Source organism: Coregonus lavaretus, assembly GCF_964263955.1.
Source record: "Coregonus lavaretus genome assembly, chromosome: 2".
NCBI classification, from domain to species: Eukaryota; Metazoa; Chordata; class Actinopteri; order Salmoniformes; family Salmonidae; genus Coregonus; species Coregonus lavaretus.
Window position 1 is genome coordinate 7,924,155 of NC_139989.1, and position 241,311 is coordinate 8,165,465.

Here is a 241,311-nt window from a genome sequence, read left to right on the forward strand (position 1 = left end):
GGCTGTGCTGTGTGCCTTGATCCGCCTGTAATGTAATAAAGTCATCTTTATTCACTCGCTGGTCCCAATTACTACCCTCGCCCCTGCGATGGGGATCATGTCACCTCCCCAGGGGATGCACCGGTCCCTCTTTACCCCCCTCTTCCTGATCTGCATAATGCAACACTGAAACCTTGCCAAGGGACAAGATACCCGTCGTCTCTGCAAACATTGTCAGAGCAATTAGTTGCCGTTCCCAGTGCGTCGGGGGGTTAGCGAGACTGCTGGGAATTTATTTGGGCTGGCAGAGAGGCCAGTAACTGGTAACAAGGCTTTTAGAACAGTTAGACAGGACACTGTGATATAGTTCAGAGGTCAGGCTAACAGTGACACACAGCAGCAGGTGGTGAAGTCATGCTGTGCCCACAGTTGTGGATGGTTCAACCGTCTGAACAAACTTCAGACAAAGTGAGGTGTTTGACATGGGATTGGATATCCAAGGCCTTTAAATACAGTTATGCACTGCTTTAATTTCAGCCCTGCAGCAAAAGGCTTAGCGCAATCTGTTGCATCTACACTGGTGAGTAGCTGTCCAATGAATGATCCCACAGACAGAATGCAGCTCTAAAACATTGGCAGTCATCGCCGACACGAAGGAGGCTGGGGTCCAGCATTTCCTTCCAAAGAGGGACTTTGTTTATTAGCCACTATTTGTTTCAAATCTTAACTTCCAGGGTGTTGGATACAAACAAGGGCTCTAGTTTCAGTTTCAGCACAAACAGGCAGCAGACGCTTCCGACTGTCTTACGGAGTCTGGGCCTTGCATATACAGTACAGAGGAGAGACTGCACAAGCAACAGAACCAGCCATTCTCAGAGGTTGGCAGCCATATTATTTCAATCACCGCTTTTGAAGGCGTACTGCTGTGTCTATGATATACGCTTAAAATACTACATGGAGGGAATGTGGTCGTGAGGTCGCTTTGACACGTAACAACTTGAAATGTGGGTCACATGAAAGCAGGTCTCTGTGCATAGATGAACTGCAAATTTGACTATCTGGGAGCAGCAGTGTCTGCCCTGATAACAAACAAAACATATTTAAAATATTAATAAGTTAAGACTCCCACAGGAGCACTACGCAGACTCTGGTCACCCCCTCGAATAATAGCGATTTATAATCATGTCTACTGGCCAGGTAGTTTGAATTTAAAACGGTCGATCTCGCTGTCGCCTTTCACCCTCTACTGTAATTAAGGGACAGTTCTGGTTGGAGCCAATCAATCTGTGGTGCGAGCCAGGACACTCCGTTGTGGTCGCCTTGGCAGCTCCCTTTTCTGCAACGAGTGTGACTGATAAGCGTCGCATCCCGCAGGCCTCGGCTGGTGGAACCCAAAGCAGATCATTGGGTATTCAGCAGTAAACATATTTTCATATTTATTCTCTGTCCCTCTTTACATGTATTGACGCCAGTGTGAGGCACAGTGGAGTGCAGCGAACACCATTTAAATGGGTTAACATTGAAGGTCAAACCATTACAGTGGTGAGAGGAAAAGGACTAATCTGAATATGTTAGGCTAAATCCATGTAAGGCCTATGTGTGGTATTAAAATAGAGTTAACTGAGATTACTGTGGAAAATATTTATTAAGAGACTGTTTCAGCACTAAGTGAAAATACTCAAGCCACATCAGAAAAGTACAGTACTTGTTCCAGCAGCGGCAACAAAACAGCACTTGTGTTCTGATGCGACTATAAGAGTCAGAGCATCAACTGAAAAAGAATCATACAAAAAGCCTGGAAAGAATGCCAAATATTCTTTGACTGTCTTTTTTCACATTTAATTTGGAGGTAGTGTTTATTGACAGTCCGCCCACAGTCAGAGCCAGTAATACTCTGCCAAAGCCCAGGCCTCTTTTCTGCTGAAAGGAGCGGTTATTTTCTCTGTCGCAGCGCAGGAAAAGGTATTAAACACAGATTATTGTTTTTCATGGGCTTAGCCGAGGAAACATGCTCCCTGCAATTAAATTGTAGTAATAACAGAATTGGGGAGTTTTGTAGCGGGGGGGGGGGTAAAAAACAAACAAACAATAGCTTCTTAGCTCTGTCGCAGCCAACCAATCACAGTGCGAGTCTCGACAGAGTCAGATTGGATATTTGCTGACCTGGACAGTTCATATCAGGTCATGAACATTGAGAGTAGAGTAGAGAGGCAGGATTGGGTCCAGAATGAGAAACATTAAAATGTTTATTTTGTTTCCCGTTCAATCGAAACCTTACTCAGGTCAATATAAATCTGGATTTGATTTATATATTATAAAGTCCTGTTGGAGCTGGCTGCAATAACACCTGTTCAAATATGCCTACATACAATTTGGCCTAGGTAAGAACAGTCAATTTCAAAACAAAAGGGGAGATGTTTAGAAATACACTGAAAAAAACATACAGTGGGGAGAACAAGTATTTGATACACTGCCGATTTTGCAGGTTTTCCTACTTACAAAGCATGTAGAGTTCTGTAATTTTTATCATAGGTACACTTCAACTGTGAGAGACGGAATCTACAACAAAAATCCAGAAAATCAGATTGTATGATTTTTAAGTAATTAATTTGCATTTTATTGCATGACATAAGTATTTGATCACCTACCAACCAGTAAGAATTCAAGCTCTCACAGACCTGTTAGTTTTTCTTTAAGAAGCCCTCCTGTTCTCCACTCATTACCTGTATTAACTGCACCTGTTTGAACTCGTTACCTGTATAAATGACACCTGTCCACACACTCAATCAAACAGACTCCAACCTCTCCACGATGGCCAAGACCAGAGAGCTGTGTAAGGACATCAGGGATAAAATTGTAGACCTGCACAAGGCTGGGATGGGCTACAGGACAATAGGCAAGCAGCTTGGTGAGAAGGCAACAACTGTTGGCGCAATTATTAGAAAATGGAAGAAGTTCAAGATGACGGTCAATCACCCTCGGTCTGGGGCTCCATGCAAGATCTCACCTCGTGGGGCATCAATGATCATGAGGAAGGTGAGGGATCAGCCCAGAACTACACGGCAGGACCTGGTCAATGACCTGAAGAGAGCTGGTACCACAGTCTCAAAGAAATCCATTAGTAACACACTACGCCGTCATAGATTAAAATCCTGCAGCACACGCAAGGTCCCCCTGCTCAAGCCAGCGCATGTCCAGGCCCATCTGAAGTTTGCCAATGACCATCTGGATGAATGGGAGAAGGTCATGTGGTCTGATGAGACAAAAATAGAGCTTTTTGGTCTAAACTCCACTCGCCGTGTTTGGAGGAAGAAGAAGGATGAGTACAACCCCAAGAACACCATCCCAACCGTGAAGCATGGCAGTGGAAACATCATTCTTTGGGGATGCTTTTCTGCAAAGGGGACAGGACGACTGCACCGTATTGAGGGGAGGATGGATGGGGCCATGTATCGCGAGATCTTGGCCAACAACCTCCTTCCCGCAGTAAGACCATTGAAGATGGGTCGTGGCTGGGTCTTCCAGCATGACAATGACCCGAAACACACAGCCAGGGCAACTAAGGAGTGGCTCCGTAAGAAGCATCTCAAGGTCCTGGAGTGGCCTAGCCAGTCTCCAGACCTGAACCCAAAAGAAAATCTTTGGAGGGAGCTGAAAGTCCGTATTGCCCAGCGACAGCCCCGAAACCTGAAGGATCTGGAGAAGGTCTGTATGGAGGAGTGGGCCAAAATCCCTGCTGCAGTGTGTGCAAACCTGGTCAAGACCTACAGGAAACGTATGATCTCTGTAATTGCAAACAAAGGTTTCTGTACCAAATATTAAGTTCTGCTTTTCTGATGTATCAAATACTTATGTCATGCAATAAAATGCAAATTAATTACTTAAAAATCATGCAATGTGATTTTCTGGATTTTTGTTTTAGATTCCGTCTCTCACTGTTGAAGTGTACATATGATAAAAATTACAGACCTCTACATGCTTTGTAAGTAGGAAAACCTGCAAAATCGGCAGTGTATCAAATACTTGTTCTCCCCACTGTAAATGCAACAATTTCAAAGATTTTACTGAGTTACAGTTCATATAAGGAAATCAGTCAGTTGAAAGAAATTAATTTGACTGGGAATACAGATATTTATCTGTTGGTCAAAGACACCTTAAAAAAAAAAGTAGGGGTGTGGATCAGAAAACCAGTCTTTGGGTGTTTCTCAATATGCATACTACCGTGCTCCACACTCTCCAAGTGCATTCTCCAAGGACGTTCTCTTGAGCACGTTCTTGTGAGGAGAAGAGTGTGGAGAACTCATAAAACATTACATTTGAGAAGCACACACACTCCCCCTACTGTATTACCTCATGTTGCATCTCCCCATTCACTGAACCTTCTTTCAGCCAGGACAATGGCAACAATAGAGATGAAACAAGATATACACAAAGCAAACGTTTTACTTCAAAACTATCAGCTAGCTATATGTTAATCGTAATAATGTAGCTAACAAGATAGTATAACAGGCAACAGTGACCTAAAAACAGTTATCCAAGGTAGATGTAAATTCTTCGTGGGAAGCTAGCTAACAATTATGTGTGGCTATCTGGCTAGTTAACAGTAGTACTAGCCAGTTAACTTTATTGACTTACTATGGGCTTGTGACCTACACACACACACTACAGTGGGTATTGTAGGCGGGTAACCATGCCAAAATTAACACAGCATGTATTTATTAACATATCAAGATAAAATATTGTAGTCAGGCAACATATGAGATGTGAATAGGCAACATTTCATTCCAAAGTCGGAGTGTATTTTCTCTCGCTTCAGCTCAAATAATGGCAGCCTTTCACTTTGCATACTTTCCGTTGAAGCTTGCAGTGTAATGCTTACTTACAAGCCTTTAACCAACAATGGCGTTCAAGATGAGCTTCCCTGAGATGGTTTCTGACTGTTTGTGCAGAAATTATTTGGTTGTGAAAACCCACAGTTTCATCAGCTGTCTGGGTGGCTGGTCTCAGAAGATCCCACAGGTGAAGAAGCCGGATGTGGAGGTCCTGGGCTGGCATGGTTACACGTGGTCTGCGGTTGTGAGGCCGGTTGGATGTCCTGCCAAATTCCCAAAAGAAATTGCAGGCGGTAGACAAATTAACATTCAATTCTCTGGCAACAGCTCTGGTGGACATTCCTGCATTCAGCATGCCAACTGCACAATTCCTCAAAACTTGAGACATCTGTGGCATTGTGTTGTGTGACAAAACCGCACATTTTAGAGTGGCCTCTTATTGTCCCCAGCACAAGGTGCACCTGTGTAATGATCATGCAGTTTAAATCAGCTTCTTGATATGCAACACCTGTCAGGTGGATGGATTATCTTGGCATAGGAGAAATGCTCACTAACAGGGATGTAAACAAACGTGTGCACAACATTTTTGAGAAATAAGCTTTTTGTGCGTATGGAACATTTCTGGGATCTTTTATTTCAGCTCATGAAACATGGGACCAACCCTTTACATGTTGCGTTTATATTTCTGTTCAGTATATACAGTGGGGAAAAAAGTATTTAGTCAGCCACCAATTGTGCAAGTTCTCCCACTTAAAAAGATGAGAGAGGCCTGTAATTTTCATCATAGGTACACGTCAACTATGACAGACAAAATGAGAAAAAATATTCCAGAAAATCACGTTGTAGGATTTTTTATGAATTTATTTGCAAATTATGGTGGAAAATAAGTATTTGGTCAATAACAAAAGTTTCTCAATACTTTGTTATATACACTTTGTTGGCAATGACACAGGTCAAACGTTTTCTGTAAGTCTTCACAAGGTTTTCACACACTGTTGCTGGTATTTTGGCCCATTCCTCCATGCAGATCTCCTCTAGAGCAGTGTTGTTTTGGGGCTGTCGCTGGGCAACACGGACTTTCAACTCCCTCCAAAGATTTTCTATGGGGTTGAGATCTGGAGACTGGCTAGGCCACTCCAGGACCTTGAAATGCTTCTTACGAAGCCACTCCTTCGTTGCCCGGGCGGTGTGTTTGGGATCATTGTCATGCTGAAAGACCCAGCCACGTTTCATCTTCAATGCCCTTGCTGATGGAAGGAGGTTTTCACTCAAAATCTCACGATACATGGCCCCATTCATTCTTTCCTTTACACGGATCAGTCGTCCTGGTCCCTTTGCAGAAAAACAGCCCCAAAGCATGATGTTTCCACTCCCATGCTTCACAGTAGGTATGGTGTTCTTTGGATGCAACTCAGCATTCTTTGTCCTCCAAACACGACGAGTTGAGTTTTTACCAAAAAGTAATCTGACCATATCACATTCTCCCAATCCTCTTCTGGATCATCCAAATGCACTCTAGCAAACTTCAGACGGGCCTGGACATGTACTGGCTTAAGCAGGGGGGCACGTCTGGCACTGCATGATTTGAGTCCCTGGCGGCGTAGTGTGTTACTGATGGTAGGCTTTGTTACTTTGGTCCCAGCTCTCTGCAGGTCATTCACTAGGTCCCCCCGTGTGGTTCTGGGATTTTTGCTCACCGTTCTTGTGATCATTTTGACCCCACGGGGTGAGATCTTGCGTGGAGCCCCAGATCGAGGGAGATTATCAGTGGTCTTGTATGTCTTCCATTTCCTAATAATTGCTCCCACAGTTGATTTCTTCAAACCAAGCTGCTTACCTATTGCAGATTCAGTCTTCCCAGCCTGGTGCAGGTCTACAATTTTGTTTCTGGTGTCCTTTGACAGCTCTTTGGTCTTGGCCATAGTGGAGTTTGGAGTGTGACTGTTTGAGGTTGTGGACAGGTGTCTTTTATACTGATAACAAGTTCAAACAGGTGCCATTAATATAGGTAACGAGTGGAGGACAGAGGAGCCTCTTAAAGAAGAAGTTACAGGTCTGTGAGAGCCAGAAATCTTGCTTGTTTGTAGGTGACCAAATACTTATTTTCCACCATAATTTGCAAATAAATTCATTAAAAATCCTACAATGTGATTTTCTGGAGAAAAAAAATCTCAATTTGTCTGTCATAGTTGATGTGTACCTATGATGGAATTTTCAGGCCTCTCTCATCTTTTTAAGTGGGAGAACTTGCACAATTGGTGGCTGACTAAATACTTTTTTTCCCCACTGTATAGTAGGGAGCATTACAACGACTATTTTAGAGTTACTGTACAAGGACCCACTGACACCGTCTGTGGATATACCAGCTGTTTATAATTACAAAATTACATTATGACATTTACCAGTTAAAGTGGAGTGTGTAAATCTAGCCATGGACTCTAGGTCAACCGCTAAGTAAGTAGTATGACACTTTTACTATATTAAACACAATATTATTGACATTCACCTCAGAACCAAAAAGTAAACAGTACTTGGGCTGTGCAAGGAAAGAGTGCAAATTGCACACAGCACAATTTATGCAAACTATGAATTTTATCTGGGTTTCGAAAGGGGGGAGGGAGAGAGAAAGCGAAAAAAAGAAATTTAAAAAAGCACACATCAACATCACATGCTCCCTGCTCCCAATCGCTGAAGGAAGCAGCAGCTCAGTACAGTACACCGAGCCCACATGATAGGCCAGCAGTTACACGGGTCATTCACTTTTAACCTTCTTTCCACGGTGGCGCTCACATTACACAATGCTGGAATAACACTTTAGTCACAGCAGGAAGATCGGATTCTTTCATTAGAGCAGAACAACACAGACGGCACGGTCATCTGACTTAGCCCTACCAAGCTCTCACAGGCTATTAACGTTTCTACAGTACAGCCAACTCTACTGGGGGTTTGGATACACTGGGAGTCTGTTTGCTGTCAGTGAGATCTCTCTGCGTCGACTGTTGATGGATGAGGAGAGTAGTGGCATGCTCATCGTGCTGATAATCACATTTTGGAATGAGTTCCCTCCGTCATGCTGCAAAGCGATACTTGTCGGTGTAATGCATGATGGGACTGTTACGGAAGGGAAATGTTAACGACTGTGTTTCCCACTCACCGTTGCCTCTCCCCAGACAGAGACATTATTATTCACCAGGTTGGGTTTCCCTAGATATGGGGGTGGGGGGGGCTGTACCTGAATATAGGTACCATCTTTTACACGTCATCTAAAAAGGCACGCCGGCAAATGCAGAGGTGGTTTGTCCATTAGTGAAGCCACTTTCCTCCCCTTTGGTCTTAAAGAGGATGTATTTTCTACTAGGGCTGGTTCTCTTTTACAGACGTGTTTACAACGTGGCCATCAGAAGGTTAAATTAGGAGAAAGGCAACGGTGCTCTTGCAAACCTTTAACTGTATCTCGCCAGCTCTGTTCTCCGTCTGAGACAAACAGTAACGTTTTGCCAAAGATTCATTGCCAACATAGAGACGTAATGGGTTCAGAATTGCGTTATCTACACAGGAGACAAAGTCGGACACTCTCCGGGGCAACTTGACCACATTACAACCTTGTTATGAACAGCTCTGAGTCAATTCCATCTCCATCCATTTGGTAATGGAGGAAGTCCGAAGTCGAGCATTTGGATTTACCACGCCATTAGCGCTAGTTGGATCTCAGAGAGATCTGGAGAGATACGCAGCAAGATAGATAAATCCTAAAAGCAACATAAAGTGGGACTGTGGGACTGTTCAAAGGCTGGACCGTTGGCTGGTGGGTTTACACCTGTTACGGCAGTAGATGGGGAATGCTTTTAAGCCTCAGCAGGACAGCAGGTCTGGTAACCAGATACAGACAACAGACTGGGAGACCGTGAGAGACTTTGAGACTCCGACTGACGGCCAGCCCCATCCAAGGAGCTGTGCTGTGTTGATGGGTTTGAGCTCCTGTTGGGCACTCTTCAGAAGCCTCAGAGCCAGAGGTCAGGATGATGGTCAGGATGATTGAGATACTATAACCTCTTTTTTTTAATACTTTATTTAACCAGGTAAGCCAGTTGAGAACAAGTTCTCATTTACAAATGCGACCTGGCCAAGATAAAGCAAAGCAGTGCGATAAAAACAACATGGAATAAACAAAACGTACAGTCAAAAACACAATAGAAAATCTATATACAGTGTGTGCAAATGTAGTAAGTTATTGAGGTAAGGCAATAAATAGGCCATAGTGCAAAATAATTACAATTTAGTATTAACACTGGAGTGATAGATGTGCAGAAGATGATGTGCAAATAGAGATACTGGGGTGCAAATGAGCAAAATAAATAACAATGTAAATAACAATATGGGGATGCGGTAGTTGGGTGGGCTAATTACAGATGGGCTGTGTACAGGTGCAGTGATCGGTAAGCTGCTCTGACAACGGAAGTTAGTGAGGGAGATAAGTGTCTCCAGCTTCAGAGATTTTTGCAGTTCGTTCCAGTCTGTTCTATTGTGACCATTCAGTGTGTCCCTCTGACATGTTATAAGACATCCTAGGGTGTAGCTACACCCACTTACAACCCTCCCCCTACCCCCTCTATCTCAGCAGGTGGCTATGGTGGGCCATCAGGGTCAGAGATCATTCAGACATAGGTTTCATGTCAGGCCAGTGGCCATCGTGTCCTTCTTGCCCTCAAGTGCCTTTCCCCAGACCTCGCCGTGCTTGGCCCACTTCCTCAAACAGGGGTCATAAGACTTCTTATGGTTCTTAATTAACACTAACTCCCAGAGCAGAGAACACAGCCACCCCCCTGTCCCCTCCTGGATGGAAGGCAGACATGATAGAAATAGAATTGCTTCTATGAGCAAGACATAACGTAATGTGGCCTGGTGGAAACATTTGGATATGGCACTTAGCTGTAAGACGAGAGAGGGGATATATAGTCCTACTACTACAACAGGCCACTCCTACAGGCCACTCCTTAATCATACACTGATTTGTAATCTTCTACCCCCCCCCTAAAAAAAAAAAAAAAAAAAAAAAATTGTGAAGTGGTTATCCCACTGGCTATAGGGTGAATGCACCAATTTGTAAGTCGTTCTGGATAAGAGCGTCTGCTAAATGACGTAAATGTAAATGTAAATGTAATACTGACTGGCACAGGCCCAACTGACCTGACCTGTTATACATAATAGAGAGAAATATAATCTCAACAGTTGTCAGTTGCGCTCAAATTCGCTTTGAGAATTTACTATACCAAAAAACATTCACATGACATTGCCCTAACTGGCCGCTGACACCAATGCAGCATTTGAGGGGTGAGTAAAGTTAAAAAGGTGGAGGCTTGATTTATTGCTATCCACCGCACCTACATACTCAGGTGCATAAATCACGGCAAAGGATATTGAGAGAAGGCAATAAGAGAAGGGGGAAGGTGGGGGCAGCAGCGGCGGCATGACTAATTGCCGCCAATTCCTGCAATCAGAGAGAAGCAGCTTCGCATCCCATCACGGATGCTCCTGAGAGAAAGCAATATGGCATATCTGATGCTAATGCGGCGGCCTCCGGACCGCCACAACCACTGAGTTCCTTCGCCAAAAGGTCCTGGAGTCAGAGCCTGATTGTGTATGTCACAGCCCTCTGCCGAGCCACGCTTTAAACTTCCGTCGCCTCCCCATTGTAGCCACATAAATCACCCGTCCAATGGCAAAGTAAACACCTCCCGTTATCCCTTCTTTCCTGGTCATTTCTCAGACAGAGGTCATTGTACGACGGACGTGGAGTAAGTGGGATGGGGGGGGGGGGAGATTAAATTAGCAAAAGTCCAGGTAATTCATTCTAGCCTGGCTGTCAGTTGGCGGGCCGGATGAGAGCGGAGAAAGTGAGAGCGAAGAGATGCGGATTTCATGTGATTGGGCCTCTGATTTATCAGATTTAAGTGGGAAAACAGGGGTCCATTTGTCCAAAGGCGTCACCTTTGTTATCGAGTGACTGAGTGGCCTCCTTTTCATCCTCAGTCAATTATCAAAGGGTGCAAGTCGATTCCCTTTGTGGCAATAACTCTTCCGTTTGAAATTGAGGAAGCGATCAATGCTGTGCCGGGGGAGCTCATTGCACAGCTAATGAAAGAGGCATTGAACATTTCTTAAATGTACTTCAATGTCATTGTGGAGGAGATTCAATTCATGTGAAATAATTGAAGAGCATCTGACAAGCGGGTCTTGTTTTGTTTTTTTTATCAGAAATGGTGACTGACTAAAACATGATATATGAAAAAGCATTTTAAAATTATCTTTTATCTATGAAATAGGCTTTCTGACAATAGCCAATTGCCCTACAAAATCATCAAACATTGAATTGTTGGTGTTTCAAGCCACATCTACATACGGACAAACTGCACAACAATTTATTCATCAGAATAAAAGGAAGCCGTTTGTTTACCCTGTATATGAAAAAAATATATAATAATTACCCTGGAGATCTAGTGTAACTAAATCTTCCTCTGGCAACTGTTGAGCTAGATTCTGCTCAATAACCAGAGGCATTGTTAACACATCAATCCTCCATGAATACCATAGATGAATTCACAATGGCTGTGCCGTCGTAGACTATTGACCGTTTCATCCTGTGCTCATTCTATCCACAGAAACCTCCGCTCACACAGAAGAGCCACTGTCTTGTAGACCCTATTAGAAGGGTCAAAGCGCGCGCCATCACCAAGCCCATTTCTCAACGTTGGCACAACGTTTCGCTGCGACTATCGCTGCTCCAGTGAGGTGATGAGTTGCGGGCCCAACAAAGGAGAGTAATGATGTTGAATACAGCCCAATGCTGAGCATAAATCTGCCGCGTTTTCTTTAAGAGAGTAAACATTAAAAAGGAACCACCTTATCTGTAGAAGAGATCACAGTCATTCCCAGTGGGGGGGATTTTCTCTCTGGGAGACGTTCCCATGATAATACAATAAGAGCAAATGCTTAGTGCTGAGTGAGTGGGTCATTGGGTTGAATGCGTTCTCTGTTTTTCAGGGGCTTTCTGTTTGGGGGAGGATGAAGACTGACTGACCTGTGGGCATCCAGGGGTTGGGCGACGGCCTCTCCTTGGTGTTGGCCTGCTCCCATTCAAAGTCATCGTCCTTATCCTGGCTGTAGCCGCATGCCGTGTAGGGCCCCTCAAAGTTACAGTCACCTGAGGAACACAACAAAATAGGATTTAGAACCAGTGCTTGAGTAATACAACACATTCAATAAGGCATACTGTGAAGTTCATGTAAGAGTGGGACAGAGGGAGAGAGAAATAGAAAAAAATGGTGAGACTGGTAGAAAGAGAGAGAAAATACAAGGAAGCATAATATAGAATATAACTCCTGTAGCTTTGTCTGCAGTAACACATACACTATACATACAAAAGTATGTGGACACATCCATTGCTGACAGGTGTATAAAATCGAGCACACAGCCAAGCAATCTCCATAGACAAACATTGGCAGTAGAATTGCCTTACTGATGAGCTCAGTGACTTTCAAAGTGGCACCGTCATAGGATGCCACCATTCCAACAAGTCAGTTCATCAAATTTCTGCCCTGCTAGATCTGCCCCGGTCAACTGTAAGTGCTGTTATACGTTCTGTGGTCCTCTGTAGCTCAATTGGTAGAGCATGGCGCTTGTAACGCCAGGGTAGTGGGTTCGATCCCCGGGACCACCCATACGTAAAAATGTATGCACACATGACTGTAATTAGCTTTGGATAAAAGCGTCTGCTAAATGGCATATTATTATATTATTATAAGTGGAAACGTCTAGGAGCAACAACGGCTCAGCTGTGAAGTGGTAGGCCACAGAAGCTCACAGAATTGGACCGCCGAGTGCTGAAGTGCATAGCGTGTAAAAATAGTCTGTCCTCCGTTGCAACACTCACTACAAAGTTCCAAACTGTCTTTGGAAGCAACATCAGCACAATAACTGTTCGTCGGGAGCTTCATGAAATGGGTTTCCATGGCCGAGCAGCCACACACAAGCCTAAGATCACCATGCGCAATGCCAAGCGTCGGCTGTAGTGGTGTAAAGCTCGGCACCATTGGACTCTGGAGCAGTGGAAATGCGTTCTCTGGAGTGATGAATCACGTTTCACCATCTGGCAGTCCAATGGACCAATCTGGATTTAGCGGATGCGCTACCTGCCCGAATGCATAGTGCCAACTCTAAAGTTTGCTGGAGGAGGAATGATGGTCTGGGGCTAGTTTTCATGGTTCGGCCTAGGCCTCTTAGTTCCAGTGAAGGGACAGCATGCAAAGACATTCTAGACGATTCTGTGCTTCCAACTTTGTGGCAACAGTTTGGGGTAGGCCCTTTCCTGTTTCAGCATGACAATGCCCCAGTGCACAAAGCGAGGTCCATACAGAAATGGTTTGTCGAGACACTGTGTGGAAGAACTTGACTGGCCTGCAGAGCCCTGACCTCAACCCCATCGAACAACTTTGGGATGAAGTGGAACGCCGACTGCGAGCCAGGCCTAATCGCCCAACATCAGTGCCCAACCTCACTAATGCTCTTGTAGCTGAATGGAAGCAAGTCCGCACAGCATTGTTCCAACATCTAGTGGAAATAGTCCGGGTAGCCATGATTAGCTGTTTAGGAGTCTTATGGCTTGGGGGTAGAAGCTGTTGAGAAGTCTTTTGGACCTAGACTTGGCACTCCTGTACCGCTTGCCGTGCGGTAGCAGAGAGAACAGTCTATGACTAGGGTGGCTGGAGTCTTTGACAATTTTGAGGGCCTTCCTCTGACACCGCCTGGTATAGAGGTCCTGGATGGCAGGAAGCTTGGCCCCAGTGATGTACTGGGCCGTACGCACTACCCTCTGTAGTGCCTTACGGTCGGAGGCCAAGCAGTTGCCATACCAGGCGGTGATGCAACCAGTCAGGATGCTCTCGATGGTGCAGCTGTAGAATTTTTTGAGGATCTGAGGACCCATGCCAAATCTTTTCAGTCTCCTGAGGGGGAATAGGCTTTGTCGTGCCCTCTTCACGACTGTCTTGGTGTGTTTGGACCATGATAGTTCGTTGGTGATGTGGACACCAAGGAACTTGAAGCTCTCAACCTGTTCCACTACAGCCCTGTCGATGAGAAAGGGGGCGTGCTCAGTCCTCTTTTTTTTCCTGTAGTCCACAATCATCTCCTTTGTCTTGGTCACGTTGAGGGAGAGGTTGTTATCCTGGCACCACATGGCCAGGTCTCTGACCTCCTCCCTATAGGCTGTCTCATCGTTGTCGGTGATCAGGCCTACCACTGCTGTGTCGTGGGCAAACTTAATGATGGTGTTGGAGTCGTGCCTGGCCATGCAGTCATGGGTGAACAGGGAGTACAGGAGGGGACTGAGCATGCACCCCTGAGGGGCCCCCGTTTTGAGGATCAGTGTGGCAGATGTGTTGTTACCTACCCTTACCACCTGGGGGCGTCCCGTCAGGAAGTCCAGGATCCAGTTGCAGAGGGAGGTGTTTAGTCCCAGGATCCTTAGCTTAGTGATGAGCTTTGAGGGCACTATGGTGTTGAATGCTGAGCTGTAGTCAATGAATAGCATTCTCACGTAGGTGTTCCTCTTGTCCAGGTGGGAAAGGGCAGTGTGGAGTGCAATAGAGATTGCATCATCTGTGGATCTGTTGGGGCGGTATGCAAATTGGAGTGGGTCTAGGGTTTCTGGGATAATGGTGTTGATGTGAGCCATGACCAGCCTTTCAAAGCACTTCATGGCTACAGACGTCAGTGCTACGGGTCGGTAGTCATTTAGCCAGGTTATCTTAGAGTCCTTGGGCACGGGGACTATGGTGGTCTGTTTGAAACATGTTGGTATTACAGACTCAGTCAGGGACATGTTGAAAATGTCAGTGAAGACACTTGCCAGTTGGTCAGCACATGCTCGGACTACACGTCCTGGTAATCCGTCTGGCCCTGCGGCCTTGTGAATGTTGACCTGCTTAAAAGTCTTACTCGCATCGGCTACGGAGAGCGTGATCACATAGTCATCCGGAACAGCTGGTGCTCTCATGCATGTTTCAGTGTTGCTTGCCTCGAAGCGAGCATAGAAGTGGTTTAGCTCGTCTGGAAGTCGTGTCACTGGGCAGCTCGCGGCTGTGCTTCCCTTTGTAGTCTGTAATAGTTTTCAAGCCCTGCCACATCCGACGAGTGTCAGAGCCGGTGTAGTACGATTCAATCTTAGTCCTGTATTGACTCTTTGCCTGTTTGATGGTTCGTCGGAGGGCATAGCGGGATTTCTTATAAGCGTCCGGGCTAGAGTCCCGCTCCTTGAAAGCGGCAGCTCTACCCTTTAGCTCAGTGCGGATGTTGCCTGTAATCCATGGCTTCTGGTTGGGGTATGTACGTACGGTCACTGTGGGGACGACATCATCGATGCACTTATTGATGAAGCCAGTGACTGATGTGGTGTACTCCTCAATGCTATCTGAAGAATCCCGGAACATGTTCCAGTCTGTGCTAGCAAAACAGTCCTGTAGCTTAGCATCTGCGTCATCTGACCACTTTTTTTTATTAACCGAGTCACTGGTGCTTCCTGCTTTAGTTTTTGCTTATAAGCAGGAATCAGGAGGATAGAGTTATGGTCAGATTTGCCAAATGGAGGGCGAGGGAGAGCTTTGTATGCGTCTCTGTGTGTGGAGTAAAGATGGTCTAGAGTTTTTTTTCCTCTGGTTGCACATTTCACATGCTGGTAGAAATTAGGTAGAACTGATTTAAGTTTCCCTGCATTAAAGTCCCCGGCCACTAGCAGCGCTGCCTCTGGATGAGCGTTTTCCTGTTGACTTATGGCCTTATACAGCTCATTCAGTGCAATCTTAATGCCAGCATTGATTTGTGGTGGTATATAGACAGCTATGAAAAATATAGATGAAAACTCTCTTGGTAAATAGTGTGGTCTCAGGCGAGCAAAACCTCGAGACTTCCTTAGTATTTGATTTTGTGCACCAGCTGTTGTTTACAAATATACACAGACCGCCACCCCTTGTCTTACAGTAATCATAATACTTATGCACCCTAATAACGCTCATTCGGATTAGAAATGCAACATGTATTTACGTATTGCTGTCCTCGATAGTTGAGTTGATGATGTAGGACTCTGGTTTGCCCACCAAAGATCTCAATGTCCTTCGTAGAGTTTCTGGTCGTAGTTGGTGGTTAGAATGGATACTTCAGATGTACCAGTGGTTGTCTGAGAGGGATTGTCCTCCATCTCGTGTCTTTAGTGAAAGTTCTCTAGATGACTATACATGCCAGCTGCAGACTGAAATGATAAGGTCTGGTGCATTGTCTTCTTCTTCACCTCGTGTAGAGGTTGAGAGTTTCTCCATTTCAAACGTGTGGACTAACGTCTCACGTTTTCTGATCTTTCTAGTCTAACCATTTTGTAACGTGTAGCTTCAGCTTCACGCTTCTTGGTCTTGTAGAGTGTCAACCATTTTAAGCCGTGGGGCTTACTGGTCTGGTAGAAACTCAACCATTTGCAACGTTTGGCTCACGTTGGTCTAAAGGTTGATTTGTTTTTCAAGGCTTTTTATGCACTTGGGGTAAAAGGGGCATTCCATCATGTTTGTGCTCATCTGGGCGAGGCCACTGACTGAAAACAAATCAATATGGAAATCAATCATCTCATCTAGAATGCTAAAATCACATTATCTTCACAAAAGTATTATATTACTTAATAATTTGTTTTATAAAACAAATAGATGCAAACCTCATAACTGGGAAGTGTACCCCCCCCCCCCCCAGAGTTATGTTGTTACAGTTATGTTGTTCCACCGTCTTTAATGACATCCCAACATAGTAACGAATTGGACATGGTTGTTCTTTAAGTCCCCACCAACCATTTCCCACATACTTTTAAGTAGGAATGTTGTTTCATTATCCACTTTTGGATGTTGGAGTTTTGGTGGGAAGACTTCCTTTGTTAACAAAGGGGTCCTTTCTCCCAATACTTCATGGCAAGGAAGAGAAAGTCTCTGCAAGGAATTTACGACCGGTCATAAAACTGGCCCCCAGGTAAGGGGGTGTTCAAACCTTTGCCTAGCAGGAATATTTGATCCTCAGCCAATGAGGGCAAGTCATGACAGTGGGGACCAACTCCATATTAATGCCCATGATTTTGGAATAAGATGTTCGAGGAGCAGGTGTCCACATACTTTTGGTCATGTAGTGTAGTACAGTAGCATCACAGCCAGTACATGTCAGGCTACCATCTGAACTCGATCCCTATGAGTCTGTCAAAAACCTCACCCCCCACCACCACCTGATCGGACTGCCTGCTCCTTATGGCAACAGGCAAACCCGACATTATGGCAACCACAGACACAGAGAAACACAACACCACTTCAGTTTCTACCACAACAGTCCTTGTTACAACGCTCAGAACACTCTCTCAGAGTTTCCTGTCACAACTGCTTCTAACTGATATCTGTATACCTGGCAGTGGCCAGGGAGGGAAGCCGGCTTTGATTGGATTCAACTTCCACTTACATCAATATAACAGGTCAGGTAGAATATAAATACGCTGCTATGTGCAATGTCCTCTGTGTATAAACAAGTTCTGAGGTGATTGAACAAAGGCATGCCTTCGTAATAAAAAAAGTACGGCTGAGAGCATTGCTCACATATTGTTCAGAACCTGGTGTGACATTCTGTGAATTGGACAGAGGATTTGCAAAAAGACATATCAACCACATATCGTGGAAGGAGTGAATAAATCAAAGCAAAAAGCTCAGTATTGACATATTCAAAGAGGAAGTGAGTAAATCCCCGCCTTTCCATGTGCTTACCCTTAAGCAGTGTTTCTTTGGCTGCACGGGTGTGATTCAATTCCTTGAAAAGACTAAATAAATATATTTAGTGACACCATGGGCTTTGACGCCTTGTCAAGGTTTAGATGTAATGACTCCGAGATGCATGTAATTTAAGCGCTTGTTGTGTACTGTGCGGGGGAAAAACTGATCGCCTACCAGCCAGCAACACTGACAAAATGTTTCGGAGCTGCTTTGCTCTGATTTTGACAGAACCGTGTATTATTTCTGCATTCTGATGCCATTTCGTTTCTACATGAACAACAACTAGTCATTTGGGCTTTCAGAGACAGAATGAAGTGATAAGCTTGTTCTCTTTGGTACCGAGAGAAACGTATTGTCATGTCTACTGTACACAACATATCCTAGAGCAGAGGTTCAAAGGGTCATATCAGAGACCATCAGAAAGTTGGCAAAGAGTGGAAACTATAGGGGGATTTCCAACAGGATCATAAGCCTCAATTTAAACATGGTCAGCAATCAAGTCCCATGTAGCACACTGCAACTAGACTACTAGGTCAAAGACCAAGCAAGCAATGCTAATCAGTTAGTGTACCGTGTCACACCTACATGTCGGTAATGTGAATAACACTGAGAACATTCAACTGATCCATTACACGGACCATGGCACACGAAACACAGATCGGTAGTCAGGAAGAGAGAGATGTTTAGGCCTATTCTGTTGTTTACACTGCTGCGTCCGCAGCACACACACGAAACACACACACACAGCTCCATATCAAAAGGGAGAGAAAGAAATAGCCAGTGAATGTGAGGTTGGTGTTCTCTATTGAAATGACTGAAAGCAGCGTGGTGCTAGTGGAGTCGGCGAGCGGGGAGAGCGACTTGCCGGGGAGAGCTCTTTCATTCATCGCCACTGATGGCCCGCCACTGTGTCCTTACCCCACGATGATAGAATCAATTTACTTGGACCCGCGTCGAGCCATTAAATGCACACGCACAGAATGCAGAGAGAGGAGGTGGAAACAGCATTCAGCAACAAAGATATATAGCCTATTCTATTCACCCCTCTGAAAAAAAGCTGCTCTTCCCTTCCCCATGGGGAAACTGTGGATAGTACTATTTTAATAATTACTCAGCGGTGAGGAGCAACAGTTTGTAAATCTCGCTCCTCCCGTTATCGGCAGACGCAGACGGAGGGTCGCTGGGCCTTTTCCCCGGATCACGCCATTTCGGGGGTTAAGATTACAGCGCTGTGATTACATCTTGACGAGGGGGAGGTAAACACACACAGACTCTTGGGGAGGTAAACACACATTTACTCTTGGGCAGTGTGGGCAGTTCGCCGGTTTAATAAGGACCCGCTGATACAAAGCGGACAGAGAGACTACAAATTGAAAGGCAATGTTCTCGCAGTTGCTTGATATCCTACCTGTGGCAGGGTTGTCTCTGACAGATTTATTACTATTTCCTTCTCCTACCGGAGATATTTTAGGGTCATTTTGCGCTACTGTGTTTTTAAACCTTTTCTATTCAATGCTGTCTGCTATTGATACTAGCCCTGTAATGTAATTCAATAGGGCCATGCTCTCTGGTCTCTCTTCTGGCAACAACTCAGGCCTGCTCTAATGTAGGAGGGGTAGTACTGTATGTGTCCAAGGCCCTGCTTTGAATGGGCTAGACTAAGACCAGACGTCCCTAGTGGATTATTCTTGGGTTCCTGCTATTTGCTTTGACACCATGACAATGAAATGAGGCCAAGAGGCATACATTCATTGGTCTCTCTCAGACTGTTGTTCTTGGCATTGTACTGCCAATAGCAACACTACTGAGGCACTGCTAACTTCAAGAGATGGAGCATACAGTACCTTCCCCTCTTACACAATTTAACTAAACATAGCTCAATCACATTTGGTGTAGCCAGCCACAGATGACAACACAACAATAGAACTTTAGAATACAGTGTCTTCAGAAAGTATTCACACCCCTTGACTTTTTCCACATTTTGTTGTGTTACAAGGTGGGATTAAATTGGATTTGTCATTTTTTTGTCAACGATATTCATAAATTACTCTGTAATGTCACAGTGGATGAAAAATGATACCATTTGTAAAAGATTAATGAAAAATAAAACACTAACATATTGATTACATAAATATTCAACACCCTGAGTCAATCCGTTACACCTTTGGCAGTGATTACAGCTGGGAGTCTTTCTGGTTAAGTCTAAGAGCTACACACATGGATTGTACAATATTTGCACATTCTTTTGAAAATTCTTCAAGCTCTCATGTCGTTTGTTGATCATTGCTAGACAGCCATTTTCAAGTCTTGCCATAGATCTTCAAGCCGATTTCAGTCAAAACTGTAACTAGGCCACTCAGGAACATTGAATGTATTTTGGTAAGCCCCTCCAGTGTATATATTGTCCCGCTGAAAGATGAATTTGTCTCCCAGTGTCTGTTGGAAAGCAGACCAGGTTTTTCTGTAGGATTTTGCCTGTGTTTAGCTCTATTCCACGTATTTTTTTCAGAAAAAACTCCCTAGTCCTTGCAGATGACAAGCATACATAACATGATGCAGCCACCACTATGCTTGAAAATATGAAGAGTGGTACTCAGTGATGTGTTGGATTTGCCCCAAAAATAACACTTTGTATTCAGGACAAAAAGTTTGTTGCTTTGCCACATTTTATTGCAGTTTTACTTTAGTGCATTATTGCAAACATGATGTATGTTTTGGAACATTTTGATTCTGTACAGGCTTCCTTCTTTTCACTCTGTCATTTAGGTTAGTATTGTGGAGTAACTACAATGTTGTTGATCCATCCTCAGTTTTCTCCCATCACAGCCATTAAACTCTGTAACTGTTTTAAAGTCACCATTGGTATCATGGTGAAATCCCTGAGCGGTTTCCTTCCTCTCCGGCTACTGAGTTAGGAAGGACACCTGTATCTATGTAGTGACAGTGTATTGATACACCATCCAAAGTGTAATTAATAACTTCACCATGCTAAAAGGGATATTCAATCTCAGCTTCTTTTTTTTTTTTTACCCATCTGCCAATAGGTGCCCTGCTTAGCGAGGCATTGGAAAACCTCCCTGGTCTTTGCGGTTGAATCTGTGTTTGAAATTCACTGCTCGACTGAGGGACCTTACAGATAATTGTATGTATTGGGTACAGAGATGAGGTAGTCATTCAAAAATCATGTTAAACACTACTATTACACACAGATTGAGTCCATGCAACTTATTATGTGACTTGTTAAGCAAATGTTTACTCCTGAACTTATTTAGGCTTGCCACTACAAATGTGTAAAAAATTCTAAAAACAATTCCACTTTGACATTATGGGGTATTGTTTGTAGGCCAGTGAGACAAAATCTCAATTTCATCCATTTTAAATTCAGGCTGTAACACAACAACAAAAAAGTAAAAGGGTGTGAATACTTTCTGAAGGCCAAGAGTGTGCAAAGCTGTCATCAAGGCAAAGGGTGGCTATTTGAAGAATCTCAAATATAAAATATATTTGATTTGTTTAATACTTTTTTGGTTACTACATGATTCCATATGTGTTATTTCATAGTTTTGATGTCTTCACTATTATTCTACAATGTAGAAAATAGTAAAAATAAAGAAAAACCCTTGAATGACTAGGTGTGTCCAAACTTGACTGGTACTGTATGTATAACTTTATGAGCTGGATTGCCGGTCTTTGCAATTTGTTTATTTTCGTTTGCGCTTGTTAGCATATTTAGCTAGCAGCCTTCATTGAAATTCACTATTACTTGTGCACATTATTAGCATTCTGGACTTTTTAGGGGAGCCTCCTTGTGTACTAAGCCGGTAATACCATAAATCCCGGGATGAGAGGAGGACGGTATGACTATATGAAAATCTGGATACCGCCCAACCCTTCTCTCCAGAGCCAGTGTCTGGCTAACAGTAAATCTAAACAGTGTGGACAGTCAGTTTAATTGATGCCTGGGCAAAGGAGTGAGCAATGCTTTAGCGAGACGTTGGGGTGTACATGAAAGGGTCTGACGGGGCCTCAGAGGACCCTATCTCCCTCATCCCTTCATCCTCCTCGATCGATAACGCTTCTTCCCGGTCATCTTCTCTGCCTTTCAAGAAAAAATAAAACAAGCAAACAGACCAAAGCTACACTAAAGCCGGTACAAGATTTATGTGATAAATATTTCAGATTTCTGTGTGAGAGGCGCTCCATTGGCCTTTATAGTCTGATATGCTGTGCAATTTTTTAACTCCATCAGTCTTTTCATAGCAATGAGCCACTGGCCACAATCAATAATCCTCCTCATGATGGAACCCATTCCTCCCCAATATTTTCACATTTTTCCTTAAAAGTGCTTTTATTGTTGGACCCGCTACCACTACAATAGTTATTCTTGAACAGAGGATATGTGCTGCACTTTGTTCTTTTTTATAACTCTGGAAAGTTGACATGCATGTGTCTGACTAAAACTGCCACTTTTGTTGCTAATAAATCTATGACACACCAACACTATTGAGAAAAACTGCCTAAATAAACTCAAAATGTGATGTCCATCACACACAAAAACATAAAATGCAATGGCGGTTCTTGATAAGGAGTCATACCCATAAACCTATCTGCTTGTGTCCTGATAAATTCAACAATGCAAGGCCTGAGCAGATGTGGTTTGCACCCATCCCCTATCCCAGCAGTGCCTGTTCCACCCGTAACAGCTTCCTATATAACAGGTAATTCCACAGAGATGGTAGAAATAATACCGTCCTCCTCCCCATCCCAGCTGGGCAATTACATGGCCCCTAACACCCGGTCCACTCTGGTGAGGGAAACCCCCGAGTGTGCATTTGGGCTTGGTGGTCCCTTGTGGCCTGTTCCTGGGTTTATGAGCGTCTTGTCTTCCCCTCAGTCCCCAGAGGACACCAGGCACAAAAGCAATCTCAGGTAATTTAAAACCAGATGCCTGCTATCTCTCCACTCTCTCTCCCCGGCTGTGCCACCGATACGAGCTGGAGCCCTGAGAATCCCGCTGTTAAACCCGTTTGGGACTGATGGGCCCATTCCATCCTTATTTTTTTTGCTTTTGTTTATCTGAGGGAGCTAGCCAGGTGTCGAGGACCCATCTTAGCTCTGTCAGAATAGGCTGCCTGAAGAGAATGCCCGTTTAGTTTGGGAGGCCTTTAGAAAGGCTTTTAAAATGCGGTCAATTTCCATGTCATCATCAGTTGGCGAATGCTATTCTCTCGCATTCTCCCAATGTCATCTCTCCTTCTAGAGGAAAACCAATGAGGCAGGGAGATTTCCCTGGTTAATGTCTTCCATTGGGGAGGAGAGATGCTGGTCAGGCTGTGTATTGCTCCAGCTTGCTCCAGATCCAGATAGCAGCCTGGTCTCAGAAATGAAAAAAAGAGTCTAGACACCTGCGGGGGGAATTAGATGTTTCAATCTCTGCATCGATGCGTTTATGACTCCTGAGCAACCGTGATAAACTGTCTCGTGCGTCGCCGCAGCAACTCAGCCTAAACAAAGTTATAACTCTCTGGGAAGACCAGACAAAAACATGACAAGAGCTTTACACCCTGTGCGTCGCACCACACATTTTCCCTTAACACCTTGTAATTATGTGCTCTGGCGTAGAATCAGAGCGTTACAAACGTTATTTGGGCCCCTCGGGCACTAAATAGCACTGAACTGCACTGGGCCCTGCGGAACAGCCAGGCTGTTTGCAGCGGCTCTGTTCAAAGAGAGGAAATCACAGATCAACAACTGAGGCTTTGGGAGGGAGGGGAAGGGGGGCATGTCACATGCTGCAATCTACAGTACCTTCATCAGCAGAGAGAGCTGAAACAGCCAGACCGGTAGGCTCTCACAGTTCGGGCCTCAACTCAAGTAAGACAGACCGCCTCCAGGTCAGGGAGATTAGGATAATCCCAAAATAATTTGGGAGAACAACAAGGGAGCGGGATCCCAGGGGGATAAAGGAATGGCCAGGCTCCGAGTCGACTGCATATTCCACTGGCCATCCAGGGACACATGCCATACAGGACCCGATCCTTTCCTTCTCAGTAGATAAGACTTTCTCTTCATTACAGTTTGAGGGGGAAAGTTTGTCAGTTGCATCACCCACTCTTTAAAATGTGTTTCATTAGAGAACATTGTAATAGTTGTGGATTTATGAAGTTACGGCACTCTTCAGTCACTTTCATTGACATCAACTTACTGGCTATTTTGAAAGGTGTAATTTTAGTGTTAATAATACCATCTGACATGGTTCACATTATGGCTGTTCTAAAGTACTGAGAGCTGACAGTTTTTGAGAGTTTAGTTGCATACGGAATCAGTGTCGCTGGCCTTAACAAATCTGGATTTGTATCAATGTTTTCCTCCAACACCTTTAAGTTTCTACTCTTGAAATTTAGAGACTGGTAACTGCCCATCGCTGTTCCACTACACTGCAGTTGTGGAATTTCAAAATCTATTCTAAAATAAATTCACGCATCATCTGCAAGCCGTTTTCTGTAAACCATGGGAGACTACCACTCAGACCATATAATCGTTGAAACATTGACGGGAGCGTTCGGCTATTCATGACTTCATTATTTCTCTATCAATAAGGGTGAGAATCTAAAATGCATTATGCTGAGAGGTGACCTGCGGTTTAAACGCAGCCCCATTGACCCAAACAGCAGAAGTAATTAATCATATTATGCTCATATCGAGCTTCTCGCAAACTCTGGCAGACCCCAGCCAACCATTCACTTTATGCACCAGGAGGCCACTCACTCGATACTACCCCCCCACCCCCCTTACCTCCCAGCTGGGAGATACACTTGATCAGCCAAGTGGACATCCTACTAATGGAAATGTAGCAGTGGTGTACACGACCCAGCAGAAATGGGAGAGAGTCTGAGGAACAGGGAGAAGAATAATCCCATTTCTCCACAGGTGGATGAGAGACATTGCAAATAGCAGTCTGGTTCTAGCAGCCTCAGCACACTGTCAATGGTTTTACCCTCTTCCAATGCCTTGTTTGGCTATCCCCAGCCACCGTCCATCCATCTACTGGGAGGGGGAAACCAATTTAATCAGGCTCTATCTTACCATTGTTTCAGCAGTCCCCTGTGATTACCTGGGTCCTCTCGGATCAAAGTGGCCATATAATTCATTAGCCGGGTTCAACGGGGCTAAACACAGAAATGTGGGAATCTAGATGGACCATGTACCCCGGGAGGACCAAAACAGTACTGTCAGGCTTTGGCTTAAATACAATGAAGCAATCAACGTAGGACTAGCAATAGAGGAAGCTAAGTGTTTGACATCTTGACTGTACCATTTGCTGCAACACGCGTAGAAGCTGTCATTAAAACAGATTCAAGAGGGGGTGAAACCAGACGTCCCTGTTGTTACAAAGCAACACCAGCAAACTTCCTCTTTGTCTCACTGAAGCTATTAAACAACACAGCGGCCGTGTGATAGCAGAAGGATGAAGGATGACCGGGAGACGCAAATAGCGGAGCGCCAGGTAAGGGGGATGTGAAATCAGATGGAATGGCCTCCTGAGTGGGCCGCTAAGGAGACGTGAGGGATGGCGGGCAGTCTCCCTCCTCTCACCGCCACCAAATGATGACGGATGAGACGTCCGAGCGACGGGGAGATTCGCCGCTACGAGATTCGCCGCTTCCTCGTTCACTGTGTCTTCCAAGCTTTCATAAACTAACTCACTTCCACTCCATAATTATACCACAGTCTCAGTCTAAGGCCACGATGTTGCTTTATTAGGACGAGTCTCGACTAGTAAGCCTCACTGAGACAACGATGATGATTGCAGACAGTGAGATGAGGGAGGTGGTAATTCGAGTATGTACTGTAGCACTGTGACAGAGTAGCTAATTTTGTCACATAACACAACTGTGCACAGCTGGCCAAGCGCACTGACAGTGAGTGATTGAGCTATGCAGTGAAACGTATTCTAAGCATGTTGTAAATTGGGGGAGCGTGGCGCTGAGGTACTGTATACCATGTGACGGCCAACAGCTGTGATCAGGCTTTGCACGGACAAGGTACAATATATCCAAGGTCCCGTTGCACTAAACATTCCTATGACATAAAGTCATTGTGAGACTGATCATTCGTGCATGCTAGCAGACAATGAGTATAATCCTGCTTTTACATGTCGCACTGTGCTGCAAAACTGTGCGTTCAACATCTGTTTTTAGAATCGACCCTACACCTCCTGTCAATAGACGCATTTGACACTGCGACACACCCAGTAACTGATAAGTGATCGGACAAAAATAAGGGATGCCAGTCAGTCAGTCGCCTCCCTTTCCATTGGGGGTAATTAGAGCTTGTGGTTTTACTAGTGTGGTGGTACTACACTGGAGTGGGGAGGGTGGCTACTAGCCTACATTTATAGCCCGGCCTGTGGAACTTCAGAGAGTGAATGAAAACCCTCTGGAGTCTCCGTTTGAGCCGTAAAAGCCATGCCATGAGCCAAATGTGACCTTTTGCACTCCCTGCGCTACGTGTGCAGTATTCCATGTGAGCCCAAGAGAGAGTGAGTGAATAAGCGCAGGAGTGATCGACGTAGATATTTTGACAATGACAGTTTGTCTGTGTAGGTGATAAACAGCTGAAGGCGGTTCAGGGAAGCTATAGCCTCCATCTGTTTGACTGAGTAGGGGAGAAAACGTTCCAGTATGACACAGGACCTCCACCCTCTGTATTTCAGGGTACTAGACAGGGAAGTCCAAGTCGTTATGTTGGAGAGTGAGAATGTTTGGTCTCCGCATAGCAGCTCGTAGGTCAAATGGGGACCACTTGGATGCAGCCCAGTTAGATAGGGCTCACATGCCTTACTTGGTGTGTCTTGCCGAGGCCCTGCGTAGCTCTGCAGATATAAATATTCAACAGGGGCCTGGCTTACACACACAGAGAGGGCAGGCTCCATAGAGCTGTTTTTAATGCTCTGCTACTGGCATAAAATTAGCGTAGGAAACGAGAAAAATATAAATTATATCAAATTCACAGACTTAGTATCTCTTGAATGGGTGGTTCGGTCTGTGATTCACATGGAAAAGGAGACTAATTATCTGATTTTTATTTATTTATGAAAAGAACAATAAATCCTGTTCCTAGCCATGGCTCATTCATCCCAGACTTCATCTGTTATCAGAGCCTGCAGATAAAAAAGACTAAGGGGACTCTCTTTCTCAGCTCCCCCCTCACATTCTGCCAAACCAGCGCACGTGGTGCCAGTTCAACGACCTCTTTAAATGGACAGATTCCTCAGCAGTGTGCTGAACTTGAGTTCTCTACTTGCTGAACCCCTCAGTATTTGTACAGCGACTCGAAGGGGAGAGAAACACAAATCCCACATGGTTCGCTCTACTCGCTGTCACCGAAAGAAGAGGAATGCCCAGCAAACAAAATGTCCACATTCCTGACAGATGCAGTTTACAGAGGAATCATAAAAAAACTCTCAGATGCATATTCGCAAGATGACAAGGGGATTTAATCATTCTGTGTAAATGAACGCCAAAAGTGGAAATGAGATAAACGCATGAAAGCTACTTCGTCTCCATTTGGGCCGAACATGTTTTCTAATTATGCACAGATCTACTGTCCGGCGGCAGGTAGCCTAGCGGTTAAGAGTGTTGGGCCAGTAACCGAAAGGTTGCTGATTCGAATACCCAAGCCGGCAATGTGGAAAAATCTGCCGTTTTATTCTCTTTAAAAAAGCATACCAAAAAAAATAACATTGATTTCAAAGTTTAACAAAACCATAAAACTATGCACAAAGATTTTTACAATTTCCACCAAACATTTTACAAAAAAACGTTTACAGGAAGAACTGTGCTGAGGGATATTTTATAGTAAATCTTTTTACCAAACATCACATCTGCACAGTTCTTCCAGTAAATGTAATTTTTGATCTTCTGTGTAAATTGTTCAAAGTAGTCATTGAGCATAGAGTTGTATGGTTTGTTGAATTTTGAAATCAATGTTTTTTTGTTTGGCATACATTTTAAAGTGAAAAATCTGAGTCTCAGCGTAATTCTATTACCGTGGAATTGCACTTCAACAAACCGTGGGTGTCAAAATGAAAGCAATTGGATTACTGTAGCCATGTAGCTATTTAGCAACTCCATTCACTTGGAGCATTACAGTTATTTTTCTATTAAAGAACATTTCTTAAGATACGGTTTCATTCTGACCTTTCCTTAACACACAGCCTTCAAATAAAAAAAATGGCTTTTTCAAAGAAATACCTATAATTTACATTCTAAGGGTAGATTCAACAGGTTCTATATTCAAAAGGGACATATGTAGGCTACAAAACATGTATTCAAAATAAACCCACTTTTATGTCAAACCCACACCGTAGAGTTTTGAATTGGATACATATTGGCACAATACAGGTCTCATTATTGATTGGATTCAGCTGCTACAAAGCAAAATATATTTCCACGAATGAATCATTCTAGTGGAGTGCACAGAAAAGGTGGGCTGAGTCAACTCGCCTTTTGTCCATGATTTTACTAAAGGTTCTGTAGGCTGTGTTTATAGACCCAGCCGAGGCCTCTAATAAAAACCCAACAACAAAATGGGGAAAACAGTGAATCAGCAGCAGATCCACGACTACAAACCGCAGGCTGAACAAGAGCTTGGCAGACACATCCACTGCACAGTTGTGTTCCAGATGCTTTGTCTGTTGCACTTAGAGGTCCAGGGGCCCTTTCCTCACTCCCGCTCGTTGTTTCTCTGCTACAAACGGGGCACAAACAAATCAACACGTACCACCAACGCCGCCCTGCTTCCCCTGCCGCCCCATAGCTCTGACAGCGAGAGACATGATGGATGTATATTTTTGTCTCAACTGATTCACTATGCCGCCACGGCTCAATATCGCAGAGGCTTGAAAGATGATTTATTCCTGGACCAGTTACCATTCGATTAGCCTGCGGGCGAACAAGGTGCGCCAGGGTGGGGGCCAGCCAGGGGCCTCTCCGTGTGATGTAGATGGAGGGGTGGGGTGGTTGGGACAGCACCTCACTGACCCCTCTCTTCAGCTTTCTGTTTTACAGAAAACTCAGCAGCAGGCCCTCGCCAGCTCCGGCAGGCCAAACAAGCCTTTTTTTAGTCAACAACCTAGGATCAAGCAAACCAGAGAGAGAGCGAGGGCCTCTCACTGAAGCCGCATTAAGACATCTCTCCATCTGCCTCGCCGCAGGTTCCGGAGGCCTAATTTGTCCAAACCTGGGAGGTTATCGTGCCAACATTTACTCCCAGGAATATGCCTCTCCAGAAGGGAAGAATATTGTGTTTGATCTCCCATCAGGGACGTAAACAACATTAAAAGGGCTTTGTTGTTGGGTTTGGAGAGAAAAAAATACAGAGCACACTTATGTAAGAGACTGAGAATACTTCAAGGTTGAGTACGTATGGAGGCCTGCTTTTAAGCCAGATAGTAAAAAGTAGGTACTATCATAGTAGTAAAATTGGCCCAAAGTACTTCCTGCAAATGGCAAAAACCTGGGTTCAGTTTGACACAGCACATTTTTGCATTGAACACTGAAAAAAGTCCAACAACAGGAATGTACCCCGAATTTTCTTAGAAGGAGCCCTCTGCAAGACCACTTCAGTGAAATCTCCCACAGTCAAATTTAGAAGGTGAAAAAAAAACTGTATGGATTGGCCAGAGATTCAGTCAATACTAAAACAAACACTGGAATCACAACATGTAGTGAGACCAATAGTACGGAGAGGCCGGATGTGAATGGCTTGAGGCATTTTGGCCATACCACACACACACACTAATCAATCAGGCCCAGTTATTCTGAATAAACAGGGACTTAACCTGACCCGACCTTCCAGTCATTCACTGGTGCCTCCATCTTCTACCAATGTTTTCACAAGGCATACCTTCAAAGGCCTCGTTCATATTCACAAAGTCAAAAATAGAGAAGAGAGAGGAAAGTAGAGCAAGATGAAGAGATACTTTTACATTTCTTTTTTCCAGTTGGATGCACGGACAGCTGTGGTCAGAGTGTCGGAGGTGAAATATTTCTGGGGTTCTAGTCAAATCTGTAGATCTGAGCGCTGCGGCCAAAACAGCTCCTCTTGGTCAGGGTCCATGCGGCTTGGCTGGGCCTGGACCTATCCTCTGTGTGTGGAGATCTGCACACAGTCCTGACCCTGTAGCTGCCTTCCAAATATGGACTCCATTAAAGCACTGGCAGATCGCCTGGGTATGGTCAGGCTTCTCCTCTCCCTCCCTTCCTCTATCCCTCTCCATTCACATGAATGAACAGGAATGCAATGCACACAAAAAGGAAAAAGCCCCCCATACAGTACATAAACAGTTTCTGGGGTTCAGCCACATCAGCTGTAGCAGTAAATAGTGTAAATCCCTAATATCCGGCATAATCCTAGCTGTGTGTTGAATTGGCAATAACTGTGACCTAGGCAGCCCGCTCTGCAGCTTGAGGAATCTGTCAAACCTGAGCTCGAGTCGTCAATGGCATTCATTAATTGCCACGTAGGAAGTTTGGAAGAAAAGCAGTAGGGGGGGAATTCATACGCTACACATCCACATAGCACGGATGAGGGTGAAAAAAAGGACATATTGCAAACAGAACAGCGCATCTGCTCGCCAATTTACACCTCAAGACTCATTTAGCTTGTAAAGCTGTTGCTAGGAGTGCTGTGTTCTGCTCTTAAGCCAATTTAAAATGGGAATTGCTTGATATCTGAGAGATGGCTAACTCTTTCAGAGTCGACCCATTTTCCTCTGATGAGCCTGAGTGATGTGCTAACAAACCGTTCTTTATTCTTAATAGACAACGGTGAGTAGCAGTCTAGTTTTACCCACTTCTGCATGTTAATAGATTCTCCCTGCGCTCAATCAGAGAGCTAAAGCTCAGGGCAACATTTTGCCTATCTAGGGGGGATTATATAGACGGATTTATGAAGGGAAAAGCAGCTTTCGGTAGAAATATCATTATGGCTTCGAGAGCTGTCTTGTAAATTGATAGATTGGTGAAGTTCAATGTCAGTCAGGCAGAGACAGTCATAGCGTTTTTTACCCTGACGGAAAATAACACCACAACTCATTCTAGTGAGAAATCCTTTTTAGGAGAGTCATGTTGGTCTTATATATTGTATACAGATTGGTTTAATGTACACAGCATAGTTTTCATACTGGTCTAATACACAGATTCAAGTAGGGTTGCACAGCGGGGTGGAGGTCACACACAGTTTATGTCTGTTATCCGAGCCATGATGGAAGGATGCTGGAACATTCCGGAGTCATTCTACAAGGCATTTACACAAAACTTAACATGGGCTAATGTTGCATTGTGACCATGTATTTGGGATACAGCTGTAAGGACAGTTGGTTGAGTAACTTGAAGAACGATCACAGTCTTGACTCTGCTGTGCTGTTAAAGAGTAGGCCTGTTTCCTACATCAAGACAGGCATTAACATAACATTATTCTCTTTGTTCATAACCAGAGACTGTGCATAACCATCTTAATACCCATCAAGTAATCTAACATTAGCATAAACTATGCAATCATTTATATGTGCAGAGGGCCAGAGGCCCATTAAAACAGTCTCCCACTGTCTCAGAGCAGTCTCTTTAATCAGTCTTTCTTTGTTCTTCCAATCTCTCTGATGTCACTACTCACTCCAGCTGATACACTCCCCCCCCCCACGTGCCCTAACCCCCTAGGGGTCACCAGGCAAGGGTCCTAAAGTCAGTCCACAGTTGGTCTGAGGTACACTGTCCAACCCCAACAGACACACCAGTCCCCCTTAACCAAAAGACTATCCCAAAATCTCTCCCCGCCCCTTCACGAATGTCCCGGCTCCACTCGTAGCCCACCTCCCAGTGACGGCCTGGGGATTCCTGAGGGTTATCCAGCCCTGTGGGAGTTTGGCCCCTACAAATGCTGGCCCCATAAATCGTGCCGCGGTGGGGGCCCCTGGTGGGAGGCTGCCTTTGGGCTTTTGGGAATGGCATGCCTGGGTGATTACTGGAAGGGCTGGGGGGAGACGCTGCACGGCAGGCTGTCTGTCTGGGTAGGAAGCATCACTTTCCCTCCATTTCTCCAGTCCCCTGGCCAAACTAATGACAGCTTCTGCCATACTGTCTCTTAACACTCATCAATTAACAGCTAGCTAGTCTCCCGAGTGGCGCAGTGGTCTAAGGCACTGCATCGCAGTGCTAGCTGTGCCACTAGAGATCCTGGTTCGAATCCAGGCTCTGTCGTAGCCGGCCGCGACCGGGAGACACATGGGGCAGCGCACAATTGGCCCAGCGTCGTCCAAGGTAGGGGAGGGAATGGCCGGCAGGGATGTAGCTCAGTTGGTAGAGCATGGCGTTTGCAACGCCAGGGTTGTGGGTTCGATTCCCATGGGGGGCCAGTATGATTTTTTTTTTTATAATACATTTTTTAATAATGTATGCACTAACTGTAAGTCGCTCTGGATAAGAGCGTCTGCTAAATGACTAAAATCTAAACCAAATTCACCATTCAGACCTGGGTGTTAAATGGGATTCTACGGTTGTGATGGCATTTAGTTTAGATTTCTGTCTGTTCCTAAGGAAATTCCTCCCTCAGCGATCAGAATAACTTGGATTTAGTATGCGAGTGGGAAAGCTAATAAACCAAGCTCTTTGCAATGTAACTAATTCAATCAGGTTGATGAATACAAAACCCTATAGATACCAGAACAGACTAGCTAAAACCTTGTGTGATGAAATTGCTAAATCAAATGATAAAGCAGTCTTCGTGTCACGATAGACTTGCTGCTTAACCAGTGAAAGAAAAACAGCAGTTACCAGATCTACAAGGATTCAAGCCCTGCACATTCAAGTGTGTCAATAACAGGAGAAAGCAGAAATTCAAAATAGAGAGTATTTTTTTTGTCTCGTAAAGAAGCTAACCAGTCAGACTCTTTTTTAAATGTCAACGGACAAAAGGTTATTTTGTTGCATTACCATGCACTTTATTCTCCTCTTGTTCCCTTGGATGCACTGAGGATGCTGCATTATTTTCATTAAAGGCAATCTAGAGGTAGGATCTGGAAAGATGCTTAGCAATAAATAAATACAAGTGTTGGGGCCACACAAAGGAGCCATTGTTCCATTGAGTCATCCCAGCGTACATCACCATGGCTTTCTGAGATAAAAGGAGACACACACAAAGAGAGAGAACATCTCTGTGTAGATTTCTATAAAGATCTTCAAATAGTCTGTCTGGAAGAGAAAACATGGTCTCATCATAAGCATGGTGCATCAAAGCCATCCAATTCAGTTGTTTCCTCTGGTTTCCGTGGTTTCAGATTGATGAAGTGTGTACACACCCATTGGACCAGGGGAGGGATAGGAGGTGTGTTTCTGTTTTGTGTCTCCCACAGCTGGTTAAGCGCTGATAGACTGGGGCTCTGCAGCTAGAGGAACATCCAGATCTCTACCCACACTCCCACAAATGTCTAAACCCAACCACACCCTCCTTCCTACTCTGGTTCTGGGCCGGCTGCTACAAGTGTCAGGACGCACAGATTTGTCCCTTGGATTTCACACACTCTGACACATACACTTACTGATAACTATTACACAACTAGGGTTGCAAAATGCCAGAAATTCCCAAAATTAGATTTTTTTTCATAAATCCCGTTTGGATGATTGGTGGATTCACTCCCCTTGGTGTATTTCCTCCCCCTGAAAAACCTGGGAACTTTTTTAAAGTTTCTGGAATTTTAAACCCTTAAGAAAACTCTTCACACACTAGTATACACATGCTATTGTGTTCCAGAGTCTCCCTATTCACACAGACATCATTAAGGCATCCCAGAGTCAACTCAACACCGCAGGGGCCTCTCACTGTGCAGATAGCCAGATGGTGCCCTGCTCCAGCGTAACGCTAGTTTCCTTGAACCGCTTTCCTCAGATCACCTCCCCAAACATGCATGCTAGTCATTTGGTCATTTCTGGTCTTTATTCCTGATGTTCCCTTAGGGACTGAAACCTCCCCTCCTTCTGCATCCCTCCTTCCTGTTTCCTGGTGATACTGGGCTGGGGGAGAGCGGGAATGAAGGGAGAGAGGAAAGGGGAAGCGCCAGGTGCAACGGAGCGGAAATCAGGGGCCACGTCTGGAGAGTTTATCCACCAAACCAGACAGGGAGGGAGCCACCAACCGTCCAACACTTAAACACAAAATAAAAAACAGTTTCATAATAAAATACTGATGAGTCAAGCTGGGTTGGGACTAAGGGTTTGTACAATGTCGGTCTATAATTGATGATGCATTAACATCCCCAATAAAAACTATTGAATTACAAAACAATAAAAACACTGATGTCACTAAATCATACGCTACTGCTGGAAAGCAAGTAAACATAAGGTCAATAAAACCTACAGACAAATTATGAAGACGTGATATCAACTGTAAATCATTGTAAACAGGACAAAGAGCAAATGCTATTACTTGAGGAATCCAGAAGTGCATTCCAAGACAGCAGGCCTGGGTAGCCTATGAAGTGGAGATAATAAAATTGAAGATATTCACAGCGGGGAGCGCGGGGGACACTTAAGAACATCCGACAAGGAAGCGAGCCAGGAGATGAATATGTACGAGGCATGTTTTCTGATTAAACGAGGCTCCGGCAGGAGTCATCGAGTCAGGATTAAATGTATCCTAATCCCGATGATCTTTAAGGAAAAGCATCAATTTGAATTTAAGATTTGTGTTTTCATTTGTGGGTCCATCTGTGGCGCCAGCCTGTTCAGAGGCACGGGAGGTCGCTCTGTAAAAAAGCTATTTATTTGCAAACCATGAACCTTAAATCCGGGTATTTACGTCAATCTTCATTATTACGATATTCCCTTTACAAGACAATCTCCTCATCGCAGGTCGTCTAGACTCTGGAGGCACAACAAGCAACGGTAGGAAAACAGTGTTTCCTGAAGCAAACCAAAACGGGCATACACAGACACACGATGACCCAGACTCACTCCACAACAGGGTCATTACCTGCTAGCTCAACCTCGATATCTTCTCTCTTGCCTATTTATTCCCTCCCTTGATTTGTTGACACTCCAAGTGTATTGCAACACAGTGACCAATTACAGTGCACCGCTCCAATCACCATTTGCTGATTTCTACGCCATGAGATCACCAGCCTCATGTCGGATAGCATTCTTTCCAGCGGGGGAGCGGCTCATGAGCCCAAGAGGGTGCTTGCGACTCATCTCCATAAGCATGGCACCAGTGAGACATAATTGCATTATTTCTGGAGGAGCGGGCATCAATAACAAGGGGCCCTTTTTCTAATTAGCAGAGGTCACGTAGGCGCGGCGCTAGCCGAGTGTCGACCGGTGCAGACAGATGATTGACTTTGACACAGCGATGGCCCCGTGACACGCGTCCCCACCGGCAGTGAGCGGGTCCTGGGGGAGATGGCTGCGAGACAGAGAGAGCAGCAGAGAGAGAGAGAGAGAGAGAGAGAGAGAGAGAGAGAGAGAGAGAGAGAGAGAGAGAGAGAGAGAGAGAGAGAGAGAGAGAGAGAGAGAGAGAGAGAGAGAGAGAGAGAGAGAGAGAGAGAGAGAGAGAGAGACAGAGAGAGACAGAGAGAGACAGAGAGAGACAGAGAGAGACAGAGAGAGACAGAGAGAGACAGAGAGAGACAGAGAGAGACAGAGAGAGAGACAGAGAGAGAGAGAGAGAGAGAGAGAGAGAGAGAGAGAGAGAGAGAGAGAGAGAGAGACAGAGACAGAGAGAGACAGACAGAGAGAGAGAGAGAGACAGACAGAGAGACAGACAGAGAGACAGAGAGAGAGACAGAGAGAGAGAGAGAGCTACAGGAAGCGGAGAGTGGATTGGAAGTGACAGCGAATGAGGGGGCAGAAGTGACGGACCGCCACATGCTCTTACAGTCACTTCTAGAAGGAGATGGACGGATGGACAGACTGTCAGACGTTTGCCAAGCCTTCAGACTTTTCCCTGGCATTTAGCTGGTATCCGTCAGAAAGACTCACTGACAATGAGTGGAGGTAAGAGAGAGGAGGGAAGACAGAAAAGTCAAATTCACTTAAAGTGGAAATGCCTCAGTCCCTGACAACACTGACCTACAGCCCCTTGCTATGAGAAAGAAGAAGGCTCTGCATTGAAAGCAGCAGAGACACATCAGTATTGACTGACAGGGCCAGTCTCAAGAGCCATAGTATGCCTCAGCCCTGCGTCTCAGCCCTCCTCTCTTCCCCCAACGTGACAGTCCGTCAGCTGGTCACTCTCTCCCACTCTCCCTCCTGTCCCCCCACACGCTTTCTCTCCCTCTTCCCCTTCTGCCCCCCCCCCCCTCTCTCTCTTTCACGCTGATGTCCTCTCGCTCTCTCTCGCTCCCCTGCACAAAGCCACACTCTGTACCCCAGTCACACAATCAGTCAGGAAGTCAAGACGAGACTTGGCTGCCACTCTGTCTCTCTTTTGGCCAGTGGATGCATTTGCTATATTTCAGCACAAAAAAGGTGTTATCAGTAGGGAGTGAAACGGTAGTAGGCGAGGGTGAGTTATTCAAACCATTTCATGCAGCGCTTTTTATAGTCCTGTCTATGTATTGTGACACACATAGGAAGATTGCCCACATATCCAACTCTTCTCCCTTTCATTTTGTTCTCCACAGCTTTCACCAGACTCATTTCCCTCCCTGCCAGCCGACACAGCTGAGAGGTACAGTATGCAGGCAGGGGGTTCATGTTTCACTGTGTAATGAATGTGGAATGAACACTAGTCTGATCCACTCCCACTACTGGAAGTTGGAACAGCCCTCCCCCCACCCACTCCTCTCTCCTAGCCCACGGCCCAGCCACCCTCCACATTGATTTCTATAAATGGAACATTGATTGTGGACAAGGTTCAGGAAATAGGGCCAGAACTCCACCCAGCCCAACTCACAAACTCACTCAAACACACACAGGAATAGATACTCTCTCCCCCCGATCCGAGTCTCAACACAGCTTGCAGGGTGTGTGTGTCACGATCTTTCCACAACACTACCTGTAGTCTGACCTCTCAAAATGAGCCACTTCAACAGCGGTCCACAGTCTGTGCACTACAGTATAAGTGAGGGGGTGGGGGTTGCATCTGTGTGTATGTGTGTTAGCTACTGGTGACCCCCAGATTGCCAGGCCTCTGCCCCTGGGACAGCCCATCCAGGTCCACTAAACCTGGGCACAGGTCAGCTGAGAGGGTGCGGCTTCCTGGAGGCATATGAGTCCTCAACTCCCACTCAATTCAATTCAATTCAATTCAATTTAAGGGCTTTATTGGCATGGGAAACATATGTTAACATTGCCAAAGCAAGTGAAGTAGATAGTAAACAAAAGTGAAAAAAACAAATATTAACAGTAAACATTACACTCAGAAGTTCCAAAAGAATAAAAGACATTTCAAATGTCATTTTGTACACTGCTCAAAAAAATAAAGGGAACACTTAAATAACACATCCTAGATCTGAATGAATGAAATAATCTTATTAAATACGTTTTTCTTTACATAGTTGAATGTGCTGACAACAAAATCACACACAAATTATCAATGGAAATCAAATGTATCAACCCATGGAGGTCTGGATTTGGAGTCACACTCAAAATTAAAGTGGAAAACCACACTACAGGCTGATCCAACTTTGATGTAATGTCCTTAAAACAAGTCAAAATGAGGCTCAGTAGTGTGTGTGGCCTCCATGTGCCTGTATGACCTCCCTACAACGCCTGGGCATGCTCCTGATGAGGTGGCGGATGGTCTCCTGAGGGATCTCCTCCCAGACCTGGACTAAAGCATCCGCCAACTCCTGGACAGTCTGTGGTGCAACGTGGCGTTGGTGGATGGAGCGAGACATGATGTCCCAGATGTGCTCAATTGGATTCAGGTCTGGGGAACGGGCGGGCCAGTCCATAGCATCAATGCCTTCCTCTTGCAGGAACTGCTGACACACTCCAGCCACATGAGGTCTAGCATTGTCTTGCATTAGGAGGAACCCAGGGCCAACCGCACCAGCATATGGTCTCACAAGGGGTCTGAGGATCTCATCTCGGTACCTAATGGCAGTCAGGCTACCTCTGGCAAGCACATGGAGGGCTGTGCGGCCCCCCAAAGAAATGCCACCCCACACCATGACTGACCCACCGCCAAACCGGTCATGCTGGAGGATGTTGCAGGCAGCAGAACATTCTCCACGGCGTCTCCAGACTCTGTCACGTCTGTCACATGTGCTCAGTGTGAACCTGCTTTCATCTGTGAAGAGCACAGGGCGCCAGTGGCGAATTTGCCAATCTTGGTGTTCTCACAGACACAGCAAACCTTCTTGCCACAGCTCGCATTGATGTGCCATCCTGGATGAGCTGCACTAACTGAGCCACTTGTGTGGGTTGTAGACTCCGTCTCATGCTACCACTAGAGTGAAAGCACCGCCAGCATTCAAAAGTGACCAAAACATCAGCCAGGAAGCATAGGAACTGAGAAGTGGTCTGTGGTCACCACCTGCAGAACCACTTCTTTATTGGGGGTGTCTCGCTAATTGCCTATAATTTCCACCTGTTGTCTATTCCATTTGCACAACAGCATGTGAAATGTATTGTCAATCAGTGTTGCTTCCTAAGTGGACAGTTTGATTTCACAGAAGTGTGATTGACTTGGAGTTACATTGTGTTGTTTAAGTGTTCCCTTTATTTTTTTGAGCAGTGTATATATATATATATATATATATATACAGTGTTGTAACAATGTGCAAATAGTTAAAGTACAAATGGGAAAATAAATAAACATAAATATGGGTTGTATTTACAATGGTGTTTGTTCTTCACTGGTTGCCCTTTTCTTGTGGCAACAGGTCACAAATCTTGCTGCTGTGATGGCACACTGGTTTTTCAGCCAGTAGATAAGGGAGTCCTCTCCTAGCTCCCCTCCAACACACAGACTAGACTCTATTTACCAAGGAATGATCACAGCTTTAGAAATAAAGAGAGGAACGTCCCAGATACGCATGATGAAGACTTCAATCCAATACACACAGGGAAGATATGCTATGATCTGCCTTTCCATGATATGGAGCACCCCCCCCCCCCAACACACACACCATTTCCATCCATCTCTCTGATCCCTTTTGCTTTCAAGGGCAAGAGAAAAGGGAGACAAGACAAAGTTCACTTGGCAGTTTCTTTTTTCCCCTCCTTTGGTATGAGTTGAAGGGGAAAAACATGATCACCATAAATACACACTAATTGGTGGCTAATTTTGTTAGTTCTTGCCTGGATGATTCACTGCCTCCGGGCAACTATGAATAATGTATTACAGTGGCATGCAACTGGATGTGGCGACTGGGGAGAGAGAGCTAGCTAGCTACCAGGAACTGGATTCATTCTTCTCTCATGCGAACCCAGTCATTTCTGACTGGTATTAGAATCATATGCAAACAACCTATTTTGGCCAAATTCCATGACCTCCTCTTTGTCCTCCTCATCCTCCCTTTTGGGTTTGGCAGGCGCTCCCCTGCTCTAGTTGGCAAGGATGAGATGGGACAGGACGGGTGGGAGGGAGGGATGAAGGGAGTAAAGGGGGACAGGACGGGTGGGAGGGAGGGATGAAGGGAGTAAAGGGGGACAGGACGGGTGGGAGGGAGGGATGAAGGGAGTAAAGGGGGACAGGACGGGTGGGAGGGAGGGATGAAGGGGACCTCAGAAGGCCGGGTGACATTTCACTGATACTTGTGTGGAGGAGATTAGGGAGGGAGTGCTCACAGTAGAGCTGGTGACTGGCTGGCTCAGACAGACTGCAGTCTCTCTCACAGGAGGACTTCACAGTGTGTGTTCTGTGCCAGAGAGGAGACCCTCTGTGTAGAGTACGGAGAATCAGAGTATACATTTACATTTGACTTGGCTACAGCACCCAAAGACTAATTCACACTACAGAACTCAGTAAGAGTTGAGCATCATTACTGGTGCTTTTTTAAATAATGACATACAGTGCATTCGGAAAGTATTCAGACCCCTTGATTTTTTCCACATTTTGTTACGTTACAGCCTTACTCTAAAATTGATAAAATTGTTTTTCCCCCACTCATCAATCTACACACAATACACCATAATGACAAAGCAAAAACAGGTTTCTATACATTTTTGGAAATTTACAAAACATTAAAACGGAAATATCACATTTACATAAGTATTCAGACCCTTTACTCAGTACTTTGTTGAAGCAACTTTGGCAGCGATTACAGCCTTGAGTCTTCTTGGGTATGATGCTACAATCTTGGCACACCTGTATTTGGGGAGTTTCTCCCATTCTTCTCTGCAGATCCTCTAAAGCGCTGTCAGATTGGATGGGGAGCTTCGCTGCACAGCTATTTTCAGGTCTCTCCAGCTCTGGCTGGGCCACTCAAGGAAGTTCTGAGACTTGTCCCAAAGCCACTCCTGCATTGTCTTGGCTGTGTGCTTAGGGTCATTGTCCTGTTGGAAGGTGAACCCTCTCCCCAGTCTGAAGTCCTAAGCGCGCTGGAGCAGGTTTCATCAAGGATTTCTCTGTACTTTGCTCCATTAATCTTTGCCTCGATCCTGACTAGTCTCCCAGTCCCTGCCGCTGAAAAACATCGCCACAGCATGATGCTGCCACCCCCATGCTTCACCGTAGGGGGATGGTGCCAGGTTTCCTCCATACTTGACGCATGGCATTCAGGCCAAATAGTTAAATCTTGGTTTCATCAGACCAGAGAATCTTGTTTCTCATGGTCTGAGAGTCCATTAGGTGCCTTTTGGCAAACTCCAAGCGGGCTGTCATGTGCCTTTTACTGAGGAGTGGCTTCCGGCTGGCCACTCTACCATAAAGGCCTGATTGGTGGAGTGCTGCAGAGATGGTTGTCCTTCTGGAAGGTTCTCCCATCTCCACAGAGGAACTCTGGAGCTCTGTCAGAGTGACCATCAGGTTCTTGGTCACCTCCCTGACCAAGGCCCTTCTCCCCCGATTGCTCAGTTTGGCCGGGAGGCCAGCTCTAGGAAGAGTCTTGTGTAGTTCCAAACCTCATCCATCATGATGGCCACTGTGTTCTTGGGGAACTTCAATGCTGCAGACATTTTTTGGTACCCTTCCCCAGATCTGTGCCTCGACACAATCCTGTCTCGGAGCTCTACGGACAATTACTTCGACCTCATGGCTTGGATGTTGCTCTGACATGCACTGTCAACTGTGGGACCTTATATAGACAGGTGTGTGCCTTTCCAAATCATGTCCAATCAATTGAATTTAGCACAGGTAGACTCCAATCAAGTTGTAGAAACATCAAGGATGATCAATGGAAACAGGATGCACCGGAGCTCAATTTCAAGTCTCATAGCAAAGGGTCTGAATACTTATGTAAATAAGGTATTTCTGTTTAGTTTTTTTTAAATAAATTTGCAAACATTTCTAAAAATCTGTTTTCGCTTTGTCATTATGTGTTTTTGTGTGTAGATTGATGAGTAAAAAATTTTATTTAATCCATTTTAGATTAAGGCTGTAACGTAACAAAACGTGGAAAAAGTAAATGGGTCTGAATACTTTCCGAATGCACTGTAGGTCTGACGTGTAATTTCTTTCTTCAAGCATTTAAGAAAAAAATTATAATGTGTCACCAACACAAAGTCAGCCTCGTGGGCTGTAAAGTAAACATAACCTGTGAACATTTTGACATGTTGAATATTACATGAAGAAAAATGGGGGGGGGAATGTGAACTCCCGGCTTAAAGGCCCAATGCAGTCAAGAACATGATTTTCCTGTGTTTTCTATATACAGTGCCTTCAGAAAGTATTCCTACCCCTTTAATTAAAGACTGAATTCTAAAAAATTAAATTTAAAAAACTCACCCATCTACACACAATATCCCATAATGACAAAGTGAAAACATGTTTTTAGAATTTATTGAAAAGGAAATACAGAAATCTCATTTACATAAGTATTCAAATCAAAATCAAATGTTATTGGTCACATACACGTGTTTAGCAGATAGTATTGTGGGTGTAGCAAAATGCTTGTAACTTAGGAAACAAAATACTTAAAAGTTTCCTAAGAGCTAGAAGCGAGGCAGCCCTCTCTGTCGGCACCATTTTCAACACCCCTGAGTCAATACTTTGTAAAAGCACCTTTGGCAGCGATTACATCTGTGAGTCTTTGTGGGTAAGTCTCTAAGAGCTTTCCACACCTGGATTTTTATTCTATATTTTTTACTCTTAAAACTGACGATTTTCATGTCCTGCCATAGATCTTCAAGCAGATTTATAATTAACTCGCCAACTCAGGACCAGTCCCTGTCTTCTTGGTAAGCAACTCGTGTGGATTTGGCCTTGTGTTTTAGGTTACTGGCCTGTTGGAAAACAGACAACCAGGTTTTCCTCTAGGAATTTGCCTGTGCTTAGCGCCATTCAGTTTATTTTTTATCCTGAAAAACCCAGTCCTTAACGGTTACAAGCATACCCATAACATGATGCAGCCACCACTATGGTTGAAATATGGAGAGTGGTACTCAGTAATGTGTTGTATTGGATTTGCCCCAAACATAACACTTTGTATTCAAGACAAAAAGTTAATTGCTTTGCCACATTTTTTTGCAGTAATATTTTAGTGCCTTGTTGCAAACAGGATGCATGTTTTGGAATATTTTTATTCTATGGTCAAATCTATGGTCAAATCCCTGAGCGGTTTCCTTCCTCTCTGGCAACTGAGTTAGGAAGGACGCCTGTATCTTTGTAGTGACTGGGTGTGTTGATACACCATCCAAAGTGTAATTAATAACTTCACCATGCTCAAAGGGATTTTCAGGTGCCCTTCTTTGCGAGGCATTGCGAAACCTCCCTGGTCTTTGTGGTTGAATCTTTGTTTGAAATTCACAACAAAATGTGGAAAAAGTCAAGGGGTGTGAATACTTTCTGATGGCTCTGTATTTCCACACTATGAGGTTGGAATAATACAGTGAAATTGTGAAAATTATCATGCATTTTTAAATGTAAAAACCTGTTTTGGTGGAATAGAGTTTTGGCCTGCCTGGTGACATCACCAGGAGGTAAATTAGTTAGTAGACCAATAAGAAAGAGAGTTCCAAATCTCTCTGCCAATAACAGCTCGTTTTCAGTTTACCCCTCCCCACTCAGACCACTCCAAGACAGTTTAGCAAAATTCTTGCTTGAGAAATTTTTCTTTGCTAAGAAGCCATGTTTATTTTTTTACCATTTTAATTTAAAACAATCACAGTAAGGTACCTAATTGTTACCCAGAACTGATTTCATATTGTGATAAAAACAGCTAGATTGGACCTTTAATATCTTATTCCGTCTGGCTGTGCCATACGCTCCTATGTTTATGTATGCCATGTTTGTCCTTAGCCGCTTATTAGAGCAGAAAATGGGTGGTTTTGAGTTTGGACGGTTAAGTGGCTCTCGCTGCGGTTTGGTACCAACACAACAGTCATGCCTAAAACAGGCCGCAGACCGGTCCTACCTCCCATCACGTACCCTGTCAGGAGGACCTGGGAGGATGAGGGACGGCGGGATAGAGAAAGAGCGAGGGATGAGGAGGCCGTTAAAAGGCCGGAGAAGGCAGGAGAATGCCGTTAAATGGCAGTAAGCACCCCCCCGGTCAAGGTGTTTCTGCCGCCGTGTGGCGCTTGTCTCTCCTGATCTGTCAGTGTGGGCCGACATGCAGCACCTTTGGGAGGACACCAGCGGCGTGGTTGCTGGTCCTTCTCACCCCCCGCATTTGGCAACAGGCCTCCGGGCCACGCTGTCTGTCCTCACCCATCAGCTCCGCTCCTCCACACGCAAACACACACACTCACTCCTCTGCTGCTCTTATCGCACAGTATCGCTGAAAGAAGAGGAGGGAGGGAGACAGGAAGGGTGTGTTGGTGGCCTTCTGCCTGCCCTGCCCTGACGGTTGCCTGGAGAGACAGAACCATCACAGAGAAACAGAATCCCTCCATCTGACAGGCCCCAGCCTGGTTTGGGGTGTTTTGGGTCATCACAGCGTTCCATATCGTTTTCCTTAACCGGGGCCCTTTTGTGTTTTAAGTTTTAGGAGCAACACCAGTGGTGCTGACGCAGAAAGGTGTTGAGAAGATGCCAGGGGAGATGTTACATCTTATCATTATTAGAAGGATTTGTTTAAAATCGCCTGTCTTGACAAGGAACAATTGTTGGCAGAATGTGTGCAATTAGGATTAATCAATTAGTGTGTGTACGTGTGTTTTAACCAATTATATATATATATATATATATATATATAGAGAGAAGCCACCGCGCAGCCATTATGGCACTCCTCCTCCACTAAAAAAGATTTTGGAAGCTATAGAAATGCATATATTAATGTCTACATTCGTTTTTGTCAAGTATATTCTATTACAGACACTTTAATGCAGATAATAAAAAACATAAAAACATGTTCCTTCAAGTATTTAAAAAAAAAAAAAAAAAAAGAGTACTAATGTTACTGTCCCCAACAACAAATACATGCTTAAATACAGTGGCTTGCGAAAGTATTCACCCCCCTTGGCATTTTTCCTATTTTGTTGGCTTACAAACTGGAATTAAAATGGATCTTGGGTGGGTTTGTATCATTTGATTTACACAACATGCCTACCACTTTGAAGATGCAAAATATATTTTTTTGTGAAACAAACAAGAAATCAGACAAAAAAACAGAACTTGAGCGTGCATAACTATTCACCCCTCCAAAGTCAATACTTTGTAGAGCCACCTTTTGCAGCAATTACAGCTGCAAGTCTCTTGGGGTGTGTTCGTATAAGCTTGGCACATCTAGCCACTGGGATTTCTGCCCATTCTTCAAGGCAAAACTGCTCCAGCTCCTTCAAGTTGGATGGGTTCCACTGGTGTACAGCAATCTTTAAGTCATACCACAGATTCTCAATTGGATTGAGGTCTGGGCTTTGACTAGGCCATTCCAAGACATTTAAATGTTTCCCCTTAAACCACTCGAGTGTTGATTTAGCAGAATGCTTAGGGTCATTGTCCTGCTGGAAGGTGAACCTCTGTCCCAGTCTCAAATCTCTGGAAGACTGAAACAGGTTTCCCTCAAGAATTTCCCTGTATTTAGCGCCATCCATCATTCCTTCAATTCTGACCAGTTTCCCAGTCCCTGTCAATGAAAAACATCCCCACAGCATGATGCTGCCACCACCATGCTTCACTGTGGGGATGGTGTTCTCGGGGTGATGAGAGGTGTTGGGTGCGCCAGACATAGCATTTTCCTTGATGACCAAAAAGCTAAATTTTTGTCTCTTCTGACCAAAGTACCTTCTTCCATATGTTTGGGGAGTCTCCCACATGCCTTTTGGCGAACACCAAACGTGTTTGCTTATTTCTTTCTTTAAGCAATGGCTTTTCTCTGGCCACTCTGCAATAAAATGCAAATGAATTACTTAAAAATCATACAAATGTGATTTTCTGGATTTTTGTTTTAGATTCCATCTCTCACAGTTGAAGTGTACCTATGATAAAAATTACAGACCTCTACATGCTTTGTAAGTAGGAAAACCTGCAAAATCGGCAGTGTATCAAATACTTGTTCTCCCCACTGTATGCACGCAGCATTTTTCCGTTATTTATTTTTTGAATTTATTGAAACAAGTTGTTTTTTTCACTTCACCAATTTGGACTATTTTGTGTATGTCCATTACATGAAATCCAAATAAAAATCAATTTAAATTACAGGTTGTAATGCAACAAAATTGGAAAAACGCCAAGGGTGATGAATACTTTTGCAAGGCCCTGAACATGTAATTTTGTCCTTGAAACCGTTTATTGAAATACTGTAGAATTCCATTCATTCCTATGGAGGACTGCTCCTTCTGGGGAGTACCAATATGTCGGCATGTGGCTTCAAAGCCTCTCATTGGCCATTACATAGCATCAGCAATGCAGGGTTGATATAAATATCATTGGTTTTTAACTCTTCACAACTCACACCTGCATATAAAAATTCACAACATTCTAAAAGTAAACCCTAGATCTCAATGACAAAATGCCAAAATAAAGGAAACACCAACATAAATTGTCTTAATAGAGCATTGGGCCACCACGAGCCAGAATAGCTTCAATGCACCTTGGCATAGATTCTACAAGTGTCTGGAACTCTATTGGAGGGATGCAACACCATTGTTCCACGAGAAACTCCATAATTTGGTGTTTTGTTGATGGTGGTGGAAAACACTCAGGCACCGCTCCAGAATCTCCCATAAGTGTTCAATTGGGTTAGTCATCCTATGGGGGCATAGATATGGTAGCCAAAAGAATGGCCTCCCCAGCATGTTTACACATGACCCTAAGCATGATGGGATGTTAATTGCTTAATTAACTCAGTAACCACACCTGTGTGGAAGCACCTGCTTTTAATATACTTTGTGTCCCTCATTTACTCAAGTGTTTCCATAATTTGGGCAGTTACCTGTACTCCTAGATGGGAGGTAGGAACACCGACTGACGCATATCACTGGTGACAAGATACATAAATGTAGGCTTGGTGAAATCGTATTCAATCAGAGGAATTGTCTTTTCTAATCCTCACTTTCACAGATGGCTCCTTATCCCTTACTAGGACCAACCTGAAGAGCCCCCCCCACCCCACCCCCCTTTACTCCCACCTCCAAACCTCACCCCTAGCCCCATGCTTGGTTTGGGTACATCTGTCCCGCTTGCATGTAGCAATCACTTTCTACCGGAGTAGAAGAGAGAGAGAGAGGGGGGGGGGGGGGTAGACATAAATTGCAGGACTGGGGAGGTAGAATTAGAGTTAGAGTGTAAGAGGATCAGGCCGTGTGGCGGGCCATTGTAGCAGGGCTCCTCTGAGCGTGTCTTAAAGGGACATAAGGAGGTGAGGGGCCTCCCATGTGTTTTTCTCTTAATCTCCCCAAACGAAAAGTGGACCACCCCTCTAAGAATATTTATGATAAACTTTAAATCTGGCCCGGGCTTCTTAAGAATTTCAAAATTGTTTTTTTCCTCTCTGTTGATAGGAGATAATACTTGGGCGAAGCAGACTAAATCTAGAAGGTTTAATCCTGACCTGCTTTGTGAATGGACTTTATGCTACACACCCAGAAGGATCAAGAGAAAATAGCAAACAATTATATATATATTTTTTTTAAACGTTTTAATACACATCCTTTCCCCACCACTCAAATCCCTTTTTTTCGGGGGGGGTTCTTAATCTTGACGTTTCCAAAGATGTGGGAAGACACGACGGCATATAAATGTTAGAAACAAGAAAGATACAAAAACATTTATTTATATTAGAGCTGGCAATTCAACCTAGTGACGGATGTGACTATTTTGCTGATTCAGGGTTTTTCCATACCTCACACACCTCTAGGTGGAGAACGGTTGGTCTATTAAAAAGTGATATGCAGTTTATAGGGAGCAGTCTGCTGGGACTACCTGACTCATTGGCATACTTTGTCATTAACGCCAGGAGAACCTCCTCCCACGGGGAGATGTTCCCACCCCCTCCCTGCGCGTACCAAACACTAGGTCCCTGCAGCTTCAAGTACACTAGCGGCCCGGCGAGGGTTAATCAATACGGGAAACAAATGAAGCCGAAGCTCCATAATTGACTCCAACATTGTGTTCATTCATTATTTAAAGCCTTTTGTGAAAGAAAATAAACTAAATTAAAACAACTGGGCCTTGGACAGTGTTTAAGCCCCTTCTGGTTTAACGGCCTGCAGCAAATCTTGCAGTGGGATGGAGGGAGGGACGCTGAGATTTTAAATGGGATTTTCAGGAATACTTTCATACAGGATGGAATAGTCATGCTCTCTCCATTGAAATAGTGTTGTTTCTCTAAATGTTTCCTCTGCACATTATTCACTGGTCAAACCACACGCTTTGCCATTCGGCCATCTTGCTACATTTACATTTTTAGTCATTTAGCAGACGCTCTTATCCAGAGCGACTTACAGGAGCAATTAGGGTTAAGTGCCTTGCTCAAGGGCACATCGACAGATTTTTCACCTAGTCGGCTCGGGGATTAGAACCAGCGACCAAACATGGACACTTTTTCTATGCTCAGGAGTTGCTAGAGCACTGGGGGGGGGGGGGGGGGGGGGGGGAGGAACAAGAGAGAACGAGGAGAAAGAGATTGAGAGAGACAAAACAAGAGACAGGAAGACACTTTCTCTCCTGGCTCCTCTAAAGTCTTGAACTGCAACAGCACAGCACTGAATCATCATAAATCCTGGATTTGACCAGCTGAGGACTGCGGCAGGTCCTAATCGATATGAAATAAGATTCAGTGGGACTTGGGTGTCATGTTTTAGTGCCTCACTAGATTGTCACTAAATCTCCCCACAGCCTTTCCTTTCCTTCAAAGCTTTTTTCCCCCTTTCGTCTCTCTCTCTCCCTCTTGCTCTCTTTCTGAAGTTCAGCAGTGCTTCACCGAATTAAGGTCACAAAGCAGAAAAATGTACAATCACATAAAACAATATTTTCCAATATTTCTGATGTAAGCCTAATTGGAGGTATCGCCAGCTGCCACACGTAAAACATCTAACTCCCAGCAGGCATTGCACGGTGGCGACCGACAGTAGCGACGGACACCAATAAAACCTTAAGTTTAACTAGTCTTAGACAGTTAACTCAATTCTACTGCGCCTCTACGAACAGTCAATGTTGTCATTCTATCAAATGGAAAAGCAGATATGACACAATAGGGAGTGGAATCAGGACACCAAATGTGATTGTTAACCCCTCTACTCTCCCACCCGATGAGCTCATGGCTCATGGGCCGATGTGATCTCCGTTGCTGTTTGCCCTGACTGTTTCCTTTGGCCCGACTTCCTGTGTCTCTCCCTGCCCTCAACCAGATCACACTGATCTCACCAGGGAACGCAGGATGGGCCAATCAGCAGGTGCACCTGCCCTCTCTCCCTGTCACTTCCTGTGTGGCTGGAAACAATGACAAGAGGAGCCAGAGATGTCGCAAGTACTGTTTCACACACACACACACACCCTCCCGCAGGAAAAAAAATATTTTAGCATAGCCACGCAGCGACTGCTGTAAAATGGGTCTAACCAGCTGTGCTTTAATAGTCATGTACATATTCACACCGCTCAACAGGGGAATGCTGGCTGACTGAATGTGTCACTCAGCGTGGCGCGTCAATACATATCCACTATGATGCCAGAAGATGGATCTGAATGCCCCCCGCTCTAAAGATCAAAGGTGTGTGTGTGTGTGTGGGGCATCTGACCCTGCCAGGCACACACCAGGTGCGAAAGCGCTACATGAATGTGCTCTCACACATCTCACACACACACACCCCATCCAGAAAAGGTCATGCCTGACACCTCTGGCTCCCCTGAAGAAGACTGGGGTGCGGTGTGGAGTCTACAATCTCCTGCTTTGTTTGGAGGGGGAGAAAGCAGTGATATTCCCCTGGTGTAGCAGCTAGAAGGTCATCACTAGCCTCCAGCAGGCAAAGGGAATGGGAGGGAACAGACGCACTAAAGACCTCTGTCTCTATACCCTGGCAGCACCGCAGCCCAAAGGTCTCCTCCCCCGTGGATCCACTGAGAGCATGCCTGGTATCGCGAATATCGTTGGACTGGGGTTGGCCGGGGGTAAACAATGTTGTTGGACGACGGAGGCCACGTTGTGACAACCTCTGGGCCTTACGGGAGGTAAAGAGAGGGGGGTAAATGAGAGAGACAGAGAGAGACAGAGAGGGGTAAATGAGAGAGAGAGAGGGGTAAATGAGAGAGAGAGAGGGGGAAATGAGAGGGGGAAAGGAGAGAGAGAGAGAGGGAAAGGAGAGAGAGAGAGAGAAAGGAGAGAGAGAGAAAGGAGAGAGAGAGAGAGAGAGAGTGGGGGGAAAGGTCTGTGCTCTTTGTGCCAGGGAAGAAAGGTTAAAGATCTAAAGAAGGAAAGAGAAAGAGTGTGGGAGGAGTGGTTGTGAAGTCGGAGTCGCTGACTGACATGAAGGCTCTGGGAGTTAGAAGATAAAGAGAACGGAGGCCTGTGATTGGGGAGTTGAGTCAGACAGAAGCAGTCGAGAAGCCAGGAGAGGAGAAATGTGCTCTTTGAGATTACCGCTCCCTAATGGATCATTTTGTTTCTCAGAGTCAGATCGCTTTTGCCCCCACATACACAATTTATTTTTTTGCATTTACGTCATTTAACAGACGCTCTTATCCAGAGTGACTCACAGTAGTGAATGCATACATTTTCGTACTGGTCCCCCGTGGGAAACGAACCCACAACACTGGCGTTGCAAACGCCATGCTCTACCAACTGAGCCACACACACACACACACCAACTTGTCTGTGCTACTAGGCCTACATAGCAGACCCTTCCAGATCTCAGGTTTCAATGAAATGCAGAACATCTATCTAACCGCCCAGAAATTAGGCTTCTCAGTGAGTGAATGCTCTCTGTAGCATAGCGCTCCAAACACAGGCCAATATGTTGGGAGCTTGTACTCAGCGGGGATAAATCATTCAAACAAAGCACGCTAATCAATAGGTATGTAGAGAGAGTATTGACTCGGGGGAAGGGGGCACCTGTATGACCTCTCTTGCTCAAGCAGATAGGTAGAACAGAACAGCACCAGTTTCCAGCCTCAATATCTTCTAGTGTTGCAGCACTCTGTTCATACTGCGGCAGTAATAACAGACCTGTCCGTTATTATATTCCCACAAACGGAAGGGCAAAATGAACTCTCAAAACACTGCTCTTCTCTTTCAGAGCTCTTTCTTTCCCATGTGTGCAGCGGGCAGCATAAGTGCCGTACTGTCATTCTCTCTATGCTTGACGCCACGCGTCCCCATGACACACTGTGTGGCATGATGACAGCCTCTCCCAGGGTATCCGCTGGCCCCGTAGCAGCAATTAGCCATGGCACAGTTTCATTAAGGCGTCAGAGAATTCTCCCCGACGACTCGCGCATCCGTTTTAAAAGCTACAGTCAGTGTAGTAGATAATAGGACAGCCATCTGTGGCTGGGAGATCTCAATCACAGCAGAGGAGAGCTGAGTGGGAGAAGGAGTGTTGAGCTGCCTGCATCTAGACAGGGAGGAAAAGTTAAGGAAACTCACCAAAGTGATTGCATTTTCTGAGACACAGACAGCATATCAGCGGCTTTCAATAGGTTATTTCAGGATACAGATTCAGGGATGACATGATCTCCAATTGCTCACTGTCTAATTGTATGCCAAACAAGCTTATAAAAGCATATAGAATGTCTGTCTACCGCCATAAACATTTATTATATAATCAAATTCTGAAGGATTATTTTCCCTCATACTCAACATTCCACAAAGTGTCAGGAGAGTGGGAAGATTACTATGTTTACACTGAAAAAGTGAGACATCAAGAAACATCCATAGTCCTAATGCCACTCGGATCACATCAAGCCTATGGTCTGTAGGAAAACACTCCCATCTCCCTGTGAGAAGGGGGTGGGGGGGGGGGGGGTGTTCTAAGGTCTCATGATATTTAGGTGAAAGGGAGAGCAGGCCGCCTGGGCTTTTTTTCGCCACCCAGGAGCTTAAGAGCAGGATTTAGATGGGGGGGGGGGGGGGGGGGGTGAATGAAAGGCAAAAGGAGAAGAAAAAAAGAGGATTTCGATTCCTCCTCTCCTTTACTAGAGCAGGAAGAAAGGGCCAGGTGGGGAGAGGAGAGCCTATCAGTGTCTAAGCCTTTGCACCTCGCTAAGAGCTTTAAAGCTGAAATACTGGATGTAACTTTCTGGGCAACCCGACCAAATTCACAGAAAAGTGAGTTGAAAGCAAGTCTAAGAAGCAGTAGATCTGTTCTATGTGCACTATCTAGATCCAAGAGGCTTCTAAACAGCTTCTACCCCCAAGCCATAAGACTCCTTAACATCTAATCAAATGGCTACCCAGACTATTTGCATTGCCCCCCCTCCCCCCTTTTACGCTGCTGCTACTGTTTATTATCTATGCATAGTCACTTTAATAACTCTACAGTGGGGGAAAAAAGTCTTTAGTCAGCCACCAATTGTGCAAGTTCTCCCACTTAAAAAGATGAGAGAGGCCTGTAATTTTCATCATAGGTACACGTCAACTATGACAGACAAAATGAGAAAAAAAAAATCAAGAAAATCACATTGTAGAATTTTTTATGAATTTATTTGCAAATTATGGTGGAAAATAAGTATTTGGTCAATAACAAAAGTTTCTCAATACTTTGTTATATACCCTTTGTTGGCAATGACACAGGTCAAACGTTTCCTGTAAGTCTTCACAAGGTTTTCACACACTGTTGCTGGTATTTTGGCCCATTCCTCCATGCAGATCTCCTCTAGAGCAGTGATGTTTTGGGGCTGTCGCTGGGCAACACAGACTTTCAACTCCCTCCAAAGATTTTCTATGAGGTTGAGATCTGGAGACTGGCTAGGCCACTCCAGGACCTTGACATGCTTCTTACGAAGCCACTCCTTCGTTGCCCGGGCGGTGTGTTTGGGATCATTGTCATGCTGAAAGACCCAGCCACGTTTCATCTTCAATGCCCTTGCTGATGGAAGGAGGTTTTCACTCAAAATCTCACGATACATGGCCCCATTCATTCTTTCCTTTACACGGATCAGTCGTCCTGGTCCCTTTGCAGAAAAACAGCCCCAAAGCATGATGTTTCCACCCCCATGCTTCACAGTAGGTATGGTGTTCTTTGGATGCAACTCAGCATTCTTTGTCCTCCAAACACGACGAGTTGAGTTTTTACCAAAAAGTTATATTTTGGTTTCATCTGACCATATGACATTCTCCCAATCCTCTTCTGGATCATCCAAATGCACTCTAGCAAACTTCAGACGGGCCTGGACATGTACTGGCTTAAGCAGGGGGACACGTCTGGCACAGCAAGATTTGAGTCCCTGGCGGCGTAGTGTGTTAATGATGGTAGGCTTTGTTACTTTGGTCCCAGCTCTCTGCAGGTCATTCACTAGGTCCCCCCGTGTGGTTCCGGGATTTTTGCTCACCGTTCTTGTGATCATTTTGACCCCACGGGGTGAGATCTTGCGTGGAGCCCCAGATCGAGGGAGATTATCAGTGGTCTTGTATGTCTTCCATTTCCTAATAATTGCTCCCACAGTTGATTTCTTCAAACCAAGCTGCTTACCTATTGCAGATTCAGTCTTCCCAGCCTGGTGCAGGTCTACAATTTTGTTTCTGGTGTCCTTTGACAGCTCTTTGGTCTTGGCCATAGTGGAGTTTGGAGTGTGACTGTTTGAGGTTGTGGACAGGTGTCTTTTATACTGATAACAAGTTCAAACGGGTGCCATTAATACAGGTAACGAGTGGAGGACAGAGGAGCCTCTTAAAGAAGAAGTTACAGGTCTGTGAGAGCCAGAAATCTTGCTTGTTTGTAGGTGACCAAATACTTATTTTCCACCATAATTTGCAAATAAATTCATTAAAAATCCTACAATGTGATTTTCTGGATTTATTTCTCTCAATTTGTCTGTCATAGTTGACGTGTACCTATGATGAAAATTACAGGCCTCTCTCATCTTTTTAAGTGGGAGAACTTGCACAATTGGTGGCTGACTAAATACTTTTTTTCCCCCACTGTACATATCTCAATTACCTCGACTAACCGGTGCCCCCACACATTGACTCTGTGCCGGTACCCCCTGTATACCTGGGGCGGCAGGTAGCTTAGTGGTTAAGAGTGTTGTGCCAGTAACCGAAAGGTTGCTGGTTCTAATCCCCGAGACGACTAGGTGAAGAATCTGTCAATGTGCCCTTGAGCAAGGCACTTAACCCTAATTGCTCCTGTAAGTCGCTCTGGATAAGAGTGTCTGCTAAATGATAAAAATGTAAATGTATAGCCTAGCTATTGTTATTTTACTGCTGCTCTTAAAACATTTGTTATTTGTTATTTTTTGGGGGGGGGGGGGGTGTATTCTTTCTTAAAGTGGCGCAGTGGTCTAAGGCACTGCATCTCAGTGCTTGATGCGTCACTACAGACCCCCTGGTTCGATTCCAGGCTGTATCACAACCGGCCGTGATTGGGAGTCCCATAGGGCGGCGCACAATTGGCCCAGCGTCATCTGGGTTTGGAGGGTGTAGGCCGTCATTGTAAATAAGATTTTTTTCTTAACTGACTTGCCTAGTTAAATAAAGGTAAAATAAATTAAAATTAAAACTGCATTGTTGGTTAGGGGTTTGTAAATAAGCATTTCACTGTAAGGTCTACACCGGTTGTATTTGGCGCATGTGACAAATAACATTTGATTTGATTTTTATTTCTATGCTTCCCGTTCTTAAGTCTTTTACTTTCAGTTTTGTACACCAGCTTCAAATAGCTTTAAAAAAATACTTTTGGTTATTGAAAATATATTTCACAGCGGTTTAGATGGTACAATGATTATCTACACTATACATTGCTTGTTTTGTCATATCAACTGAAATTAGGCAAACTATTCGAATTTTAGCAACCAGGTCCCGGTTTCCCGATAGCGATGGAATTTAGGCTTACAAGTGTTTTAACAATGCATCTTCTCTACAACGACCAAAGACGTAACATGTGTTTCCCAAAACATTACGCAGAAAGAACAGTTGCCAAGTGCATCGTTGGAGCATGTGTTGATACTGATAGGGTCGAAAGAAAGGGAGTGCTGCTCTCAAATCAGCTTTCTCAATTCAAATATTTCCTTAACATTATAAATATTTTACAATACTGATGACTGATCAGCTCCTAGAGAGATATTAATACCACCTACGGCTGCAAATATTGAGGGGCTTATTCTAATGCTTACCCAATAAAAATGCAGTAAATCACAGATTTGGCACATCATTGCAAATTACAGACAGTAGCCTACAAGTAGTAAAACAGAACTTGATTGAACATGAAACGTATTTCATATGATTGAAATAGGCCTAAGGCCTACTGTTTATATTGTAATGCACTCATCTCGGTTTTCATTTGAAGCATATTTTTATACATTGCTTGTTTGTATCAATTGCAAAGACATTGGCAACTTTGTATTTGTCGTTAACTTTGTTCTCAAGTTATCAGCGGTCACAGAGAGACAGAATACCATGTGATTCTATGGCCGTGTCTAGACTTGACAGTTCACGCAGCTTTATTATTCTGATCATAGAGTTCTGATCATGGAATTCCAAATGCGTCATGTGTCTACACCTACATTTAAAATGTGTCTACCGTGTCCTCAGTGTGTCCAGATTCCCTTTTCCAGCGCTATATTCAAATACCAGTATGTATTCTACAAACGGTGGAATAGGTCAAATATGATAATAACACATCTGATGGCAGTAGCTAACTACTGTAGCTAACCTCTGTAGCTAGCCTGCAAGCAACGTTAAAAGGGATTGCAAACGAGTTAGCATAACTACTTTTTTTTATATTAGCTAGCTGGCTACCATTTATGAGGCCAGCAAACACGTTCCTCACACGCTTGGAATGCAGTTCGGTGCTTTTCGGTCCCAAAACACACGTTTTCTGGAGACTTGTAGGAGGAGTGCTGATGACATTGCATGCTGTATGCGCTTTCGGTAGCCTTGACTGAGGAGTAATCTGCACACAATGTGTTCCTGACCACCTCCTGACGTGGTCAGCCAGATCTGAACACAATCAGACCACAAAGCATCTTTTCAATGCGCTCTTCGTATTCTGATAGCAGAAGTTGTATGTAAGTGTGGACACGACCTATGTTTAGCGGAGATCTTGTGTATAAAGTGACGCGGGAGGGCAAAAAAGCATCGAACAATGCACTTAGCTGTTCTAAAAGTGGTCTGAGGCAGGCGTTAGATTATGAGGATTTTCGAGTGCAACGTTATAAACGATGGTTTTGGGAAACAGCTCGGAGATTTAACGATCCTCCTACGAAGGTTCTAACGAACGTAGCCTTAAGATGCTTTTGATAAACGGGCCCAGGAAATGGTGGAGCAATTTTTCCATATTGCACCTTTAACAGGAGCCGCGGCTATGAGGGAGGGAGAGACCTCCACACACACAATTTCACTGGAGGTAGCGAGCCTGCAGGTGGATGGAGGGGGCACAGGGTTATGGGGGAGTAAATGGTCCTGGGTGGAATGTGTTGTACTGCTATATCCTGGTGATAGAGGGGTGGGGGTGAGAATGAGGAGTGAGGGGGCAGTGGGTTGGAGCAGAGGGTGGTTGAAATGTTTGTCACATTCCGGCAGAGTACCCTGAATAATTTATCAATCAGAGCAGATTGTGTTGGAGTGTGCAGTGCATCGATATGTGCCTGCCTGTGTTTAGTATAAGTGTTAACGTGTGCCTATTTGTCTGTTGGATCATTTCCATACAGGATTTACCACAGTGTTTTACCCAAAAGGTATTTTCTGTTTCCATCTACACGGGCTGGCACCCATGTCTCACCGGGCCATGGCTCCAGCGGACCTACTCTCACTTGGGGCCAAAGCTAGGCCACTGGTACTTTCAGCTGGCATTTACATAGCAATGGCTAACTGTGAACTTTAACACCTTCTCACAAAGCAACTTTTGATTATGCAGAGGTTGTTGATTCTGCTCTTCACAAGTGGGGCAATTTTGTCAGCCGGTAAATGTCATGCAAATAACTGCCGGTCTCACTGTAATTTACTGTTAATTAGCATACACGTTTAGCATCTCCGGGCTTCCACGCCTAGCCTACAAGCCACTGATACCTTTGGAACATCACATTTTTTAAAGTCGAATAAATCCATTAACTATAGCCTACATCATCACAATAAATCCATTATTTATTTTAGGCAGTTCTAAAGAAACATGACATTAAGAAAATGTGGCCTATTTCAGAAGAACAGAAAAGCATATTCTGAGTCGTCCTCATGTCAGGCCCTTATAGGGCTTTGCCATATGGCTGTGGGCTACACTAGTTAATTTAGCAGACAGTATTTGCTTATAATTCCCGTGGCATTATTTTACAGTAAGAAGAATACAATGGAACATATTTCCCCCCCCCCAAACGATTTCCGAGGCCGTGTGCACAATGGGTTATTCTTTGTTGAGCGGTTAACAAATGTCCTCTAATATGCTTAACTTAGAGAGTTATTTACAGAACTTTCCAAACGATAGGCTATATGTTTTGATTTCTAAGCTGCATGATGCGACTAATGATGATTAGAAAAAAGTTGCATGAAAGGCATGTACTTTGCTCTGTTTCTTGCGCAGGCTGCACACACTTCATCAGTCTCACATTCACAATTTGACAACACTTGGTAATAGGCAAAAATATAGCATCGTGAGAAAGCTGGGATCCTCGTTTAAATAGTGGCCAGTCAAAACTCAGTTTTCACACGCGATTGCGCAATGACTGGGCTTATAAGAACACGTTTCATTAGGCTCTGAGCTCGCCAACCCTGTTCCAGGGGCTTAGGCCTATAGGCTATGCTTAGGGCTGGGCGATATACCATATTTTACTATATACCGGTATTGATGCACGGACCGGTTTGGGTTTTTACTTTACCTTCTAAAACAGTATTTGAATGTTTGGTTTGTAAAATGTGATATGCCATGTGTAACGTCCATTTTTATAGTTTACACGATACTTGAGTTGTCCCTCTCCGCTCTCTCCATGCCGCTTTCAAATCAAATCAATTTTTATTGGCCACATGCACCGAATACAACAGGTGCAGACATTACAGTGAAATGCTTACTTACAGCCCTTAACCAACAGTGCATTTATTTTTAATAAAAAAGTAAAATAAAACAACAACAAAAAAGAGCAGAAGTAAAATAAAATAACAGTAGGGAGGCTATATATACAGGGGGGTACCGGTGCAGAGTCAATGTGAGGGGGCATCGGCTAGTTGAGGTAGTTGAAGTAATATGTACATGTGGGTAGAGTTAAAGTGACTATGCATAAATAATTAACAGAGTAGCAGCAGCGTAAAAAGATGGGGTGGGGGGGGGGGGGCAGTGCAAATAGTCCGGGTAGCCATGATTAGCTGTTCAGGAGTCTTATGGCTTGGGGGTAGAAGCTGTTGAGAAGTCTTTTGGACCTAGACTTGGCACTCCGGTACTGCTTGCCATGCGGTAGCAGAGAGAACAGTCCATGACTAGGGTGGCTGGAGTCTTTGACAATTTTGAGGGCCTTCCTCTGACACCGCCTTGTATAGAGGTCCTGGATTGCAGGAAGCTTGGCCCCAGTGATGTACTGGGCCGTACGCACTACCCTCTGTAGTGCCTTGCGGTCGGAGGCCAAGCAGTTGCCATACCAGGCGGTGATGCAACCAGTCAGGATGCTCTCGATGATGCAGCTGTAGAATTTGAGGATCTGAGGACCCATGCCGAATCTTTTCAGTCTCCTGAGGGGGAATAGGCTTTGTCATGCCCTCTTCACGACTGTCTTGGTGTGTTTGGACCATGATAGTTCGTTGGTGATGTGGACACCAAGGAACTTGAAGCTCTCAACCTGTTCCACTACAGCCCCGTCGATGAGAAAGGGGGCGTGCTCAGTCCTCTTTTTTTTTCCTGTAGTCCACAATCATCTCCTTTGTCTGTCACGTTGAGGGAGAGGTTGTTATCCTGGCACCACACAGCCAGGTCTCTGACCTCCTCCCTATAGGCTGTCTCATCGTTGTCGGTGATCAGGCCTACCACTGTTGTGTCGTCGGCAAACTTAATGGTGATGTTGGAGTCGTGCCTGGCCATGCAGTCATGGGTGAACAGGGAGTACAGGAGGGGACTGAGCACGCACCCCTGAGGGGCCCCCGTGTTGAGGATCAGTGTGGCAGATTTGTTGTTACCTACCCTTACCACCTGGGGGCAGCCCGTCAGGAAGTCCAGGATCCAGTTGCAGAGGGAGGTGTTTAGTCCCAGGATCCTTAGCTTAGTGATGAGCTTTGAGGGGACTATGGTGTTAAATGCTGAGCTGTAGTCAATGAATAGCATTCTCACATAGGTGTTCCTCTTGTCCAGGTGGGAAAGGGCAGTGTGGAGTGCAATAGAGATTGCATCATCTGTGGATCTGTTGGGGCGGTATGTAAAATTGGAGTGGGTCTAGGGTTTCTGGGATAATGGTGTTGATATGAGCCATGACCAGCCTTTCAAAGCACTTCATGGCTACAGACGTCAGTGCTACGGGTCGGTAGTCATTTAGGCAGGTTATCTTAGTGTCCTTGGGCACGGGGACTATGGTGGTCTGCTTGACACATGTTGGTATTACAGACTCAGTCAGGGACATGTTGAAAATGTCAGTGAAGACACTTGCCAGTTGGTCAGCACATGCTCGGAGTACACGTCCTGGTAATCCGTCTGGCCCTGCGGCCTTGTGAATGTTGACCTGCTTAAAAGTCTTACTCACATCGGCTACGGAGAGCGTGATCACATAGTCATCCGGAACAGCTGGTGCGCTCATGCATGCTTCAGTGTTGCTTGCCTCGAAGCGAGCATAGAAGTGGTTTAGCTCGTCTGATAGGCTTGTGTCACTGGGAAGCTCGCGGCTGTGCTTCCCTTTGTAGTCTGTAATAGTTTTCAAGCCCTGCCACATCCGACGAGCGTCAGAGCCGGTGTAGTATGATTCAATCTTAGTCCTGTATTGACTCTTTGCCTGTTTGATGGTTCGTCGGAGGGCATAGCGGGATTTCTTATAAGCGTCCGGGTTAGAGTCCCGCTCCTTGAAAGCAGCAGCTCTACCCTTTAGCTCAGTGCGGATGTTTCCTGTAATCCATGGCTTCTGGTTGGGGTATGTACGTACGGTCACTGTGGGGACGACATCATCGATGCACTTATTGATGAAGCCAGTGACTGATGTGGTGTACTCCTCAATGCTATCTGAAGAATCCCGGAACATGTTCCAGTCTGTGCTAGCAAAACAGTCCTGTAGCTTAGCATCTGCGTCATCTGACCACTTTTTTATTAACCGAGTCACTGGTGCTTCCTGCTTTAGTTTTTGCTTATAAGCAGGAATCAGGAGGATAGAGTTATGGTCAGATTTGCCAAATGGAGGGCGAGGGAGAGCTTTGTATGCGTCTCTGTGTGGGAGTAAAGGTGGTCTAGAGTTTTTTCCCTCTGGTTGCACATTTAACATGCTGGTAGAAATTAGGTAGAACGGATTTAAGTTTTCCTGCATTAAAGTCCCTGGCCACTAGGAGCGCTGCCTCTGGATGAGCGTTTTCCTGTTGACCTATGGCCTTATACAGCTCATTCAGTGCAATCTTAATGCCAGCATTGGTTTGTGGTGGTAAATAGACAGCTATGAAAAAGATAGATGAAAACTCTCTTGGTAAATAGTGTGGTCTCAGGCAAGCAAAACCTTGAGACTTCCTTAGTATTTGATTTTGTGCACCAGCTGTTGTTTACAAATATACACAGACCGCCACCCCTTGTCTTACCGGAGTCAGCCGTTCTATCCTGCCGATGTAGCGTATAGCCCACTAGCTGTATGTTATCCATGTCGTCGTTCAGCCACGACTCGGTGAAACATAAGATATTACAGTTTTTAATGTCCCTTTGGTAGGATAACCGTAATCTTAGGTCATCCAATTTATTTTCCAATGATTGAAGATTGGCTAATAGGATTGATGGGAGCGGCAGTTTACTCGCTCGCCGTCGGATCCTTACAAGGCACCCCGACCTACGTCCACGATATCTCCGTCTCTTCCTCATGCGAATGACGGGGATTTGGGCCTTGTCGGGTGTCTGTAGGATATCCTTCGCGGCCGCCTCGTTGAAGAAAAATTATTCGTCCAATACGAGGTGAGTAATCGCTGTCCTGATATCCAGAAGCTCTTTTTGGTTATAAGAGACGATGGTAGAAACATTATGTACAAAATAAATTACAAATAACGCGGAAAAACACACATAATAGTACAATTGGTTAGAGGGCTGTAAATCTTCTCCGGCGCCATTTCGTTTCCACACAGACCTAGTCCTGCCTTTTGTCATTTGCTGTTGCTTGACCACGAGACACTTGCCTCTCAGTCTGCATGGTCAATGCAGCACATACAACAATGTTGATGACAACGATGTTGTTTCCACTTTGCTTCTTAATATAAATCCACAAGCGTTCTATAATTACACAATTAGTTTATGTTTCTTACATCTGCAAACAGCTAGTTTGTCTTTTCTTAGCAAGTTATAGCTAAATCATGTTAGCCGCTAATCGCTAGTTAGCTGGATAGCTAGCTAACTAATAAATGTACTGAGTCAGAGCAAACGTAGCTAGCTAATACAGCCTGATACCAGTGCTGGTGTAGACCTAGATTAGCATGTCATTTGTGCAACAGTATCTTCTAAATCAAAGAGGAATAGGCAAAGCATGAATTTGTTGGCTACATGAAGAAACATTTAATGTAGCCAAAGATTACAGGGTCCCCTAGGAAACACTGACCCTCACTTTGGTTCCTACCCTGTCATAATAACTCCTCCCTGGCACTTTCATTCGTTGTCATGTCAAACAACACTGTATTCAAAGTGCCCACTATTATAAATCAAATCAAATCAAATTTTATTGGTCACATGCGCCGAATACAACAGGTGCAGACATTACAGTGAAATGCTTACTTACAGCCCTTAACCAACAGTGCATTTATTTTAAACAAAAAAAGTAAGAATAAAACAATAAAAAAAGTGTTGAGAAAAAAAGAGTAGAAGTAAAATAAAGTGACAGTAGGGAGGCTATATATACAGGGGGGTACCGTTGCAGAGTCAATGTGCGGGGGCACCGGCTAGTTGAGGTAGTTGAGGTAATATGTACATGTGGGTAGAGTTAAAGTGACTATGCATAAATACTTAACAGAGTAGCAGCAGCGTGAAAAGGATGGGGTGGGGGGTCAGTGCAAATAGTCCGGGAAGCCATGATTAGCTGTTCAGGAGTCTTATGGCTTGGGGGTAGAAGCTGTTGAGAAGTCTTTTGGACCTAGACTTGGCACTCCGGTACCGCTTGCCGTGCGGTAGCAGAGAGAACAGTCTATGACTAGGGTGGCTGGAGTCTTTGACAATTTTGAGGGCCTTCCTCTGACACCGCCTGGTATAGAGGTCCTGGATGGCAGGAAGCTTTGCCCCAGTGATGTACTGGGCCGTACGCACTACCCTCTGTAGTGCCTTGCGGTCGGAGGCCAAGCAGTTGCCATACCAGGCGGTGATGCAACCAGTCAGGATGCTCTCGATGGTGCAGCTGTAGAATTTTTTGAGGATCTGAGGACCCATGCCAAATCTTTTTAGTCTCCTGAGGGGGAATAGGCTTTGTCGTGCCCTCTTCACGACTGTCTTGGTGTGTTTGGACCATGATAGTTCGTTGGTGATGTGGACACCAAGGAACTTGAAGCTCTCAACCTGTTAAACATTCTATTTCCATGATTCCAACAGTTCACACAAGTGTTTTGATCTAAATCTCAATTGCAACTTTTGGTTAAAAACAAGGCCTTGTTTTTGGCCCATATAGTGCAGCCCTACGTGGCAGTGTGGAAATTATCTCAAATGAGTTCAGGAAATTCAGAAATGTATGGAAATGCTGAAGTTTAATAGAACAGTATAAAACAATCAGAATGGAGAAAGACCCATTGAAATCACTTAGAATGTATGTGTTGCCCCCCTGGGTTCACGCACTACTCATAAAGCAAATTTAGAACTTTTATTATTCAAAACATAAAATACCGTTAAAGAAATATTCTATACTGTGATATGATATTTTGGCAATATCGCCCTGCCCTAGCTATGCTTAGAGTTATTTGGCGACTTTAGTTGTGATGCAAACCTCTTCAAAACATATAGGCCTATGGGCTAGGCTACATGATGTATGCGACTATGATTTGAAAAAGTTGCATGCGCTGTTTCTTGCCTTAGACTGCACACGCTGGGCATCATTCACAAGTGATAATATTCTCACCCATCAGACTATTCCCAATTTAATCTTGTCTTTACATATACTAAATTATGTGTGAAGTTTAAAGAGGAGGAAGGGAAGCGCTACTAAGGTACACAATAGTAAATGTTGGTAGACATAAGGTGCTCTTTGGTCAAGGGGGCGTCGGATTAAAAAGAAAACCTTGTTTCTATTGAACATGCCATACTAATAAAGGCATTTTCATTAATTATATGAAGAGTGCCTTGGTCCTCATTTCTTTTTTATGTGTGAAGTTTGTTTTGATTTAGAATGGGCCATTTAGAATGGGCCCCTGTCACAACAGTGGAAGGGGAAACGACATGTCATCTGTATGCACTTGAATAGCGAATGGAGGACGCTTTTCTCACGGTTCATTGTCATGCCAGCCAGGTAGGCTACTCTGGCTGTAAAGCGAAGCAATGTCATTAATATTAAGAAAGTTGAGAAATCAATATAGTATGCCTAGCCTATAGAAAGCTGATAGGATTCTCCTCTTTTTAATAGAGGCCATCAAAACTCTGTTCTCTCACGCAATTGCATAGCCTATAGAAATTTTGAGCAACATGGGCTTATAGGAACACGTATTTCATTCAATGCGTCAATCAACTATGAAGAGCTGGCTCTCGTCACCGTAACAGCCCTAATCACAAGTCCTCACTGTCAGCCCTAGCTATGGAAACAATGTCCCTAGTATAACATAAAAGGTGTATACACTAGTGTAACACCGGTGTTCCAGTTGAAACGCAGCATGTGTGTGCAATGCTTGGCGGAGCCCGGGAGCTTATACAGTATGAGGCGATTCCTGCTGTTTGATGTTGCCTCTCCTCTGGTGACTAAAGAGGGCTATAAAGGCTGCCGGGGCTGGGGAGCGGACTCAGTATCTGCCCTATTAGGCATGACAGACCCCCCTATTCAGGCCCGGCACACTAAAACCCTGCGGGGGCCGGTGGGGGGGGGGACCGTTCAAGCTTGAAGGCAACTTAAGAAATCTGACAACAAGCGCTCCGTTCGCACTAATCCATCTCCCTGGGTGAGGGGAATTATAGGTAAACACATGCCTTCATTATTTGCCTTGCTGCATCTCAACACTCGGCAGCGCTCACTTCCACACACACAATATTCCCCCATGCTAAAGGATTACGCCCAATCACCTCTGGATTGCTGCGCACTTAGCTCCGTAAAATGGCTAGAGAGGAGTCGTGGGGAAAAGAGGAGCGAGAGGGCTTATTAAATCGCAGTGGTTTTAGTTAGTGAGTTAGCAAAACTAGCAACAACAAATCCTCAGTCTGTCCCCCTGATGCCCCCCCATCTGGAAAGGTTGGGTTGGGAGCTGTCTGGGTTTAGATGGGCATCAGGTGAGGATGAGAGTGTTCGCTGCCTGCTGGGTTCTCTTTGGGGGCTACAGTGTCAACACTTCAGGCAAGGGGATGGTGGTGGTGGTGGGGGGGGGGGGGGGGGGGGGTTTATGCACTTTATTGCCAAGCCAGTGAAACATACCTACCCCTGGAGTAGAGACAAGACATTGCCTCTGATACAGAAGGTTGTTAATGCAGCACTCTGTGCTGGCTCTAAACTCTAAATAGATTTAGCTGTTGACACACCAGGTTGCAAATCTAGACCAACGCAACCCCCCGATGACAAATACACTGAAAGGTGAGACGACACCTGTGAAAGCACAGTGCCACATCTCTACCAAGACATCCATGAGAGGGGCCCCATGCTGGAGAGCTCACCCCAGATTAGTTGACGTGTGGCAGGCTTGGCAGGGCTGGGTGTGAGGGGGTTAGTCCTGGAGAAGCAGTGGTGGGTGCAGTGAAGTGATGTCTGCTGCAGCAGCAGTAGTTCTGAGATGGAACACCCCTCCTGGCTCTGTCCCTGTTAATGCAGTGCCTCTGGAAAGGCCCGGGGCTCTGTGGCTCTGCCTCCTGCCCTGCCTGCCTGAGTGACTGTCTCTCTGCTTCCCTGTCTCCTACCCCAGTCCCCTCGCTGACTGTCTATTGACCTGCCTGCCTCCCCATCTGCCAATCTCAATCGCAAAGCAGTCCATAACACCCCTCTGCATCCCTGTCTGTCTGTCTACGTATAAGGCTGTGCTACCCCGCCAGCCAGCCAGGCGCCAATCTCCCAGTTTGGCAGTAAAAAGGGTCAACATACAATATGAACAGTCGTCTTTCTTACTGAATCAGAGAGCATCCATCTCCTCTGACATTACTGCACAAAAGGCCCAAGAAAAACGTTCACAAGCTGTGTTTTTTCTGTCTGGGTATAGACGATTTGGTTTTGATGTTTAGTGTGAGGATTAGGGGGGCTAGAAAGCAAAACTTGAGGAAGATTAAGAAAACAAAACAAGACTTTGGTATATCAGCCGAGCAATGCCACACAGTTTGTTTTGAGACCGATCTGAAAACCAAGCAGCAAGGATTTGGCCAAATTGGATTTAGGCCATTTGAGATTTGCCTCGTCTATATTCTTTTGGGGGGCTTATTTCGTGCTTCCGAGCTTTCTCAGTGAACCTCGTGGAGCTACTTGCGAGGTAATGCACTGGTGGAGCTGGGTTGGTTATCATGAACGCATAAACTTCTATTGGGGAAATCTGCTGGAACAACTATGGTTCGTTGGGACTAGGTTGCCATCAATTTGTTGGGTCTAAGAAGGGAAAATCCAGAATATCAAACGTAAAACCCTTCCACTTCCCCACAGGAGCCTAGCTGTCCAGAATCTAGCAGTGCTGCTACTACAGCACTTTGTGTATCCCACTATAAGTTCTCCAATCTATCATTCTTTGTTTTCCTTGAGGGTGTACAGCTGGAACCCATATGGAGATTTGGAAAAGCATTTCCATGCTAAAGTCTGCATCTATATCACTGCTCCAATCCTGATTAGTAAGAGAAGTGTCTAAAAACACTAAAGCAAAAGTGAAGATCCTTTTTCAGGAAGATTGCCCATAGAGTATCCATCAATCAATCAATAGGAAGTTATAGCCTACCTTCCCATTTGCAACAGAAAATATATGCCATCTCTTTAAGAAACCCCTGGCCTGCTTTGGTTTTGCCCTTTGCCCAACGTTTTAACTAGTTTAGCCCCTAGAAGGCTCACACTGCTCTAATTTTAAGCGTTCTGTTAACCTCACTTAACATTGCATAACCCACTGGGGGCTTGTCGGACTCAGATGTTTCTTGAAGAATGTGCCCCTCACTTTCTCCCCCATCTCAACGGATGACATACATACAGGACCTCATCAATCAGAGCCTGGATGAAATATGGGTGTAAGGGAGCTGCTGCCGCCACCCCGGGGTAACCACTTCATTATATCCATAAATACTTACAGCTACACAGGGAGGACAGGAGCAGGGCAAACACTGACCCAAAAACTCACCACCCTCATAAACAGGCTCGGAAATGACTCCAACGACACCAAATCTCGACCGCATGTAAATAAATACACGCAGGGAGATAGGCCCAAACCCGCAGTCACAAGATCCATGTCACTTTAAAGCTACTTCATTTCATACTCCATTTCCTTAAAGTTAACATTAGATATGTTTTGAGTCTAACTCCACATTTAACGTATTACCCACTTATGAATATTTACAGTTGCAATATAGGTTAAGTACCTATCCCGGGGGTAAAGAGAGCAGTTCTGTCCCCTTCGGGCAGCGTGCTGCTGTTCACATATCCAATTCCCTAACCACTTCTCGCCATTAATGCCTGTGGTGTTTAATGGCTTTCTGTTTCATCTCCCTCACTTTAACGCACACAGATATTATAATAAAGCACAGCAGCACTTGTGGACAAGCTCCGAGGACAGCTGTTATGATAATTATGATAAAGACGGAATTATAATACCCCAATAAAATATTTACATTCCTCTCCTTTGAAAACATATTTCAAGATTTCAGAGAATTTCCAGAGGCCTTCCTACACTGTGTGGAATCCACTCAACTGGGAGTGAGGAAAGTACATACCGCTGAGAAACCTAATATGTGATATGTGCATATTTCAGTGTGTTCCAGTAAAATGTTAAATCTGCATCTTAAACACAATGCTAATTCATCACAATCCTTCGGTGAGGAGGCTACAGCTGAAGAGTTGTTGGAGCCCCCCCTTCTTTGCGAGATTATAATTTAGATGACCCCTTAATTCCTCTGACCTGTGGAGAGAGAGGTCTGTCTGATTGCCGGGTGTATTCTTAAGCCGTATCATTTTCCCTTGGTTGTTTTGTGCTGGCCTGGATTTAATATTGGCCTGTTTTAATATCTGTCCACCATGTGTTGAGACAGGGCTGGCGGCCATGGGATTAGGACGGTTTGTGCGCGACTGTGAGACAACATGATTTAATACAGCGGGCCGGTGACCCTCATATCGATTAATCCCTCTAAGATTGTACTTGCACATTCAGCAAGCTCTTACCTCAATGTTCCCCTTGTGGCGTCTGTTCGCAAAACGCCTCTCCCCTATCATGCGAGGGTTTTTAAGCCCCTCTAAATCTGATTTGTATAAATTCTCCAGCCACTTGAAGACATGCGGACCCCTCCAGTGGCTTGGTGCGTCTTTAAGATCAGCCGTAAAACGCATCACAACTAGTAGCAGAGCTTTGACTTCTTTTCATAGGAGCCATTTCTTCTTTAAATCCTTTCATTATCTATATTTGTGGAAGATTTTGCTGCTGTCGCAGGGTTGGTGGAAAAAATATTTAGGGTGACGGCTAAGACCAAGAACAGAGAGTCTAGTCCTAGATTCCAATAAAATATGTTTAACAACGCCTTGTGTTAATATAGTCGGGGGTGGGGGCCTACACGCATTAAAGTTGGTTATTTCAATTGCTAAAACCTCAAGTAAAGACCTAACAGACTGCTACATATTTTAACGCCACTTCAACAAGCTTCAACTACAAGAGCTGTTTTTGCCTGGTTTTGGTTTCACAGCTTTTTTTTTTCTCTCCCCCCCGTTGGTGTTTCCAGTGGGCCCCTGAGAGCTGACAGTTTCAATATGACCACACGCTGATGGGACCAATAATACCATGAAACGTTCCTCCTTGAGCCAGTCTCGCCCTACTCAGGGCCGTGGCACTCAGCCCAACACCGGGTAAACCTAAATTGGCTTAAGACGAAGGCCTTGAGACCAGGCTGTGAGCTATTAAAGTCATATGATTTGGGTTTGACACCAGGACACAGGTCAAACACTTCAAAAAGGCTGCTCTGTGTCAGAAGGCATGGAGATTCTCAAAAAAACTTAGCATGGAGAAGCATTTTTTGAATATTTCCAGAAAATGTATGAGAGAAAAAAGCTGGGAGATGAATATCTAGGGTAAACTATAAAGGCTACACACAGCTTGGCTATTTAGTTCCATCTTGTAATTTTCCATCAGTCTCAATCTAATCGCGTTTCTTTACCGTTGACAAGATGCCTGATTAAGCCTTTCAGACACGGAGAGAACCCAGGACAAATGGGATGATGAATGTGACAAACTTCAGCTAATGGGGTGGAATTCAGTTTGAAAATAAACTCTAAGCCGCAAATTTCATCAGTCAACAGCCAAACAGTTCATCACGCTGCAGAGCTAAAGACCAGCCGGTACGCAATGCTGCCCCTTTTAACGTCCCCATTTAAAATGACTAACAAAGATTAATTTAAAAAATGTCCCTTCTGCTTGCTTTGCAATAAATACCAGCGGAGTGAGTGAAAAGTAAGGGAAATAGTTAGAACATCATAATTTGAAAAAATTATTGACACTACATGGTCCTTGCGTTCCGAGCAAATATTTACAACTTCCCCATTTAGCGGAGACAGAAATAAATGACGGGGATTAGCGCTGGGCATCAGGTATTGGCAACTATTAAAAAGAACAAACTACAGGGGAGTAAAAACGACTAATCCGAGAAACAAGTTGTTTTCTGGGGAGGGTTCAGGGGCTCCAATGATTCCACAGCAGTAGAGAAACTATGATGATCCCCTACACTGCGAATCATTCCCTGATGTTGTCGTTTTCACTGCAGCTCTGTGAAAGGCCACGCTAAAGCCGACGTGGGCCTTATTTCCTTCAGAAATCTCCTGGGCCGGGAGGGTCGGAAAGGGAGGTAGTTTCTCAAACTTCCTTTAGGAGCAACAATGACTTTTAGTCACAAATTAGAGCAGGGGAAAAAAACTGAGGAGAAAAACATGCCTGAGAAGAACACCGTGGCCCCAAACTGTTAATGACCCGTAATGACGACTCCACAGAGTGCCACAGATGCAGGATGACAGTAATGGAGAGATTTGCCTGTGGTCATATTCTCATATATGCAAAGCAGGGACACAGAGAGGAGGAGCTGCAGCAGTGTACTAACCTGCCCCCCTTCCTGTAACCTGGTTCCTCTTCCAGAAAAACAACATGCAAGGAAGCAGGAAAAAAATAACACACACACACTCCTGAGGACAGCCTATACCAAGCCTACAGTACGTAACAACATCCTAGTAACAGTAGCAGTCCTATGCTGATGGTTTGGAAGTGGGGCAGGGGTGGTCCTTGGTGAATTAATTAGTTGTTTTCCTGAGCGCTTAGACTGACACAGTCACCAACAAAGGCCTCTAGCAAAAATCGGTAAACACCATTATCCATCGGAATAATGAATACGTAATCATACGAGAGCTTATTTTAGTCTCAGCGGTTCGTTCAACCTGACAGTGGTGTACAGTGCAAGTCGCTGACTAGACCACCTGGTCTCCCTATTGCCTCTCTGTATGGCGGTGCTGGCTGATTCAGGAGTTTTCCAGCCTGTTTCCCTGTGTGTCCGGCTGTCCCCCCTCTCTCTGCCTCCAGAAGAGCTGAGTTTAATTAGAAAAGGTCCTGTTTGCTCAGCATCTCTTCTAATGGGTAATTATACTATCTGTACCTGGGCACTTTAACCCACAACACTGGCCAGTTCAGGCCTTCCTGGGCAATGGCCTGCAAATAGACTCCTCTAGCAGGGTAGTGTTCATTAGTCACAAAAATGGAAGAAAACAGAGTTACATGAGAAAGCTCCAGCCTGACTTCAAATTTTTTTTTTAATGCTTGTTTTGGTTTTCCGCAGTGTGCCCTAATGAACACGACCCACAGGGCTCAACATTAAGGCTTGTCCGGGGAAAGTAAAAAAAATAGTCAGACAACCAGATTATAGATTTAAGTTGTACGAAGTAAAAAAAACCCCACTAAAATCACAATATCAAACAATTACTCTGATCAGAATTGGATCAGGCAGCGCACATCAGGGCAGTGCATGGTTGACATTGAGTAAATTGCCTATATTCCTATTTGATATAGCCTATTTCAGGGTTCCCAAACTGGCGGTCCACGGGTAGTTTTATTTGGCCCCCCAAAATGTTTTATTATTTATACTTTTCATTGTTGGACATAAAAGAGACAGTAAAAACACCAGGAAATCAGCTCCAAGTAATTTTAATTTAGGAAATCTGTTCCCAAGTATTCCCACGCATAATAGAGAGACACGTGATAATTTACAAACGTAAGCAAGGTTTGAAATGATTATGTTTAAGCCAAATATTATATCTGTTTGGGCTTCTTGCGGTCAATTTGAAGTCTACAAATTATTTGTAATTATGTTCCGGCCCCCTGACCATCCGCTCAAGCAAAAAAAAAAAAAAAAAAAAAAAATTGTGATTATATATATATATATATATAAACAGCCCGCGGCTGAACTTAGTTGATGATCCCTGGCCTATTAAGTGTCCTAAAGTTGCAGCTTTTAAATGGGAATAATTATGAAATTCAGAGTCTATGTTATTCTCAATCACAGATTTATTTTGAATGACAAGAAGTGAAATTGAGCAAACTATACCAAGATGGAGTCCAAATAAATTTTTTTTAACGTAGGCTACACCTGAGGAAATCTTATGAAAAGATGCGTAGTTCGCTTAGGCCTATTTCCATATTATTCTAGCAATGTGCAACCTATCTACAACGCATATAGTAGCCTAGGCTTAATAAGAGAGGAGGATTAGGCAAAAATGCAAATCAGTTTATCATTATCCAGTTCTGAGGACAGCAGAGTTGCTCTGCAGCCCATGGTGATTTACTACCCATCACAAGACATGAGGCTCGTTGACTGTCACTCGCTCCATCTGCGTGCTTCAGCACACACAGATAGTCAGATATGTGCTGTAGCCTAGGCCTTTCGCAACACAGCTCCACCCGAGTGGAAAAGGCTATTCCAAAAGGTTTGGCTCCACTAAATATATTTTGTCATGACATGATTCCTCTCGTCCCTCCCATAGCATGTGAGCGAAATGCGTAGCAGTCTTTTTGTATATTATGTAAAAAAACAAAAAGTAAAAATGTACTTCACTCATTTTCAGTCACCCTTTTGGCCGATGGTGTTACATACCTTTTTTTATTTTATTGTTGGGACAAGTGACTTTCGGAAAGTAAAAAAAAAAGTGGCTAAAAAAGTTGATGTCAAGCCCTGACCCAGCTATCAGGTTTATCAGCACAGTGAGTTCAGATTGGGAGGTGGACTGTGGAGAAAAAACTGAGCATGCAGAGTCGGAGAATGCTAGAAATGTTTGCCATGCACAGCCACAACAAATACGGCAAGGCAGACTGGAATTCATCACTAGGCCTTCAGCAAGTATCAGAAAGATGCTAAAAAAGCACAAAAGCACAATAGCTTGAAGTAAAGGCAAAATGGTTTGGGGTGGGGTGGGAGGGGTTTTGCAATTTCATGGAAGACTTTCTTTGTGTAAGCTTAGCTAGGTGTGTATGACTGAAACACAATAGTGGACATTAATAATCCCAGTTAATTATTGATGGTGTGTTATCATTATTAGGGCAACTCTTCCATCTTGGGATGGCGGTGGAGATTTTAATTTCATTCTCCACTGGTGCAGATAACCCAGCAAAGCTCCATCAGTCTGGGCTGTATGTGGAAACATTAAGAACCAGTAACTCTACAGTTTCTATAGCGAGCTATTTGACTGGTTATACTTTGTGTGCTGGGAGTCTGTCTTAAAGACAAAGGCAAATCATTTTAAAGTGGATCGTTGAAAGAGGCACAGCAACAGTCCACAGAAAGGCTGTGTGGCCGAGTCCAAGCAAGAAGAACAATGGGCATTATGCAGCATGTACCAAAGGTCTGCAGCTCAACAAAAATATATTTATAGCAGTGAATGGATGGAAGAAACAGCGCAGGGGTATCCATCCATCTGGGAGAGCCAGGGGATATCCTGGGTTTCATGGTCACACAGGACACAATAATGTCCATCACAGAGAATTACTCCAGCCAGGCCCTGTGCTGTGTCCAAACACACAAGGTTCAGCCAAGGCCACAAACTATCATATTAATCTCCTAACAATTTAGGCCTACTTACAGCAAAGCAAGAGTATAACAATTCAGCTTCACTTCTTCAAGAAACATATTTTGATGATATAGTGTTTGCCTTGACAGCTCGAACTGACTGCCAAACTGAACATTGAACCATCTGTGTCTACTGTGTATCACTCAGTACATGTCAATGGGCTTCTACAAAAGTGAAGTGTGGTATGTCTAACTATTCATGGATAACTAACTGATGCAAGCAGGGAATGCAACCGCCTTAAATGAATCTCTCCTCGCATGGTTGCTAGGATCGGGAATAATAGTGCTAGGATCGGGAATAAATGTGGGGAATGTGATTGTAATTACTGAACATTTTGAGAGAATAACTACTGCACTTTTTAATTAGTTTGTTAGTAATCATTTTTACATTAAATAAAAAAAGGTTCACTTCATTTGCATTTGTAATTCCACTGCTGGTTTTGTACTCCCTGATTGGCAAGTAAACCAAATGGTTATTTACATTAAATTATAAATCATTTTTTTGTTTAACAAATATTTGCCTGTTTGTGATTTTTAATATGTGTGGCGGTGGAAAAAGTGATTTGATGAGGTTGAGGACCAAATCCTGAACCTCAACAGAGCCATTATGTGGAGGTATGTACGATGCTGCCACCATCAGGCATTACATGTAAAGGCATTGAGAGACAGTAATTGTGTTATGCGGTCTCAGATCTATTCTAGAAACTAGTAGGAAGGCTACTTACATGCATAACATCAGAAAAAGCTCTGATTACTGATTTAGTTAAATAGCATGGTCACTGTCTAATAGTGGATTTATGCATTTTTATTACATGGAATTACAAATATTGTGCAGGCAAATGGAAACCTTTACAAAAATAGATATTTGGCTGGCTCAATCAATTAGAATACAAATGTGAGTGATAAAACTTACTCCAATTGCCCCTAAGGGGATATATAACGTTGTGTTGAATTTAAATTAGATTTGAATAAATAGGCCAGTTAGTTTGCCTCCCATATTAGGGAAAAACAAACAAAACCCATTGATATATGTTTGACTAATAAAACAATGCACCAACCAATGTATTTAATACAATTTCGGTCTTCAGAATAACACCAAAAATACCTTTCATTACATTGAACTAAACAACTATCATATAACTAAAAACATACCAATGCTTGGCATATGGCATTAAGCCTAATTATTACATCTACTGTAAGAAAAGTATAATGCATTTCGCTACACCCATAATAACATCTGCTAAATATGTGTATGTGACCAATAAAATTTGATTTGAAGTATGGCCAACTGTAGCGTGACTGAGGAAAAACAGATGTGTTCGTTTGCCTACTGTATGCATAGTTACATGCCTCCTATGAAGCTCAGATGAGCTACAGTTCAAATGTGTGAAATGCAGCTCTCTTCCATTCAAACACAAACAATCTAGATCATGTCAAAGCACCTGTATAACAATCCATGTGTATGTAGACTTAACGCTCCACTCAATTGCCCAGCCCTTCACTTTGGAATGTTGCCAATAAGCAATGACACTTGACACTACATTAATATAGGTATTCTATGCTAAATTAATTATTATATTTCAAGAAGCAGGAATTGGAAGTTAGATTATTAGACATCCCTTGCTTAAAATAGATTAGCATCTATAAAAAGTAACGGCTTGCTTTGATAAGCTTAGGCTTTCAAAGGATATCTCAAAACTTTTCAGACAAGTCTGTGTCAGTCTGACAGTCACCCTTGGCGTAGATTAGAGATTGTTCCATTCAATAAATGTATGGTATACCAATGTGAAACGGACGTCAAATTGATAGCGTCAGGAGTATAGGACAAAATGATTTACAAAGTAGCGCACAGAACATTTCCCTCTCCAAACAAGCTGTCAAGGGGTACCTAACGGCTATTCAATTCTTCAACAACTATTGTGGTTATGAATGATGGAAATAATTGCCATTTTGCCACAGTACAGCCACAATCCAAAATGGAAGAAAATCTCGACATTCTGCTACACAGTATTTGGTGAAATAGCGTACCACAGCGCTGACTACATTATAAAAGTTTCCAATACGCTGGGATGGGGCACGTCGGTCTGTTTACACTAGAGCTATTTACTGATCAAAGGGACATCAAACAACCATATAAGAACTCGCCATAAACTCTAATTTCTCTGTCGAACAATGAAAGCATAGTAAGTAACATTACACAGGCTTTTCGCTAGAAAACTTGGATGTAGTGCTACTAGACACTGGACTGCCCTCAAGACAACAAACTTCGGAATGCGTTCTTCGACCGAGAGCGCTACAGACCCGTTATCGCCTATTAGACTAGGCTACTTCGAATTCCTGGTATTTTTGCATAACAAACCAACAACATACAATACATGATGAGTCTTACCTTTGAATACTTCTCCTCGAACTGTAAGCAATACGCTGCCCGCAGCAATTAGACAAGTTAAAAGTCTATCCATTGCGGTAGAGTATCGCGAACGTTACCCCCAGCTCCGGGGTAAGATCAATTCTACTCTTCCGCTGTGACAGAGGAAAATATTCCGTTTTACAGTTAATGTGCCCCGTACCTATTGGGAGTGTTCCCCTGTCTGTTTTTTCCTACTGGGTTACTTGTGTATCTCCACTCCGGTAGTGACTTCGCTGGCTGCCAGGAGGTAACTGACGTCACTAAGCTCGGAGAAAATCTCGAGACTGTGCGCGCTCCAATAGAGGCGTCATTATGAGCTCCATTTCAGTATCCAGATGGAGTGACTGGTTTTCTTTCATACTTTCCCCCAATTCGCTACAATTCTTGCGGGAAATACTTACCGACCGATAGACAATTAACATGAAAATGCGATTCAATTTTAGCCTAGTCTACAAGTTTTTAAACTGTGGAGCCAAAGTTTGACTTTCAGATACTGTAAACCTGGTTTCATGCACAGCTGTGGTTGATACGTTGTAATGAGGGGGAGGGGCGCACCATTTAAGGTCACCTATGAAGATTATTTAGGAGCCTAATTGGAGAATCCTTGCATCTTGTGTATCTTATTGCTTCAAATTTATTTGATTTTCATATGATATAAAACTAAGTCGTAATTAGTATGACTTGAAGTCTCATTTTGATTAGGTGTGTATGAGGGGGACTGAGACATGCTGCGTTTACGTGCTATCGGAAATTCCGACTGGGAAGTTCTACTTCAACGACCCTTCGTTGGAATTACAAATGGGGAAACTCGGAAATATAGGTTGTTGTCCGAGTTGCCGAGTTGTGACGTTTCACCATTTACCTTTTACCTTTACAAACACAAGATGACAACAAATCCGTTTTTGACAACTACAAGGGTAGGGCCTAATGTAGCTAGTTTGATCATTTTGTTAATGTTAAGCAAGCTAGCTAACTTAATGAAAATGTATGCACTCACTAACTGTAAGTCGCTCTGGATAAGAGCGTCTGCTAAATGACTAAAATGGAAATGGTCAAATCAGCAACATAATGAATGAAGAATACCAACCAAAAAAAGAAAAAATATATATAAGAAAAAATGAATGGAGAAGAGCATACCATATGTCACACAATTAAGAAATTGAGTTGATAATCAAGTGTGTGTGATTTTTACCTTACTGAGAATTTATTTGCTAACTTCGCTGTGTAGGACAGCCTATAATATGTCAAACAAAGACCTTGTAAGGTTGGTCCAGCAGGCTTTAAAAGATGCCCATTTGGCATAAAAAGTTACATCCTACACAGTGTTGGGGAGTAGTGAACTACATGTAGTTCACCTAGTAATTTAACTACATTTTGCAGTAGCTTGCTGGTAGTTGAACTAAATTCAAATCTTGGTAGTTTTCAGAAGTTAATTACTTTTTTGCCATGTAGCTTTTTGGGCAAAAATAAAATATGGGTAAAGTAGGCAATAATTTCCTTTCTTGTTCGGCATCAGACCTGCCTAATTCTCACTTGAAACATATGTTTTGTGTTTAATAGGCTAAATTACACATTCTGTTAACATCTGAACAGAGTGATCTGTTCTTGCAATTTGTAGTCTGTAACACTTCAGATTTACATATGATAATGTTTTACTTAGTTTGGATGTAGTGAACTAATCTTTCAAGGTAACTTTAGTTAAGTAAAGTAAACAGTGGCTTGCGAAAGTATTCACCCCCCTTGGCATTTTTCCTATTTTGTTGCCTTACAACCTGGAATTAAAATTGATTTTGGGGGGGGCGGGGGGGTTGTATCATTTGATTTACACAACATGCCTACCACTTTGAAGATGCAAAACATATTTTTTTGTGAAACAAACAAGAAATAAGACAAAAAAAACAAAACTTGAGCGTGCATAACTATTCACCCCCCCCCCCCAAAGTCAATACTTTGTAGAGCCACCTTTTGCAGCAATTACAGCTGCAAGTCTCTTGGGGTATGTCTCTATAAGCTTGGCACATCTAGCCACTGAGATTTTTGCCCATTCTTCAAGGCAAATCTGCTCCAGCTCCTTCAAGTTGGATGGGTTCCGCTGGTGTACAGCAATCTTTAAGTCATACCACAGATTCTCAATTGGATTGAGGTCTGGGCTTTGACTAGGCCATTCCAAGACATTTAAATGTTTCCCCTTAAACCACTTGAGTGTTGCTTTAGCAGTATGCTTAGGGTCATTGTCCTGCTGGAAGGTGAACCTCCGTCCCAGTCTCAAATCTCTGGAAGACTGAAACAGGTTTCCCTCAAGAATTTCCCTGTATTTAGCGGCATCCATCTTTCCTTCAATTCTGACCAGTTTCCCTGTCCCTGCCAATGAAAAACATCCCCACAGCATGATGCTGCCAACACCATGCTTCACTGTGGGGATGGTGTTCTCGGGGTGATGAGAGGTGTTGGGTTTGCGCCAGACATAGCGTTTTCCTTGATGGCCAAAAAGCTAAATTTTAGTCTCATCTGACCAGAGTACCTTCTTCCATATGTTTGGGGAGTCTACCACATGCCTTTTGGCGAACACCAAACGGGTTTGCTTATTTTTTTCTTTAAGCAATGGCTTTTTTCTGTCCACTCTTCCGTAAAGCCCAGCTCTGTGGAGTGTACGGCTTAAAGTGGTCCTATGGACAGATACTCCAATCTCCGCTGTGGAGTTTGCAGCTCCTTCAGGGTTATCTTTGGTCTCCTTGTTGCCTCTCTGATTAATGCCCTCCTTGCCTGGTCCGTGAGTTTTGGTGGGCGGCCCTCTCTTGGCAGGTTTGTTGTGGTGCCATATTCTTTCCATTTTTTAATAATGGATTTAATGGTGCTCCGTGGGATGTTCAAAGTTTCTGATATTTTTTTATAACCCAACCCTGATCTGTACTTCTCCACAACTTTGTCCCTGACCTGTTTGGAGAGCTCCTTGGTCTTCATGGTGCCGCTTGCTTGGTGGTGCCGCTTGCTTGGTGGTGCCCCTTGCTTAGTGGTGTTGCAGACTCTGGGGCCTTTCTGAACAGGTGTATATATACTGAGATCATGTGACACTTAGTTTGCACACAGGTGGACTCCTCCTGAGTGGCGCAGTGGTCTAAGGCATTGCATCGCAGTGCTAACTGTGCCACTAGAGATCCTGGTTCGAATCCAGGCTCTGTCGCAGCCGGCCGCGACCGGGAGACTCATGGGCGGCGCACAATTGGCCCAGCGTCGTCCAGGGTAGGGGAGGGAATGGCCGGCAGGGATGTAGCTCAGTTGATAGAGCATGGCGTTTGCAACGCCAGGGTTGTGGGAAAAATATGTATTCACTAACTGTAAGTCGCTCTGGATAAGAGCGTCTGCTAAATGACTAAAATGTAAATGTAAATGTATTTAACTAATTATGTGACTTCTGAAGGTAATTGGTTGCACCAGATTTTATTTAAGGGCTTCATAGCAAAGGGGGTGAATACATATGCACCACTTTTCTTTTTTTTCTTTTTTATTTGAAACAAGTGATTTTTTAAATTTCACTTCACCAATTTTGACTATTTTGTGTATGTCCATTACATGAAATCCAAAATATAAATCCATTTAAATTACAGGTTGTAATGCCACAAAATAGGAAAAACGCCAAGGGGGATGAATGCTTTTACAAGACACTGTAGCCTATAGCCTGTTTTAGAGAAATATCGTCATCAAATATTGTAAGAGCTTTCATTCATTTTCATTATTTATCCTATGGTTCTGACTTGGTGTACAGGGAGAACACTGTAAAAACGGCCCATGTTTGAATTCTGTCGCTGTACATTTCAAAAGTGCTGAACAAAAAGTTATATTGACTACGTCCGTCCTAGCTCGCTCATTAATGTCCTAATCGAAATTACGGATTGCCTCTTATCCGCTCGTCGTCCCCTCATGCCATAGTTTGTACATCTCAATTGTCAGTAGAAACCACATTTGTTTAAGCAAGTCAGCCATATCCGCTATGTTTTATTAAACGGCAGTAAATGAGGCTGAATGAACTGTTTTGCTGCCAGACAAGGCTCCGCTGATATCCAGGTGTAACAGTGGTAAGGTGTTTGGACTGCTGTAGGCAAAGGTGAAATACTCACTAACAGGGATGTAAACAAATTTGTGCACAACATTTTAGAGAAATACGCTTTTTGTGCGTATGTAACATTTCTGTGATCTTTTATTTCAGCTCATGAAACATGGGACCAACACTTTACATATTGCATTTATATTTTTGTTCAGTATAGTAAGGAACTCCCCTCACCTGGTTGTCTAGGTCTTAATTGGAAGGAAAAAACAAAAACCTGCAGACACTCGGCCCACGTGGAATGAGTTTGACCCTCCTGCTATAGAGCAAGCGAAGGGCCCTGTTTGAATCCCTTCTAAATGCATCCTTCTTAGATCTACTGTAGTGAGTGGACAGGATGAAACATGGTTTCCACCCCATTGCTTTCCCCTATTTTACACAGTCAGACCAGGGATTTCATCAATGAAAGAAGGAAGGGTGCATTAGAAAGCAATTAGAACAGGGCCACAGTCTCATCCTGTACATTCCTGGTTATGCCTCCTATGCAAGAGCCCAATGAGAAATTCAAACATTGTTGTTTTGGGATAGTTTTTTTAACTGCTCGGTGATGCAGTTTTGTCCTTGAGTTGGTTTTCTGGCAGGCAGGAAAGAAGGCAGAGAGTGATTAGTAGACTTGCTCATCCTCACCTTACCTCATCTTAAACCCAAGTCATCCCAGTCGCCTGCTTCACAATTGTTCCGGGGAATAATGCCTTGACATTTTCATATGTAATTACGTACTCTGGACGAGGAAATCAATACTAAAATGTCCTCTGGACAAAAAGTGAGGGATGTGTCAGACATTTTTGGAGAATGAGATTGAGCTCAGGACACACACAACATGAAATTGTTAATGACAATGACGAGCAAAAAGGTGGAATGAACTATCATTTTCAGACAATTTCATCACGGTGGATTCCTACATTGATATCTGTAAAATTCGTGGATACAGTGGAAAACTGACCGTCAAGGTAAAATATCTGAATGTCAGGGTGACATAACAGTGCTTCCTTATCATCCAGGCTCTGTCGTACCCGGCCGCGACCGGGAGGCCCATGGAGCGGCGCACAATTGGCCCAGCGTCGTCCAGGGTAGGGGAGGGAATGGCCGGCAGGGATGTAGCTCAGTTGGTAGAGCATGGCGTTTGCAACGCCAGGGTTGTGGGTTCGATTCCCATGGGGGGCCAGTATGAAAAAAATGTTATAATAATAATGTATGCACTCACTAACTGTAAGTCGCTCTGGATAAGAGCGTCTGCTAAATGACGTAAATGTAAATGTAAAACCACAGTGAGATAAAATATGTTGTTCATGGTGATACTATCAGGACCTATACAGTGTTGTTAGCCCTCCAGATTATTTGAGGTCTTGTTCAGCAGGTTTGAAACTGAGTGAAACGTTACTACCCGATCTTGCCCAATAAGAACACATATTTAAAATAATTTTGCAAAACATTTAGCTACTGTGTGCCATACTGAACACAACCCTAGATCGTCTTCATTAGGGCATGCAACACGATTATAAACATTTTGCGAGAGAACATTAAGATAAACATTTCTTATTGGACAAATTCAGGTAGGTAGTTCCTCCCTCTTGTTTCAGTCAGTTTTTTCTCTCCATTTGGTGCATAATGAACCCAACCCTGATGTTAGTGCTGATGTTGGTGCAGTCACCTGACTGTCCAGTGAAATCCTCAGCCCCTGCCACAAACATTTTCTTGCTCTCTTTTGTATCCCACCATCATCTGACTACCTACCATATAGGATTCACAGCTCATCTTGCGCGACCAAAACCAAATAAGTGATGAATTTCCTGGTAAGTGAATTGCTCACAGTGGCATAGTTTTGCCCAGACATGTAATACATTGACCGAAGAAAAGGTCAGGGTGTCCAGCCAGCTGAATGTGAGTTCCAGAAAAAACAGATACAATTCCTGAAAGAGATATCGTCCCACTAGGATTAGTTTCAGTTTTGCCTTGCTTATACTCTTTCCATGCAAGTTAGTGTGTACATATGCAGACAAGATGAAATCAATTTTACTCGCAATAGCAGAAAGATTACAACATGTCTTGATGGTTGAAAACTTTTGAAAGGAGATACTGTACAGCGATAGGATAGGATTAAGTTGTTATAGACAGATAGATGTGTGTTTGTGTGCCTGTGTCTGTGTGAACTGATAATGGCTCCAATCTTTCAGGGGAGCCTGAAAACATGGATGGATGAGGGTGCTGATTTGTAAGGGCAATGTTTGAAATGTTCTGGGTTCTCCATGGCAACCAAATTGAGTGAATTCTGTCCATACGAAACTCTACCACAAGGGAGTGTAGTTCTCACCTTTTGTGTCACTTAGTCTGCTGTGCTAGGATTAATTTATATGCAAGACACATAGCCAGCTAATGTAAAGGATGAGAGGGATACCCCTTAATAAGATATATTGATAATATTTGTGCAATTACAAGACATAAAATATGTTTTCTATGATTTGGAATAGTCTCTAGCAAATTAAAAAACTTGCTGAGATGCCGTATCCAGGAAAAAGTGGATAAATAAATTAAGTTATACATCACAAAATTAAATTAACAGTGAGTGTTGCAGCTTTTATGTTATGCCGTTTTGATTACCCAAACCAGACATTAAACCAACTCAAGCATGCAGTCTCTTTACTGCATAGTAACCTTAGACTTCTAATAGTCCTAAATGTAATAACAAATGGGTGCTGGCATGGCATTGGAACTGGACACAAAGCATGGAATGAGCCGGAAGAAAGAGAGAGTAAAAGAAGGACAAGAGGAGAGGTTACCTCAACACTAAACAGGTCTGCTCCTTCAGGACAATGGAACACAGGGTGACCAAGATAAAGTGGTTTAATCAGCGGCCTGAGAGAACAGGAGTAAGAGAACTTGGAAGAGATAGTGAGGGAGAGAGAGAGAGGGGAAGAAAGAGAGAGGGACGAAAGAGAGCGAGCCAGGAGCATCTTTCTCCTTCTCTCTTCACCCAGGGAGAGAACATAGATAACTGCCCCCCCCCGCTCCCCCCTCTCTCACCCCTCTCCCCCCCCCCCCCCCCCCTTCCTGGAAACAATACGAGCTACATCCCAGGGGAAAAGCTAGGACACAGATGCAGGCTACCGAGGAGGGAGCAGGACAAAGGGTACTGCCCTACAAGAAGGACTTGAGTGTGCTGCAATCACCCGGACTGGGATGGGACTGTCCGTTTAACCTTGCGAAAGGCCCCTAGATAAGAGCCGGAACACAATGGAACCCATTCATTATTTGCTCATGGGCTGGAGGACACGAGGCCTGAGGAGGAGGAGACAGAGAGGAATGTGCATTTGTCCGAGCTTGTACCACACACTGTCTAATTCAGACTTTTATTTTCTTTAGAGAGCAGAGGGGGTGTCGCAAAGGTGTTTGGAGGTTGTGAGAGTTTCATCCAACACATCCCATGGCATGAAGATGAAGTCATCCAGTGCAGTACACTAGTGGATGTGTTTGGACTTGTCTCCAATGTGTGATACTGTAGCTGTATGTGTAACAGTGGCAACAGGGGTGGTGAGGGTCACAGATTGTCCAGCAAGACGTTATTGACAAAAAGACGGAGGGGATTATGGGAAAAAATAGGTTTAGGAGGAACATTTCAGGGACTAATATCTAACACTGATTAAGTTGTCTTTCCAGTAAGAAAACAACACAGACACAACACCTGCTAACACACACACACACACACACAAATGCATTTCTTTTTGCTGCCAGACCATTCATCCATAGTTAGCAGTGAATGGTATTTCTGTCATTTGGCGGACAAACCCTGCGTGTGGGTGTCCATGTTTGTTTTTAACGTTGGGTGTGTGCGCATGTGTCTGAGAGGGAGAGCGAGAGAGTCTGACAGATCTAGTCTGCTGTAAAAGTATCTGTGTGTGTTTTTACTACCATAAAAACCACACAGGTCCAGCCCATTCCAAAAGGAGACCACACTCATGTAGGTCTTGGCAGAACACAGTGCTCATCAATCACTCATTACCTCAACCTGAAGACTTCCCTGTTTTTGGCAGAAGTGTGTGTATATGGTAATTGAGGGGTTTGGGTCTCGTTTACAGTGGACGCAACAGGCTTTGGTTTGCCAAGTCTGATTTACTAGCCAAATGGAACTCTAGAACTCAGCATTTGAGTGGAGGTGGATAGTATTAAAACTTCTACTTTGACAAACTTTTCTTTCTATCAGTGTGCAATTCAGATTAATGGCCACTGCTCGATGAAGATTGGCTGGTAATGTTTGATAAGTGTTGTAGAGGTGTCATTCGGGTTGACAGAAAATCCTTACTCATGTCCATATCTAAATTGCGTTCAAAACAAACAACCGCACCAGACGAGCCATGTCAGCAGAGGTCACTGTAACCGCACCAGACGAGCCATGTCAGCAGAGGTCACTGTAACCGCACCAGACGAGCCATGTCAGCAGAGGTCACTGTAACTCAATGTACCACCCTGCAGCAATCACAGTGACTCACCTCAATGCCCAAACCACATAGTCATTATAAATAGTACATCTCAGGAAAATTACTTTTACAAGCTTGCATTAGACATTCTCTATATGCGTCAGAATGTTAATGTGCTTGTGTGATGTTTTTATATGGATTGTCTGAGATGCAGTCACAAAAAGTACAGGTTGAATGTCTATGATGTTGATACAACGTTTCTGAAACACACATGACATTTTACATGAACCATTTTGTGTTGTGTGAGAGTTCTGAGTTCACAGAAATATTTGAGGCAAAGTTTTTTTGGGGATAAATATCTTGTATTTATTTACACCTCAGTTTATAAGGACATAAGAACATTTAGATAAAATAGTCATGAGCACATTTGCCCCTCAAACTAACACACCAATAGGCAATCCTAAGGAATAAGATTACATTTTAAAATGGCTTACTGTACAGTCAGGCAGTACTTAACACATAATTCGGTTGGTTTTTGAAATGCTACCTTCTGGTGCAATGAGGTGCTACATTCAAAAACTTAAATGCTACTCCAATCCAAATGTCAATCCAATAGCCATGATTAAGACTGTAGGTCTATTGACTGTGTGCAGTATAGCATGTGATCCTTCGAGCTGGCTGGAGTTGGAGCCTGGCAACAGCGTTTTGCTTGTAGCTCTTAAACGAAGTGGTCGGTAACTACAGCAGCAAACACAGCTGGGCTCAAGGCTGACCTTTTTGTTGATGTAATGGAAGCATCCCGATCTTGATCCTGGAAGGATAGTTTAGATAGCTAAATGAGAGGTTGGGGGGAGTGGAGGTCAACTGGGCTCAGCAAGTTCTATGCAGCAGGTCAGAGAAATTTCCCGGCTCGCTCCCCCAACAGCAAGACAAAACAAACAAGGTTTGTTAAGAACAAAGAGGATAGCTTTGTTAGGTGTTCTCACTCGGGACCTGAAACATGACCTCTTCTCTTCTCTGGACTCCTCTGGTAGAGAGTGTGAGGATTCTGACGTCAGAACTCCGCTACATGTTAGACTATTTCCTCTAACCCTGCCTCCCAACAGTCCAAGTCTATTTCCATACAATGTGTTTAGCCCCATTGAGCGTTTCACTCACTTGTAAGTTGCTTTAAGTTTATAATGATAATATGTCCCAATTTATACAAATAGAGTTGCTAGGTATAACTCTACATAAGAACCATTAGAATCAGGACTACAGTCATTCAATTAGTAGCCTAATCATTTTTGCAAAATCACAGTTGCAGAGTCATTTGCATCGTCTTGTTATCTACAGATTTTTTTTTTTTTTAACACAATTTAAGCTTTTTCTCATCCTTTTCTCATGCATGTTGATGATCACAGCATCTTATCCTACTCATGAGCAGCAACAATGGAAGTACTTTAGTTCCCTTATGGAGACCAAAAGTGGGTCCGCAGATGAAATGCACACTGATCAAGACCAGGAATTTTCCCTTCTTCTGTGGAGCAGTCTCAATTAGATTTGAGATAATTAAACAGGGCGGTGAGGCCTCCTTCCAGCACTTCTTTGATTTGTTTCTGCAAGGGGTTCTGCATGATGTGGAGCCCCTTATCCAAAGGGTGGCAGGCCAGCTTCTCCAGCCTGCTGAGCTGGTGCATCTCTTGGGGCACATTCTGGATGTCGTTGAAGTCCACGTTGAGCAGCTCCAGGCGCGTCAGGCAGCAGATCATCTTGGGCAGTGAGTGGATTTCGTTCCCCTCCACGATGAGGATCTTGAGCTCCACCAGTGCCGCGATGCTCTCGGCGATGCACTCCAGCCTGTTGCAGGCCAGGTGGAGGAAGACCAGACTCTTCATGGTGTAGACGCAACCGGGGATGTGAACGATTTTGTTGTGGCTGAGGTTGAGCTTGCGCAAGCAGGTCAGGCTGGCGAAGGAGGCGGGGAGGCCAGATATCTGGTTGTTGGCCAGGCTGAGGACCTCCAGCCTGGTGCAGTTGCCCAGCTCCTCTGGTACCTCGGTCAGCCGGTTGCGGTAGCAGAACAGGACACGGAGGTGTCTGAGTTGGCCGATCTCTGGGGGCAGGCTGGTCAGCTGGTTCCCCCACAGGTTGAGGACCACCAGGTTGCTGAGGATGCTAAGGGCGGGGGGCAGAGCCTGCAGGCAGTTCAATGACAGATTGAGCTTCTCAAGCTCCGTCACATGCCACAGTTCCTCGGGGGGTTCCTTGAGGCCGCGGCGGGCCAGGCTGAGCATGCTGTAGCCCCACTGTTTGTACGTGTGGTTGCGGATCCGCTCCACTGACGTCAAGCTGTCCTCACGACCGGCACTCTTCCTTGCCTGCCTCTTCATCTCCTCCTCCTTGGACTGCTTGGCTCCCATTGATGCTTCTTCAGCAGGATTCCCAATGTCTAGATGACAAGACGTCCAACAGCATTACCCGGAAGCCTTAGCTACGGAACCACCTAGACCAGTAGGTTTGGCTGCTAAGCAGCTTTGGGAAGAGCTGGGACAGTCAGCAGAGGCCGTGGACATTCTCACTTAACGTCTTTCAGATAATAAATGTTGTTGGATATCCGCCCTGGAAGTGCTGGCCAAGTGGAGTGTAGCAGAGCAGTAAAAACGTGTGTATTTGTCCAGGGGACAGCACTGAGGATCTGAGGAGGAGTGTGGTGACAAGAGGGGAGGGAGCAGGTGGCTGAAACCAACCCCTAGCCCACACTGACTGGGAAGCACCACAGCCACACTTACTAAGTTTCACCCCTAGCCCCCCTCCTTCCATACCCTCCCGCTCCGCGCCCACCATATCATCCACCCCCTTCAGCTGCCCCTGTCATTTCAGTACTCCGGCCCGGGCGATAACTAACCTTGATTGCGCAGAGGGTGCGAGAATGCCATTTTTGTCCACAGCTAACCATCCCTGTAACTGTTGCTTCTGCAGAGAGATCTTTTTCTAAACTAAAACTCATAAAGAACTACCTAAGAAGCATTACGCTCTCGGTCTGATATGCGCTTTTGAACACCTGCGTAAGCTCCACCCATTGCACTGGCGCCGTCGTAGCCTTGACCAAGATATTTGTTCACCGATATCCCCTTAATTTCAATCAGTTCAATTAGACTATTTTTTTTCAAGGCCTGAGGCACTTTGATCAGTCACATTTTTGAATCCCAAGAAACAAATACTTGGGTTCCTAGTAAATGGAAATGAAAAAGGTTTATGAATGACTTTTTGGAGGGTTACTGTCAAAATGATTTATAAAATAAAAAAATTATAGACATCGATGTCAGACAGGCACATTGGCCCCCAGAGCTCGTGGGCCCCCCAACTTGCGGGGGCTGCGGGGGTGTCCGGTACCCCCACAGGGTATGAAAAAATATATATGTATGCACTTACTGTAAGTCGCTCTGGATAAGAGCGTCTGCTAAATGACTAAAATGTAAATGTTGGAGAGGGTAGGGGACTTTCTTTGTAAACATTCATTTTCTTTTAAAGATTTTGGGAATGTATCAACAATGGACTAATAAAAAAATACATATATATATTTAGTTTTTGAGTGGATTTTTCCTTTAACACACTTGTTTGGCACCATAATTCAATTTCCATTGACTTTTTCAATACTAATTTCATTTGCACATTTTTGATGGGTCTGTAGAATTGAACATAGACAGTCTTGGATCTAACACATGTATGAGTCAATTTCTAATCTACTGGATGGTTGTGGTTAGTTTTTCCTTCAACCCTAAGCACACATAGAACTAGGAGTAGGTCATTATCAACGTCAAAAGTCACCCTCTTTGCAGGAGGTATAGAGAGACATGCACTGAGTTACAAACGTGGATCTGGTATTTGGCTCAGGTCCAAGAGCATTAGTCTAAATCTCAGACTGTGTCCTGCTGTCATTGAAGTTATCCATTATCTCAAATGCCATTGGAGACCTGTAAGACACTTGACACCGCTTTACTGTACTATTCAGCTTTCTATAGGCCTACACAATGCATGTTTAAATCAAACTTCGGTTTTGGTTATTTTCATTCGCTAACTGTGTGTGTCAAAGCTCAAAGGTCCCCGGGTACCGGCGTTAGTGGAATTCTTCGGGTAATGCGACACATTTGACAATTTGACCCACAAATTGAGTGCCTCATTCAGCTTTAAATATACCCCCTTAACCCCCCACTCCCACCTCCTCCCCCTCAAACCAAAACAGAGAAGTAAAAATAAATGTATTTGACTTAAAGACTTTTGAACCCTGCAGTTAATCAAGGCAGTTTACTGTTTGAATATAATGCCAGCTGAACCAGTAAAGCAGGCTGTCAAGGCTAAGGTGACTATATATGGACTGCACACACATTCATATATAGGTCATGTACATCAATTAATTAAACTGTGAGCACAGTTTATAGAAACAGAAAATTATCACAAGAATCACATCTCTACTGTTGTTATTCCTGGGTGAGAAGACAGTGGATACCTGTTTCAGATTTAATTTCACCATCCTCACTATCTATTTCCATAATAATTTATCAATCATGAGATGAACACAAACAGATTGCACTGCGCTGGAAGATAAAAAACATTGCTGGTGCATATTGTATATCCAAAGAGCTGTCTTTCTGGTTTATGCCATAAAAGCACTAGCAGTCTGCAGGTAGGGTCCTGGTATTGATGCAGAATGACAGTGAGAGACAGGAGCCTTATCATACAGTTCTGTGGGCTATCATTGGGCATGGTGCCACTGATAAGCCCAGGATGCCCCCTCTCCGATGGAAAAAAAAGCAGGAAGGATTATTCCTGGCCCTGGGGAATCCTGGAATCCCGTAATCAGAGCTGGATCATTGTTTTCCCTAAGGGAGGATTTAGGAAGAAGCAGCACCCCATTCCCTAGCTCCTGTCTCTGATTGGATGGACTGAAATAAACTAAGAGTCACCAGGCGAGAGATGGATCTCTTTGAAAGTATTGTTCATGCATGGTTCGTGTTGGTGTCGTACCTGCTGGGATCAGATTACCCATCACCACCGGCGGCTGATCACAAACCACCGCGTTCTGCTGTGTTTATCCGGTGAAATAGATAAAAGACAAGAAGAACGGCTGGTAGCGTTCTACCAGCTAGTTATTCTGGTGTTGTCGGAAGTTATGAATGCCAATTATCCACGTGCAGTGTCTTGACTGTGGACCTCATTTGCATAGCTTTCCTTGCCAAGTTTTGGGGAAAGTTTGGTGGGGATTTGTGTTTGTGTGTGTGTTTGCTGGGATTTGGAGATTGGTCACGCATTCACAAGCAGGCAGAGTTGGCTACTGATAAGCTCTATGTTTGAACCCTATGGCTTGCCTTCTGGTGAAACAAAGACCTGATGAGGAATACAAATTAGTCTGAGGAAGACGGCAAGAGGAGAATGGGTGTGTTCCTCTGCCCAAGCGTTGCTGATGCATGCCAGTTCTTACAACGCCTGGATAGGTATTTTACATATCAGCTAACCACATCATATGTTATAGCAATCTGTCAGTCGATGACACAGTCGATGACGTGGCACCCAACCATTGGTCGATACATGCAACGTCTGAGCAGGGGAACATGACCAGTGTCAAGGCCAAATGGTGAGAAGATTAGTCACGCAAGCAAACTGTTGAGGTTGCCCTAGTCGACCACTCAACACAAGTCTAAAACAAGGAAATTCTATAAAGCATGACGAAGATTGAATATTTCCAAAATCCTAGTTTTATGGTAATATTATGGTAATTTCCTTAATTTTTTCTCTCTTATGCCAAAGGCCTGTGGTAAATTGTCAGGTTACACTGTGAGTAAATTTAACTTGGTCGATTTAACTATAAATAACTATTCTTGTAGCCGTACTACGCCACCTTTTTTATAGGCGAGGTGAGGTCCTCGGGGCTAATCTAAAATACACAGGTTCTTTACATCAGGGAGTGGAGTATGAGAATGATCAGGCCAGAAATATACAAAAATATACATTTTATTAATAATCTCAATTACTCAAGCAACTCAATGAAAGCTTCACATGGACACCATCTTCAGCACCTAGCGCTCCGTACAGTCACTGCTGACGCTGCTGGACACAAGCACAACAGGTGAAATCATCCTCTGAGTTTCATTAGCACATAGGCATTCAATCAATGTATTAAGTTTCAATCGATATTCTTATTTCTGGCCAACACAGGCGCGCCATGGGAAAAGGGGAACAGGTACCAGTGGCTACGGGCAACCTTGCCATAAACCTTCTCACAATCCATTGTCATCACTTTGCTGTAGTGATGTTACGTTTGATGCCGGAACTCTGAGCAATGCGTCGAAATCACTAAACAGTTTACTTCAAAGCAGTGTGCTGATGCCTGTATCACTTTATCAGAAGCACGTGATCAATGACGTTCAAAGCTTCGCTTCATCGAACAACCACCTGAGGTTGAAGAGGCGCTGTCGCGCACCTTCTTCACCACACTGTCTGTGTGGTTGGATCATTTCAGGTTGTCAGTGATGTGCACGCTGAGGAACTTGAAGCTTTTCACCCTCTCCACCGCAGCCTCGTCGATGTGAAGTCCACGATCAGCTCCTTCGTTTTGTTGATGTTGAGGTTATTTTCCTGGCACCATGCCACCAGAGCCTTCACCTCCTCCCTGTAGGCTGTCTTGTCGTTGTTGGTAATCAGGCTTACCACTCTTGTGTTGTCTGCAAACTTGATGATTGAGTTGGAGATGTGCGTGGCCACGCAGTCATGGGTGAACAGGGAGTACAGGAGGGGGCTAAGCACACACCTTGGTGGGGCCCCGTTTTGAGGATCAGCGTGGCAGAGGTGTTGTTGCCTACCTTCGCCATCTGGGGTCGGCCCGTCAGGAAGTCCAGGACCCAGTTGTACAGGGTAGGGTTCAGACCCAGGGCCCAGAGCTTAGTGATGAGCTTGGATGTCACTAAGATGTTGAAGGCTGAGCTGTGGTCGATGAACAGCGTTCTTACATAGGTATTCCTCTTGTCCAAATGAGATAGGGCAGTGTGCAGTGCGATGGCGATTGTGTCATCTGTGGATCTGTTGGGGCGGTATGCAAATTGCAGTGGGTCTAGGGTGTTGAGTAAGGTGGAGGTGATATGATCGTTAACTAGCCTCTCAAAGCACTTCATGATGACAAAAGTGAGTGCTACGGGGCGATAGTTCAATTACTTTTGCTTTCTTGAGTACAGGAACAATGGTGGACATCTTGAAGCAAGGGGGAACAACAGACTGGTATAGGGAGAGATTGAATATGTCCGTAAACACTCCAGTCAGCTGGTCTGCACATGCTCTGAGACGCTGCTTGGGATGCCATCTGGGATAGCAGCCTTGCGAGGATTAACACGCTTAAATGTCTTACTCACGTTGCGGTAGCCCGCGACGGCGGCTAGGTGTTTTCCTCGAAGCGGGCGAAAAAGGTGTTTAGTTTGTCCGAGGCAACGGTGTCCGCGACGTGGCTGGTTTTCCCTTTATAATCTGTGATTGTCTGTAGACCCTGCACATACGTCTCGTGTCTGAGCCATTGAATTGTGACTCTACTTTGTCCGTGCACTGTCGTTTTGCCTGTTTGATTGCCTTACGGAGGGCATAGCTGGTCTGTTTGTACACGTCCATGTTCCCAGTCAACTTGCCGTGGTTAAATGCGGTGGTTCGCGCTTTCAATTTAGAGCGAATGTTCCCATCTATCCACAGTTTTTAGTTTGGATAAGTTCTAATCGTCACAGTGGGAACAACATAATCAATGCACTTCCTGATGAACTCAGGAGGAGGCTGAAGAAATTTGTCTTGGGCCTTAAGACCCTCAGGAACTTCTACAGATGCAACATCGAGCGCATCCTGTCGGGCTGTATCACCGCCTGGTACGGCAATTGCACCGTCCGCAACCGCAGGGCTCTCCAGAGGGTGGTGCGTCAGCCCAACTCATCACTGAGGGAACACTGCCTGCCCTCCGACATCTACAGCACCCGTTGTCACAGGAAGGCCAAGAAGATAATCAAGGACCTCAGCCACCCAAGCCACTGCCTGTTCAACCTGCTACCATCTAGATGAACCATCAGTACAAGTCCATCAATGCTGGGACCGAGAGACTGAAAAACAGAATCTATCTCCAGTCCATCAGACTGTTAAATTGACACCACTAGCCGGCCTCCGCCCAGTCCCCTACCCTGAACTTTGTCACTGTTACTAGCCAGTACTCCACCCTGCACCTTAGAGACGGCTACCCTATGTACAGTGGGGGAAAAAAAAAAAAAATTTAGTCAGCCACCAATTGTGCAAGTTCTCCCACTTAAAAAGATGAGAGAGGCCTGTAATTTTCAAATTACAGGCCTCTCTCATCTTTTTAAGTGGGAGAACTTGCACAATTGGTGGCTGACTAAATACTTTTTTCCCCCACTGTATATAGTAATTGAACACTTTAATAATGTTTACATACTGTTTTACCCACTTCATATGTACATACTGTATTCTAATCAATGCTCGTCTTATATAACTACTGTTGTACACACCTTTCCTAGTCATATACTGTCCATACTGTCTATACACACCATTTTATACATATACAATACCAGTCAAAAATTAGGACACACCTACTCATTCAAGGTTTTTTAAATATTTTTTTACATTTTTACATTGTAGAATAATAGTGAAGACATTAAAACTATGAAATAACACATATGGAATCATGTAGTAAGCAAAACGTGTTAAACAAATCAAAATATATTTTATATTTGAGATTCTTCAAATAGCCACCCTTTTCCTTGATGACAGCTTTGCACACTCTTGGCATTCTCTCAACCAGCTTCAACTGGAATGCTTTTCCAACAGTTTTGAAGGAGTTCCCACATATGCTGAGCACTTGTTGGCTGCTTTTCCTTCACTCTGCGGTCTGACTCATCCCAAACCATCTCAATTGGGTTGAGGTCGGGGGATTGTGGAGGCCAGGTCATCTGATGCAGCACTCCATCACTCTCCTTCTTGGTAAAATAGCCCTTACACAGCCTGGAGGTGTGTTGGGACATTGTCCTGTTGAAAAACAAATGATAGTCCCACTAAGCCCAAACCAGATGGGATGGCGTATCGCTGCAGAATGCTGTGGTAGCCATGCTGGTTAAGTGTGCCTTGAATTCTAAATAAATCACAGACAGTGTCACCATCAAAGCACCCCCACACCATAACACCTCCTCCTCCATGCTTTATGGTGGCAACTACACATGCGGAGATCATCCGTTCACCCACACTGCGTCTCACAAAGACACAGCGGTTTGAACCAAAAATCTCAAATTTGGACTCCAGACCAAAGGACATATTTCCACCGGTCTAATGTCCATTGCTCGTGTTTCTTGACCCAAGCAGGTCTCTTCTTCTTATTGGTGTCCTTTAGTAGTGGTTTATTTGCTGCAATTTGACCATGAAGGCCTGATTCACACAGTCTCTTCTGAACAGTTGATGTTGAGATGTGTCTGTTACTTGAACTCTGTGAAGCATTTATTTGGGCTGCAATTTCTGAGGCTGGTAACTCTAATGAACATATCCTCTGCAGCAGAGGTAACTCTGGGTCTTCCATTCCTGTGGCGGTCCTCATGAGAGCCAGTTTCATCATAGCGCTTGATGGTTTTTGCACTTGAAGATACTTTGAAAGTTCTTGAAATGTTCCGGATTGACTGACCTTCATGTCTTAAAGTAATGATGGACTGTCGTTTCTCTTTGCTTATTTGAGCTGTTTTTGCCATAATATGGACTTGGTCTTTTACCAAATAGGGCTATCTTCTGTATACCCCCTCCCCTACCTTGTCACAACACAACTGATTGCCTCAAACGCATTAAGAAGGAAAGAAATTCCACAAATTAACTTTTAAGAAGGCACACCTTTTAATTGAAATGCATTCCAGGTGACTACCTCATGAAGCTGGTTGAGAGAATGCCAAGAGTGTGCAAAGCTGTCATCAAGGCAACCAGCTGCATTAAGTACTGCAGTGCATCTCCTCCTCATGGACTGCACCAGATTTGCCAGTTCTTGCTGAGAGATGTTACCCCACTCTTCCACCAAGGCACCTGCAAGTTCCCAGACATTTCTGGGGGGAATGGCCTTAGCCCTCACCCTCCGATCCAACAGGTCCCAGACGTGCTCAATGGGATTGAGATCCGGGCTCTTCGCTGGCCATGGCAGAACACTGACATTTCTGTCTTGCAGGAAATCACGCAGAGAACGAGCAGTATGGCTCATGCTGGAGGGTCATGTCAGGATGAGCCTGCAGGAAGGGTACCACATGAGGGAGGAGGATGTCTTCCCTGTAACGCACAGCGTTGAGATTGCCTGCAATGACAACAAGCTCAGTCCGATGATGCGGTGACACACCGCCCCAGACTATGACGGACTCTCCACCTCCAAATCGATCCCGCTCCAGAGTACAGGCCTCGGTGTAATGCTCATTCCTTCGACGATAAACGCAAATCCGACCATCACCCCTGGTGACACAAAACTGTGACTCGTCAGTGAAGAGCACCTTTTGCCAGTCCTGTCTGGTCCACCGACGGTGGGTTTGTACCCACAGGCAACGTTGTTGCCGGTGATGTCTGGTGAGGACCTGCCTTACAACAGGCCTACAAGCCCTCAGACCAGCCTCTCTCAGCCTATTGCGGACAGTCTGAGCACTGATGGAGGAATTGTGCATTCCTGGTGTAACTCGGGCAGTTGTTGTTGCCATCCTGTACCTGTCCCGCAGGTGTGATGTTCGGATGTACCGATCCTGTGCAGTTGTTGTTACACGTGGTCTGCCACTGCGAGGACGATCAGCTGTCCGTCCTGTCTCCCTGTAGCGCTGTCTTAGGCGTCTCACAGTACGGACATTGCAATTTATTTCCCTGGCCACATCTGCAGTCCTCATGCTTCCTTGCAGCATGCCTAAGGCATGTTCACGCAGATTACATTTTTACATTTACATTTTAGTCATTTAGCAGCCGCTCTTATCCAGAGCGACTTACAGGAGCAATTAGGGTTAAGTGCCTTGCTCAAGGGCACATTTACGTCATTTAGCAGACGCTCTTATCCAGAGCGACTACAAATTGGTGCATTCACCCTATAGCCAGTGGGATAACCACTTTACAATTAAACTTTTTTTTTTTTTTTTTTTTTTTTGGGGGGGGGGGGGGGGGGGGGTAGAAGGATTACTTTATCCTATCCCAGGTGTTCCTTAAAGAGGTGGGGTTTCAAATGTCTCCGGAAGGTGGTGAGTGACTCCGCTGTCCTGGCGTCGTGAGGGAGCTTGTTCCACCATTGGGGTGCCAGAGCAGCGAACAGTTTTGACTGGGCTGAGCGGGAACTATGCTTCCGCAGAGGAAGGGGAGCCAGCAGGCCAGAGGTGGATGAACGCAATGCCCTCGTTTGGGTGTAGGGACTGATCAGAGCCTGAAGGTACGGAGGTGCCGTTCCCCTCACTGCTCCATAGGCAAGCACCATGGTCTTGAAGCTCATTGATGAACTCTCCAAGGGAACCTGGAGGGCGATAGATGACAAGGATATTAAGCTTAAATGGGCTAGTGACTGTGACAGCGTGGAATTCAAATGAGGAGATAGACAGATGGGTTAGGGGAAAAATTGAGAATGACCACTTGGGAGAGATGAGGATTCCTGTGCCACCACCCCTCTGACCAGATGCTCTCGGGGTATGCGAGAACACATGGTCAGACGAGGAGAGAGCAGTAGGAGTAGCAGTGTTTTCAGTGGTAATCCATGTTTCCGTCAGCGCCAGGAAGTCGAGGGACTGGAGGGTAGCATAGGCTGGGATGAAGTCAGCCTTGTTGGCGGCAGAACGGCAGTTCCAGAGGCTGCCTGAGACCTGGAACTCCAGGTGTGTGGTGCGTGCAGGGACCACCAGGTTAGAGAGGCAGCAGCCACGCGGTGTGAGGCGTTTGTGTAGCCTGTGCGGAGAGGAGAGAACAGGGATAGGCAGAGGCATAGTTGACAGGCTGCAGCAGATGGCTACAATAATGCAGAGGAGATCGGAATGAAATGAACTAAACATCTGGGAAAGGAGAGAGCAGGCCTCCCTCACCAAAAAAATAATAATATAACTCTCCCAACTTCCACCTCAGAAACTATAATTGTTTCACTGAACCACCCGAATAAAACTCTCCCAACTTCCACTTTAGAAATTAGAATTGTTGTAAACTACAGCAGACTGTTATCAGTAGCTGTAATTAAGTACAGCAGCTACCAACCACCTAACGTTAATGCCTCGGATGAGGTTAGAAAAACAGCTGAATGGTAGCAGCTAGCTGGCTCAATCACAGGTACTCTTAAGCATGAAATAACATTGGAAACAACTAACCACAGTTGCTAAAAGTTACCAGTAGCTACCCGCTAGCTAGCTAGCTAGCTTTGTTGGTCCAAGTAGTGGGTAAGCTAGCCTCGTGCTTCGCCGGGGTCTGCCGAATACAATACTTACCTACAATAATTACCTACAATAACCTTCAATAACTACCTGAGTAAGCTACCTATAATACCAAACTACAATACCTACCTACAATCTAAATACATGGTTTAAGCTGAACTCAACACCATATAAGAAGCCAAGCTTACCTTTCATAACGCAGCAATGATTAAACGTTGGGTAGCTAGCACAAAGATATTGTATTTAGCTACTACAGTACAGCCAGCTGGTAGTGTTGGCTAGCTAGCAATGGCTGCTGTGTTGACTTTGTTTGAAAAACGGCGTCGCTGCGAACGAATGTAGCTGTCTAAAAGGATATTGTTTTTAGTTGCTACCGTTGCTAATAGCTACTCGCCAGCTAATCCAGGAGGTGAGTTAGCTAGCTAGCTTCGTGCTACACCCGGCACCGCCGAATACAAAAGTAACCTACAATAACTACACAACAGCTACCCACAACAGCCCACGATGCCTACCTATACTACTTAATAATATACAGCCCACGATGCCTACCTATAATACCTAACTACAATCTAAATACATAGTTTAAGCCTTACTCGACAAAGCCCAAGCTATGTATAAAGCCAAACTGGCAGACTGCAATCAGTAGCCGTAATTAAGTACAGCAGCTACCAACCACCTAACGTTAATGATAATGAGGTTAGAAAAACAGCTGAATGGTGGCGGCTAGCTGGCTCAATCACAGGTACTCTTAAGCGTGAAATAACATTGGAAACAACTAAGCACTGTTGCTAAAAGTTACCAGTAGCTACCCGCTAGCTAGCTAGCTAGCTTTGTTGGTCCAAGTAGTGGGTAAGCTAACCTCGTGCTTCGCCGGGGTCCGCCGAATACAGTCCTTACCTACAATAATTACCTACAATATCCTACAATAACTACCTGAGTAAACTACCTATAATACCTAACTACGATACCTACCTACAATCTAAATACATGGTTTAAGCTTTACTCAACACCATATAAGAAGCCAAGCTTACCTCCTGCTAGAGAAAACACAAGACCCTGGGCATCTTTTATTTTCCACCATAATTTGCAAATAAATTCATAAAAAATCCTACAATGTGATTTTCTGGATTTTTCTTTCTCATTTTGTCTGTCATAGTTGACGTGTACCTATGATGAAAATTACAGGCCTCCCACTTTTTAAGTGGGAGAACTTGCACAATTGGTGGCTGACTAAATACTTTTTTCCCCCACTGTATTCCGGACTCTGACATTGCTCATTCTGATATTTCTTACTTTGTATTGTTAGGTATACTGCTCTGTTGTACTAGAAACATAAGCATTTTGCTGCACCTGCGATAACATCGGCAAAATATGTGTACGGAACCAGTAAAATTTGATTTGATTGGTTTGGTAGTGGTTTCGGTAGAAGACAAAAAGACTACACTGCGCACGTGCTATGGTTTGTGGCACCTAATCTATAATAATTTGGCTGCTCTAAATTATTTTGACGAGCAGGTTGATCAAAGCCTTGAGTAATTAACCTATTTTCGACACAATTGGCTGGAAAGCCTCAATGCTTCGGGAAGCTTTGTTTCCCCATCACTACTTTGGTTTTGGCCACGATCGCCACACCCGTCCTCCCAAGGCACGCCAGCCAGCACATAATAAGGGGATCCCCTGAATGAATGAAACAGAAAAGCATCTATACCTAATGCCACAGCTGTGGCAATTCCTCTTAGTTCCTGTAATGGTTCAGAGTCTCCAGGTGCACTCATTCTATTAGCTTTGAAATATTTTCAATTTCCCACAGCCTCCCACGACTTAAATAATATTTCCAGTATTATTTATCCCCATATTCAACAGGGGACTATTTAATATCTGAAATGTAATTTCTTCATCTAGCTCTGCAGCCATAACAAATGGCAAATATAATAAAAAATAATGTGGAGATAGAGTGGTATGATGAATAGAAAGGAGGATATCAGCCCCACAGGCTATTACACAACATAAAGATGCCATTTGTAATGTTCCCTGAGAGGTGGTGGGGGAAAGTGACATATGACCACAGTATACGGTTAATGCAGTTACAAAGTACCCAAATTAGGTTTGGGCAGCTGAAACAGCATCTGAGGAGAAAAACCAATTGTTCTTCTGACAGGCGCTCACCATGATGATGAAGTACTGCTGTGCAGCCTAACTAGGTCCCACCTGGGGGAGACACACACACACACATTACAAACACAGCCGAGCATGGAGCCTCACCGGAGAGGGAAGGTAGATAGATATACTGTGTTTAACCTCTATTCATTATATTGATCTGTCTATCTGTCTGTCCGTAAGTCTTGCACTGTCTCTCTGTCTGTCTGCCGGACTTCACAAGACTTCAATCATCTTAACGACATCATCTGTCAGACACTAGTATTCTCAGATGAGTCAGAGAGCTAGCTCCTGGAGTTGTAACAATCACTTCAGCATCTGATTGGTATGCTTGAGGCACCTGGGCTCATTCTGCACACACGTCCTGTTCTGGTGCCATTAGCAGTGGAGGACCAGCTGGAAGAAGCGCCCTGGGCACCCAAATTGGTAGAGCGGTCAGTCGGTGCCAGTGCCAGTCATGCAGGACTTGCAGAGCAGGATAATGGTGCCAACGGTGAGGATCTGCAAATGGGCTTCAGCTGCTGCTTCCATGGCTAATGAAGAGAAGCCTCCAAGCCTCAGCCTGACTCTGAAGTACTACTGATGATGACAGTGAATGTCAACATTGAGTAAGGCAGCATACGACTAATCCCAAATCACCACAAGATGGCGCAGCAGATCAGAGTGCAGATTGCTCTTACCAGTATGGTGGACTGCTCCAAATATTCCCTCAAACCAATACATTTCTCCTCTAAGCTAGAAATGAGGTCTCACCATGCCCTAGCCCTGTCCAACCCAGTCCTAATCTGCAAAGGAAGGCATAGTGACACCTCAGCCGTTGTGACCACTGTGTGGCCCCTTGAGAGGGCTAGCGTCACCTAAGCAGTTACAGCACAGTCTAATGGTCTCCCCTTCTCAGTTACTTATCTCTGAAGAGCTGACTCTGGTCATTCCTGAAACAGTAGATGAGTCCAGGGAACATGGCCAGGACAAGGAGAGAGAAAAGGCTGCATGGAAAGTACATCAACAAGTTGCTCTGGAAACTGTAAAATATTAAGCTGTGCCAGTTCTGGACCACAGTATTGAGTACTGTATGTCTCAGTCATATTTTGAGTTTTTATGTATTTAAATTAAGACACTAGCTTTTTTCCATAGACTATAAGAGTTCATTGTAATTTTATTAGGCTTGTCTATTGTGTTTGAAAGGATTTATTTGTATAATAATTAATTTTTTTATTTTAAGCCCGCCATCACCCCCTCTTCGGAAGACAACTTTATTACTATTATTTATTTTATCAAGTTGAAATAACATTTTAAATGTTTGCAATTACTATTTGTATAACCATTAGTTATAAATTAGCTATTAGTTATAAACTATTAGCCTTGCTATTTCCTTTATTCCTTTATTTATTTTTTCTTTCCCTTCATTCAGGGAGTTCAGAACTGGGACACCAGCAGGTTAGTGGACTAGCCATCATTTGACTTCTGTAACCGTAAAAAAGCCTTGATTTTCTGCACGTTAACATCAGAAGCCTCCTTCCTAAGTTTGAGTTATTCACTGCGTTAGCACACTCTGCCAACCCTAATGTTCTAGCAGTGTCTGAATCCTGGTTTAGGAAGGCCACCAAAAATTCAGAAATTTCCACCCCCAACTACAACATTTTCCATCTAGATAGAACTGCCAAAGGGGGTGGAGTTGCAATCTACTGTAGCGATAGCCTGCAGAGCTCTATCATACTATCCAGGTCTGTGCCCAAACAGTTTGAGCTCCTACTTCTAAAAATCCACCTTTCCAGAAATAAGTCGTACTGCTTGGTGACCTAAACTGGGATATGCTTAACACCCCGGCCATCCTACAATCCAAACTAGATGCCCTCAATCTCACACAAATTATCAAGGAACCTACCAGGTACAACCCTAAATCCGTAAACATGGGCACCCTCATAGATATCATCCTGACTAACTTACCCTCTAAATACACCTCCGCTGTCTTCAACCAGGATCTCAGCGATCACTGTCTTATTGCCTGCGTCCGTAACGGGTCCGCGGTCAAACGACCACCCCTCATCACTGTCAAACGCTCCCTAAAACACTTTAGCGAGCAGGCCTTCCTAATTGACCTGGCCCAGGTATCCTGGATGGATATCGATCTCATTCCGTCAGTAGAGGATGCCTGGCTGTTCTTTAAAAGTGCTTTCCTCTCAATCTTAAATAAGCATGCCCTATTAAAATATTTCAGAACTAAGAACAGGTATAGCCCCTGGTTCTCCTCAGACTTGACTGCCCTTGACCAGCACAAAAACATCCTGTGGCGTACTGCATTAGCATCGAATAGCCCCGCGATATGCAACTTTTCAGGGAAGTTAGGAACCAATATACACAAGCAGTCAGGAAAGCAAAGGCTAACTTTTTCAAACAGAAATTTGCATCCTGTAGCACTAACTCCAAAAAGTTTTGGGACACTGTAAAGTCCATGGAGAATATGAGCACCTCCTCCCAGCTGCCCACTGCACTGAGGCTGGGAAACACTATCACCACCGATAAATCTACAATTTCAACAAGCATTTTGCTACGGCTGGCCATGCTTTCCACCTGGCTACCACTACCCCGGCCACCAGCTCTGCACCCTCCGTTGCAACTTGCCCATCCCCCCCCCGCTTCTCCTTCACACAAATTCAGACAGCTGATGTTCTGAAAGAGCTGCAAAATCTGGACCCCTACAAATCATTCTGGGCTAGACATTTACATAATAATAATATGCCATTTAGCAGACGCTTTTATCCAAAGCGACTTACAGTCATGCGTGCATACATTTTTGTGTACGGGTGGTCCCAGGGATCGAACCCACTACCTTGGCGTTACAAGCGCCGTGCTCTACCAGCTGAGCTACAGAGGACCACAATTTCGATCACCGACCATTTCGAATCACACCGTACCTTCTCTGCTATACAATCCGGTTTCCGAGCTGGTCATGGGTGCACCTCAGCCACGCTCAAGGTCCTAAAGGATATTATAACCGCGATCGATAATAGACAGTACTGTGCAGCCGTCTTCATCGACCTGGCCAAGGCTTTCGACTCTGTCAACCACCGCATTCTTATTGGCAGACTAAATAGCCTTGGTTTCTCAAATGACTGCCTCGCCTGGTTCACCAACTACTTCTCAGATAGAGTTCAATGTGTCAAATCGGAGGGCCTGTTGTCTGGACCTATGGCAGTCTCTATGGGGGTGCCACAGGGTTCATTTCTTGCGCCGACTCTTTTCTCTGTGTATATCAATGATGTCGCTCTTGCTGCTGGTGACTCTCAGATCCACCTCTACGCAGACAACACCATTTTGTATACATCTGGCCCTTCATTGGACACTGTGTTAACAAACCTCCAAACGAGCTTCAATGCCATACAACACTCCTTCCGTAGCCTCCAACTGCTCTTAAACACTAGTAAAACTAAATGCATGCTCTTCAATCGAACGCTGCTGGCACCCGCCCACCCGACTAGAATCACTACTCTCGACGGGTCTGACCTAGAGTATGTGGACAACTACAAATACCTAGGTGTCTGGTTAGACTGTAAACTCTCCTTCCAGACTCACATTAAGCATCTCCAATCCAAAGTTAAATCTAGAATCGGCTTCCTATTTTGCAATAAAGCCTTCTTCACTCATGCTGCCAAACATGCCCTCGTAAAACGGACTATCCTACCTATCCTTGACTTCGGCGATGTCATTTACAAAATAGCCTCCAACACTCTACTCAGCAAATTGGATGTAGTCTATCACAGTGCCATCCGTTTTGTCACCAAAGCCCCATATACTACCCACCACTGTGACCTGTACACTCTTGTTGGCTGGTCCTCACTACATATTCGTCGCCAAACCCACTGGCTCCAGGTCATCTATAAATCACTGCTAGGCAAATCCCTGCCTTATCTTAGCTCATTGGTCACCATAGCAACACCCTCACGTAGTATGCACTCCAGCAGGTATATCTCACTGGTCATCCCCAAAGCCAACACCTCCTTTGGCCGCCATTCCTTCCAGTTCTCTGCTGCCAATGACTGGAACGAACTGCAAAAATCTCTGAAGCTGGAGACTCTTATCTCCCTCACTAACTTTAAGCATCAGTTGTCAGAGCACCTTACCGATCACTGCATCTGTACACAGCCCATCTGAAATTAGCCCACCCAACTACCTCATCCCCATATTGTTATTTATTTTGCTAATTTGCACCCCAGTATCTCTATATGCACATCATCTCTTGCACATCTATCATTCCAGTGTTAATACTAATTAATACTAATTATTTTGCACTATGGCCTATTTATTGCCTTACCTCCATAACTTGCTACATTTGCACACACTGTATATATATTTTCTGTTGTATTTTTGACTTGATGTTTTGTTTTACCCCATATGTAACTCTGTGTTGTTGTTTTTATCGCACTGCTTTATCTTGGCCAGTTCACAGTTGTAAATGAGAACTTGTTCTCAAATGGCTTACCTGGTTAAATAAAGGTGAAATAAAAAATAAAAAAAGGAAAAAAGGAAACCAGCAGTGCTCCATACTTTAAGGCTTGGCTATGAGTACCCTTGAGGTTTGTTTTGTTACCACTAGAGGGCATGAGTTACAATAACATGATAACATGACTTTCAGTTAGGCAAACACTCAATCAACCAGAGAAAATAAATACATAACAATAGAATACATTGCAAGTCACAGGGGATGTTATATCGGTAACCCATTGGTTCAGAACTACACTACTACAATGCTATACTAATATCTGAATAAAACTGTCTCTTTGGGACTGTGCTTGCATGCCTCTATCCATCTCCTCTTTATGACAGATAAGGCCTATCCAGAACAGACACTGACCTTCCGGGCCCTGTTTATAAACTCTCTGTCCCATTCTCTTGCAGATGACCAGGCCCTGAAGTCATAACATAGAGCCCTCTTCTGAACGGAGCAATGATAATGTACCTGCTTTCACCCATTGTCCCTTTAACAATAGAACCAAGAGTGCTGTGTCTGTCTGTCTGTCTGTCTGTATCTATGGGGGTTATGTTCAATGTCCCTCATATTTATACAAACACCCACTAACCCCTTTCCTCAGTCTGGCCTGATACGTTCCTCCCTTATAGAAGCTGCTGTGGATACAGGTCCAGACTAAACATCCTGGTTAAAACATGCATCACTCAAACCTTCCATCTGGTTTCCCCTAGTATCTTCACCCAAGAGATACCTGGTAGTTATATTAGACAAGCTGGTGAAATTCCATTAACGCCATAACTCTATAGGGGAGTTTCAAACCACAATTAAATGTCTATTCCACGTTGGTTCAATGTAATTTCATTGAAATCACGTGGAAACAATGTTGCTTCAACCAGTGTGTGCCCATTGGGAAGTGACAGTATCCCTATATCTCTAGTAGTGTTGACCGCTTCTGTCCTGATCTATACACGCCTAACCCATCACGATGTCCTGGTTTACAGGAATAGGTGTTAGCATAGGAATAGCATGCTAGCAGATACCCATAGACATCCAGTCATTGCGCTAATGCTAGTTAGCATTGGCTCGCAAAACTACTTCTAACTTCCTTCATACTGGACACAGATACATAAAAAGTTCATCTGACTCTGGGGAAGTAGATACAGGGCCATTGTCAAAATCCCGAAGTATTCCTTTTAGGGCATGTTTGTGCTTTACAGGCTTATTAGACAGGAATGGTGACACCAATGATTTCTCATTGTCTATGCATAGAAGGAAAAGAGGACATTATCACATACACTACCAGTCAAAAGTTTGGACACACCTACTCATTCAAGGGATTTTCTTTATTTGTTCTATTTTTTACATTGTAGATGTGACGCGTACTGAGTATACGAAGAGGCAGGACGCAGACGCAGGAATTAACAAGGTCAAGGTTTACTTAACAATGAGCAAGAGAAATAACAAAGAAAGAGTAAACGACACGAAGCTTAACAATCACACACAACGTCATCCAGAACAGTCCAGGGCTAAATAGGGGTGGTGATGAGATGAGGTGCAGGTGCAGGTGCGCTGGAGTTGATTAGGGTGCGTTGGGTTTCCATTCCGGTGTTGCCGAGGTGGTGCGCTCAGACGGTGGCTAGTAGACCAGTGGTCCTCTGTAGCTCAATTGGTAGAGCATGGTGCTTGTAACGCCAGGGTAGTGGGTTCGATCCCCGGGACCAACCATACGTAAAAATGAAAGCACACATGACTGTAAGTCGCTTTGGATAAAAGCGTCTGCTAAGTGGCATATTATTATATTATAGACCGGCGAATCAGAGCGCCGGAGGGGAGCAACGGGAGGAGACGTGACAGTACCCCACCCCGGACACGCGGCTCCAGCCGCTGGACGTCGCCGGCCAGGAGGACGAGGACCAGGCCGTCAGGGCGGCGACGGTGGAAGTCCCGAATTAGGTTGGGGTCCAGAACGTCCCCAGCCGGAACCCAGCTCCTCTCCTCAGGACCATACCCCTCCCAGTCCACCAGGTAATGGAGCCGTCCCCCACGGAACCTGGAGTCCAGCAGGTCCCTCACCAAATACGCCGGACTCCCGTCAATGTCCAGGGGCGGAGGAGGTGTACCCCGGGGGACGGCATCCGCCAGAGGACCAGGAACCACCGGCCTGAGGAGAGACACATGAAAAGTGGGTGAGACACGGTAGTGAGGGGGAAGGAACAGCCGGTATGATACCTCATTTATCTGCCGGAGGACCTTAAACGGCCCCACAAACCGGGGGCTCAGTTTCTTGCAGGCGGAGAGGGAGGATCTTTATGGACAGCCAGACACGATCCCCAGGCTGGAATACAGGAGCCTCACTGCGGTGGTGGTCAGCTTGGTCCTTCTGCCGACGAATGGCCCTCTGGAGATGGACATGGGCGGCGTCCCAGACCTGTCCGGCCCTGTGGAACCACTCGTCGACAGCGGGCGCATCGGTCTGGCTGGGTGTCCAAGGGGCCAGGGCCGGCTGGTACCCCAGGACGCACTGGAAGGGAGTGAGCCCCGTGGAGGAGTGAACGAGGGAGTTCTGGGCATATTCTGCCCAAGGAAGAAACCTCGCCCACTCACCCTGCCGGTCCTGACAGTGGCAACGAAGAAACCTCCCCAGCTCCTGGTTCATGCGCTCCACCTGCCCATTCGACTGAGGTCTATACCCGGAAGTGAGGCTGGCCGTGGCCCCGATCTTCTCCAGGAAAGCCTTCCACACTCGGGAGGTGAATTGGGGGCCACGGTCCGAGACGATGTCCTCCGGAAGTCCATAATTCCGGAAGACCTGTTGGAACAGGACCTCAGCGACCTGGAGAGCAGAAGGAAGACCAGTTAGTGGCAAAAAACTGCATGATTTGGAGAACCGATCTACGACCACCATGACTGTGGTGAAGCCGTCAGAACGTGGAAGGTCGGTGACAAAGTCTATGGACAGGTGTGACAAAGGTCGCTGAGGTACTGGGAGAGGAACTAGTTTGCCTGCCGGGGCGTTCCGAGGTGTCTTCGTTTGGGAACATATGGAACAGGAGTTGACGTAGCGGGAGACATCAGAAGCCAAGGTGGGCCACCAGTATTTTTGGGCTAGAGAATGCAGGGTGCGTGTAATACCAGAGTGCCCTGCCGTAAGGGTGGTGTGCGCCCAGATCAGCAGGCAGTCACGGACACTGGTGGGTACATACACGCACCCCGGAGGGGCGTTGGCAGGCGTTGGGTCCTCCTGAGCCGCCAGGCGGATGTCTTCAGCCACATCCCAAACAACAGGAGCAACGATGAGAGACGAGGGCAGGATAGGACCCCCCAGATCCTTCCTTTCTCCGGTATGGTGCATCCTGGAGAGTTCGTCGGCCTTCACATTCTGGGATCCTGGGCGGTAGGACAGAATGAATTGGAAGCGAGTGAGAAATTGGGCCCACCTGGCTTGACGAGAGTTCATCCGTTTCACTGCCCGTATGTGCTCCAAATTCCGGTGGTCAGTAAGAATCCGGAATGGATGGACTGCGCCCTCCAGCCAGTGTCTCCATTCCTCCAGAGCGAGGACCACCGCCAACAGCTCCTTGTCTCCAACTCCATAGTTCCTCTCTGTGGGGGTAAGCTTTTTAGAGAAAAAGGCACAGGGATACATTTTCTCTGGCTTACCGTGCCACTGGGAGAGGATCGCACCCACGCCCTCCTCCGATGCGTCCACCTCCAGGATGAAAGGACGAGATGGATCTGGGTGTTTTAGGATGGCCACTGTGGTGAACCTCTCCTTCAGCCTCTTGAAGGCAGCGTCAGCCTCAGGGTTCCAGGCCAGCTTCTGAGGCCCAACCTTAAGGAGAGAGGTGAGCGGGGCGGCTATGGACTGAAGGACCTGAGGAAACGCCGGTAGAAATTGCGAAGCCCAGGAAGCTCTGTAGGCCCTTGATGGTGGTGGGAACTGGCCATGACCTGACGGCGTCCGTCTTCACTCCTTCCATGAACACCCCCTGAGGACTGATCCTGTATCCCAGGAAGGAGATGGCCTGTTGGTGGAATTCGCATTTCTCCCCCTTCACCAACAGGCTGTGTTCCCGGAGACGCAGTAGGACAACTCGGACGTCCCTGACATGCTCCTCGAACATAGCAGAGTAGATCAGGATATCATTGATGTACACCCCCACCTGTCTACTCAGCTTGTCCCGGAACACGTAATTGACGAAGGACTGGAACACAGATGGTGCGTTGGCGAGGCCGTAGGGCATGACGCAGTATTCATAGTGGCCTGAGGTAGTGCTGAGTGCCGTCTTCCACTCGTCTCCTTCCCGGATTCGGATCAGGTTGTAGGCACTCCTCAGGTCACACTTGGTAAAGTACCGGGCCCCTGGTAGCTGCTCGATGGCCGATGGAACCAGAGGGAGGGGGTACCGGTACTTGGTGGTGACTGCGTTCAGCCCCCTGTAGTCAATGCATGGTCTCAGTCCTCCGTCTTTTTTGGCCACGAAGAAGAAGCTGGCGGAGGCAGGAGAGGTAGAGCGTCTGCTGAACCCGTTTCAGGGTCTCCGCTACATACTTCTCCATGGCCTCAGTCTCCGCCATGGAAAGGGGGTAAATGTGACTCTTCGGGGGGTGTTGTCCCTCCAGCAGGTCAATGGCACAGTCCCAGGGCCTGTGAGGAGGGAGACATGTAGCCTTTAATGAAGAGAAGACATCGGAGAGATCTGCGTACTCACGTGGAATGTTGGGCTGGAGGACGGACTCCGGACTCTCCACTGACGTGGAACAACAAACCACCGGCAGGCAGGTCGTCCGGCATGAGGTGGACCAGGCTGTGATCCTCTTGGTGCTCCAATTGATGGTGGGGTTGTGTAGTCTGAGCCAGGGCAATCCCAAGACGATCCGGTGAAGGGGTGACGTGACGATGTGGAATGACAGCTCCTCGCGGTGGTCCGGTAGTGTGGGAGCATGTGCGTAATGGTGCCTGATCCAAGGGATTTATTGTCCAGTGAGGTGACGTGTAGTGGAGATGGCAGTGGCACGGTGGGCAACCCCCATTCAGAGACCAGCTCCCTATCTATAAGGTTCCCCGCTGATCCGGAATCTATCATTGCGGTAGAAATGTGATAGGAGCTGTCGTAACACTCATGGAGCGGCGACGGGAGTCATACCGCCTAGATAGGGAGCCACCAGGAGATCTGTGGTCCGTGGTGGTGTAGGGGGTGCTGCCCACCTCCATGGGTGAGGACTTGGAAGCAGGGCGGCTTCCATAGCTCAGATGGGGTGAGCGTCGAGGCTCCGGGAAGTGTTGGGAACGCCGTCTCTCTCTTAACATGTCGTCAAGACGGATGGACGTGGTGATGAGGGTATCAAGGTCCATCTCGTCGTCCCGACATGCAAGTTCCGTCTTGATGTCATCCCGTAAGCCTCTCCTGAAGGCTGTGCGCAGAGCACGCTCATTCCAGCCGGAAGATGCAGCCACCATGCGAAAGCTCAGAGCGTACTCGGACGCGGGCCCCTCTGTCTGTTGTAGATGGAGGAGACGCTCACCCCCGTCCTTTCCCTCCGTGGGATGATCAAACACCGCCCTGAACCTAGCGAGGAAGGTAGGGTAGGGAAGTGCCTCTCCCTCCTCTCCTTCCCAGACTGCCATGGCCCAATCCAGCGCCTTTCCTTTAAGAAGCAAAATCACCAGCGCTATCCTGGCTTGGTCAGATGGATATGCCCCAGGCTGACGCGCCAGATAAAGGGAAACCTGTAGCAGGAAGCCGCTACATTTAATAGTTTTACCGTCATAGCGCTCCGGTAGGGCGAGGGTTCCCGCAGGAGTGGGTGATAGCATGGGAACAGGTGGATTGGGGGCACTCGCCGCTCCCTGAGGTGGAACCGGAGCGCTGGGCAGATTATGCAGAGTTTGGAGCACTTCTTGTATGGCGGCGTTCAACTGGGCAAGCTGCTGCTGGTGCTGGTCGAGGCACTGGGAAACTCCTGCTGCATCCATTTTCATTTGGTGTGTGATTCTGTGACGCGTACTGAGTATATGAAGAGGCAGGACGCAGACACAGGAATTAACAAGGTCAAGGTTTACTTAACAATGAGCAAGAGAAATAACATAGAAAGAGTAAACGACGCAAAGCTTAACAATCATCCAGAACAGTCCAGGGCTAAATAGGGGTGGTGATGAGATGAGGTGCAGGTGCAGGTGCGCTGGAGGTTTATTAGGGTGCGTTGGGTTTCCATTCCGGTGTTGCCGAGGTGGTGCGCTCAGACCGGTGGCTAGTAGACCGGCGAATCAGAGTGCCGGAGGGGAGCAACGGGAGGAGACGTGACAGTAGAATAATAGTGAAGACATCAAAACTATGAAATAACACATATGGAATCATGTAGTAACCAAAACGTGTTAAACAAATCAAAATATATTTTATATTTGAGATTCTTCAAATAGCCACCCTTTGCCTTGATGACAGCTTTGCACACTCTTGGCATTCTCTCAACCAGCTTCACGAGGTAGTCACCTGGAATGCATTTCAATTAACAGGTGTGCCTTAAAAGTTAATTTGTGGAATTTCTTTCCTTCTTAATGCGTTTGAGCCAATCAGTTGTGTTGTGACAAGGTAGGTAGGGTATACAGAAGATAGCCCCATTTGGTAAAAGACCAAGTCCATATTATGGCAAGAACAGCTTAAATAAGCAAAGAGAAATGACAGTCCGTCATTACTTGCTTTACAGAGTTCAAGTAACAGACACATCTCAACATCAACTGTTCAGAGGAGACTGTGTGAATCAGGCCTTCATGGTTGAATTACTGCAAAGAAACCACTACTAAAGGACACCAATAATAAGAAGAGACTTGCTTGGGCCAAGAAACACGAGCAATGGACATTAGTGCCCATCTACTTTGAAGAATTTCAAATATAAAATATATTTTGATTTGTTTAACACTTTTTAGTTTACTACATGATTCCATATGTGTTATTTCATAGTTTTGATGTCTTCACAATTATTCTACAATGTAGAAAATAGTAAAAATAAAGAAAAACCCTTGAATGAGTAGGTGTGTCCAAACTTTGACTGGTACTGTATGTGATAATCTGTATGATTAATAATCATGTCTGTTATGTCTCTGTCATCCGGTGTTATCATGTACAATGGCAAGGCATTGGCATTTATCAATAAGTCACTAACGTCATTCATTCTACAAAAATGGTGAGGAGTGAAGACATTGTCACATAAAACGTTGCAGAGATACTTTCTATAACATCCTTATATAATACAAGTCTGACATGCATGCATTCATGGGAGGAGCTGTCAATTTAACTATAAAATATTTGTTATATGTGGACAGACTTGAGTAAAATAGTTGATTCAGTATAAGTCTACACTGAGTGTTCAAAACATTAGGAACACCTCCCTAATATTGAGTTGCACACCCTTTTGCCTCAGAACAGCCTCAATTCATCGGGGCATGGACTCTACAAGGTGTCGAAAGCATTCCATGGGGATGCTGGCCCATGTTGACTCCAATGCTTCCCACAGTTGTGTCAAGTTGGCTGGATGTCCTTTGTGTGGTGGACCATTCTTGATACACACTGGGCTTTTCAAGGCTAGTTTGAGTGCATGAGCTAAATTCCACTGACTGTGAGGGGGAGGGTATTCAGAATAGTACAAACAAGAACATTCCAACCAAACTCTCTGAAGATAAATTTTTTTTAAATAATAATAATAATATACACTTTTACTAATATACACTACCGTTCAAAAGTTTGGGCTCACAATTTCCTTGTTTTCCATGAAAACATACATTAAATGAGTTTGAATAGGAAATATAGCAAAATGCATAGGAAATGTAGTCATTGACAAGGTTAGAAATAATGATTATTAATATCAATAATAATTGTGTCCTTCAAACTTTGCTTTCGTCAAAGAATCCTCCATTTGCAGAAATTACAGCCTTGCAGACCTTTGGCATTCTAGTTGTCAATTTGTTGAGGTAATCTGAAGAGATTTCACCCCATGCTTCCTGAAGCACCTCCCACAAGTTGGATTGGCTTGATGGGCACTTCTTACGTACCATACGGTCAAGCTGCTCCCACAACAGCTCAATAGGGTTGAGATCTGGTGACTGTGCTGGCCACTCCATTATAGACAGAATACCAGCTGACTGCTTCTTCCCTAAATAGTTATTGCATAGTTTGGAGCTGTGCTTTGGGTCATTGTCCTGTCGTAGGAGGAAATTGGCTCCAATCAAGCGCCGTCCACAGGGTTTGGCATGGCGTTGCAAAATGGAGTGATAGCTTTCCTTCTTCAAGATCCCTTTTACCCTGTACAAATCTCCCACTTTACCACCACTGAAGCACCCCCAGACCATCACATTGCCTCCACCATGCTTGACAGATGGCATCAAGCACTCCTCCAGCATCTTTTTATTTGGTCTGCGTCTCACAAATGTTCTTCTTTGTGATCCGAACACCTCAAACTTCGATTAATCTGTCCTTAACACTTTTTTCCAATCTTCCTCTGTCCAGTGTATGTGTTCTTTTGGCCATCTTAATCTTTTCTTTTCATTGGCAGTCTGAGATATGGCTTTTTCTTTGCAACTCTGCCTAGAAGGTCAGCATCCCGGAGTCGCCTCTTCACTGTTGACGTTGAGACTGGTGTTTTGCGGGTACTATTTAATGAAGCTGCCAGTTGAGGACCTGTGAGGCGTCTGTTTCTCAAACTAGACACTCTAATGTATTTGTCCTCTTGCTCAGTTGTGCACCGGGGCCTCCCACTCCTCTTTCTATTCTGGTTAGAGCCAGTTTACGCTGTTCTATGAAGGGAGTAGTACACAGCGTTGTACGAGATCTTCAGATTCTTGGCAATTTCTCGTATGGAATAGCCTTCATATCTCAGAACAAGAATAGACTGACGGGTTTCAGAAGAAAGTTCTTTGTTTCTGGCCATTTTGATCCTGTAATCGAACCCACAATTGCTGATGCTCCAGATACTCAACTAGTCTCAAGAAGGTCCGTTTTATTGCTTCTTTAATCAGCACAACAGTTTTCAGCTGTGCTAACATAATTGCAAAAGGGTTTTCTAACGATCAATTAGCCTTTTAAAATTATAAACTTGGATTAGCAAACACAACATTGGAACACAGGACTGATGGTTGCTGATAATGGGCCTCTGTACGCCTATGTAGATATTCCATAAAAAATCAGCCGTTTCCAGCTACAATAGCCATTTACAACATTAACAATGTCTACACTGTTTTTCTGATCAATTTGATGTTATTTTAATAGCCCAAAAAAATGCTTTTCTTTCTAAAACAAGGACATTTCTAAGTGACCCCAAACTTTTGAACGGTAGTGTACACTGAGTGTACAAAACATTAGAAACACCTTCCTAATATTGAGTTGCACCCCCTTTTGCCCTCAGAACAATTTGTCGGGGCATGTTGACTCCAATACTTCCCACAGGTGTGTCAAGTTGGCTGGATGTTCTTTGGGTGGTGGACCCAGCAGCATTACAGTTCTTGACACACGCAAACCGGTGCTTCTGGCACCTACTACCATACCCCGTTCAAAGGCACTTAAATATTTTGTCTTGCCCATTCACCCTCTGAATGGCACACATACACAATCCATGTCTCAATTGTCTCAAGGCTTAAAAATCCTTATTCGACACTGATTGAAGTGTATTTAACAAGTGACATCAATAAGGGATCATAGCTTTTACTTGGATTCACCTGGTCAGTCTATGTCATGGAAAGACCATGTGTTCCTAATGTTTTGTACACTCAGTGTATTAGTGCAGTTGGGTAGGCCTTCTTTTCATTCCCATACATATTCATTATGTCCACATGATGGCAGTAATACGCACACCCCTGACCCCAAAATGAGACCCACTTTAAGAATTATATATTAATTTAAAAGTTGAAAGTAGTAGAACATTTCACATTTTTTCCCTGAGGAAGTAGGTAAATGGATCAAACTTTCATTTTGCTGTCAGTTTGTAATATCCAGTATTATAAATTGCTTAGTTTTGTTTCTCTTTGTTGGTAACATTATGCAATTAATCTGGAAGACATGGTTACAATGTTTCATACAAACGTAAGCCTTTATTACATATACTCTGTACAGTTGATTGTGGTTATTGAATGCCCTAAATAATGTTGATGGAATAAGGCACTGATGCTTTCCATTCCAGTATCATAATCATGCTTCAATATTTACATGGGCTGTAGTTTATTATCTGCAGAATTAAACAACCTGGTATACTGTAGGCCTACTTCTATGTAGTTGACCCAGTGTATTCATTGGCTTGTATAGACGTTAAAAGGGCTACTATTTTCAAAGTTGTGCAATTTGTTGTATTAATCATATTACAACAACTGCTTGCCAAGTTCTGGAGCATCGTTGAATATCTAAACTGCATGATATATCCTACGTAGGCTTATCAAAAAAGTTTGACATTACTGATTAAATCAACAAGTTTAGTAGAGTACAGGCTGCTAGGTACATTATAGAAGTAGCCTACATACAGTACTTTGCAATTTTACCATTTCAAGTTTGGTGCAAAGTTTTTGTTCATCAAAAACTGTCTAAAATAAAATTCATAAACTCTTATTAAACACAAAACTGTGTACATTTGTAAAGGTCAAAACAATGTAAATCTGTAGAGAGTAGTTGATTATTACAGACAGTGATGATAAAATCTCGACACATTTGGTCACACCCCCCTGCTACTCACCAAATGGTGCGGTCCAGCCAGCGACTTTGTAGCGGGACAGAATAAAAAAGTTGAGACAAAAGTTAGCTGAATGAATGAGAGGAGAGAGAAAGAAGAGGGGACACGCTGAACAGATACCAGAGGGAGACCACAGGCAAAAAGGAATGTGCGTGACAACTTTAGTCTATAATTTCCTGTAAACATTAGAACAAATATTCCGACCGTATTATTGGAGACATTTATTAGAACCCGACGTCCACATGTGTTGAGGAAGATGAGGCTCTTCTTCTGTGCAATTGTGCTGCTATGGGCATCCTCCGCGGATTGCCAGCAAAGAGGTGAGCTGGAAATAATCATTTTCCTATTGACTGCATTTTCACTGAATGTTCATTCAGCACGAGGTCTCAACGCATCCGAGGCAAAGCATTTTGTAATTCTTTATACAATGTAATGAATATGCACTTTAATTAATGCAGAGCATAAGTGGAGGATTAGAAATAGTATACTTTGTTTTGTTGATGGCTATAATACACTTGGAGTAGGCCTAATTACTATTTTACTGTTATTTACATTTGCCAGCAGAAATAATATTTATTGCATAAATTGAGTGAAAAGTAATAGGGCTAACCATGGAGTGTTGGTGTTGAAATTGGACACTTGTGGCATAATAATTCAGCCATTAAGTTTATAATTTACAAACAGGAGCTTTCCAAGTCATTAGAAAGTCAGCTACCCATTTTATTATACAACATGTTGCATCACCAGTAAACTAACATCACTGGCCAATCTACGTGAAAGTTACTTTGTTAAACCGTTATTAGTTTTCTCACCTACTCTCCTTTAATTCCTAACGGTCTTTGCTCAAGAGGTTCACATGAGAGAAATTCCAGGCCATTGTCATTTAAATTAATGACAATGGCTGACGCCTCTTTCTCCAAAGCATAGTCATGCTAACATGCTAGGGTCGCCCTCAAGGACCAATTCAATGTCTCTAATTGCAATAACAATCATGTCATCAGTAGAAAATGTTTGAGGTGCAGATTTGTGGGTTCAAATAGACAAGCTTTCATTGCATTCTCTCTAGGTTTGGCTTTTTTTTTTTTGCATATCTTTGTGTTACTTGAAATCAAAATCAGATTTTGATGTACTGTTAAACTTTTCCAATTCTATTGAACAAATTTAAGAAACACACTTTTAATTGCTATACTTGAAAACTTGAATACTTGCTTGCTTGTAAAAGACTTCTGGGCAATTCCATGGTAAAGGAATTATGCGGAGACTCAGATTTTTCACTTTAAAATGTATACCAAACCAAAACCATTGATTTCAAAGTTTAACAAACCATATAACTCTATGCACAAACATTTGACAAAAACCAATTTACAGGAAGAACTGTGCAGATACAACGTTTGGTAACTGAGGGAGATTTGACCATTATTCTTAGTGATGGGGGTAAAAATGTATACATATTGGGATATAATATTTTATGATATATCGTTTCGTATCATTTTGACAGTATCGCAATATAATTTTTGTGCTAGTTGGCTGTACATGCACCAAAATGCCAGTATTTTCCTTCATAGCTTCTTCTCCATCTTCTTTTTAAATAGGGAGCCAATTTGTTTTCAGCACTTTTATTTCCATGACTGATCAAAACTAATTTTCTCATGGCTCTCTCTTGTCCCTCTGCAGCAGACATATGGTGAGCAATATGTTTGGAACATCAAATCGCAATAAAATCACAGTATCGAATCGCAATACATATACAGTACCAGTCAAAAGTTTCGACACACCTACTCATTCAATGGTTTTCTTTATTTTTACTATTTTCTACATTGTAGAATAATAGTGAAGACATCAAAACTATGAAATAACACATATGGAATCATGTAGTAACCAAAAAAGTGTTAAACAAATCAAAATATATTTTATATTTGAAATTCTTCAAATAGCCACCCTTTGCCTTGATGACAGCTTTGCACTCTCTTGGCATTCTCTCAACCAGCTTCATGAGGTGCATTTCACTTAACAGGTGTGCCTTGTTAAAAGTTAATTTGTGGAATTTCTTTCCTTCTTAATGTGTTTGAGCCAATCAGATGTGTTGTGAAAAGGTAGGGGTGGAATACAGAAGATAACTCTATTTGGTAAAAGACCAAGTCCATATTATGGCAAGAACAGCTCAAATAAGCAAAGAGAAACGACAGTCCATCATTACTTTAAGACATGAAGGTTAGTAAATCCGGCAAATGTCAAGAACTTTGAACGTTTCTTCAAGTGCAGTCGCAAAAAACGATTAAGCGCTATGATGAAACTGGCTCTCATGAGGACCGCCACAGGAATGGAAGACCCAGAGTTACCTCTGCTGCAGAGGATAAGTTCATTAGAGTTACCAGCCTCAGAAATTGCAGCCCAAATAAATGCTTCACAGAGTTCAAGTAACAGTCACATCTCAACATCAACTGTTCAGAGGAGACTGCGTGAATCAGGCCTTCATGGTCGAATTTCTGCAAAGAAACCACTACTAAAGGACACCAATAAGAAGAAGAGACTTGCTTGGGACAAGAAACATGAGCAATGGATTGGTGGAAATCTGTCCTTTGGTCTGATGAGTCCAAATGTGAGATTTTTGATCTCCGCATGTGTAGTTCCCACCGTGAAGCATGGAGGAGGAGGTGTGATGGTGTGGGCGTGCTTTTCTGGTGACACTGTCTCTGATTTATTTAGAATTCAAGGCACACTTAACCAGCATGGCTAACACAGCATTCTGCAGCAATACGCCATCCCATCTGGTTTGCGCTTAGTGGGACTATCATTTGTTTTTCAAAAGGACAATGACCCAAAACACCTCCAGGCTGTGTAAGGGCTCCCGAGTGGCGCAGCGGTCTAAGTCACTGCATCTCAGTGCTTGAGGCGTCACTACAGACCCCCTGGCTCGATTCCAGGCTGTATCACAACCGGCCGTGATTGGGAATCCCATAGGGCGGTGCACAATTGGCTCAGCGTCGTGCGGGTTTGGCCGGTGTAGGCCGTCATTGTAAATAAGAATTTGTTCTTAACTGACTTGCCTAGTTAAATAAAGGTAAAAAAAAAAAAAAAAAGGAAATAAAATAAAAGGGCTATTTGACCAAGAAGGAGAGGGATGGAGTGTTTCATCAGAAGACCTGGCCTCCACAATCACCCAACCTCAACCCAATTGAGATGGTTTGGGATGAGTTGGACCGCAGAGTGAAGGAAAAGCAGCCAACAAGTGCTCAGCATATGACTGTTGGAAAAGCATTCCAGGTGAAGCTGGTTGAGAGAATGCCAAGAGTGTGCAAAGCTGTCACCAAGGCAAAGGGTGGCTAATTTGAAGAACTTTTTTGGTTACTACATGATTTCATATGTGCTATTTCATAGTTTTGAAGTCTTCACTATTATTCTACAATGTAGAAAATAGTAAAAATAAAGGAAAACCCTTGAATGAGTAGGTGTGTCCAAACTTTTGACTGGTACTGTAGAATCATAAGAATCGTGAGAATCGCAATACATATCGTATCGGCACCTAAGTATTGTGATAATATCGTATCGTGAGGTCCCTGGCTATTCCCAGCCCTTGTTATTCTGTTACCAAACTTTACATCTGCACAGATTTTCCAGTAAATGTTTTTTTTTGTATTATTTATTGTGTAAATTGTTCAATGTTGTCAGTGTGCATAGAGTTGTAAGGTTTGTTAAACTTTGAAATCAATGGTTTTTGTTTGGCCTACATTTTAAAGTGAAAAAGTTTGTGTAAATCCGTAACCGTGGAATTTCTCTTCTCTAAAGCCATTGGAGAAGCTTGTACCTATTTCATTTGTTTAACACATCATACAGATTCAAAGCAAAGGTGTCAATCCCATTTGCTCCCAGCATGATGAGGGAAATCTCATTAGAGCTCATACTATTAGGTGGTGTTAACACTCTGGTACAATAATATGCAAGGAATCCCAAATGGAATCCAAACCAGCATTACCATACCAATGGGATTTCTCACCTGCGATTTTTATGTGACACTGTAAAAGACAGAGACCCAGTGAAGAGGTCAACAGAGCCAAAATGGGTCATATTCATTAATACACCAAATGGAAGAAAATGGACTGAAACAGGAATGGACTACCTGAACTTGTCCAATAAGAAACTTTTTTTTTTGCTACAGTGTGATCTAATGAATGATACCTTGGGTCGAGCTGTGCTACATAACACTGTTCCCTCTGGGAAACGATCAACCTTTTTGGTAGCAGAAAACAGTGCGAGGGGGTCCATTTTGCATAATTTTTACCCTGTACCTGAGAGAAGGAATGGACTTACACTTATAGCACTGCACCACTGTGGGATTTTGACTGTAACCAAAGCCTCATTTTAAGACAGTGACTTTTACTCCTCCAAAGTGAACTCATTATATAGAGCCAGGTGTGTCTGGATCCAGCTATAGTAGCTCTGTCTGGACCACAGTAGGGCGTGGTGGATGGGTTGGTACTATAGTAATGACAGAGCTCTCTCTTTAGGATGCCCTCTGGCTATGGGCCTACTACCATCACACTGAACGGGGGAAGTTGGAGGAGGACAGTTGTAAAAATGATAGCTAGAGGATTTGTAGTGCACTCGGTTGTTAGTACTGTAACCATGCATACGATTAAGAGTGGCGTACTGAAGTTCTTTTTTGTTTTAGGCACATTTAGGAAGATGCCGACTTAAATTCTGAGACGTTTTATTTGTGGACACATTCAGGTGTGTAGTTTGTTCATGCCTCTCTTTTCCCATTTTGTAAACAGCATTTCGGTAATTTTTTTCCTGAAATACCATTGAAATGCCACTTGATTTGATTTCTATCACTTGCAATCTCTCTTTGTGCAAATGAGATACAAGCTACAACCAGCAGCTATAGATCTTATATTACAAAGCAGCTCCATATCTCTACCTTTATTGTTACACCTCTACTCCAATCTCTCCAATAGAGAGATTAGTAATCTGAGTCACACTGCGACCGCATATCTTATCAGTCAACCGCATTGTTGACACTCCTTCATAGGTCTGATTGTGTCACCTTCTTTAGTTGCTATCAGTCCACCCTCCCATCTGAATACATTGAGTAGGGGCCTATTAGGATTCAAGGTGGTTCGAGGTAGCACTGCAAACAATGAGAGATGCTGAAGACAGAGAATTTTTGTGATTATCTTCTCACCTTTGAGTGGCTCTGAGTAGCTGGAATGGAGTGAGTGACTTGTTGGATCCACTCAGTTGCCTACCTCCTGGTTTAGTGTCAGAGGTAATGGGTGTTATAACATTAGTACATGCACCATTATAATGCTTCATAAGAGGATACGCTTACATTGTGTCTTCAGCTGCGTTGACTGACTCCCTGAAGAATGTGTGTGTGTGTGTGTGTGTGTGTGTGTGTGTGTGTGTGTGTGTGTGTGTGTGTGTGTCGTAGCCCATAAACAGGTTAGTTATTAGTGCGGATAAAGCCACGGGGGGTTGGAAATGGGGGAACTCACATCACCAACCTCTCCTGATTTAGAAAGGAGTCACGTTCTCGACCTGTGGTTAATTATTAAATGGAAAGTTGGACTTATAAACTTTCGACAATGTCACAAGCAGATTTGGTAATGCAAGACAAGCATTTTAACCCAACTGAGGTGGAAGGCAATGTGCCTACTAGTAAGGTGTTTTCAAATGGTTATTGAAGTACTTAGTATGATCGTGTGCCCTCCTCCAGCCTTTTTCTCCAAACTTTCGAGCATTGATTCTAACTGAAGGGCTTTTGAAGGCTAGTTTGAGTGCCTTCCATTGACTGTGAGGGGGAGGGTTACTCAAAATAGTACAAACAAGAACATTCCAACCAAACTCTCTGGAGATAAACCAAAAACCCTGAAATAGACACTTTTACTAATATATTTTACATTTTACATTTTAGTCATTTAGCAGACGCTCTTATCCAGAGCGACTTACAGTTAGTGAGTGCATACATTTTTTTTTTCATACTATATATATGTGCCACACAGAGAATGCATTGATCAGTTAAACTACTTTTACTGCTCAATCAATTCACAATCACTCTCATCCTATTTACACAACATTCTCTGCATAACCCGAGTCCCCTAAGCGCTGAGTAATGCTACCTGAACTGCGGAACTGGTAGCTGGCTAATAGGCTTGGGCGGTATCCAGATATTTATATCGTCATGCTGTCCTTCTCTCATCCTGGGATTTACGTTATTACCGGCATAGCACACAAGGGGGCGCTAGAAATGCAAGAAAAGCCCATTGGGCCTCTATTACCAGAATGCTAACAAAATTAGCACAAACTAATAGCAAAATCACATAGAAGATATTAGCTAAATGCTAACGAGCGAAAATGAACATCAACTAATTGTAAAGACAGGCAAATTCGTCTCATAAAGTTATACAAGTCTAGATAGTAGCTACCGAATGTCATTTTCGTTGAGTGTGGACATTTACAAGAGAAAGTGAACGAGATAAATTGTGCATATAAACAAAGTTGTGATGCATGCTTTTCTAAAGGAAGAGCAGCATGTGTACATGGAGAGGAGGGGAGAAGAACGGAGGAGAAAAGAACGCTAGTAGGAAGCACAGGGGGAAAAAAACTAATCCAGAGCTCTTTGACTTTCACATTTGTTGAAAAACTTCAAATAAATAATTTTGTCGGTATTGAAGAACTATCCTGTGGCTTTTTCCAAGTACCCCGGTATACCACCCAAGCATACTGGCTAATATCTTCAGCCATGGCCAGCATTTTTACCTTATCGACCCAGAAGCTATCTATCAGTGATTGAGCTGTTAGTATTTTGTATTCAGTGGCATTCCAAAGATGGCTGCAGTTTAGCAGAATTAGTCCCCCGGTAATTACATTTACTTCATTTAGCAGACGCTCTTATCCAGAGCAACTTACAGGAGCAATTAGGGTTAAGTGCCTTGCTCAAGGGCACATGGACAGATTTTTCACCTAGTCAGATCGGGGATTAGAACCAGCGACCTTTCGATTACTGGCACAACGCTCTTAACCACTAAGCTAACTGAGATAGCCATAGAGATAGATAGAGGACTCTAGTGCCCAAAAGGCAATTTTAGCATGGGCAGCGCCATTGAGGACTTTTATGTTGAAATAGTCAACTGGGTGAGACTTCCTATGGGTTAAGGAAGGATCACATAATTCCATCCAGGTCACCAGGAGGGATCAGCCAATGAATTATACTATTGAGGAAACATTCCATAACTGCAGGTGTAAATCGGCAAGCTTTATACCTGTTCAAACAACACACTCTAGATGGCCGTGTGCACCCTTTCAGTTTGTTTACCAACTCATAGAAGTAGAAGAAGAAGAAAATTGACTACTTCAAAATGGAGATGGCCTCAATGGTGCTACCCATGCTCTCACAGACACCATAATGGGACATATTACATTTGACATTTTAGTCATTTAGCAGACGCTCTTATCCAGAGCGACTTACAGTTAGTGAGTGCATACATTTTTCATACATATACAATGATGCGATGTCTAAGTATATGTGTAAGTATAGTCCAAAACTGTCATTTAGCAAGCAAAGCTGTATAATATATTATGTCAGATAAGCTGATTAAGATAATTATGGGGCTAATAAGACACCCAGTACGAGATCAACAGTTCAAAAGGAGATTAAAGTCCATAATTGAAGAAAAATAAACACAAGTAGGACAAGGACGCTAGCTTGGCTTGATTTCCTTTTCCGCCATATGGAAACGTTCATCATGGAGCCCAGATTTGGCCTGCAGACGCAGACAGATGACTAAAGCATCCCCAATGCAAAGGAGCCCCAGCTAATAGACTTTAACAACCCTGAAATTACCACAAATGACCACATCTATGTGTGACAGCATTGTCTGACTATGTGTCAGTCAGCCTAGTAGCACTGATTAGCAGGGACAGGCCGTGTGCCGTTACATCACGACTAGGTGGTGATTTATTGATGAAATACCAGGACCTGACAGATTGTCCCTGTCCACAACCAGTTGCTGTGTGTCAATAACATACCGCCCATGTGGTGTGTTGATTCAGGTGACCAGGGCTGTCACTGTGTCACTTGCCTTCACACAGCTATCGGCACCTGGTTTGATCATGTCAAGGCTAGGTACTGTAAAGTAGCCTTCTTGGGATTGGGTCTACCATGAGCCAAAATAAGATATATTGTTTTTCACTTTCACAGGATCACATTTTAGATTTGGCTTTGAGGATAACTAAAATCAATAAACATAATTGATTTCCAAACTAAGAAAACATTGTGAGTTTGGTGGTCAGAGAACATGGCTGAATTTTCTTTCTATCCCAGAATGGTTTCTAAGGTTGAATCAAGTAATTTCTTAAGGCAAGCTGGTAAAAGCATTATAACAAGCTAATAAATAGTAGTCATGAACATGATGATTGCTTTCCAATCTGCTCTCCCTGGGTGTCCCCTTTCCAGCCCACAGAGCACAGGGGTCAAGCCTCTCTGTCAATGAGAAATCAGCAGCCACCGAGCGACCGACAGACAAACAGACAGACAGTCAGTCAGTCAGCCAGTCATACCAATTTCACACTATCTTGCAGAGCCGAACCGTACGGTACTGGCTCATATGCTGAAAAGGGATTGATCCCAATGGTCACTACTGATCAGTGGGTCTGACTCCGAGACATGCTACCACTGGTCTGGTCAGATGTCTCAGTGCTGCTATGTCATTAGGCTAACAACTTCATCCCCCAGGTTCCTCTGAAGTCCTTAGCAGTGTTCTCATCAGTGTTCTCAGGAATGCTTTGGGGCCATTCAATTCAATAGGATTAAGTCATAGACCTAGCTCACAATGGACACGTTCTCCTTGGAATCTTACATATATTTTAGATCAGGGACGGGCGACTTTGATGGGGGTGGGGGCCACCAAAAAATCTAAACTCATCATGAGGGTCCGTAGTGGCTCGCGGGTCTGCGTACCCACATCCATACCCACACATGCAGTCAGAGCCGTCTCTAGCTTTTTTGGGGGCCCTAAGTGAAATTTGGTTTAATGTGACACTTGGTTTGACTTCTTTGAAGTTCTGCTAATAAACAGCTAGTTTATTAACTATTAATAAACAGTGGAAGCGTAATTTGTTAATATATGTATTAGCATTAGTAAACACATGTATAAACCAGTTATAAATCATGACCAGCAGGCCTTTAATTTTTATACTTAAGGCTAACAAATTATAAAATGATAAGCATCTTATAAGCACACCGTCAAACATTTTACATTTTTATTTTATTCAGTGTAAAATTCCATCTGTTAGCATAAGCCTCCTGAAGTCTCTGTTAGGAGACAGCGGTGGAAAGATGCTTTGGGACAAAGGCCTTGAAGCCCAGAGGGCCTTGGGGTAGTTATAACAGCTGCCCACACCACCCATCAATAGACTCCAGCCTTTGTCAATTGTCCTCGACCTGATCATTTTACCCATCAATGGTCCATGTAAACATGTGGGTGGAGTGTGGGGGGATGGGGGAACGGAGGGAGATGGGTGTGTTTGGAAGGAGGGTGCTCCTCAAAGACATGCCCTGCAGATAGAACACAGAGGAGAAATAATGAGGATGGGTGTAGATTGGTGGTGGGAGATAAGGAGGAGTTGGGCGGGAGAGATACATGCACCTGTGTGCACTAATTGTAAGTCGCTCTGGATAAGAGTATCTGCTAAATGACTAAAATAAAAAATAACAAATAAAAATGTATTAGTGTGAAGGAGTGTTTTCTAGTGTGTGCATGCTTATGTGAATAGACAGACCATGTACTCTATCATATCCTGTCTCTGTGTGTAGATAGATGTATGTCATGGTCTGAAACCCCTCCCTATCTCTCCCAGGTCTCTTCCCCGCCATCCTCAACCTGGCCAGTAATGCAGAGATCACCACCAACGCCACCTGTGGAGAGCCTGAGCCAGAGATGTACTGTAAGCTAGTGGAACACGTACCAGGACGACGCATCCGCAACTCCCAGTGTCGAACCTGTAATGCCCAGAGTCAAAACCCCAAAGGTACAGGAGTCAAGAGCCTCTGAGCATGCATATGGGAGGGGTGGGGAGGAGAGTCTGGGGTTTTACTGTTATGCCTGCTGGCTAGTGCTCCAGACAGTTTGACTTTCCACAGTCTCACTATCTTTGAGTCATCTGTCTGAAAAACAGTACTCCAGGTGTGGATTCCAGGCATTTATGTTCTTGCTTTTCTCTTGATGTTATGCAGAGCAACATCCAATCACCAATGCTATCGACGGCACCAACGGGTGGTGGCAGAGCCCAAGCATAAAAAATGGCCGCCAGTTCCACTTGGTGACCATCACTCTGGATTTACGACAGGTAGGAATTCTCAGGACTGCTATGTTGCTGCTTTTACACTGCGCCGCTTTCTTTAACTACAGGCTGGGAACACACACACACTATAAATTGTGCCTTCCTGTATTATACTTATGCTAAAACCATTATTCCATTCTACTGAGCCATTTACCTTATGTTTATATTCTTGTCTTTTATTATTTCTTATTGTTGTTGCATTGTCGAGAAAGAACCTGCAAGTAAGCATATACCATGTGTATCCTATACATATGACTAATAAAACGTGGGTGCTGCTGATAACAAAATGGTGGGGGGAGGGGGCTATGCCTGGATGGCCTCTCTCTCCCTACATCTCGCTTTTTAATGCCTCTTTTTTTCTCACATTCTCTTTCTCTCTTTCTATCCATTCCTCTCTCTGTGCCTTATTTCTTTCATTCTTACACTCTCCCTCTCCATTTATCTCTCATTCTATCTCTATCCAGTTCTCTCTCTCTCTCTCTCTCTCTCTCTCTCTCTCTCTCTCTCTCTCTCTCTCTCTCTCTCTCTCTCTCTCTCTCTCTCTCTCTCTCTCTCTCTCTCTCTCTCTCTCCCAAATTGTGAGGGGGGGACTGAGCTGAGCCAGCTACTTTAAAAAAAATCCTGTTTCAACAGGCACTCGAAAACAAGACCCTCTTTCATCGAGCCACCACACACACACACTATAGTAGGCTGCTGTGATGGTGCAGTCTTTTAACCAACCTGTTTCAGAGGTGCACACTATATCACATCACCTACTGCAGTCACACAGTATATCACTGGGGATTAGACTGAATGTCATACCCATGCTAAGATGTGTCCCCTCCCTACTTCCTCTTGGGAATTCCAGCAACTTATATTGACCTCAGGAATGCACAAATGGAACCTCATTTGGATGTATACATCCCAGTAATTGTTTTCATGTGAAAATACAATCTTCAAAGTGTGCATCTGTGTGTGTGTGTGTGTGTGTGTGTGTGTGTGTGTGTGTGTGTGTGTAGCCATTCACCTACCTTTCAACGCTCTGTCTGCCTAGATTACATGTCATCCTGCATCTAGATTTAGCCTCAGTTTTGATACTAGGGCTGGGAATTGCCAGGGACCTCACAATATAATATTATCACGATACTTAGGTGCTGTTCCAAACATATTGCTCACCATATGTTTGCTGCAGCGGGACGAAAGAGAGCCATGAGAAAACGAGTTTTGATCAGTTATGTAAATATAAGTGCTGAAAACAAATTGGCTCCCTATTTCAAAAGAAGATGGAGAACAAGCTACGAAGGAAAAAGACTGGAGTTTTGGTGCAGGTACAGCCGAGTAGGTCAAAAATAATATAGAAATATCGTCAAAAATAATATCTCGATATGTAACTGTATCGATTTTTTCCCGACCACTATAGGCTACCTCAACAGGCTTAAGATTTGAGATGTGATGTTTATCCACTGCTTAGCAATGGAGGAGATGAAAGTGGAATAAACAGGTTCAGTGGTGACGAGAATACAGCTCGGAGCCAGTCACTTTAATCTAGCGCGTTTGATTCAAAATGAGCGTTTGGGACTACTCCGCAGTAAACGTACACTTATCTCTACATTTGATTTGCAACCGCAGAAGATTCCATGATTCCATTTCCTTCCCCTCGAGAGTTATCAGGGAAAAATGGTGAAGACACATGCAGAAACAGGGAAAATCAAAGGTTGAGAGAAGTCGGGATTACAGGCCGATGTATCATTAACATTCCCAGTGAGATTCCTGACGTGTGATAACTTTGATATGGTAATGTCATTATATGTTCTATCGTTGCTACCAAAGAGAGTTGTCATGACTTAACACTGAGATATGGTAGCAGTGAGTGATGGAATTGTATCTGGTGATACACAGTATAGGCCAAATTATTCAAAATGTTACATTATCATACAACAATAATAGAATATTCTCACATTAGATCAAACAAACATTTGTATGAAGTTAATAAAAGCAAAACCAAGCGTGTCATGTCAATAAATAAACATTGTGAATAGCAGATGTCAAGAAAAGCATAATAACCCAACTCATAAACCAACCCAAAATGACTGAGACTTCTCAAAACCAGTTTCAAGAGCGAAGAGAAACATCTACATGGAAAAGATTAGCTTGTCAATGGGAGCTTTGTTTGACTGATTCATTATATCTCTAAAAACCTCATATTTACCATAAGCTAGTGCTAGTCTAGCTAGCCCTCTCCTCTGAGGAGCTGAGATACTTTGTGTCTCCAACTAACTGCTACATCTCAATACTGACGTCTTCATGTGGGAGAACACTGATTCTCACAACAGTAGCATGAATGCAACTGGTGCCCTAAGAAAATATAACATTATATCTAGGCTATATCTTCCTTTTTTACAAACTGATGGCTTTAATCTCTGTTCAAAAAAAGGGTTTAAAATAAGTCTACAGTGCCACAATGTAAATATATTCTTATATAAGCTACAGTATGTTGCACATATGTTCTATGTTAAGTGAATAAGTGAAATGCCTATATACACTTATTTGATGAAGACATGTGTTTTTGGTTTGGTACCAGTGGCATCCATCTTGATTAAAGCCCCCAGTGTGGTGCCTAGCAGACAGTACTAGTATTGACCAGTATCCAGCAGGAGTCCAAACCCGAAAGGAAACAGTGTCAAAGTGTCAGGATTTAGATGGGCTAATCTGCCTGTGGATGCCATTCCAGCACATCACACACACACTCACACACACACACACATACATACACGGGGGGGCTCTTTATCCAATTAACAGGCCCCAGCCAAACAAACAGAGGGGACACCATTTGGGGCTCTCATCCTGTGGGCCCCCCAGGCGGCTCAAACCCAGGGGAGAGAGGGTTAGAGAGGGGAGAGGGGCAAATGCAGGCACTGCTGTCCAAACAGCCCCCTGTCCCACTGCCCAGCTGTGTTGGCCCACTCCCTTTACAGCGACAATGCCGCCACCGTCACCACCACAATAGCCATCGTAAGGACCCTCTGACAAAATACAACCTGTAAGGCCCACCGATATGTCAACATGTTACCTTACTTTTTATAGACACACTTCATGTAAACAATGTGGGAAGTGGGAAGGTAGTATGTTGATGGGTTGTGATTGGTGAGAAGGGACCGTCCATAACACTTGATAGGGTTCAAATTCACATTCAAATGTGAATTGAACAAATCCTGAATTGGAGGGGGGGATCATTGAAGACAATGACCAATTTACAATTATTTTCCAATATGGAATTGACCCCGACCCCAACCTCTAAAGAAAACCTATCTGTGATGTGATTCATAACTTACAGTAAGTGTTTCTGGTGAAAGAGCCATGGCGGTGGCTGGTTTCCTACACTGGCTCATACTGGCTGATATCCACACTGTCCTGTCAAGTTTGTGGCTGGGCCTCTCTGAGCACATGTCCTGTCGTGTCCGGGGCTCTCCGGCCCCCATCGCCCTTCCCCCATCTCCCATCTCCCACCAACACAAAAGACTTACTCATCTCCCCCCTCTAGACAAAAAAGGCCTGTGGCCAAATGCCAGCCTCTTTTATGTGGTCCGAACCCACAGCCATGACTTCCACCGCTATTGTCTGTGTCTGGATTCCAACTTTATTGCCACCACAGCATACAGTGAGGGAAGAAAGTATTTGATCCCCTGCTGATTTTGTACGTTTGCCCACTGACAAAGACATGATCAGTCTATAATTTTAATGGTAGGTTTATTTGAACAGTGAGAGACAGAATAACAACAAAAACATTCAGAAAAACGCATGTAAAAAATGTTATAAATTGATTTGCATTTTAATGAGGGAAATAAGTATTTGACCCCTCTGCAAAACATGACTTAGTACTTGGTGGCAAAACCCTTGTTGGCAATCACAGAGGTCAGACGTTTCTTGTAGTTGGCCACCAGGTTTGCACACATCTCAGAAGGGATTTTGTTCCACTCCTCTTTGCAGATCTTCTCCAAGTCCTTAAGGTTTCGAGGCTGACGTTTGGCAACTCGAACCTTCAGCTCCCTCCACAGATTTTCTATGGGATTAAGGTCTGGAGACTGGCTAGGCCACTCCAGGACCTTAATGTGCTTCTTCTTGAGCCACTCCTTTGATGCCTTGGCCATGTGTTTTGGGTCATTGTCATGCTGGAATACCCATCCACGACCCATTTCCAATGCCCTGGCTGAGGGAAGGAGGTTCTCACCCAAGATTTGACGGTACATGGCCCCGTCCATCGTCCCTTTGATGCAGTGAAGTTGTCCTGTACCCTTAGCAGAAAAACATCCCCAAAGCATAATGTTTCCACCTCCATGTTTGACGGTGGGGATGGTGTTCTTGGAGTCATAGGCAGCATTCCTCCTCCTCCAAACACGGCGAGTTGAGTTGCTGCCAAAGAGCTCGATTTTGGTCTCATCTGACCACAACACTTTCACCCAGTTCTTCTCTGAATCATTCAGATGTTCATTGGCAAACTTCAGACGGCCCTGTATATGTGCTTTCTTGAGCAGGGGGACCTTGCGGGCGCTGCAGGATTTCAGTCCTTCATGGCGTAGTGTGTTACCAATTGTTTTCTTGGTGACTATGGTCCCAGCTGCCTTGAGATCATTGACAAGATCCTCCCGTGTAGTTCTGGGCTGATTCCTCACCGTTGTCATGATCATTGCAACTCCACGAGGTGAGATCTTGCATGGAGCCCCAGGCCGAGGGAGATTGACAGTTATTTTGTGTTTCTTCCATTTGCGAATAATCGCACCAACTGTTGTCACCTTCTCACGAAGCTGCTTGGCGATGGTCTTGTAGCCCATTCCAGCCTTGTGTAGGTCTACAATCTTGTCCCTGAAATCCTTGGAGAGCTCTTTGGTCTTGGCCATGGTGGAGAGTTTGGAATCTGATTGATTGATTGCTTCTGTGGACAGGTGTCTTTTATACAGGTAACAAGCTGAGATTAGGAGCACTCCCTTTAAGAGTGTGATCCTAATCTCAGCTCCTTACCTGTATAAAAGACACCTGGGAGCCAGAAATCTTTCTGCTTGAGAGGGGGTCAAATACGTATTTCCCTCATTAAAATACAAATCAATTTATAAAACATTTTACATGTGTTTTTCTGGATTGTTTTGTTGTTATTCTGTCTCTCACTGTTAAAATAAACCTACCATTAAAATTATAGACTGATCATTTCTTTGTCAGTGGGCAAACGTACAAAATCAGCAGGGGATCAAATACTTTTTTCCCTCACTGTATCTTAAATGTTCAAACTGCTGAAATTGGGTCTTGTTCTTGACTAGGCCTGAGAATGTACTGCTTTTCAGTGTTCTGCTGGTTTCTATTCAGTGTCAGAGACACAACAAATAGGGGAGCCAAATGACAGCCTCCAAAAGCTTTTCTGTGTGAATATTTATAAAATACTCAAGTAATTTACCTGACAATTTTACATATTCAAAATCAACGTTGTCTAACTTTGTGTCTAACTTATAATCACACACAGGCAGTTTGGTGTGTATTGTAACAAGCTAGAGGTTAGGACAAGGTCTTTATAGCATGTTGGTGATTAGTAGCAAGAAGGACATAGCTCTGCTCAGTGTCTGTGGTGGCCATATTTCTTTAGTTTTGGTCTAGGCTTCTCCCTCCAGTGAGGGGACTTAGCTCCGCTCTCTGAGCTCCACAGCCCCGGCCCCGCCCAGGGCGAAGCTCAACTGGTGAACTGGGCCCCTTTGATGGCTTAGGGGCTGATGGGTAATCCTCCTGTCTCTCCCCTGCAGCCTGGTTCCGCTCGTTCCCACTGGCCGGGTACCCCTGACTGTCTTCTCCCGCCTTGTTATCTTTCACCCGCTCTCCCGTCGGCCAAACTGGCACAGAGGCTAGTCTGGCTACCGGTCGGGAAGCACACTTCTATTCCTTAATGTTACTCCAATTGGAAAAGTGTTAGTAAGTGTATGTGTTTTCGTTTTGTCTCGTAGGTCACAGTTTACCCTTCGATTACCCCACGATTCAGGCTTCTAACACACTGGTCAGACTTTTTCACTTATCCTTTGAGACAACCCCTGCCAAACCCCCCCACCTGATCCAAAATGGCAGCTAATTACAAAGATAATCCTCTGCCTGTTTCCCGCAGCTACTGGCAGCCAGGTCTTGCTAGCTCACATCAAAGTCCGCCAGCCAGTCACAGTGACCAGGCAGCTTAGCCGAGGCACACCATTACACAGGGCTTTGTGTCCTACTGGGCGGAATGGGATTTAATGGTAACGACTGGGTGGCTAAAGAGACACAGTGGGAACAACTTTGCCCTCAGCATCTAGTAATGACTAACACTTTGTATTCTAGCAGTCACAGTAACTAGCCACGTCAAAACATATTGCTGAAATGTGGCACTCAGATCACAATTTCAGCAAACTGTCCCAATTTCTGACACAGATATCTGATTTCATTGGTTTTACATTTGAAATAACTGATATCTGGTGATGTTAGCTAACTTGTATCCTCTAAACTGAGTGCTCTAGTAATGGGCTTTTAGTTAACTTGAGGCACAAAGGCAGCTAGTCCACTGTTCAGGTCTGCCTCCATCCAGGACTGGAATGTGTTGTAGTCCATATGGATCCAGATTAACTAACCCAGTCCAGTCACAGCATCTGTTTGCCCCACGAGAACACTAAGCACCTTTGAGGGAGGTCGTAGACACACACACACATACACACACACACACATTCTGGATTAGACTGGGCCAAAGAACCAAAGAAAGAAGCTCTGGTGACCAAGCTTCCTTGATGAAAATAATGATGCTTCCTGTCAAAATGATTCTACAGATTGAAGCCCCAGAGAGAGAAAGCTGCTGCTGGGACAGGAATGTTAACCTCACTGACCACATTACCTTTCCTGTCCCAGCCGTCTATCTAGTCATCTCAAGGACATGGAAAGATATCAGAATCTGGCAACCCAAACATTCCCATATTGACTAAAAGTCTGCACAGACTGTACAATTTTATCCGTCTTATGCCACGATTTTGCCGTTATGGCAAATTTTCTGGTCGTAAATGATTGTCACACATCTTGGCTCATTCAGTGTGACAGCGTCTAGGTCTGCCGATTAAGTACCACTAAGTGCGGTCGTAGGCTTCGACCAGAGTTCTGTCTGTGTCTGAAATTTGGAGCCTTTATCATGTAGTGTGGCTGGTGTTACGAGCTGATCCCGGTGACCGACCAATAGGCACTGAGTATGCACACACAAAAATATGATTATTGTAAATAGTCTGATTAATATAATAGTTTGATTTAAACGTTTACATGCTTTGCAAGAATAACTATTTCCCTAATAATCTTGTTCACATGACATATCTGAAATCAGGCTAACTGATGGGATTTTAATAAATGCAAAAAAATACTTTTGGGACATATAAAGTTTGTGTATGAAAACTATTTCTAAAATGCATACTTTTTCAAAACTCACTTCACTTGCGCATGAGCATAGAGGGAGGCTTGCTCTGCTGGTGCTGGCACATGTGCAGATCAAATACACCTCTGCAGTTGGCGTAACCTACATCGGCTAATTTAGCCACGCAAGCCAATAGCAGAATGTGACGACAAAACTGAAACAAATCGTACAATCTGGCCAGATTAATATCAAGAGTTTTATTTGGTAACATCGCACAGTGCAACATATAATAATTGTAAAATACTAAATATGAAGTACAGTGTGGGAAGGCCTTAAGGCATTTAGCCAAAGATGTTTGTCTAGCTATCAGAGGCCCATACAGGTGAATCTTTCAAGGCTGTAGAGAGGATTTCAGAATCTGTCAACCCTATGGTTTCTATACAGACTAAGGCATTTAGCCAAAGATGTTTGAACCGAACGTCTTGTCTAGCTTTCAGAAGCCCATACGGGCTAATCATTCTGTAACTTGAGGATCAGACATAACCTGAGGGAAGTCAACCAGCTCTCCATTTCAAATGATCTATCTCAGCGCTGAGGGGGGATTGACATTTAGATGCACTGGAACGACTTGTGTGGCTTGGCGACGATACCCGCTAACGCTCGCGTTCCCTCGCCGTTGAGGAAGTTATGAATCGGCCGTAAATCAGCTGTGACATGCCAGCAGGTGTGCCTCCTGTCCGCAAGGTAGACTTACAGCCTCGTGTCGCTGCCTGGAACCTTTAGGGAGGATTTAACAGAGGGGGGGTGGGGATGAAGTGTAAGCTTCCTGTCCCAGGTGTCTAGTTTCCACTTAGCCCCTGGGGAAACGCACCATTGACAAGCCAATTGGAGAAGCCGATAACGGCTAGCTCAGGTTCTATGTGTGTTTATGTGAGGCAGGCTAGACTGTTATTAGTGTCACTGAGAGGGTCATAGAGAGGTGAGAGAGAGGTAAAGAGAGAATGAGAAAGGACATTCTGGTAATAAATAACATCTCCATTGCAATGGCAGTCTAGTAGTGCCCTGTGACTGTGTAAGGGCCATAGGGGAGTGTTGAGGAGACAGTGAGAGAGTGGAAGCAAGGTCTCACAGTGGGGTTCAAGTGAGCTTTAATTGTTAGCTACAGACCACACTTTAGCTTGGTAACCTATCATATGATGTGTAAGGGGTCATATGCCACGCTGTTAGGGCCAGATGCACTAAGACTGGAATTCAATCAAACATGCAATTAACATTGTGACTACGCCACATGAAAGAGGGTTACAGAGAGTTTGTGGTTTAACGCTGAGTGGTTAAATGTGTCAGTACACTGTTATTACGTTAAAACAGACCTGTTGTGCTCCTTGTCAATCAAAGACTCATATGTAAGGTGCACAGCTTGAGCTTTCAGTCATGCACAATAAAATGGAGATCCAGACATAAAATATTATGGGTGTGTGTGTTTGTGCATGAGTGCATGTGTGTGTGTGTGTCCTTTGTACTCACACTGTTAAATATTAAATATTAAAATCTGTCTGTCTGTCTGTGTCTACAGATTTTCCAGGTGGCCTACATCATCATCAAGGCAGCCAACTCCCCTCGTCCTGGTAACTGGGTGCTGGAGCGTTCAATGGACGGTGTTGAGTACACACCCTGGCAGTACTACGCCATCAGCGACACAGAATGTCTGACCCACTACAACATCACCCCCCGCCTCGGACCCCCCACCTACAAACGAGACGACGAGGTCATCTGTACCTCTTATTACTCACGCCTCGTACCCCTGGAGCATGGAGAGGTAGCTATCTATTTATTACTCACGCCTCGTACCCCTGGAGCACGGAGAGGTAGCTATCTATTTATTACTCACGCCTCGTACCCCTGGAGCACGGAGAGGTAGCTATCTATTTATTACTCACGCCTCGTACCCCTGGAGCATGGAGAGGTAGCTATCTATTTATTACTCACGCCTCGTACCCCTGGAGCACGGAGAGGTAGCTATCTATTTATTACTCACGCCTCGTACCCCTGGAGCACGGAGAGGTATCTATCTATTTATTACTCACGCCTCGTACCCCTGGAGCACGGAGAGGTAGCTATCTATTTATTACTCACGCCTCGTACCCCTGGAGCATGGAGAGGTAGCTATCTATTTATTACTCACGCCTCGTACCCCTGGAGCACGGAGAGGTAGCTATCTATTTATTACTCACGCCTCGTACCCCTGGAGCATGGAGAGGTAGTTATCTATTTATTACTCACGCCTCGTACCCCTGGAGCACGGAGAGGTAGCTATCTATTTATTACTCACACCTCGTACCCCTGGAGCACGGAGAGGTAGCTATCTATTTATTACTCACGCCTCGTACCCCTGGAGCACGGAGAGGTAGTTATCTATTTATTACTCACGCCTCGTACCCCTGGAGCATGGAGAGGTAGCTATCTATTTATTTAAACTTTATATTACCACAGTGGTCTGAAACTCCCGGCCTGCGAGCCACATTGAGCTCATGAGCTGCATGTTGGTGACCCACAGGCCGGGAGTTTCAGACCACTGCTTTACTAGGTCCGGTTCAGCGCAGATAATTGGATGAGAATGAGCTCTGTGCACCCCCCTCTAGCACCTGTAGTCCAGACAAGGGATGACTCAACCGTCCTCCCGATAATGAAAGCCTGCTTTCCCGGAGTTCCAGACGCCAGCCAGCCTGCTGGGCTACTGTCACTCTAGCCGAGGCAGAGCCGTAATGAACATCTGTGGTTAGGATACTCTGTGGTTTCTCACAGCCCCTGGGGGTGCATCTCAGTAATTTAACAAGGAAGGGAGACAAGGAGATGAAGCCACTTTAGACTATTGAGACGCACCCCGAAGCCCACAGTGAGATCCTTGATCCTGTCTTATATTGTTTAGCCCTGTGTTATGTCATTTGCCTGTTGGTCTGACTGGCAAGTGATATCAGGGAAAAAAGTATCGTAATGACGTAATTCTGTCAATATGTACTGTATGTGTGTTGTTCATTTTTGCCACTAGTCTTTGATCGAAAACGTGTAAAAATAAAATGAAAAATGACTTTGTGATTTATTAAGCCATATTTGGTCATGAAGGTCCTTTGACGTCGTCGTCCATCTTTTTCTGCCCTATTCAGATCCACACGTCTTTGATCAACGGGCGGCCCAGTGCTGACCAACTGACCCCAGAGCTGCTAGACTTCACCTCAGCCCGCTACATCCGGCTGCGTCTGCAGAGGATCCGCACGCTCAACGCCGACCTCATGACCCTCAGCTACCGTGACCCCAAGGAGGTGGACCCCATCGTCACCAGACGGGTATGACTAAAGCACTATCACTAGCACTCACTAACTGTTCTGTTTTCTGTTTAAATAGTATGTTAAACCAAATTGGTCATTCATTCAAAATATGTGGTTTGTGCGTTGTCTTGAAAAACGTTTTCAAAATGTATATTGCATTTTTATGGTTGGTTATGAGCTATTTGCATCTGAATGTGTGAAGTATGAGTTGATACATCAGTTGTCATTTCTCCAGGCAGATTTGAGTGTAATTAATTGGCTTTGTATTTTGTTTCAGTCTTGTCATTCTAACTTGATTGGCATTGTGTTTCCTTCTGCAGTACTACTATTCAATCAAGGACATCTCAGTGGGCGGGATGTGCATCTGTTACGGCCACGCCCAGAGCTGCCCCTTGGACCCCGTTGCCAAGGTAACTCCAGGCCGTCTTCAGTTTTGCCCGTTCAGACTCACACGGTGGTTGTCATTCAGCTTTTTTTTTGTGTAAAACTTATTTACTGCCTTTCACATATTGTGTGAGATGTTAAACATTTTGACCCAGTTAAGCTCCTCTTATCAGGGTCAACATTGGTTCATTGCTGTACTAAAGAGTACTTTTATATCTATTTTATGCAAAGTATGGTAGTAATACTTCTTTATGATAAATCAATTTGGCAAACACATTTGTTTTATAAGTGAATTTAGTATTCCCAGCCCCCCCCCCCCATAGTCCCTGGAGGAATGGTTCGGCTCAACATTTACTCAGTAGAATTGGTTGCCTTCCTCATTAAGTGGGAATGTCACCTTAACAAGAGGATGAGAAAGCAAGCACTAATCCTGTGACCCTTCAACTTGCCACTTGGAAATGCACTCATATATTTCACACCAACGTACAGATGTAGGATTTTAATTTGACCTCCCTGTTGCAGGAGAACTTTCCTGCAATGCAGGAAATGTAAAACTTGAAGTATATTTGAAGTTTAAAAAGGCTTTCAAATTTCAGACCCCAAAAATGTCCATGTATTATAATAATCCACATACAAATTCACATTTCCTGTTGTTGGAGGATAATTTTCCTGCTGTAGAAAACTGGCTCAAATTAAGATCCTACATCTGTAACACACAAACATCATGACATGATACGCATACAACACACACGTGTCACTTCACACCTTGTATAGGACCAGCTGTTTGTTTGACAAGGAAAAATTAGGAAATAATGTGTGTGTGTGTCCCACTCCCAGCTGGCAATAGGACTTAATCGGTCACTTCCTGTGGCTCCTCCTCACCTCTCTCTCTCTTTTGTCCTCTCAGAAGTTGCAGTGTGTGTGTGAGCACAATACCTGTGGGGAGAGCTGTAATGAGTGTTGCCCCGGCTACCACCAGGAACCGTGGCAACCGGGAACCCTCTCCAACGGCTACACATGCGAGAGTAAGCTGCACTTGGTCTTTTTGGGCCTAAGGGGAAATAAGTCTAAACCTTATCTTAAGTAGAAGACCATACTGTACATGTTTGCTTTGGGTTGTCGCTTAGTAAATAAAGACAACGGAATTACATGCTGGATTTAGACTTGATTTAAAGTGTGCCAGATCAGATAAAATAACTCTCACGCTTTTCAATTAAATCCACTTGCATGTTTCACTTATTCGTTGACACACATGAAAGAGGTTCTTGTTTCCTGTCCCTCTGGTGAATTCCATGAGACACTTTTGAAAGAATTCAAGCATTTTAATATCAATAGATGTGAAGCAGAGTTAGCTACTGTACGGGCTTTTACAAGCTTTTTATGTAAATGTCATATTTGATATCATCATATCTCAGCTGTTTCAGCACCTTAATGAAATTGCACATACCGTGTTTACTCAAAGTACAGAATAAAATAAAAACTTGTGTGAACAGTATGCATACACTGAGTGTACATAACATTAGGAACACCTGCTCTTTCCTTGACGTAGACTGACCAGGTGAATCCAGGTGAAAGCTATGATCCCTTTTAGACAGTTGAGACATGGATTGTGTATGTGTGCCATTCAGAGGGTGAATGGGCAAGACAAAATATTTAAGTGTCTTTGAACAGAGTATGGTAGTAGGTGCCAGGCGCACCGGTTTGAGTGTGTCAAGAACTGCAACGCTGCTGGGTTTTTCACGCTCAACAGTTTCCAGTGTGTATCAAGAATGGTCCACCACCCAAAGGACATCTAGCCAACTGTGGGAAACATTGGAGTCAACATGGGCTCCAATGCTTGTAGTCCATGCCCCGACGAATTGAGGCTGTTCTAAGGGCAAAACGGGTGCTACTCAATTTGGGAAGGTGTTCCTAATGTTTTTCACACTCATGTTTTCTTAATATAAATTATCCTTTCACTACTCTCACATTTAAAGGTAGACTCAGCGATATGACGTTAGTGCACAAAATAAACAGCATAGTGGGTCAATTTCCGCAACAACTAGGAGCAGTGAAGCACGAGGCTAAACTTCTCAGCTGTTTTGGTCCCGTACCTACCACGCTCTAACAGTGTGAAGCGAACCCATGCACATGCACAGATACTGTGTGTGATCGTGTGAGAGCAAAGTCTTGCATCTCGCTCATCGCAATATCTGAGTCTACCTTTAAGATGCATTAGTAATTATCTGAGCTATTTAATATTCTCCTCCACTAGAATGTAACTGCCACGACAAGGCCGAGGACTGCTATTACAACCAAACTATGGACGACCACAAGATGAGCATGAACTTGCATGGTCACTTCCATGGCGGGGGTGTGTGTATCAATTGTACCCAGAACACGGCCGGTGTCAACTGTGAGACCTGCGCAGATGGCTTCTACAGACCCAGCGAGGTACTGTCCCCGTAATCCGATGCCCTCTTTGTGTCCCTATGGTCCCCGTAATCCAATCCATCAATATGGTCCCTGTTTCCTGAGGACCCCCCTGGTCTTCCTTTGTGTCCCCGCCTAGTGGCGTAAGCCTTTCTGTGCACTGTTGTGTACATTCCTATTGTCTGTGATTGGACAATAAAATTCTAGTTTTGGTTCTGTGGCTGTGGCTCAACAAAAGATAATGGAGTTTTGTGTTACTGTGTCCTCCTATAATGACTGTAGAGAGGAACTATATTGGTGTGATGGCCCTTGCTTGGATGGATGAATAGCGATTTTAAACTTTTAATTGCAGTGTGTACCTTGTGTGGAATGTGAATGGTCATTGTGTATTGGTTTCCTCCTGGGTGTGTGTGTGTGTGTGTGTGTGTGTGTGTGTGTGTGTGTGTGTGTGTGTGTGTGTGTAGGTGTCGCCCTACGATGAGAACCCATGTGTGGAGTGTGGCTGTGACATGAGGGGGTCTTTGACTCCTGCCTGCATCAGAGATGACAACCACGCCAAGCTGGAGAAAGGTACAAACACGGAACTATAATGTACTGTGCCTGTGCTAACTGCACTATGCTAACTGTGCTGTATTGAATGTGCTAATTGGACTATGCTAACTGTGCAGTAGTGACAGTGCTAACTGGACTATGCTAACTGTGCTGTATTGACTGTGCTAACTAGACTAAGCTAACTGGACTATGCTAACTGTGCTGTATTGACTGTGCTAACTGTGCTGTATTGACTGTGCTAACTGGACTATGCTAACTGTGCAGTAGTGACAGTGCTAACTGGACTATGCTAACTGTGCTGTATTGACTGTGCTAACTAGACTAAGCTAACTGGACTATGCTAACTGTGCTGTATTGACTGTGCTAGCTGGACAATTACATTTACGTCATTTAGCAGACACTCTTATCCAGAGCGACTTACAAATTGGTGCATTCACCTTATAGCGTGCGGAGGAGCGGGGTGACGTGAGAGAACTTGGGAAGGTTGAACACCAGACGGGCTGCGGCATTCTGGATGAGTTGTAGGGGTTTAATGGCACAGGCAGGGAGCCCAGCCAACAGCGAGTTGCAGTAATCCAGACGGGAGATGACAAGTGCCTGGATTAGGACCTGTGCCGCTTCCTGTGTAAGGCAGGGTCGTACTCTCCGAATGTTGTAGAGCATGAACCTACAGGATCGGGTCACCGCCTTGATGTTAGCGGAGAACGACAGGGTGTTGTCCAGGGTCACGCCAAGGCTCTTCGCACTCTGGGAGGAGGACACAACGGAGTTGTCAACCGTGATGGCGAGATCATGGAACGGGCAGTCCTTCCCCGGGAGGAAGAGCAGCTCCGTCTTGCCAAGGTTCAGCTTGAGGTGGTGATCCGTCATCCATACTGATATGTCTGCCAGACATGCAGAGATGCGATTCGCCACCTGGTTATCAGAAGGGGGAAAGGAGAAGATTAGTTGTGTATCGTCAGCGTAGCAATGATAGGAGAGGCCATGTGAGGATATGACAGAGCCAAGTGACTTGGTGTATAGCGAGAATAGGAGAGGGCCTAGAACTGAGCCCTGGGGGACACCAGTGGTGAGAGCACGTGGTGCGGAGACAGCTTCTCGCCACGCCACTTGGTAGGAGCGACCGGTCAGGTAGGACGCAATCCAAGAGTGAGCCGCGCCGGAGATGCCCAGCTCGGAGAGGGTGGAGAGGAGGATCTGATGGTTCACAGTATCAAAGGCAGCAGACAGGTCTAGAAGGACAAGAGCAGAGGAGAGAGAGTTAGCTTTAGCAGTGCGGAGAGCCTCCGTGACACAGAGAAGAGCAGTCTCAGTTGAATGACCAGTCTTGAAACCGGACTGGTTTGGATCAAGAAGGTCATTCTGAGAGAGATAGCAAGAGAGTTGGCTAAAGACGGCACGCTCAATAGTTTTGGAAAGAAAAGAAAGAAGGGATACTGGTCTGTAGTTGTTGACATCAGAGGGATCGAGTGTTGGTTTTTTGAGAAGGGGTGCAACTCTCGCTCTCTTGAAGACGGAAGGGACATAGCCAGCGGTCAAGGATGAGTTGATCAGCGAGGTGAGGTAGGGGAGAAGGTCACCGGAGATGGTCTGGAGAAGAGAGGAGGGGATAGGGTCAAGCGGGCAGGTTGTTGGGCGGCCTGCAGTCACAAGTCGCAAGATTTTATCTGGAGAGAGAGGGGAGAAAGAAGTCAAAGCATAGGGTAGGGCAGTGTGAGCAGGACCAGCAGTGTCATTTGACTTAACAAACGAGGATCGGATGTCGTCAACCTTCTTTTCAAAGTGGTTGATGAAGTCATCCACAGAGAGGGAGGAGGGGGGGGGGAGGATTCAGCAGGGAGGAGAATGTGGCAAAGAGCTTCCTAGGGTTAGAGGCAGATGCTTGGAATTTAGAGTGGTAGAAAGTGGCCTTAGTAGCAGAAACAGATGAAGAAAATGTAGAGAGGAGGGAGTGAAAAGATGCCAGGTCCGCAGGGAGTCTAGGTTTCTTCCATTTCCGCTCAGCTGCCCGGAGCTCTGTTCTGTGAGCTCGCAATGAGTCATCAAGCCACGGAGCTGGAGGGGAGGACCGAGCCGGCCGGGAGGATAGGGGACATAGAGAGTCAAAGGATGCTGAAAGGGAGGAGAGGAGGGTTGAGGAGGCAGAATCAGGAGATTGGAGGGAGAAGGATTGAGCAGAGGGAAGAGATGATAGGATGGAAGAGGAGAGAGTAGCGGGAGAGAGAGAGCGAAGGTTGCGGCGGCGCATTACCATCTGTGTAGGGGCAGAGTGAGTAGTGTTGGAGGAGAGCGAGAGAGAAAAGGATACAAAGTAGTGATCGGAGACATGGAGGGGAGTTGCAGTGAGATTAGTAGAAGAACAGCATCTAGTAAAGATGAGGTCAAGCGTATTGCCTGCCTTGTGAGTAGGGGGGGACGGTGAGAGGGTGAGGTCAAAAGAGGAGAGGAGTGGAAAGAAGGAGGCAGAGAGAAATGAGTCAAATGTAGACGTAGGGAGGTTGAAATCCCCCAGAACTGTGAGGGGTGAGCCATCCTCAGGAAAGGAACTTATCAAGGCGTCAAGCTCATTGATGAACTCTCCAAGGGAACCTGGAGGGCGATAGATGACAAGGATATTAAGCTTAAATGGGCTAGTGACTGTGACAGCATGGAATTCAAATGAGGAGGTAGACAGATGGGTTAGGGGAAAAATTGAGAATGTCCACTTGGGAGAGATGAGGATTCCTGTGCCACCACCCCGCTGACCAGATGCTCTCGGGGTATGCGAGAACACATGGTCAGACGAGGAGAGAGCAGTAGGAGTAGCAGTGTTTTCAGTGGTAATCCATGTTTCCGTCAGCGCCAAGAAGTCGAGGGACTGGAGGGTAGCATAGGCTGGGATGAACTCTGCCTTGTTGGCAGCAGAACGGCAGTTCCAGAGGCTGCCTGAGACCTGGAACTCCAGGTGGGTGGTGCGTGCAGGGACCACCAGGTTAGAGAGGCAGCAGCCACGCGGTGTGAGGCGTTTGTGTAGCCTGTGCGGAGAGGAGAGAACAGGGATAGGCAGAGGCATAGTTGACAGGCTGCAGCAAATGGCTACAATAATGCAGAGGAGATTGGAATGAAATGAACTAAACATCTGGGAAAGGAGAGAGCGGGGCCTCCCTCACCACAACTCCCAAATATAACTCTCCCAACTTCCACTTCAGAAACTATAGTTGTTTCACTGAAACACCCGAATATAACTCTCCCAACTTCCACTTTAGAAATTATAATTGTTGTAAACTACAGCGGTTCAATGTTTCTAGGAATAGACTCTAACTTACTTTATTCAGCTAGCTAACTTGGTACAGTATTCTTCCATGAAATCCGCCCAGGGCACCGTATCCTATGACGCCATAGCTAACTAGCATGCTAGCATCCAATAACACACGGTTTAGCACTGTCACGATCGTCGTAGGGAATAGACCAAGGCGCAGCGTGATGAACGAACATGATTAAACTTTATTATCTTTAGTGATAATAGACAACAATAAACAAAACAAGAAACGACTTGTGAAGTCCACGGTAACAATGACCAACACGGAACAAGAACCCACAAACACAAAACAGACAGTTTAAATATGGCTCCCAATCAGAGACAACCAACGACAGCTGACACTCGTTGCCTCTGATTGGGAGTCACTCTAGCCAACATAGAAATAAACACAACTAGAACTACCAACATAGAAATCTAACACATAGAATGAACACACCCTGGCTCAACATATAGAGTCCCAGAGCCAGGGTGTGACAAGCACCAATACTTGGTTACAACAAACTACCAATAGTGTGTTAACACACTAAACAGATAATTCGTGTCCGTGTCTAGTTCCTTTCATAACGCAGCAATAATTAAACGTTGGCTAGCTAGCACAAAGTCAGTCATGCTAGCTACACAAGTGGACTACACATCTCGAATGTTCAGAAAGGGAAGCTTTATGTTGCAAAATTCTCATTGACTAAAATTATATTGTATTTAGCTGCTACAGTACTGCTAGCTGGTAGTGTTGGCTAGCTAGCAATGGCTGTGGTGTTGACTTTGTTTGAAAAACGGCGTCGCTGCGAACGAATGTAGCTGGCTAAAATGATATTGTATTTAGTTGCTACAGTACTGCTAGCTGGTAGTGTTGGCTAGCTAGCAATGGCTGCTGTGTTGACTTTGTTTGAAAAACGGCGTCGCTGCGAACGAATGTAGCTGGCTAAAATTATATTGTATTTAGTTGCTACAGTACTGCTAGCTGGTAGCGTTGGCTAGCTAGCAATGGCTGCGGTGTTGACTTTGTTTGAAAAACGGCGTTGCTGCGAACGAATGTAGCTGGCTAAAAGGATATTGTATTTAGTTGCTACAGTACTGCTAGCTGGTAGTGTTGGCTAGCTAGCAATGGCTGCGGTGTTGACTTTGTTTGAAAAACGGCGTCGCTGCGAACGAATGTAGCTGGCTAGCTAACCTCGATAGTTTCTCTATACTACACCTTTATCTTTGATACAAATACAACTATGTAGCTAGCTAACATTACACTAATCAAATCGTTCCGTTGTAATGTAATGTGTCATATTACCTGCGGAGCGAAGTACAGCATGACTACTCACCTCGCCTGCCGCTCACCTTGGAACAATGCTAACTGTGTTGTATTGACTGTGCTAGCTGGACAATGCTAACTGTGCTGTATTGACTGTGCTAACTGGACTATGCTAACTGTGCTGTATTAACTGTGCTAACTTAACTGGTCTATGCTAACTGTGCTGTATTGACTGTGCTAACTGGACTATGCTAACTGTGCTGTATTGACTGTGCTGTGCAGGTCTGAACCCAGGCCAGTGTCTGTGTAAAGAGGGCTTTGCAGGTGAGCGCTGTGAACGCTGTGCCTTTGGCTACAAGGACTTCCCCCTGTGTTCACGCTGTGAGTGCAGTCTGGAAGGCAGCCTCAACATCGACCCCTGCACAGAGTGCATCTGCAAGGTAACACTGGGGTAATATAGGGTAACACTTGCATGATGAGTAACCTTGCCTGAAGACCTGAAGACTTGCGTTAGCTCCCTGAGCTAATGCCTAGGTTTTAGCTCAACAGGCTAAGACAGTTTTGTGCTCATTGTCCCTGAATGTTCCTACCAAACTAATCACCCTAACCTGATCTTCTCCACTGTGTGTGTGTGACTTAGGAGAACGTGATGGGGGCCAACTGTGACCTGTGTAAGCAGGGTTTCTACAACCTGGAGGACCGTAACCCAGAGGGATGCACAGAGTGTTTCTGCTTCGGTGTGTCTGACGTGTGTGAGAGTTCACCCTGGTCTTTGTCTCAGGTAACACACCGTAACACCCACATCCAAATATACCCTCATACACACATCCATTTAATTACCTAGTTGTTCCTTTGGACAAGAATATCCATAATATGCAGCAACCAACTCCAATGGTTCCACATCGTTTTGTTGGGAGCCTTTAAACTCTTTGATACTGTAGAACTCAATAACACATAACCAGTAAATTGGATCTGCCTGTGATGTTCTCATGACAAATGTATTGAAGAAGTTTTCTCCTGGCCCATAGACTGTTCACTCCAATGGATGGCTCCTTCCAACCCAAAGCGTCTCCATCTACACGGCACCCCTCACTGATGACGACAACAACCTCATTGTCCCCAGCATCACCATGATCCAGTCGTACCGTTTTGTGTCTACCTGGGCCGCCCCGGAGGGTTTTCTGGGAAACAGGGTAAGAGTTTTGCTAACATACAGTATACTGTTCCTATGCCACCTACACTAAACTCTCACCTATGGAGTTCCCGTATTCCTTCTGAGCTCGAAGTTGTCTGTCACAGTGACATGTCCAGCTAGCTAATGACCTGCATGTATTAGCTTGGGACAAATTGATTTCACAATCCCCATAGGAGGGAGGAAATAGACCTCTGTTCTCCCTGTAGTTTTCTCTCTCTGTCTCTCTTGCTACTGTATTTCTCTCTTTTTCACTCTCCTCTCTCTCTTCTCTTTCTCTCCCTTGGGAGGAAAGAAGAGGGGGACTACAAATATTTCCGCTCATCCTTTGTAGTCCCCCTCTTCTTTCCTCCCACTGTGTGTTAATACAGGGTGACCTGTAATTATAGTCAAGTAGGGCCGGGTCCTGTGATGTTGGAACGGTACAGAGAAATATCGAAGAGCCCTCACTGCTGCTCGATCATCCTATTTTTCCAACTTAAAAAATGTATATTTGATACTGTCGCAAAGCTAACTAAAAAGCAGCATCCCCCAAGAGAGGATGCCTTTCACTTCAGCAGTGATGAATTCATGAAGATCATGATCATTAGAATGCAAACTACAGACTCCTCTTTGAATCTGCGTATTTCTCCAAAGCTCAGCTGTCTTGAGTCTGCACAAAACTGCCAGGACCTAGGATCAATGGAGACGCTCAAGTTTTTTAATCCTGTATCTCTTGACACATTCATGAAAATAGTCATGGCCACTAAACCTTCAAGCTGCATACTGGACTGGAAGGGTTGGTGTGAGGTGTGACCCAGGTGCGGTACAGGATAGACATTAGGCAGAGATGGTGAAACAAAGATCTTTACTGGTGGTCCCGAAGCCAGGATACAAAATAACGGACTTAACACGATAAAAGAAAGGTGGCGCAAATAAGTCTCCAAAAACAGGCTGACAGCCAAAATACGAAATAGTAACTACGACTGAAATAATAAAGAAACAGGGAGAACACTCGAGTACCTGTACATACTTTCCCGATCAAACACTGATTAGTACTGCTGAGCATAGAGAAACTAGCAGAGACAACTGAGTATGGGAAGTGAGGGCATAAATACACAGGTGAACAGGTAGACACAGGTGACACCAATAGGATCATGATTAGTCCAGACTGTGAGTGAGGAGGTGCCTAAGGTTGTCGGAGGAGGACACCTAGTGGGATCACTCCAGAACTGCGACACCCTCCGGTAACACTGGACCTTATTCCAACTAAACTACTGAAAGAGCTACTTCCTGTGCTTGGCCCTCCTATGTTGAACATAATAAATGGCTCCCTATCCACTGGATGTGTACCAAACTCACTAAAAGTGGCAGTGATATAGCCTCTATTGAAAAATCCAAACCTTGACCCAGAAAATGTAAAAAAACTATCGACCTATATCGAATCTCCCATTCCTCTCAAATCTTTTAGAAAAAGCTGTTGTGCAGCAACTCACTGCTTTCCTGAAGACAGAAAATGTATACGAAACAGTCAGGTTTTAGACCCCATTGAGACCGCACTCGTGAAGGTGGTAAATTACCTTTTAATGGCGTCAGACCAAGGCTCTGCATCTGTCCTCGTGCTCCTAGACCTTAGTGCTGCTTTTGACACCATTGATCACCACATTCTTTTGGAGAGATTGGAAACCTTAATTGGTCTATGCGGACAAGTTCTTGTCTGGTTTAGATCTTATCTGTCGGAAAGATATCAGTTCGTCTTTGTGGATGGTTTGTCCATTGTAAGTTTCGGTGTTCCTCAAGGTTCCGTTTTAGGACCACTATTGTTTTCACTATATATTTTACCTCTTGGTGATGTCATTCGGAAACACAATGTTAACTTTCATTGCTATGCGGACGACACACAGCTCTACATTTCGATGAAACATGGTGAAGCCCCAAAATTGCCTACCCTGGAAGCCTGTGTTTCAGACATAAGGAAGTGGATGGCGGAATTTTCTTTACTTTTAAACTCGGACAAAACAGAGATGCTAGTTCTAGGTCCCAAGAAACAAAGAGATCTTCTGTTGGATCTGACAATTAATCTTAATGGTTGTACAGTCGTCTAAAAAAAAACTGTGAAGGACCTCGGCGTTACTCTGGACCCTGATCTCTCTTTTGACAAACATATCAAGAATATTTCAAGGACAGCTTTTTTCCATCTTCGTAACATTGCAAAAATAAGAAACGTATTGTCCAAAAATGATGCAGAAAAGCTAATCCATGCTTTTGTCACTCCTAGATTAGACTACTGCAATGCTCTACCCTCCGGCTACCCAGATATAGCACTAAATAAACTTCAGTTAGTGCTAAACACGGCTGCTAGAATCTTGACTAGAACCAAACAATTTGATCATATTACTCCAGTGCTAGCCTCTCTACACTGGCTTCCTGTTAAGGCTAGGGCTGATTTCAAGGTTTTACTGCTAACCTACAAAGCATTACATGGGCTTGCTCCTACCTATCTCTCCAATTTGGTCCTGCCGTACATACCTACACGTATGCTACGGTCACAAGACGCAGGCCTCCATATTGTCCCTAGAATTTCTAAGCAAACAGCTGGAGGCAGGGCTTTCACCTATAGAGCTCAATTTTTATGGAATGGTCTGCCTATCCATGTGAGAGACGCAGACTCGGTCTCGACCTTTAAGTCTTTACTGAAGACTCATCTCTTCAGTAGGTCCTATGATTGAGTGTAGTCTGGCCCAGGGGTGCGAAGGTGAACGGAAAGGCACTGGAGCGACAAACCGCCCTTGCTGTCTCTGTCTGGCCGGTTCCTGTCTCTCCATTGGGATTCTCGGCCTCTGACCCTACTACGGGGCTGAGTCACTGGCTTACTGGTGCTTTCCATGCCGTCCCTAGGAGGGGTGCATCACTTGAGTGGGTTGAGTCACTGATGTGATCTTCCTGTCCGGTTTGTCGCCCCCTCGGGCTCATGCAGTGGAGGAGATCTTTGTGGGCTATACTCAGCCTTGTTTCAGGGTAGTAGGTTGGTGGTCAGTTGATATCCCTCTGGTGGTGTGGGGGCTGTGCTTTGGCAAAGTGGGTGGGGTTATATCCTGCCTGGTTGGCCCTGTCCGGGGGTATCGTCGGACAGGGCCACAGTGTCTCACCTCTCTAGGTTTCTTCCTAGGTTTCCGCCTTTCTAGGGAGTTTTTCTTAGCCACCATGCTTCTACATCTGCATTGCTTGCTGTTTGGGGTTTTAGGCTGGGTTTCTGTATAGCACTTTGTGACATCTGCTGATGTAAAAAGGGCTTTATAAATCAAATTTGATTGATTTACTAATCGCTGAATCAATGAGGTTCCATTCGTTAGGACCCTGTTTTATATGTGTTCTACTGTACCCATTAGTCCCTAGAATTAGAATTAATGAATTAGAATGAGTCATTATTTCTGGCATGGCCTTAATATCTGGAGGAAGAGAGAAAAATAGAGGCAGAAATTATCCTTGTGGGCCTGATTTTACTTCAATATATAGTGTGACGAATTTCCACTATTGCATATTTCCTGTAGGTACTGTTTTGTTGAGTCTAACACATTCTCTCTTTTTACAATTTTCCCCTTTTCATTTTTTCCATTGCTATTTGAAGCTGACATCGTACGGAGGGTTTTTGAACTACACTGTGGCCTATGATGTTTCAGTGGACAACGTGGACAATTCTCTGCCGTCACAGTTCGATTTGATTATTGAGGTAAGTTAATATTGTGCTAACTAGATAGGTATTCAACCTGGCTATGATATTAGCAGTGGAATGCAAGATTGTAAACCTAGTTTACAGTAAAAGAAACCCCTAGCCCCTAGACCAATATAGATTTGATTACCATTATGGAATCACCCGAATGTAAATCGAAATGTGTTGCTAACTGCCTTGTCTGGATGCGTCCCCAGGGGAACGGGAGGACCCTGCGCCAGACGCCCCCCAGGCAGCTCTTCCTGACGCCCCTGCGGGAGCAGCTTGTTTCCGTGGAGCTCCTACCGCAGGGCTTCGTAGACCTACACACAGGCCAGAGGGTTGACCGGGACGAGCTGATGACTGTACTGGCCGACGTGGCCGGACTGAGGATCAGAGGCCACCTCAATGCCAGCGCAGAGGGGGCACTCAGGTTGAGCACCGTATCTCTGGACATGGCAGACATCAGTGCTGCTAACCCAGTCCAGGCCCGGGATGTGGAGCAGTGTGAGTGCCCCTGGGGCTACTTGGGCACATCCTGTGAGGTAAACACCCAGGTCATGTGACGGTGGCCAGGTTAATACAGTTTACTACGGTATGTGTCTAGTCTAATTTGTTAATGACTTGAGCTGTGTCAGCATCCATTGTAAAAGCAAAGCGCATTATGCATTTCAGATGGCTAAGGTAGTTCAAGTTAGAAGAGCAACGGTGTTGTGGCTTCGGTTCTCACATAATCCACATATTTTAAATACGTGTTTACTATAGATCACTTCAGATAAACACAACTTCTAAATCGTGTCATACACTGAGTGTACAATACATTAGGAACACCTTCCCAATATTGAGTTGCACTCCCTGCTTTTACCCTCAGAACAGTCACAATTCGTCGGGGCATGGACTTTACAAGGTGTCAAAAGCGTTCCACAGGGATGCTGGCCCATGTTGACTCCAGTGCTTCCCACAGTTGTGTCAAGTTGGCTGGATGTCTTTTGGGTGGTGGACCATTCTTGATACACAAGGGAAACGGTTGCGCATGAAAAACCCTGTAGCGTTGCAGTTCTTGACACAAATCGGTGCGCCTGGCACCTACTACCATACCCCTTTCAAACGCACTTAAATCTTTTGTCTTGCCCATTCACCCTCTGAATGGCACACATACACAATCAATGTCTAAATTGTCTCAAGGCTTAAAACTAATTTTTTTACCTGTCTTCTCCCCTTCATCTACACTGATTGAAGTTGATTTAACAATTGACATCAATAAGGGATCATAGCTTTCACCTGGATTCACCTGGTCAGTCTATGTCATGGAAAGTTGTTAAGGTTTTGTATACTCAGTGTATGTGCCACATAGTCTAAATACCTGTTGTTATTGAATGTGACTTTGGGTAAAAGTTACGGCTAAATTAGGATGTTATTTGTCTCTTTGTGTTTATAGTACTGTTCATCTGGATTCTATCGCGTCGGCGGGATCCTGTTCGGAGGCAACTGTCTCCAGTGTGAGTGTAACGATCATGCTACAGAATGTGACATCAACGGAGTCTGTCTGGTGAGTCTTTCCTATCTGTCCCACGTCATGTTTAGACAGCAGAGGGCCAGAGACGTAGGAATATGAAACATAGATATACCATACATCTATGGCTTGTTTGTGGGCTCTAAGCGTGATCGTATCTACTTCCACCACCATCTGTGTAAAATAAGGACATGGTCACATCCAACCGTTTATCTGACCCTAACATCTGCACTAGCTAACCTCTAAACTAGTCAGAGCTTCACTTCACAGTTGGAGGCTAAACCAATGAACAAACCCTCAGTATGAAGCTTCCTGGCTTGAGCTGTGTTTGTTGACAACCATATGATGGTCACTCTTCTGGCTGCGTCTGAAATGGCTTCTTTATTTCCTATACAGTGTACGACTTTTGGCTAGAGCCGACCATCCTATTCCCTATATAGTGCACTACTTTATAGTGAATAGCGTGCCATTTTGAGCTCTGTTTCAAATGAATTCCTCCCTCTATTGGATGACAAGTTAATCCTGAGTAATGCTGTGTTAGGTGTTTAAATGGCATGTGGCAAAGCAATGATTATCCAATGGCTACTGCCAGGCATTCATTCTGTCAATATACAATGTAAATCAAAAGGCATGCTAAAGCTAGTAGCTACTACATTCAATTGCATTAGTGAAGATTCTTCACTTTGATTCGGTTAGGTTTAGCAGTTTGGTGCACTTAAAGGGATAGTTCACTTTTTCAAAGTTTTATCTTATTTTCGATTTACCTAGGGTGGTCATCCAACAGTTTTTTAAACTTTGAAATAATCTAAAACTTTAAAAAGTGAACTATCCCTTTAACATGGCAGTGGAGGTTTTATCCGAAGACATTTTGGTTGCTATGGAGTGTATGGCAGTGTAAGGGCATGTGTGTCAGAGTAGGAAGAAGTTTAATCGGGACACTGTCGCCTTAAATCATTCCCCAGGACTGTACCCACAATACCACTGGGCCCCACTGTAACCAATGCCTTCCCGGTTACTATGGCGACACTTCAGAGGGCACCCCGGAGGACTGCCAGAGATGTGCCTGCCCGCTGATAGTGGCGACGAACAAGTGAGTGACTGTGCCAATGTGCCATTCATTCAGATTCTAGAAACCCTCTCCATGGCGATAGATAGGTCACATATGCGTGGGCGCTGGGTGGTGGAGAGTTTGGCCGTTACACACTGAGTGTACAAAACATTAGGAACAGCTTCCTAATATTGAGTTGCACCCCCTTTTGCCCTCAGAACAGCCTCAATTCGTCGGACTCTACAAGGTGTCGAAAGCGTTCCACAGGGATGCTGGATGTCCTTTGGGTGGTGGACCATTCTTTATACAAACTGTTGAGCATGAAAACCCCAGCAGCGTTGCAGTTCTTGACAAAACTAGTGCACCTGGCACCTACTACCATATCTCGTTCAAAGGCACTTAAATATTTTGGCTTGCCCATTCACCTTCTGAATGGCACACATACACAATCCATGTCTCAATTGTCTCAAGGCTTAAAAATCCTTCTTTAACCTGTCTCCTCCCCTTCATCTACACTGATTGAAGTGGATTTAACAAGTGACATCAATAAGGGATCATATCTTTCACCTGGATTAACCTGGTCAGTCTATGTCATGGAAAGAGCAGGTGTTCTTAATGTTTTGTGCACTCAGTGTAGGTTCTTATGTCAACAACTAAATGTTTCAACTGCCCCAGATACTGTATTTCTTTATTTAAAAACAATTAGCTCTTGTGTGAATAGATACCAAGCATAAATATAGTGGTGGAACAATTTTAGTGGTGGAACTAAGGGGAGAGTTCCGCCCCCATACAATATGAAATGCTTAAAGTTGAAGAAAAGCCCTATATTAACACAAATCATAATAATAAAATCTGTAGTTCTTAGTGATACGTCATGTAGACTCCCCCTAACACTCCTGTCTTTTCACACTGCTGGTCTCTTCTTCAGTTTCAGCCCCACCTGTGTCCTGGAGGGCCCTGGGCAGGTGACATGTGACCAGTGCCAGCAGGGCTACACTGGGACTAAGTGTGAGAGGTATGTAGACCAAATGTTCTTAAACCTTTTCTTGTCTGTTTGACCTTCTCTTCACTTCTTAGACCTGTACTATATAATCAGATATATTTCACTTGTTGCTAAGTACATATTAGTAATTACACTTAACAGTTTGCATGGGGAAATATTTATTATAAGTTAAACTCAGTTACAGTATACACCGATACTAGTCTCAACCATTTCATTAATCGTATGATTAAGGTAATGTATTATGTGTTAATCTTTTAACTTTGACTTCTCCAGGTGTGCTAATGGTTACCATGGTGACCCGACGGTGGCAGGCCAGGAGTGTGTGGTGTGTGAGTGTAATGGTAACGTGGACTCCTGGGAGCCGGGCCACTGTGACACCAGCAGTGGTGTGTGTCTGAAGTGTCACAGCCACACCAGCGGAGACTACTGTGAGAGGTGCGAAGACGGCTACTACGGTGACGCCATCACTGCCAAGAACTGCCTGGGTAAGAGAGCTGTGATGATAATTATGATGATGACATTTGTTGTCCTTATAGAGGATTCTTCCACAGATCCCCACACAGTTACACATTTACTACAAGAAACACCCCTCACCTAGACTTGCAGTACATCTATAATATGTACCAAATCAGGTCACAGATTACACAGTGAGAATAGACAGGAAATAGACACTTTTGCTTGTTTCTGAGTAGCAGTTAGTCAGTCAGAGGAATGCTGAGTGAAGGACATGGCCAACCAACCAGAGATTAAATCTAAACTTTGACCTAGATCTGCTTCGTCATGTGTCAGACCTGTTCCTAATAATAAGGTCTGTTATGGGTCAGAGCCCGTATAAGTGTCTCTGAATAGAGGTGTGCTGATCTGGGATCAGGTCCTCCCTGACCATGTAATCTCATTCGATCTGAGTGGCGCAGTGGTCTAAGGCACTGCATCGCAGTGCTAACTGTGCCACTAGAGATCCTGGTTCGAATCCAGGCTCTGTCGCAGCCGGCCGCGACCGGGAGACTCATGGGTGGCGCACAATTGGCCCAGGGTAGGGGAGGGAATGGCCGGCAGGGATGTAGCTCAGTTGATAGAGAATGGCGTTTGCAACGCCAGGGTTGTGGGTTTGATTCTCACGGGGGGCCAGTATAAAAAATAAATAAATATGTATTCACTAACTGTAAGTCGCTCTGGATAAGAGCGTCTACTAAAATGCTAAACTGATCCTAGATCAGCACTCTGATTCTGAGACGCTTCGTGAATACAGACATGTTACCTTAGGCACTGGGAGGCCAAAGTTCAATCCCTGCCGGGATACGAACAATTATGTATATAAACCCTGGATTGCTGATGCCGGGGTGGCAGGTAGCTTAGTGGTTAAGAGCGTTGTGCCAGTAATCGAAAGGTCGCTGGTTCTAATCCCCGAGCCGACTAGGTGAAAAATCTGTCGATGTGCCCTTGAGCAAGGCACTTAACCCTAATTGCTCCTGTAAGTCGCTCTGGATAAGAGCGTCTGCTAAATGACTAAAATGTATTTGCCAATGAGAGGCTTTGAAGCCACCGGTCAGCCAGAAGGAGCAATCCTCCATAGGAATGAATGGAATTCTACAGTATTTCAATTAAATGGTTCATGAACAAAATGACATGAATTTTTTATTGTAGTGGGAACATTAGTACTTTCAAAAAAGTATTATTTAAGGAAAATGTTTTTATATATTTTTAATATTAAAATGTTAATGTTTAGCTCACATAATATAGTTTAAAAGTATGCATTAAGGTGTCTGTAATAGAATACATGTGTCAAAAACGAATGTAGACATTAATAAATGCATTTCTATAGCTTCCAAAATATTTTGTACTATATTTTTTATGGAGAGCGCCAAGATGGGGGCGTGGTGGCTTCAAAACAGCGCCCCCTGTCAGTCATTTAGTGTATACATAAATAATTAGTTAAGATATGGTATGGGACCTGGCCTCTCAAGTTAGTTTATGAACAGTTTATGAAGTCTTATAATAATTATCTGTAGCTTAATAATCCCCTTGGCATTTGGGTATGGTAATACTGCATCATTCTCAAACCTGGTTTTGTGACAATGTCTGCATACCACAACATTGAAAATGCATATACAGTATGTTATGAGAATAGGAATTTTATGTTCATAATGAGATAATAATAATAATAAGCCATTTAGCAGACGCTTTTATCCAAAGCGACTTACAGTCATGCGTGCATACATTTTTTTTGTGTATGGGTGGTCCCGGGGATCGAACCCACTACCTTGGCGTTACAAGCGCCGTGCTCTACCAGCTGAGCTACAGAGGATATGTGAAACTGGTAATGGATTCAGTCATCACCTAGAGTGGAGTTCATTTCACCATCAAACATGGTCAAAAATATTGTGATGGATGTGCAATTTTACTTCAAGTGTGTGTATTTCCTTTTCATGAAAGACAACTGTAGAAGAGCTCTTTATAATGGATAGGCTGACATCTAGGGAAAAATCGCAATACTGCAAGTATTGCGTATCTTCTTATTTTCACCTATTCAGCCTCCTTGAACTAAACTTTCTGAATTATTTTCCATGTCTGCATAATGTCTATACTACATGAAAAAAAAGAGTATTTTATAATCAAAATGGCACTTTGAGAATTGTATGATTATTTTAGGATATATCTCTCCACTTACCGGTATTCTTTTCAACATAAAATTGGCGCATTAGTCCTGGTGTTATAAACATGTATGTTAACGACTATGTTTTACTCCTATTTCTCCACTATGTGTAGCTTGCGGTTGCCATGGAAACGGGTCGTACTCGGCCATGTGTGACCTGTTCACTGGACAGTGTACCTGCAAACCCAATGTGGTGGGAGATAAGTGTGACCAGTGTCAGGTATGTAGCCTGTATATCATTCTCTGTGCTCGGTTTCATATTATTTTCACAACTTCAAAAACTCACATACCATAGGGCCAAGAGTTTTTCTTACCAGAAAAAAACAATTGGCCCTAGTTATGGTCTATGGTCACGCCAAGAAAAACTCCAGGCCCTTCCTTCCACCCTCCTAGTCCATTTTCTGTGTAATTCCACCCTACTCGCACACCTCTCTTTGGAATTAGTATTTGGAATTTGGAAAGGGATGCTAAGTTTCCAGCCCAGTCCATTGGAACGCTTAGTTCTCAGAGGGTGTCCAAGGTCTCCCGCTTCTTTCCTCCCTGCGTCCCGCTTTCCCACACTCGCCTTCCAATAGAGCCCAGCTGGTCGAAATGCAGTCCAATGTTTTGGATATATTCATTAGCACGATCAGATAATCTGTCTGCTCACACCCTGGCAAAGAGCGAGAGGGAAGACAGAGGGAGCAAGGGAAGATGGGAAGGAGGGAGAGAGAGAGGGAGAGAGAGAGAGAGAGAGAGAGAGAGAGAGAGAGAGAGAGAGAGTGATATTATTTTGTTGCTTATTTAGAGCAGAGTTGGTTTCTTTGGTTGGGGGAGGGGTCTTTGGCTGGGCAAGGACTGTTAAAATGTAAGCAAAAGCTCATGAATTTAGAACATATTTATCTAGGGAGAACAGCAAGCAGTCTTGGGCTTCTCTCTCTTTCGATATGTTTGATTAATGTCTCTTGGCATCTAGTGTCTCTTGGCATCCTGCTACATGCTCTCTATCAAGGATACAGACAGAGTAATAAGCATATTTTACAGATGTAGGATCTTCATTTGAGCCAGTTTGCTACAGCAGGAAAATTATCCTGCAGCAAATGGAAATGTGAATTATTATGTGGATTATAAATCATGGACATTTTTGTAGGGGTTGCTACATTTTTTTGTAAGGGAAAATCAAGTCTGAAATTTCAAAGTGGAAATTACAAACTTCAGAAGCCTTTTTAAACTTCAAATACACTAGAAATTTAACATTTCCTGCAGCAGGGTGATCCGATTAAGATCCTACATCTGTATGTCTGGATATATTTGAGGGAAAATCAAGAAGACTTTCATAATTCCCACGGGGGGCCAGTAAAAAAAAAAAAAATAATAATAATTGTTTTTAAATATGTATTCACTAACTGTAAGTCGCTCTGGATAAGAGCGTCTGCTAAATGACTAAAATGTAAATGTAAATGTAATAATTATGGAGTCAGGTGGTTAGCTGATGGAAGTTAGTAAAAATGGGTATTTTCTTCGGTGTGTTTTCCAGGTGGGCTTCCACAGTCTTCTCAGTGGACAGGGGTGCAGAGACTGCAACTGTAGCCAATCAGGATCTGTGTCCACAGCATGTGAGGAGGAGGGGTTGTGCCAATGCATCCCAGGGGTGGCCGGGGACAAATGTGACCGCTGTTACCATGGTTACTTCAACTACCAGGACAGCGGGTGTACACGTAAGGTCACAAACTTTAACAGACATATTCATTTGAGTTTCACTCTGATCTGATCTTAATTCTCTCTACACACCCCCCCTGCCCTCTCTCTATCTTTCTCTCTCTATTTCTGTTATTTTTCTCTCCTCTCCTCCATCAGAGTGTGAGTGTGCCCACACCCACGGAAACTGTAACGCAACGACAGGCGAGTGTATCTGCCCTCCCCACACCATAGGAGAGAAGTGTGAGCTGTGTGAGGAACGTCACTGGGGTCACGACACTGTAGCAGGCTGTAAGGTAAAACACACCTCTATAAACATTAAGGCTTTATAAGCCTTTATAAGGCCTACGTATGGTATTTTAAGGCCTACATAGATGCTTCATAAGTTATTAATAAGCACATTCCTATCATAATAAGTGTTCATAAAAGCTCATCTTTGCCCCTCTGTCCTTAGTCATGTGAGTGCAGTGAGGCCGGCAGTTCTGCCACCCAGTGTGACCTCACCAATGGGCAGTGCCTGTGCCGCCCGGAGTTCGCTGGGCAGAAGTGTGACCGCTGCACCATGGGCTACAGGGGCTACCCAGAATGCACGGCGTGCAACTGCAACATCAACGGCACCAGAGAGGAGTTATGTGATGAGGAACTGGGCCTGTGCAGCTGTGAGGCCCCAGGGAACTGTGTGTGCAAGGTACTACAACCGCTGTGAAAACTGGTTGAACAAACAAGCAGTAAACCCTTATGGCCTATGATAGTGTTGTCTTTTATTGTGTCCGTTCGAAGTATGTTGTCTGTTTTAATTTATTGGTCTGTGGTTGCCAGGACAATGTGGGCGGAGGAGGCTGTGATGAGTGTAAGAAGGGAACCTTCGGCCTATCTGGTCCTAACCCGGCCGGCTGCAGCCCCTGTTTCTGTTTCGGGGTCTCCTCAGACTGCGAGGAGCTCAGTGGGATGGTCCGTGTACCGGTGAGTAAAGTCTATCAAAACTCAACTTGGGGTCTGTTCAGTGAGGTAAACGTTACAGAAGGTTCAGATAGAAATGCATCATGTAGAACAGATATTACTTATCTGTCGGATAGAATAGTGAATCGTGTCTGCTCTATTCATTCTATCTCTATATGCAACGTTCTGAACAGGATTCCTGTTTTAGTCCCGCCCATCTGCTTCCTCTACAGATGGGTGGCTATGCTAACAGGATAGAGAAACTGTCTGAAGGGGTTGAGCAGCCTTCACTCCTCCACCTCTGTATGAAATGACGGCACATTTTTCAAACAAAATACTTTTTCTTTATTTTCTCCGTTTGGGATGGTAATACCTTTGTTTGGTAATGCTCTTATATTCTTCAAATAACAAGCATTAGTATAACACCTTGGCTTCTATTTGGCTGGGTTATGTCAAAATCGTCTTCTCTGGCTCGTTTATAACCTTGTAGCCAAGTAACAAACGGTAACAAAAGTCAAATCTAAAGATTCATGCTTGGAGCCTGGCGTTTTTCCTGATAATGTGTCATGGCCAGGAAGTTATCATCTACAAGTTATTTGGAAGTTGTAAGCTATTTGGTCAGGTCATGTAGATCCAGAGTAACTATTAGTAGTATAGTAACTATTCAGCTGTATACTATTTCTACTCTCCTCATCTGTGTCTGGATGAAGAAAAGTATCTGTATCCTCATTATTCTTGAGTGAACTGAATCCTCCTAATTAACTTCATTTTAATTGGGCACAATAGAGAGGAAATGAAATGCCCAGACAGATGCCTAAACAGGATGCCCATCTGTTGTGGGCCAGCCGCTTAGTGATGCCACGTACGGTGCCTGCTGCTCACAGCCTGGTGTGCCCGCTGGGTGTCCGGCTCAAGGACGCACGTGCCCTGTGTAGCATTTAGCGTGGGCACACGGAGGGAGCACCCCCCCCCGACCCCCCAGGCAGAGGAATCTGAAAGGACCCCAGATGTAGCTAGCCAGGGCTATTTATTTCCTGGTCCTAATTAGTGAAAAGAGATGGCACAGCTGAGCTGGCGGTAGACCTACTTGTGATGGTGTGAGGAGAAAGTGTGGTACTTAATTGATTGGGAAAAGCTTACAATAAACTGAATGACACGATAATGAGATCTCTTGATATGAAGCAAATATGTGTGTCTGCATCTGCGTCTTTGTGTGTGTGTGCGCGGGCACGTCTATGCACATGCTCATGCATTGGTGTATATTTACCGGTCCATACAGATCACACTGGGGTCTGAACCAGAGCTGCTGCGTGTGGTCAGTCAGAGTGACCTCCAGGGCAGTGTGGAAGGGGTCTACTACCAGACCCCAGACATGCTGCTGGACACCAGGGAGATAGAGAGCCCCACCCTGGCTGGACCCTACTACTGGAGGCTTCCCAAACACTACCAGGGAAATAAGGTGTGTATCTCAGACCTCTGTTACTTGTGTGTCTGTTAGAGAGCGATGCAAAATTATAAACATACAAATACTAACAAATCCTCTTCCATATTCTCTGATTAGTTGTTGTCGTATGGAGGGAAGCTGTCCTACATGGTGGCGTTCTATGCTCTGGATGGGGCCGGCCTGGCCAACTACGAGCCTCAGGTCCTGATGAGGGGGGGTCATCTGGGAAAGAAGGTTATCTACATAGATATGCCCGCCCCTGACAACAGGGTCAAAACCCGCCAGGACGTCCCACTGACTGAGGTAAGGAGGAGACTAGAAACAATACCTAAAGCTGGACTAGTTTGACTACCAAGGGTTCGAACCCATATGTCCTGCATGCTACAAGACTGTGTTATCAGACTGAGCTAAAGCCTACAAATCCTACTAATAAATGAATATAATTCAATCTGCTTTGATTTCTCTTGATCAGCACAAGTGGAAGTATTTCAACTCTGTGTCGGAGAAAGCTGTGAGTCATTCTGACTTCATGGCGGTCCTGAGCAACATCGAGTACATCACCATCAAGGCCTCGTATGGTACAGGACTGCAGCAGAGCAGGTTAGCACACACACACAAACAAAACGAGTTTTGTGTCAACACTAGAAAGTGACTATGATATCAATATTGTATTTGTCTTTCACTAGAATCTCCAATATCACCATGGATACGGCCCTAGAGGCGGAGGAGGGGTTGGAGGTTATGGAGGTGGCATGTCTGATAGAGACCTGTGAGTGTCCAGCTGGCTACGCTGGACTGTCCTGCCAGGTCAGACAGATTTCCACCCCAAAAACAACACGATTGACTATTTACTACTTCTTACTACTGTGTTTTAGTCTATTATTTAATTTCCTCTCTGTCATCGGTGTGTGTTTGTGGTGTGTGTAGGAGTGTGCTCCCGGCTACTACCGCCAACCAGTGACTGATCTGAACCTGCGGGGGAAGAGACCCCTGATCCAGCCCTGTGTGCCCTGCCAGTGTAACAACCACAGCCAGGCCTGTGACCTGGACACAGGAGAATGCCTGGGCTGCCAGCACAACACAGCAGGCGAGCACTGTAACATGTGTGGCTCAGGGTACTATGGGAACGTGAAAGGCTCCATCAGTGACTGCTCTCTATGTGCCTGCCCCCTCAAAGAGAACAGGTACATCTCTCACTCTCCTCCTGTCAGTCACGCATTCTGATAAGTGACTTGTTGAATTTTGAGTTGAAATGCTAATTTCTCATTCCACACATAGTGTGTCTTTTGAAGAGATAGTCCAAGTATTGATTTCACACTAGCACATATTCAGTCTCATAAGAAATTGGTTTTCCTTAGAATGCTGAAGCTGTTTGGCTATAGTCTAGTTCAAGGGGGATTTAGTGAATGGGTATCCTCTGGTAATACAGGCCTTACCCAGCAGAGGGCAGTGAGGAGATATATTTGTGTGTATAGCACTGTCTGACCCAGTGTGTGTGTGTGTGTGTGTTGTGGTTTAGCTTCAGTCCTACCTGTGCTCTGGAGGGAGTGGTGGGAGACTTCCGCTGTAACGCCTGCAAGCCTGGTTACGAGGGACGCTACTGTGAGAGGTAAGAGAGAGTACTACACAGCTACTGTGGAGGTAAGATAGAGTACTACACAGCTACTGTGGAGGTAAGAGAGAGTACTACACAGCTACTGTGGAGGTAAGAGAGAGTACTACACAGCTACTGTGGAGGTAAGAGAGTACTATACAACCACTGTGGAGGTAAGAGAGAGTACTATTCAGCTACATTGTCAACTGTTGGATCTCAGCAAGTGTCTCTGTCACTAGAAGACATCGATACACCTCAGATGGAGACGTTTTATTCTCTCTGTTTCTCTCTCTCCCTCTCTTCCTCTATCTCTCTATTACATGATTTCTCCCTCTCACTGTTTCTTTGCCCTCCCCCCGCCTCTCTCTCCCTTTCTCTCAGGTGTTCAGTGGGTTACTATGGGAACCCATCTGCTCCAGGAGAGAAGTGTGAGGCGTGTCAGTGTAGTACTGCAGGTTCTCTCCATCTAGTGTGTGACTCTCTGAAGGGCCAGTGTGAATGTAAGGCCGGGGTTAGGGGACACCTGTGTGACCAGTGTGAGGCGAGACACGTCCTGGACGGGGACCAGTGTGTCTGTGAGTACCAACCAACCCACACACACAAACATTTTAAATACTTTATTTGAATACACCAATCAAATTTACAAAAAAAGAATCCAAACATTTCAAAGGTCCCTGTATGCATGGCACTCAAGGGTACAGAAAGCACCTCCTTCTCCAAACAGCTAGGCTGCCCACGAAAGCTGAAACAGAGCAGTACCTAGCCAATTGCTTTGCCCTAGTTTTTGTCAGGCCCGCAATCTGGAGGCCACGCACTGCAAGCCTGTGTACGTGGCCGAGACTGCCGAATATCAGCGCTACCAGCTTTCACCTCCACCCGAGGCAGTCCAAGCGTGCCACGAGGGGCTGGTACATAAGCAGCTTCTCGGCAAAGGCCTGCTCCACGTAGCCGTCAAATGAGCAGCCCACTTCCAAAATGAGCACCTCCCTCTGGCCTCCCCCACAACAACAATATCTGGTGTATTTGGCACACAGGAAAACACATCATCATCAACATCAAACCAGTGTAAATCCACTCAATATTTGGGACATCTAAACCCCCCTCTCTTTGGCTCAGGAAGACAACGTCATGTGTGGTGTGTGTGTTTAAGCATAGCCACTTTCTCACCACTTGAACAGTTTTGTTATTAATTTCCCTCAGAACCTTCTCTGGGATATGACATTTGCAATCAGATATTGAATCTTTGCAAGGGCCACCTGTCTCACAGCTTCTAGCTTCATTACCACAGGCAGAGTTGAAATGTCAATCAGATCAAGCCTGGTTGAATACTCATGGACGAGCTCCTCAACTTGTTCCCCCCACTCGCCAGCAACATTAAAGATATGTCCAAGATAACTATATGTTTCGTGACGAGAGTACATTAGTGTAAATGTTGGGGGCTTATCAGTTTTAGACTTGTACTAGTGGTTACCTCTGCTGCATCTTTCATAGAATACACACACACACTGCAATAACGTCCGAATTGAAATCTGATATCCTAAACTCCTTCCTCTCCCTCCCTCCCTCCCTACTCCCTCTCCCCTCAGCGTGTGATGATAAGTGTACGGGGGACCTCCTGGATGACCTGGATGCAGTAGAGCGCTCCTTCCTGTCTGTCAACCTGACCGGGGTCATCCTGTCCCCCTACAACACACTGGTCAGCCTGGAGAACGACACACGAGAGGTCAAGGTAAAAGAGGGGTCATATTATACCTCTCTGTCTAGGAGGTCATGAACTCAGCTGTTTAATCCCCTGTGTTAAATTCAGAAGTACTCAGGACACATTCAATGAGAGAAAGACTGTTGTAACACACTTGTCCTAATTTCTCTCCTAGAATCTGATGTCTTGGGAGAGGAGCCCAGCATATCACCTGAATAGGGCGGAGGAGGACTTGACAAATCTCACCCAGGACATAGACGGACTGCTACGGAAGGCTACAGGGCTGTCTGCTGATGGAGAGGAAGTGGCCCAGTCCACAGAGAACAGCGTTACCCAGGGGGCCGAGCTTCTGGAGTACATCACCACCATTCACACTGCCATACAAGGTTCAGCAAATAGCAACAGCGCAACATCCATTGCTATGTTTTCCTATTCCATTTTAGGTTTCCATAGGAAATGTGTAACTTCAAAGTATGCCCATTTAGTGTACGATTTTCTGTTTTGTGATATTGAACAATATTTGTGATATCTCCTGGTTGAGTAAAAGTGAAACGTTTTTGTTCATAAGACAAACGGTTAACATCTAAGCCCCTCCCTCTCTGTGATTGGCTCAGTCCTGGCGGAGGAGGCTGGCCGTCTGAACAGGACAGAGAACGTGGAGAAGGACGAGGCTAACAGCACACGGCTACGAGAGCAGATAGCGGCCATATTGGAAACCATCAGAGCAGTCAACCTATCCCTGGCCAACGCCAGCGTCTCTACAGAACTCAGGTCAGTTAGCCATATAAGGTGCTGATTTAATGTAGGCTACCCTTCCTGGATTCAATCCCATACAATAACCAGCTATCTGCACACAGAAATCAACTGTCAATACTTAACTAGAAAATCTCTATATAATCTCTCTGGATGTTTACGCTGTAATGTTAGTAATACTGTTTCTAGTCATGCTGGGGTGATTGAGTATAGGCATACTGTGTAACACTGTTATGAGCTGTAATGGTGTTTAGTAAAGCTGTATTAAAGTATAGTTACAACACTATAGTACATTAATGTGTATTCCTAAAGTGACTAACCCTGCTGTGGTTACCCCTGTACCACAGTGCTACTGAGGCTCTCCTCCAGAGGGTGCTGAAGGACATCCAGGAGCCCCAGGGGGCGATAGAGTCCCAGACCCTCAACATCTCTACCACCCTGACTGAACACCACCAACAGCTAGAGGATGCCCATGCCCTACTGATGACTGCCAGGGAGAAGAACAACCACACACACACCCTGCTGGGGAGCATCAACACCAACCTGCCAGAGTACCAGGTCAGTACGCTTACTATACTCACTGTACTCAGTACTCACATTTACTATACTCACTGTATTTTTTTTACATTTACATTTTTAGTCATTTAGCAGACGCTCTTATCCAGAGCGAGTTACAGTTAGTGAATACATATATTTTTATACTGGCCCCCCGTGGGAATCGAACCCACAACCCTGGCGTTGCAAACGCCATGCTTTATCAACTGAGCTACATCCCTGCCGGCCATTCCCTCCCCTACCCTGGACGACGCTGGGCCAATTGTGCGCCGCCCATGAGTCTCCCGGTCGCGGCCGGCTGCGACAGAGCCTGGATTCGAACCAGGATCTCTAGTGGCACAGTTAGCACTGCGATGTAGTGCCTTAGACCACTGCGCCACTCAGACCACTGCGCCACTCAGGACTTACTATACTCACTGTACTCAGTACTCACCCTTACTATACTCACTGTACTCAGTACTCACATTTACTATACTCACTGTACTCAGTACTCACTTAATATACTCACTGTACTCAGTACTCACTTACTATACTCACTGTACTCAGTACTCACACTTACTATACTCACTGTACTCAGTACTCATGCTTTCTATACTCACTGTACTCAGTACTCACACTTACTATACTCACTGTACTCAGTACTCACTTACTATACTCACTGTACTCAGTACTCATGCTTACTATACTCATTGTACTCAGTACTCACACTTACTATACTCACTGTACTCAGTACACACTTACTATACTCACTGTACTCAGTACTCACGCTTACTATACTCACTGTACTCATTACTCACACTTACTATACTCACTGTACTCAATACTCACACTTACTATACTCACTATACTCAAGTACATTAATGTGATATAAATGACATGTAGTCAAGTTTGCCATTATTGTTGGTCTGTGCCATATCAGGTCACTTTTATTAAAATGTACAATGTTGTCAAATATAGGTTGTGAAGTTATTTGATTTGGACTTTTGGTCATCTTCAAACATTTTAACTGTAGAGGGTTTATACATTTTTCCAGTAGAAGTATTTAGACTGTGTTGTCTCTGTGTGTGTAGGGTCTGAAGCAGAATGTGAGCCGGCTGAACCAGACAGCAGAAACCCAACTGGAGGAGACTCAGGACATCCTGGCTGATGCTGTCAATCTAGCAGAGGAAATGGGCAACATCACCTCTGTAAGTCATACCATAACACCATATTACCACCATATCCATGTCAAATACATGGGATATACTGTACAACTGCAATAAAGTAGCATCCCCCTATTTTGTTTATTTGTTGATTTAATCTTTATTTAAACAGGAAGTCACTTAACCCTCCCGTTGTCCTAGGGTCAAAATGACCCGCCACTGTGTTGAACCAACTTTATTTAATTTTTATATTTTGGGGATCATTTGTGAGAAGGAGGCAGTGAGACTTTAAAGAAAGTATCACTGCCTACTTCTCACAAATGATCCAAAAAATATAAAAATTAAATAAAGTTGGTTCAACACAGTGGCGGGTCATTTTGACCCTAGGACAACGGGAGGGTTAAGATTAAAAAGACTGTATTGCTAGTAGAGCCTGAGTCTGTTTGAACTGGTGGTGTGTGTGACCTGTACAGCAGCTGGAGGGGGCCAAGGACCAGCTGGAGCAGTGGAACCCCATGTTGAGGAAGCATGTGGACGCTCTGGTGATGGAGCTGAGGAAGAAAGATGCTCTGGAGCTCGTCTACAAGGCTGAGGACCACGCCCGGGAACTCAGCAAGAAGGCCCAGGGTCTGCAGAGGTGTGTGTGTGTGTGTGCCGCCAGTCAGGCGAGTGTGTGTGTGAACTTCTACATATGTATCTTTGTCTATGTATTACAAAATGTCTCGTCATCACAAACATTAGGCCATAGAAATAGGACTAAATAGATATAATAGCGATTAAGTCCATACACATCAGCCTAACCTCTTCTTCCTGTATGTAGCTCTCTAGTGGAGGTGATGAATGCCACTCTGAACGCCACCAGTGCAGTGCATGGTAACTCTAACATCAGAGCTAACGTCCAGCCTGCAGAGGAGATGGCTAACTTAGCCAACCTGACCGCTACTATGGCCCTCAATATGGTGAGTCAACACTCATTTAGTGTACATTCACTATTAATATCAGACCATATAATAACTAGACTGGTCCCAGATCTGTTTGTGCTGTCTTGCCCCTATGGACATTTAATGCAAACGCCATAGGATTTGGCAAGACAGCACAAAACAGATCTGGGACCAGGCTATAGAATAACCACTACTACATTGGATATGAAGTGTGTTGTGGGTCAGAAACCTGCTAGCTATAGGAGTAAATAACTGTGTGTGTTGACTGTAGACTGTCCAGCCAGAGGAGTCTCTAACTGATCTTGGATCTGAGGCTGTGCAGCGTAGTGAGAATGTTCTGGCTGAGAGTCTGGCCCTGAGAAACAGCACTGAGGGTGAGTTGGAGCGCACACACACACACACACACACACACACACACACACAAGATGCCTTATGGTAGTAAATGTTATATGTGTGTCCTCCCTAGGTCTCCTGGCTAACATCAGTGACGTGACCGATAGAATGGCCCTGCTGAAAGAGAAACTCTGTAACACCAGCCGTCTGATCCCAGAGCAAGGGGCCCTGCTTCACAGCCTTCCCAACGGTGAGTGGCACTGCAACCTGCTGCCCTGTCAACTCAACTGTTCTTTTATGTATCCTTTCTGCTTTAACATACTGTAGACAAAAGTCATATATTTAACACTTGATCACGAACTCGGAGGCACACTAGACAGTGGGGAAACAGTTTGTGTGACATTGCCTGTGCTGCCCCTAGTAGGCACCAGTGAGCAGGTGCTGGAAGCCAAGGAGCAGGCTGCCTTGGCCAACGCTTCCCTACAGAGGGCGCTGGAGCGCCTGGAGGAGCTCCAGGTCAGACTGGAGGAGTCCAGCACGGCTGTGGCCCAGGCCAAAACCAGCATCTCCAACACCAACCAGCTGGTCTCCGACTCACACTCCACTGGTGAGACTAACACATCCTTCAGACGTCCGACTATGGTTCTAGCTAGATTATAGCCAGCGACTTTGTAATGGAAGCGTTTTTCACCCTCGCTTCCATCCTTTCCACATTAAACTACACCACATTTGAAGAAAAGTAGTGCCCCAAATACCTGTCTAATGCTAGAAAAATGTTATTATCATGTTATCATGTCATGTCACTTTAGAGGCTAATTTCTAGAGATGAGTAAGATGCCATAAGCATCACTAACCTGTCCTATCTGTTGTCCCTCTCAGCTAGTACAGCTGAGTCTAAGCTGAAGGAGGCAGAGAGTCGTACAGAGAGGCTGTATGACCGTCTCAAACCCCTCAAGACCCTGGGGGAGAACCTGAGCAGAAACCTGTCTGAGATCAGAGAGATGATCAACCAGGCCCGCAAACAAGCTGCCTCGGTTAGTCACTGCTACACACACACACACACACACACACACACACTGTACATGGGCATACATCCTCTGCTCTCCATTGTAATACTGTTTATGTCCTCCTCTCTCCTGTATAGATCAAGGTGGCAGTGCTGGCAGACAAAAACTGTGTGAGGGCCTACAAACCTGAGGTGTCCTCCAGTAACTTCAACACTCTTACCATGACCGTCAAGACCAGCGAGCCTGACAACCTGCTCTTCTATATGGGCAGCAGCTCCAGCGTAAGTCACACATTGACACGTACTGAATATCCTATGAAATACCTAATCATGATTACCCATAAGTCAGTTTTAAACTAAAGTCTACTGTATATAATCTACATTCAACCAGATAGTTATAAATAAACCATCTATAAACTACCCTTCATAAACCTTGTATAATGTCAATGTAAAGTGTTACCAGTATAAGCATATCTCTATCTGACATGTGTAAAGTAAATGTATAATTTTACGCTGTATATCAGGTGGACTTCATGGCGGTGGAGATGCAGCATGGCAAGGTGGCGTTCCTGTGGGATGCGGGTTCAGGCCACGCCAAGCTGGAGTACCCCGATGTCAAGATCAACAACAACAAGTGGTACCGCATCAATGCCACGCGCTTTGGGAAGCACGGCACACTGTCAGTCCACCAGCTGGAGTCAGACCCCTTGCCCGCGGTGAAGACCACCTCACCAGGCTCCGCTACAATCCTGGAAGTCAACAAGTCCACCCTGATATTCGTTGGTGGCCTGGGAGGCCAGATCAAGGTACAGTATTAAGATCTGGCTGGGTATTTTTCACTCAGCAATGGTTCTAGTCAGCAATTTGGGTCGGTGAGAACTTGAACTCATTTAATTCAAGTTGAGTCAACATCTTTCATTATGTTTTCTCCACTAATAAAACTGTGTTATAAAAATAGATTACACAGGACAAAATAATTTAGATCATCTAAAACAATTGATTCAATCTCTTTTGTGTCTACAGTCCTCTGTGGTGAAGATGAGCCAGTTTAAGGGCTGTATGGGGGAGGCGTCGCTCAACGAGAAGAACATCGGGCTGTGGAACTACGCTGAGAGGGAGGGCCAGTGTCGCGGCTGCTTCATGAGTCCGCAGACAGAGGAGACGTCCTTCCACTTTGATGGAAGTGGCTATTCAGTGGTAGAGAAACCCCTCCGCTCCACCTCCACCTCAATCGTCATGCTGTTCAAGAGCCTTTCCCCCAACGGCCTGCTGCTCTACCTGGCCTCCAACGGCACGGTACGGCCCCTACTGGCCCACACACACACTACAACCACACTGAACAGTCTGTATTTGTAGCCTAGTTAGCACATAGTGGTCAGCTATTATCCTCTGATGTAACCAAATTCTCCTATGGGGACAATAAAGATTGATTGATAGATTGATGTGTTTATTTGTCATTACAGAGGGACTTCCTGTCCATTGAGCTGGTGGAGGGCCAAGTGCGTCTGACCTTTGAACTGGGCTCCGGCCCTCTGACCCTCACCTCCAACAAAGCCTACAACACCGGCAGCTGGTACAAGATCACCCTGCAGAGAAACAAACGCAAAGGTGGGTCAAAGGTCATAGGCTCATAGTTATAGGGTAGAGTTGACAACTAAACATTTTTGGGGCCACATATTTTTTCTTCCAATTTCTCCCTGGCACTATTGAAACACTATTCATACCCCTACTGTCTTGTAGTTAACCTGGTATAATGCCTATGACATGTAAAGTATTGTATCTCTCCCATCCTCCTAGTTTATATGGCGGTGATGGCGGCAGACAACTCATCAGAGAAAGAGATCATGGAGGCGGAGTCTCCTGGGACCGCATCCGACCTCAACCGCTCCGACCTGGACCCAATCTACATCGGGGGACTGCCCATGTCTCGCCCTATCAGGTACTGGAACTACTTTGGTGCATACTTCACCTACCTGCAAGATATTCCTAGTTGATATGCATTTGTATTGCTGTCATTAATATGTTTTTGGTGTAGCTCCTTAGCCTACTGCATTATGTAAATATTGAGGTTAGTGTGTGAATTGGTGTTTGTGTATTTTTTCATTTTTCTACATAAAGTAAAATAAGGTAAATTGTGAATTGAATTATTTTTGCAGGAGACAAGTAGTAGCACGGTCCTATGTGGGCTGCATCAAAAACATGGAGATTGCCCGTTCCAACTTTGACCTGCTTCGAGACTCCTATGGTGTCAAGAAAGGCTGTGTGTTAGAGGTAAGAAAGGCTGTGTGTTAGAGGTAAGAAAGGCTGTGTGTCAGAGGTAAGAAAGGCTGTGTGTCAGAGGTAAGAAAGGCTGTGTGTTAGAGGTAAGAAAGGCTGTGTGTCAGAGGTAAGAAAGGCTGTGTGTCAGAGGTAAGAAAGGCTGTGTGTCAGAGGTAAGAAAGGCTGTGTGTCAGAGGTAAGAAAGGCTGTGTGTTAGAGGTAAGAAAGGCTGTGTGTTAGAGGTAAGAAAGGCTGTGTGTCAGAGGTAAGAAAGGCTGTGTGTCAGAGGTAAGAAAGGCTGTGTGTTAGAGGTAAGAAAGGCTGTGTGTCAGAGGTAAGAAAGGCTGTGTGTTAGGTAGACTCAGCCATATTGGGAAGAGTGAATAGTGACAGTCTTGGTATTTTAATTTTGCTGTAAAAGAGGAAGATGCCCAGCAGTACATGATGATGTCATATTGTTGAGTCAACTTACACTGAATGCAAAAATACTTTCCATATTCCCTATGAGTAACTTGTGTGTGTGTGTTTGTGTGTTCCAGCCTATCCGCAGTGTGTCTGTACTGAAAGAGGGCTATGTGGAGCTGCCGGCTGTGTCTCTTGACCCCCAGGGGGAGCTGTTGGCCTCCTTCTCTACCCGCAACGACACTGGCATCATCCTGGCAGGCTTCAGCAAGGCAGGCACCCGCAAAAGCAGACAGGCTCGCCAGGTAAGGCCACAGACATACTGTGATAAAAAATAAATAATAATAGCAGAGTCTAAATATATAACATATCATGAGACATTATAAGAGCTCATACATGCTCAATAAAGTACATACTCCTGAGTGGCGCAGTGGTCTAAGGCACTGCATCGCAGTGCTAACTGTGCCACTAGAGATCCTGGTTCGAATCCAGGCTCTGTCGCAGCCGGTCGCGACCAGGAGACTCATGGGCGGCGCACAATTGGCCCAGGGGTAGGGGAGGGAATGGCCGGCAGGGATGTAGCTCAGTTGATAGTGCATGGCGTTTGCAACGCCAGGGTTGTGGGTTCGATTCCCACGGGTGGGCAGTATAAAAAAAATATGTATTCACTAACTGTAAGTCGCTCTGGATAAGAGCGTCTGCTAAATGACTAAAATGTAAATGTAATAAAGAATTATAGTGTTGCCAAAATGACTTATGGTTCAACCGTATATTGACCATGTTTTCTGTGTCCAGCCCTTCCTGGCAGTCATGCTGATGTCGGGGCGCTTGGAGGTTCACATCAACATGGCAGAGGGTGGGAGCGTCCACAAGGTTGTGGTGAAATCACGCTCTGGGAGCTTCAGTGACGGACAGGAGCACTCGGTCATCCTGCAGAGGAACAGGAAGTGAGTGGCACCAGGAAGAGGGACTGATTAAGCTGTAACACCTATCATGATATTATGCTGATGGATGGCTCAGCCATTATAAATGATGTCATTTGAAATGATACTTCCACACACACACGATTACCTCTGCATTTATTGTGTTGTCTGTGACCTTATTCAATAACTTTCTATGCTGATGTTATACATAGGCCTACCCTCAGTTGATAAAAAGGATGGATATATAACAACTGCCATGGGATTAAAGCAACTTTGAAATGGCCATTGAACAGCAGTAAATACTGCAGATTGTACCTTTAATAATCATATTGTCCAGTATGGAATAATTTACAGGAAGTCTATTCTAAGAGGAATAGCACTGCATTGTTATTATTGACACTGAGTAACATACCACTGTGCGTGTCATCCATCCAGGATGTTGGTGGTACTAGTGGATGAGGACCACCAGGAGATGGTACGTCTGTACTCAGAGAAGGCCTCTCTGACCCTCACCTCTCTGTACATGGGCGGGGTCCCACCAGGAGAGGGCGCCGGGCTGCTCCGAACAACCACCTCCTTCTACGGCTGCATCAGAAACCTGGCCCTGGACGCCAAGTGAGTCACACACACACACACACAATACACTATGATACTTTATTTGTCACACTATACTGGAGCAGTCTGTTTTTATCGAGGATGCCATAAATATGTTTGCAAGGCTAAGCATCATCTAGAATAATCTTTTTTTTGTCGCTGGTAACAAGGAGTATGGCATCCCTCCTCAATTGGGGCCCTGGTGGTTACTCTTTGGTCGGACCCGTGTTGTGCTGTGTCCCTATAGGTTGTTGGACCTGTCAGCTTCTGTGAGGTACCACAACGTGGACATGGACAGCTGTCTATTGGAGGAGAGGCCTAAAAGGGTCCTCCTACCTGACGACACTGACCTGGAGGCCGAACCCACTCCGGACCCTGCCAGAACCCCTCCACCACCCCCCAGCCAGCTCAATGCGCTCACCCCCGGCACACTCACGGTACAGCCCACCAGAGTAGACACACACACACACACCTCTCATCTATTGGGATTTACTGTAGCTCTTCCACTTTCAAACAGGTCACTATGTTGTCATAGATAGTTCCTTGTCTTTCTCTTCATCTCTCCAGTGTGCATCGATGGACAACACCACATCCATCCCAGAGGCCCACCAGTTTGGCATCTCCAGACACAGTCACATGGTCCTCAGCATCAACCCTAACACAGTGAGGAGAAGGTCAGTACTGAGACCTGGCTCGTTGAACTACCTTCTAACTTCAAAACATAACAGATCGCACAGCATGGTTTTTATCATAGAGATCATATTCTATGTTATTTCTATGATTGTCACAATTCTAGATTAATTTATTTAGGATTCTCACTTCATAGTGTTGTCTAATTTGAGTCATTTTAGCCTTGATATCAGTTGGCCCATAGCTACATGTGTAAAACAGGTTCAAGCCAGCATTCCAGTACATTGAAATGGCGTAGGAAGGTACACTAGTATGTGGACACCCCTTCAAATTAGTGGATTCGGCTATTTCAGCCACACCGTTGCTGACAGGTGTATAAAATAGAGCACACAGACAAGCAATCTCTTCATTACGGGCAGTAGAATGGCCCGTACTGAAGAGCTCAGTGACTTTCAACGTGGCACCGTCACAGGATGCCACCTTTCCAACAAGTCAGTTTGTCAAAGTGGAAACGTCTAGGAGCAACAACGGCTCAGCCACAAAGTGGTAGGCCACACAAGCTCACAGAATGGGACTGCTGAATGCTGAAGTGCGTAGCGCGTAAAAATCGTCTGTCCTCTACCGAGTTCCAAACTGGCTCTGGAAGCAACGTTTTATTACAAAAATAAAACTTAAACTCATAGAAGTTTGACCCCAAGAGACACATGTCAGAAGGGGTGTATTATGATGAGCCTCTGTGGGCTCTCATGGACAAAGTGGAACTTCATGAAATGGATTTCCATGGCAGAGCGGCCGCACACAAGCCTAAGATCACCATGCGCAATGCCAAGCGTCGGCTGGAGTGGTGTAAAGCTCACCACCATTGGACTCTGGTGCAGTGGAATCGCGTTTCACCATCTGGCAGTCCGACGGACAAATCTGGGTTTGGCGGATGCCAGGAGAACACTACCGGCCCCAATGCATAACGCCAACTGTACAGTTTGGTGGAGGTGGAATAATTCTCTAGGGCTGTTTTTCATGGTTCAGGCCCCTTAGTTCCAGTGAAGGGAAATCTTAACGCTACAGCATATAATGATATTCTAGACAATTCTGTGCTTCCAACTTTGTGGTCCATACCAAAATTGTTTGTCAAGATCGGTGTGGAAGAACTTGACTGGCCTGCACAGAGCCCTGACCTCAACCCCATCAAACACCTTTGGGATGAATTGTAATGCCGACTGCGAGCCAGGTCTAATCTCCCAACATCAGTGCCCTACCTCACTAATGCTCTTGCGGCTGAATGTAGAAAGTCCCCGCAGCAACGTTCCAAAATCTAGTGGAACGCCTTCCCAGAAGAGTGGAGGCTGATACAGCAGCAAAGTGGGGACCAACTCCAAATTAATGCCCATGATTTTGGAATGAGATGTTCGACAAGCAAGTGTCCACATACTTTGTAACATACAGGATAGTGCATGGCAAAAAAACCTCTTAAGGCCATCATCGTTGATTGCTTTTCTCTGAGCATGAGTGCATATCTCTTCATTAAAGAGAGGAATTATAATAGCCTCCCTAAGGTCTACCTAATTTCCTGTCTCGGCTGTGGCCCATTCTCTTTGTTTAAATATCTATTATTCACGAGGCACTGCTTGGAAACGAGCAGAGCTAATGTTACACATTGCCATTGACATAGCTAGAACTCTTCTCAAGTGTTCCACTGTAGCCTACATTGTTTGTGATTGAGAGGAAGGCACAGTTCAATTAGCCTGGTCCCAGATCTGCGTGTGCTCTTTCCAACTTCTATTGTCACTGTCATGCCAAACATGTTGTGGGACCCAGCTAGGTTTTTGGTTGGTGGATGCATTCATCAATATATGATTATTATGAGATTGGTTGTCACTCCGAAACAAATTTCCACTTCAATTGTGTATTATTGACAATTATCCACAAATTGTCATATCCATTCATTGCCTATATATAGGTCTACCAAACCATTAACAAAAGTCTTCATCTTACAGTACATCATAGCCAACTCCAAATATAGCTTTGTCAGTAGATGAAATGCTTCATATCTCTTCTCGCTTCTCTCCCTGACAGTTTCTCTCTGGAGCTGTCTGTGCGTACCTTTGCCCAGAGTGGTTTGCTCTACTACATGGCCCACGCCAACCAGATGGACTACGCCACTCTGCAGCTGCTGGGGGGACGTCTGTTCTTCACCTGTGACAAGGGCAGCGGCCCCGCCACCGCCACCTTCCCTGTGCCTGTCAATGACGGCCAGTGGCACACAGTTAGTGACTACACCCTTCTGGGCCAGAGTGATAGTAGATTGCAGTGTTTGTTTGGGTCAATTGCAGTTGATTTTGGTCGATTCAAGGGATGCATAACAATATTATTCATGAATACAAAAAGCCCAAGTACAGTGCATTCAGAAAGTATACAGACCCTGTCACTTTTTCCACATTTTGTTACGTTACAGCCTTATTCTAAAATTGATTAAATGTTTTCCTCATCAATCTACACACAATACCCCATAATGACAAAGCGAAAACAAGTTTTTTGAAATTTTGGCAAATGTATTACAAATTAAAAACAGATACCTTAGATAAGTATTCAGACCCTTTGCTATGAGACTCGAAATTGAGCTCATGTGCATCCTGTTTCCATTGATCATCCTTGAGATGTTTCTACAACTTGATTGGAGTCCGCCTGTGGTAAATTCAATTGATTGGACATGATTTGGAAAGGCACACACCTGTCTATATACAGTGAGGGAAAAAAGTATTTGATCCCCTGCTGATTTTGTACATTTGCCCACTGACAAAGAAATGATCAGTCTATAATTTTAATGGTAGGTTTATTTGAACAGTGAGAGACAGAATAACAAAAAAAAAAATCCAGAAAAACGCATGTCAAAAATGTTATAAATTGATTTGCATTTTAATGAGGGAAATAAGTATTTGACCCCCTATCAATCAGAAAGATTTCTGGCTCCCAGGTGTCTTTTATACAGGTAACGAGCTGAGATTAGGAGCACACTCTTAAAGGGAGTGCTCCTAATCTCAGCTTGTTACCTGTATAAAAGACACCTGTCCACAGAAGCAATCAATCAATCAGATTCCAAACTCTCCCCCATGGCCAAGACCAAAGAGCTCTCCAAGGATGTCATGGACAAGATTGTAGACCTACACAAGGCTGGAATGGGCTACAAGACCATCGCCAAGCAGCTTGGTGAGAAGGTGACAACAGTTGGTATGATTATTCGCAAATGGAAGAAACACAAAATAACTGTCAATCTCCCTCGGCCTGGGGCTCCATGCAAGATCTCACCTCGTGGAGTTGCAATGATCATGACAACGGTGAGGAATCAGCCCAGAACTACACGGGAGGATCTTGTCAATGATCTCAAGGCAGCTGAGACCATAGTCACCAAGAAAACAATTGGTAACACACTACGCCGTGAAGGACTGAAATCCTGCAGCGCCCACAAGGTCCCCCTGCTCAAGAAAGCACATATACATGCCCGTCTGAAGTTTGCCGATGAACATCTGAATGATTCAGAGGAGAACTGGGTAAAAGTGTTGTGGTCAGATGAGACCAAAAGGGAGCTCTTTGGCATCAACTCAACTCGCCGTGTTTGGAGGAGCAAGAATGCTGCCTATGACCCCAAGAACACCATCCCCACCGTCAAACATGGAGGTGGAAACATTATGCTTTGGGGGTGTTTTTCTGCTAAGGGGACAGGACAACTTCACCGCATCAAAGGGACGATGGACGGGCCATGTACCGTCAAATCTTGGGTGAGAACCTCCTTCACTCAGCCAGGGCATTGAAAATGGGTCGTGGATGGGTATTCCAGCATGACAATGACCCAAAACACACGGCCAAGGCAACAAAGGAGTGGCTCAAGAAGAATTACATTAACATCCTGGAGTGGCCTTGCCAGTCTCCAGACCTTAATCCCATAGAAAATCTGTGGAGGGAGCTGAAGGTTTGAGTTGCCAAACGTCAGCCTCGAAACCTTAATGACTTGGAGAAGATCTGCAAAGAGGAGTGGGACAAACCTGGTGGCCAACTATAGGAAACGTCTGACCTCTGTGATTGCCACCAAGGGTTTTGCCACCAAGTACTAAGTCATGTTTTGCAGAGGGGTCAAATACTTATTTCCCTCATTAAAATGCAAATCAATTTATAACATTTCTGACATGCATTTTTCTGGAATTTGTTGTTATTCTGTCTCTCACTGTTCAAATAAACCTACCATTAAAATTATAGACTGATCATTTCTTTGTCAGTGGGCAAACTTACAAAATCAGCAGGGGATCAAATACTTTTTTCCGTCACTGTAAGGTCCCAAAGTTGACAGTGCATGTCAGAGCTAAAACCAAGCCATGAGGTCGAAGGAATTGTCCGTAGAGCTCCAAGACAGAATTGTGTTGAGGCACAGATCTGGGGAAGGGTACCAAAAAATTTGGAAGTTTGGAACCATCAATACTCTTCCTAGAGCTGGCCGCCCAGCCAAACTGAACAATTGGGGGAGAAGGGCCTTGGTCAGGGTGGTGACCAAAAACCTGATGGTCACTCTAACAGAGCTCCACAGTTCCTCTGTGGAGATGAGAGAACCTTCCAGAAGGACAACCATCTCTGCAGCATCCACCAATCAGGCCTTTATGGTAGAGTGGCCAGACGGAAGCCACTCCTCAGTAAAAGGCTCATGACAGCCTGCTTGGAGTTTGCCAAAAGGCACTTAAAGACTCTCGGACCATGAGAAACAAGATTCTCTGGTCTGATGAAACCAAGATTGAACTCCTTGGCCTGAATGCCAAGCTTAGGTCTGGAGGAAACCAGGCACCACTCATCACCTGGCCAATACCATCCCTACGGTGAAGCATGGTGGTGGCAGCATCATGCTGTAGGGATGTTTTTCAGCGGCATGGACTGAGAGACTAGTCAGGATCAAGATGAATGGAGAAAAGTACAGAGAGATTCTTGATGAAAACCTACTCCAGAGCGCTCAGGACCTCAGACTGGGGCAAAGGTTCACCTTCCAACAGGACAACGACCCTAAGCACACAGCCAAGACAACGCAGGAGTGGCTTCGGGACAAGTCTCTGAATATCCTTGCGTGGCCCAGCCGGACATGAACCTGATCGAACATCTCTGGAGAGACCGGAAAATAGCTGTGCAGCGACGCTCCCCATCCAACCTGACAGAGCTTGAGAGGATCTGCAGAGGAGAATGGGAGAAACTCCCCAAATACAGGTGTGCGAAGCTTGTAGCGTCATACCCAATAATATTCTAAGCTGCAATCGCTGCCAAAGGTGCTGCAACAAAGTACTGAGTAAAGGGTCTGAATACTTATGTAAATGTGTATGTTTTGCTAATTTTATGAAAAATCATCTAAAAACCAGTTTTTGCTTTGTCATTATGGTGTATTGTGTGTAGATTGATGAGGGAAACAAATAATTTAATCAATTTTAGAAGAAGGCTGTAACATAACAAAATATGGAAAAAGTGAAGGGATCTGAATTCTTTCCGAATGCACAGTATGTCACAATTCATGTTAGTTTCAAATCATAACTGAAAGCAGTGATATTACTATGTAGGTTGTCAGGACTCAACTCTCCCTAACCCTGTCATGTATCTGTGGGTGTGTGCAGGTGAAGACAGACTTCAATAAGAAGAGTGTGGTGATCAGTGTAGACGGCCAGCCGTCAGCTCCAGTGCCGGCTAAAGGCAACACTTTGGATGTGGAGAACAAGCTGTATCTGGGAGGACTGCCTCACACCTACACTGCCAAGAAGATAGGCAACGTATGTCACACTACACCACACAACATACACGGAGTGTACAAAACATTAAGAACACCTGCTCTTTCGATGAGACTGACCAGGTGAAAGCTATGATCCCTTCTTGATGTCACTTGTTAAATCCACTTCAATCAGTGTAGATGAAGGAGAGGAGACAGGTTAAAGGATTTTATAAGCATTGAGACATGGATTGTGTGCCATTTCAGAGGGTGAATGGGCAAGACAAAATATTTAAGTGCCTTTGAACGGGGTATGGTAGTAGGTGCCAGGCGCACCGGTTTGTGTCAAGAACTGCAACAGCAACGGGTTTCTCATGCTCAACAGTTTCTCGGGTGTATCAGGAATGGTCCACCACCCTAAGGACATCCAGCCAAGTTGACACAACTGTGGGAAGCATTGGAGTCAACATGGGACAGCAACCCTGTGGAAAGCTTTCGACATCTTGTAGAGTCCATGCACCGACGAATTTAGGCTGTTCTGAGGGCAAAAGGGGGGGTGCAACTCAATATTAGGAAAGTGATGTTTGGTACACTCAGTGTACTTCCTATTCATGCTGAAATATAGTTTTTAGATAATTGTTTCTGTGTTGAAAGCAGGTGGTACATTTTCTGCTGAGTAAATGTTTATCCATAACCCCAAATGTTAATATTTGTATTCCCTCATGCAGGTGACCCACAGCTTGGCAGGCTGCATCCAGAAGGTGATGCTGAACAGTGTTAAGCTGGACACCCAGAGTCCAGTGTCCGAACACTCTACTGCTCACTGCTTCGCCGCAGCCCAGGACGGGACCTTCTTCAATGGGAGCGGATATGCTGCTCTGAGTGAGTACTAACGCCCATACACTCCATACTTCAAGGCAAAGACTCGAAAAATGCAAAAAAGCCAATTAAAAAGTATATTTCAGCATCCTTTCTGATACATTTTCAACCGGAATAATGCTTAGGATGACATCATTTTAACGAGCTCAATACATAGATACATTTGGCATGTTTAATAACATAAGTGGTAGTGCCTTTGTGTCCCTTGACTGTATGACACAGTGATCTAAACTGGTTAGTTGTGGTTTTTCCCTTGCAGTAAAAAATGGGTACAAGGTGGGCTCAGACATGGCGGTGGCTATGGTGTTCCGCAGCACAGCGCCGGATGGAGTCCTCCTCGGTGTCAGTAGCGCCAAGGTAGATGCCATCGGACTGGAGCTAGCCAACGGACAGGCGGTGTTCCACGTGAACAACGGTGCCGGGCGGTTGTCGGCCACGTCGCGGCTGGGCTGGTGGCTGTGTGATGGCCGCTGGCACACCCTGCTGGCAAAGAAGACCAAGAACGCTCTGAGTCTGACCGTTGACGGAGTCACGGTACTCACTGACAACCCCCATCCCCAGTCCACTTCGGCCGAGACCAAGGACCCGGTCTACGTGGGAGGCTTCCCTGGTATGTTCCCTCTCTAGAAAACCTTCAGTCACTGTCCACAAACAACCCCTATACCCTAAATGCAAGACACGTCACTGGACTGGGCCTTTGTCACCCCTTTGCTTTGATGTTGATCAATTTCAGTGTCAAGTAAATTAATTTGTTGGCACCCATATTGACCTCTCGCTCTCTCTTTTACAGACGGAGTGAAACAGAACTGCCTGACGTCCAGAATGCCGTTCCGTGGTTGTATGCGTAACATCCGCCTGATCAAGGGTCACGTGACCAACATCCTGGACTTCAGTACCGCCTTCACCCTCCAAGGAGTGTCACCCCACTCCTGCCCCACCACCACCGCATAACCTTGCCACAACAATACCACAACCATACCAGAACCTTACCACCATAACTTGACCACAGCCATACCAAACCATTCCATATCTAACGCTATGACCCTATGATTTGACCATCGAAATTTGACGTATGAAATTACTTCCAATTGTAATGTTTTGTAAAGAAAGATTGTAGTAATGTTTTATCAATGTGAAAATGTATTTTTTGAAATCAACTCATTTTCTAAAATGATTCCAAAAATGTTCTTTCGTGCATTTTGACTCCCCCAAATTAATTGGACAGTAGAATGTCTTTGTTTTATATGTGATGTTCTAGAACATTAATATTTGTTAATAAAATACTTTTAAAAAAATCATTTTTGAATGTAAGTAAGCTATCTGTATTGCAGTGAAGCCATAGCTGATCTGTTGGCTCCATTACTGTAGGGCTACCCACTTGCCCACATACAGTGCCTTCGGAAAGTATTCAGACACCTTGACTTTCCCCCTCAGTCTACACACAATACCCCATAATGACAAAGCAAAAACAGGTTGCATTTTTTGGTGCTAATTTATTAAAAATAAAACGGAAATATTACATTTACATACAATCATGTGAAAAAGTAAGTAGACCCCCTGGAAAGTGGTATTTTTTTAAACATATTTGGACACATGGATATTTGAGCTAAATTCCCACCACATCCATTGATAAAGGTAACCCAATTTAACAAATCAAATTTTTTTTTTTTTTATATAATGCAATTAAAATAAACAAAAATGCATTTTCCTTCTGCTGAAAAAGTTAGTACACCCTAACTTTACCATCACAAAATGGTTAATATTAGAATCAGGTGCACCAAAACAGGTGCAAATGATTAGAAAATCATTAGAGAGAAACTTAGGAGGGTCCAGCCTTCCATAAAGATTAGAAACTTGGTCTGGTTTGGTCTGAACCATATGGGTGTGTGGTAACACATCATGCCAAGATCAAAATACCTATCCGAGGCCATCAGAATAAATATTATTGATGCCCATGAGTCTGGAAGAGGTTACAAATCCATTTCCAAGCAATTCTAAGTACATAATTCCACTGTCTGACGGCTCATCTACAAATGGAGAAAATTCCAGACCACTGGCAATCTACCTAGTACTGGTCGTCCCACCAAATTCAGCCCAAGAGCTGACCGAAGGATGCTTATAGAAGTCTCTAAGAACCCCAGGGTAACATCAAGGGATCTACAGGCTTCTCTTGCCACAATCAATGTCGAAGTGCATGAGTCGACTGTCAGAAAGAGACTGCACAAACTTGGCCTACATGGGAGGTCAGGAAGGAAGAAGCCTCTGCTCTCAAAAAAGAATATCAAGATACAACTGACGTTTGCCAGACAACATCTAGGTAAAGACCAAAACTACTGGAACAATGTGCTCTGGACAGATGAGTCAAAGGTGGCGTTGTTTGGCCGCAATGCCAGATGCCATGTTTGGCGAAAACGAAACGCTGCCTTTGAACAGAAGAACCTCATACCAACCGTAAAGCATGGAGGCGGTGGCATTATGGTTTGGGGCTGCTTTGCTACCTCAGGGCCTGGCCAACTTGCCATCATTGAGTCAACCATGAATTCTATATTGTACCAGAGAATTCTTGAGGAGAATGTGAGGCCATCTGTCAAAAAGCTGAACCGAACATGGATCTTGCAACAGGACAATGATCCAAAACACAAAAGCAAAGCTACAACAGAATGGCTCAAAAAGAAGAAATGGAGGGTTATGGAATGGCCAAGTCAAAGCCCATATATCAATCCTATCGAAATGCTGTGGGGGGACTTGAAGCGGGCCGTGCATGCAAGAAAGCCCTCGAACATGACACAGTTGAAGCAGTACTGTAAAGAAGAGTGGGCAAAAATTCCTCCCAGTCGATGTAAGAGACTGCTAGACAGTTACAAGAAACGTCTACATGAAGTTATTTCAGCCAAAGGGACAACACAAGATATTGAAGCTAGGGGTGTACTTATTTTTTCCACACTCTGGAATTGCATTTCTGTTGATTTTTGATGAATAAATGATTGCAAAGTATAATCTTTCAGTGTCATTTGTTAAATTAGGTTACCTTTCTGTCAATAGTGTTGAAGTGAAGATTACATATCCATCTGTCCAAATATGTAAAAACAAAAGACAACTTTCCAGGGGGTGTACTTACTTTTTCACATGACTAAGTATTCAGACCCTTTGCTCAGTACTTTGTTGAAGAACCTTGGTAGCAATTACAGCCTCGAGTCTTCTTGGGTATGACGCTACAAGCTTGGCACACCTGTATTTGGGGAGTTTCTCCCATTCTTCTCTGCAGATCCTCTCAAGCTCTGTCAGGTTGGATAGGGAGCGTCGCTGCACAGCTATTTTCAGGTCTCTCCAGAGATGTTCGATCGGGTTCAAGTCCGGGCTCTGGCTGGGCCACTCAAGGACATTCAGAGACTTGTCCCGAAGCCACTCCTGCGTTGTCTTGGCTGTGTGCTTGGGTTGTTGTCCTGTTTGAAGGTGAACCTTCGCCCCAGTCTGGTTTGAAGGTGAACCTTCACTCCAGTCTGAGGTCCTGAGCGCTCTGGAGCAGGTTTTCATCAAGGATCTCGCAGTACTTTTCTCTGTTCATCTTTCCCTCGATCCTGACTAGTCTTCCAGTCCCTGCCGCTGAAAAACATCCCCACAGCATGATTCTGCCACCCCCATGCTTCACCGCAGGGATGGTGCAAGGTTTCCTCCAGACGTGACTCTTGGCATTCAGGCCAAATAGTTAAATCTTGGTTTCTTCAGACCAGAGAATCTTGTTTCTCATGGTCTGAGTCTTTAGGTGCCTTTTGGCAAACTCCAAGCAGGCTGTCGTGTGCCTTTTACTGAGGAGTGGCTTCCGTCTGGCCACTCTACCATAAAGGCCTGATTGGTGGAGTGCTGCAGAGATGGTTGTCCTTCTGGAAGGTTCTCCCATCTCCACAGAGATTGCTCAGTTTGGCCGGGCGGCCAGCTCTAGGAAGAGTCTTGGTGGTTCCAAACTTCTTCCATTTAAGAATGATGGAGGCCACTGTGTTCTTGGGGACCTTCAATGCTGCAGAAATGTTTTCGTACCCTTCCCCAGATCTGTGCCTCTACACAATCCTGTCTCGGAGCTCTACGGACAATTCCTTCAACCTCATGGCTTGGTTTTAGCTCTGACATGCACTGTCAACTGTGGGACCTTATATAGACAGGTGTGTGCCTTTCCAAATCATGTCCAATCAATTGAATTTACCACAGGTGGACTCCAATCAAGTTTTAGAAACATCTCAAGGATGATCAATGGAAATAGGATGCACCTGAGCTCAATTTCGAGTCTCATAGCAAAGGGTCTGATTACTTATGTAAATAAGGTATTTCTGTTTTTTATTTTTAATGAATTTGCTAAATATTTTACAAACCTGTTTTCGCTTTGTCATTATGGGTTATTGTGTGTAGTTTGCTTAGGATACATTTAAAAAAAATCCATTTTAGAATAAGGCTGTAACGTAACAACATTTGGAAAAGTCAAGGGGTCTGAATACTTTTCCAAAGGCACTGTATTATGCAGTGCATACCACATCTGTCAAAGCTGCTTCCAAAGCTGTCATCCTTCTGATATTATCCGTTCTATACCATGTCTGTCTGTCTTTCTGCAGTTTCCCAGGAGTACTATCAGAATAATGTTCTGAATCTAGTTTTCATGCTATTTTGGGGGTGAAACTGAACTGACTTTTTAAAAGAAGGAAAAGAGAAGTCCATTTTTAACTTGATGTTATATTCAGTTGTTACTGTGTCAGATACATTGTGCCACTTGGCCAAAACTGTCGACTGTGGTCAAATAATATTAATATAAATGCAAATAAATGTTTTTAAAAAATCAGTATGCTATATACAGAAAATACACACATAGTAAGAGTATATGGTGCACAATTATCATAAAAATAAAAAAATGACATACTGGCTTTGGAAGGATGAAAATAATCCAAAAGAATTCCTGAGCAAAGTCATATCAACATTACGACCTTTGTGTCTTGTCGATGCATTTGCGACAGGCTAATTTGGGAGCACAGAATACTTTAACAACAAAAACCACGGGCTGACAACCATGGCACAGGCAAACATTGAACTACAGTAAGACCACAGAGTAAAATAACAAAGTGGAGAGAGGTTGGTTGGGCTAAAACATACATGCCCTGCAAGTAAACATTATTCACAAGTTCAAACACTGTTAGCAGGCCAAGGCTAGCCTGGTTAAACCAGACTGAACACTGCGCTTACCATCGTTTGAAATGAAACGATGGTGAAATGTAGTGAAGTCAGTTTGGAAACCAGGCCAGGCAAACACTGCTATGAAGAGCCTTTTTTTATGGCCACTCCATGCCTTTTCTCCTCTCCTTCATTAGTGTAAGTATTGTAAGCACTCTCCAGGCATGCAAAGTCAGTTTAGTTCATTAGTAATGCATGCCTCTTATGTAGACTAGACATACAGGATTGGTTGAGAGGGTTGTTAAGTCATAGTGTGGTGTGTACATTGTTTTCTACAATTCACATTGTACAACATTCACAGTCCATTGGGGTGGGGAGATGTGTTAGGAGGAAGAGGTTTAAGTTCTGGACCTGTTATATTAGTGCTCAACATGCAAATCCAAAGAGCAAAGAAGGTGGGCTTGAAAATGGCCTGAATCCTTGGTCACAGTTCTGATGTGGGCATGTGTCTCAGTACTCTGAAACCACTTCCTCTCCTTATCTCATGTCCTTGATGACCACTGACAGGTAAAAGGACTGGATAGGTTTCCACTACGTTGTTTTCACCTGCCTTGTCCTGATTAGTACTAGACACAGATCAGTGGTCAGCAGGACAGGAGACCATGAAATTAAGTTGTTACAACGTCTGAGACGGAGCAAATGTCTGTATTCAGTATCAGGTCATCCCATCTCCACTTGTCCCTCACCATCATGAACTCAACAACCCAAATTGCTAGTCTTCTGAATCTCCTCACTCCCAATGGTTTTGCAATCAACATGCTGCTCTTATAAATGATTTAAAAAAGTGATATGTAGTATGCGTAATAATACAATAAGCAGTATAAATTAGTGGTATAAATATAGCAAGTAAATCTTTAACTGGGTCTTGCATGAAGTGGTACACATTGTTCAGTGAGCGGACCCATCACTGTCTATTATTGTGTCCATGGTCTCTGTAGCAGGGTCGTTCCACGAAGAGTTCCTTTTGCATCCCTTTGATATTTTAAGTAGCAATTGTGCCACAATATTGAATTTTAAAATCCAGTTTTATTAAATGAAGTGCCCTTTGATATAGACCACATGGAGAATTCAATAAATCCGATTTTTAATATTAATAAAGACTTGCTAAAGTGTCCCTCAATGCACCCTCTGACTTCTAGGAAGATTTTAAGCCACTTAACCCCAACATTTCACCATCATTGTAAAGGCCTAGTTATTTTGTTGCTTTGACAAAAGTAATTTCTGAAGATTAGTGATTCATTTAAGTCTGACCCTCATTTTAAGGTCAATCCAGTTACGTGACACTGAACTCTTGTTTTAATATGGTGAGACTAATCCTTTTTAAATATGTTTTTCAAAAGACACATTGAGGATCTAATAGCCAAATCGTAGTGTAAAAGGAGTTCCTCTCCTCAAAGGGCACTGAATTGGTGGAACGACCCAGTAGGTGAATATCTGGCACCAAACAATTCCAATGGCAAGCAATGGGATGTCGTCAGTCACGTGTGTGGCGCATGTCTTCACAAAGCTGTCCCTCCTCCAAATACTTCCATTCAGAACCCGGATATTCAGAGTATAGTGCTTCCGTCATTTTTAGTATTTTGTTAAAAGGTTTAATCACACAAACAGGGCCTGAGATGAGTCCTTCCTTCAGAAGGAGAATGTCTCTCTCCATAGTTCCTCTCTAAGCGCTCTCTCTTTTTAGTGGTCCATTGTTTGGGATAAAACCTCAATTGAACCTAAAGTCAACAAGACCTCCATGCATAGTCAGTTCACCAGGACGACCACAAGAGGGCAGTGGTTCAGTCTGCTTGCTGACTGTTGAGCGAGTGAGTCCTCAGTTCTCATGTGGTTGTGGGTTTTAAAAGCCATTCACAGTGCGGATTCACATGGTACACGTCTAGTAGGTGAGTCTCAGGGTCCAAGCAGCGCTCGCCTAGAGAGAAAAGTATTGTTTAGTTTGGTTAACGAAGACTGAGAAATGACAAGAATAATTTGTGTTTGAAAATAATTTGAGTCAAACAGTGATGTAACTATACATACCTATGTTTCCTCCGACCTCAAACAAATACTGTACTGGCCTCCGGCTAGTGCTTCTGGTGCCACGACTGTGAGAGAAAAAAATAGAATGATTTTAATAAACCCAGACATCCCTATAGTATGCATTAGCAACATCAATAACTGTCTGGGACAGAAAAATACGAATCATCCTCATCCTCTTCCTCCACTGACCCGTTCTCGTAATCGAAGCGCGCCATCACGTCTTTGGCCTTGGTCTCGTTATCCAACTGGATTGCCATGGAGATCTTGGCGTGTTGTGGGGCGTGAACCCTGATGACCCCTTCTCTGAGGTCAGTCAACTGTGGACCAAGAAAAGCCCCAACTTCAATTCAAGTCCCATTACATGAGTACACCTCATGCTGAAAGGTACTAGCGACCTCATCCAATTAGGTACTGTCAGGAGCAAGCATACACCCAATAGCCTATGATATTGTTGTCTAGTCAAACTAACATTGAGAATAAATCTAATTGGCCATTTCAAGTTGGGGTTAAAGTACTTTAGAGTCGATAAATCAGTAATCATTACCTCGCTCCTCTCAGTCTTCTCGGCGTTCCTCTTCCTCATCAGTAGCAGCTTCCTCTTGGTCTTCTCTGAGCTGGGCGGCTTCTTGCTGGCACCAGCCTCATTCAACTTCCTCACGTGGGAGATGAGAAAGCAGGGCACCTGAGGAGAGAACAATATACCTATTAATCTCTCTCCTCTTTTTCTCTTTACATCTCTCCCTTTCTTCTCTTTCTCCCCATCTGACCGGAGGCTTGATGATTTGGGCTATACTGATGATTTGGGCTATACTGACATTGCATTCTAATAGGCCAGGCACCAGTCACCAGATTTGGGTCAAGCTGCTCTTTGTGTTTCATACAATGTGCCTGGATCACTTCCCTCATGGGTTTTTGTTCAGTAGTTTTGTAGTTTTGCATTTTGGTAGGCACTGGTCTATTAGCCTCGCATAAAAACTGTTTTCCAGTAAAACCTTGTGGTCTACATAAAAAAAATATTTTCTTGAATTACTGAAAGGGAGGTTTTGTTCAGCAGAATTACAGAGGTTGTACTGGAATCTTAAAATTGCAGATGCTATGCTGGAGCAGTTTGAGAAGTATAGACGTAATCTATCAACCACTAATTTGGGAAATTGCAGTCCCACTGTAGTTGAATAACACCCAATTCTGTCCTGATGAGGCGAGATGACTGTTGACAAGATATGTTTGGAGGTAGTGAATGTGTAGTGTGTGTGTGTGTGTGTGCGCGCATGTATCACATCTCTATGTGTTCGTGTACGTGCGCGTGTGCAGCAAACTCACGGTCCAGAGCAGGTCTTGGTATGTGATGAGTAGCCGTACGAGGTGGGCCGCCCCGGCTGCCCCCTGCATCTCCTCCTGCTTGGCGTTCTTGCCCCGGTAGGTGAAGAGGTTGGGAGCCACGATCATGGACACGTTCCACAGACTCATCCTATTCTTTTCTTCATAAGCTACCACCTTCCTCAGGAACTCCAACAGGGCCTGGAGGGGCACAGAGGGGTTAGAGTGGGTCTTTGTGTGTGTGTGTGTGTGTGTGTGTCCTTCGGATTTATTCCTTCAAGAAAATAGTTTAAACCTTTGCACTGGCACAATCAATGGGTAAATCTGGCCTACTGACCCAAAATATACCCACACTAAAACACACTCATATCTTATCCTACACATGTCATTTGATATACTGTACACTCAGGAAGAGAGGACGTTAGTGGGTTATCACCCGTTTTCCCTCCACACCTTCAAAACACCCACCTGAATAAGGATTGACACCTCTTATCTAAACTTTACATGATAACCTCTTTATGGGACTACACTTAAACACGGCTGTTGCTCTTCACGTTCACTTCAAGTGTGCCGAGATAAGTCATCATATTACACCTCGACTGAGGCTTGAGCAACACTTCATGGTTGTTTACATGTTACGAAGGCAACCGCCCCTTAGAATGGTTGTGACTATTGGCTTAATGAGTCATAGGAATGCATAGCAAATGCATAGTAGGACACAGTTGCCAGATTCAAAATAAACTCTTAGCCCCTGCACTTATATGAGCTATTTTAGGATTGGATATATGGGATAGGTGTATGTTTGTGTTTTGGGTTGTGAGGTCAAAGTTGAAAGTGTAGTTTCTCAGTCCATGATCATGAGTCTTGGGATAGCTACAAAGGACGTGATTCCTAAATGGAGACCAAAGGTGAACAACACAGTGACTTGACCTTTAGGGTCCTAGGGTCATTAGTCAAAGCTCACCTTGAGTGTGTCTCTGTTGGGCTCAGGGAGCAACATGATGAGGAGGTGCAGAGCCTGGATCTGGTGTCTGGGAGAGGAGACACCTGAGGAGGGACAGAGCGGAATACACACTGATATTTCAGCACACACACACACACCCTACCATCTGGTGGAAGTGTTGTTGACTGTTATTGGCATTGTTAAGAGTACATTTAGGAGAGAAAATGGAAATGAATCATAAATGACTAGAAACAAATATACACTATATATACAAAAGTATGTTGAAACCCCTTCAAATTAGTGGATTTCGCTATTTCAGCCACACCTGTTGCTGACAGGTGTATAAAATAAAGCACACAGCCATGCAATCTCCATAGACAAACATTGGCAGTAGAATGGCCTTACTGAAGAGCTCAGTGACTAAACGTGGCAGCGTCATAGGATGCCACCTTTCCAACAAGTCAGTTAGTCAAATTTCTGCCCTGCTAGAGATGCCCCGGTCAACTGCAAGTGCTGTTATTGTGAAGTGGAAATGTCTAGGAGCAACAACGGCTCAGCTGCGAAGTGGTAGGCCACATAAGCTCACAGAATGGGACCACTGAGTGCTGAAGCGCGTAGAGCGTAAAAATTGTCTGTCCTCGGTTGCAACACTCACTACTGAGTTCCAAACTGCCTCTGGAAGCAACGTCAGCACAATAACTGTTCGTCGAGAGCTTCAAGAAATGGGTTTCCATGGCCGAGCAGCCGCACACAAGCCTAAGATCACCATACGCCATGCCAAGCGTCAGCTGGAGTGGTATAAAGCTCGCCACCATTGGACTCTGGAGCAGTGGAAACGCGTTCTCTGCAGTGATGAATCATGCTTCACCATCTGGCAGTCCAACGGACTAATCTGGGTTTGGTGGATTTCAGGAGAACGCTACCTGCCCGAATGCATAGTGCCAACTGTAAAGATTGGTGGAGGAGGAATAATGGTCTGGGGCTGTTTTTCATGGTTCAGGCTAGGTCCCTTAGTTCCAGTGAAGGGAAATCTTAACGCTACAGCATACAATGACATTCTAGACGATTCTGTAATTCCAACTTTGTGGCAACAGTTTGGGGTAGGCCCTTTCCTGTTTCAGCATGACAATGCCCCCATTCACAAAGCGAGGTCCATACAGAAATGGTTTGTCGAGATTGGTGTGGAAGAAACTGACTGGCCTGCACCGAGCCCTGACCTCAACTCCATCGGACACCTTTGGGATGAATTGGAACGCCGACTGCAAGCCAGGCCTAATCGGCGAACATCAGTGTACGACCTCACTAATACTCGTGGCTGAATGGAAGCAAGTCCCCGCAGCATTGTTCCAACATCTAGTGGAAAGCCTTCCCAGAAGAGTGGAGGCGGTTATAGCAGCAAAGAGGTGACCAACTTTATATTAATACCCATTATTTTGGATGAGATGTTCGACGAGCAGGTGTCCACATACAATGCATTCGTAAAGTATTCAGACCCCTTGACTTTTTCCACGTTACAGCCTTATTCTAAAATTGATTACATTTTTTTTTCTCTCATCAATGTACACACACACACCCCATAATGACAAAGCGAAAACCGGTTTTTAGACATTTTTGCAAATGTGTTAAAAATAACAAACAGAAATACCTTATTTACATAAGTATTCAGACCCTTTGCTATGAGACTCGAAATTGAGCTCAGGTGCATCCTGTTTCCATTGATCATCCTTGAGATGTTTCTACAACTTGATTGGAGTTCACCTGTGGTAAATTAAATTGATTGGACATGATTTGGAAAAGGCACACACCTGTCTATATAAGGTCCCACAGTTGACAGTACGTCAGAGCAAAAACCAAGCCATGAGGTCGAAGGAATTGTCTGTAGAGCTCCGAGACAGGATTGTGTTGAGGCACAGATCTGGGGAAGGGTGCCAAAAAATGTCAGCAGCATTGAAGATCCCCAAGAACACAGTGGCCTCCATCATTCTTAAATGGAAGAAGTTTGGAACCACCAAGACTCTTCCTAGAGCTGGCCGCCCGGTCAACCTGAGCAATCGGGGGAGAAGGGCCTTGGTCAGGGAGGTGACCAAGAACCCGATGATTAGTCTGACAGAGCTCTAGAGTACCTCTGTGGAGATGGGATAACCTTCCAGGCCTTTATGGTAGAGTGGCCAGCCGGAAGCCACTCCTCAGTAAAAGGCACATGACAGCCTGCTTGGAGTTTGCCAAAAGGCACCTAAAGACTCTCAGACCATGACCAACAAGATTCTCTGGTCTGATGAAACCAAGATTGAACTCTTTGACCTGAATGACAAGCGTCACTTCTAGAGGAAACCTGGCACCATCATGCTGTGGGGATGTTTTTCAGTGGCAGGGACTGGGAGACTAGTCAGGATCGAGGGAAAGATGAATGGAGCAAAGTACAGAGAGATCCTTGATGAAAACCTGCTCCAGAGTGCTCAGGACCTCAGACTGGGGTGAAGGTTCACCTTCCAACAGGACAACGACCCTAAGCACACAGCCAAGACAACGCAGGAGTGGCTTCGGGACAAGTCTCTGAATGTCCTTGAGTGGCCCAGCCAGAGCCCGGACATGAACCCGATCGAACATCTCTGGAGAGACCTGAAAATTGCTGTGCAGCGACGCTCCCCATCCAACCTGACAGAGCTTGAGAGGATCTGCAGAGAAGAATGGGAGAAACTCCCTATATACAGGTGTGCTAAGTTGTAGCGTCATACCCAAGAAGACTCAAGGCTGTAATCGCTGCCGAAGGTGCTTCAACACCTGAATACTTATGTAAATGTAATCGTTTATTTTTATTTTTAAGACATTTGTTAACATTTCTAAAAACCAGTTTTTGCTTAGTCATTATGGGGTATTGTGTATAGATTGATGAGGGAAAAAACAATTGAATCAATATTAGAATAAGGCTGTAATGTAACAAAATGAGGAAAAAGTCAAGGGGTCTGAATACTTTCCGAAGGCACTGTATTATGTATACACTTCATGGTAAGCGTACAGGCCTACATGTGTGTGTACTCACTCTGTGCAGCGGCGAAGGCCGGTAAGTGTTGGAGAGTGAGCAGAGGATAAGGCAGCTCTCTGATGAACATCTTCAACAGGCCCGCTGCATCGTTGTGCCTCACCTGCTCCCAGTCAAACCGGTCCTCATAGAACTTCTGCTCGAGCTCCTGGCGAAGATGCTACAAATACCAACACCAAAACAAGAAACTGCAGCAGTTATCCCCAAAAAAGGCTCCTCCTGTGCTCAATCCAAACTCATAGAACTTCTGCTCCAGCCCCTGGCATAGATGATGAAAAACCAACACCAAAACAAGAATACACACATTATCTCCACAATGGCTCGTCCTGTGGTTAATCTCAACGCCACGGTCACCTTTGACCCCCTCCATAAGAACAAATCACATCCCTAACCATCACCATATGTGTTTGGGGAACCTAATACCCACATGGTTCCTCTAGTTGAACTCTCAAGTGTGTGTGTGGGGGTGTCTGACCTTCCATGGTGCCTAACAAATTACAATGGAGGTGAGTGGGGGTGGAGGGGTACATCCTCCCCTTCAGTCTGCTTGTCCTAATGATGAAAGGAGGTTATCCAGACCAGACCAGAGGGTACGGAGAGGTGGAGAGGCAGAGAGGGTGGCCTCCCATAGCCTGTGAGTGATGCTGGATGAGTTGGGATATCAGGGCTGATAATCAGAGAGTCTATCCCAGTGAAGGCTCACTCTGTCTGGGAGGGACAGGTTTCATCTGTGGGCCCCTGGGCCGGCTGGGTATCATGTTAACCGTAGGGGCCTCTCGACTTGGTATGGTTCTACTTAGTACAAAATATGTTTTGGTTGAGGAACACACATAAACACACAGATATGCATGCACACATATAGGCACAGAGATATGCAACCATGCACATACACACACATACACCAACCTCCCTAACACAGAGTTACTACATGACTACATGAGAGACAAGGAATGTGGAAATGATAAGGGGAGAGATGAGTGTAGGTAGGGAGGAGTCAGAAATACACCAGTCATTAATATATTTTCTGAGCATGATTTTAATTTCCTGTCAATAACATCCATACACTGAGTATACAAAACATTAAGAACGCCTGCTCTTTCCATGGCATAGACTGACCAGGTGAATGCTATGACCCTTTATTGATGTCACTTGTTAAATCCACTTCAATCAGTGTAGATGCAGGGGAGGAGACAGGTTAAAGAAGGATTTTTAAGCATTGAGACAATTGATACATGGATTGTGTATGTGTGCCATTCAGATGGTGACTGGACAAGACAAAATATGTAAGTGCCTTTGAATGGGGTATGGTAGTAGGTGCAAGGTGAGGCGCACCGCTTTGAGTGTGTCAAGAACTGCAACGCTGCTGGGTTTTTCACACTCAACAGTTTCCCAACTCAATATACTCAGTTTATATTCTTGGCCAGAACACATCTGCCCTTGACAACCTTAGTCTGGGTCTGGGTACCCAAAACCTATACAGTAGGATAATATAAGATAGGGTCAAGTACAGCACTAAATCAAAGAGCAAACATATCTTTCCCTTCTGTGAAATGTTTTTCAAATGGTAGACATAGGCTAGAGTTACACAGAACAAGATAGCTCTATGATTGGTGATTGACAGCTACAGTATTAAAAGCTCCAGTCTCATCAGTGGAAAAGGGAGAGGGGGTGTGTGTATCTGAGGTACCTTACCTTTACTCTGGATGCAGACCCTGGTACTCTGAGAATCCCCTCTGTTTGTAGTCCTGTCTGCTCCAGCTTGGACAAGAGCTGAAACACAAGCATACACATTTTATAAACCACAAGTTTAACAAACCAAGAGGGACATTTCTATCTCAACTCGACTCTCATCTGTAAACAAAATCAACCAAATCTGACTGCATTCATTTCCTCTTACCTGTTTTCACAGAGCAGTGTTGATAACACACAGTAGAACTAGGACCAATCAGACAGGGATGTCATTTTTGTACAAACTTCTTTTTTTTTACAGAGAGGTTTTCAAACCACTAACAAAACAGCATTCAATTCATATTTACAACTAGCGATAAAAGCACCCACAGATTCGGTCACTGGCCCTTGATGTTTGTTTTCCCATCGCCAAACTTGTTTTGCGCCACTGAACATGACTCAGACCTGGGTTGGAGACCCGAGTCAGCGACCTGAGACAACGCTATCCGACCCACCATCTCTCACACAAGTCGTACACTCCAAAAGAAAGACAAAGACACAACCCTCCCGTTTCCTGCCTCTTAGTGAAGACTGAGAATATACAATATTTCCCTTAAAAAGGTGCACTCCGTAACTTCTCTCAACAGTAAACTGTGTGGTACTAACACTTGATCATTTTTGTTTAGGAGGGCTGAGGGATCTTTGCAAGTGCAATATGACAGATGAAGACCACAGGAGAGAGAGAGTAAGGCAACCCAACAATTGTATTTTATGACAAGCTTTGGATCCCAAAAGGCTAACTATCTGTTTACTAGACCACACAAAACCTGCATTCTGAAGCAATGGTTTGACCTCATTCATCAAGTCCTCCTCCAGAAACCATTTTCCAGGTCCACATAATATAAACCAACACTGATATAGCAGTGAACAATTGCTTCAAAGAAAAGTCCTATAATTCCCTTTCAGAAGGCACTTATCTACCAAATCCCTTAAACACCACCTTGATACCCAAAACTCTAGTCATTTCCTATACATGCCCTGTAATTGGAGTTTGTCTAGACAGTCAATGTGACAAGAGTATTTTAGGTTAATTCTGGTTGGACTGGACTTTGACTGCTGGTAACAGGGTTAGCTCCTTAACTCTCAGCTATGCCAAGGTTAGGTCCGTGTCACTGGCTGACTGACTGACTGGCAGCTGCTAGGACTCTAAACAGTCAGATGTTGTTATTTTCAGTACAGCTCCTTACATACAGTACCAGATATACAGTATTTCTCAAATATATGAGCTATTAGAGCTAACATATTCTATTACATCTAAGACATTTTAGCTTTTCATTTCTAATTAATTTGTAAACATTTCTAAAAACATAATTCAACTTTGACATTATGGGGTATTGTGTGTAGGCCAGTGACACAAAATCTCAATGTAATCAATTGTCAAGAACTGCAACGCTGCTGGGTTTTTCACGCTCAACAGTTTCCCATGTGTGTCAAGAATAGTCCACCACCCAAAGGACATCCAGCCAACTTGACACAACTGTGGGAGCAATGTCAAAATTCCACTTTGACATTATGGGGTATTGTGTATAGGCCAGTGACACAAAATCTCAATGTAATCAATTGTAAATTCAGGCTGTAACACAACAAGATGTGGAAAAAGTCAAGGGGTGTGAATACTTTCTGAAGGCACTGCATATACCGTCCCAGACATATTTCTAAAATATAGCTAACATATTCTATGATAGAAATGGACATTAACTAACATCCATCCCTAGCTGACATGACAACACAAATGAAAATAAAAGTATACATAGCTTATAGTTCATCGCTTGACTCCCCTCCCTCCCCTCCCCTCCCCTCCCCCACTCAGTAGGTTTAATAGGAGTATATGGTAGACTTCTGACATTTAGTCTCTCCGGAATGTCTTTGTGATAACGTGTGAAAGCTTAACCAGACTGACTCTAGTACTGAAACAGAGAAACAGGAGGGGTGATAGGCTCAGGGAGGGAGCAGTCAGTGCATCCCCTGACACATATTACGTTACCACAAAGCAGTAATGGCCAGCTGAGGAGGAGTCAGGGAGTGTGTTGTTGTGAGTGGTTCTGGGAAAGGCTTGCTTCAGTAGGAATAGCATGACGAAAGTGATGAGGGTCAGGATACTATGGGTTATCAGAGGGTGAGAGTAGAGCTGGGACAATAAACCAAAAATTATCGACACGACAAAACCGACCACTTATTGTGGACATTTCTAAATGAAATACGTTTCTAATATGGGTGATTGTTAATAGGAAAATTGATAGGTACAACATTCAAAGTATTAGTAGTAGTTTTAAGGGTAATATTAAAAAAACAACAGTAGTGCACATATAAATGTATTGTTCAGTTGATCATTATCGTGATAATTCAGTCAATTTATAGCAATATGGATTTTTGTAAATATCACCCAGCTCTAGGTGTGAGTAGCACTGAGGGAAGGAGTGAGGGAGTTGGGGAGGAGAGCGAGGGAGAGACAGAAAGAGACAGAAAGAGAGAAAAAGAGAGAAAAAGAGAGAGAAAAAAGTGAGAAGAAAGAAATAAAAAATAAACGAGGGAGAGAGAGAGACGGAGAGTTTAACTGACCCATAGAAGTGCTGAGTAGGAGAACTCCATAAATGGCAATGCAAAATAACCCCATATCAATTTTCCATTGGGGAAGTAGCAGGGATTTTCCCCCCAGTTCCATTTCATGTTAAATATTACTATAACCAGAGGGGAGAGACGCTTGTAGTTTCAAAAAGGAGAAGTAAGTGTGGTTTACCAATACAAATAGAACCAAACAGGTAAAGTACCTTTTTGAAGACGAGAGGAACCTTGGACTCTGGGAATTTCTTCTGGTCATTCTCCAGTAGAGTGGTCAGGGAAACTCCAAATACACCACTTTCTGTGTAGGGGGCGTGAAAAAAATGTAAAAATGGGATGTGAAACACAAGGGTTGTGTTCATTAGAGCAAGCAACTGAAAACGTCTTAAAACATTTTGCAACATAAAACTTAAATATACAGTGCATTCGGAAAGTATTCAGCCCCCTTGACTTTTTCCACTTTGTTACGTTACAGCCTTATTCTAAAATGGATAAAATAAAATAAAATCCTCATCAAGCTACACACAATACCCCATAATGACAAAGCAAAAACAGGTTTTTAGACATTTTGCAAATGTATTAATAACAAAAATACCTTATTTACATAAGTATTCAGACCCTTTGCTATGAGACTCAAAAATGAGCTCAGGTGCATCCTGATTAAATTGATCATCCTTGAGATGTCTCTATAACTTGATTGGAGTCCACCTGTTGTAAATTGTATTGATAAGACATGATTTGGAAAAGCACACACCTGTCTATTTAAGGTCCCACAGTTGACTGGGCAAGGGTACCAAAAAATGTCTGCAGCATTGAAGGTCCCCAAGAACACAGTGGCCTCCATCATTTTTAAATGGAAGAAGTTTGGAACCACCAAGACTCTTCCTAGAGCTGGCCGCCTGGCCAAACGGAGCAATCAGGGGAGAAGGGCCTTGGTTCAGGGAGGTGACCAAGAACCCGATAATCACTCTGACAGAGCTCTAGAGTTCCTCTGTGGAGATGGGAGAACCTTCCAGAAGGACAACCATCTCTGCAGCACTCCACCAATCACGCCTTTATGATAGAGTGGCCAGACGGAAGCCACTCCTCAGTAAAAGGCACATGACAGCCTGCTTGGAGTTTGCCAAAAGGCACCTAAAGACTCTCAGACCATGAGAAACAAGATTCTCTGGTTTGATGAAACCAAGATCGAACTCCTTGGCCATGAAACCAAGCGTTACATCTGGAGGAAACCTGGCACCATCCCTACAGTGAAGCATGGTGGTGGCAGCATCATGCTGTAGGGATGTTTTTCAGCGGCAGGGACTGGGAGACTAGTCAGGATCGAGGGAAAGATGAACGAAGCAAAGTACAGAGAGATCCTTGATGAAAACATGCTCCAAAGCGCTCAGGACCTCAGACTGGGGCGAATGTTCACCTTCCAACAGGACAACGACCCTAAGCACACAGCCAAGACAACGCAGGAGTGGCTTCGGGACAAGCCCGGACTTGAACCCGATCGAACATCTCTGGAAAGAACTTTAAATAGCTGTGCAGCGATGCTCCCTATCCAACCTGACAGAGCTTGAGAGGATCTGCAGAGAAGAATGGGAGAAACTCACCAAATACAGGTGTGCCAAGATTGTAGCATCATACCCAAGAAGACTCGAGGCTGTAATTGCTGCCAAAGGTGTTTCAACAAAGTACTGAGTAAAGGGTCTGAATACTTATGTAAATATGATATTTCAGTTTTTAATACATTTGCAAAAATGTCTAAAAACTCGTTTTTGCTTTGTCATTTTGGGGTATTGTGTGTAGATTGAGGAGGGGAAAAAACTGATTGAATCAATTTTAGAATAAGGCTGTAACGTAACAAAATGTGGAAAAAGTCAAGGGGTCTGAATACTTTCCGAATGTACTGTATATTTTCCAGGTAAACCTGCCCTGTTTAAGTGGGGTTTCTTCAGTTTTTGCCTAATGAACATGACCCAGTTAACCATCCACCCACCTCTGGCCTTGCTGCGTGCCGCTCGGTTGCGTTTGAGCTCAATGCCCAAGCAGTCGTAGAACGTGGTCAGTTCAATCAGAGAGATATAGCCGATCTTCTTCATGTCCTCACAAGATAGGTCTTGGATGTGGGTGAGGCCTAGTTTAGGCCTAGGCAGCTGAAATGTCTGTACAAGACAAGACCATGGTCATTCATAAGAAACAGTCTCGATCATCAACACATCTTACATATTCCAACAGGTTGCCAGAGGTCGGCCTATTGGTTAACACAGCTGATTTCAAACCATACATTTTTACATTACATTTTAGTCATTTAGCAGACGCTCTTATCCAGAGCGACTTACAGTTATTGAATGCATACATTATTTTTATTTTATTTTTCATACTGGCCCCCCGTGGGAATCAAACCCATACCACACACAGCCCCCTACAGCTGGGGTTCAAATTTCTGTTCTGTACATTCCCTTCCATCTGTATGTCGCGCTCAAATTTTCTAAAAGGGGAGTTCCAAAAGGTCAGAGGTCAGAGTTGAGACTCACTGGCAGGTCGGGGTCGTCTCTGCGGATGCGTTGGCAGTCCTGGCAGTCCCCCTGGCGGCCCCTGCGGTGGGCAGTGACGCCCTCGGAGTAAGGCACCTCGAAAGACAGGGAGTCAGAGGTATCCTGAGGGGGAGGGCACTCTGAAACACGTCCCTCCACTGGGGAGAAGCTGGGAAAAGCAGGTCGCACTGGAACACACGCAGACAGACAGACACACGTGCACACACACACATTCAGAATGATGGGCACATCACCAGTATGTTCCCCTATGCAAAGACATCCGTCCAACCAACCAGATGGAAATTACCTATGTTGATGACTTGGTCACAGTCCAATGTGTTTTCCACATTGATTCAATCCCGTTGACAGAATTAGGTTGAAATAGCATGGAAACAACATTGATTCAACCCATTGGAGTGGTGGCCTCACAGTCGGTTGCATCAGCCAACCAAATCCAACCAAACTAACAGGGTACATTAAATGGTGGTAACATATTGAGAGACTATAGACTCACCTCTAGAAGACGTCCGGTGGATGCATCTGGAAGGCATGTGTCCATTGGGTGACTTGGGGGGGACAGGCGGTATGGGATCAACCAGCTAAAAGGATAGGGGACATTCATGATCATCATTTATGCTAATACAGTGTGTGGAGTTTGTTTCACAAAACAAGTATTATCAACAACTAAACATCAGCTTTTAGAAGTGGGACGCATGAAAATATGAATCCTGCTTTAGCATTTGACTATGGTGAAATGAGTCAGATCTTCTTCTAAACGATCACAGGAGTTGCAGTGAACTGAATTAACACTAGCGTTGTGTTCAGCTAACCATCTCATCAGTCACAGTATCAGATGTGTGAACAGCGACGAGGGATACGGCTGTTTTGTTCCAATGCATTTACTACCATATATGGCTCTGCAGTATATTTGCTGACATGGGGAGAGAGAAGAGTGGGTATCAATGAAACAAAGGAGCGTTCAACAGAGCCAGCTGTTTTGTTTTGTTGTACACCTCCTAGTCAGCGAAAAGAGCATGGTCAACGGTAATGGACAATGCTGCCAGAATTGACTGGACCAAACCACACTAGGATATAGAAATGTAGCCTTTATACAGTAGGTTTCATGTACATAAAATTGCATTTCACAGGTCTGAGAAAGAGCTTGAGTTCATAGTCACAAAATACTAACGTTTGGCTAAATACATTACGTATGCTTTTTCTTTCCAACGCTGTAATCTTACACTCCACCAACCAAATACAAAAAGAGACTCCACCATCTTTCACTATTAGATTTCGACAAAACTGGCCATGGTCTTTAATCAATCCTCATCCAGACTGAATGGCCTGCTTAATGGATCCGGTCTCAATGTCCTTGGGGCCTAAATCCATTTCGCTAATCATACTAAAAAATCTACAGTGGTCTGTGGGGCCTGCCAGTAAGACAGAGCTCTAGCTGGAGTAGGGTGAAGGCTCTCTGTGTCCTGGACTCAGCTGTCATCCTAGCTGGAACTGAGTGGTGCGTATGACTCAGAATCCTGTGCCCCCTGCCAGATCTGTGACTCACCCTAGAGGCTACTGCCACCGCCACACAGCAGTGCTGACAGGGGCATTGTGGCAGTATTTGGCGTGGGTGCATTATTAGTCGTATCACCCCTCCCCATTAATTCATGCTGTAAATATCTTCATAGCAACACAACACCCTTTAATAGCCATTGCAGCTAGCTAGTTGATTCCCATGACTGACAACTCTGTGGGCTTGCTACAGTTGAAGTTGGAAGTTTACATACACTTAGGTTGGTGTCATTAAAACCTGTTTTTCAACCACTCCACAAATGTCTTGTTAACAAACTATAGTTTTGGCAAGTCAGTTAGGACATCTACTTTGTGCATGACACAAGTAATTTTTCCAGCAATTGTTCAGACAGATTATTTCACATATAATTCACTGTATCACAATTCCAGTGGGTCAGAAATTTACATACACTAAGTTGACTGTGCCTTTAAACAGCTTGGAAAATACCAGAAAATGATGTCATGGCTTTAGAAGCTTCTGATAGGCTAATTAACACCATATGAGTCAATTGGAATGTGTACCTGTGGATGTATTTCAAGGCCTACCTTCAAACTCAGTGCCTCTTTGCTTGACATCATTGGACAATCAAAATAAATCAGCCAAGACCTCATAATTTATTTTTTTAGACCTCCACAAGTCTTGTTCATCCTTGGGAGCAATTTCCAAACGCCTGATGTTACCACGTTCATCTGTACAAACAATAATACGCAAGTATAAACACCATGGGACCACGCAGCCGTCATCCCGCTCAGGAAGGAGACGCGTTCTGTCTCCTAGAGATGAACGTACTTTGGTGCGAAAAGTGCAAATCAATCCCAGAACAACAGCAAAGGACCTTGTGAAAATGCTGGAGGAAAGAGGTACAAAAGTATCTATATCCACAGTAGAACAAGTCCTATATTAAGATAACCTGAAAGGCCGCTCAGCAAGGAAGAAGCCACTGCTCCAAAACCGCCATAAAAAAGCCAGACTACGGTTTGCAACTGCACATGGGGACAAAGATCATACTTTTTGGAGAAATGTCCTCTGGTCTGATGAAACAAAAATAGCACTGTTTGGCCATAATGACCATCGTTATGTTTGGAGGTAAAAGGGGAAGGCTTGGAAGCCGAAGAACACCATCCCAACCGTGAAGCACGGGGGTGGCAGCATCATGCTGTGAGGGTGCTTTGCTGCACGAGGGACTGGTGCACTTCACAAAATAGGATGGCATCATGAGGAAGGAAAATTATATGGATATATTGAAGCAACATCTCAAGACATCAGTCAGGAAGTTAAAGCTTGGTCGCAAATGGGTCTTCCAAATAGACAATGACCCCCAAGCACACTTCCAAAGTTGTGGCAAAATGGCTTAAGGACAACAAAGTCAAGGTATTGGAATGGCCATCACAAAGCCCTGACCTCAATCCTATAGAAAATGTGTGGGCAGAACTGAAAAGGCGTGTGCGAGCAAGGAGGCCTACAAACCTGACTCAGTTAAACCAGCTCTGTCAGGAGGAATGGGCCAAAATTCACCCAACTTATTGTGGGAAGCTTGTGGAAGGCTACACGAAACGTTTGACCCAAGTTAAACAATTTAAAGGCAATGCTACCAAATACTAATTGAGTGTATGTAAACTTCTGACCCACTGGGAATGTGATGAAATAAATAAAAGCTAAAATCAATCATTCTCTCTACTATTATTCTGACATTTCACATTCTTAAAATAAAGTGGTGATCCTAACTGACCTAAGACAGGGAATTTTTACTAGGATTAAATGTCAGGAATTGTGAAAAACTGAGTTTAAATGTATTTGGCTAAGGTGTATGTAAACTTCCGACTTCAACTGTACCTAATATACCACCAACCCTTCTACAGAACATATTACAATGCTGCTATGCTATTTGATGTCCTTGGATCTAAGCAGTGCGTGCAGTACACAGCTATCTGAAAACAGTATGGGGATCTAAGCAGTGCGTGCAGTACACAGCTATCTGAAAACAGTATGGTACTTCCCCGTTGCTCTTCTCATGTAAAACTTCTTCCACATTCCAGCTAACAGTCAGTCAGTGCTCCAGTTCTATTTCCAGAGAAAGAGGAGGCAGCTATCAGCCGAGAGCTGCTTTACAGGGTTGGGTAAGCATGAGGAAGAGCACATCGTGTTTCCACCGTACACCCCCACTCCTCTGACAATGGCCCATGCCAGAGCCATGTATACCGTATAAGCCTATAATGGTTCTGGTCCATACCAACTGGGTTGGTGTTTAAATACTGGGGGATAACACACTTGAGTGTCTGAAGCAAGTCTACTGGACTCCTCTCCTTACTCTAGCCCAGTGATGGGCAACTGGCGGTCCCTTTTGAAGGCCCTTGGATCCTTGGATATACACTACCAGTCAAAAGTTTTAGAACACCTACTCATTCAAGGGTTTTCTTTCTTTTTACTATTTTCTACATTGTAGAATAATAGTGAAGACATCAAAACTATGAAATAACACATATGGAATCATGTAGTAACCAAAAAAAGTTAAACAAATTAAAATATATTTTATATTTGAGATTCTTCAAATAGCCACCCTTTGCCTTGATGACAGCTTTGCACACTCTTGGCATTCTCTCAACCAGCTTCACCTGGAATGCTTTTCCAACAGTCTTGAAGGAGTTCCCACATGTTGAGCACTTGTTGGCTGCTTTTCCTTCACTCTGCGGTCCAACTCATCCCAAACCATCTCAATTTGGTTGAGATCGGGGGGTTGTGGAGGCTGGGTCATCTGATGCAGCACTCCATCACTCTCCTTCTTGGTAAAATAGCCCTTACACAGCCTGGAGGTGTGTTGGGTCATTGTCCTGTTGAAAAACAAATGATAGTCCCACTAAGCCCAAACCAGATGGGATGGAGTATCACTGCAGAATGCTGTGGTAGCCATGCTGGTTAAGTGTTCCTTGAATTCTAAATAAATCACAGACAGTGTCACCAGCAAAGCACCCCCACACCATAACACATCCTCCTCCATGCTTTACGGTGGGAAATACACCTGCGAAGATAATCCGTTCACCCACACCGCGTCTCACAAAGACACGGCGGTTGGAACCAAAAATCTCTAATTTGGACTCCAGACCAAAGCACAAATTTCCACCTGTCTAATGTCCATTGCTTGTGTTTCTTGGCCCAAGCAAGTCTCTTCTTCTTATTGGAGTTCTTTAGTAGTGGTTTCTTTGCAGCAATTCGACCATGAAGGCCTGATTCACGCAGTTTCCTCTGAACAGTTGACGTTGAGATGTGTGTTACTTGAACTCTGTGAAGCATTTATTTGGGCTGCAATTTCTGAGGCTGGTAACTCTAATGAACTTATCCTCTGCAGCAGAGGTAACTCTGGGTCTTCCATTTCTGTGCCGGTCCTCATGAGAGCCAGTTTCATCATAACGCTTGATGATTTTTGTGACTGCACTTGAAGAAACTGACCTTCATGTCTTAAAGTAATGATGGACTGTCATTTCTCTTTGCTTATTTGAGCTGTTCTTCTGTTATAATATGGACTTGCCAAATAGGGCTATCTTCTGTATACCCCCCCACTACCTTGTCACAACACAACTGATTGGCACAAGCGCATTAAGGAAAAATATATTCCACAAATTAACTTTTAAGAAAGCACACATGTTAATTGAAATGCATTCCAGGTGACTACCTCATGAAGCTGGTTGAGAGAATGCCAAGAGTGTGCAAAGCTGTCATTAAGGCAAAGGGTGGCTATTTGAAGAATCTCAAATATAAAATATATAAATCCATCCCATCTGGTTTGGGCTTAGTGGGACTATCATTTGTTTTTCAACAGGACAATGACCCAACACACCTCCAGGCTGTGTAAGGGCTATTTTACCAAGAAGGAGAGTGATGGAGTGCTGCATCAGATGACCCAGCCTCCACAACCCCCCGACCTCAACCAAATTGAGATGGTTTGGGATGAGTTGGACCGCAGAGTGAAGGAAAAGCAGCCAACAAGTGCTCAACATGTGGGAACTCCTTCAAGACTGTTGGAAAAGCATTCCAGGTGAAGCTGGTTGAGAGAATGCCAAGAGTGTGCAAAGCTGTCATCAAGGCAAAGGGTGGCTATTTGAAGAATCTCAAATATAAAATATATTTTAATTTGTTTAACTTTTTTTGGTTACTACATGATTCCATATGTGTTATTTCATAGTTTTGATGTCTTCACTATTATTCTACAATGTAGAAAATAGTAAAAAGAAAGAAAACCCTTGAATGAGTATGTGTTCTAAAACTTTTGACTAGTAGTGTATATCCAAGGATCCAAGGGCCTTCAAAAGGGACCGCCAGTTGCCCATCACTGGCCTAGAGTAAGGAGAGGAGTCCAGTAGACTTGCTTCAGACACTCAAGTGTGTTAGCCCCCAGTATTTAAACACCAACCCAGTTGGTATGGACCAGAACCATTATAGGCTTATACGGTATACATGGCTCTGGCATGGGCCATTGTCAGAGGAGTGGGGGTGGACGGTGGAAACACGATGTGCTCTTCCTCATGCTTGCCCAACCCTGTAAAGCAGCTCTCGGCTGATAGCTGCCTCCTCTTTCTCTGGAAATAGAACTTTAACACTTTTTTGGTTACTACATGATTCCATATGTGTTATTTCATAGTTTTGATGTCTTCACTATTATTCTACAATGAGGAAAATAGTAAAAAAATTAAGAAAAACCCTTGAAAGAGTAGGTGTTCTAAAACTTTTGACCGGTAGTGTATATACAGTGGGGAAAAAAAGTATTTAGTCAGCCACCAATTGTGCAAGTTCTCCCACTTAAAAAGATGAGAGAGGCCTGTAATTTTCATCATAGGTACACGTCAACTATGACAGACAAATAGAGAAAAAAAATTCCAGAAAATCACATTGTAGGATTTTTAATGAATTTATTTGCAAATTATGGTGGAAAATAAGTATTTGGTCACCTACAAACAAGCAAGATTTCTGGCTCTCACAGAACTGTAACTTCTTCTTTAAGAGGCTCCTCTGTCCTCCACTCTTTACCTGTATTAATGGCACCTGTTTGAACTTGTTATCAGTATAAAAGACACCTGTCCACAACCTCAAACAGTCACACTCCAAACACCACTATGGCCAAGACCAAAGAGCTGTCAAAGGACACCAGAAACAAAATTGTAGACCTGCACCAGGCTGGGAAGACTGAATCTGCAATAGGTAAGCAGCTTGGTTTGAAGAAATCAACTGTGGGAGCAATTATTAGGAAATGGAAGACATACAAGACCACTGATAATCTCCCTCGATCTGGGGCTCCACGCAAGATCTCACCCTGTGGGGTCAAAATGATCACAAGAACGGTGAGCAAAAATCCCAGAACCACACGGGGGGACCTAGTGAATGACCTGCAGAGAGCTGGGACCAAAGTAACAAAGCCTACCATCAGTAACACACTACACCGCCAGGGACTCAAATCCTGCAGTGCAAGACGTGTCCCCCTGCTTAAGCCAGTACATGTCCAGGCCCGTCTGAAGTTTGCTAGAGTGCATTTGGATGATCCAGAAGAGGAATGGGAGAATGTCATATGGTCAGATGAAACCAAAATAGAACTTTTTGGTAAAAACTCAACTCGTCGTGTTTGGAGGACAAAGAATGCTGAGTTGCATCCAAAGAACACCATACCTACTGTGAAGCATGGGGGTGGAAACATCATGCTTTGGGGCTGTTTTTCTGCAAAGGGACCAGGACGACTGATCCGTGTAAAGGAAAGAATGAATGGGGCCATGTATCGTGAGATTTTGAGTGAAAACCTCCTTCCATCAGCAAGGGCATTGAAGATGAAACGTGGCTGGGTCTTTCAGCATGACAATGATCCCAAACACACCGCCCGGGCAACGAAGGAGTGGCTTCGTAAGAAGCATTTCAAGGTCCTGGAGTGGCCTAGCCAGTCTCCAGATCTCAACCCCATAGAAAATCTTTGGAGGGAGTTGAAAGTCCGTGTTGCCCAGCGACAGCGCCAAAACATCACTGCTCTAGAGGAGATCTGCATGGAGGAATGGGCCAAAATACCAGCAACAGTGTGTGAAAACCTTGTGAAGACTTACAGAAAACGTTTGACCTGTGTCATTGCCAACAAAGGGTAAATAACAAAGTATTGAGAAACTTTTGTTATTGACCAAATACTTATTTTCCACCATAATTTGCAAATAAATTCATTAAAAATCCTACAATGTGATTTTCTGGATTTTTTCCCCTCATTTTGTCTGTCATAGTTGACGTGTACCTATGATGAAAATTACAGGCCTCTCTCATCTTTTTAAGTGGGATAACTTGCACAATTGGTGGCTGACTAAATACTTTTTTCCCCCCACTGTACACACACACACACCTCCACTCACACACTATATGACCAAAAGTATGTGGACACCTCCTGAACATCTCATTCCAAAATCATGGGCATTAATACGGAGTTGGTCCCCCCTTTGCTGCTAGAACAGCCTCCACTCTTCTGGAAAGACTTTCCACTAGATGTTGGAACATTGCTGCGGGTACTTGCTTCCATTCAGCCACAAGAGCATTAGTGAGGTCGGGCACTGATGTTGGGCGATTAGGCCTGGCTTGCAGTCAGCGTTCCAATTCATCCCAAAGGTGTTCGATGGGGTTGAGGTCAGGGCTATGTGCAGGACAGTCAAGTTCTTCCACAACGATCTCGACAAACCATTTAAATGTATGCTGTAGCATTAAGATTTCCCTTCACTGGAACTAAGGGGCCTAGCCAGAACCATGAAAAACAGCCCCAGACCATTATTCCTCCTCCACTAAACTTTCCAGTTGGCACTATGCATTGGGGCAGGTAGTGTTCTCCTGACATCCGCCAAACCCAGATTCGTCCGTCGGACTGCCAGATGGTGAGACGTGATTCATCACTCCAAAAAACGTGTTTCCACTGCTCCAGAGTCCAATGGCGGCGAGCTTTACACCACTCCAGCCGACACTTGGCATTGCGCATGGTGATCTTAGGCTTGTGTGCGGCTGCTGGGCCATGGAAACCCATTTCATGAAGCTCCCGACGAACAGTTCTTCTGCTGACGTTGCTTCCAGAGGAAGTTTGGAACTCGGTAGTGAGTGTTGCAACCGAGGACAGATTATTTTTACGCGCTACACGCTTCAGCACTTGGCGGTCCCGTTCTGTGAGCTTGGGTAGCCTATCACCTCACGGCTGAGCCGTTGTTGCTCTTAGACGTTTCCACTTCACAATAACAGCACTTACAGTTGACCAGGCAGCTCTATCAGGGCAGAAATTTTACGAACCGACTTGTTGGAAAGGTGGCATCCTATGACGGTGCCACGTTGAAAGTCACTGAGCTCTTCAGTAAGGCCATCCTACTGCCAATGTTTGTCTATGGAGATTGCATGGCTGTGCGCTCGAGTGGGCACATTTGCTATACAGTATAACACAACAGTTTTTGTGATAAAACCATCAGTAGAATTGAAAATGCGATGGAAACCCATTTCACTTGTATTTTTTATTCGGTACGTGGTAACTTAACGGCAAAAGTTATTTTTATGTGTACTATGTCATCACGCAAAGCCTTTTATCCGCAAAAAGTAAGTTTGATGGAAACATCTCTGGTGGAAAATGTGCATATTGTTTTATGCAGATTCTTGAATATTCGCATGAAAATCTGTCGCAAATTGGATGGAAACCTAGCTACTGATATAGTCAGTCAATTAGCCATGTCTGCAACAACAACAAAAAATGTGTGGGTACACAGACCCGCGAGCAACTGCGGCCCCTCATGATGAGTTCAGATTTTGTGGCCCCGACCTCCATCAAAGTCGCCCATCCCTGACATACAGGATTTGCATACGTACTGAGATTACAGAGGATCAGTAGCACAACTGAGAATACCAAAGGTTCCATATCAAGTTGAATTTAGGCCATAGGGGCAGACGCACCAGTTATAGCCTAACAAGGGCCAGACATTAGACAGACTTCATGTCAACATGTTTCCTGTTAGGATTTCAAATCGGAAATATACAGACTAACTCCATAAACACAATTGCTGAGTGCTTATCCCAAAGCACTCTTGCCATAACCCAAAGCACCCACCAATGTGTCTGGCGTGGAGAAGACATCTTGGACGTGTCTGGCCGGCTGCTTGTTCCTCTTCCTCATGGTCAGGGTATAGTTGTCCACACGCTTCTTCACCATGGCTGCCTGTGAGCGCGTCAGCGTGGAGAGCAGCGCCTCCGCAGGCCCCTCCCCCAACTCCCCCGACACAAACGTGGACAGACCCGCCTCCTGCAGCCACGCCTCCTCAAGTTCGGCCTCTGTAAGTGGAGGAAGAATAATTTAGACAAATCAGTATCCATAGTATCTATCAGAATCTACATTTGTAACCATCGCTATGGTTTATCTGTTGCATGCCCAAATCAATATGACCCTGGTTGGTACGGACCATCCATACTGCCCCTCTCCAGCAGGTCCTCGTGGCCCCGTTCACCATCCTCCTCGATGTTCTTCACTTCGCTCCAGTAGTCCTCCATGGAGTCTTGGGAGTCCCGCGACGCCAGGCGCTCCAGCGAGCTGGGGGGAGAAGAGGGCCTGGCCCCCCTGGAACTCATCCTGCCTAGTAGGCCTATCCCCTGGTACTGCACCTTCCTGGGGTGGGGAAGGAAAGGAGGGGGAAGTCAGTTAGTCAATAGGCTGGTATTGGTGACCATTTATACTGAACAAAAATATAAATGCAACATGCAACAATTTCAACGATTTTACTGCGTTACAGTTTATATAAGGAAATTAGTCAATTGAAATAAATTCATGAGGCCCTAATCTATGGATTTCACATGACTGGGCAGGGGCGCAGCCATGGGTGGGCCCGCCCACCCAAGGAGCCAGGCCCTGCCAATCAGAATGAGTTTCCCACAAAAGGGTTTTATTACAGACAGAAATACTCCTCAGTTTAAATCAGCTGTCCGGGTGGCTGGTCTCAGATTATCCCGCAGGTGAAGAAGCCGGATGTGTAGGTCCTGGGCTGGCGTGGTTACATGTGGTCTGCGGTTGTGAGGCCGATTGGACGTACTGCCAAATTCTCTAAAATGACGTTGGAGGCGGCTTTTGGTAGAGAAATTAACATTTAATTTTCTGGCAACAGCTCTGGTGGATATTCCTGCAGTCAGCATGCCAATTGGATGCTCCCTCAAAACTTGAGACATCTGTGGCATTGTGTTGTGTGACAAAACTGCACATTTTAGAGTGGCCTTTTATTGTCCCCAACACTGCCTTGTATAACTGCCTTAATTTTGCTGGACCCCAGGAAGAGTAGCTGCTGCCTTGGCAGCAGTTAATGAGGATCCATAATAAACACAAATTCAAGGTGCACCTGTGTAATGATTATGCTGTTTAAATCAGCTTCTTGTTATGCCACACCAGCCAGGTGGATGGATTATCTTGGCAAAGGAGAAATGTTCACTAACACCAACAAATTTGTGCACAACATTTTAGAGATGGAACATTTCTGGGATCTTTTATTTCAGCTCATGAAACAAGGACCAACACTTTACATGTTGTGTTTATATTTTTGTTCAGTATATTTAGTGGTTATAAAGCCTATATGAATGCTTTATGAAGCCTACATAAGACGCACTTCAAATAAAGTGGGACCGATGGTCTACATAGAGTACTTAACAGTGAATCAGGGAGAATTCCCTCTTGAAAGATGCTTAAAAAGTGTGAATCTAGTATATATATTTTTTTAATCAAGCTGTTTTTCACAGTTAAACCAACTCTGGTATTACACAATCTGAAACTGCAAAAACAGTCTACTATCTCTATAAAGGATGAATAAATGTGAACAAATAAATGGATGATTATGTCACACAGTTATGCCACATTATGAATCTGAATCTGAATTATGAATCTAGACTCCTGAGTGGCGCAGTGGTCTAAGGCACTGCATCGCAGTGCTGACTGTGCCACTAGCGATCCTGGTTCGAATCCAGGCTCTGTCGCAGCCGGCCGCGACCGGGAGACTCATGGGCGGCGCACAATTGGCCCAGCGTTGTCCAGGGTAGGGGAGGGAATGGCCGGCAGGGATGTAGCTCAGTTGATAGAGCATGTCGTTTGCAACGCCAGGGTTGTGGGTTCGATTCCCACGGGGGGCCAGTATAATTTTTTAAAAATTATTCACTAACTGTAAGTCGCTCTGGATAAGAGCGTCTGCTAAATGACTAAAATGTAAATGTAAAATGTAATGAATCTTTCTAGAGCATGAAATACGGTTATGGATGATTTGTGACCCATGTATGTAGTGCTTATAAAGCCTGTATGAATGCTTTGTTGAAGCCTTCATAAGATGCACTTCAAACAAAGCGGGACGTAGACTAACAAGCACATTTGTCAGAATGGTCAATCACAAGTAACTTTAATGAATATCAAAATAAGGAGAAATGTAAGTTGCGGATGGAACTCCTATAGGCTGATGAGGGTGCCTATGAGGGTGCCTATGAGGGTGCCTATGAGGGTGCCTATGAGGGTGCCTATGCCACATGTATGAGCATGTAGGCTGTGTGTGCACAAGTGTGATCACTCCTTGACATCAACAACCTCATACACGATCATACGGAATCCATTCCCACTCCGAGAGCCATATCTTTCCCACAGGTCTGTCTGCTTCTAGTCACAGTCTGGTTCCCATTACAACCCCTAATTACAGAGGGGCATGGTGACATCACAGATCCTTTCATTTCAGACAGGCAGAGTTATGAGTGGTCAGGAGAGCAGCACCTTGTTGTGGCCTGTTGGCCCCATTACCCTGTATGGCTGGCCCCCTGTCTGGTGGGGTCTGATCTGATGGGCCAGGACAATGCTGGGATGGGGGGTTCCTGGTCCAAAGAATGATAGGGATGGGAAAGGACTGTGGAAGAGTAATGAGGGCAGTATCACACAGACAGGCAGTCACACACACACACAGGCAGGCACACACACCCTTATCTCCCCCTCCACAGCTGGAGGAGGGACATGAATAGGAGGCGAGGAGGAGGTTAAAGGGGTCTTCCCCAGGCGTCTCAGGGGTTTCCTACTATCTAGTCGGCATGGAAACCTTCCCAAGTTCATTAAAATGGAAGCTGGCCCTGGCCTCACTTAGGGGGATGCTATTGATTAGAGTGGTGCATGCTGGGGGTCCGGATGGAGCTTTCGGAAAGGAACTATGTTTTTAATGGGCTTTTGTTCCCCTGGGTGCCCCTCTACTTCACGCTCCTGATGTTATCAGATGATATTTCACAGAATGGCCAAAAGCATGTGAACACCTGCTCGTCGAACATCTCATTCTAAAATCATGGGCATTAATAGAGAGCTGCTATAACAGCCTCCACTCTTCTGGGAAGGCTTTCCACTAGATGTTGGAACATTGCTGCGGGTACTTGCTTCCATTCAGCCACAAGATCATTAGTGAGGTCGGGCACTGATCTTGGGCGATTAGGCCTGGCTCACATTTGGCATTCCAATTCATCCCAAAGGTGTTCGATGGGGTTGAGGTCAGGGCTCTATGCAGGCCAGTCAAGTTCTTCCACACCGATCTCGACAAACCATTTCTGTATGGACCTCGCTTTGTGCACGGGGGCATTGTCATGCTGAAACAGGAAAGGGGCTTCCCCAAACTGTTGCCACAAAGTTGGAAGCACAGAATCGTCTAGAATGTAATTGTATGCTGCAGCGTTAAGATTTCCCTTCACTGGAACTAAGGGGCCTAGCCAGAACCATGAAAAACAGCCCCAGATCATTATTCCTCCTCCACTAAACTTTACAGTTGGCACTATGCATTCGGGCAGGTAGTGTTCTCCTGGCATCCGCCAAACCCAGATTCGTCCGTCGGACTGCCAGATGGTGAAGCGTGATTCATCACTCCAGAGAACGCGTTTCCACTGCTCCAGAGTCCATTGGCCGCAAGCTTTACACCACTCCAGCCGACGCTTGGTATTGCGTATGGTGATCTTAGGCTTGTGTGCGGCTGCTCGGCCATGGAAACCCATTTCATGAAGCTCCCGACGAACAGTTATTGTGCTGATGTTGCTTCCAGAGGCAGTTTGGAACTCGGTAGTGAGTGTTGCAACCAAGGACAGCACTCGGCAGTCCCGTTCTGTGAGCTTGTGTGGCCTACCACTGACTTTCCACTTCACAATAACAGCACTTACAGTTGACCGGGGCATCTATAGCAAGGCAGAAATTTGACGAACTGACTTGTTGGAAAAGTGGCATCCGATGGTGCCATCTTGAAAGTCACTGAGCTCTTCAGTACAGACCATTCTACTACCAATATTTGTCTATGGAGATTGCATGGCTGTGTGCTCGATTTTATACACCTGTCAGCAACGGGTGTGGCTGAAATAGCCCAATCCACCAATTTTAAGGGATGTCCACATACTCTCCATTACAGGAAGAGTAGTTATAGAGCACACCAAGGCAAAGTATTAGCTAAGCAACTAGAACACTTTGAGCCTATAACTATCGATATACTGTAGGCCTAATGACACAGATATCATACTCATTTTAATGAACACACACAACCCCTTTTTCTAGGGTTCCATGTGAGCAGAATGAAATAAAAATTAATTGGGCGTTTCAGGTGTAGGGCTGGTCTATTGACACACAGAAATATGCTGTGCTTGTTGATGAGCAGGTTCAGAGGCTATACCTCATGTGCACACTTTCACCTGATGAGAACCCAATCACTGGGACTAGTGTGTGTGTGTGTGTGCGTGACCAAGTGTTCATTTTTAATACCTCATTGCAAAACCAGATCTATTCTTGATAAGAATCTGGCTTTATAAGGCACAGCCATACAGGCTGAAGGAAGGATCCAGATCTGTGGACGGCATCACAACAACTCTTCACCCTACACTGCCTGTGAACAACAAGGAATGTTATCTAGCTAGATCACCTGCTATGATGCTGGCAAGTAAGGTAATATAAAGGTCAGGACCTGTATTTACACTGTGTTTCAGAGTAGCCGTGCTGATCTAGGATAAGGTCCTCTGACTCCATACATCTTACGAGCTTCAAGATAAAACTGATCTTAGATCAGCACTTTGAGACACTTTGTGAATATTGACCCAGGTTATTTTTCTAGAACAGAATGATCATTTGAGTACTCCATTTTCAACGCTTATTCCTTGAGGGGAAAATCTAAAGTCAATAGTAGACACACTACAACATCACCTTGGTTGATCAACAGAGTGGTTCATCTCCAGTCTCCAAAACATCAATAAACACATCTGGTTAAAGCCCATAATTAAAGAAGCCTTATAAGGTCAAATAGATAAGTGTGAGAACAGTAAAGGTTTGCATGACAACAACACACTTAGTTCTTGGCAGCCATTTCCCCTCAGGTCATGTTCAGGAGGTTATGTAAAGAAATTCAAGTTCATGAGTAAGAGTTTCGGACAGAGATATTCCTAACTCAGGTGCTAGTAGTGTACTGTAGGGAGACGGTGACTGGGTGGGCTGGGTGGTAGCCTAGCGGTTAAGAGATTTGGTCAGTAAACTAAAGGTTGCTGGTTCAAATCCCCGAGCTGACTAGGTGAAATCTGTCGATGTGACCTTGAGCAAGGCACTTAACCCTAATTGCTCTGGATAAGAGTGTCTGCTAAATGACTGTTGTAGGCTACTCTACTGTCACTTCAGCTTCCTATAGGTCACTAGTACGGATGCCATACTACAGTTGATACATACAGTCATCATACTACAGCTTAGGAAACCTACAGAACTATAACTCAATTCAAAAAGCTTTATTGTCCATCATGTGGCTACAGTTCCACTACTGTCAATTCAGAGACATTGAATTTAGTACAATCCCTAAGTCTTCAGGTGTGCTTCTTGGTAAGATATAATAAATAAAAAAATTGCTCTTAAATATCTCTGCCCCTCATAAAATCCAACATTCATACATATACCAAAATAAGAAGTCATATTCTAAGACCACTGGTTTTAAACCAAAGTACCGAATGTTCAATGGAAATATCTTAGTAAATACAATAAGTAACCATCCACACCTCTTATCAATACATAGACTGTCCATTTGTTAATGTTCCACTTCACGAGAATTAATACGTGAGAACACACACACGCAAGGAGTGTATTTCAGAGGAGGAAAAGGCAGATTACCTTTCAGTTCTTCATCCAGCTGGAGAAAAGAGAAGAGCGAATTAACTCTAGTGATCTGAGAGAGAGAGGTGCCTGCCTGTAGTATATAAACAAAGCTGTTTGAAGCCAGTCAGAGAAAGAGACAACTCAATCTCAGAATATCCTCCTATGGACTGAGAGTCTCTGTGGAACCCAAGCTCATCTCTGCTCCCACATACCTCTCTCTCCCCCTCTCTTTCTCTCCCTCCAGCAATCACACTCCTACTCTGCGGGAGGCACACGTTTCCAGTGTCCAGTTTTCTCCCCTCCTCCTCCTTCCCTCCCTCCACCAGTCTCTTTCTAATCTACCTCCTCCTCTTTTTCACCCCTCCCCTTCTCCTTTTCCTGCTCCCTCTTGACACATTCACTGGTTACCATACCACTTCTCTGCTTTCATCTTTGCCAAGGCTCAACTCCCTCTTTAAAGGTCATTACATGCCCACCATCTCCCTCCGTGTTTACATCTCTCCCTCTCTTTTTGACAGATCCAAGAGAGAGAGAGAGAGAGAGAGAGAGAGAGAGAGAGAGAGAGAGAGAGAGAGAGAGAGAGAGAGAGAGAGAGAGAGAGAGAGAGAGAGAGAGAGAGAGAGAGAGAGAGAGAGAGAGAGAGAGAGAGAGAGAGAGAGAGAGAGAGAGAGAGAATGGCAGTTGTGGTACATTTAAGGGCAAACCTAACCTATAATGAGTCTAATTAGGAATAGCACTCACAATACTATTGTAATTTATTCATAAGATCATCCTTGTAAACACACTAATTAGTTTACCCAGTTCGACTACTCATACTGCAAATGCAGAGCACACTTAAATGAGAAATTCCTGGAATACCAAAAACTTCAATTACATGAACATTGTTACACTCAGATGTCTTTTCATAAGTGAATAACTTGCAAAAAGCTCTGCTCTAAACAATAATTTCATTTAATTATCTTCAAAATGTTTTGAAAAACACCCATTTGGGATCAGTTTCTGTAGAGAAATGTGGTTCAGAAATGCTGGCGCTCCAAAGTAATTCAAATCAGAGAGAAAATATAAATATTTCATATTTCCTTAACGACCAAAGCAGAAATTTCAGCTCCAGGAAATGGGATTGGAGTACGGGCCCCCAACATCGTATGTAGGTCAACGGTGATGGAGAGACTAAACTGGAAACATGTGGAGCTGATCTGGGCTTGATGGAGAGAAAGCAGAGTAGAGAGAGCAGAGAGAAAGAGAGTGGGCATGGAGGTCTGTAATGTTATTTTACTAGGCAAGTCAGTTAAGAACAAATTCCTATTTACAATGACGGCATACCCCGGCCAAACCAAGATGACGCTGGGCCAATTATGCGCCGCCCTATGGGATTCCCAATCATGGCCGGATTGTGATACAGTCTGGAATCGAACCAAGGTCTGTAGTGACGCCTCTAGCACTGAGATGCAGTGCCTTAGACCGCTGCGCCACTCGGGAGCCCAATCATCACCTAATTCCTCCAAGAACGTCAACACCAGGGCCAAAGCGCCAAGTCCGCAATCCAACAACAATACCCCCAAAAATTGAGATGCAGTGCCTTAGACCGCTGCGCCACTCGGGAGCCCAATCATCACCTAATTCCTCCAAGAATGTCAACACCAGGGCCAAAGAGCCAAGTCCGCAATCCAACAACAATACCCCCAAAAAACCATTTACATGTGTTTTGCCTCACTCACTGCAGCTTTAATCATTTCAGACCAACAACACTGCTCTCTTGTATAGCCTATGTCCTTGCCCCACTGCTGAAAGGTGAAGTATCGGAAGTGTGCCATCAAAATCTGCCAGAGCCACTTTGGCGTCTCCCTCTCTCTTCTTCCTAAGTTAATTGGCTAAAACCTTTTTCCATCTCTCTTATTGATTAAATTGTCCATACACTTTTGAGATCGATGAAATCAAAAGCGAGTGATTGCCAAATTGCTGACCTTAGGACATGCATCTAAAATGTAAACTACGATTATTTTCTCCCTCCTAACTTTAAAGCTGTGCAAATAACATCAACACATGCTGATCTTAATCAGTGTGGAGGTCGAACCTAAAAGCCTCCTTTTCCTTAATTAGTCCGCTGGCTGCTAGGGGCTAAAACATCTGGCTTTCCAAAAATAAAACTTGGAAGTCTGGTGCATATGGCCCAAAGCTCACAACTCAGTTTATCCTACATCTACCAGTTTTGTAGGATAAAGCTTAAACCCAACCAACAACAACCACTATCAATAATTTACTCAACCAGTTAAAGGCCTTACCTCAGTCTATTTCTTGAACAGTCCCTTCAGTGACATAAAAAAGACACAGGGACTGTCCATTTCCAACACACCTGGTCATCAGAGTGGGGCTAGATGACTCATCTCCCCCCCACCTCAGCAGCAGACACACACAAGAGGCCCTTGTTACTGGCTAGTGAAGAGCAAGAGCCTTAAGGCCAATTCCCATCCTGCCGGACACACAGCTAGTCTAGCGCCGCAGGCCAGGAGTCAATCTATTTAGTCTGCAGACCCTCTCGAACCTCTCTCAGATCCCACAGATCTGCCTGTGGACATTATGGTCATTATGGCCTTAAAAAAAGCGAGATACACTAAAGAGGGGCTGTGTCAGCACATAGAGCACTCCTCTTCAGTAAAGGGCTGGTTTAAAAGCAGGGGCAATAACAGCACAACAGCAGGCTACATCCTCAAACAACAGATCAATAGGAACAAGGCTGTAATGGCTGCCTCTCACTGATTAATACGCTTGATTGGGAATGTATAGGTTGCTTGAGTGGTGTGTGTGGGCGGGTGGGTGGGGGTTTGTATGTGTGAGTGAGGAGCGGAAGATAACCAGTCACATCAGTAATGTTTCATAAGTTATAGGGGGATGTTTTGGTCTCTAAGGGTCATTAGTTAGATAATGGATCATGGACTCAGGACCTGGTCAGTGCTCAAATGCTGGTCATGACATAAGCGAGCAGTGGCTGCCCATGACTAATGTCTACTCTATGGCCCTTCTTAATGGAAATTAATAATCTTGTGTTGTCCACTTCTGTCCAGAACTCGTGTTGGGACATGCACAGCCAAATATTCTCATGTATTGCGGGATGAATTCACATCCTCCTCCCCAAACACCATCTCTATTGTTGATAAGCGCTACGTCACTGTCAAGTTTGTTGTTTAAATTTAAAATGCCCGTTAACAATACTGTAAAATGGACGCACTTGCTTCTTCATCAAAGTAGCAATGGTCATTGAAATTGTTAAAAGGTTTAAAAAACAATTTGGTAACACTTTACTTGACACCCAGTGTCATAACCATGTCATAATATGTCATAACAGCTGACATAACCTGTTACAACATGGTCATAACCAATATATTTACACATGTTGTGACATATATTGCGTTATTTTATATCTAGTTATGACACCTACATAAGAGTGTCACAACCAACATTTATTCAAATTAGTTTTTTCCCTGCCAAGAAGTTTCCTTTCGTTTGAAAGTTTGTTTCTTAAATTCTTGTTGTAATGAATTCTTTACAGTCATGTTTTTTTCATCATATTTTAAATAACTTGTATAAAATACACTTTATGACACTGTCATGAAGCATTATGACCATTATTATCATATAAGCCAGATAGGCCTATCATGTACATGCCCTTATGTCAGTCATCAGTCTAAGAGGGTGTCTTGTCCTGCTCCTGAAATCTGCTCCTGCATTCATCAGCAACAGAGCATTGGGTTGGTGCATGTCTGACATCAATGTGTGCGCAATTACAATAATAATTTAATATGGTCAATAAAAATAATGTTTATATAACATAAAAATACTGTTGAAACGTAGGCTATGGTGTAATGGTATGTTTTGCCTTGTGTGGTAGGTTTTGTAGGTTTTGACAATTATGTAGGTGTCATAACCAGCCATAAAATAATGCAATATATGTCACAACAGGTCTAAATATGTGTCATGACAGTGTTATGGCCATATTATAACAGGTTATGACAAGTTATGTCAGCTGTTATGACATGGTTATGACCGTGTCATAACGTGTTATGACGCTAGGTGTCAAGTGTTACCAACAATTCTAATAAATAGAAAAGTTGGACAATGGACAAAAATACTCTAAAAATCAAATCAGACAGACTAAATTGTAGCACATAAAACATTGTACTGGCACGGACAAATAATGAACGGAGTTCAGGCATTTTGGTGGGAATTCAGGTATTCAATTTATTGTAAAATGTATTTTTTTCTTATAATATAATATAATATAATATAATATAATATAATATGCCATTTAGCAGACGCTTTTATCCAAAGCGACTTTTTTGTGTATGGGTGGTCCCGGGGCTCGAACCCACTACCTTGGCGTTACAAGCGCCGTGCTCTACCAGCTGAGCTACAGAGGACCACATATATATGCACTCATATATACATTTTCTTAGTATATCAGGTATTTTTGAAATTATATGTGCCTAATTTGCATATATACACTGGGTGTATTTGCATTCATGAATAAATTAATATAAAGCGGTGGAAAAGGGCTGCAACCACCAAATACTTGCTCTGTCTCTAGGCCTACCTAGATCGCCTCATTAATTATTATTTACTGTTGTTGTCACATTCTCTTCCATAATTCAACAAGTGTGTCAAGAGAATGATAATCATGCGATTTAAAATCAAAACACTAAATTACACCTTTATATACATACTTTACACTGTTTGCAAGATCAGACATAATATCACTATAATCTGAGTGTTCATTTTCGGTTGTTGCTTTCATTACATCACATATAAGTTGTAAACATTTCAACTGTATTAAATCATTACTTATTTTAATTGCACAAAAAATGGACACCCATCAAAATAAAGTTACTGTATCTTTCTTCTCTTGTTTTGTGATGTAACTGTCGAGGCGGTGCGTTAAATCCCAGATGAAGCGTTACACCTTGCGCACACCGATAGTGTTTTTGCGCAAAATAGTACGCAGCATCATCTGGATATGTGTGGAACCAAAGGTTCAACATTCACCTTCTTCTACCATTTCTGTCAAGCCGTCTACGCATAAATCCAACGTGTGCACCACACAGAACGCACTGCAACTGCCTCTGCAATGCAATGCTGCAAGGCAAACGCAGCGTTCCATTGGAAATGAATTTACTTCTGGTGTACCAAAATGCAACAACCCTGTCGGTGTGATCGAGGCTTTAGGGTTCTTATAGATGCAACGGAAAGCCAATGTATTCCATTGAGCCCATTTCAGCCATTACCAGAGCGTGATTGACAGGTCATTACAAACGGTTCCGCGATAGTTACGTTAACGGGAAAAAACGACTGGCACAAACAAGAGTGGGAAAGAGTAAAATGAAAGCAATCAACCCAGCGAGATTTAAGTGACAAGTGGATTTTGCGCCCCCGCAAAACAAGAAATAGATGGCTGAAAAGGAGAGAGCCTCAGGTGGGTGGGGAATGCTTGTGGCTAATCAAATGACCTTACCCTCCATTTTCAAAGCCACTAGTTACATTACAAACACAGCCTGTAACATCACAAGCTGAATTAAGTTAACTGGAACGGAAAGCGGTGAATTTTGTGTGTGTTATTGTTCATGGAATTGAGGTCCATTATGAGAAACAGACTAGTCTTGTTCATGTTTCAGGGGGAACTTGACTGCAGCAGCAGATACATACTGTTTGGCCTGTAAAGATAGCCGGAGCCTGGTATGTTTCATCATTACCAAATGGTCAAAGTGTTAGCTAATACCGCTCAAGAAAACATATCTATCTAGACTAGAGATTTAGTGTTATTGGACTGTAAACTCCTGCCCTGTTGACAAAACAAACGGTGAATGAAAATTAAAAAGGGAAGTCTTTGGGAAACCACATAAATGTGCCCATAACACAATGAACGATTGACTAAAAAAAACGAACTAAAAAAACAACCTTAGGTCAACAATAGGAGATTATTTCCCTAATGAAAATGTGACGTTGTTAATGGGTTGAGAAGTCAAACTTAACTTCCCAGTTTCAAGCCACAGACATTTCTCTTGTGGGCAGAGGCTGTGGACCATAGAGTAAATTCGTTTCTATCAAGTTAGGCTCCAGGAGCTCTTTAAACCTAACCAAGTGCATTCAGTAGAACAAAACAGACTTTAGAGAGTTTAGAAAATGTGGTAACATTTTAATCTAACTCAATTTACATAATCTAGCCAACAGGTTAAATATAGAGTGCCTTCAGAAACTATTCATACCCATGACATATCTCACATTTTGTTTCGTTACAGCCTGAATTCAAAATGTATTAAATCGATTTTTTTTCCTCACCCTTCTACACACAATATCCCGTTGGTTGTTGATCATTGCTAGACATACATTTTTAAGTCTTGCCATAGATTTAAGCCAATTTAAATCAGAACTGTAACTAGGCCACTCAAGAACATTCAAACGTCGTCTTGGTACGCACCTCCAGTGTATATTTGTTCTTGTGTTTTAGGTTATTATCCAGCTGAAAGGTGAATGTCACCAAGTGTCTGATGGAAAGCAGACTGAACCAGGTTTTCCTCTAGGATTTTGCCTGTGCTTATACAGTGCATTCGGAAAATATTCAGACTCCTTTACTTTTTCCACATTTTGTTACGTTACAGCCTTATTCTAAAATCGATTAAAGTGTTTCTTTTCCTCATCAGTGTACACACAATACCCCATAATTTTTGCCAAAAAAACTGAAATATCACATTTACATAAGTATTCAGACCCTTTACTCAGTACTTTGTTGAAGCACCTTTGGCAGCAATTACAGCCTCACATCTTCTTGGGTATGACACTACAAGCTTGGCACACCTGTATTTGGGGAGTTTCTCCCATTCTTCTCTGCAGATCCTCTCAAGCTCTGTCAGGTTGGATGGGGAGTGTCGCTGCACAACTATTTTCAGGTCTCTCCAGAGATGTTCGATCGGGGTCAAGTCCGGGCTCTGGCTGGGCTACTCAAGGACATTCAGAGACTTGCCCCGAAGCCACTCCTGCATTCTCTTGGCTGTGTGCTTAGGGTTGTTGTCCTGTTGGAAGGTTAACCTTCGCCCCAGTCTGAGGTCCTGAGTGCTCTGGAGCAGGTTTTCATCAAGGATCTCGCTGTACTTTGCTCCGTTCATCTTTCCCTCAATCCGGACTAGTTTCCCAGTCGCTGCTGCTGAAAGACATCCACACAGCATGATGCTGCCACCACCATGCTTCACCGTAGGAATGGTGCAAGGTTTCTTCCAGACGTGACGCTTTGCATTCAGGACAAAAAGTTCAATTTTGTTTTCATCAGACCAGAGAATCTTGTTGCTCATGGTCTGAGAGTCCTTTAGGTGCCTTTTGGTAAACTCCTAGCGGGCTGTCGTGCCTTTTACATTTACATTTTAGTCATTTACTGAGGAGTGGCTTCGCCGCCCTATGGGACTCCCAATCACGGCCGGTTGTGATACAGTCTGGAATCGAACCAGGGGGTCTGTAGTGATGCCTCAAGCACTGAGATGCAGTGCCTTAGACCGCTGCGCCACTCGGGAGCCCTTGGCTCGGCTTCCGGCTGGCCACTCTACCATTAAAGGCCTGATTGGTGGAGTGCTGCAGAGATGGTTGTCCTTCTGGAAGGTTTCCCATCTCCACAGAGGAACTCTAGAGCTCTGTCAGAGTGACCATCGGGTTCTTGGTCACCTTCCTGACCAAGGCCCTTCTCCCCCGATTGCGCAGTTTGGCCGGGTGGCCAGCTCTAGTATTGGTAGTTCCAAACTCCTTCCATTTAAGAATGATGCAGGCCACTGTGTTCTTGGGGACCTTCAATGCTGCAGACATTCTTTGGTACCCTTCCCCAGATCTGTGCCTCGACACAATCCTGTCTCGGAGCTCTACGGACAATTCCTTCGACCTCATGGCTTGGTTTTTGCTCTGACATTCACTGTCAACTGTGGGACCTTACATAGACAGGTGTGTGCCTTTCCAAAGCATGTCCAATCTATTGAATTTACCACAGGTGGACTCCAATCAAGTTGTAGAAACATCTCAAGGATGATCAATGGAAACAGGATGGACCTGAGCTCAATTTCAAATCTCATAGCAAAGGGTCTTAATACTTATTTAAATAAGGTATTTCTGTTTTTTATTTTTAATAAATTAGCAAAAGTCTCAAAACCTGTTTTTTGCTGTCATTAGGGGGTATTGTGTGTGTGTATATATATATATATATATATATATATATATATATATATATGAGGATTTTTATTTATTTAATCCATTTTAGAATAAAGCTATAACGCAAAAAATGTGGAAAAAGGGAAGGGGTCTAAATACTTACCGAATGCACTGTAGCTCTACTCCGTTTATTTTTATAATAAAAAAACTCCCCAGTCCTCGCCAATGACAAGCATACCCATAACATGATGCAGCCACCACCATACTTGAAAATATGAAAAGTGGTACTCAGTGATGGATTTGCCCCAAACATAACGCTTTGTATTCAGGATATAATGTTAATTTCTTTGCCACATTTTTAGCAGACTTACTTTAGGGCATTTTTGCAAACAGGATGCATGTTTTGGAATATTTTTATTCTTAACAGGCTTCCTTCTTTTCACTCTGTCATTTAGGTTAGTATTGTGGTATAACTACAATGTTGTTGATCCATCCTCAGTTTTCTCTTATCACAGTCATTAAAATCTGTAACTGTTTTAATGTCACCATTGGCCTTATGGTGAAATCCTTGAGCAGTTTCCTTCCTATCCGGCAACTGAGTTAGGGAAGGACGCCTGTATCTTTGTAGTGACTGGGTGTTTTGGTACACCATCCAAAGTGTAATTAATAACTTCACCTTGCTCAAAGGGATACTCAATGTCTTTTATTTTTATTTTATTTTTTACTTATCTACCAATAGGTGCCCTTCTTTGCGAGGCATTGGAAAACCTCAATGGTCTTTGTGGTTGAGGGACCTTACTCGATTGAGGGACCTTGCAGATAATTGTATGTGTGGGGTCCAGAGATGAGGTAGTCATAAAAAAAATCATGTGAAACACTTCTATTGCACACAGAGTGAGTCCATGCAACTTATTAAGCACATGTTTTACTCACCATCGTTACAACATTCCTAGTTTTAAGAAGGTTCTGCTGTTTGCTGGGGCACAGGTGACCATCTGTAGCCCAAAACAGATTCAGAACATAAAATTAGGCTTGAGAGGCACTTTTGTAGTCTCTTTTACATAAATACACTTTCACAGCCTTGTAACCATGAGAGCTGTCTACTGTTTTGGTCAGGCACAAGCATTTCGCTACACCCGCAATAACATCTGCTAAACACGTGTATGTGACAAATAAATGTTGATTTGATTTGATGTCCAGACCAATCTCTTACAGAGTGCACTGCACAACTTAATGCTAACTAAATCTAGGCAACGTGCAGTAATGGATTACAGTGTGTGTGTGCGTGTGAGTCAGCTATCATCATTTACATTTTAGTCATTTAGCAGACACTCTTATCCAGAGCGACTTACAGTTAGTGAGTGATTATTTCCCTTTCAAATTCACACATCTCCCTACTGCCTCCTGCCGTGCTATGCAAAGCAGTTCTTGTGGGAGAGGCAGTGCAATGAGGGTGAAACTGGCACATACACACCACTCTACAAACACACATATCAGCGGTATCCTTTCCTACTTTAGAGAAATAATCAAATCAAGCGATACGATCCAAAGTACTCTTGTGATTGAAAGATCGTCTCTACATTGAGACTGTTGTCAAGTGCAATGTTATGACTTCAGGGGCTGTTTACAGCCAAAGGTCAGAGCTACAGTAACAACCAACAACTCTCCATTAAGAAATTAATCTAGGTACAAAGTATCCTTTAATCTCACAAAATCACTTATTCTCCTTTTTAAACAAATGTTATCCTGTAACATAAGTCTTTTAACTCATCCTTTTCTAAGAACGACACGTTTCTGAATACAGACATGGGAGGAAGGATTGCATAGTCTGTCATTTAAGTGCTGCATATAAATTGTAAAACAATAAATAATTGTAAAGCAATAAATCCACCATAGCAAATAAACAATTCTCCACCTGATAAATCAACCACTCACCCTCAGCTGTTTACAACAGAGTCGCTGTCAAGGGTCCAACTTCTTCCCCTTATCATAGACACTGTTGATATAATACTACAGTAGCCGTGTACGTTACAGAGGAACATGAGTGTGTGTTTACATGTTCAAAGTCCCTCAGGTATAGAAATAAAGCAATAGAGGATCAGAATCTTTCTACAGTCCAGACCAAGTCTGCTCAGGTATAGAAATAGTATAAAGTCCCTCAGGTATGGACAGCAACAATATACTAGATCAGCTGTTATTGTCTGGATAGCTCAGTCCACTAGCTCCGGAAGCTGATGACAGCCTAAAACTCGGCCAGCACGTACAGGTATATTCTGTATATTGCTCAGTCCTATCTGAGAATAGAGTAGTGGAATGTGGACAGGCAGCATTGTCAAAACGCCAACGCAGGAAGTCACTCCTCCTCTCCTGTCAGACATCTCAGTCTTAGTTATTTAATGCGTTGTGAGGTAATCGTCATCCTATTTCATGTGTTTTATGGCTGCTATTTCGGTCCGACGTCTTCACCACAGGTAGGTGGTTTCAATTACACTATGTCAACACTGAGTGAGGCAGTTTGAGAAGTACTTGAGTAGTGTACTTTGTTTCGGTCATCATAAGGGGTAAAGTTCAAATTCTGCAGTTTCAGTGACCACACACACACACACTTAAAAATACCCACATTCTTGTTTCCGATAATCCCTTTGTGCACGTTGAACTGTAGACCCTTTTTTCCATTGTTGTTTTTTTGAAACCCGTTATTGAAGGCTACATCCTGCAGGATATGAGTACCTTGAGGGGATGTGTTCACTCACTAGGTAATAAAGCACTGAGCTGAATGATGTCAGAAACAATGTGCCACACTTGACTTTGCTATTCACAGACTTTAACCTGTCAAAGTGCATCTCCCTTTACCATGTTATTTTTTTCATTTCTACAAAGCATGCACTTCCAATTCATTTCAATCACAGGTGCATGTCAGAAATTATGAAATGAGCAGATAGTAATAGCAAATGATATAAACTCTCATTGGGTTTTTCTGATCCATTTAGTCAGGCAGAAGAACAACTTCCTCAGGCTTGTCACTGTAGTTCCTCGTCAAATTGCCTGAATGAAAAACATGCCGTAAAACACGACAGGTCCTTTCCATGTAAAACGACCCATGAGCACCAACATGTGAGGTATATAGGAGCATATCAAATTTGGTGTCAAATGAAAGCTAAGAGTCTATATTTTTGGGAAATTAAGGAAAGGCTTTGATTTCTGGTCACAGATGGAAAATGGGTCTTAAAAAAGATCTACCAGAAAAAGTCTTAAGGTATTAAGAATATATCAAGACACAGTAATGTTGAAGTAAAGGCCCCTGACAACTAATATCAACATTTATATTTAGTTTAGCAGAAATGTTTTGCCTTCTGTAAGTGTAAGAAATATTGCCTAGTCTTATTTTCTAATTTCTCTCCCTAATGAGGGTCGGATTATGAAAGTTCACATAAGTAACAAGTAAATGTAGACCTACCAATTAGTTTGTCGTTTTTACAGATACTTTTGTTTAAGTTATTAAAACGCATCCCCTTGGCTTGGGAAAGAGGAAAGGAAGGATTTATCTATACTACAATGTAATTGTATTTATTTTTATGACTTACAAACCTGCTGTAAAATGAATAAGAGTTCTGGCCAAATTAGGAGAGGAGGGCAGGTCATTATTATTTCTTGTTTGTGTCACGTCTCCTCCCGTTGCTCCCCTCCGGCGCTCTGCTTTGCCGGTCTACTGAGCCACTGGTCTGAGCGCACCCCCTCGGCAACACCGGAATGGACACCCAACGCACCCTAATCACCTCCAGCGCACCTGCACCTCATCATCTCATCACCACCCCTATTTAGCCCTGGACTGTTCAGTATGGTGTTGTGTGTGACTGTTAAGTGTCGTGTCGTTTACGCTCTTTGTTATTCTCTTTCTCATTATTAAGTAAACCTTGACCTTGTTGATTCCTGCGTCTGCGTCCTGCCTCTTCGTATATCAGTACTCGTCACAGTTTGCCATTATATCCGGGGATGAATTCTGGATTTTGAAAGTTACATATCTTCTAAACTTGTTTTATTTTATTTATTTTTTGGGGGGTAGATCAGCTTAATATTGCAGATAGATTGTAACTTCCATCAATGTAATTGTCTGCATCACTTCCAATCCCCCATGTTTATATATATATATATATATATATATATATATATATATATATATATATATATATATATATATATATATATATATATATATATATATATATATATATATATATATATATATATATATACACACACACATATACATACATACATACATACATACATATACAGTGGGGAGAACAAGTATTTGATACACTGCTGATTTTGCAGGTTTTCCTACTTACAAAGCATGTAGAGGTCTGTAATTTTTATCATAGGTACACTTCATCTGCGAGAGACGGAATCTAAAACAAAAATCCAGAAAATCACATTGTATGATTTTTAAGTAATTAATTTGCATTTTATTGCATGACATAAGTATTTGATCACCTACCAACCAGTAAGAATTCCAGCTCTCACAGACCTGTTAGTTTTTCTTTAAGAAGCCCTCCTGTTCTCCACTCATTACCTGTATTAACTGCACCTGTTTGAACTCATTACCTGTATAAAAGACACCTGTCCACACATTCAAACAAACAGACTCCAACCTCTCCACAATGGCCAAGACCAGAGAGCTGTGTAAGGACATCAGGGATAAAATTGTAGACCTGCACAAGGCTGGGATGGGCTACAGGACAATAGGCAAGCAGCTTGGTGAGAAGGCAACAACTGTTGGCGCAATTATTAGAAAATGGAAGAAGTTCAAGATGATGGTCAATCACCCTCGGTCTGGGGCTCCATGCAAGATCTCACCTCGTGGGGCATCAATGATCATGAGGAAGGTGAGGAATCAGCCCAGAACTACACGGCAGGACCTGGACAATGACCTGAAGAGAGCTGGGACCACAGTCTCAAAGAAAACCATTAGTAACACACTATGCCGTCATGGATTAACATCCTGCAGCGCACGCAAGGTCCCCCTGCTCAAGCCAGCGCATGTCCAGGCCCGTTTGAAGTTTGCCAATGACCATCTGGATGATCCAGAGGAGGAATGGGAGAAGGTCATGTGGTCTGATGAGACAAAAATATAGCTTTTTAGTCTAAACTCCACTCGCCGTGTTTGGAGGAAGAAGAAGGATGAGTACAACCCCAAGAACACCATCCCAACCGTGAAGCATGGAGGTGGAAACATCATTCTTTGGGGATGCTTTTCTGCAAAGGGGACAGGACGACTGCAACGTATTGAGGGGAGGATGGATGGGGCCATGTATCGCGAGATCTTGGCCAACAACCTCCTTCCCTCAGTAAGAGCATTGAAGATGGGTCGTGGCTGGGTCTTCCAGCATGACACGACCCGAAACACACAGCCAGGGCAACTAAGGAGTGGCTCCGTAAGAAGCATCTCAAGGTCCTGGAGTGGCCTAGCCAGTCTCCAGACCTGAACCCAATAGAAAATCTTTGGAGGGAGCTGAAAGTCCGTATTGCCCAGCGACAGCCCCGAAACCTGAAGGATCTGGAGAAGGTCTGTATGGAGGAGTGGGCCAAAATCCCTGCTGCAGTGTGTGCAAACCTGGTCAAGACCTACAGGAAACGTATGATCTCTGTAATTGCAAACAAAGGTTTCTGTACCAAATATTAAGTTCTGCTTTTCTGATGTATCAAATACTTATGTCATGCAATAAAATGCAAATGAATTACTTAAAAATCATACAATGTGATTTTCTGGATTTTTGTTTTAGATTCCGTCTCTCACAGTTGAAGTGTACCTATGATAAAAATTACAGACCTCTACATGCTTTGTAAGTAGGAAAACCTGCAAAATCAGCAGTGTATCAAATACTTGTTCTCCCCACTGTATGTATGTATGTATGCATGCATGCATGCATGCATGCATGCATGCATGCATGCATACATACATGCATACATGCATACATGCATACATACATGCATACATACTCCCCTTTATTACTTTCCAACCCCACCACCCTTTCCCCACTTGGAGTAAACTAGTGAACAACAACACCTAGGCCTCTACTTCCAGCCCATACCCACTATCTACATTTTATGGACACAGTCAATTTTACAATAATTACATTTAGTTTGTTCTTTCTCCTGAACTTCTTCTACTCTAAACCTCTCCGATCATTTTCATGATGTCCATCCGGTTTGCTTCTATATGCCATATCTTTCTAACTGTGCTCCTTCACAAAAGCTCCCAACCTACAACCCATACACTTATTATGGACACAGCGTGCCTACATTATTAGTTACCTTGTTAGTTGTTATTAGTCCCATCCTTCAATTCCATTCAACACCTCCCATCTATCTTTTAACACCATCCATATAGGATTTCTATTTGCCATATATATTTCAACTGTGATGTCTTACAAAAGTTCTGAACCTTTTTACCCCTCCCCCGGGCGGCAGGTAGCTTAGTGGGTAAGAGCGTTGTGCCAGTAACCGAAAGGTCGCTGGTTCTAATCCCCGAGCCGACTAGGTGAAAAATCTGTCGATGTGCCCTTAAGCAAGGCACTTAACTCTAATTGCTCATGTAAGTCGCTCTGGATAAGAGCGTCTGCTAAATGACTAAAATGTAATGTAAATGTATTCTCATTGTTTCTACAGATTGTGAATTGAAAATAAAAATGTTTTGCTAATAGTATTATGTTATTGATCGATTGACTATTACTTTTCAGATCACCCAGTAGTGCTATCTGCAGGGTTAGCTCCAGGTAAATATTGCAATCCTTTAGCCATTCCTGGACCTGTGTCCAAAAACAAGCTACAAATGGACAGTACCAAAACAAATGATCTAATGATTCTGTCTCTTCGCAGCAAAATCTGCAGAGCTGGGAATATTGTATCCCCCATATAAATATCATTCTATTGGTAGCAAGAATTTTATTTAATAATTTAAATTGAAAGATTCTAAGTTTTGAATCCGGTGTCGTTTTGCGTATCAGTTCATAAACACTATGCCATGGGATCGGTACGTCAAAAATCTCTTCCCAACTATTTTGCAATCTATATGGGACGGCTGTCAATCCGTTGGTCCTTAAATGAAACTGATATACTTTTTTATTTATCACAGTTTTCCTTAAATCAATTACAGTGAGGAAAAAAAGTATTTAGTCAGCCACCAATTGTGCAAGTTCTCCCACTTAAAAAGATGAGAGAGGCCTGTAATTTTCATCATAGGTACACGTCAACTATGACAGACAAATTGAGATTTTTTTTTCCAGAAAATCACATTGTAGGATTTTTAATGAATTTATTTGCAAATTATGGTGGAAAATAAGTATTTGGTCACCTACAAACAAGCAAGATTTCTGGCTCTCACAGACCTGTAACTTCTTATTTAAGAGGCTCCTCTGTCCTCCACTCAATACCTGTATTAATGGCACCTGCTTGAACTTGTTATCAGTGTAAAAGACACCTGTCCACAACCACAAACAGTCACACTCCAAACTCCACTATGGCCAAGACCAAAGAGCTGTCAAAGGACACCAGAAACAAAATTGTAGACCTGCACCAGGCTGGGAAGACTGAATCTGCAATAGGTAAGCAGCTTGGTTTGAAGAAATCAACTGTGGGAGCAATTATTAGGAAATGGAAGACATACAAGACCACTGATAATCTCCCTCGATCTGGGGCTCCACGCAAGATCTCACCCCGTGGCGTCAAAATGATCACAAGAACGGTGAGCAAAAATCCCAGAACCACACGGGGGAACTAGTGAATGACCTGCAGAGAGCTGGGACCAAAGTAACAAAGCCTACCATCAGTAACACACTACGCCGCCAGGGACTCAAATCCTGCAGTGCCAGACGTGTCCCCCTGCTTAAGCCAGTACATGTCCAGGCCCGTCTGAAGTTTGCTAGAGTGCATTTGGATGATCCAGAAGAGGATTGGGAGAATGTCATATGGTCAGATGCAACCAAAATAGAACTTTTTGGTAAAAAACTCAACTCGTTGTGTTTGGAGGACAAAGAATGCTGAGTTGCATCCAAAGAACACCATACCTACTGTGAAGCATGGGGGTGGAAACATCATGCTTTGGGGCTGTTTTTCTGCAAAGGGACCAGGACGACTGATCCGTGTAAAGGAAAGAATGAATGGGGCCATGTATCGTGAGATTTTGAGTGAAAAACCTCCTTCCATCAGCAAGGGCATTGACGATGAAACGTGGCTGGGTCTTTCAGCATGACAATGATCCCAAACACACCGCCCGGGCAACGAAGGAGTGGCTTCGTAAGAAGCATTTCAAGGTCCTGGAGTGGCCTAGCCAGTCTCCAGATCTCAACCCCATAGAAAATCTTTGGAGGGAGTTGAAAGTCTGTGTTGCCCAGCGACAGCCCCAAAACATCACTGCTCTAGAGGAGATCTGCATGGAGGAATGGGCCAAAATACCAGCAACAGTGTGTGAAAACCTTGTGAAGACTTACAGAAAGCGTTTGACCTGTGTCATTGCCAACAAAGGGTATATAACAAAGTATTGAGAAACTTTTGTTATTGACCAAATACTTATTTTCCACCATCATTTGCAAATAAATTCATTAAAAATCCTACAATGTGATTTTCTGCAGAAAAAAATTCTCATTTTGCCTGTCATAGTTGACGTGTACCTATGATGAAAATTACAGGCCTCTCTCATCTTTTTAAGTGGGAGAACTTGCACAATTGGCTGACTAAATACTTTTTTTCCCCACTGTATATTGAAGAAGCTATTACTTAAATACTGGAAGTCAAATTATACTCCAATGTTAAGAGAATGTAAGAATCAAGGGGGGGGGGGGGGGGGGCGGAGCTCATTAGAATAATGTGTAGAATAACACCAAAACATGAAAAGGAGGATATTACATTTCTACCTTTGTGTACCTATTCAGGATACATCCCCATGAAGAGAACGACATTCATAATGTATCATTTCCGTATAGTACAGATCAAGGACCTATGATGTCATTCTGTTACCGGGTGTTGATCCACTTCACTTACTGTAGCTCAATAACAGAAAGAGATTTCTCAAACTCAAGGTGTCATACCCCATTCTTTCTTTAGATCTTAATTCAGAATAGATATTTCACAGAGTTTTTGGAAAACATGGTCACAAACTGAGGGAGATTTTACTGTCATTCTGTTACCAAACTTTGCATCTGCACTGTTCCTCAAGTAAGTGTGTTTGAGTCAAATCTTCTGTGGCAATTGTTAAAAGTAGACTTCTGCATATAGGTGTATGGTTTGTTAAACTTAACAATCAATGGTTTTGTTTGGCATACATTTTAAAGTGAAAAAAAGTGAGTCTCAGCATCACTCTTATCGTGGAATTGCCCTACCTTGAAATGGAAAGTGATATACAGAAAAGCTACCATCGACAACTGACACATTTGTTGAAGTATAGGACATAAATAGATTGGCGCCAGGATGGCTTTTCAATTAAATTGTGTTTATTGACAAAGTCAGTAATTGAATGTGCATAACCCCAAAATAGAAAAATTATCCAAAACTTAAAATAGTCATCCAAATACAGTCATCCAAAACCAGAATACGTTCATTCAAAGGCCAAAACAGTCACCCCCCCAAAAAAAATATCCAAACACCAAAGATAGCCACTCAATATGGATGTCCACAGATGTCAGTAGTGTGTTAGTGTGAAAACAGCTCTGAAGTCCCAACAGCACACCCTGCAGCCATCAATACCACTAATTATCACAGAGGCGGTTGAAAGAGAGCAGAGCGCTGGTCTTTCACGGGCTACAATATGCACATTCATAGGGAGACACCCGAGTACCAGAGGTTACCATTGTTTGTCACACACAACTCAATGGGAGTAAGCTGTGAAACTAATCCTGCCAGTGACCCAAATGCCCCAACCCACGTGCCAGTGCTAAAACGAACGTCAGCACACACATAAAAAAGGAACACACACACAGCTCTAGACTTTTGCCTGTGGGAATGATGTCACCTGGGAGTGAGACACACACGATCCCAGTGTATAGCAGCACACTCCGAGTGGTGAAGGCTTTTGTATCCCCTTTGTTTTATCTGATCCAACGAGTTCAATTATTTTGTGACACTTTTCCATTTTATCACATCAGTCGTAGTGGTGTGACCAGCTGTGCCCTTTACGATCAATAGCCTTTGATTTAAATGGCCAACAATCGTTTCCTTCTGTGCCACTTCATCGCTTTACATTTTAGTCATTTAGCAGACGCTCTTATCCAGAGCGACTTACAGTTAGTGAGTGCATACATTTTCATACTGGCCCCCCGTGGGAAATGAACCCACAACCCTGGAGTTGCAAGCGCCATGCTCTACCAACTGAGCTACAGGGGACTTCAGACGGTGTTAGATTGGGAGATGAATTTGAGATTATAAATAACATGGCTCATGAAGTGGGCTAATAAGCCAGTTAAGAGTGAAAGCTGAGCTCTCCTAAAAATAGGCTAACCTACTCCCAAAAGCACTGGCTTCAGTGGCCTGGATGAAATACAATTATAACAGCTGAAACAGCTAAAACAGTGAGTGTCCTTCAAATGTCAATGACATCTTGACCAGAAAGTCTGGTATTGTCATCAGTTAATATGGAAAACTTGATTCCAGACAGACTTCTGTTCTTAGACAGACTTTCTCTCCTTGCTTAAAGTTATTGCTCAAATCTTCAGATGACTAGTAATCTTTTTAATGGCATGACTATAATGGCATAAGAGTGATTGCATACAAAACCAGACATAAATGTTTTTACAATAATTCAATAAATGTAATCCATAGAATGGTCCTTTGAAGGAAGGATTGTTGACATTTGTATCTAAAAGCATAATTGAGAAATACTGAATCAAAGTTGGTATATTTATGACATTTTGGCCATAACCAGGCCTCCTTTAAGACTCCATAATGTTTCATCTGTAGGTGCTCGACCTTTCTCTCTCTCTCAAAAGTATGTGGACACCTGCTCGTCGAACATCTCATACCAGAATCATGAGAATTAATATGGAGATGGTCCCCCCTTTGCTGCTATAACAGCCTCCACTCTTCTGGGAAGGCTTAACACTAGATGTTGGAACATTGCTGCGGGGACTTGCTTCCATTCAGACACAAGAGCATAAGTGAGGTCTGGCACTGATGTTGGGCGATTAGGCCTGGCTCGCAGTCGGCGTTCCAATTCATCCCTGACCTCGATGGAGTTGAGGTCAGGGCTCTGTGCAGGCCAGTCAAGTTCTTCCACACCGATCTCGACAAACCATTTCTGTATGGACCTCGCTTTGTGCATGGGGGCATTGTCATGCTGAAACAGGAAAGGGCCTTCCCCAAACTGTTGCCACAAAGTTGGAAGCACAGAATCATCTAGAATGTCATTGTATGCGGTAGTGTTAAGGTTTCCCTTCACTGGAACTAAGGGGCCTAGCCCGAACCATGAAAAACAGCCCCAGACTATTAATCCTCCTCCACCACACTTTACAGTTGGCACTATGCATTGGGAGCTTTACACCATTCCAGCCCACGCTTGACATTGCACATGGTGATCTTAGGCATGTGTGCGGCTGCTCGGCCATGGAAAGCCATATACAGTGCATTCTGAAAGTATTCAGACCCCTTGACTTTTTCCACATTTTGTTACGTTACAGCCTTATTCTAAAACGGATTAAAAATAAATAAATCCTCAGCAATCTACACACAATACCCCAGAATGACAGAAATACCTTATTTACATACGTATTCAGACCCTTTGCTATGAGACTCGAAATTGAGCTCAGGTGCATCCTGTTTCCATTGATCATTCTTGAGATGTTTCTACAACTTGATTGGAGTCCACCTGTGGTAAATTCAATTGATTGGACATGATTTGGAAAGGCACACAACTATCTATATAAGGTCCCACAGTTGACAGTGCATGTCAGAGCAAAAGCCAAGCTATGAGGTTGAAGGAATTGTCCGTAGAGCTCTGAGACATGATTGTGTTGAGAAACAGATCTGGGGAAGGGTACAAAAAAATGTCTGCAGCATTGAATGTCCCCAAGAACACAGTGGCCATCATTCTTAAATGGAAGAAATTTGGAACCACCAAGACTCTTCCTAGAGCTGGCCGCCTGGGCAAACTGAGCAATCGGGGGAGAAGGGCCTTGGTCAGGGAGGTGACCAAGAACCTGATGGTCACTCTGACAGAGCTCTAGAGTTCCTCTGTGGAGATGGGAGAACCTTCCAAAAGGACAACCATCTCTGCAGCACTCCACCAATCAGGCCTTCATGGTAGAGTGACCAGACGGAAATCACTCCTCAGTAAAAGGCACATGACAGCCTGCTTGGAGTTTGCCAAAAGGCACCTAAAGACTCTCAGACCATGAGAAACAAGATTCTCTGGTCTGATGAAACCAAGATTGATCTCTTTGGCCTGAATGCCAAGCTTCACATCTGGAGGAAACCTGGCACCATCCCTACGGTGAAGCATGGTGGTGGCAGCATCATGCTGTGGCAATGTTTTTCAGCGGCAGGGACTGGGAGACTAGTCAGGATCAAGGCAAAGATTAATTGAGCAAAGTACAGAGAGATCCTTGACGAAAACCTGCTCCAGAGCGATCAGGACCTCAGACTGGGGCAAAGGTTCACCTTCCAACAGGACAACAACCCTAAGCACACAGCCAAGACAATGCAGGAGTGGCTCCGGGACAAGTCTCTGTATGTCCTTGAGTGGCCCAGCCAGAGCCCATACTTGAACCCGGACGAACATCTCTGGACAGACAGCTGTGCAGCAACGCTCCCCATCCAACCTGACAGAGCTTGAGAGGATCTGCAGAGAAGAATGGGAGAAACTCCTCAAATACAGGTTTGCAAAGATTGTAGCGTCATACCCAAGAAGACTCGTGGCTGTAATCACTGCCAAAGGTGCTTCAACTAAGTACTGAGTAAAGGGTCTGAATACTTATGTAAATGGGATTCAGTTTTCTATTTTGAATAAATTAGCAAAAAATTCTAAAAACCTGTTTTTACTTTGGCATTATGGGGTATTGTGTGTAGATTGATGAGGGGGAAAAAACAATTTATTCAATTTTAGAATAAGGCTGTAACCTAACAAAATGTGGAAAAAGTCAAGGGCTCTGAATACTTTCCCAAGGCACTGTAAATAGCCAAATCCACTAATTTGAAGGGGTGTCCACATACTTGTGTGTGTGATATATACACAGTACCAGTCAAAAGTTTGAACAGTTGATGTTGAGATGTGTCTGTTACTTGAACTGTGTGAAGCATTTATTTGGGCTGCAATTTCTGAGGCTGGTAACTCTTAATGAACTTATCCTCCTGTGCCGGTCCTCATGAGAGCCAGGTTCATCATAGCGCTTGATGGCACTTGAAGAAACTTTCAAAGTTCTTTAAATTTTCCCGATTGACTGACTTTCATGTCTTAAAGTAATGAGGGACTGTCGTTTCTCTTTGCTTATTTGAGTTGTTCTTGCCATAATATGTACTTGGTCTTTTACCAAATAGGGCTATCTTCTGTATACCACCCACCCCTACCTTGTCACAACACAACTGATTGGCTCAAATGCATTAAGAAGGAAAGACATTCCACAAATTAACAAGGCACACCTGTTAATTGAAATACATTCCAGGTGACTACCTCATGAAGCTGGTTGAGAGAATGCCAAGTGTGCAAAGCTGTCATCAAGGCAAAGGGTGGCTACTTTGAAGAATCTCAAATATATTTTGATTTGTTTAACAATTTTTTGGTTACTACATGATTCCATATGTGTGTTATTTCATAGTTTTGGTGTCTTCACTATTATTCTACAATGTAGAAAATAGTAAAAATAAAGAAAAACCCTGGAATGCGTAGATGTGTCCAAACCTTTGACTGGTACTGTATATTGAACATAATATACTCTACAGGCATATAAATGTTCCAGAATGGGATATTTGCTCATTTTTAAATTATGGCCCATTTTATACAGAGAAACTATGTAACCAATCACAGCCCACTTTTTACTTGTATCATTGCACATTTTGCAAATCACCAGCAGAGGGCAAACATTTTGAATCCATTTTCCCATTCACTTTGTTGGTAATGCTTACAAATTTGATCAAAACTCTCAAAAGTAGCAGAGATCCTTATTTTTTTGTCCTGGTTTCATATGGAATCACTCTAATTCCTCTGATAGTTGCTTCAGTACATACAGTAGATACATACAAAATTAGTAGTTTTAAGCATGTCACATAAGTCTGATCAGTGAAATACTCTAATGTGCATCATAAGGGCTATGACCATAAGAGAGTGCCTGCTGTCTGTTCTGATACCCTTCTATAAAGAGCAGAGAAAGAGAACCACAATGCCCTTAATGTTTATCTAACCTTGTACTGGTAGCCAAAGCATCGTTCCATGTGAAAACAGGTAGCATTTTTTGTCTTATCGACACACAACTGCCATCATATGATGATATGATCACCCAAAAATATTGTCAATTTTCACCATAATACCCACAGAAACACAGATCAACTTTCACACTAAAAAAAAAGCATAAATGTATTCAAGAGCAAGACCGATAAGACATATCTAAGGACCTCAAAATATCTACAAGGGTAAACACCAAATGTGTCTCCATTTTCGGATAATGTAAATATTTTCAGACTTAATGGCTGTGGGTGCGCCAACTTTTTGGCATGCCACACAAGACGAGGCTGGCTCCCCTATCGGTGCCTGACCCTGGGTAGCTCGGGGCTGACATCACTGTCATCACCCCCCGATGACACGCAGGCACACATATGAGGAAGCCAAATAAAGCAAGCATCTGGTCAAACTGGCCATGCTGGGAGAACAGATGTTCTTGAATTGTTCAGGTGGGGCAGCAAATGGAACATACTGTCAGCACAGACATCATGTATTGTACCCACCACAGTACAAGCCAACAGCTATCTCACAGATCCTTGGAAATAGAGTGAATTCTAAAGAAAGCGTTTCAAAAACAGAACATCTAGTCATTGACCTGTGTGAGTTCATTTTCCTGTCTCATGGTCTGATTTAGATGTAATAAAATAGATTTAAGTACAAGTAATATTTAATCTTCCTTCTTTTGGTCTAATATTTATACAGGACTAATGCATTAAATATACACACACATTTCCCTAGATGTAATGAATTCATAGTTAGAATGGGGAGAGAGCCAGAGAGGCCATGAAAGTTGTCTGAAGACTACATTTACAGCACAGTGGTTACTTTTCAACTCCAAACAGCATAACAAACACAGAGCACTCCATCAATAAACATTCCAGTTCAATGCCAGATGAATGTAGCTCTGCCAATGATGTAAAATACAGCCAACCTTAACATACACACAGCTAGGTTAAGTCAGTTTGCAGTCCAAACAGTCCAGGGTCATATTCATTAGGCAACAAACAGAAGAAAGTGGATTGAAACAGGGAGGGACTCCTGAACTCGTTCATAAGAAACGCTGATTTTAGTTTTCTGTTGCAAAATATTTTGCTACGGTGTGCCCTAATTAATAAGCTACTCCCCAGCAATAGTAAAAGATTGGCTCGTTAAATCCACCACTGAAACCTGAACAATTTGCTATTCCTTTTGTTTATGTGTGTCTATGAAAATGGCTAGTTGTAATGATTTAATAAACATAATTACGGTTGTTATGTTCAATGATCGTACCCAGACATAAGCGGTTTAAAATGCCACCTTGTACCCAGACATAAGCGGTTTTAAATGCCACCTTGTGCTCTGTGGGGCGGCTGCCAAGTGACTGTCTGCAAAGTGAGTGTCTTGTTGGACAACCCAGACAGTGAGATATACTTTCCCATCTCAACAGTTTTGTCAGTCTCCTTATATTCAGGATACATAATTATACAGGGTTAGGCTTTTATGGTATGTTGTACAGCCTTCCTTTTTTTAAGTTATTGAATTGCAGACTATGCAGATGGAGGTTCAAGAATTAGTGAATAGTTAGGTCTCTTAATACCCTCGAGGCACCAAATCAAGGGAAGGGAAGGACAGAACAGTTTGAGGTAGTCTACTGTAAAGATTGTTGATTTGAGGTCAGGTAACCTATACCCATCAGAACCTACAATGTAAAACTGACTTCAAAAATCAGTGCCAGCAAGTAATATCATCCTGCATGTGTAGTCAATGCATCCAATAGAATGTAGCCCTATTGGCACGTTTGTTTGATACCCTTGAAAAGCACTTCAGGTCTTGAGGGGGTCAGAACTGTGCCCAAGATGTTACAATCCCATATATGGTGGTTGCATACAGAAACCAACAAGACATTTCAGGAGAAACCAATGCAACAATTCCATAAAGGCATTAACATCTTTAAAGCTTTTTGGATAGATCTAGGCTAGGCTACTCATCATCACCACAAGTAGCAACTGCAGAGACCCAATTTCTTTCCCACGCTCTCGCTCTCAGAGCACCTTGCCCAGTCCTATTTGTTTGAAAGCTATATCAAAGCATATGGATACTATCAACATGGTAGTTGTTAAACAGTTAATATAAATCTTGTTAATTTATCCTGCAGTTTTTTTAAACAACAAAGAATCGGTGGCGTGACAGTTACCTGCAAGGAGAGTGTCTTGGAGATAGCGGAGTCGCACAGCCTTCATCCACCAAATGTATCCTGGACGGTGCGTATGAATGGTAAGCTGTTAAAATCACACTGCCCGAGTCTGTGATTTCCATCGCTGACCGCCAAAATATCGTACCAAAGTAGGCGCCTGGCTACTGTAACCGGCGGGGTTTAGTGCACTTCGCATTGGCACACGCTGCGCTACTCTTGACAGAAAATAAATAAAGCGATCCACCGTTGCCACTCTCGCGCCTGCTCACGGTGAAACCCGACACCACTGGCTCGAGCGTACGGAGCTATCATGCCGCATGTCCAATCGGAAGGTGGGCTGATTTGCATAAAACATTTCAATTCCATATGTAAATGATACATATGTAAATTAGATAAGCCTATGGGCAAATGTCAACATTAGTGTAGGTGTTTATTTTAGCTCGTGCTTCAACCTTTTGTGTATTGTTCTAGAGACTTTCCATATAGCTGAATAGATATATAATTCACTAAGTGACAGGTTTTGAAAGGTCAGTAGAGATTTTGTATGCCCCCTTGTCTCCTGCTTATGCCTCTTCATAAATGTTTCATATGTGCAGTTCCTTTGTTTACGTTCAGTCAGTTGAGAGATTATAGAAAATGACCACCTCACCTGTCATTGTGCTGCTAGGGTCTCCCCTGAGTTCACATAATGAGAAAAGTATGTACCATCCCATACAAGTTGAGTAATGAATGGCGTGATGACAGAAGAGAGGTCCATGTGGGGTGTTTCCCCCTCATTCAGCAAGCTCTCACACAAGTTACCTGATAGGTAGTGACCCTCCTTATGCCAATGGTATTGAACCAATAGCCTAACAAATTAACAACTCTTGAAAAAAATAGAAAGGCTTTTGACTGTCTTTATTAAGACATCCTCATATCAAATTTCAGCCAGACCGACCAGCCAGCCCGATCCTCCTGCACGTTCGACCTCACCAGTCTAGTCAATAACTCAACTCTCTCCCAACACAATTTCCTTCCCAGTTCACACCTTTAATTAATTTTATTCCCATGGGAAAGGTTTAAAAAAAATAAAAAAATAAAAAACACATACACATAAACAGCAAATCCTCCATATAATTAATCTCACAAGACTAATAGTACTGTAGAACTCTTTTTACTTGCAGACAATATAGCTGAATGAAACATTCATTATTGGTTTTGGGTGTCTTAGGCCAAGGCAAGAGAGACAACCCACATGACGGCAGACCCCCAGGGCCAGGACTGAGCAGCCTGGCAGCTAGGGATTGCCTAAATAGGTATCTTCCCTGACGTGGGCATGTTTTCAATACAGACTCCTTTAGTCGGACTGTATTCCATATAAGGCATCCAGACCTTATGAAAGTTGCCCAGTATAGCCTTAATCTTGTAATAAATACAATATAGTGATACATAACTTGACATTGTGGGAGGATAACCAACCTTCCAATTAATGGCAATGCATTTCTTAGCCGCTATAAATGCTTGGTGACACAGTTTCTTCAGATAACAGTTTCCAGTATCAACATTTCCAAGCAAACAAAAACAGGGAGAAGGGAGAATCTGTAGACATGCTGAGATAAAAGAACAAAATAACTCTTTGCCAGAATTCAGCCAGCTTTCACAAGACATTAACATATGCAAATATGTCCCCTTTTGTGTTTTACACCTCCAGCAGAGGAAGGACATTTCTGAGTGCATGTAATTCAGTTTCACTGGCATATATTACGTTCTATGGATGGTCTTAAACTGCAGCAATTTATGTCTGAGATTATATGAACATGACTGGGCATTCAAACATCTGTATCCATTCATCATCATCAATAGCTTCTACCAGGTCTTCCTCACATTTTTGTTTTACATGTTTTGTGTCATCGGGAAGCCTCTATCAACCCTTGATACAGTTTGGAAATCAACTTTGGAGGTTTGTCAGACTGCTTTAAAATAGCATCTGGCTTGTCCAGTGTTTGCTGGACAGATAGAATAAAGTATTGTATCTGCAAAAATTCACCTCACCTCCGTCACAAACTGGTCTTCTCTGGCTGCCTGACCCTGCGGAGACCCCTGTCACCATCTGATTCTCCTAAAATGAGGCATGACAAAGAATTACCTTGGTGTACATTTATACATTATATTATTCAAGAATAGAATCTTTGGTTCAATAATTGAAATGACCATTATTCCCAGATCCCAGACTGTAGCTTTAAGCTTAAGCTGCTGTCCTGTAGCTACTGTAGGTCTACCCATCAATTCAAGATGGAACTTTGTATCATTCACTGATATTGTTAATATATGGCAAAATTCACCTGAGCTCCGTAGATTGGTCTTCCCTGGCTGTCTGACCCTGCTGGGACCCCTGTCACCATCTGATCCTGCTAAGACATGATGAGCATAGTGTTGTGTACTGACTGCACTAGAGGGCTGCATTCCCGCGGCATGCCTGTGAGACCTGCCGGTGGGAATGGCCGGTTAGACAGACGACTTTGGGATCAAAATATTTTTTGTGTTCCACAGATTATTTGGAAACATTCCTCTTTCTGCTTTTTTTTTCATGATTCACACAATTTGCTGCTTCAACTTCAGTAGCCTACCTCTCCTAGTTGGGCGTGAGAGTTCAAGTGCGCCTAGTAAGTGTGGTCTTATTGAAATAGAGTAGGCTGCCTACATGGGCGGAGAATCACGTGGCAGTTAACTTGAATATGAAATTAACTTAAACATGATTTGACTGTGGATCTCCCGAGTGGCACAGTGGTCTAAGGCGCTGCATCGCAGTGCTACAGGCACCGGGAGACCCATGAGGCGATGCACAATTGGCCCAGCATTGTCCGGGTTAGGGGACGGTTTGGCCGGCTGGGATGTCCTTGTCCCATCGCGCTCTAGCGACTCCTTGTGATGGACAGGCGCATGCTGTCACGCCCTGACTCAGGGGACGCTTATATGTTGAGTCAGGGTGTGTATATTCCTTGTTGTGCTTTTTCTATGTTGTATTCTAGTATGTATAGATCTATGTTGGCCGGTGTGGTTCCCAATCAGAGGCAGCTGTCGCTCATTGTCTCTGATTGGGGATCATACTTAGGCAGCCTATTGGCACTGTGTAGTTGTGGGATCTTGTTCCGTGTAAGGTGTGTTGTGTGGTCTACCTTGGACTTCACGTTTCGTTTGTTGTTTTGTCGTTGTGTTTATAAGTTAATAAACATGTACGCATATCACGCTGCGCCTTGGTCTGACCCGTCATTCAATGAACGTGACACATGCACGCTGACTTTGGTCGCTAGCTGTACGGTGTTTCCTCCGACACATTTGTGCGGCTGGCTTCCGGGTTAAGCGAGTAGTGTGTCAAGAAGCAGTGCGGCGTGGCGGGGTCGTGTTTCGGAGGACGCATGGCTCTCGACCTTCGACTCTCCCGAGTCCATACGGGAGTTGCAGCGATGAGACAAGACTGTAACTACCAATTGGATGTCACGAAATTTGGGAGAAACAAAAAAAAAACAGAATACAAATACAAATAAAAAATATATACATGATTAGACTGTATTTACTAAATATTGATAATGGAAAGAAGTGGAGGGCGCTCAACCAACGTGAGTTGAAGTACAATAAAAAAATGGGTAATCAATACTCATTGAAAAGGAAAAGGCACAACGCACACAGGTTAGGCTACTATGGTGAGCGAGCGTTGCGTCTTTTCATTTTCAATAAGTATTTATCCCCCATTTATTTGTCTCTGCCTGCAAATCATCCTCCTAAAAGGTAGGCTATATCCTATATGACTATGCAAAACGTAGCAAGTGTCACTGTCATCATTCTTGCTGCCTCCAGTTCAATAGCCTTACCTGGGAGATCAGGTGCGCGTGTGGTCTCAATTAAATAGAGTAGGCTATAGCCTATGCATGGGCGGAGAAGCACAGGGCAGTTATCTTTCCAAGGAAATGTAGTTCCTAAATAGTTTACAACACAGCCTAGAAATAGGCCTAAATATTGATCACCCTTATTTCTCCGTCTGAAAATCTTCCCACTCCTAAAAGGTAGGCTATAAAAATAGCTCAAGAGAAAGTGCAAGTCTCTCCAACTCTGCTGTCTTCAAACTACATCTAGCATATTGGCTGATATAGCATAGTAATACAATATAATGGCCATGTGGGAACCTATTTGTTAAGTTATTTTTGCGCATTTGATATTGCCTATAGGGCGCAATATTGCTAGGACCATGGCGGCCAAGTGAGCTGCATCACATACGCCTAAAATAACATTGCGGGACTGCGGTTGGATTTGGGACCAGTTCTTGCGGTAGCCGGTGAGAGTTGCTGGCGGGCGGGAGCGGGAGGAAGAAATCGGTCCCGCCAGACCTCTACTGTGCACCATGACAGTGAAGCCTGTAATATTAGAGCTGTTTATTATTGTGTCAGTGTGAAAAGTAGGGAATTAGCTAGGCAAACAGACAGATCAATAATGTTACATTGCCATACTGACTAATAAAACTCACATTGCACTGAAAAAAAATGCAGTCGTTTGGCAGATGGTTTCATCGTTTGATTCAGGTCTAGTGTGATTGAGGCAAAAAGAATAGCTAACGTTAGCCAACTTTTGGCCAGCTTTCTCTCTAACGGTACATCAACTGGCGAAAGCTTGCCAAGTTAATTTACTTCTGAAACGGGACAAAACAAAGGCTGCAAAACATTTCCATACAAACAACAGCTGTAGATAGTAATAATAGCCACCTCATATTGCTATCTGACAGATAACTAGAGGCTAGAGCTGACCTGGCTGTGGTACCTACTCACTAGCGTAGCTTATTCTTTCACCTCAGTCGAGAGGGGATGAAACATTAGCTAACGTTACATGTCAGTTACAATACTAGCTCAGCACTGTGAATAAATACTAGTTTAGTTTTTTTCTGTTAAGTTAAACAGCAGTTACTTTGCCAGCTACATCAGTCAACTAAATAGTAGCCAGTTTCTGCTATGCTTGCTTTTACAACTCAGTGAACACATACACACTGAACTATGCTCCACTCTCCCGTGCTGGTCCAGCCTGCCTTCCAGAAGCTTTGCCTTCACACAGCCTGTCAGACTGCTCTGTGGTGTCCGCCCGGTCCTAAATCCAGCCGGCTGAACACTCCAAACAGCCTACCCGACCGCTCTGAGGTGTCCGCATGGTCCTAAAGCATACCGTTGTCACTTTCTGTATCACATTGCAATGACAAAAATGCATTTTCAGAATGTGGGGGGGACATGATAACTTTCTCTGATATACTGTAAGTTGCAAAAGGCCTACAGTTCATTTTATGTATGTTCATCCCAACTGAGTAATGCTGGAGCTTTGCCATGTTTTAAATACTCCACGTTCACTACATATCCTCCCAATGGGCCAGATCTTCTCCATCACCTAACAAGCAGTACAGCCAGGGGTTAGACTAACAAACACAAATCCTGTAGCCTAAATAGCTAAGGCACTCTTCCCAGGGGAATTCT

At 44.1% G+C, this 241,311-nt stretch overlaps 4 protein-coding genes across 4 annotated transcripts in view; 1 reads left to right on the plus strand and 3 right to left on the minus strand.

Moving 5' to 3' along the window:
- The window catches only part of LOC311099966 (receptor-type tyrosine-protein phosphatase mu-like), a gene marked incomplete at its 5' end in the record, with an annotated part of 135,228 nt that extends 98,318 nt beyond the window's left edge, over window positions 1–36,910 (minus strand). Inside the window, 2 exons of the mRNA XM_084140689.1 lie at window positions 11,890–12,012; window positions 36,808–36,910. Of these exons, the coding sequence (XP_083996815.1) occupies window positions 11,890–12,012; window positions 36,808–36,910 (226 nt within the window). The remainder of the gene's footprint in view (window positions 1–11,889; window positions 12,013–36,807) is intronic.
- Window positions 36,911–84,300: 47,390 nt separating this feature from the next.
- lrrc30a (leucine rich repeat containing 30a) lies at window positions 84,301–85,170 on the minus strand (the record flags this gene model as incomplete). Its single annotated transcript, XM_084171828.1, has 1 exon — window positions 84,301–85,170. The coding sequence occupies one exon, from the start codon at window positions 85,168–85,170 to the stop codon at window positions 84,301–84,303; it is 870 nt and encodes a 289-aa protein (XP_084027954.1).
- Window positions 85,171–112,647: 27,477 nt separating this feature from the next.
- On the plus strand, window positions 112,648–177,319 carry LOC311101928 (laminin subunit alpha-1-like). Its single transcript, XM_084143171.1, has 57 exons — window positions 112,648–112,830; window positions 122,369–122,539; window positions 122,745–122,857; window positions 131,794–132,036; window positions 133,382–133,561; window positions 133,864–133,953; window positions 134,835–134,952; window positions 136,182–136,360; window positions 136,804–136,909; window positions 141,715–141,872; window positions 142,073–142,213; window positions 142,461–142,625; window positions 146,232–146,333; window positions 146,531–146,857; window positions 147,751–147,861; window positions 148,788–148,915; window positions 149,802–149,888; window positions 150,150–150,361; window positions 152,643–152,749; window positions 154,046–154,226; window positions 154,366–154,502; window positions 154,661–154,894; window positions 155,026–155,169; window positions 156,425–156,604; window positions 156,707–156,892; window positions 157,062–157,189; window positions 157,276–157,396; window positions 157,517–157,773; window positions 158,109–158,198; window positions 158,565–158,758; window positions 159,770–159,912; window positions 160,058–160,268; window positions 160,497–160,653; window positions 160,983–161,193; window positions 162,261–162,377; window positions 162,806–162,969; window positions 163,153–163,291; window positions 163,545–163,647; window positions 163,740–163,856; window positions 164,031–164,213; window positions 164,486–164,640; window positions 164,751–164,894; window positions 165,137–165,418; window positions 165,636–165,908; window positions 166,076–166,220; window positions 166,410–166,551; window positions 166,769–166,883; window positions 167,411–167,578; window positions 168,069–168,220; window positions 168,632–168,811; window positions 169,038–169,227; window positions 169,358–169,464; window positions 171,494–171,683; window positions 175,054–175,206; window positions 175,871–176,024; window positions 176,281–176,631; window positions 176,812–177,319. Exons 1-57 carry the CDS (start codon window positions 112,767–112,769, stop codon window positions 176,970–176,972), a joined length of 9,261 nt encoding a protein of 3,086 aa, XP_083999297.1. The 5' UTR covers window positions 112,648–112,766; the 3' UTR covers window positions 176,973–177,319.
- Window positions 177,320–183,055: 5,736 nt separating this feature from the next.
- LOC311100967 (rho GTPase-activating protein 28-like) lies at window positions 183,056–235,953 on the minus strand (the record flags this gene model as incomplete). Its single annotated transcript, XM_084141972.1, has 15 exons — window positions 235,826–235,953; window positions 205,372–205,574; window positions 205,023–205,243; window positions 195,881–195,965; window positions 195,367–195,554; window positions 194,829–194,994; window positions 193,051–193,142; window positions 190,247–190,324; window positions 188,555–188,714; window positions 185,536–185,618; window positions 184,575–184,772; window positions 183,799–183,936; window positions 183,444–183,571; window positions 183,255–183,319; window positions 183,056–183,147 (listed from the first exon to the last, which is right to left on the minus strand). Exons 1-15 carry the CDS (start codon window positions 235,945–235,947, stop codon window positions 183,056–183,058), a joined length of 2,019 nt encoding a protein of 672 aa, XP_083998098.1. The 5' UTR covers window positions 235,948–235,953.
- Window positions 235,954–241,311: the final 5,358 nt, after the last annotated feature.

What these genes read in the sequence shown, in the direction of transcription:
- LOC311101928 (XM_084143171.1), top strand. Translation starts at nt 112,767, where the DNA reads ATGAGGCTCTTCTTCTGTGCAATTGTGCTGCTATGGGCATCCTCCGCG. An exon ending in AACACTACCAGGGAAATAAG is followed by an intron (nt 156,605 to 156,706) that starts GTGTGTATCTCA and finishes TTCTCTGATTAG; the next exon opens with TTGTTGTCGTATGGAGGGAA. An exon ending in CTGCCAAGAAGATAGGCAAC is followed by an intron (nt 175,207 to 175,870) that starts GTATGTCACACT and finishes TCCCTCATGCAG; the next exon opens with GTGACCCACAGCTTGGCAGG.